The sequence below is a fragment of the Macaca fascicularis genome, chromosome 14 (assembly GCF_037993035.2).
Source record: "Macaca fascicularis isolate 582-1 chromosome 14, T2T-MFA8v1.1".
NCBI classification, from domain to species: Eukaryota; Metazoa; Chordata; class Mammalia; order Primates; family Cercopithecidae; genus Macaca; species Macaca fascicularis.
Window position 1 is genome coordinate 55,095,822 of NC_088388.1, and position 288,358 is coordinate 55,384,179.

General features: G+C 44.2%; 4 protein-coding genes across 88 annotated transcripts; 3 read left to right on the forward strand and 1 right to left on the reverse strand.

The window, feature by feature from the left end:
- The first annotated feature begins 23,636 nt into the window (after nucleotides 1-23,636).
- Nucleotides 23,637-149,392, forward strand: IRAG1 (inositol 1,4,5-triphosphate receptor associated 1). 50 transcript variants are annotated; one of them, XM_065528557.2, is made up of 21 exons: nucleotides 23,637-23,782; nucleotides 65,145-65,302; nucleotides 83,200-83,306; nucleotides 83,871-83,941; nucleotides 86,213-86,386; nucleotides 87,100-87,177; nucleotides 87,900-87,952; nucleotides 88,158-88,205; nucleotides 89,331-89,948; nucleotides 92,034-92,112; nucleotides 106,453-106,576; nucleotides 109,543-109,573; nucleotides 111,757-111,897; nucleotides 119,289-119,420; nucleotides 121,625-121,766; nucleotides 128,475-128,524; nucleotides 129,075-129,182; nucleotides 131,071-131,135; nucleotides 140,459-140,578; nucleotides 141,856-141,990; nucleotides 145,863-149,392. In XM_065528557.2, the coding sequence occupies exons 2-21, from the start codon at nucleotides 65,234-65,236 to the stop codon at nucleotides 146,104-146,106; spliced, it is 2,589 nt and encodes an 862-aa protein (XP_065384629.1). In that variant the 5' UTR covers nucleotides 23,637-23,782; nucleotides 65,145-65,233; the 3' UTR covers nucleotides 146,107-149,392. The 50 variants fall into 50 exon arrangements, with proteins under 50 accessions (XP_065384629.1, XP_073870413.1, XP_073870416.1 ...); XM_074014312.1 differs by having other exon boundaries at nucleotides 88,161-88,205; XM_074014315.1 differs by having other exon boundaries at nucleotides 83,203-83,306; nucleotides 88,161-88,205.
- A 4,125-nt stretch (nucleotides 149,393-153,517) lies between these two features.
- LYVE1 (lymphatic vessel endothelial hyaluronan receptor 1) lies at nucleotides 153,518-169,825 on the forward strand. Of its 2 annotated transcripts, XM_005578624.4 has the most exons (6): nucleotides 153,518-153,735; nucleotides 158,198-158,369; nucleotides 158,493-158,632; nucleotides 166,194-166,496; nucleotides 167,097-167,175; nucleotides 167,701-169,825. In XM_005578624.4, the coding sequence occupies exons 1-6, from the start codon at nucleotides 153,651-153,653 to the stop codon at nucleotides 167,885-167,887; spliced, it is 966 nt and encodes a 321-aa protein (XP_005578681.3). In that variant the 5' UTR covers nucleotides 153,518-153,650; the 3' UTR covers nucleotides 167,888-169,825. The 2 variants fall into 2 exon arrangements, with proteins under 2 accessions (XP_005578681.3, XP_073870442.1); XM_074014341.1 differs by lacking the exons at nucleotides 158,198-158,369; nucleotides 158,493-158,632.
- A 15,840-nt stretch (nucleotides 169,826-185,665) lies between these two features.
- RNF141 (ring finger protein 141) lies at nucleotides 185,666-215,039 on the forward strand. Of its 3 annotated transcripts, XR_012423397.1 has the most exons (7): nucleotides 185,666-185,743; nucleotides 192,809-193,002; nucleotides 196,201-196,309; nucleotides 201,551-201,732; nucleotides 206,991-207,162; nucleotides 207,814-207,921; nucleotides 211,909-215,039. XR_012423397.1 is itself a non-coding variant. In XM_045371479.3 (6 exons), the coding sequence occupies exons 2-6, from the start codon at nucleotides 192,860-192,862 to the stop codon at nucleotides 212,057-212,059; spliced, it is 693 nt and encodes a 230-aa protein (XP_045227414.1). In that variant the 5' UTR covers nucleotides 185,666-186,374; nucleotides 192,809-192,859; the 3' UTR covers nucleotides 212,060-215,039. The 3 variants fall into 3 exon arrangements, 2 of the variants coding, with proteins under 2 accessions (XP_045227414.1, XP_005578682.1); XM_045371479.3 differs by lacking the exon at nucleotides 206,991-207,162 and having other exon boundaries at nucleotides 185,666-186,374; XM_005578625.4 differs by lacking the exon at nucleotides 206,991-207,162.
- A 1,237-nt stretch (nucleotides 215,040-216,276) lies between these two features.
- On the reverse strand, nucleotides 216,277-274,228 carry AMPD3 (adenosine monophosphate deaminase 3). 33 transcript variants are annotated; one of them, XM_065528561.2, is made up of 15 exons: nucleotides 274,017-274,228; nucleotides 263,144-263,369; nucleotides 246,402-246,606; nucleotides 242,943-243,105; nucleotides 240,159-240,378; nucleotides 237,821-237,950; nucleotides 231,687-231,881; nucleotides 230,197-230,328; nucleotides 229,392-229,555; nucleotides 228,184-228,310; nucleotides 224,880-225,043; nucleotides 223,540-223,660; nucleotides 222,185-222,358; nucleotides 220,430-220,540; nucleotides 216,277-219,059 (listed from the first exon to the last, which is right to left on the reverse strand). In XM_065528561.2, exons 1-15 carry the CDS (start codon nucleotides 274,027-274,029, stop codon nucleotides 218,883-218,885), a joined length of 2,322 nt encoding a protein of 773 aa, XP_065384633.1. In that variant the 5' UTR covers nucleotides 274,030-274,228; the 3' UTR covers nucleotides 216,277-218,882. The 33 variants fall into 33 exon arrangements, 31 of the variants coding, with proteins under 31 accessions (XP_065384633.1, XP_005578685.3, XP_005578683.3 ...); XM_005578628.5 differs by lacking the exon at nucleotides 274,017-274,228 and adding an exon at nucleotides 273,790-273,841; XM_005578626.5 differs by lacking the exon at nucleotides 274,017-274,228 and adding an exon at nucleotides 273,197-273,841.
- Nucleotides 274,229-288,358: the final 14,130 nt, after the last annotated feature.

Below are 288,358 nucleotides of genomic sequence, written 5' to 3' on the forward strand. Positions count from 1 at the left end.
GCACTAGCTTCTTCATTGCTGGCTTTGTGGGAATGGCTCTATATTTGTTTAGTATTTCCAGCTACTCCACCTCTCAGGGATACTCCATTCTTCAAATGCTGAACATTGAAATTGGATTTTGTTTTATTTTCTTTTTTCTTTTCCTTTTTTTTTTTTTTTTTGTTCACATTCTCTAGGATTTTTGCACCTCTACTGATGAGCTACAATCCAGAGAGGCTTTGATGAAGCCATTGGCATTCTTTTCAAATGGGGTGACAAACTTGCCCTTGTAACCTAATTGTCAGGCTCCCCTTAGTATTTGAGCTCTGGGAAAGATTGCTCCCAATCCCGAATTCCACAGTCTAGGGAAGTCCAAAGCATTCCCCAAGTCTATTGTGAATTCTCATGGTGCTTCTGCTTCTGGGCTCTTGCAACTGTGTAAGCCATCGCTGATCCAAATACCCCACGTCCCCTGTATGCACAATTCATCCCTTCACTGGGACTACAAGGAATCCACTCACAGGGAGTATTTATGAACTTAGCAGAGGGACAGGGATCAGCTCAGAAACCACAAAGCCTTCTCGTTGGCGTCTCTTTCCCATTACTGTCATGTCTTCCTCCAGAGTGTTGTCTCGCTTCCTCCTTTACAACACAGAGCAGTCCGCCACCTGACACCTCTTTCCCGGCTGACACTCGGATCTTTGAAGCGCCTCTTCCTGCCTAATAGTTCTCAAGGTGCTTTCCTCAACAAAGCCATTTTCTTGCTAGAAAAAATTCTAAAGCGTCACCTCTTACAATAATACAAATTTCTCTCTCTGATTTCACATTTCTCATCCACAGAGTTGGGGGTTTTAAGAAGTTCCCTTTAGCCATTAGGATGTGATTTAACAGGAACCCAATTCAAAGCATCCTAAACGCTAAAGATTATTATTATCTCACAAAATTAGAAGGCCAGAGGCAAGTTGGCTGCAAGCTTCAGGGCCTCAGCTCTATCTCTTTGTTCTGTTCCAGGCTTAGTCTCCGACTGGTAGCGAGATGACTGCTGCAGTTCTAGTCTTTGTAGCAGACTCCACAATGTGCTGGACAAGAAGGAATGGTCTCTTTCCATAGCTCTTCTTTATAGGGAGGAGTCATTTCCCAGAAGCCCCTGAGCAGACACTGCCTTCCCATCTCATTGGCCAGGTTTGGGCATGTTTAAACCCGTGACTGAAACCTGAGTGGGATCTGCGACTGGCTTAAATTAAGCAGGAACCATTTTCTGCGGCTGATAGGGTGTGGAGGGCATGCAGTGAAGCATGAAGCTGTGTGGAGGAGGATGGACACCCCAGCAAAGCTGGGGCACCTCAGCATTCCTGCTATTCTGCCTCCTGGCCCTGCCTGATGGCAGGTTGTCTTCCCCCAATATCACTGTCTGTTCCTATAGCAGCAACCAGAGAGGAAGCTGCCGGACCTGAATGTCTCTGTCTTTATAGGTCTCCTCCCATCTCTGCACCAAGGGCAACCCATCACCTTCCTGGAGTAAATTATTCTTATGATTTGAGGAGTTTGTATTCTTGTCTTTGTTTTTCTATTTACAACATGCTAGCAGCCTTCTGTAAGTAATTGCATGAAATATTTTTTGAGAGAAGTTACAGGCATCTGGGGGATTCCAAAACTTCCATTTCACACAAGCTCATAAGAGTCTGTTTTTTATTTGTATTTGTATTTTTTTATTTTTTTATTTTTATTTTTTGCCTTTCACTAGTTAGGACAGTGGTTCTCAAATTTCCATGGGAATTTCTTAGAAAGCCTGTTAGAAATAACTGTGCCCTCCCCCACTCCCCTTCTGCAATCTGGAGTAGAATCTAGGAATGTATATTTAAAGTATGTATCAGAGGTGACCACATGTTGAGAAACACTATTTTAGGAGAAGTTATGCCGATCTAACCCTGCTTTAATAGATTAACTGAAGAGAGGGGGGCAATTCTAATTTCATATAATTTCATTTTTGTTTATACGAGGGACTTGAGGAATGCAAAAGCAAAGGTAATATGAATTTTAGATCATCAGGACATTTTTTTCCTTTAAGTACATTTACAACTCAGAAAACAAATCTCTCACTAGGCTGTCTTCCTAACTAGACTTTAGAATGTCATTTGTTCGGATGAAGTGGTAATTGCTTGTTTTCCAAATGCCAAGTGTTGGGCTGCTTAAGACCTTGAACAGTCTGGGCCTGGAAAGAAAAGACTCTGGTACTTGGAGTATTTTCAGGGTGTTGAAGTCCCCAAGTTGGTCTTCCCTGAATAGGTTTGCTTCTTTATAAATGGGAACCTCTCCTTGTGAATTAGGTCAAGTTAACATTGGACCGCGAACTGGCTGCAGAGTCTGCTTCTGGGGTTCTGCCCCTCTTGCCCCATTTCCTGGCAGAGTTGGAAGCTCCCAGTGTGGAGGAGGCGGATACAGTAGAGATGCAGTGAGTCAGAAAAGGTGTCCACTCTCAGCAGGTCAGGGAGCAGATGGAATCAAGGACACTCCAGGGTAGCCTTGATCTTTTGAGTTGGAACTGGGCAGCTTTAAGTTTTGACTTTCAGGGTGTGGAGATGGAGAGTGGAGATCCTTTTTCCCTTTGGAGAAGGTTCCCAGCACTGCAGCAGCAGAGGGAGCATCTGAGAAAACAGGCAGAGACATGAAGAAGGACCTGCAAGGGGCCAAGGCCTTTCAGTCCCTGATATCTGGTCCCCCTCTGCCGGAGACCATAAGCAACAGAGTCAATTTTAGAAGTCTCTCCATGGCTGTTACGGGGAGACTGGATTGGACAGGAGCAAGAAACAAGGAGACTAGTTAGGAGGAAGTAGAAAAAAGTATATGCTTATTGAAGGAATGAATTTTGTGCTGTGATATTGAGCTGTGGCTTTGGGTCCCTGCTTTGGGCAAAGGCCACTTGCACCATGTTCCCTAGGGACTGTGGTAGGTCATCAGGCTTCTAAAAGAGTAAAACTCTTCTATTCCTACTCTTCTCCACTGACCCTGTAGATCTCCACTCTTCCCCTTCCTGGGAAGTCCCTGTGGCTGTAGCCCCTGAGATCCCATCCTGTTTTTCTCTGTGCTTTCTGGTGTGTATGGAGCTCAGTCTCAAGCTGGTATTAAGTCTGGTTCTGCTTCGGTGAACCCCACTTTGTTGTCTCTTGTAGTCTGAGCTGTGGCTTGCTTAATAGCAAACACTATTTTTTTTTTCACAGCCTGTTTGGCTCGCACCACATTTTTAGCCCACCAGAATTCCCACCCCTGCCCTCTACATCCACATTTGAAACAAAGGCAGGTAATCTCTGGGCCAAGGGATGACAGCTTACATGCAGAGCGAAGGTGGCTGCCAAAGTCTGTACACCTTTGAGGGGGTTACCCACTCTCCTCAGGCTCTTGCTGCTCTTGGGGAACCCACCACCTAGGTGCTGTGTCCCCAGAGTTCTGCCTTGCAGTTTTCCAATCCCAAGATGCTTAAATATTCAGGAAAAAAACAGGCATTATTCCTATCCGTGAAAGATGAGGGAGGTCTCTAGCACCCCTCAAAGCTAGCTTTTGGGCCAGGCACGGCAGCTCACACCAGCACTTTGGAAGGCCAAGGCAGGAATATCACTTGAGGCCAGGAGTTTGAGACCAGCCTAGGCAATATAGCGAGATCCTATCTCTATTAAAAAAAAAAAAATTTTTTTTTTTTTTAAACTAGCTTTTGGAGAATCTAAGGCAGGCTTAGATGCTTTAAGAAGATATCTTTTTCTTTTAATCTAGAAGAAGGAAGGAAGATCACAAAGGAAGGCTCAGATCCAAAGTGAATTCTTCATCTAGTACATGGTTTATTTTAAATGGGAAAGTTCAAGGTTACAAAAACAAATGATTTGGATGGGGCATTTGTGAATTCTGAAGCATAGATATTTCTTCATGTTTGAAAGTTGCGCTCAGATATTTGTGCAATTTTTGTCATTGTTGAAATAAAAGAGGTAGTGAGGCTGTGGAACATTGCACTTAGAATGATGTAAAAAATAAATAAACAACAGTACAGGCCCCAGGGTCCCAAGGAAGGGAAGGAGAGAAAATGTGGTCCTGCTTGGTCTTACTCTCACATGGTCCCAGAACACCTCAATGAAAAGTCTCTTCCTGACATACCAAACCATGAGCTGGATGGCTTTACTGAATGAATGGAACAAATTGGCCAGGTAAGCTGTTGTCAAGAAGACTGATCTGCAGAAGTGGAATGTTTACTTTTTCTTTGTCGTTAACCACTTGATTTTGTTAAAATCTCTTTTTATGACCTTGGCGTTAGATTGCATTGACTTGATTAGATAGCTTTTGGAAATGTATTTCTTGGGGGAAAGAATTGAATTCAGTGTCAGTAACTGGATTAAAGGAAAGAGATGGGCTTTGGGTGTTCATGCCTAGTCCTACCATATAGCACCTGTGTGATCTTGGATAAGGCATTTCATTTCTTTAAGTTTCATTATCTTAACAGGAAAATGCAGACCAAACTCTTTTTGCGAATATGCTTTGAGAGTAGGTGATGTATATAAATTGCCCTCTATGGTATCTGGTATTATACAAAGTAAGTCTTTGAGACCTGCTTGTTTTCCTTTTCTCCTATCTCCCTCTTTGACTTTTGCATGTGTCCAAGATGTTCATCTTTAGCACTTTGGGAGAGATGTTTTTCGAGGGCATGTCTCAGAAGCTGAAAGACTGGCTGACTGGTTTCCTTCAATGATTATGACTTTCCCACTGGATCTGAAATGTGGCTCTGAAAATCTTTGTGTCCATAGCTGCATGTCAGCATAAACTCTCATACTTAATTTTTGGAATTAAGGTAGAGTGGAAGAGAGTATGAGCTCTGGAGCTAAACTGTCTGTGTTCAAATTCTAACTTTGCCACTTATATGACCTTGGATAAGTCACAACCCTCTAGGCCTCAGTTTCCTCATCTGTAAAATGAAGATAAGAATAGCATTTAACTTACAGAATTAACCTGTGATGAAACAGCTTAATATATATAAATACCCAGAACAGTACCTAGCACTAGAAGTAGCATTTGAATGTTGGCTACAGTGATGATGATGGGATGGTGATGATGATGGTGGTCTCCCCTGTTAGACTATAAACTTGAGGCAAGGAGTATGTCTAATTTGTGCCCCATGTCTAGCACCCAGCACAAGGGCTTAGTCTGTGAAGGAGACCCTCAGAAAATTCTTGTGGGATGAATAAATGCCTACATGAATTAATAAGATGAAAATAATAAGGGATCAATGTGCCAATAAGGCAGATGCATGTGGGTGCTTCAGATGTGTGTATTTTCCTTCTGGGTGAGAGTTCTTCAAATATTCCAGTTTCATTGTGAAATTTTTGGAGGAATTAAACCCAAAGAGCTTAAAAATGTATAAGATTTGCATTCAGATTCCATGGCAGGGACTAAATGCTGAGGGCTGAGCACCTTGGTAGGGCAGGGGCACTCCTGCATAAGGCAGGTCACAGCCTGGGATCAGACAGGGTCAGGTGGGATGGATCCTGGAGAGGTGGTCTTCATGCCATCCACTGAGGACCTGGAGCATCCTGGAGTCATAGGAGTCTGACCTGAGGCTAAGCAGGACCCTGGGAATGCTCTCACCTTCGTGGCTCCTGAAGAAACCAAGATCCCAAAAGCCACGAGCCATGCAGGACCTCAAGAGCTTGTCTGTCAAGTAGAAGGAGAGTGCCATCTGTCACGGTAGGCTGGCTTTGAGAGGGACAATCTTCAGGCCATGTGAGTGGGATAGGGTCTCTGGCATACCCAAGCACGAGAACAGACATAGCATGTCAGATTCTGATGGGGTGGGGCGGGGGGTGGTCATATGATCCTATCCAGATCCAACACTGTTATCATCCTTAGATATGGGTTCAAATCTTGGCTCTCACTATCTATGAGATCTTTGAACCTCAGTTGACTAATTTATAAAATGTGACTCATAATGACACTTAGTAGGTACTCAATAAATTCATTAATTCATTCAGCCAGTCAGCCAAGAAACATTTACTGACTGCTTACTTATGTGCTGTTGTGGGCACCAGGAACACAACAGCTGACAAAACAAAGTTCCTGCTTTCACATTCTTGAGGCAGAATATAGACAACAGACAAATAAGTATATCACATTTTAGATAGCAATAAATGCTGTAAAGGAATGAAAGAGGGGATGGAGTGACAGGGTAGAAAGTGATGCTTTAGATTGGATGGTCATGGAAGGCGACCCTGCATAAGGTGACATTTGAATAGAGACTCAAGAACATGGAGGGAGTGAGCCCAGCAGATAATAACTGGGGAAGAGTCTTCCAGGCAGGGGAACAGTAAGTGCAAAGGTCCCGAGAGTGGAAGATCACTTGGAAGAGCAATGAGGAGTGAGACTGGAGATAAGGTATAGGAAACCAAGATTAGATCATGTAGGGCCTCTTAGGCCATGGAAAAGATGTTGGCTTTTCATACTGAGTGATGTGGGAAGCTATTAGCAGGTTATGAGCAGGGGCCAGGGGTGGTGGCTCACGTCTGTAATCCCAGTTCTTCGGGAGGCCAAGACAGGCAGATCACTTGTGGTCAGGAGTTCGAGACCAGCCTGGCCAACGTGGTGAAAACCCATCTCTACTAAAAAATACAAAATATAGCCAGGTGTGATGGTGGGTGCCTGTAATTCCACTTACTCGGGAGGCTGAGGCAGGAGAATCACTTGAACCCAGGAGGCAGAGGTTGCAGTGAGCTGAGCTTGCACCACTGCACTCCAGCCTGAGTGACAGAATGAGACTTCATCTCAAAAAAAAAAAAAAAAAAAAAAAAAAAAAAAAAAAAGAAGGTTATGAGCAGGGAGTGACATGTTCTAACTCATAAATGAAAAGAATCAGGCCAGGCACGTAATCCCAGCACTTTGTGAAGCTGAGGCGGGAGGAAACACTATCTCTACTAACAATATAAAAATTGGCCTGCCATGGTGGCACATGCCTATAGTCCCAGCTACTTGGGAGGCTGAGGTGGGAGGATCACTTGAGCCCAGGGAGGTTGAGGCTGCAGTGATCATCACCATTGCACTCCAGCCTAGGCAACAGAGTGAGACCCTGTCAATAAATAAATAAATAAATAAATAAATGAATAAATCACTCTGCCTGCTTTGTGGGGGCAGGGGAGCATTTAGGAAGCAATTGTGTTGATTACGTGGCAAGAAATTGTGGTTGCTTACACTAGGGTAATGGCAGTAAAGATGGTAAGAAATGGCCAGATTCTGGATATATTTTGAAGGTAGAGAAAAAGGACTTTTTGATGAGTTCCCTGTGGGGTACGTGGGGAACTGGAGGAAAATCATGAATGACTCATGTTTTGTTCCTGAGCTACTTGAAGGATGGACTTGCCATTGACTGAAATGGAGAAGACTGAGGGAAAAACAAGTATTAGGGGTTGGATACGTGTTAGAAATGTCTATAAGATGCCCCCGAAAAGGTATTGAGTAGGCACCTGGGTGTATGATTTGGAGTTAAGGGAGAAGTCCAAGCTGGACATAAACATTGGAGAGTTTTCGGAATGTAGATGGTATTGAAAATAATGAGCTTGAATAAGATCATCTTGAGAGTGAGGATAGAAAAGAACCTGGGTCTGGGGCCCCAGCCCTGGAGCCATCAAGTGTTGCGCATGAGAGAGATGAGGAACAGATACATCCTTCCTTCCCCCACTCCTCCTCCTCCTTCTTTTTCTTTCTTTAATGCAGTTAGCCTTCACTTGAACAAATCTGCTTACAAAACTTCATTTGGGTTTACTCTTTGAAAGTAATATGTGCACTTTTTAACTTCAAAGACTTTTAAAAAGAAAAAACACCCAACTCTGGGCTGTGGAACAAGGCCTCGTGGTGCAGGCATTGAACCAGGAAGGCCAGTGCATCTGGAGATCAAGTTCCTTTTAGGATTAGTGAAATCGAGCTTTTGTTAGCATTCATCTAATGGTGGAATGTCAACGTGAAAACCTCAGAAATCCTTTTCTGCTCCACATCTCTTTCTTTTTTCCGTTTAACAAAAAAACTATGTGAAGCTAGAAGGGAGAATCTGAGAAAGATTTGACTCTTCCTTAGTGAGATAAACAATCTGTTGTGTCATGGCACCAGCATAAAAATCCTGTGTTTGAAGAAACATAGTGTTTCTCAGGATAGTTTAGGAAAGGGCAAAGTAGGGATAGCTCAACTCCTGTGATAAAGATCTTAGGGTCTCAGAGGACCATAGATTTCCTATGAGCCAAGTAATGACATGGCTGAATCAAGAGCCAACACAATCAAAGAAGTCTAGTGTACTGGTCATAGGAAATCAGAATCCCCTGAATAAAGAGGATGCTGGTTGGATGACACAAGCAGTCCACGACGCTATTCCAGGCATTGCATTATGAGAGGGACTTTGGCAAAGTGTGTGGTGTTCGGTGGAAGAGACCCACATGGGACAGGTTTTAAACAAACAACAGGAGTTTGGCCTCAGCTGGAGCCTTGGACATGCTGTAGTCACCTGTCTTTAGATATTTGCCAGGGAATCAGGGAGATGGGTTCTGTATTACTCCTCAGAGAGAACTAAAGGAGAGAAAGTGACATAGAACTTTTTATGGTTAGAATGGGCTTACACATAAGGTAATGAGCTCTCTCACCCTTTCTCTCAAATGGAGGGTAAGTAATCAATAGTCAGGGATGCTGTAGAGCAAAGACTTTTAGGTGGGGGCCAGTGGATGAGCCTCAGGAAGTCTGTAAATCCCATGAAAGTAAATGCCAAATGGTATAGGCATGTGTGTATTTTTCTGGGGAGAAGATTCATAGCTTCTTATCAGATTCTTAGAGTTATGGAACCCTAAAAATGTTAAGAAGGGCTGCCATAGCAAATACCTATAAGCTGCAAGGTTTGAACCCTGTGGTCTCCTTAGACTAAGTTCAATGGTTTTAACTAGCTTGAATAACCCCCATTCCCTGACTGAGTGGTCCTGTGGAAAGAACATTGACTTTGCAGTTGGACAGATTTCAATTTGAATTCAAGCTCAGCTACCTTCTACTTTTGTGACTCTGGGCAAATTGCTTAATTTCTCTTAACTTCAGTGTCTTCATTTGTAAAATAGGAATAATAAAATCAATCTCACTGGGCCATTAAATCACATAATGCAGGTCACCTGGCACAGTTCTTAGCTCATAGCAGGAGCTTAGTAAATGCGAGGTCCTTTCCTCGCTCCTTTTCTCTGACATATTTTATTGCCTATCCCACCTACAGTCACCCTGTTTATCACATGGTCCCAGCTATGGCTATCTGGTCAGAGAGGGATATCTGCCTTAAAGGTAGCTAGTAATTTTGGAGACTTGGCTTAAACAGACAAACTAGGTCTTTTTTTTTTTTTTTTTTTTTTTTTAAATCTGAAACAGGAGATAGCTGTCAGAGGGTTGGGGCAGGAGAAGGCTAGAGCTGAGAGGCCATGATGGCCCATAGCAAGGTGAGTGTGCAGAAAAAGCAGGAGAAGAGGTAGGAAGAGGAGGAGAAAGAGGAAGAGGAGGAGGAGAAAATAGATTCGCAGAGAGAAGGGGGAGAGAGAGAGAGATATTACATGGCCTGTGAGACCACATGGCTTGTGGGAGACAGGGATGCAGACATTCACACAGAGTGACAGAGTAAGGGCTTCAGTTCCTGACAGCCCTCTGCTCCGTCAAGGTCTGGGTGTACTTAATTACCGGTCCTTGGGTTCTGTGGGGGTTCAGTTATCATTGACACAGGCCCCTTTAACATTTGAGTCAGCCAGAGTTGGTTTCTGTTCTTTGCAACTCAAAGAATCCTGTACTCTCCCCATCCATTCTGCTATTGGGTCCAGCAGAGTCCGCTCACCCAGCTGGCCCAATCTGGAATCCCTTCCTCCTCTCTTGATTTTCCCTATTCAATTCAACACTTAAGGCCCCACCGAAGCTTCTGCCTTTGTTATGAAGCCCTTCCTGACCACTCCAGGAGTCAGAGACCTCTTTTTCCCCAGAGCATCTACAGCTTTTCTAGCATTCCCAGCCCTGCCCCATCTTCGTATGGGCAAGCCAGGTAGAGGTTTCCTTGTGGGCAGAGTCCATACCTCATTTCATCCTTGCCTAGCCTGGCCTGTGCCTGGAACCAAGCAGAGCCCAGCAGGCAAGTAGCCATTGGCTCTATTCACTCAGACCCCAAACTGGCTACACTTGGGCCTCTCCTCTTAGCAAGGATGTGATTTCAATTCCTGTGTTCCCATGGTGTTTCTGGTGTTCTCAAGGCTCCTATCATGTTCGTTTTCTCTTCCCTATTGACTCATTTTCTCCATGCTCAAGTTGCTCAGATCTCCCCTCAAAGACCTAGAACCTATCTCTCCATACCCCGTAATTAGATTTTTTATTCTTCCCAGTTTAATTCAGCCAACATTTTCACTTAACATGTATTAGATGTTAAACTAGGCACGGGGGCTATTGCATCAGGAGGCAGTGTGAGCTGCTGGTTTTGGATGCTGGTTCTAGAATTTGACTAACTGAATTAAAATCTAAGCTTGCATTCTGACAGCTGTAACCTTGGTCAAATTACTTATCATCCCCAACCCTTAGTTTCCTCACCTTTAGAATGGGTTGATGTTCATAACAACAACATGCCTACCTTGTAGGGCTTTAGTGAGGATCGAATGAGATTATCCATAGGAGGGGCTTAGCCCAGCGCCTGGCACATAATAGATAATCTATGCTTTACTGTTGTCATTGCTGTTACTATTATTATTATAAAGATGCATTGCCTGGGTCATTATCTTTGAGGACCTCACAACCAGGTAGAGGAGGCAGAAAAGCCCCAACATTAGGCCACTGACCATTGTCCATGTAAATTAATAATAAAGAAAAAGAAAAAAATGTAAAGTCCCAACATCAGATGATAGGTGTGCAATATTGAGTTTCTCTTTGGTGTGCTCCAGCATTCTCACGGGCTATGAATGGGGTAAAGATAGGCTGAGATACTGATTCCCACCTGTTCTTTGAATGTATTGGTAGGGTGTGGGGCTACCACAATCCCCAACTGACCACCTGCAGCCATGAACAGTCTTGTTCACTCACCCTTGTGAGCAGGTAGACAGCCATGGAAAGCTCTGCTCTAAGGATGTGTGTGAGCACAGGGTACAGGGGAGCTCAGAGGAGAGAACGAACTCATCCACCACACTTCTCCAAAGAGCAGTACTGCCTGCTCTGAAATCCTCACCCAGCTTCCACCTCATTTCGGGACTTCTAGGTCTCCCTAGTATCACAGTCCATCTCACAACCTCCCTCCTTCTTCCCCCATATACGACAGTAATAGTTGCTGAGTGAATGATGAAGTGACCCTCACAGCCTTCACCTCCATGACCTCATGAAACCCACAAGTCTACTGACAAGGCTTTCTAAGATCTGATAGCTTGTTTGCAATCCTCAACTCCTGGGCTCCCTGCAGTACTCTACAGGCCACCTCCTCCTCTTTTCCATGTACTGACAGCAGCTTCCTGTTTCTTGCCAGTTTTTTACTGGCTCCTCATTTTTTGGTCTTTTGTGTTGATTTTCCCCTTTCTCTCTTTCCAAGCCTTTATTATGTTCTCTCTCTCTCTCTCTCTCTCTCTCTGACTTTCTTCTCTTAGCTCTCTTTTCTCTTACATCCACCCTAATCAGTTTACAAAGGCCTGTGACTTAAAGCTCTCCTAGAAATCCATACTTCTGAAATCGATGTCACCAGTCTGCACCTCTCTTAAGCCACAATCCTTGTCACTCTGCATTTCTAACCATTTGCTGGGCCTCTCCATCTGGACCTCCCACCAGCATTTCAAACTGAACTCATGTCATCCTTAACCAATGCACTCCTGCTCATGGCTTCCTCAGGGCATTAACTTCTCTCTACCTGTCCAGACATCAAAACTTTGGAGTCACTCGCTCTGTTCTTCCCATGTCCCACATGCAGTTAGGGCACAAGTTTCTCGAGTCTCTCTCTCATCTGCCCACCTCATCACTGTTGTTCCCACTTCTCTGTGGAGCTTCACATGTTCAACTGTCCAAGTGCCATCTCTACTTGGATGTTTCACAGTCAACCAAACTTAACATGTCCAAAATAATACTCTGTGTCCATTACTCCTATGTCCCCAGCTCGCTCCTCCCAGGCTTTCTCATCTCAAGAAATGATTTTACTTTACATCAGTTGCTCAACTGGTCATCCTGGACAGCCTTTTATCTCCTGAGGGCCACATCTTTATGGGGTATTTCAGGAGGGCCCAGGCTAATGTTCGGCCCATCCACCCCACTGTGGCCATGAATTGTTCAAATATTAAGGTACTTCCCTGCCAGTTGTATATTGCTGCTGCCCTGAGACCTCTCCCTATCACCCCAGTCACTCTGGCTCCTTCCCTAGGATTACCTGGTCCTTGTCATAATTTGGCAACTGAAGGGTTGATGGATGCCTGGGACTTCCGGGGACCTCCAGGACCCAGCTCTAGCAGGACAGTCACTGGTACCCAAACTAAGTGGCCAGTACCCAGGCCATAACAGTTGCCAACTTTCTTGAAGGCAATCCCCAGTGTTACTGATTGGAAACTGACATTTCCAATGTCAGTTGGAAGATGATGAAACTGACATTGGAGAGGTTAATTAATTTTTCCACAGTTCCCTGGAGTCTGTCTGGCTCCAAAGTCCACTTTCTTGCCATGGCATTTTGCAATAATCCCCTGACTTGTCCCCTGCCCTAGACCAATCTTCTCAAAGCCCAGCTCATATCAGACACTTTCTCTGCTCAGAAACTTCCTGGGGCTCCCAGCCCACATAAAAGTAAGTTCGAACACCCAAGCCTGGGGTTTAAGGCTCTTCATTATCTGACCTACTCAGCCAGCCCCAAAACAGAACCCCTACTACTGCATTCCTGAACACTTCGCCATACCTAGGCATGTACTACTTCTTTCCCTAGGAAGAAGACCCTCCCTGACCCAGTCTCCATCCTTTGAAACCTTTACCTATTTGGACTTAATAACTGCCTCAAATGTCAACAAGAAAGCAAATCTTCCCAGTGCTCCACTTCCTCCTCAGAGCTCCTGCAGCACTTGATTCAAGCTCAATGACCCCCAACTACTGCCCACCCATGGTACTGACTTATAGACTATTCTGACTTAAAACTATTCTTCCTTATAGAATAGTTTTACTAACAACACCTCATGTGAGCACACCAACAGAGCTTGCACACCACTTTCACATAGCTTGTATTATGGATGTTCCTGACTTGGTGGAGTCTTATACTATCAGCTCCTGGAGGGCAGGAGCCATATCTTGCCCACCTCGGAGCCTCCCTGCCTAGCAGAGGCCTAGGCACAAGGTCTGTGCATAGTGCACATCTGTGGAGTGAATGGGTAAGTCATGCTCCTGGGGCGGAATGCAGAAAGTAGATGACAATGTTTTCAGTAGCTGTTCCCTCCAGTCAGGGTGCCAAGACCCCTTTGCTCCCCCCTTCTCCCCACCAGCCTACCTCAGGGCCTCCTTCTAATGGAAACAACACCTAGACTCTTATTTTATTTTTAAAATAATTTTTAAATAAAAGCAATACCTCCACATTGCTTTTTAAAATAATCAGAAGAGAAAGCCTTGTAACAAAAACTCCTGGTTTCCTACCCCAAGTTCCGCTGCTAGAAGGAACCCCTTTAACAATGTCTTTTTAAATTCTTTTCCTTTTTTTGAGAGTCTCTCTCTGTTTCCCAGACTGGAGTGCAGTGCTGTTATCTTAACTCACTGCAACCTCTGCCTCCTGGGTTCAAGCAATTCTCCCACTTCAGCCTCCTGAGTAGCTGGGATTGTAGGTGCCTGCCGCCACGCCTGGCTAATTTTTGTGTTTTCAGTAGAGACAGGGTTTTACCATGTTGGCCAGGCTGGTCTCGAACTCCTGGCTTCAAGTATTCCTCCCTCCTTGGCCTTACAAAGTGCTGGGATTACAGGCGTGAGTCACCATGCCCAGCCTAACAGTGTCTTTAGATGGATACTACTGTAATGATGAATAATATAAATAATGTATGAATTATAGACATATCCCAAGAGGACCTCTTTAATTGTCTCTTTGGATGGTTACTGCCATAACTCTAAATTATAAAAGTAATTTATGAGATTTAGACTTTATCCTTTGACTTTATGCCATAATAGACGTTGCAGGAGCTCACTCACACTACTTCGATTTTCATTCCTTTGCAGGTGTCCTGTTCCCCCTCCTCCGACCCCCACCTCATTCCTGGAAGTTTTTGGCTTCTTCTCTATTTCGTTGTTGGTCTAAATTCCACAGTGTTATGTCCAAGTGTACGCCTTTTCTCATTTTTGTGTGCAAGGCACCCTGTGAGTTCTTTCAATCTGTAGACTCATGTCCTTTGAGCCAGAGGAAATTTCTATTATTTCTTTGATAATGTCCTTCCTTCTACTTTATTTGTTTTATTTTTTTTTTCCTGGGATTTCTATTCATTGGGATCCTGTGGTTTGGTTCTCTATGCCTCTTATTTCTTCTCTTTCCTACATGTTTATCTGTCTGTTCTGCTTTATGGAAGTGAAATTCTCCCACCTCACCTTTGGAAATTTAATTTTGGCACTATCTTGATATCCAAGAGTTCTCTTTTGTTCTCATTTTTAAAATTAGATTGCATTTTAAAAAAAATCTTTATGTGGATACTAGTTAGAATTACTTTAACAATTATCTTCTGTTTCCTGGATTGTCTTTGTTTTCTCCATGACCATATTTTTTCTGCTCATTCGTTTCTTCAGTCTAAATTCATTGCAGGCCTACTATGTCCATACACTATTCTAGGTACCAGGAAAAGAGAGATTAACAAAATAGACAAAAACCCTATCCTTATGGAACTCATATCAGGGAGGCTGTGGGAGAGAGAGAAATAAATAAATAAATTAATTAAAATACAAAGTTTGTCAGATGGTAATAGGTGCAGTGAAGTAAAACAGAAAATAAGGATAGGACTGCCTTGGCAAGGGTGGGGCTCCATATCATGAATAGGGTGATCAGACAATGCCTCTTTGGGAATCAATGTTTGAGCAGAGACCAGAAGAAGGTGAGTGTGTGAGCCATGTGGAGACCTAGAGGAAGAGCATTCCAGACAGAGGGAAGAGCAAGTGCAAAGACCCTGAGGCATGACTGTGTTTGGTTTTATGTTTTCCTTTCATGTGGGCTTTCCTTAAATACCTGGTTGTCCTTTGCTGCCCAGGTAAGAGTGAAGCAATAGAGGAGCTGCTAGCTCTGAGTGCACAGGTGGCCTGCTTTGCTGGCTCGCTTTGCTCAAGGGTGGGGATTGTTCCACTTTACTGTAATTCCCTGTTAGGGAGTGGCTTTCCAAAATCACAAATCATGCCAATTTAATCAGAACATTTTTGGGGTGGGGGATAGGACCCAGGCATCGGTAGTTTTATTAATTTATTTATTTATTTATTTATTGAGACAGAGTCTCGTTCTGTCACCCAGGCTGGAGTGCAGTGGCGCAATTTTGGTTCGCTGCAACCACCGCCTCCCACATTCAATCGATTCTCCTGCTTCAGCTCCTGAGTAGCTGGGATTACAGGCTCCCACCACGATGCCTGGCTAATTTTTGTATTTTTAGTAGAAACTGGGTTTCACCATGTTGGCCAGGCTGGTCTTGAACTCCTGAACTCAAATGATTCTCCCGCTTCCCTAAGTACTGAGATTACAGGTGTGAGCTACAGAGCCCAGCTGATCAGTGGTTTAAAAAACTCCCTAGGTGATGCAATGTGCAGCCAACTTTGAGAACTGGTGCATCAGGACAGTGCACAGTACTGGAATCACCTGAAGAACTTTAGCAAATTACCAATGCCTGGGGCCACATCTCCGAAAACAGTTAAAGCAGTGATCCTAACATATAGCCAAGGTTAAGGACCTCTGCTTTAGAGGATGGGGCTGGGCTTTCAGCCCATTCTGTTTTGCCACCCCACCCCCAAATGCTGGACTGCAGAGGGCTTTCTTAACTTAGGGGCAGCAGCAGCTCCCACAGGAGCTGGTCTAATTTATCCCAGGTTATTCAGTTTCCTTAGAAAGAGCCCTCTGTTGCTATTGTTCTTGTTGTTGGGGGTTGTAAAATCAAATATCTCATTGCCAAACTTGCTTTCTGCTTGCAGAGGTAGGGGAGAGGGTGAGAGTAAAGGGGTGACTGATGTGTGTCTCTAGATCTTGTCTATATTGAGATTTGTCTTATAGACTCCAACTCCCTCTTTTTTTGGCCATAATTTCAGACTTACAGAAACATTGCAAGAATAGTACAAATTGCCCAGGGGCAGTGGCTCATGCCTGTAATCCTAGCACTTTGGGAGGTCGAGGTGGGTGGGTTGCCTGAGCTCAGGAGTTCGAGACCAGCCTGGGCAACATGGTGAAACCTCGTCTCTACTAAAATACAAAAAAAATTTAGCTAGGCATGATGGCATATGCCTATAGTCCCAGTTACTCCAGAGGGTGAGGCAGGAGAATTGCTTGAACCTGGGTGGCGGAGGTTGCAGTGAGCCGAGATCACTCCATCCTGGGTGACAGAGTGAGACTCCATCTCAAAAAAGAAAAAGAAAAAAAAAAAGTATAGTACAAACAATTACTGTAGATCCTTCACCCACATTACCCAAATATTTATGTTTTATATATACTTTGTTTTATCCTTCTATCTAGTTAGCCATCTCCTGCCTACCCCCAACCCTGAACTGTCTACAGACCTTTTTCAGAATTTGCCAATTGTCTCAGTGATGTCCTTTAGAGCAAAAGAAAATCCTGGATCATTTGTTGCATTCAATTGTTATGTCTCTTTAGTATCCTTTTTTGTTTTCTTCAAATAACTGCTCTATTTGTGTCTCCTATGATATTGACATTTTTGAAGAGTACAGGCTAGTTTTGTTGGATTTGGATTTGTCCTCACGATTACAGTCAGGTTATGCATCTTTGGCAGGAATATTGTATTAGTCTGTTATAACACTGCTAATAAAGACATACCCGAGACTGGGTAATTTATAAAGGAAAGAGGTCTAATTGACCCACAGTTCCACATGGCTGGAGAGGCCTCACAATCATGGCAGAAGGTGAAGGAAGAGCAAAGAGACGTCTTATGTAGCAGTAGGCAAAGAGAGAACGAGAACCAAGTAAAAGGGGCTTCCCCTTATAAAACCATCACATCTTATCAGACTTATTCACTACCACAAGAACAGTATGGGGGAAAATGCCCCCATGATTCACTTATCTCCCACTGGGTCCCTCCCACAACATGTGTGGAATTATGGGAGCTGCAATTCAAGATGAGATTTGGGTAAGGACATGGCCAAACCATATCATTCTGCCACTGGACCCTCCCAAATCTCATGTCCTCACATTTCAAAACCAATCATACCTTCCCAACAGTCCCCCAAAGTCTTAAGTCATTTCAGCATTAACTCAAAAGTCCACAGTCCAAAGTCTCATCTGAGACAAGGCAAGTCCCTTCCACCTATGAGCCTGTAAAATAAAAAGCAAGTTAGTTACTTCCTAGATACAATGGGGGTACAGGCATTGGATAAATACACCCATTCCAAATGGGAGAAATTGGCCAAAATGAAGGGGCTACATGCCCCATGCAAGTCTGAAATCCAGTGGGGCAGTCAAATCTTACAGCTCCAAAATGGTCTCCTTTGACCCCATGTCTCACATCCAGGTCACACCGATGCAAGAGGTAGATTCCCATGCTCTTGGGCAGCTCCACCCCTGTGGCTTTGCAGGGTACAGCCCTTCTCCTAGTTACTTTCATGGGCTGGTGTTGAGTGTCTGTGGCTTTTCTAGGTGCATGGTGCAAGCTGTCAGTGGATTTACCGTTCTGGAGTCTGAAGGACAGAGGCCCTCTTCTCATAGCTTCACTAGGCAGTGCCCCAGTAGGGATTCTGTGTGGGAGCTTCAGCCCCACATTTCCCTTCTGCACTTCCCTAGCAGAGGTTCTCCCTGAGGGCCCTGCCCCTGCAACAAACTTCTGTAGGCATTTCCATACATTTCCTTTGCCTGAAATCTAGGTAGAGGTTCCCAGACCTCAATTCTTGACTTCTGTGCACCCAAAGGCTCAATACCATGTGGAAGCTGCCAAGGCTTGGGGTGTGCACCCTCTGAAGCCACAACCCAAGCTGTACCTTGGCCCCCTTTTAGCCATGGCTAAAGCAGCTGAGACGCAGGACACCAAGTCCCTAGGCTGTATACAGCAGCAGGGCCCTGGGGCCATGAAACCATTTTTTCCTCCTAGGCCTCTGGACCTGTGATGGGAGGAGCTGCTACAAAGGTCTCTGACATGTCCTAGAGACATCTTCCCCATTGTCTTGGCGATTAATGTTTGGCTCTTGGTTACTTATGCCAATTTCTGCAGCTGGCTTGAATTTCTCCTCAGAAAATGGATTTTTCTTTTCTGTTACATCATCAGGCTGCAAATTTTCTGAACTTTTATGCTCTGTTTCCCTTTTAAAACTGAATGGTTTTTAACAGCACTCAAGTCCCTTCTTGAATGCTTTGCTGCTTAGAAATTTCTTTTGCCAGACACCCTAAATCATCTCCCTAAAGTTCAAAGTTCCACAGATCTCCAGGGCAGGGGCAAAATGCCACTGCTAAAACATAACAAGAATCACCTTTACTCCAGTTCCCAACAAGTTCCTCATCTCCATCTGAGACCACTTTCACCTGGATTTCATTGTCTATGTCATTATCAGCATTTTGGTCAAAGCCATTCAACAAGCCTCTAGGAAGTTCCAAACTTTCCCACATTTTCCTGTCTTCTTCTGACCCCTCCAAACTGTTCCAACTTCTGCCTGTTACCCAGTTCCAAAGTCGCTTCCACATTTTTGGGTATCTTCACAGCAGCACCCCCTCTACTGGTACCCATTTACATTATTAGTCTGTTCTCAGGGTGCTAATAAAGACATACCTGAGGCTGGGTAATTTATAAAGGAAATAAAGAGGTTTAATGGACTCACAGTTCTACATGGCTGGGGAGGCCTCACAATCATGGTGGAAGATGAATGAGAAAAGTCATGTCTTACATGGCAGCAGGCATATACCCATGTACATCTCTATCTATCTATCTATCTATCTATCTATCTATCTATCTATCTATCTGTCTGTCTGTCTGTCTGTCTGTCTGTCTATCTATCTATCTATCTATCTATCTATCTATCTATCTGCCTATCTAGCAATCTAGTTTACTCCAATTCCTATAGTTCTAACACAATACTGCGTAATTTATTCCATTTTCCCTCCTTTTTCATATTTGTAACTCCTTCCTTTGACAGTGAGAAACTTTGCTCTCATTATCCAATATTTACTAATTTGTTCAACCACAGAATACAAAGTAAGTATTTCAGAATTGCTAATACACATGTCTATGAAAAAGAAGTCTATTCAATATTTGTTTATAGTTCTTTTTGACTTTAGCCTGATGGCATCTAGTCCAAATCTACTACAAAAGTTTCTTGAATTAATTCCCTTTCTGCCCCTTCTGCCCATAAACTTTAATTCATCCCCTCTCTGTTTGGCTCCATAACTCATTCCTGTCCTTGTCACCCCTGGTTTTTCAAGTCCAGAACCTCTCAGGGGTCTCAAAGCTGGTGAACTCCCTCTCTAGGTGTCGTCTAGGGCTAGGCCGAAGCTTCCTTCTCCCTGCCTCATTAGGCGCCTCTCTTCCATGCTCTTCCCAGTTTCCATGCGTGCCCTCTCCCTCCATTCTTTTGTAAGAATTTATTCCTTTTTAAGGAGTTCTTTGCTATCATTTTAATGGGATTGTGGGACAGGGAGAGACACCTGTGTCTCTCAAAGTCGTTAGTCTCAAACCTGACACCCAGGAATTCTAAAGTCAGAGAGATCTGGGTTTATGCCCTGCAAGACATCGGCAGGCATCTTGACCGCCCTGCATCTCAGTTTCCCCATCTAGGACATAAGGGTGAGAAGCTCCGCACCACATGGATTTGGTGAGGATGAACTCTACCATATATGTAAGGTGGCTGACAGTGCTGGGCACCATGTTCAGTATATAAAGTGGCTGATGGTGCCGGGCACCATGTTCAGTAAATGATACCTGTCATTGTTGCCTGGATGCAATTCCTGCAGATGTGGTCTCTTATTTGCTCACTCACTCATCCAAGGCTGAGTGCTGAGCATATCACAGAGTTCCTGTCTAAAAGGGGTAGGGAAGTCAAAACACCCAGTGAAGCCAACCAGCAAGCGGTTGCAGAGCTGGCAGCATTCTTGGCAAGAAGCTGTTTTTCCTTGCTTGGCTCCCCTTGGTTCCAGGATGTGCCTTTTGCCCGAGACTCTAAAACTTCTTCCCTGGCCTTGGACTAAATGGCCTGTTGGGAGAGCCTCCCCGAGCTATGTGCCAGTGTGCCTCTGCTGGGCCCCTGCTTTTAGGCGGAGGACACATGACTGTCTCTGATGGGAATGAGTGAGGAGCTGAAGATTTTGGTAGAGCGAGGCCAAATCCCTGTGTGGCTCCAGGAACAAGGATAAATATAGCCAGAGTAATTGCTCATGCTCTTTTAAGGATTAAAAGTCAGCTTTTGGGCAAGCTGTGAAGCTCCATGATAGCAAGGGACACAGTTCCTTTTTTAGAATTGTGGTCAGCACTCCTTCTGCATTGCTGGATCCCAGGCTTCCATGATGCTATTCCCACTGGAGTTAAGGGATCGCCTCTACTAGTCTACCTGACACGAGGGAGGGATGGGTCTGAGGAGTTCCTGCCACATCCCCTTGTCCAACATGATGTCTGGCGCACTAAAGGTGCCCAATAAGTATTTTTAAATGGATGAGTGAGCTGTGAGAAATTTATGCTTTTAAAAATAACCTTTAGGATACGATCTGTAGTCTAGTTAACAGTAGCATCCCAGTGCCAATTTCCTGGCTTTGAAATATACTGTACAACACTGATGTAAGATGTCTCCGTTGGGGAAGCTGGGTAAACGGTATGTAGGACTCTTTGTACTATTTTTGTAACTTCCTGTGTATCTATAATTATTCCAAAGTAAGAAATAAAAAAAATTATAATAACCTTTAGTCAGGATCATGCCAATACCCTTTGACACTTGGGGGAAGCAGTGCTGGAAGATGAAGTGAGTAAATCCCTGTTTATAGCAATGCTTTTATTTTATTATTATTTGTGAATGTAAACACGTTTTCTCATACAATTCAAAACTTTAAATGTATCAATAAGGCGTACCATGGTCAGTCTTTACCCCGGTTACTTAGTTTTACTCCCCATTGGCAACTAATCTAAATGTTATTCATTTCTCGTGCTAATTTTAGAGATGATATGCATACTCACATATGAACTTGTATGTATACATGAACATAAGTGTATATATGTATTTGTGTGTATATATGTACATATTAAAATACATACACACACACTCTTTTTCATTCAAATAGTAGCATTTGATAGACACTGTTATTTTACTTTTTCTACTTAATGTATCTTGGAGTCTTTTCAGGTAAGTACACCAAGAGCTTCCTTGACCTTTGTTGTGGCTGCACTCCATCTTCTTTTATGGCCCCAGTTGCTAGACATTTATGTTGTTTCCAATCCTTTTGCTTTTGTAAATAACGCTGCAATGAATAACCTTGTTCATTTGTCATTTCCCAAGTGTGGGAGTGTGTTTATAGAATAAATTCCTAGAAGTGGAATCGGGTCAAAGGGTATAATCTTGATAGTGCTAAGTTATCCTCTATAGAACTTGTTCCATTTTTACACACTGACCAGTCATGTGTTTTATAAAATGGTATCATTAATGCAATGATTAAAAAGTTATTTGGTGATACCTTTGTGTGGTGAATGCTGTGGGTCTTTACCCAAGAGAAACACAAACCACATAGTGGCTTACATGCAATGTCAGTTGGCTCAGAGATCCCTCAAGGTCATCCATGAACCCTGGGTTCAGAAACCCTGGCTGAAGGGTAGGCAGCATGATAAAGAGGACAGAGCTTTAGGGATAGACCACCTGAATTCACATCTCAGCACTGTCACTTACTTACTGGCTGCGGAACATCAAGCAAGTTGTTTTACTTCTTCCAGCCTCGGTTTCCTTTAAAGGAAAGGCATAGGTACTTGTGAGGATACATAGAGTGCTTTTATGTAAAGCATCTAATCTAATGCTAGGAATATAGTAGGTGCTCAATACAATATATGATTTTGAACTCTCTCTCTCTCACACACACACACATACACACACACACACAGAGCCAGCCCTAGGTTCCATTTCAACTTCTGATTTTGATTGTCCCTGTAGTACCTGCTGCTGGACTCATAAGATCAACCTTTGAAGCAACATTCCCTAAAGTGGGATCCTTGGACCAAGTGCATAAGAATCACCCAAGGGTCTTCACTAAAATGCAGATTTCTGGGTCCATTTCAGATCCATAGAATTAGAATTTCTGAAAGAGGAGCCCAAGGAGCTTCAAAACTGGGGGTTCTAATGCACATTGAAGTTGGAGAAACAGCACTGAAGAGTTTGGTCGGTTCCTTCTATACCATATACTTGCAATTCTAGTAGTTACTGCCATGTGGCTTTGCAGGGGACGGGGGTTGTGTGGGGAGCCTGCACCTCCACGTGGACAGGTGTGGACACTTGAGAGAAAGCTTGGCTACTACCTAAGACAGCCTGCTCTGGTTTCATTTACGAAAAACAATTATTGATGAGGGTAGCAGACTTCATGCGCTACACCCCTGTTAGTGATCTCTCTTACAACAACTACACAGAAAAAACAGGACTTCCTCAGAACCACATGCCTGAGGAAGGGATGGAGGCTCAGTGGGCCAGGCTCAGTGGAGAACGTCTGCCACTGCTGCACCACTGATCTGTGGCCAGGAGCTGAGCATAAGGACTGTGTTTGCCAGGAGGGCTTGAGGCCATAGGAATTGGAGCTCCAATCCCTAGTGCTCTCTACCATGAATACTGAATGTTCTCTAAATGGCTAATGATGGCCAAAACTAGGGTTCCGGGATTTATCAAACAAAAATAGAGGATGACTAGTTAAATTTGAATTTCAGATAAATAACAGTCTTTTAGTACAAGTATGTCCCATGTTTATCTGAAATCCAAATTTAAATGGGTGTCCTGTAATTTATCTAGCAACTTTACCTAGGGTTTCTCTGTGCCGCTCTAACCACAGAAGGGGCTGAAGTCCCCATGTAGCTTGCCGCCAGCTTGGAGTTCCATGACCCTGGTCTTGGGCGGGTCCTATACCCAAGGCAGGTGAAGAGTGTGTATGGACAGGGTGTGGATTTCCTGGGCAGGGGCAGGAAGCTCATTCGTGCTGATCTAGCTCTATGAGATGCTGGCAGTGTGTTAAACACTTGACTAATATCTCATTTAATCCCCTGACTACCCAGTGAGTTAGGCATTATCATTATTATTCCCACTTTAGAGATGAGGAGACTGAGGCTCCACGATGTTAAGACCACAGGCTGTTAAGTGGAGGAGCAGGGTTGACACCCCTGGGGCCTGTGCCAAGTCTGGTAAGTCTGGGAGTAGCTGAATCTCCCAGGCCATTCTCTCTGGCAATCCCAAGAGTTTAACGCAGTGGAAGCAGCCCCTGCCCCCAAATCCCCAGGACAGGAACCATTCCCAGTTTCTTTTGGCGCTGGCCCAGGGTCTTCTCCAGGCTCACATGCTTGCTGGAGGCTCCAGGCGGGTGGCGAGATCTGCAGGGTCCCTTTGTCGCCGTCCAGCCAGGACAGTGTCCAGTGGCATGAGTTGCCATGGGGACTGCCATCTGCTGTGTGGATACCCATCGGAAGGGCCCAGGGTGAGCGACTGCCCCAAAGGCCCAGCCTGCCCTGAACCCTGAGGCCAGCTGGTCGGCTTTCCCTGCCATTATGCCCCGAGCCAGGCCGGAGGGGGCTCCCAGAGGAGCTCTCGGCTCTAAGTCCCAGCCCCTCTCAGAGGAGGCGTGCGGCCGAGGTTCTACAGCCAGAGGCTTCTCGGCTCCGAGCTCCAGAGCCAGATGTAACATTGACCTTAAATGGTAAAAGCTCCCCAGAGTGAAGGGAGGCTGGCCAGAGGAGGAAAGGAGAATAACTCAGTTTTAGGTAAGCCTCCCCTATATCCTAGAATAACCTGCCTCTTCGGCTGGGAAGCAGAGGGAATCTTCTCCTCCTTAAAGGTACAGGGTGCTGGGATGGGGGCGCTAAACTTTAACTTTCCAGGGGAGCTGGCTTTCTTGGGTGGCATTTCAGCTGAGTATCTTTATTGTTGCTGTCTTAAGTTTTAAATCAGAAGTGAATCTTGCCAGTCCTAACTTAACTAGATTGTGCTCCTTTTGCTTGCTGTTGGAAAGTGTGCACAGCTCAGGGTGAAAATGTGGGTCGTGACAGGCGATTGCAACCCGTAGCTTTCCTGTGGGCCCGTTTGTGGCAACAATGGGGTCTTCAGCTTAGGCAAGTCTGCTAGGCAGGGCTTTCTCCCCTCTGTGCTTCCCATGTCTCTCTCTCTCTGTCCCCCTACGCCCCTCTGCCTTGAACCTGGGCAGCATGACCTGTCTAGATCCTTAACCCTGCCCCTATTTCTGTCTCTGCCCTTCCCATCCTATGTTCTGGTCACAGCCCCTGTTTTTATCTCTGTCCCTGTCTCCTCTTTTGTCTCCAGCTTCCCCTGGCCTGTGCAGTTCCCCGCTCCCTAGAGGGGGTGTATGTGCCCGGCTCATGCCTGGCCCTGCTCTCCTCCAGGGCTCCGAGTTGAAGCGATTCCTAGAGTGAGCAGCATTTGGACTGGCTTTTTCCAGAGGAAAAGCCAGTGGAAGCCAGAGGCCAGAGAGAGGCCCAGCTGTCTTGCTCCCTCCTGCCCAGGAAACAGTTGTAAAGGCTATAGAGGCTCTGCAGTTTGAGTAAACAGCAGCCCGGGGTCTGGGACCCCTGGCCAGCGCTCCAGCCTCCCAGAACTCAGCAGCTGTTGTTTCCTAACACTTTTCAGGCTGCTCACCGAGGTGGCGCAGGGAAGTAAAGCTGGTCTGAGCAGGGTCTTTTGCAGGGAAAAGGAGGAAGCTTCCCGGGACTGTGAGGCTGGGGGGTCCAAAGGAGTCAGGACTTGCCAACGATTGTGTTGCCCCCACAGAGGGACAATGACATGCTAGTGAGGCAGGTGGAGTTGCCCATCCCCCTGCACTCCCCTACCCCAACACTTCTATGGGGGAGGGAACTCAGGTTAAGTCACTTGCCTAAGGTCATTCTACCAAGATGGAGTGGTGCTAGGACTCAAACCCAGGTCTGTATGACTCTAACTCCAGTGCCCGTGCCTCTCAACACAGCCGTGAATGCCAGGGTATGATCCTACTTCCAACTGTGTCTTGCAATTTTTGACCTAATGGAGAAAACCATTGTCATTATCATGTTTGTGCCATCAATGATTCCATTGTGTGTGTGTGTGTGTGTGTGTGTGTGTGTGTGTTTGTGCGCGTGCGCGCATGCATGTTTGGTGGGTGGCTGTTTATGTTCACAGCAGATGTACCTATCTTTATGCTTGGAGGTAAGGGAGGCATTCCTGTGTCCTTTATCATCTTGGAAGGATAACCATGTGCTAGCTGCTACGACATGATTGGTTATCCCCATAAATGTGTTTCCGCAAGAAAATAAACACATGGTTCTTACTGTGTATTGAACACTGTTCCCCTTCCCATACAGTAACTCATGACTCCCACAGCTCTACAAAGCAGGAGTCATTCTTTCCACCCTGGTTTTGTAGAGGACACTTTAGCACAGAGAGGCTGCACAGCTGGTGCTCGGCCCCAGGTTGTGGTCTCCGCAGGCTCTTGACCTCCATGGTCAGCTCCCCTCTGCTTGGGACCTCGTGTCAGAGTGCACGGGGGAATCACTGGCCCCCTTGCAACACGGTGCATCTGAGGCTTTCCACAAGGGACTTTGCATGCCCCTCACAGAATGCCATGAGGGGTGTGTCTTTACCTCACTGCTCCAGGTGAGGACACTGGGGCTAGGGGATGTTAAATGACTCGTCCAAGCTCACCCAGCCACCAAGTGACAAAACAGGGAATTTAAATAGTATCTTGGGTAGGGAAGTTACGGCCATGTGAAACTTACTTGAAACTGAATCCCTGGGAGGCTGAGAGGGCTCATGGTTTGGGGATGAGGAGTTCTGTGGGTCTGTGTAAGGAAGCTAGGTTCCTTGCCCGACGGGCTGAACTATACATGATGGGTCCTCAGCTTTCTAAAAAGCCCTGCGTCTCTCCTCTAAGCCTTTTTAACAGAGGTGGGCAGAAGCACCCCACACCTCCTGGAGGAGCAGACTGAGCCCTGCAAGGGCAGAGACCTTATCCTGTTCCTCACCCGCTATGTGTCTAGCACCAAGAATGATGCTGGGAGCACACAAAGTACTCAGGTTCAACCACGTTTCTGTGAACACATGGACACAATGCTCATAAAGTGGGTTCTGGTTATACAGGGCCCCAGGTTGATTTTGTACATGTGCCTGATGATCAGATTCATCTAGTTTGACTTGAGAGAATACAATGTCGGGGCCTGAAGTTACCCACCTCTCTCCCCCTGCCTCCTCTCCTGGGTCACCTCACAGAGCCTGGACTGCCCCTCAGCCACTTTCTCTGGGGCTTATTTTCAGCGGAGGAATTCTGTTTGCTGACTGAGTAGATGCAGAGGCCTGGGTAGATAGGGAGAAGAGAGCTTGGGGCCCCTAGACTCTGGCCCTGCCCCTGCCCCTTGGGGAGCTGAGTCAGAAGAGGGAGATGGAGAGCTGAGTTCTCAGATAGTGATACAAAAGGAAAGAGGGGAGAAAACTGGTATTAACTGAGCTCCTACTTTGTGCCAGGATCTGTGCTAGATCTGTTATTTAATTTAAGCCTCATGTTAGAGATGAGGAGAGAAGCATACAGCCAGTGGGTGGTAGACTCCAGCTCAAGCCACCTTGGTCCGAAGTGGGTACTTCCTGCATTAGATGTCACCTTGCCTCCAGTTAGTAACTTAGGTCCTGGGGCAGTTATTGAGTATCACAGTCCAAATCATGGGAAAATCATGAATAGAGGGAAAGGGGATATCATGTTAGTCCTGTGGACCTTGGAGGCTAGACTCTGAGTTCAGGTGACAGTCCAGGGAAGCCTCATCAATGGGCCTTCAAATTCAGAGTCTTAGCAGAGGCAGCCCATGCCCGTGACCCTGGACAAGCCCTGCCTTCTCTGCAAGGACTTTCTCCAGGGGAGGTGGAAAGCAGAGGACAGTTGTTCAGACAGGAAACTTGTTTTTTTTTTTTGGAGACAGAGTCTCACTCTGTCACCCAGACTGGAGTGCAGTGGTGTAACCACCACCTCCCAGGTTCAATCGATTCTCATTCCTCAGCCTCCCAAGTAGCTGGGATTACAGGGAGTACCACCATGCCTGGCTAATTTTTACATTTTTAGTAAAGTTGGAGTTTTGCCATGTTGCCCAGGCTGGTCTTGAACTCCTGATCTCAAGTGATCAGCCCACCTCAGCCTCCCAAAGTCTGGGATTATAGGCATGAGCCACTGCACCTGGCCAGACTGAAAACTTTTCCTAGCAGGGAACAGATGTAAAAAAAGTCTGCTAAGGCTGGGCTTAATCAGCTCTGGTTACTTTCTTCCTATTACTTTTTTATTTGTAATTTGTAATTTTTATTCAGTTTTTTCTAGTAAAAAAAGTAATGCATGTTCTTTGCCAGACTTTCTTGGAAAATACAGAAATGGATATAAATAAGAAATTCAGAAATAAATATAAAGAAATAAAAAAACCCTCTAGAATCCCATTCCTCAGTGATAAGTATTGTTTATATTATGGTGTGTTTCTTTCTTTACATTTCTCTATATTTTGTAAAACTAGGGTCTTAGTGTATATATTATTTTTTAGTCTGCTTTTTACAACTGAGCATTCTAATATAATCCTTTTTTCCATACCATTGAAGATTCTCCAAAACATGATTTTTCAATGGTTTTATAACATAGAGTCATTTTAGCTGTGCAGCAATTTAATCACCGTTCCTCTTCTTGGCATTTACAAATGTAATTTTTCTTTGGGGACTTTCTCAGTAGCACATGTGATGTGACGGCTTTTCCATAGATTTATAGCATTTGGAGACTCAGCTCTCAGAGGTGGGTTTGTGTGGTGTGGGCTTGCTCTGCAAGATGATTGTATGTGGGATACGGACCCAGCCTTAAACACACAACATCACATTGTAAGAACATTATTCCTTCTTAAGTTCTTTTTATTCCTTTAAATGAAGGAGAGAAAGCCTCTATTTGAGGTAGGGTGACCAACCGTCCAGGGCCACCCAGGAATGAGAGTTGCTGCAGGACCTTCAGTGCTAAAATTGGCACAGGTCCTGGACAAATCCAAAAGGTTGATCACCCTCATTTAAGCCTCATATGCCTTCAACATCTTTCTGTTTGTTTCCTTTCTTGACAAAATGAGAGCAGGCCTTACCTAAGGTTTAATAACTGTTTTCATTTTATTTATTTTTATAACTCTATTTGTGGTAAGTGGTATTGCTTTATCCATTTAAGGTAGGAATATGAAGTTTCCCTTTTAAATAAAAGTAATGACAATGGTAGCTAACACTTGTTGAGTGTGTGCCATGTGCTAGGCACTTTCCTAATGCTTTACCTGCAGTCGCTCATTTAGTCCTCACAGCAACCCTCTGAAGTAGTTACTGTCATTGTCCTCCTTATACAGATCAGGAAACTGGGGCACAGAGAGGGTAAGAAACGTGCCTAACAATACAAAGTTAGTAAATGGCCAAGTGGGGTTTCAGTCTTCATTTTCTGGCCCATTGCTCCTTAAATGAAAGAATATTAAGTAAATAAATGCATAAGTGAAACACAGACATGGCAAAAATTGTGAGCATGGTGTATGAATGAGTCAGGTCATTCCACCACAGCTTGGTGGAAATCGGGTTGTATGAACTGGGTGGAATCCCGGTATTGGTGAGTGCAGGGTGTTGGGGAAGTTGAGTCATCCCAGCAAAACCAACAGGAATTTAGGAACCAATGGGCTCAGTGAGAGAGGCTGGGAGGGATGAGACTATACACTGCACACAGCCTGGCTCTAGGGGTGGGATGTGGTTCCCAGAGTGGCCACCAGGGAAGGGACACAGAGAGGAGTTCTGTGGCTGACAAGCCAATCAAGAGGGTGTTTCCAGAGACCCCAAGGTTGCTGGCTCATCAGAAGGAGAAGAAAGCCTGAAGACGTCCATGACTTTGCTCATACAGGTGTGGTGAAAATAACCCTGGACCCTGAGTCAGGAGGTGGACTCAGTGTTGGCCAGCTCTTCTCTTATTATCAGAGTGGGGAGATGACATCTTGTAATGGAGGCAGCACAGTGTCCCTATGGAAAGTGCGGACCCTGGAGCGACCGTGTGGCTCCGCCACTGACCAGCTGTATCCCTTGAGCTGCACCTAATCTGTTGGAGCCTCAGTTTCCTCTCCTGTAATATGGGTTCAGTATCCCTTATCCAAAATGCTTGGGACCAGAGGTGTTTCAGATTTCACTTTTTTTTTTTTTTTTTGATTTCGGAATATTTGCATCATATTTACCCAGTTCAGCGTCCCAATTCCAAAAATCCAAAATCTGAGATGCTCCAATGAGCATTTCCTTTGAATGTCTCGTCAGTGCCCAGACAGTCTTGGATTTTGGAGCATTTTAGATTTCAGATTTTTCAGGTTTGGGATGCTCGCCCAGTAATGATAGTGTCCATTTTGCAAAGTTAAATCGCTTAGCCCAGTGTCTATTCTTAGCGCTCAGTATACGTTAGCTCTTATTATTTCTAGCCCCTGTTTGTTCCCCTCCAGAGATTCCAGCAAGAAGACTTCTGTACTGGGTTTGAGGCTCTGACCATGCACAATCCTGGGTCCTATTCTCAACTCCAAAAACACCCCAAGTAGAGTGGTGGACTTACTCTCAAGAGGATTGGGCATCTGTATCTGGTGAAGTCTTTAAGGAGGCCCAATAAATAACACCTCCTCCTTCACTGAAGCTCTAAGGCTTGTTGGGAATTCAGAGACTAATATCACCCTTATGACTGATGAAGCTGGTATTGGAGAATGTGGTTTGGATCAACAGGCAAGTAGGTTTTCTAATACTGTATTGAATAGATTTATCCCCCAGCCCTATGGGATGCTCACTGGGGAAAGTAGGGCCCTTTAAATATTAAAGCTTGGAGAAACAGAGCAGAAAGTGTGTCCCCTGAAAGCAGCTAATTCCCTAGAGAAACAGAAGAGGGAGGGCTGAGCTCTTCATGCAGACATTTCTCAGAACTCACCATCAGATAGCCATTCTCCAGGCATGGAAGAGCCTGGCACTGAACTCTGGGGTACCACAGTGAGGGCCTGGCTAAAGCCCACTTGCAAGGCTGGTCTCTCATGGGCACCTGGTGAGACTTGTGCCCTGCCCTAGTGAGAGACAGGCAGGGCCAAGGCTGCAGGAGTTGCCACATGGTCCCATGGGTACCCCCTCTCCTCCCTTTTCCAGTTGATCAATCCTCACCTTTTCTCCAGAGATGCCTGGTGGGGAACTTGTTTAATGCAGAGACCTTCCTTAGACAAGGCAAGCATCTGACTAGAAGTATCTGTGGGGATGAATTTTCCTTTTTTCACAGAAGTTTCATTTAGGCAACTCCAGACAGGGAGCAAGTGATCACTTAACTCCTTTCTTCTGGGTTACTTCTTACAGGTAGATGAGAAAATATATGGGAAAGGAACTACAATTGTTTGAGCAAGTTTGTATGTGCCAGGCACATTTTATACAATATCTCATTAAATCTGTACTTTAGCCATGTGAACAAACTGATTCAAGGAGGATAGTAACTAGTATGAGAAGAATGAGAGTCTAACCAAAACCATCAGACCACCACGCCCCATCTCTTTCCATCTCTCTGTGGCCTATAGGCCCGGCTGCGGGACAGAGTGATAATGCCTGACCCTTCGTTCCTGCCCCTATAAGACCCTGGAGGTCCCAGTGCTGCTGCTCAGAGCTGAGGTCCAGAGCTATTGGGGCAGGACACTGGAGCAGCTTCCCCACTAGGCTTGCTCTTTTTTGCACCTCTCTTGGTTTCTTTCAGTATGTAACGATCTTTATCAGGTCTCCTAATCTTGTTTATGAACAAGTTCCTTCCTCTATTTAGAAGGAAAAATACAAATTTAGAATCATAAGCTTTTTACTGGCAAGAAATGCCATGTCCTACATTGTGTGTCTTGAGTCGCTTTCTATGGCTCACCAAGATTTGTGCCTAAAAGTCTATAAATGTTGCCAAGGTCACCCAGTCTGTTCAAATCCCAGCCCCACAACTTACTGTTTGACTTGGGCAAATGATCTAACCTCTGAGTCCCCTTACCTATGATACGGATTGCTAGATCTAAAGTACTTATACCTGAATAAGTACCCAATAAGTAATTATTATTATGGAGCCCAGATTAATATTGAACACACGGGTCTCCTCTATTTTGGATACCCCCAAATGGTCAGGTTTCCCCAAGGACTCTCTTGTTATATTTTCGACTTGTATGGGTATGGTAGAAAGAATGTTAGAAAGAATGTAATGTCTTCCTGGGCTTCTTACCTAAGACATCTTTCTTGTTTCCCACCTGAGATCTAACTGGTCCCTGATGTAGGTTGCAAGGCAATGATGATAAGGCTAGGTGTCAAGAAAAACCAGGCTAGTTGGATTCTAAGAGGCTTCCCCAAGGAGCATCACCTTGGGGCTGTTCTAGAGTCCTGGACCTATCCCTAAGCCTGGTTAGTGACCTGGAATTGGTTAGTTGATTGCTTATGCAGAGACCAACTCACAATAATCAAACTCACAAGAGACTGAAGTATACAATTTTTTTTTTTTTTTCAAGAGAGGCAGGGTCTCACTCTGACCCCCAGGCTGGAGTGCAGTGGTATAGTCACAGCTGACTTGCAGCCTTGACCTCCCTGGCTCAAGTGATCCTCCCACCTCAGCCTCCAAAGTAGCTAGGACTACAGGCATATACTACCTCACTTGACTTATGTTTTAAACATTTTGTTTTTAGAGACAGGGTCTTGCTATGTTGCCAATGCTGGTCTCAAACTCCTAAAGCACTGAGATTACTAAAGTATGCAATTCTTTTAATTTTTTTTTTTTTTGAGACGGAATCTTGCTGTGCCACTCAGGCTGTAGTACAGTGGTGTGATCTCGGCTCACTGAAACCTCTGCTTCCCAAGTAGCTGGGATTACAAGCGTGTGCCACCACGCCCAGCTAATTTTTTGTATTTTTACTAGAGACAGGGTTTCACCATGTTGGCCAGGCTGGTCTCGAACTCCTAACCTCAAGTAATCCACCTGCCTCAGCCTCCTTTCAAAGTGCTGGGATTACAGATGTGAGCCACTGCACCCAGCCAAGTATACAATGCTGAATGTCTATGTGCCGATATATAATGGGAGAGAAGCCCTTTCCAATGAGGGGAAGGCAGAAAGTTCTGAGGGGTGGGTCACCTAGGCTGTGATGCGGCCTGATAAGCCACCTCTGCCTGCAGCAGAGAGACTTCCCCAGAGCTCAGGAAGGGCCTCTTTCCTCTGGGAAGTGTGGACAAGCCTTTCTCTTTGCTGTAGAAAAATGCTCTATACAATGGTGGTTATTATGTGATATTTACATAGTCTGTTCCAGCACACAAGAAATTGCAGATCCCACCTATATATTGGTTAAAGTTCTTTGATTGCCAGGTCTCAGAAACCTATGTTGGCTCACTTAAGAGAAAGTGGGATTTATTATAAGGTATTTGAGAAAATCAGAGGAAAAGGTAGGTAGACAGCAATGCCTCAGGAAGGCAGGACCCAGGGCAGCTTTCGGGTCCCAGCAGTAGGAACTTGCCAGCCTTTTCTCTACAGGAGTGGTCTTCAGGTATTTTGGATGTTGCATCTTATTAGTTTAGAGAAAATTTTTTTAGCACGCACCTCCAATTTATGTATATTTCTTTATTATAAATCATATTCATGAGCTATTGTACTAATGTTTTACTTTATAAAACATATAAAAATAGAATTTTTTAAAGAATAAGAAAGATAAAATAATATTTTGAAAATCATGCTTTTTTTTTTTAAACAGTGTCAATGACTTTTCTCCTTTCTCTAAATAAGTGTTCTTTAGTCATGACTCTATGTGCTTCTTCAAGGGGAAAGAGAAGAAAATCATGTTACCAGAAGCCAGTGAGCTCAACAGCCAGGGAAGAGGGTCCATCTAGAATGAGCTGTAGCTAAGGAGAGGCACAGTCACTGTCAGAGATGTGGTGCTGGAGCAAGGAAGGAAAGGCCCAGGCCTCTCTCTCCTCCCATCCCCTACTGGTCCATTGGCCAAACTCAGCCAGCAAGCAAAGGAGCCCAGGTTATACATTCCATAGGTGTCATCCTGAAGCACACAGCAGAGAACCAGGGGGCAGAGCAGAGAGAAAGGGAAGGAGGGCAGAGGAAAACCAACTCAGATACCTCATGTGGAAGAGGGACATCCTTACTTCCTGAATTATTATATTAAATTTTCAGTTTCATCCACTAGTTTGTAAAAAAGTTTTTGAGAGTTACTTTTAGCTTTATTGGTAGAAGTATTTTCATTGTACTTTTTTTTTTTTTTTTTTTTGCATAAGCCTTTGAAGCCGCATACCCATTTTATGATAGTAGGTTTGGTTAAAACTAGATAAATATGTTTTATTAACCTACTTACATGGGCACCCACAAACTGTGTCACCCTTCAGGGAAAGCAAATGGATACATGAGGGTGCTACATCAGTTCCGTAACATTGTAGAACTCCCCGTGAGCCCTTATAACAGCTCACAAACTGGACGTAACAGTGGCCTTTCAATACATGAACCAGCACCATTGCCAACCTGTTTATTAAATATTAAGAAGTGTACTTTGTTACTATTTTTAATTAAAAATTGAAGGTTTTTATTTTAAATTTCCTTCCTATATCCCACCAAATCATCCTGCATTCCCTGGATGACATACTCTACTCTGAAGACCACTGCCCAGGCCACAGGCCCAGTTTGACTAGGTTCCAGAAGCTCCTGGTCTCTAGTTCTTGAGAGAAATAATCTGATAAGTCCAGCTTTGATCAGGATCAATCAGTCATGGCCAGGGGACAGGATTGTGGGGTATAAATGTGGTCATGGGGAAGCCATCCGTCATATACAGGGGTTCGTACTAAAGAAGGGAAAATTGCTTAAAGTAAAAGTGTCTTCGAAGAATGTCAACACCTACTTATTTAAAGTTGTCTTTCTGTCCTGCCTTCTAGAGATGTCTGTTAAGCCTCCCAACTCTGCAACCCCATATACAGAGAATTTCTTGGGTTACTTCCATAGGTAACTAATCATGTCCATTGGGTATAGGGTTTTTTTTTTTTTAACCTTGTTAATACATTGGAGGGCAGCCCCATTTCCTTGTGGTTATCTCCATGTATAGCCAACATTCCTAACAGGTCTGGGGTTCACAGACCTTATCAGACTTAGAGGAAGACTATTTCTCAGGCCAGCTGGGCCCAGAAAGGAAAAAAAAAGATATGGTTGGTTATAGACATCAAGGATCTGTTGCATTAGACCTGAAAACATTTGGCAAGTTGTCCCTATATCACGATTCCTATAGTTTATAAAGCACAAAAGTTGCTTAGGCATATGAACAAAGAGAGCCTGACTTTTTAGAGTCCCAGAGGGGAAGATTCCATTTGCTGAATCTCCAGAGACTTGTTTCACATGTCAAGAACAATAATAATGTGCTTATTTCTGTAACACCTGTGATTTATTGAGCACCAGCTAAATACTATGTTAAGTTCTTTACGTACATTATCCCATATTTTTGCAGCATCCTATGATACAGGTTATAATAATAACTCTATGTTACTGATGAGAAAATGGAGGCTTTGTGAGGCTGAGTAGTCCACTCAGGATTACACAGCTAGAAAGTGGCAGAGCCAAGGCCATATTGCCCTTGGTGCAAAGTGCATGCAGCCCATCAACAGATAGAAACTCATATGTGGAGTTTATCAGGCTGGGAGAGAGTAGAGCTGGGACAATAAGATGTCAAAAAGGGTTAGATCGTTATGGGTTTATAGAAAGGTACTAAGGAAAGCTAGCACCATGGCAAGTTTGCAGCAGGCGTTTGGTAGGGACATTAAGTGAATGAACAAATGCGCGCATGAATGAAACCGCTCAGGTTTAAGGGCAGTTAAGGTCTTCCAGCATCCATCCCTGGTGCCACTTCCTAGGCTGAAATGAAGACAGCGTATAAGCAGTGGTCCTGAGTTGTAGACCTGGTTCTGCCTTCAACTCATGTTGTGCTCTTGAGCAAATCAAATCTTCTTTCCAAGTTCTCATTTTCCTCATCTGTGAACCATTCACCCCCGAAGGCCCAGTGATTCACCCCAATAGTTGCTTAATGGAGCCTGTCCCAGAGTAATAATTGTGCTGGGCACTGTCCGTGACAAGCAGGAGGACTGCAGGTGTGTTTGAAGAGTCAACTGTTATTGTTTGCTTTCTACAATCCCATTCAAGTCGTTTGGTGACAGTTAGAACTGGCATCGGGTCCAAAGTTAATGGAAGGTTGTGTTTTTTGTTTTTTTTTAATTTACTGCTAAAGGGAATGTCTATTTATTCTCCTTTTTATTAACAAGGCTCTTGACTCATGCGTTAGATATTTACTGCTCAGATTGGAAACGATGGTCCAGGCAGCCACTAGAACCTGGCCCCTCTCCTCTCACACTGTAGGGCCAGCTTCTCCAAAGTCTCCAGCTCTGGGAGCAGATGACTATGCCCTACAGGAGTAGTGGGTGGTGACAAAAGGACAGGATTTCTGTTCCTTGGAAGGGATGAAACTCATAGGCACCAGAATTTGAGGGGCCTCCAGAAGGCATTGGGCACCCCCTAAGAGCTCCCTAAGTAGATGAGACCTGGTGAACTTGAAAAGACCCAGGAAAATGGATCAAGCAGCTAACTAACATCTGCATAGCACTTTCTCCTCCCACTGGAACTCACTGACCCTCCCTGAGGACCATGAAACCATGCTATCTGTGTAATCTTTCATTGATTATCTGGATTTTACAGTTTTATGCATCATAGGTAACATAACCCCTCTCACTGCCCCCTCCAACCCGCCTGGCCCCAAGGACCTTATTAAGACTTTTGTGAGCCCTATGTCACGAAAGGCATTGTTCTAAGAAGTTTATATTACTTAATTCACACGATTATTATTATCCATGTTTTACAAGTGAGGAAACTGAGGCATAGAGAGCTGAAGCAGCTTGCCCAAGGTCACATGGCAGGGCTGGGATATGAACCCAGGCAGCACAGCTCCAGGGCCAATGGACAAAATTACTGTCCCCTCTCACCTCTGGACACCCTCTAACCTGAGAGGGTTTAGGGCATTTCTGAGTGGCTATTTCTTTCTCCTTCCTTTCTTTTCCTTCCTTTCCTTCCTTTTCTTTCTTCTTTCTTCTCTCTCTCTCTCTCTCTCTTTCTTTCTTTCTCAGTTTCATTCTTGTTGCCTAGGCTGGAGTGCAGCGGTGTAATCTCTGCTCACTGCAACTTCCATCTCCTGGGTTCAACTGATTCTCCTGCTTCAACCTCCTGAGTACCTGGGATTACAGGCATGCGCCACCATGCCTGGCCAATTTTTGTATTTTTAGTAGAGGCAGGATTTCACCATGTTGGCCAGGCCAGTCTCAAACTCCTGACCTCAGGTGATCCGCCTGCCTGGGCCTCCCAAAGTGTTGGGATTACAGGTGTGAGCCAGTGTGCCTGGCCCAGAGTGGAGTTTTAAAGAGGACACTTTGAGATACTCCCTGGAAAAACATTTCGTGGTCAAATAAATTTGGGAAATATATCCTTTCCCACCCCTCTTGGAGATTATACTGCACATTTGCTTCTTAAAGGCTCTGAGATGTCCTGCAAGACAGAAACCTATCTCCTGCTGATATTTCCAAATATAATGAAACACATAACCTTTCTTTTCAGAGCTCCTGACAACGTCGCCCAGAACTGGAGTTGTATAGAACTCTATACAACTTTGGGAAAAGTGGCTAGTGGTACCCCTACTTGGGTGGACACAGGATGGATCACATGGCATCTAGAGAGTTCTCGCTGCTTGCAGAACTGCTAAGAAAGGCTCTCAGTGAGCCAGGTCAGCTCACAAAGCTTCTGCCTGAGAGACAGACAGTGGGCCAGAGTGGGGAAGGCATGGCTCTGAAGGCTTCAATCCCTGTTTGGCCACCCATTAGCTCTGTGACTCTGGAGGTCACAGCATCACATTGAACCTCAGTTTCCTTATCTGCAAAGTAGCATCCACCTCATAGGGCAGTTGGGGGATTGAATGAGTAAATATGCCTAAAGCACTAAGCACCAGATCTGTGGTTGCCAGGGTCTGGGGGGAAGGGGAACAGGGAGTGACTGCTTTATGGGTACAGAGTTTCCATTTGGGATGATGAAAGTGTTCTGGAACTAGATAAGGGAGGTAGGTGCACAACATTGCGAATGTACTTAATGCCACTGAATCGTATGCTTTTAAAAAGCTCTACGCCTCTGATGGATAGAATGTTGTTATTGTTATCGTTGCCTGTTTTTCTTATTTCTACAGTCCCCTGGTCTCATGTAGAACTAGGACACTAAGATTGGAAGCTTCCAAGGAGCAGGATAGACAACTTCACCATGTCAGGCTGAAGGACCTTGTGCCTCTTTTCTACTCCAAAGAGGTCAGGGGATCCCTCGGTCCAAGGATAGTTTCCTCCTGAGAAAGGGAAGGGGATACTCTTGGGTTGACCTTGGGTTGAACAAAAGAACAGGGAGGAAATTTAGAGAGCTGAGGTTGAGCTTGTGGGGCACACTCAGATTTAGACTCATAGCAGCATCAAAAGGGAACATTAACCTGGGATTGCAGAAGGTGACAGAAGACCCAGAAAAGGTAAACATTGGTCTATTTGGTACAGGCAGAATCTGCCCCAGGAAAAAAGCTTCGATTATAAATGAGGTGCCAACTGGTAGAGTGTGTGCAGAGGTCTGTGCCAACATCGACCAGTTGCCTACCAAGAGGGCATTTCTAAACAATGGTGGGTCTGAGAATACATTTCAGAAGGTGGGTATTTTACAAAGACTTTGGGAAAAAAGGCAAACTGAGAGAGGGCTACTGTGGTGGCGTGGAAAGGGCAGTGGGCTGGGGTCAGTCTCAGCTGGGCTCCTAATGGCCGTGTGGCCTTGCCGCATCACTTCATCCTCTGAATCTGTCAGCCTCCGCATCTAAAATACAGACATAATAGTTTCCTTCTTATCGTATTTCTGTGAGGAACAAATTAAATCATATGTCTGAAATGTCTTAGACAAAGGAAAGCTCTAAACAGCAAGAGGTCAGTATTAAAAACTAAGAACATCCTTTAAGGATTGCCATTGGGAGATGACAAGATGAAATCCCTTCCTTCTGAGAAGCTTGGGCTCTCTCAGGGTGAAGGCAGTTAAATAGACCCACTATGTTGGTGAGGCTTGGGGAGAGCAAGGATAAGCAGCTTCCTGGTAAATGTAAAATTTCCATATGACCCAGAAATTCCAGTCCTAGGTATATATGCAAAAGAATTGAAAACAGGTGTTCAAACAAAAGTTGTATAACAATGTAACAGCACTATTCACAATAGCCAAAAGGAGGAAACAACCCAAATGCCTATCACGTGATGAATGAATAAACAAAATCTGGGATGGATGGATAGATAGATAGATAGATAGATAGATAGATAGATAGATAAGATTAAGATAAGATAAGATAGACAGATAGATAAGATAAGATAGACAGATAGATAGATAGATATGATGGAATGTTATTCAGCCATAAAAAGGAATGAAGTATGGATTCATGCTACCATGTGGACAAACCTCAAAAACATCTAAGTGAAAGAAGCTAGACAGAAAAAGTCACATATTGTGTGGTTCCATTCATATAACTATCCAAAACCAGTTAAAGCCACAGAGATAGAAAGCAGATTCGTGGTTGGCAGGACCTGTGGGAAAGGGGGAACAGGAAGTGACTGCTTCCTGGGTACAGAGTTTCCATTTGCGATATTGAAAAAGTTCTAGAACTAGGTAGGGGTGATAGGTGCACAACATTGTGAATGTACTTAATGCCACTGAATTGTACACTTTAAAATGGTTAAAATGATAAATTTTATGTCACACATATTTTATCATAATATTTTTTTTAAAAAAGAAGCTTACTGGTGAAGAGGAAACGTGACCCAAAGTTTAGGCACCCCTCTCCCACAGTATGGTTGAGGGGAGGTGACAGGGTAGTCAGGGTTTGTCAGCTGGAAGCCAAAGTCTTGTGTCAGAAAATTCACGGAGGGTCTAGAGTGAGCAAATCTTGTGCAAGTGTCCCAGGGGATCCTGAAAGGAGTAAGACATGCTCCCTGCTCTCAAAAAAATGTATAAATTACTCTCACATCATAACCACCAAGAGGTACTATAGTATGTACAAGGGAGACATTGATTCAGGAGAAGGAGACATTGACTCAGTCTGGGGCCATCCATGAAGCCTTCTTGGAAGAGAAGGTAGTTGTGGATCTGCCAGGTAGGTAAGAAGGAAGTGAGGAACTTCCTGGGAAAGGGATAGGGTTGGGAGAGTGGAGGGAGCATTTCAGAGTGGGGAAGAGGTTGGCATGAGTGGGGCACAGAGTATGCATGGACCCAGAGGGGAAGGTCATGGGAGAGATGCGCAAAGGGAATTACGGTCAGATGTGGAGCTTTGCAGGTGGATCTGAGGAAGTTGGGACATGATCTCCAGGCAGTGGGGAGTCAAGGCATCTTTTAAACCTGTGTTTGAGAACAGTCAGTGCAGTAAAAGACTGAAGAACGAGAGACTGAGGACGGAGAGATGAGCTGTGGCATTGTCTCTGCAGAGGCCAAGGAGCACCCCCGCCCCAGAGCAATGGCCGTGAGAAGGGTGAACCTCCAAACATATTGAGTTTTGCATTTGCCAGGATTCTGGTTTGCCTGGAGTAGAAACGGATTCAAATTAGATTAGCAAATTAGCAGAATGTTCTGGATCGTATCATTGAGAGTTCTAGGGCAATTTTGGACATGGCTGGGTCCATGGCCTCATTCCCTCTCTCTCTCGGCTCTCCTTGGTATTAGAAGTATTCTTAGGTGACTTCTCCTGCATGGTGGCATTGTGGCACCTGCAGTTCCCAGCCTATCCTTTCAGCAATGCTTGCAGCAAGAACTCCTCCAACAGTTCCAACAGAAGCCACCGAACTGAATGTATTGACCTGGTCTGAGTCATGTGCTCATTCCTCAATTACAACCCAGAGCTGGGAGCATGGGATATTCTGTGGGGCCAGTCCAGTGTTATAGCTCCAATTCCACAGTGGGGTCGACCACCCGCATCCCAAGCACAAGTGTGATGAATATGCTGCTGTTACCAGAAGAAGGGGGACTGGGGGCCACATGGGCAAAAATGCAGCTGTCCCCGCAAAGTACTGACTTTGTGCTGAGTCATTTACACATCTCATGTCATCCTCTCAACCACTCTGAGGTGGAAACTGTTTTCTCCCACTGCATAGGAATAAGCCAAGGTGTAGATTAACTTATCCTCCTTCTCACCCCTCCATCACTTTCTCTGTTCTGCTCTTCTGGAATCTCTTAGGGAGGCAAAGTGAAGCCACTAAGAGGCAGTACGAGCATCACAGCTAAGAACCTGAGAACTAAAGCACATGATCATAAAGATCAAATCACGATTCTCTAGGCAGAGAGATACCCAAAGTGCATTGAAATCAAGAAGCCCATGCAGTGGTTACAGATCCTGGCCATTTAGTTGTTTGGGAGGCCAGCCTCCATGAGGCAGGGGAGAGGCTTGTTCCTTCCTCACTCCTGTCCATAAATAAGGCAGCTGAGAATCATGGTTGATCAGTGTGCAGAAGAATGCAGGGTGTGAATCTCTAGGCATGGGAGTGTAACCTGGGCGAAGGTGGCCATTCCAGAGCATTCATTGCTGACAAACTTAGTAAAGACTGCAGCTTCCCACTCTCAGGAAGGCGCTACATAAGAGGATGAAGGGGCATTTGTCAGTCAGGAAAGAGGGCGAAAAGGGTGTTTCCTGCATAGAGCACAGGATGTGCAAAGGCACTGAGGTAGGCCTAGAGTGACAAGTCTTCATGATGATGAAATTCCCTGAGATTTCAAAATAATTTTATCAGAGAAAGACAAGCCACTGTGGAAATGGCTCCCTGTGGCATCAGCAGCAGACCAGACGCTCAGGGTTCCTCAGGTGACTCTGCTTCCCCAGTCATCATTATTAGGAATTAAGTCCCAACTCAATGATAGAGAGCCACCCAGGCTACTTCTGCAAGGAGCCATTTCTGCCCTTGCAAGTCATTTGCAGTGTTAAAGTTCTTGGACCTGGTAACAACAAGTGGCAGGCATAAATTAGCATTTCCTCTTTGGGAGGCAGAGCACGTGACACAGTAGAGGGGAATCGGGCAGGAGCCAACGGACCCAGGAGAGCTTAACAGTGGCCCAGATCCCACTTGGGGTCTGACAAAGGCACTCTGGGTGAATGGGGACATTTTAGAAATGCTGACATTCCCAGGGGACTGGCCCAGCCCAGGGTGGTAAGCAATTTTAGATGCTCTGGCTACTATTTTTGGAGCCTGAATCACATTAATTCACTGCTGCTCCAAATGGTGCACAGCCAGGGAGGCCTTCAGGGAGCCCAAGGGCTGTTTCCCAGCCCAGTACTGGTGCAGCTTGTCCAGAATCCACAGGGCGGTGCCCACTCCTTTCTGCTCCGGGTCACTCTGCATTTCCTATTCGTGTGGCAGTACACGGTGTCCAAAGCCCCCAACATCTTCTCCAAAGGGAATCCTTCATATGAGGGGATGAACCCTCATCTTAGGATAAGACTTGAGGCTATTTCAGGAATATTGTGCAGCTTGGATTCTTGCTAAATCTGGAGTTAGAAGAAGAGGGACCCGGGCAAGAGATATCCAAAAACGTCCCTGACCTTCCCTCCTCAGAGTAGGCTGAATCTGAGTCAGGCAGGGAACTGACACTGTGCAGGGAGCAGTCACGTTTCTGTGGAGCTTTAATTCCCTTTCATGAGCCTGTCAGCAGCAGAGAAGCCACAAGACAGAGGAAGGGGCAACATGTGATACCTTTATTGGGCCAGGTCGCCAGGTCTGGATGGGATGAAAGGAGCGTGGAACAGAATGTGTTCTGGGAAGTTTCCAGCTGAAAGCCCAGAGGAGCAGTGTGCTTGTCGTAGGCCACATTCCTCTCTGTTTCCAAAGCCAGTCTCTCCCGATGAGAGGGAAAGAGTACTGGGAAGCTCTGGAGTGAGGGATGAGTCCTGTCCTTCAGCCTAATTTTTATAGCAACTTCAGGGTGAGAACTGAAAGGTGTCACCCCCATTCGTGCCCATACTTGTAAAAACCCGTTTATTTGAATGTCTTTGCAGCAGAACTCTAAATGCCTCAGATGAGGAGTGGCTCTCCCTACAAAAATGATTCTACCTTTGGGAATGTTGTGCATGTTGAGTGATGTGGGGTGTGTGTTGCATCTGTGCACTTCTGGAGCATCTTGAACTACTGCATCCCAGCTCTCGCTCTTTGTGCTTGCTTGCAAATTGCCTGCTTACTGCTATGTCTCTTACCTCTGAGCTCAGTGCCCTGGTCTACCTGGTTTACTACTGCACAGAGCTTGGCACTTGGTAGACGCTCTGTAAATATCTGTTAAATGGAAGAACAGATGAGTAATCTGCACATTCATCCCAATGAGTCTGTCTTTCTTTTGGGGTGTAGTCTTGTCTCCATGTTTCTGTCTCTCTGAGCCCGTGTCCCTGCCCCTTCATCTCTATTTCTCTTAATCTTCTTGTTGTTGCCTCCTCCTTCATTTCACCTCACACAAGCCCATCCTAGACACATAATCTATCTCTTTTCCTCAACCTGTTTTCTTACATTATGTACACTCAGCAATTTCAGAGATGGAAGGCACCTTATAAATCACCGAGCTTAATGTCTAATATTTATGTTTGAGGAATCTATGCCCAGAGAGGTCACAAGGCACTAAGGACCAAAGCTAGCTTCCTTCTCTCTTTTTTTTGTTTAATGGAAGTTAGAAAAAAATTTTAAACAGCTTTGTTAAAATATAACCCACATGCCATATGATTCACTTACTTAAAGTGTACAGTTCAATGGATTTTAGTATATTCAGAGAGTTATGCAGCCATCATCTCTGAATTTAGTATATTCAGAGAGTTATGCAGCTATCTAATTCCAGAATATTTTTTATCATCCAAAAAGAAACCCCATACTTATTAACAGTCACGTCTCATTTCCCCATCCTCCCAGCCCTAAGCAACCATTAATTTACTTTCTGTCTCTATAGCTTTCTCTATTATGGGCATTTTATATAAATAAAATAATATGTGTGGCCTTTTGTGACTGGCTTCTTTCACTTACCATAATATTTTCAAGTTCATCCTTTCATTCATTTTAAGTTTCATACTTTAGCATGAAACTTAAAACATATCATTACTTCATTCATTTTCTTTGAGACAGAGTTTCACTCCGTCACCCAGGCTGGAGTGCAAGTGGCATGATCTCAGCTCACTGCAACCTTCGCCTCCTGGGTTAAAGCAATTCTCGTGCCTCAGCCTCCTGAGTAGCTGGAATTACAGGCGCGCAGCACCAAGCCCAGCTAATTTTTGTATTTTTAGTAGAGACGGGGTTTTACCATGTTGGCCAGGCTGATCTCAAACTCCTGACCTCAAGTGATTCGCCCACCTCAGCCTCCTAAGTGCTGGGATTACAAGCATGAGCCACCGAGTCTGGCTCTTCATTCCTTTTTATGACTGAATAGATTCTATTGTAGGAATATACCACATTTTATTCATCCATTAATTACTTTATGGACATTGAGTTTGTTTCCATGTTTTGGCTATTATACATAGTGCTACTATGAACATTGTGTACGTGTTTTTATGTAGATATACATTTTCATTTCTCTTGGGTACATATCTAGGAGAATTGGTAGATCATGCGGTAATCCTATGTTTAACCTTTTGAGGAACTGCTAAGCTATTTTCCAAGGTGGTTACACCATTTTACATTTCTACCAGCAATATATAAGGGTTCTGGTTTCTTCACATCCTAGTCGACACTTGCTGTTACTTGTCTTTTTTATTTTAGCCACCCTAATGGGTGTAAAGTGGTATCTCATTACTGTTTTGATTTGTATTTCCCTGATGGTTGATGATGTGGAACATCTGTTCACGTGCTTATTGGCCATTTGCATATGTTCTTTGGAGATATGTGCATTCAAATACTTTGCCTATTTTTAAATTGTATTACTTATCTTTTTATTATTGTGTAATAAGAGTTCTTTATTCTGGATACCAGTCCTTTATTAGATATGCTATTTGCACATTTTTTTCAATTCTGTGGGTTGTCTTTTTACTTTTTTGATAGCATCACTTTCAATACAGAAGTTTTTTATTGTGATGAAGTCCAATTTATTTACTTTTTCTTTTGTTGCCTGCACTTATGGTGTTGTATCTAAGAAGGCATTGTCTAACCCAAGGACACCAAGATTTACTCACATGCTTTCATCTAAGAATTCTATAGTTATATCTCTCCCAGTTAGATGTTTTGAGTTAATTTTTGTGTATGGTATAGGAAGGGGTTCAACTTTACTCTTTTACATGTGGTTATCCAGTTGTTCCAGAACCATTTGTTGAAAAGACTATTCTTTCTCCATTGAATTGTCTCGGCATCCTTGTTGAAATCAATTAACCATAAATGTAAGGGCTTATTCATGAACTCTCAAGTCTGTTCCATTGATGTGTATGATGTGTATGTCTCTTCTTGTATAGTGTAGAGTATCATACTATATTACAATAGTTTTATAGTAAGTTTTGAAATTGCAATGTGTAGATAATTCAATTTTTTCTTCTTTTTAAAGATTGTTTTGATTATTGTTGGTTCCTTGTGCTTCCATATGAAATTGGAATGAGATGGCATTCCAACAATTTAGGGCTTTAATTTCTTTCAAAAATATTTCATATCTCTGAAAGTAAAAGTTTTGCATTTATTTTGTTAAGTATATTTCTGGTTTTTGTTGTTGTTATTTGTTTGTTGTTGTTGTCGTTGTTGTTGTTTTTAAGACAGAGTCTCACCATGTCACCCAGGCTGGAGTGCAGTGGTGTGATCTTGGCTCACTGAAACCTCCACCTCCTGGGTTCAAGTGATTCTCTTGCCTCAGCCTCCAGAGTAGCTGGGACTACAGGTGTGCGCCATCATTGCCCTGCTAATTTTTGTATTTTTAGTTTAGATGAGGTTTTGCCATGATGGCCAAGCTGGTCTCAAACTCCTGGCCTCAGGTGATCCACTCACCTTGGCCTCCCAAAGTGCTGGTATTACAGGTGTGAGCTACCACACCCGGCCAGCCGTTGGGTGTATTCCTAAGTATTTATGCTTTTGATGCTATTTTGAATGGAATTGCTTTATTAATTTCATTTTTTGATTGGTCATTGCTAGTGTATAGAAATATAATTAATTGTACTATATCAATCATATATCCTGCAGCCTTACTGACCTCATTTATTAGTCCTAATAGTTTTTTAAGTGGATTACTCAGGATTTTGTATATATAAGATCATATCACCTGCAAATAGAGATAATTTTACTTCTTCAAAGGTAGAATTCTTGGGACCTAGTCTAGAGAATTTTTATTTTATTAGAAAGTTTCTGAAAGGAGTTTTGTGGTTGGCCTGGAAAAATACTAAAGCAATTATTCTCCAAAATGTATTGATCGCAACTTCAAAGATTAAGTGTTTGAAACAGACTTGAATTTAAATCTGATATGGCTGAGAGATTCTATCAATAGCTATATTAGTTTGTCAGGGCTACTGTATTAAAATATCACAAGCCAGGTGGCTTCAACAATGGAAATTTATTTTCTAACAGTTCTAGGGAAGTCCCAGGTCAAGGTATCAGCAGGCCTGGTTTCTTCTGTGGCCTCCATCCTTGCTTATAGATGGCCACCTTCTCTCTGTGTCCTCATATGGTCTTTCTTCTGTATAGGCACATCCTTGGTGCCTCTGCATCCCAATTTCCTCTTCTTATAAGGACACCAGTCAGACTGGATTAGAGTCTATTCTAATGACCTCATTTAAACTTAATCCCCTATTTAAAGGCCCAGTCTCCAAATACAGTCACATTATTATGTATTGGGGGTTAGGATTTTGACATAAGAACTAGGAGGAGGATTGGGGGGCACAATTAAGCCCATAACAATAACCTTCTTAGTTTTCCTTTGAGAGATCTGATTTCTGGTTAGTTGCAACTAGTGAAGACAGGATTTGTTAAATAACTCATTCTCCATGACCACCAAATAACAGTGACCTATGGCCAGAATGAGAAAGCACTGCCTATTTCCACTGAGCTAAAGGATCCTTGTGCATGGTTTTGCATGATCCTAGAACTCATTTTAGTTAAGGACTACTCTAAAGCCACGTCAGGGAGGGTGGATGACCAGCCATTAGACTCAGACATGCACATAACACCTAGAATTTTGATTTACACTGCCAGCTTTAAAATACTTCCAGATCCTGTTGTGTGAACACTATGGTGACATAGTTGTATGAGGAGTCCCTCTATGAAGTGAGCTTTATAAAGTTCTAAAATGCAATATCTCGCTTTAATTTTGTTCTCTGTTGGGCTAAGGGTTAGTTTTGGAAGCTCAAGATGTAGCTACTCCTTTCTCTGCAATTCTTGCAATAGCCAAAAACAAGATGCTGCTGATCTCAATTTGTTATGTCAGTAGGAACTGAAAAGCAAGATTCCCATCCCTGTTATCCGGACTGAGCAGTCATCCCACCTCAGCTAGTGGAGCTATCTATCTCCCTCTTTCCTCCGCTCTCTTTTTCAGCATTTATTTTTAACTCGCTTGGCCTCTGAGTGTTTTTATTGCCATCTGGCCACAAGCCCTTTTAGGAAGCAGGCAGTTATAAATCACCTGCTGGGAAATCAATAAAAGTCAGTTCAATCCACAGTTACACCGATTTGCCCCCAGATAACCAGGATCCTGCAGGCTCAGTATTTTATCCCATGGGGGTGTCTGCAAGGAGGGTGAAGGGTAAGCGGGGGAACTACTTTCTGAAAGAGGGGGCGGGTTTTTGCTCCCAAAGGCTCAAGGAAGGGATGGACTTGGGCTCTTATCCATGTGCTTTTCATCTGGCCTTGGGGGAGAGCTGAGTGTTTCCATTTCATCCAGCACAGAGTTTTCCACACCAGGGCATTTTCTTATCTTCTGAAGATCTACTTCAGGGCTAAAGCATCTTCTTTAAGTCTCAAGAAAAGGCAGTAGAAATGAGTCGCTGTATTTGCTGGGGAGGACAGGGAATGTGTTACTGCAGCATGGAAAAGGGAAGACTCTCTATCAAGCTGCATGTTGCCAGGCCACTGTTTTCACTCACCATGAGTTGGTTCATCCCTCTGGCTGGAACTCCAGGGAGTCAAGCCTGAAAGTTGTTATACAGAAGCTGAAAGCTAGGCCCAGAGAGGCGGGTGACTGGCCCAAGGTCACAGAGTAGTTTCATAACCAGCTCACAAAGAAACGGTCTCACTGCTTGGAAATCCTAGTTCTCTTCTCCAAAGGAGCTTTGGTCAGGAAATGCAAATTCATGGGTAGTCAAAACTAAACAACACATAAATCTCCAGAGAAAAAATACCAATCCATTAGGTCATTTATTAAAAATGGGTCCACCAAATTGCCCCCTAAGGACCATGGGGACCATTAGACCATCCATTTGTACACTCTTGGATAATGGGAATATACTAACCTTTGAAAAGCCAATTTCCTAGAAGGAGTTCTTCCTCCCCTCTCTATCAGGAGAAATATTACAGCTGCAAAGCACAGAGTGCTGGGTTTTGGGTGGTGGGAGGCAGTGAGACTGTGGGATCCTGAAGCCAGGAACGAGGCAGGCTCAGAGCCAGGTCTGCTGGCACTTGCACTTACCCCATCTTCCCACCAGGGCTTTCAGGAGATGTGTGTACTTAAACTGGGTTAAAAAATTATTCACTGGCCGGGTGCGGTGGCTCAAGCCTGTAATCCCAGCACTTTGGGAGGCCAAGGCGGGTGGATCACGAGGTCAGGAGATCGAGACTATCCTGGCTAACAAGGTGAAACCCCGTCTCTACTAAAAATACAAAAAACTAGCCGGGCGTGGTGGCGGGCACCTGTAGTCCCAGCTACTTGGGAGGCTGAGGCGGGAGAATGGCGTGAACCCGGGAGGCGGAGCTTGCAGTGAGCCGAGATCACGCCACTGCACTCCAGCCTGGGAGACACAGCAAGACTCCGTCTCAAAAAAAAAAAAAAAAAAAAAATTATTCACTTTAATTTAACATATACCAAGCCCTAATTATGTACCAAATGTTAGAGATACAAAGATAAGAAAGACTTAGTTTTAAAGGACGAATAGGAGTCTGCCATGAAGATCTTTGAGTGTCTCTCAGTCAAATGGAGGAGACCAAACTAAAAACAAATAATTGCAATTATGTTAGAGCAGGGTTGGCTAACTTTTCTGAAAAAAAAAAGCAGCTAGTAAATATTTCGGCTTTGTAGGTCAGACAGTGTCTGCCTCAACTACTCAATTGCCCTCATAGCATGAAAACAGCCATAGACAATATACAAATGAATGGTTGTGGCTGTATTTTGAAAAAATTTTATTTACAAAAACCATTAGTTGGTCAGATTTGGCCCAAAGGCCATAGTTTGTTGAACTCTGTAATAGAGGAATGCCATCATAATATAGGAATAATAATAATAAAAGCTACCATTTTGTTAGTTATTTTGTGCTAGACCCTGTACTAGACACTGTATATCGAATTTACATATATTTACATACTTTTCAAATTTGAATATTTTTCATAATAGTTTGTGAGGACATTGAAATTCAAGAGCCAAAGTCATAGAGCTAGAAAGTGGCAAATAGAAGGTTAAAGTCTATGTTTCCAACTAAACAATTTAAAATGCTAAAAGGAAATAGGGCAGAGGGTTTAATCTGGTGAGGATCATGAGGTGGCTCCTGAAGGGTGAGTAGGGTCTTTCATGGAGACAGATGGGGGGGATGGGCTTCTAGGCAGAGGGAGGGACACTGAGGTTTGATGGCACATGGAATATTCTGGAAACTGAGCATTAGGTGAGGCTGGGGTGCAGGATCCCTTGGTGCTAGTGGCTAGAGAAAAAAACAGAGAGGTTTGGCAGTCTCAGAGCAGAAAGTTTTGCGTGAGTGCCCAGGAACCCACACTTCATCTGTGGACCAGGGTTTCTCCAGCTCTGGTCTTTGGATCAGATTCTCCTTAGGGGCTTTTAGCCATACAGATTTCCGGGCCCTATTCCCAGATATTCTGATTCAGTAGATCTGGGAAGGGCCTAGGAATCTTCGTTTTATCAAGCACCTCAGATGCTTCTAGTAAGCAGCCAGATTTGGGAGTCAGCACACAGAGGGCCACTGAAGTGTTTGACTTGAAGGAGGCCTGCAACCACAGCTATGTTTTAGAATTCCAGCTGTGTGGAAGATGGATTACTTCATAGGAGAACCACCCTCCACCCACCCCAGGAGTTGATTTTCTGGTTATCAGCTTTTCTCATCTGGACATGCAGAATGAACAGGGCTGCAGGATGGCTAGATTTTGATGAGTAGGAAATTGGGAGGTAACTGAGGCAGTAAGAGGATATCAGGAAAGCATTAAGTAGCTGCTCCCTCCCTCCTGTCCTGGGGCCCCTGCCCAACTTGGGCCTTCCAGTGCTGACCTGCAGGCTGAGCAGCAGCTCTGCTGCTGCTCCCAACCAGTCCCAACCACAAAGCCTGCCAGCCATACCCCAGCCAGCATTCCAGCCCAGGGCCCTAGAGGGCCTTTGCTTTTCCCAAACTCTGCCAACCCTAGAGGAAGGGCCTGTGTAGGGGATCCAGAAGATCAGAGGAAAAGAGATGAAAGGCCAAGAGAACAATGTTCCAGGCCTTTGGGGCTTCTAGGATCCAGGGTGACTCCAAATTAGGTGCTTAAAAAAAAAAAAAAAAAAAAAATTCTGTTCTATAAATGTATGTTGTCATATTGAAAGTATCTACATTCCTCTACATTCTATCATAGCATTAATGAAAAAATCATTTTATAACTAGGAAATACCAACTGTGGGCACAGGAAAGAGGGGTGCCTGGGCTGACGTAAGGAGCCTGGGGGCCACCCTGGGAAAATGTTCCCCAAGGTGCAGGAGCTCCACTCAGGCCTTGGTAATGTTGCTAGTGTGATCCAAGAAAACCCTGCCAAAACCCAGTGATTTCCACTGCCTATGCTCCTTGTGGAACCTGGGCCAGGAAGGGGGTCTACTCACCTGCCTGCCCACTCACAGCCCAGAACAGCTCCTGCAAAACTGCTGAGGCATCTCCTGGCAGACCCTGGCCTTAACCTGCCCTCAGATCTCTCTTTACTCAGATTTTTCTAAAAACAAGAAAATGCTTCATAAGAATGACTCAGCTTAACCCCTTGGATAAACTCTGTGCTATTTACCAGTTAAGCAGAGATATTGCACATATAACAAACTGCAGGCTAACAGAGAACATAGGTAAATCTGATTGTTAGGGATGATACCTTCTCCACAATGACAAACTGGTGAAGCCTTAGCCAGAAAAACCTCTTCTGGTCCTATGTCAGCCTTTCATTTTTGGTTGAAGTTGTTGCTGCTGCTGTCGCCTGGCTCTGTATTGGCCTAGAAGACTTCATTATGGTATACTGAGCAGAACCCTAGCCTTGGAGTCAGGCTACCCTGAGCTCAAACCCTGTTTACATTACTTAGTAATTGTGATGTCTGAAACAAATTACTTCACCTTTCTGAGCTTCAATTTTCTCACCTGTAAGATGGGAAAAATTGTACCACACAGAGCTGTTGTAAGGAATGGATAAGATAAAGGATGTAAAGAGTCAGATAGAGCACCTGGTACAATAAATGTCAGTTTCTCTCCTGCTAATGCCTCAGAATCACTCCCAGACCATCCCCACCTCTCCATGGTGGAAAAATGGCTCCCCTGGGGAGAAATTCTCTATGGTTACTTCCAATCTCATATCATTAAGCAGTCACAGTTGCATGTAGGACCTTGAAATACATGTGCCTCCCATCACCAAAGCTTGCTGTTGGGAGAGCCATTCCCAGGCTCTACCCTCCCGGCTTCTACCCACCCCTGCCATTGCATATCACTGTTTGCCAAAGCCTGTTCTCAACTTGGGCTTAAAGACTCAGCTAATGCAGCTGGTTGCATTGATCTGGATAACCAAGGGACATTTACTTTATCATGTAGCTTCTTGTGCACACATCCACCATCCTGCAGTTCAGCTCAGAGTCTACTGGTGACAAAAAGACCCTGGCCAACATCCACAGCTGCTCCCACCCTGCTACTGGCCTCAATGGGCAAGGTGTGAGCTTCCTTCCTGTCCTGTGCATGGGAGTCCCCACCCTAAACTCTGGTGCTGGGATTCCAAGAAGAGGGATGTGAGCCTGTTCACACAGTTAATCATTGTCCAGGTCTTGGGGTCTGCTCTTCTGGGGAGGACTGAGAGTGACAGCCTATCCAACTCTGAGCTGAGGGATAGGCAGGTGGAGTGGTCACCCCCAGGAAGTAATGATGTTTGAAAATCATTTGAAGGTTGAAATTTGACTAAACAAACATATCTTGGTGTGTACCAGTCTATCTTGTAGGCAGGAACATGGAGGTTGGTCAAACCGAGTCCCTCCTCTGGAGCCTTAAGAGTTTAGATGTGTGTATTAGTAGGAAGAAGTAGGGACAGGCATGCTGGAGAGGTGGGAGAAGGTTCTGTGGTTTGGACTGGGGTTTCTGGCCACATGCTGGGCCCATCAATGGTAGCAGGGAATGCAGAAAGAGGAACAGGTTCTAAGGAAAAGGGCATGGTGATATTCTAAGTTACGGAATAACTTAGGGTGAGCTCATCAGCTCTAGATCTGAGTTCCCAGCTTAAATTCTCAGGTAAGCAGCAGAGCAGAGAGGTGAGAGAAGACTTTGGTGCCAAGAAGGACCCCACAGGCAGCATTATAAAGGATAGGCTGTTTGCACCAGTTGGAACTCTTTATTGCAAGTACTAGAAAAGCTCATACAAGCCAACTTAAGAAAAAAGGGGTATTCACTGTTTCTCAAAACAGAAAAGGCTGGGGATATCAGGCATGGCTTGATCAGGACCTGAGAAGAAAGCCTCAGGACCTAGTTTCTTTCTGGTTCTTAGCTGTGCTCTGTCTCACATTGATTTCATCCTTAGACAAGTTCTTCTTCATCATCTTAAGAGGGATTCTGTTTTCACCCTCTGGAACTCAAGGTTGCAGTTAAGGATGGCTTTCCCAGGATGCCCAGTAAAGTCTTCTTGCATGTCATTGGCTCTCATCAGCTCACATGCTCACCCTCCAGCCCATCACTGTGATCAGGGGGATGTGATGGCTGCTTCCAGCCCTGGGATGCCAGGAAGGCCCCTAACTTCCTTCTGTGTGACTGCTTTCAATAGGCAACATGGACTTGAACTCATGGGACAGAAAGCAGGGATCAGGCTGGCAAGTTAGCCCAGCCTTTACTATAGAGATGGAGAGACTGAGGCCTGAATGGTGAAGGAACTCATTCCTACACAGGCAGTTAACACGGCAGTCTGCTCTTCACTACCCAGAAGGCCCTGTCCCTGAACCCCCATTTCAATCCTGTTTTAGCTTTCTGTAGCACGCTTCACACCAGACTCTGCCCAGAAGCCCAGTCCAAGGTTATTGGGCCTATTTCCATGGCTTTGGAGAACTGGGATTCCCAGAGTGGAGATGAACAGGAGGCAGGGACCTGAGCTGGGGTGCTCCATCCCAGCAGGGAAGAACACTCTCTCCTCCTGGTCTTAGATGATCACAGTCACAGCTGCTTCCTATCTACCCCAGGGGATGCCGTGAGAAGGACTTCCAGTTCCTCAGAGAGGGGCTGCGTCTCAGCTGGTGTTGTTCTTGTCGGCCCTGAAGAAGGGCTGGGATCTGGAACGATCAAGAGCCCTGCCATGTCAAAAAATATCTCCTAATACCCTTGTTCTGTCTTTGCTAGGATTAGAGAAGCACAGGAATAAGCTCTCTCTAAGGACGAGCCAAACATCCCATTTTGGGCACAGGAGACCCAGTGTTTAATCCTGACTCTGCCTTCTGACTGTGTGACCTAGAGCGAGTCACTTTGCTTGTCTAAGGCTCTGTTTCCTCATATGTAAAATGGAGATATAATTCCTTTCTCACAGACCTGAGATGGTTCAAGAGCTAGCATATCTACACTGTGCTGGGTGTGTAGTAGGCCATGTGAAAAGTGAGGCTGGATTCCTAGAGTCCTTGCTTTCAAAAGAAGAGATCCACCAGGTATTGAGAACTTTCTCTGTGCCTGTGTTATGTTCCCAGCATAAAAGAAAGTTATCTGCCCTCAGACTTTGCAAATGAGATACAGAAACCACTGCTTGGCAGACTGGGATAGCCACACAGTGCTGTCACAGACCAGAGAGAATATAGCTTCCAGGAGAGGTCTGGGAGGCTCTTCTGGAGGAGGTGGGCTTGGAGGACACACCCCAGAGCCCCAGTGCCCAGCACAGTACCTGATACATAGGAGGCATTCAACAAGCTTTTCTAGAATGGTTGAATGATTTAGGCAGGCACCATGGAGGCCATCTTTTCCTTCTAACTTTCCCAAACCAGTTTCTATGTATATTCCTGTATGTATTCCTACATGTTCCTAATAGACCCTGATGACCTCTTCCTAGAACAAAACTGGGAAGGGAAGGGGAGATGAAGGAGAAGTAGGAGGAACTGAATGAGAGAGCCACACTGGGAACTGGGTGCTAATTTTCTTTTCTTTTTTCACTTATTTATTTACTTATTTGGCTGTGGTGTTGCCAAGGCAAGGAAGTTTTAGTTTTATTTGGAACAAAATTTCTAAAGAATCCAAGGCAATAGGGTGCCGCTTCTGGTTCCTGGTGGTCTAGATGGCCCTTGACAGATCTCTGGGCCTGGACAAAACACCAGCTTGCCTTTATCCATCCTTGCCCCCATCCTAAGAAAAGGGCATCTTCAGGTTCAGAGGCCAGGAGATCCAAGGAAGAGGCCATTGGCTCAGATTCAGCCCACTTGTTGGCTTCTGAAAGAGCCAAGGCCGTCAAGACCTAGTGAGATCCCATCAGGTGGGTGCAATGCCTCCTGCCTTCTCCCTGAAATAAGGTACATTTCCCAGAGGTCTGCTTCATGGGAATGGGCAATCCCAGGTGCTGGATTGCCAGGAACCCTAATACCAGAGTCTGTGCCTTTGCTGGAGCAGGAATCAAGCCATGAGTCCAGGTCTGGGTTTAGAGACAGTGACCACCTTGCAAAGCCTCCTGGCTCTGCTCTGTCAGGAAGGAGATGGTTCCAGAGTACCATGGCAGCAGACACGAGGGTGATGCCTCATTTGAACACACACAACCAGCTGTTTGAGGAAAAGGTTTGGTCAGCATTCCAAGCGAAGCCAGAAAGGCTAGTGGGGCTGCTCTGTGGTCTTCTGTTGGGCTTAGGTTAAAGCTAGAAGAGTCATTGATAAGTTAATCCGAAAACTCACTTTGCAAATTACTCCTAGGTGGTAGGATAGAAGCATGAAGGTGTCAGAGAAGGAGGCCCTGCCCTTTTGTGAGGTTTTAGTTGTTGAATACTATGGGGGAAATTTGCACATCTGTGTGACAAGGAAGACATGAAACCCAGGTACATCATCGAGAGAAAAACTTGGCCATTAACCTGGGGAAGTTCAATGAGAATGAGGGCAGGCAAGGCTACCCACCTGCTTATATAGCAAGCCAGATGATGGCTACGTTTTGTATTTTTAGTAGAGATGGGGTTTCACCGTGTTGGCCAGGCTGGTCTTGAACTCCTGACCTCAAGTGATCCACCCGCCTTGGTCTCCCAAAGTGCTGGGATTACAGGCATGGACAACTGCACCTGGCCTATGTAAAACCTTCTTATCTTCTTTTTAGAAATACAGTGTCATTCATTTATTAATTCAATAAACATTTAGTGAATGGCTACTCTGTGTTTGACACTGTATTGGAGGCAGGTCATAAAAATATGAATATTTATAAGAATATTCATAAAGCTATGAATAAGGCAGAGTTCCTGCTCTTGAGGTGTTCATATTCTAGTTGGGTTGAGTTCTGTGCAAAGTACCCTGGGAGGATAGGGCAGTAGGCTGAATACTACCCCCTCCCCAAGATGTCTGCATCCTAACCCAGGAACCTATGAAGATGTTACCTTAAATGGCAAAAGGGCCTTTGCAGACATGATTGAATTGAGGATACTTAGATGGAGATTACCCTGGATTAACTGAGCGGGTTCAATGTAATCATGAGTTCTTATAAGGAGGCAGGACGGTGAAAGTCAGAGGAGAAGGAAATGTGAAGGGGGAAGCAGAGATCAGAGGGGAGAAAAGATGCCAGCGACTCTGCCGGCTTTGAGGATGGAGAAAAAGGGGTCACCAGCCAAGGAATGTAGGCAGCTTCTAAAGCTGGAAATGGCAGGAAATGGATTCTCCCCTAGAGCCTCCCGAAGAAGCACAGCCCTGCCGATTCTTAGACTTTAGCCTCCTGAGATGGATTTTGAACTTCTGACCTCAAGAATTGTAAGATAATGAAGTTGTGCAGTTTTAAGTCACCAAATGTGTGGAAATTTGGTACAGACACAGTAGGAAACTAACACAGGAAGGGAGTAACTTTTCCTGAGCTGAAGAGGAGGAATGGGTTTAGGAAGGAGGGGATATGTGAAATGGGTCTTGGAGGATAAGTAGGAACCCATAAGGTATAGAAAGAGGACAGAAGGCAGCCCAAGTATAAGGAGGAGGATGTATGCAAAGGATGTAAAAAAAGCAGGGCATGTTTGGAGGTTGGCTTTTGGTCCACTATGGTTGGGGCATAAGGTGTATGAAGGCTGAAAGAGGGGATCAGCCCCGAGAGAGGGGCTAGAAGCTTGACTCAGAACTAGCCCCTATGGTAAAAGGGAATCCTCAAAGAGTTTACGAAGGGGAAGGATGATCCGATTTATGTTTCAAAGAGACTGCTCTGATATCATTATGGAGGGTCATTGGAAGGGACCAGGCCAGAGGTAAGGAGACACATGAGGCTGTTGCAGTGACTCAGGTCACACAGAGCCATGGGCAGGGGTGGCGGGGATGGGAGGAAGGGCATTTCTTAACTAGGATTGACAGGACTCAAAGGCATCTAATTGAATGTGGAAGGTGACAGAAATGAAGGAGTCACGGTGACTTCTGGGTTTGTAGCTTGAGTGCCATTCTCTAGGGCACAAGAGGAGTGGGCTGGGGAGGGAAAGAAACAATGAGCTCTGTCAGGGACATGGTGAGTGTCAGGGATCCATGGTCCACTTGAGAAAAGTTGTCCAAAGACAATTGGCAATGAAATCTCCATAACTATGCTATCTTGGGGTGATATTAAAGTCATCTGTGTTCCTTCTGCACCCTGGTAGGAGCAAGAATCAGGGAGCCTAGGGCTGAGTGGCTCAGTTGTGTGCTGGCAATATTTCACAGCCAGCTGTCTGGGGGAAAAGGCCCTGATATGTATGTAGCATTTGCCGATTTCCATGGTATAGATACTCCCCTATGACCAATGGCAAGCTACTAACTCCACCTCACTGATCATGGAACTGAGAAGAGATGGGCAGTAGCAAATCATTATAGTGTTTCCACCATGCAGAGACAATAGAAATAAATCTTCCTAAGAGCATAGATAATAGTAAACTGTAGTAAAATAATTAAAAAGCAGTTATTTTTAGTATCTCCTTTTTGTTTAATGTAATTTATTTTTTAATAATGTCTGTGTTTAACCGCCAGTTCACAAAATTCTTCAAAATTACATTAGACTCTTATGAGCTAGAACAAGCAGGCTCCTGTGCACCACTAAAGAGATTCCTCCAAAGTACAAGTTAGAAGGTCCCAGAAATCCACCTACTTCTCAGGCTCAGTGACTCTCTAAAGTCACCCATGTGGGGAGGCAGAGCCAAGCCTAGGGCCTAGGAGACAGTTCCTGATCCTCCATGTCTTCCTGGAGACCCCTCGGTGCCCTGCCCTTTATGGGATCTCACAGACCCGGGAATGCCGTGTGGTCCTTGACCCCAGGATGATGACTCATGTCACTCTGGAGTGAGTGACTCAGGGAAGAGGCTGCTGAGCAGTCTGGAACAAACAGAACTGGGCAAGATTTATATCTGCTAGGCACTAAATGGGAGGCTCAGATACTTTGCTGCTATTCTCGGTGCCTTTGAACTGCCTCCGATTGAGCAATTGCACATATTTTGAAGAAGAAAAAAATTTTTCAAGTGGACCTGTTTTTAAAAAAAGAATTCCTGAAGTGAACAAGCCGGAAAGGAAACCTGGGGAGATGTTTGGGCTTATTTCCTGTCATTGGTCTGAGCAGGTACTGGCTCCTTCCCAGGGCACCCCCAGCCAACAAAGCCTATACGAGATCCACAGGAGTGGAGAGCAGGGCTGGAGAATATCAGGCGCTGAGAAGGTTTCCCACAGAGGTGCAAACCCCAGGAGTGCTGGGGTGCATGACTTTGTTTAGGGGACACAGTCATGGGGGAAGTGCCTTCCACTTCCTCATCCTCCCTTTTCTGTTGCCACCGAGGCTTTCTCCCTGCATCTCTACCCTTCACCATTCCTGCTCCCCCACAATTCCCTTCAATCTAGATCCACTTTCAAGAGAGAATCCTGGGGCTTCTACCACACACTGGGGGTGGTCTACCCCCTTTGGTCACTCACTTACCCACTCGTTCAGCACAGCACAAATACCTACGTGGCCAGACACTGTGGCTGACCCTCTTCCAGGAGGGAGTCCACGCTAGGCCTCATGTCTCACCTGTGGAATGAAAACCTCTGTTTTCAGGGAGTCATCATCAGTACAGGGATAGTGGAAAGAACTGTGGCTTTGAAACCAGACCAACCTGGGACTGAGCATAGCACAGACCTGGGGCAACCACAGCACAGACCTGGGACTGGGTACAGCACAGACCTGGGACTGGGTACAGCACAGACATGGGGTAGCCACAGCACAGACCTGGGACTGAGCACAGCACAGACCTGGGGCAACCACAGCACAGACCTGGGACTGAGCACAGCACAGACCTGGGGCAACCACAGCACAGACCTGGGACTGAGCACAGCACAGACCTGGGGCAACCACAGCACAGACCTGGGACTGGGTACAGCACAGACCTGGGGCAACCACAGCACAGACCTGGGACTGGGTACAGCACAGACATGGGGTAACCACAGCACAGACCTGGGACTGAGCACAGCACAGACCTGGGGCAACCACAGCACAGACCTGGGGCAACCACAGCACAGACCTGGGACTGGGTACAGCACAGACATGGGGTAACCACAGCACAGACCTGGGACTGAGCACAGCACAGACCTGGGGCAACCACAGCACAGACCTGGGGCAACCACAGCATAGACCTGGGACTGGGTACAGCACAGACATGGGGTAACCACAGCACAGACCTGGGACTGAGCACAGCACAGACATGGGGCAAGCACAGCACAGACCTGGGACTGACAAGATCATGGACCTGGGACTGAGCACAGCATGGACCTGGGACTGAGCACAGCACAGACCTGGGACTGTCCACAGCAAAGACCAGGACTGAGTCTCTTTTACTTGCAGGAGACAAATCTGGGAGCTCTGAGCCAACTAGGATGAACACCAGAGTTTCTCTGAGCCTGGGCTTGGTTTTGTTGATGCCGTGCTTAGAGAACTCAGTTGCCCTGTTTGGAGAATGGCAAGGGCGCTGAGTGTACTCTATGTGCCAGCAGCTTGCATGTATTTCCTGGTTTAATCCTTACAACAACCCTAAAAGGTAGGTGCTATTACCTCCATTTTCAAATAAGGAAACTGAGGCCAGGGGAGATTTATCCAGCAAGGGAGAGGCAGAGAAAGGATTAGAACGGAATCTGCAAAGCAACAAAGCCCCGTGAGCAGGCCCAGGTTAGGAAGCAGGATGGGGCTTTCCCGAGGCGGACTCCCCCTCCGGCTCACGTGTGGAGGTGCAGAACCCAGTTCTGCAGTTGGTTAGGCCCAGGGGACCCCCAGAGGCACCTCTCAGCACTTTCAGCAGATCTCCTGTGGGGACCATCCTCTCTCCTGCGAGAGTGACCATGAGAGTAAGGACAATGACGAGCCACTGCCGAAGGACACCTGCTTCCACAGCACAGACACAATGGCTTACCCTTTACTATGAGCAAAACCGTCAAAATGAAAAGTCAGAAAGCTGCTGCAAGCAGCCGGGCTCGGGGCGTGGGGGCTCTGGGGCCTCCTCTGACTCTGCCCCTCACCCGTGGGTGTGGCCTTGGTCACATGCCTGCCCCTCTCTGGGCCTCAGTTCCCCATTGGTAAAAATGGGTGCATGGGTAAGACTGGTGGGCTCCCAGTGGCCCCTCCGTCACCCTCTGGATTTGCAGAAGGGCTAAGAGAGCTCCATGTGCAGTCACCCCAAACAATTCCCCCCATCAGTTGTTCATCTAGAGATCGACTCGTGGTATTAATAGCAACCTAATCTCTTTCACATTCTTTGTGCTGCTAAAATGAAAGCAAAAATTCAAAGCTGGAAGAACAAAAAAAACTCCCTTCTGAGAATACTGAGTCACTCCAGAAAGGTCAGTGGAGGCTAGGTTAACCCATTGTTTCCCGAAAAGGCTTCTTGGCTCTTCCCTCAATGCTCAGAGATTCACAGAGAGAATCTGAGAGCCGCTCAGCTTACAGGCCGTGCTCCTGAGATATTGTGGTTTCAGAGAGGAGTTTGGTTTCTTCTAGGCAGGTCACAAGGCTCTGGGAGAGGCATCTTTGGGGCCACGATAAGAGACTGCTGCTGCCTGCCGAGAATAGTGTTGGCCCTGCAAGAAAGGGGAGCATCAGACCCAGATTCAGTGAATTCCCAGCACTGCCATTCATGAGTGATGACATTGGGCAAGTCTCTGGGCCTCTGTTTCCTCATCTATAACATGGGTCTAATTTTAATGTTAATAATAATACTACTTACTCTCCCCATCTCACAGGGTTGCTGAAAGCACTGAAGGAGATAGTCTCTGTAAATTCTGTTCCTGAACCCTGCGTCCTGATGATGGCTCTGTGCTTTCTAGGATACTGTAAGGCCTTTGAAGCCTACAAGGCAGGGTTGACCTCCCCTTCCTCCACCTGCTGCTATCACCTTCCAGAGGACATGCAGGCTCAACTGTAGGCCACTCTTTAGCCCTCATAAGACCCCTGGCCCGACAACCGAAGTGTAGGTCCTGTTTCCTCCCCTCTGCCTCCCACCATCTTTAGCCTCACTGGGAGTACTCACTGTAGCCGTCCCCTGGGAGGCAGGCTTTTCTGCCACACTCAAGCAAAACTCCTGGTGAAGAAGCCAGAGTGGAAGAGAGGAAAGATGACGGGCCTAGGCGTCAGACTAGCCTGGATTATAACCCTTCGCCAGCTACTTACTAGCTGTGTGATCTTGAGCAATTTGTGAAACCTCTTTGAGCCCTAGATCCTTAATATATTAAATGGAAATAATAAAACCTATCTCACGGGGGTTAAAGAAAATAGCACTTGAAATACATCTAGCATAGTGTCTGATGCTCACTAGGCAACTTAGAAATAACTGAAGAATGCAAGCATGAACAAAAGCATATTAGTTTGTTTTCTTTCATGAGCGGGGCAGATAAAATATTTAAATATGGTTTAGGAACTTCTAGCCTCTTCAGTTGCACAAATGATTAGATAGTTATCCCAGCAGAGTCTCTTGGAAAATTTGCACCAGATACAAGGGTAGCTGAACCAGTCAAGTTGTTTCCGTCTCTGCACCTCAGTTTCCAGGCCTGTAAAATGGGCCAGGTTCTACTTAGGCACTAGCTGGGGGCAGAATGAGTAGAGTCATAAGAGCTGATTAGCTCTTGGCACTGGCCCACCTAACCCTTTCTTAACCAGACCGGAGAGGCAGCAAGAAGGGCCCTGAACATGGGTTAAAGAAGGAACAGCTTGGAGACCAAACATTGCTAAATATTTTTTCCTTTTATGGGCTGGTGCTCTAGATCACCACTTCCTGGAGATTATATTCTAAACTTTGCTGTGATGGATGTGAGGTCCGTGTGCCCACAAGCTCCAGCAGAACCCAGATGTCACCCTGGGGGAGGGACTCTGCTTTTACCTTGCTATTTTAAGCAGTGAGTTTATAATAATGGATGGGAGAGACAGCAAACAGGGCAGGAGCAGCGTGGGAATGGCCCTGGCAGGCGGGGCTGCTGGGGCTCCCCCTGAGGAGCCTGGGGTTCCATCTTGTCAAGAGTGGGGCCTCAGCCAGCATCCACTCTACTTTTATGTTGTGGCAGCTGACATCTGACTTAATTCATTTGTTCTATTTTGCTTTCTGTCACAGAGACTGACTTAAGCTCTTTTTGGAAGAGAGGGAGGTGGAGGAAAGAAAGTGGAGGGTTAGAAAATGAGATATGTCTCATGAGACTTCAGACCATAATCCCAGAATCCTGGGATGGAATTGTCAGGTCTTTCAGTTTGCTGTAGCTAAAAAGAGTCCAGGATTTCAGGGACATTCAGAGTTAGAAAAGGCCCCTGAACTGGTTAGGAATCCTGTGACCCTTGTCCCAGCCTTTACCAGAACCCTCCAAGGAATGGGGAGCTCACTACCTTAAAGAACAGCCTGTTTCATCCTCGGGTGGTTCCAACCACTAGAAGGTTGTCCCTTGCCGCCATCTGACCTTTCAGTCATTAGTTATGACATCTATTCTTTGGGGACAGTAGAACCACATGAATGCTTTCCAAACATCTGAGAAGAGATTTTTATTTCTCCCTGCACTTCCTCTTCTCCAGGCTAAAGTTCTCTAGCTCTTTAAACACAAATTTTGTTCTCCTAGCTTCTGCTTCCCGTTTTCAAAACATGTCCCAATTTGTCTAAATCCTTCTTAACAGGCAGAGCACAATATACTTTGTGTAGATTAAGACAAAAGAAAAGTGGAATAGTCACCTCCCATGTTTTAGAAACCATACACCTGTTAAGACAGCCTGGACCTGTACATACATCACACATAACTTAAAAAGGTTTCCTAGGAGATGTAGCCAACTTCCTTTAGTAGAATCAGGGTTTGTAGCTACTCTTTTGCTACCCTCAACCCCTGTTACCAAATACTTTACCCAGCACCACTGATGCCACTGCTGCTGAAATCCAAGTAAAGATGATAGAAATTAATCACAGAGCTTACCTTTGGGTGAACCTGATGCTCAGTTTATTCATATAGTAAGAATTTGGCATGGAAGACATAGACAGCATGACCTGGCCCCATAGTTCTCATTCCCAAGAGCCAGGTGAAGTCTGTCCAGTATGGCTTCTCCCCATCCTGTCTTATCTTCCCCACTAGACACCCAGCTAATCTGCTCCAAGAAATTCCACTCAGCATTTGTGTTCACGGCTCAGCTCAAACGTCATTTCTAATGTGAAATATTTGCTAAAATCAGCTAAAATCATGTCCCACCATCCCAGTTTCCATAGTTAGGCAACCCTTTTCTGGGGTCCTGCAACTTCTCACTTTCAAAATATTTACCCCATTATACTGTTCTCCAGTGTCTCCTACCACTGGACTCTGTTCCTTGAGGGCCAAGATTATCATATTTGTGTCACCAGCCCCTGGCACAGGCCTGGTAGAGTAGATGTAAAGTGTTGGCAGTGAAAGAATGAATGACTCTATGGATGCTCTACTTGAGATTTCTTGAGGTGACCAGTAGGGGTTACCCTAACTGTTCCAGAGCTGAGTGGGCTAACTTGTTCATTGCAGAGAAAGACAGCAGTCAAGATGGTGGTCACCTTGACCAATCCTGGGACTCAAAGTCCCTAGTTCTTTAAACATAAATCAACAATCATTCTTTGCTGAATCTTTTGGGTACCTAGGATGAATCTGACACCTAGCCTATCTCAAGGAGCCCAGTCCAGGAGTCTAGAGGTATGTGTGTTGGCTGGTGGGGAGTGGGGGGGTCTGTCAGAGCTGGGCTGATGGCAGCTCAGGCCTGTTCTGCAGCACTCTGGCTCTAGGGCCTTTCTGAGCCCTTTCTGAAGGACAGGAAGGACACCAAGTATTATGGGAGGTGCAGAGCTTTCTGGCTCTTCCTCCTACAGCCTCCAGCAGTCAGCAGTACCTCCCAGAGGACCTGGAACACAGTTGGTGCTCAGTAAATGACAGTGTCCTTCATCTCCATGCCCACCCACCATGTGTCCCATCAGCCAAAGTTCGCCTGCCTATGTTATCTGCACGGTGGTCTTAATCTACTCTCCAGTGGAGCAGCTCCTTCGGGGAATCTCTAAAAGTTGCAGAACCAGGCCAGTTGTTAGTTCTATAGATCCCTGAAGGTATTGCCCACCCCACTAAGAGAAGAAAAAGGGAGTTTAACAATGGGGAGAGGCCAGGCAGAGCCCTTGGAACTTGGGCCAAACTTCCTGGGCTGCAGACCCCTGTGCAGGTGGCTTCTATGGGAACCTACTCTGAAATGAGTGTGTTTCATCCTTGGAGCATCCTGCTCAGGAGGCATTCTTATCTCTGTTTCAACAAGAAAAGCGGGACTCAGAGATGAAGCCAACTTTCCAAGGTCACATAGACAGTGAGTGGCAGAGTGAGGACTCACACCCAGATATCCGGTTCCAAAGCCTGTGTTCTTTCGACATTGCTATCCTGCCTTTCCCTATGGAAACCTGGCATTGCTAGTCTCCTCTTCTAAGAGGAAGCAGAGGAGCTAGACCCATTGGCTCAGGGTTGTTGGCAGGATCATACTCCTAGGCATCTTGACAGACAAGAAGCATGAAAGAGTAGTGGAGTATGTTTTCAGTTACAAGTAACAAAAACCCAACACAAAGTGATTTCAACACCAAGAGGCTTAATTGTTCGTGTCACTGGCTAGTCCAGAAAGTGTTTGGGCTTCAGGCATACTTTAATCAGGGCTCCAGTTCTGTTTCTCTGCAGGTGCCTTAGCTCTGCCCTCCTCTGTGTGTGTCATTTAGATTCTGTCTCGCTTTCCTCATGGAAGCAAAATGGTGTCCGTAGCACCAGGTCTCATATCTTCACACTCCACCACTCAGAGCAGGAGAAAACATCTGGTCCTAGAACACTACTGGAAGCTCATGGATGTAGGCTGGGTCCATTGTCTGTCCCTGAGCCAGTCACTGTAGGAGGTGGATGAGATTGTGCTGATTGCAGTCCTGATCAGCATTGGGACCCCAGTGGCCCCGGGCTGCTGCACCATGGGGAGGGGATAGCCTGGCTTCTGGGAGTCAATCTAAGGTTGCTGGGGGTGGGCACAGGGCACACGGAATTCACCCTGCCTGAGCCTCCAGGTTTTAGCAGGGCTGGTGTAGGCCCCGTGAGGGCCGAACTCAAATGAGAGAGAGTGTGCTGAGGGTAAGAAGAGCATGAGGGGAGGTGTCAGGGAAGAAGTCAGGAAACAGCACCCCTTACTCCCCATCTACATGGCTGAGGAACACTGTGTGGTATAGCAAAAAGAGCCCCAGCCTCAAAATCAGGAAGATCTGGCTTCAAATTATTGGTTCTCTGTATGATTTGGGGCAAGTAACTTTCACTCTCTGCGGCAGTTCTCTCATCTGTAAAATGGGAATATTAATGCCTACATCAGAGGTCATCTTGAGGATTCAATTAGATCATGGTGATGCTTCTAGGACAGGGCCCGGCACCCAGTAGGTGCTCAGTAAGTGGTAAACAACTGCCAATCTAATCTCAATGGAGTATCTTCCTTTAGCTACAGCTTTGAGGAGTTTGAAGCACTTTTCTCCCTTCTGGGATAGCTGTGTTTACTGTAAAGACCAAATTAGATGCAAAATCTCTAAGGTCACCTCTGACTTTGTAAACAAAGCCAGAGAGCCGGAGGAAATGAAATTCCAAATGCCCTCGCCTAGCCTGGTTTGACCTCCGGTGTTGATGCAAACTCAAGCCGGCTCTCACTGTGGCTTGTGGCTCCGGGAAATGGAACCCAGCTTGGGACAGGGATGGGAACGGATTTGACTTGTCCTTTTGGCGTCTCCCCAGCCTGTGGAGCCCAGGCCTCTTGGAGCATCTTTGGGGCTGACGCAGCGGAGGTTCCGGGCACACGTGGCCACTCCCAGCAGGAGGCTGCCATGCCCCACATTCCCGAGGACGAGGAGCCCCCCGGAGAGCCACAGGCAGCCCAGAGCCCTGCCGGCCAAGTAAGTGCCCCCTCTCTGCCCTCAGCTAGCCTGGCTGGGGGCCAAGCCAAGCACCCTGGGCTGAGGCCACAGCTCTTAGGCTGGCCAGAGGGTTTGCTGACAGCTCATGTAGGTTGCAGTGGGTACCTGGAGAAGGTATGTGGCTTCCATACTGAGGAACCAATTACTCTGAGTTGGTTTGAATTGACCGAGGCCCCAAATATTCTGAGTATAGAACCAACCATCTAGGCTGTGTCTGACTGAGGCCTCAGAAGCCAAACTATAAACCACGCAGGCTCCCTCTGAAACTGGGGAAAGACTTAGATGAGAACCATTAGCACTGAGAACCTCTTATGTCAGGGGAGTGGGCACGAGAAAAGGCCACTTAAAGTGAATCCACTTGAAATGGAGATCAAAATTGTATAGTAAATAGCAAAAAAGGTTTTCAGTGAAATTTTATAATAGAAAGGAAATGATGAAAGCAAGTTAATTTAAAGGGACATTGAGATTTTTATTGTACAAATGAGGCATTCAAAACAAGCTATTTTTAGCTATACAAATTACGAAATATAGGTTATGTACTAATTTTCAGATTGAAGAAAGAATAAAATGTTGATTTTGGTGTGGGTATATTTATTTATTATACCAGCAAAATGATCTGTTCACATAGTAATATCCTCTTCACATTTTACTTTACAGCACCTAATTAAGAGACTCTATCTGTTTAATATAATACTTAAGGGCTTCATCCATTTTCCTAAGGATCTCTTTCAATCCCTCAATATTCAAATTATTCCCTTTTGAAGAACCTATTTGAGCATCATCCTCATTGTATTTTCTTCACTTAATTGATAAGCTCTATCTGATCTCCTTGGTCAAAGACCTTGCATGTGAAATTCTCCATCACTGTTTTCTTTGATTTCATGAACTTTGCAGTTGATTTGCATTGAAATGGTATTATCCTGTTATATCAAACAGTCGTCCAAACTGACTGAGCCAGTGGGATAGACACTTGTTAAGTGAGGGAAGAATCTGTGAGTGGAGCATTATTTTTACAAATGGACAGATTCTTAGTGAATATTTTCATGTTATGATGGCATATATTTTCTGACACATTACGACTCTGGGAACTTAGATAGTAAATACTTAGAAAAGAATGGCCCCTTGTAGCTCCATATCCCAAACTCATGGGATTAAGATGTTGCAGAACTTGGCAGCCTTAGGGGTGAGGGGGTTTTCCTTCCCTTGAATGTCTAAGTGACAGTGGGCCAACCTCCTAGCCCTTCAGCCTCAGGCAGCCCAGCCTAGGGTTTTATCAAGTCCAGGCCCCCATTCTGGGAAATAGTGGGTCCTGCTGCTGGAGGGTGCCAAGTTCCAAAAGCTTAGGGATTAAGGAAAGGAGACAAGACACTCACAACTGCGTTCAAAGGCGACTGCTTCCAGACCCTCAGGCCGTGACTTTCTTGGCCTCTGTCTCCTTAGCATCCCTATTTCCTTACCCTGGACTCCTCTGAAAATGACCATCCCGGGCCCCTTCCACTTCACTAACAATGGTAGTGCCCTTGAATCAGATTCTCAGGCAAAATCTAGCTCCTACATCCTGGGCAACTCCCCCAAACAGCTGCCCCAAGAATAAAAGCATTCCTAAAATATAAGATAATGAAAGACCAGCAAAGATGCACCTCTGCTGTCAGTGAAGACAGGCTTTTATATTGAGTTAAGTTCTTCCTGGTTACAAAGCTTTATAATTAAAAGTTCTTTCAAAGTATATCCTCAGGAAACACAAAACAGACAACATAAACACCTGTCACTTAGACATTCAAGGGAAGGGCATCTCCCCACCCATAAGACTGCCAAGTTCTACAATATCTTGATCCTATGGGTTTGGGATATGGAGATCCAAAGGGCCATTCTTTTTAAAGTGTTTGTTATTTAAGTTCCCAGAGTTGTAATGTGTAAGAAAACAAATGTAATCATAACTTGAGAATATTCACTAAGAATCTACCCATTTGTAAAAATAATGTTCCCTCATGCATTCTTCCCTCATGGGTCCTTCTGCTGGGCCCCAATAACGCAGAAGCTATCAGTACCTGCAAACATTCTGTCTATAGTCTTGATTTCCCATGAGCGCAGAGAGAATCATGGCACTTGAAGGGTCTTCAGAGACCATCCATTATTTAATAAGAGTCTGGTTCTGGCTCAGGGTCACAGGGAGACTGAACTTGTGGGGAACTGGAATTTGGAGCTCCCACTAGCCAATCAGATATCCCCTACTCTCAATTTCGTGGCAGGCAGGCTCATGGAACCCTCCCCGCATTGTGGCAACCTCTAGAAATTCATCGTGCCAACCTAATGGTGCTGTACCTATGAGCATTTTGAAACCATGATGGTTAGGAAGGCCAGGAGGAATTCAGGGGAGCCGGGAGCTGGGAGGCCTAGATCCTATCAGGGAGGACATGTAGCACAGGATTTAAGAATATAAACTGTGCAGTCATACCAAGCTGGGCTTCAATTCCAGCTCCTCTATGTTCTGGTCAAGAGACCTTGTCTTGGCCAAGAAACTTGAGACCAAGTCTGTCAACTTTGCCGTGCTGCTGGTTTCTTGTGTGTTACCCAGTACAAGGGTTAGTTGCTGCCTCCTGGACTCTGCCTGTTCAGCCCAGACCTCAAGTGCCTTCTATAGCCTGAGGGACCATGAAGCTGGGGCAGTTTAGACTCCCCAACCAAAGTCCACATCAAACTCAACTTTCTTTTGCCCTCTTCCCTTACTGCCTTGCCCTGGGCATTTCAAAGCTTTTCAGAAGGCAACCAGGCATGGCGGGTAAAGTGCTTCTCCCACTATTGCACCCACCAGACAACCCACATTGGGTTTCTCAGGTAGTCACGGCCTCGGGAGGGTCAGGCCTCAGGAGCTGGCCTGGAGCCTTCAGGGGGTTGGAACCTGAGTCCCTAGGAGCATCTGAGGCCAGGGAGCCAAGGAAGCGGGGTTGGCCAGGATGACTCGGCTGGAAGTCCCAATCCTGCCCGAATTCCCAGTCTGTGAAGCAGGCAAAGAACAGAGCATCCCTCTAAGTTTACAGCTCCCCGGGGTCCAGCCCTACTTGTGATTCCTCAGGTCCCAGCCCCTATTTCCCATCACTGGCATGAGCACTAGCCGAGGCCTTCTCACATACAAACACAAAATCTGTAGGACTAGATCGTGTTTCTCTTTCTGCACGTACACACACATACACACACACAGACACATGCGCAGATACACATGCATGCACAGACAGACATACCCTTCAGGTCCTTAATCAGAAGCTGCAATCAAATACCACACAAAAAAAGCCCCGCAACAATGTACTCTGCAAGGCTACGTCCTGAGTGGGGTTTTCTGCACTGGCCCTTGAACAGGGAGAGACTCAAAGGGAAGAGTTTGTAGCCAAGGGGTTCTAGCAGGAATAGATGCTGTCAGGACACAAGCGTGGGACCTTAGGGGACCACAGAATGACAGACTGCCAGTGCTAGAAGAATCCCAGGTCCCATCTAAGCTCTGCCTAGGCAGGCAAAGCTCTCTATAATGTGAACCCCACTCAGTCACCCTGGGAATTTTTTGAATACCAGATTCCTCAGCCATCCAAGACCTACTGAATTGGAATCTCTTGAGGTAGGTCTCAGGGATCTGTAGGAATATATCTTTTTATTTTTGAGATGGAGTCTTGCTCTGTCACCCAGGCTGGAGTGCAGTGGTGTGATCTCGGCTCACTGCAACCTCCGTCTCCCAGGTTCAAGTGATTCTCATGCCTCAGCCTTCCGAGTAACCAGGACTACAGGCCTGCACCACTATGCCTGGCTAATTTTTGTATTTTTAGTAGAGATGGGGTTTCACCATGTTGGCCAGGCTGGTCTCGAACTCCTAGCCTAAAGTGATCTGCCCACCTCGGCCTCCCAAAGTGCTGGGATTACAGGCATGTACCACTGGGCCTGGTGTAGGAATCTGTAGGAATATTTCTATAATGAAAAGCTCACCACCTCCCAAGGAAGCCTGTGCACTGGTTGGCCAGCTCTGTCCTGGTCAAGCTGGAATCTGCCTCCCCTAAGACTCTCCCTTGGTTCTGCCCTCCATACAACCTATAGTGGGGTGAAATCCTACAGATGCAGGAAGGCAGTTCTGAGTCTTCCCAGAGTCTCTTTTTCTCTAGTTTCTTCAGTATTTGCTCCCATGACAGTGTTCAGAGCCTTCCTAACCTCCGCTCAGGACACATACCAGCCCACCTCCCCCTCACTGTAGGGTCCCGGACCTGGCCCCAGGCTCCAGATGCAACCTTACCTAGGCCTGGATGATTTCCTGGACTGTGACCAGCAGCCACAGTAGGAAGCTGACTCACCTGGACAGTGCAGCATCTCAGAAGTGCCTTGTAAACCTGAGGGTACAAAGAGGCTCACGTTAACTGAAAGAGCCCAGTTTTCATTGGCTCTCGCTTCCACCTGAACAACTCCCATCCTCTTCCAAAGGGTTTTAGAAGCCCCCAGCGGCAGATCAGTGTGAACTCATAAGCAGACTTCACCTCTTCATATCACCAGTTCCAGCACCCCAGCTACCTACCACCTCCCCCTGCTCCCCTACCTCCATTGCACACAAAGCCACTTAATAATAATAGCTAACCCTGTGCCAGGTACTTGTCTACCGTATTAACTCATTTAACCTATAATTAGCCTTATGGTAGGTATTATCATTCCCATTATATAGCTGAGGAAACTGAGGCACAGAGAAATTAACTACCTTCCTCCAAGGTCACACGGCTCATAAGTGGCAGGCCCAGGATCTGGGCCCGGGCAGCCTGACCCCAGAGCCCATGCTTAGTCCATACTCTGCACTGAGCACTGTTACTGCCCCTGGGTCCTCTGTGAGAGCTCTGGGACCTGGGCCAACAGTACGTTGTCCTGTGTTCCCAAAGCCACTCACCTCAGAGGGGCCAACTTCAGAGCTCGCTGTCAGGGGAATGCCAAAGCACCACCCTTCTGCCTGCCAGCCCTTCGGGAGCACAAGCTCATGGGGCCAGCAACCAAAGCTGCATGTCACATGCCTGTCTATGCCCCTTCCTCATTCTCCTTCAGCCAGGTAATCAAACAGCCCAACTTTAACCTGAGTGGGCTGTCTGATTGCTTGGCTGAAGAATGAGGAAGGGGCATGGACACATTGAGGAAGGGGAAGGGCACGTCGACTCCTAGAAACACAGTCCACCATGCTATTGCCTGGTTTAGGCCACATACATGAGACACTCTGGGTCTCCCCGAGCATCTACGTTGTGTTTCATTCGTTGATGCTCTAGGCAGACATGGATGCTCAGCCCTGTTATGCAGTAGCTGTTGTGACTTAAGGTCACTGCAGCACTCCACTGATGAGTGGCATCCACGCCCCACCCCTCCCCTAACTTTTAAGTAACAAGATGAGGTTAGAGTGTGCGCTGGAGAAGCAGTCCTGTTTGTGTGGCCCTTATAGGAAGGGATCTGCTTGTGGAGCACCTAGAACCTCTGGCCATGGAGCTGCTAGCCTTCCTCCTCTTTTGGCTCAGAAATGGGGACTGACATAAGTGCCACCATAAGAAATCTGGGGTTGGGTAGATAATTGGCTGGCTAGATGATTAAATGATTGCATTAAAGGGCAGAAGACATGGAGGGAGGACTAATGTTAGGAAGGGAGGGAGGAAGGGAGGATAGTAGATATCCTCTCCTTGGAATAAAGTTACTCTCCTTGGAATAAAGCTAACACATATTGTGTGCTTTTCCACACTCCCAAAGCCTGTTGGCATGAGAGTAAAAATAGTGAGCAAGGTTGTAGGAGGCCTTTCCTGGCTTACATCCTCTGTCAGTGGGCTGGGCTCAGAGTCAACCCATCTGTCCTTTTAGAAGAGGAGGATGACCAAGCAGCCGGAAGTTCCAGAAGGTACAGGAAAGGCTCATAGGAATGTGAGGTAGAAGCAGCATGGCAGAGCAGGAAGAACTTAGGCTTCACATCCTTGACTGCTACCTTGGATAAGTGATTCACCTTGCCCCAGTTTCCTTATCTAGAAACTAAGAGTTATAGGAATAGCCACTAACAACAGCTAACCTTTATGGAGAACTCACTATGTGCCAGGCACCATATTAGGCTTGTTTTGTATGTTACATCATCTCACCTAATTCTGACAATACTCCTGGGAATACTATTAGTATTCCCACTAACAGATAAAGAATTTAAACACAGAAGAGTAATATGCAGTAACATAGCTAAGGAAGTGACTGAGGCTAAATTCAAACCCAGTCAGCTTGACTTTAATGATCAGAATAGTATATATAAAGTGATGAGCAAAGTACTTAGCTCACAAGAGGTGCTCAGTCTCTATAGCACAAAATAGTTTGCAAAAAGTTTCCACATGTGTCATTGCAAGTGCAAAACCACTGTGAGGTAGACAGAGCAGAGAGAGTCACCCCCATGAAAGTGTGAATTTAGAGAAGTTAGGTATCTCATCCAGATGAAGGGAAAGAAACTAACACACAGGTTCATAGTGTTTTCTAGGCATTTAACCTTCAGAACACACTCCTACATGGTAGTGATGACTACGTACATTTCACAGATGAGGATACTAAGGCTTGGAAAGGTTAAGCCAGTTGTTGAAAATCACATAATAAGGAAATAGCAAGGACTGATTCTACTGTCTAATGGTTGTAAGCTGAGGAAATGGGCTATAATTAATTGTTTTCTTATTTCTATTCCAAAAATACCCCATTATGTGCAATAGAGCTTGAGCACAGAGGCAAGGGATGACTATTCACTTACACATGGTAGGCACTCAATAAATATGGAATTGAGGAAATGAAGTACATTTACTCAGTCAATGTTTATTGAATTTTGCTCAACAAATGTTTATTGAGCATTAACTAACTAAGGTCCTGCTCTTAGGAAGCTCACTTCCTGGTAGATTTACTACCAAATGCCAGTTCTGTCAGATCCAATTTGCTCTTGTGTTCTCCCACGGCCTTCTCCCATCAGGACCTGGAGAAGCCTTGTTCTGTGCTGTCTATGGGAATATCTCGAGTTTAGCCATATACTTTACTGCTGAAGGCAGATTGCCAACTTCTCTATCCATTTGACTCCTTTTGGCTATTCAAGCCCTGTCCTCACTGGCCAACAGAGAGGTTCTGCCTATACCTCCCTGGAAACTCCTTGGGAACCGTGTGCACTCCCCCACTGGAGAAAAGTTATATGACCCAAAGGACCAATTATCTGTCAGGAATGAGAAGAAGAAGAAACAGACAAAGCATGTAAAACACCTGGAACCTGGTAAGGACTGTGTAGAGTAGGGATCCCCTTGCCCCCCAACTTTCCCAGTGAGAACCCTCATACGGTGCCTCCCATGTGCCAGGCACTGCTCTAGGCACTTTACACATAACAACTCACAACAACTCCAAGACACAGGCATGACTGTTATCCCACTTTATAGATGAGAAAACTGAGGCAGGTAAGGGCACTGTAATCACCAGAAACCAGGCAGTACTTGGATGCTTCCATCGAGGATTCTGAATTCATATTCTGAGTTCATTTCCACTTATCACATCCTGTGCAAGAACAGCCTCAATTAAGGCCTTCAATAAAATAAAATAAATTATCAGTAAAATATTAGTATCTGGTATACAAGATAATGGTAGCAAATACTGGGCACCTGGTACGTGGTCTAATCCCTCCAAGGTAGATATTATTATCTCTATTTTATAAATGAAGAAATGGAGTCTCTGAGAGTTTATGTAATTGTCAAAGATCACCTAGCTGTGCTATGGTCAAATGGAGATTCAAACTCAAGTTTCCTGCTGATGTCATCCTGCCAGGTTGTCCTTCCTTTCCTGGCCCTGGCAAGGACACCAGAGGCCCCAGGCATGGGAAGCAGGTGCTTGATGCCCCATCCTTATGAAAAAGAGCTCAAGAGGACAGTTCCACCAGGCTGGCCTCTAGTGGTTCTGGTCACAGGGTAAGAGCTGTGAGAATTTAGCTGTGGAGGTGCCTAAAACAAGGCAAAAAGTGTTTTAGAAATGTTGATGGTTACGGACAGTCAGAAATGCATATTTACAATTATTTTCCCTTAGTTCCTATTGTAAGCAAATGAAACAGATTGCTGTTGTTTGTTTTTCTGTCTCCCCACATCGGGCTATGTGTGAGCTACTTGGGGGCCACAGACTGTGCCTTTCACATGTGTATCTCCACCCATAAGCATAGGCTCCAGCTTGCGGTGGGAGCTCAGGGAAGGAGGGAGGGAGGAAGGGAGGGATAGGTAGAAAGGTGGATGGATGCTTGATTGTGTTGTGATAGGTTGGGTAGATAATTGGCTGGCTAGATAATTAAATGACTGCGTTAAAAAGCAGAATAAATGGAGGGTGGTGTAGTGTTAGGAAGGGAGGAAGGAAGGGAGGATAGAAGATATGATGGATGAACTATTAGCTGAGTTACTCTCCTTGGAATAAAGCTAACACACATTGTGTTCTTTTCCACACTCCCAGAGTCTGTTGGCATGAGAGTAAAAACAGTGATCAACAAGGCAGTTGTTCTTTATCCCTGACTTCTAGAAATAAATGCACAATGGCAGGAAAGAGGATCCACCAGAGGCAGGGCAGGCCCTTGGTGCAAGGGAGGACACCGTGGAGCCTTCGGGGAGCCAGGGAACTGGCCCTCTGTGCTTGGCAGGGAGGAGTCCCATGTCCAGCAGACCTCAGCAGAGTCACTTCTGCTCTCTCCTGTGCCCCTAGGACTTGCCGCTGGGATAATAATTTTCTTTCAAGTCCCCAGAGATTATTATTATTATTATTATTATTATTTTGAAATGGAGTCTCGCTCTGTCACCCAGGTTGGAGTGCAGTGGTGTGATCTTGGCTCACTGTAAGCTCCACCTCCGGGGTTTACACCATTCTCCCACCTCAGCCTCCCGAGTAGCTGGGAATACAGGTGACCACCACCATGCCCGGCTAATTTTGTTTTTGTATTTTTAGTAGAGACGAAGTTTCACTGTGTTAGCCAGGATGGTCTCGATCTCCTGACCTTGTGATCCACCCACCTTGGCCTCCCAGAGTGCTGGGATTACAGGTGTGAACCACCACGCCCGGCCCAGAGAGTCCTTTTATCCTATTGTAAGAGCACTGGCTGCTTTTGCTGCTGGATCTCCTCTCTACCAAGGCAGTCCCTGTTTGCCCTCCAGGCTATAAGACAGGGATCTGGGGATACAGTCTCACAGTGCCCACTCACCACCAGCACCTTCACTGTCATTATTATTGCTTTCTCTCATTTAATACTTAAAACAAGCCTAGAGAATAGTGATTATTAGCTCTATATAATGTTTTAGACCATGAAAGAGAAGTTTGGTAACTAGTAACTTGCCCAAGGTCACCCAGGTGGGATTCTGGTCTAGGCCTACCGGACTTCTTCACTAGCCCGCGTTGCCTCCCAGCGGGTCCTCCTCTCCTGGGCTATCTGCCAGTGCCCATCTACAGGATCTAAACCCCCAATGCCTGCCTGTGCTGGAGTGGACTGGAGCTGGGGCTGGGGCTATTCCTTACGGTTTCCTAGCCTGAGCCTAGCCGTATGACTCTGGGGAAAGGAAGCTAATATTCCCATCTATGACACTGGCCTATATTTATCCCTGTGCCCAGGCAGTTAGGAAAACTATTGTGCATTCCTGAGAATTTATGAGTGAAATAAACATTGAAATGTTTCTATAAGATTTATTTAAGGAGAACAAAATGTGGCTTGCTGGCTTATTCGAGGGTGAGCTTCTGGGAGATGACCCAGCCCTCAGTGCTTGGCTGATTCCAGGGAAGGGAAATGGACCCCCAGGGAGACTGGGCCCACGGATGAGTGAGAAGGGCAGTGAACCAAGGGCATCCTCTGCCCCTGCTGTCCCTTTCTCCAGCTGTGTGTTCAGCCTCGTGCTGGTTTGAAGGCTTCCTGGAGGAAGAGGTACCCTCTGCGAAGGAGAGTGCAGCTTGGAAGAATAAGAGTGTCAGAGGCCAGCAGGGCACCGGGAACCAGGGGAGGTGAGACCAAAGACTGGGGATGCAGCTGTAAGAGCAGCATGGTGTCATGGGAAGGACACAGCCTGTGTTCAGTCACTTCCACTATTTACAAGTGGCACAGCCCTGGACAAGTCAATTTTTGCATTGATAAAGTGGAGATCAAAATAGAAAAGCAGAAGAGAAAAAAGAAAGATATCAATCTTCTACTCCACGCTCGTGGCCTGCACTTTCATCTTCTCATTTCCTCTTCACAGTTCTATGAGTGCCAGAGGTATTATCACCCCCAATTTGTAGATGGTGTACTGAGGTTTACTCACTGAGTTTCTGGGAGGATTCGGTGAGAACACAAGGAGGGTCTGGGACAGGGCCCACCGTACAGTGGACCTGAGTAACTGCCACTTCCCTCTAGCCACGTTTGTTTCTGTGCTTCCATGTCTGTAACCCAGGAAGGGCATTGATTGGTTTGAGAAGCAGAGGGTGAGAGAGGGAGTGGAGCCAGGTGAAGGTGGCCTTGGAGGTGGGTCCTTCATCACTTGGGCTTATGTGGTCAGAAGCCGCAGGAGAGATGCTGGACCCTCCCAATTTAACTCCAAATGGTTGATGAGACCCAGAACTAAGAGCAACAATCTTCTCCAAACCAAATGCCAAAGTCATTAATTCAATCCCAAAGGGAATAATAAGGGAACATAACATCTAATGCTTAGTGAGCATTTGCTCAGTGCTAGGTGCCCTTCCACAGGCTTGCCATCTAGGGTTACCAGATTTGGCAAATGAAAATATGATTATGTGCTGTACATGGTGGCTCACACCTGCAGTCCCAGCTACTCAGGTGAGAGGATCACCTGAGCCCAGAAATTTGAGACCAGCCTGGGCACGTAGCAAGATTCAGGAGAGAGAGAGAGAGAGAGAGAGAGAGAGAGAGAGAAATAATACAGTTATGTCCATGGAATATTTGAGACACACTTATACTAAAAAGTTATTTGTTGTACATTTGAAATTCAAATATAACAGGGACATCCTGTGCTTTATCCAGAAATCCTATTTCTATATCAACCTGTTTGATTCTTATAACTACCCTGTGAGATAGTTCCATTACAGATTAGGTAACAGAGGCACAGAGAGGCAAGGTAACTTGCCCAAGGTTATACAGCTAAAAAGTATGCCATAAGGTGGTGTGACTTCTGAGCCTGAGGCCCGGAAGCCCCTAAGCCAGTAAGTTGCCTGGCCAGTGATACTTGGTCTCATGGTTCTCCCAAGCTTTCTTGAATGCCTGCCTTGTGCTTGGCAGCTCAGAATGGGAGCAGGGATACGTGTGTGCACTGCGTTAAAATCTGGCAGAATTCACCCCAGAGGGCCCCTAGAATCTTCCCACACACTCTCTCCTGGATTACTGTCTCCCCAGTCCCTGACAGAATGAAAAACAGCCCCCACAAGACCTGAATGTTCCCACAAAAACAGTTTTGCAGAAAAGGAGAAGTCGCCCAGAGCCTGCTCAATGATTCTGTGAGCTGATGAGGGAAATAACACTATGATTTTATGACTTGGGTATTTTGCACACATTAGAAGGCAAGCGTGAAGAGCCTTCCAGGATGTTCCATCAAGGGATTAGAGGATTTCCCCCGATTGCTTTATGCTTCCTGCCTTGTAAGCCACTTAGAATTGTGAGTGTCTGCGGTTACATGCTTGGCACTTGCCACCCATGGCTTCTTTCTGCCTTTTTGTGTGGGCACCTCTGCCCTGGTCCTCCTCCCCAGTGAGGTGCCTACAGTTAGGAGAGCTTTGCTTCAAGTAGCCATTAGCCAGCAAGCAGAGAAAGTTTCTATCGGAAGGCAGCTCACTCCAGTGCCTTGTACCCATTTACCTGGTAGGTATCAACACCAAGGGCACTATTAGTAATAACAGTGGAGGTTACTTCCCCTTCTCTCCCCATTCCATCATGCTAATGAATGAGAAGCATTGTAGAGGCCTGCCCAGTTCACCTTTGTCTCCCCAGACCCTAGCATAGACCCTGGCCACAACAGGCATTCAATGAATGTTTGCTGGATGAATGGACAGAATAAGGTCCAATAATGTGGGAGTGTTCACAGGCTACATGCCTTTCTTGGATGCCAAACAGAATCTGATCACTGCCAGCCCAGTGCCCCTCTCTTCTCCGAGAAGTTCTTTGCTCTGCAAGACTCTTCAGTAAATGTTTGTGAGTCAATCATACGAACAAATGAAGACAATCTGCACAAAAAATAACTAGATGGAGCTGCGGGAGTAAAGGCTGGAGCGGGAGAAATTGAGAGAGAAGGTAGACAGAGGATCTGAGCAGTGAGGCAAGCAGGGGAAGAGTCAGCAGAGAGCGGGGCATGAGAAAAGTGAAGCAAAGAGAAAAAGGCAGAGGAGAGGTGAGGATGGGAGTGAAGATTTGTTCCCCTTCCATGTCGTTTGAAAGGTGAGAGTACAGAAAGAAGTTCCTTCTATGTTGGTTTTGTTTCTGTTGAACAGTTCTGTAAGGCGAGCCTTCTCAGAGACTGGGCCACATGGATCACGGCTTCATTAGGTTTCAGGGCAAATAGTTTAACCACAACCCCCAATCATAGACAGTTAGGAGCATGAGCTTCTCTTTGTCTGCGGGATATTTATGTTTGTCAAATCATCCATCATTCCCGCATTTATATAGTCTCATGTTTTCATGTCTTATATTTTATTGTTGGTTACTTTAAATCGCTTTGAGAAGTAGATAGTGTCAATAAGATTAAAAATAAATAAACAAAAGCCAGGGGTGGTGGCTCACACCTGTAATCCCAGCACTTTAGGAGGCCAAGGTGGGCAGATTACTGTAGGCCAGGAGTTGGAGACCAGCCTGATCCATACGGTGAAACCCCATCTCTACTAAAAATATAAAAATTAGCTGGGCATGGTGGTGCATGCCTATAGTTCCAGCTACTTGGGAGGCTGAGGCATGAGAACTGCTTGACCAGGAGGCAGAGGTTGCAGTGAGCCGAGATCATGCCACTGCACTCCAGCCTGGGAGACAGAGTGAGACTCCATCTCAAAATAAATAAATAAATAAAATAAAATATGTATTTTACTTATTTTGCAGCCTGAATATATGAAACTCTTAGAAATGGATACATACTGTAACTCTCCTAATACCACCACAATTATTTTTTCAGACTACAACATGGAGTTAGCTCACGCTTGGCCCTCCTGCCACTTTAAATAGCTCATCCTCATCAATGCATGCCAGGAGTTTGTAAAGCCCCACCACAAGGGGTGGTGGAAGCCATATGATAGAATGCACGTAAAAATGATATTTTAGCCAAAATGCATTTCTTCTTGTTCATCAGAGGACTCATACAAGAAAGAAATTCTCTAAATATGACAGACATGAAAAAGGCAACTTTCAGAGCTCAAATTTTCACGGTCAGAATAAAATCCAGGGAAAGAAGCCCGTGCATGCTATAAGCACAGTCAGAGTTTCCATTGGCGTTCCCATGGTGATAGGCATGAGGCTGCCCAGATGATGTGGGCGGGAGAGATTTTAAGCACAAACCTCCTGTGCTCTAGAAAACCAGGCCAGGATGAAAACTACATGACACAGGGCAGTAACTCAGATGCCTTTGAGCACAAATCACTGAAGGAAGCCAATTTAGGATAGCTCAAACCGGGTTACTCTGCAGAAATGTGGGCCCAAGATTGTTTGATCTTTCAGTTTAAGGAAAAGCAGGCTATCCAGACCTTTATGTGAATTCTTACAATTATGGAACATTGATAACTAATTAAAAAACTTGTAAACACTGCTAGCAAACAGGCACATGGGTCTCTAATTTGCACCTCTGAGCTCAGAATATGTGTCAGAGGATGCTCATCTCAACTGACATCCAAGAGATCACACCTGCCAGAAACACTGACAAATCCCTGATTCCCAGTAATGCCTTTTGCTAATGCTACTCCTTTTTAATGATGTGAAGAGATTCCTCTGGAAAGACTTCAGCTCTTCCTACTCACCAGAAAACCCACACAGTAGAAAATTCCCTATTCCTTCTTCTTCCCTGGCTCTCCCATTAAGCTTGGCACCTGCCCCTGGCCCTGCCTGCTGCCCCCTCTATCTGGCCACCTGCCATTTGACACGCTGCTTCCCCTTCTTAACCTCCCCAGCCCGTGTGAATACTGTTCCACTGCATGTCCTCAGGACCCCAGATCATTGTTCCACCTCCCTTCTGGTCCCCTGGAAATCCCCAGCTTCTCTGCTGCTTGCTGGCCTCCCACCAAGGGAGCCCACTGGACAAAAGATGGGAAAAACTGGCTCACCTTGAATAGAACCACCGTTAATTTTAATAATGATCATGACTCAAGGGTACTTATAGACCATATGACACTTACCAAAGTGTATACACATTCGTCATTTCTTTTTACTTGCATAATCTTCCTGTGAGACAGAGCAGGCCTTTGGCCATTGTACCCTTATAGGAACGGAGGGATAAAGCCACAGGAGGACAAGCTTGTCACCAGCCCCTCAAGGCATACTATCCAGAGAATGAGTTGTTGCTTTTTAGAAAACTCCCTGGATGTCTCTTCTAGGGGGAGTCCTTGGAGTCCTTGACAGAAGCATGGGTATCTGTCCTCAGAGGGACCGGAGCTCTGGGGTCATGAGGACAGGTCAGCCAGTCTTGGTTTCAGCCACAAGCACCATGCCGACTTCTCGTCACTCCCTCTTGGCCAACTCTAGGTTTCCAAATGGAGAGTGACACAGCTCCAATTTACCAGGGAACTCCTCAGAATTCCTATAGGGGATGATGGATATTCTAATAACTGGGCCTCTTCTGTCATCTCAACCAGTATGAATAGAGGGATGCATGGATGATCTGCTGTCAACATTTCTGTATTTCCCTTTGGGTAGTTAAGCTATTCTCAAGCCTAACCTTCAGGACTTCCCATCTCCAAAACCATAAAGACCAAACTCATTAGAGTAGCTTCAAGGTCCTTCAGAAGCTGGCTCAATCTCTTATTGTAGTTTCACATTTCCCCTAGCCCTGACCTCTCCTATCTCACATGTCATAGTCCATGCACCTGCAACAGCTACACTAACAAATCCCTGATTCCCAGTAATGCCTTTTGCTAATGCTATTCCCTTTGGCCGAATCCTGTCCTCTAACATCTTTGCTGTGCAAGCTCCTATTCATCCTTCAAGACCCAGCTCAAAAGTCCACTCCTCTATAGAGTCCTCTTCAACTCCTCTCACTAAAGAGTTTTCTTTTCCTTCCTCTGAACTTTCACAGAATGTGGTCCATCCCTTGTTACCTTATATTTATTATGAGTTATTTCCTTGTATCCCTTGCTTGACTCCGAGCCCTTGAGGGTCTTCTCTTCATATCTCAAGTTGCTTTTGGCACATGGTGGATAACCATAAAGTGTTTGTTGAATGAAAGAGAAAGAAATCTGAAGTAATATAAACATTTATTTAAAATATTAATCATATGCTAGAAGCCTAGCACATTAAAAATATCAATCATGGCCTGGCATCGTGGCTCACACCTTTAATCCCAGTGCCTTCAGAGGCAGACATGGGAAGATCGCTTGATTCTGGAAGTTCAAGACCAGCCTAGCCAACATGGTAAGACCCTGTCTCTGCAGAAAAAAATTTTAAAGTCAGCCAGGCATGGTGGTGCACACCTGTAGTCCCAGCTACTCAGGAGGCTGAGCCAGGATGATCCCTTGAGCCCAGGAGGCAGAGGCTACAACGAGCTATGATTGTGGCACTGCACTGAAGCCTGGGAACAGAGTGAGAGTCCCTCTCCATACTAAATAAATTAAATAAATAAAAATATCAATCATGCAGTAGGTACCTTATCAATGTTATTTTTAATCTTCACACTAACCTTGTAAGTTAGACTTTATAATCATGGAGCATAGAGAGGTTAAATAACTTGTCCACGACACACAGCTAGTAGTTTAAATTTGAGCCCAGGTTTGTCTGACTCTTCCAATAGGCAATGCTGCTTCCTACTGCTTCTACACAGCCCAAGCTTCCCTTCCGTGTCCCGGGAGATTCTGAGTGCCTCCTTTTCCTTCAGCCACTGTAGCTCCCTGCACTGAAGAGCTCCTGGATAAGAACACAGAGCCCCATGAACATCTCCTCAAGGATCTGGCTCTGAGTTTCCACATAAAAGCATCCTTTCCACAAGAGAAGCAGCATGGTGCTCCCCAGGCTGGACTCTCACCCAGACTTCTCCAGCTCATGTGGCCTTATGCTTGGGGCCAAACAAGGGAAGAGATGAAAAATGAAAATGGGAAAAGCTGGGTTCACTAAAATTGTGGGACTTAAGAAGTCCAGATAGCAGTATGAGACCCATTTCACAACAAGGCATAATGTGAAAAGGAGAGCGGGCCTCCTCCCTACCTTGCAGGGAACCAACACCTGCGCATCGAGGGCTCAAGAACACAGCCTGGCTCTGCCAGAGGCTCCAGCCCATCGGCAGCACCCTCCGCCAGCAGGGCTAGTGGAGGTGAAAACATTTCATGTGCAGGGGCTCTAGAAGGATTTGGCCCCCCAGGGAAAGTGGCAGTAGGGACAGTGGGTACCCACTGCTTTGAAGCTGCAGGAGGCAGCACCAATAGTGGAGGTGGCAGCGACACACTCTGAGGCGCTCGGAGGCAGGTCTTTGGCGGAGGCAGTCGGGTGCTCACAGAGGGAGCAGTGGCAGCACACGCCAGTCAAGGGGGTGGGAAGGAGGAGAAGGAAAATGACAGGCACCCTCTTAAGTTGATGGAGGGACCTAAGAGAGAACTCCAAAAGAGTCTCTTCTAACAAATTACAATTACTGAAATGTCAAAGTTACCCAAAGGTAGGACTGTCATGGAACATCAGGGGTGTGTGGGTGCCACTACGTTTTCTCCAGGCCATCATTCTTCCCCAGCCAGGCTGGCCTCAATCTGAGGACTCTGTATAGTTCTTTTCCTGCATTGCTAGTGAGAACTAACGAGGGATAGCTTGTAGTGTCCCTAATCTTAATGCATGAATAGTGAACTGTGTTAAGCTCAGGTGAGAGCCTGCTGGGGGAATAAAGGAGAAACTGCCTATCTTTTTTGTTTTCTGAGTAAACCAAATAACCTGTATGTGTGCACTATTCACAATAGACAAGGTATGGAAACAATCTAAATGTCTGTCAATGGATGAATTAAAAAATGTGAAAAATATATACACAATAGAATATTGTATCTGTATACACACACATATACACACACAAGGATATTATTCAGCTTTTAAAAAAGAAGGAAATCCCACCATTTGCAACCATGTGGGTGAACCTGCAGGACATTATGCTAAGTGAAATAAGCCAGGCACAGCAAGACAATATTGCATGATCTCACTTATATGTAGAATCTAAAAAGGTCAAACTTGCAGAAACAGAGAGTAGAATGGTGGTTGCCAGTGACTGGGGGTGGGAGAAATGGGGAGATGTTGGTCAAAGGATTCAACTTAATATTTCAGTTATGAGATGAATATGTTCTGGGGATCTAATGTACAGCATAATGTATTGTGTACTTGGAATTTGCTAAGTATTGTCCACTATACAAAAAGGTAACTATGTGAGTTGGTGGATATATTAGTTAGCCTGACCGTGGTAATCATTTCACATCAAAACATCACACTGTATGCCTGGAATATATGACATTGTATAAAAACATTGTATCGAGGTAATGAAAACATCACATCGTATGTCTTGAATATATACAATTTTTATTTGTCAACTATACCTCAATAAGGCTGGGGGAATAAAGAGTAAACTGCATTTGTCCCCTAATCAAGATGGCTCTGATCATCATGATGTGAGAATAAATGCTCCGGCTCCTGCCCCTGGAAGCTCCCACCAGCCCAAGCCTAACTCTGTGTTTTTGTTCTAAACCAGCAGGGTCCTCCTACTACAGGGATATCTTACAGTCCACCCCCCACGATTGTCCTGACTGGGGATGCCACTTCACCAGAAGGAGAAACTGACAAAAACCTGGCCAACAGGTACAGGTGCCTGATCCTTGCATTGTGACGAACAATATGTCCTAGAACATGAGGATCTGACAGCTATATTTTTAAATAAATCTTTTCTTTTTTCTTGTATCATTTTATTGACTAAACTATAATCAAGCAGTTTTTCAAAATACGAGAGAGAAATTGGAATTTTTCCATTTCTTGGCCTCCCATGGAAAGGGCTAGTCTTTAAGAAAAGCATAAATCACCGCAGGGGAGTTCGAGGTCAGGAGTTCGAGACCAACCTGGCTGACATGGTGAAACCCCATCTCTACTAAAAATACAAAAATTAGCTGGGTGTGGTGGTGCATGCCTGTAGTCTCAGATACTCAGGAGGCTGAGGCAGGAGAATCACTTGAACCTGGAAGGCAGAGGCTGCAGTGAGCCGAGATCACGCCACTGCACTCCAGCCTGGGCGACAGAGTAAAATTTAGTCTCAAAAAAAAAAAAAAAAAAAAAGAAAAAAGAAAGAAAGAAATAATATACAGGCATCTTTTCACCTATTTTCAAGTCGTGGATTGATTTTCTGAACAAGATGACTGTTCTGTCTTTCAGAGTTCACAGTCCCCACAAGAGGCCTTCTCACAGACACTTGAAGGTGTCCACTGCCTCCCTGACATCTGTGGGTAAGGACCAGGGCAATCTAAGTCATGTTTGAGTAGAAAGACTGAGGTCTGGCAGCATGGCTGGGCTTGACCCCTTACTCTCTCCTTCTCTTCAAGGTGGTCCCTCCCTATATGCCCAACAAGACAGGGTAGATCAGCCCATCTGGGTCTAGGAGAAACATATTTAATTCAGTTTTCGTTGCTCAAAAGACAAGACCAGGGCACGAAGAGGAAGATGCAGAAGTCAAAGAAAGAAAGAAAGAACAGCTGAGTGAAGCTTGTTTCTGAGGTTTAGGGGGCAGAGTCCTCCAGCCTCTGCTAGAGAGGCCCACATCCAGGTTGGAGTGGGTGCCTGAGTGTAAGGCTGGCTACCCTGGTCATCTGCTCATCCCCAGATGGTGGCTCACGATCTGCCCTGGGCTGTTGGAACATAGATATCATACAGAGTTGGTCACTGCCTTAATGCTGCTCATAGACTATGAAGAGACTGAGAAATGAGCAGATAATTGGGACCCTGTATGATAAGGGACTGCACAGAAGAGCTAGGCCAGCCAAGGCAAGAAGGGGACCAAGCAAGTCTCTCTGGGGAGAGGAAGTTTTAGGAAGGTATTCCAGAGGAGGAATACCTTGAGTTGTGCCTTAGAGAGCTGGACAGATAGGTGAGGGAGGAAGGGCATGCCAGGGGGAATATGAAACACACTGAAAGAGCAGGAACCTCCATGGAGCATGTTGCTGGCAACTGAAACTCTGCCATGTGTACCAATTGGGACTTTTTCAAATGATAGAAACCCAACTCAAACTACCTCACACCAAAAAAAAATTTACAAAAGCCAGCACTTGTGATTTCAGGTAGTGCTAGATCCAGGTGCTCAAAGTGGATTATTAGCAATTGTCCTATTCCATCTCTTGAACCTTTTTTCTTGTGTGTTAGCTTTCTTCTTGGCAGACTCTTCAACACATGGTAGCCAACAGCTACCAGCAACTGCAAGCTCACGCCCCATCAGTGGAGAGTTCCTCTTCCCCATATACTCCACACCAGGATTGCCTCTCAATGGCTTCACATGGCCGTCCCTGAGCCAATCTCTGTGGCCAAGAGGATTGGGTTCATTGATTGGCCAAGACTGGTCCACATTCCCACTCTTGGCACAGGGGAGGGGGGTTAGCTAATGGGGAATCAGAGGGGTTTTTACCAAGTGAAAACCAAGGAGCTGCTGCCCAAAGAAGAATAGAACCTGATGGAGGCGAAATGGGAGCTGTTCACTCCAGCAGGGCTGAAGTGGAGGGACTCGGGAGTATGTGGGGCCAGCAAGATCGGCTGAGATCAGTTTGGGGTTTGGATGCCACACTGAGGAGCATGAGAAATCCCCATGAGATGAGGTAGAGAATGGCTTGGCCAGATATGGCTCTGATAGCCACTCTGATAGGCAGTGGGGGACAGGACGGAGGGGCTTGCCTGAGGGCAGGGACCTCTTAGGTGGCAGACATAGTTGTCCAGGTAAGAGCTAATGAGTGCTAGCGAGGCTGAGGCAGGAGAATCACTTGAACCCAGGAGGTGGAGGTTGCAGTGAGCCGAGATTGTGCCACTGCACTCCAGCCTGGGCCGCAGAGTGAGACTCTGTCTCAAAAAAAAAAAAAAAAAAAAAAAAAAAGCTAATGAGCAAGAATGGAGATGAGGAACAGGCTCCAGAGATGTTTATAGGTAAATGCAGGGAGGACTTGATCAACTGATTGGATGTTGGGAGGGAGAAGTGGGGAATGACTCCCGTGATCCTGAGCAGCCAAGTGAGAGGTGGTACCATTCACCCACCTCATCCAGAGGGGCAGTTTTGGAGAAAAACGGGCGTGAACAATGTGAGTGGAGGGAAGGTGGTCACGGGGTTGTGGCCGTGGCCGATGATCTTTGGTCTCCCTCTTTTATTCACAAACCTTAAGCGCATTAGCTTGTGAAAGAAACAGACCGGAAACAGGAATGCACTGGGGGTGCAGATGGCGCCAGAGGTAGGGCTCCTGGGTGACCTTCCCTTCCCAACAGAGTTTAGGAAAATTCTGTGAACCTGAGATGGCTCCAGGACCATTTGTGATGGAGGACCACAGGCCATAAGCCAGAGGCACCGGGCCTAGAGAGGAAGCCAGTGTCTGTCCCTATGTGACTCTCTTGATGGCACTGGGCTGAGGTTTGGCTGTCTGGTCAGCTGTGGGCAGAGTCCCTGGGATGAGGCATGGTGTGGCAATGGCCTCAGCCTGGGGCCATGGATGCAGCGGCTCTCACCCCAGCTCACCCTCCTTCTGCAGATCCCACGGGGCACATCATTGACCTGGTGAACGACCAGCTGCCAGATATCAGCATCTCAGAGGAGGACAAGAAGAAAAACCTGGCGCTGCTGGAAGAAGCCAAGTTAGTGAGTGAGCGATTCCTGACCCGCCGTGGGAGGAAGTCCAGGAGCAGCCCCGGAGACTCCCCATCAGGTAGGATGGGCTGGGATGTACAGGTGGCTACCCTGAGCCCCTCTAGGGTGGGGAGAGAAGGGCCTGGCACCAGCTGCAGGGGGCACCTCACCTCTGAGGAGGTTGCCTTGGACTCGCCTGCTCCTCTCAGGAGAGGTAGGGATTCTGTCCTGGGCTCCCTTCCCCTGATCTCTAACTGTGGGTGCTGGGAAGGATCCTAGGCCCTCTGGGGAAGGGGAGATGGTCTACGGGGAATTTCCGGGTTGGAGGGAACGTTTTCCTGGGCCCAGAAATCCTCCTGCTTCCCCTATGCTAGACTCACTTTTCTTCCTGAGCAAAAAGTTGGGCAAGTGTGTAAGTGTACTTAGGAGGACAAGGGGAGCTTTTGAAGTCAGGGCTACCCTGGGAAGTCTAGAAGGAGCAGCCCCTGGAGCTGTACCTGACAACCAACGCCAGGCCTCAGTTTCTGGACAGTGCCTTGAGGTCAGGCCAGACAGGCTGAGGAGTGTGACTCTATCCTCGAACCCCCAAATGGCCTGAAGACACCCCTCTTGGGCAGCAGCAGGGAGGGGTTGGGCTGTAACAGGAGCATCATATGGCAGTCCAGCATCAGCCCCTGAGCCCAGCAAGGCAGACCCAGTTCCCAGGGCCTGGGAAAACCTAAAAGGATGTCTTTGCCAGGTTGAAGTCCTAAACCTTTACGAATGCCAGCCAATTTGTGTCTGTCTTCACAGCTGTTTCCCCAAACCTCAGCCCCAGTGCTTCTCCTACATCCTCTCGAAGCAACTCGCTTACAGTCCCCACCCCGCCAGGTGAGGCCCAGCTGCCCGGGGACTTCCCGCCCTGCCTCTCGCTCTGGGTGGCAACTCAGCCTGGACTGATCAGCATGCCTGCCAGCCTGCAGACTTCTCCTTCAAGAACTCTGTTTGGCCCCTTCACACCCACAGCAAGACCCCTCTCCAGGGGCCATTTGCTGGGCCACCCAGAGGAGGCAGATAGACTTTCTGTTAGTGTCTTGGCCTTGTGTTGGGAGGCAGATGTACCCCAGGGTCAGGAAGGCTGGGTGGGAAAGGGGACTAGGACAGCCTCTCTTGCTTAGGGAGGCTCAGAGAAGCCCCCAAGAGCTTATACAGAAAGGCCTCTTTGGGGTCTGACTTCTTCCCTTTCATTAGGCTGTGCCCAGAACTACACCCTCCAGCCAACAAGGAAAGAGGGAGGGTGCCAGGAAGGGCAGCTGGCCCTCATCAGTACAGCGGGGCACGCTCAGGTTGGGGCCAGGCAGGCTGGGCCCAAATCTCAGTGCTGACATTTCCTGGCCATGAGACTTTGATTTCTCTGTGCCTCAGTTTCCTTCTGTGGTCTCTGAACATTCGGTGAGGGCCCACCTGAGAACCTGGCACATGGGAAGTAGTCAGCAAATCTTCCAGGCCTGAGACTGTGAAGGGAGGATAGTCTGGGGAGGGAGATGTGGCTGAAAGCACGGCTGAGGGCCTGGGCTGCTGGGGCTCACTCACTAGTGTCTGGACCCTTCCAGGTTTGGATGTGTGCAGTGGTCCGCCATCCCCTCTGCCTGGAGCGCCACCACAGGTGACAGGACCCACCCCTCCCCGCTGCTGGGCTGTTTCTATGCCAATGGGTCTCTCCCCTTACTCCGAATACCAGGAGCCCCTTCGTGACCCACTGGAGATGAGGGTGCTGGGTGGAGGGCATGCTAGGGGGCCTCCTTGGGGATATTTCAAGAGGAAACATGGTCTCTTCCCATTCCTGACTGACTCGTGTTCACCTTCTCCAGCAGAAGGGGGATGAGGCCGACATCTCTTCACCTCACCCTGGCGAGCCTGTGAGTTTGAGCTTTGCTCCCTTTGGATGTTTTGAGTGTGGGAGGCACAGTCTCCTAGAAGGCTAGGCTGGCCCCTGGGCAGCCTTCAAGTGTGTGTGCATGCACACGTATGAGTGGAGGGTCAGGGCCAGGAAAACAGCAGATTCCCCTGCCCTATAGTGACTAGAAGTCTAAGGTGGAGGGGTGGGGAGGCAGGATTCAGGGGGATGAACTCCGTGGAGGCAATACTCACAGCGCTGACCCCTAGTCAGGCTGCTGGTTGGAGACAAGGGGGACCTCCAGGCCAGGTGAGACTGGCTCCTGTCAGCTCCAGTGGAAAGGGCAGGAAAGCGCCAGCCCCTGCCTGGGATTCTGTCTGAGGAAGCCGGGAAAACCTCATGTTTGTTGATGAGCAACAGAAGCACCCCACCCTGCTCACAACGAGGGGCTCACATGCTCAGTGTTGCAAGCACGGCAGTAGAATTTAGTGTCACCTGGAACTGGGTCGGGGATACAGTCCTCTGGAAGAGTCTCAGCACACTTGAGGCAGCCACACAGACCTCCAGACCCACGTGCTGCTCACAGCCCAGGTTTCCCTTGGGGAATGAACAAAGTAAACTAACACTGCAGAATCTTAGAGCTTCTGAGCAGGAAGACATCACCTTTGCAAGAATCGCCCCATCCAATGATCCTTAACCTCTTTGGATCATGGAACTCTGAGAAATTGTTGAAAGCTGTGGATGCTCTTCCTGGAAAAACGCCCCTCCACACACAGACATACACATACGTCATTTCAGAGGGTTCACCAACCTGGGTCCCTAAGAGTTAAGGGCCTTGCTAAGCAGCACCAAGGCTAGATCTGGGGCAACTGAGTTAGGGCCAAAGCTGCTTTCTATTCAAGTTTCCTCAGCTCCTATCCCTTGGGAAATTCTTGGCTGGTTTTGAATTGCAGGTTCCATTTTCCTGTTTTACAAACCTCAGGCAGAAGCCCTCTCCTCCCACATCATCCACTCATACCCCATACACACTTATACAAATGGGCCCCTTGGCAAGGTGTGTGGGGGCAGAGACTCCACAGCAGAAGTGGCCCCACCTGTTTCCCCTCAACCTGCCCCCAGGGTTCCAGCTCTACCTTGTCTTTTTCAGAATGTCCCCAAAGGGCTAGCTGACAGGAAGCAGAATGACCAGAGGAAAGTGTCTCAGGGCAGGCTGGCTCCTCGTCCTCCTCCAGTTGAGAAGTCCAAAGAGATTGCAATAGAACAAAAGGAAAACTTTGATCCCCTCCAGTACCGGGAGACCACACCCAAAGGCCTAGCTCCTGTCACAAACAGCAGTGGGAAAATGGCCCTGAACAGCCCTCAGTCTGGCCCCGTGGAGAGCGAGCTGGGGAAGCAGCTCTTGAAAACGGCCTGGGAGGGCAGCCCTCTGCCGAGAAGTCCAACCCAGGATGCGGGAGGAGTGGCTCCCCCAGCCCCCCAGGGGAGAAGCCCAGCTGGAGAGCCGATGGGGCCCAAGGCTGGCTCCAAAGCTGAGCTTCCACCCACTGTGTCCCGCCCCCCCCTGCTGCGAGGGCTCTCCTGGGACAGTGGACCTGAAGAACCTGGCCCCCGGCTGCAGAAAGTGCTTGCCAAGCTGCCACTGGCAGAGGAAGAAAAACGTTTTGCAGGCAAAGCCGGTGGCAAGCTGGCCAAGGCCCCTGGACTCAAAGACTTTCAGATACAAGTGCAGCCCGTGCGGATGCAGAAACTGACCAAGCTCCGAGAGGTGGGTTCCTGGGGGCCAGTTGGGCAGAATGTGTACTCCAGGTACCCCCTGGGCTGAAGACCTTAGGGCTGAACAAAGTAAACTTAGGGCCCCTGGCCAGGGCAGCTCTGGCCTGGACTTGGGCCTTGTGGAGGCGTAAATTTTGCCACTCTGAGAAGTCAGGCCTATTTATGTGGCATCTCTTTCCTAAACACCCGTTTTAGGTGCTTTTTATGTCAGTTACCAGGCAGAGCTCAGTCTAGAATCTAGGGGAAGGCAGACGTGTGGAGGGACATGTGGGCCCCTCAGTCCTGGGCTGCTTTCCTCCTCCAACTGGAGTGCAGTGGCTCATAAACAGGAATCCCCTGATGGAATGCCCAGTCATGCCTAGGATTAGCTAACAAGGGTGAAATAGTGATTTCCTTTGCGATGGCCCCAAGCCTTCCTTCCTGATGCCTGTTAACAAAGGCTTTAAGTCCATCTGCAAGTGTGACGGCTGCTCCGCCCATGGTGAGTTTCTTCCAGTGCCCATGGTGTCCCCCCCAGCTTCTGCTGGCCATCAAACCAGGCACAGCGGTCTCGCACGGGGCTGCCGCCCTACGCAGGGTGTGGCGGGGCATCCAGAGATAGAGACCAGATAACAGGACAAAGCAATCCTGACCAGTCCTGTCTCCTCCAGAAGGCCCACTTGGAATACAAACCAAGGCACCTGGATTCCACAGAGTGGGGCCCAGCACCCCCAGAGCGGGAGGTTCCTCCTGGCTCCTCTACAGAGGGGAATGTAGGGCAAGGAAGAAAAGAATGTGCCCGATAACACTCAAGCACAAGTGAGGGGATTTCTGTGCTGGCACAGACACATTCCAATGCTGGCCACTATCCTATTCAGAAACCTTCATGATACTCTGAACTGAAGGCTCAGGGGAGCTGGGGTGTGGCTGCTGATGTTAACATTTTACACACAAAACTCTACCTAGTCAGAAAGACCCAACTAACTAGTGGATCGAACAGCACAGGGCCCAGAGGGGTTGCCAAGGTCCCAGATCTCTAGCGGAAGTTGGAGCCAAGGGGCTGACAGCCAGGGATTTGCCTTCATGGGCCTCTGGTCATCAGAGCCTCCTCACTCCCTACACTCCTGTAGGTTTTGCTCACCCAGTGAAGTTACAGGGAACCTGGAGGCCCCATGTCACTAACCACTACCCTGGCACCTGAGCGCCCAGCCCCTACCCGACTCCAGAGTGCTGAAGCTGATGGGCTGTGGGCCTCTGACTTGCTAAGCAAATGGGTAAAGGGTCTTTGACCATGACTTCCACTTGGATCACGAGCACCCTCTGCTGGCCCCTTCCTTTCCTCCTTTCTCGGGGCACAAACCATTCCCAAGTGCCCTCTGCCACACAGCAGACTGAAGATCCATAAGTCACAGGGGCAAGGAGCTCTGCCAGGTGCCTTCACTCAGGGCCTTGGTCTGGTGCTCATTGGCTTAGAGCAGGTGTGAGCCCACTTGGGCCGCACACCTGTGGTCAGCATCCCATCTCTCCCTGGGCTCTGCCAGCTGAGGCCCCAAGCCAGCAATTCTCAGGCCTCACTTTTCTGGAGAGTTTAAAAACTCAAGAGGTTCCATAAAAGGCCATTTAGGACCCGAGTGTGTGGGCTAATTGCAGCTCCTGGAAGTGAGCAGTCAGGAAGATCCAGCCAGCCATGAGAGCACCAAAGCTGTTTCCAGGAGCAGCGCCATACACACCCAGGGGACCCTCCTGTCCCAGAGCCCTTAGTTCTGCCCCTGTATGTCCTTTACAAACCTCAGCCACAGTGAGGCCAAGCAGTTCATTTACCCTGAAGCCAACAGACTTGTTTAAAAAGACCATGCCAAGGGTAGTCCCTCACCTGTGGAATGTGGTGCCGACAGTAGTGTTTCAGGCACCTTCACGGACTGGGAGAGGAACTGTTTCCTGGTGCTTCTCAGGCCTCACCATGGCCATACCTGCCCACCCACCTCTCAGGCTGCCCCGCTTTCCCACCTCAGATAGTGGTTACAGAACCATAGACAGAGCCAAGAGAACAACCCAGCCCAGTGTCATCATCTGAAATGTTGTCTCTTTTACCACAAAGGAGCACATCCTGATGAGAAATCAGAACTTAGTGGGGCTCAAGCTTCCGGACCTTAGTGAAGCGACTGAGCAGGAAAAAGGTAGGTGGGATTGGGGCAGATACTGTCTCAGCGAGTGCTGATTTATCTGTGCCAGATCAAGGAAAGTGAATGTGTAAACACAAGACTTCCTGTGTCTTCCTCAGGAAACATTTGCAGGTGAATGAATGAATCCGATTGTGTCTTCTGCCCCCTCAGCACCTCCAAACCTGCCTCCTTCCAGCCAGCCCCTAGGCCTTGCTGCCAGCCATCCCTGAGCCCTGCTGGCATCTAGTGGGCCTGGAAGGGTGCCTCAGGCCTGAACTTTTGACACTTCCTGTTCCTCGTACACCCAAGAAGCTGCCCAAATTGAAGAGTTCCTCTTTTCGACGCATCACGACCATCTCTTGCTTTCTAATCTGCTGTCACCACAAAGTCCATATCCCAGCCCTGCCCCGCTGGGTAGCTGCAGGCGCCTTCCTCCGAGCCTCCGGTTCCCCACCCACCTCCTGCCAGAACCATCTTCTGAAAATGAGGCTTCAGTCCCCACCCTGCCTCCCTGTCTGCACTCACGTTGCCGATGTTCTCAGTAGGGTTCTGATCCCTCTAGATCTGGCTGGGCAGGTCCAGCCCTGTTCCCAGTGCCCCCAGCACCCTTCCTCGGCCCCGTTCTCCAGCATGAGTATGTCGAGCCCCACTGCGAGTTGGAACTGTAAGCCCCGCTATCACTCAGCCATGTGACCCGGGCAAGCTATTCAGCCTCCCTGGGCCTGATCCCCGCTGCATGTAAAACCGGGCTAAGAACAGTACTTGCCTTCTTAGGTGATTATGGAGATTAAAGCAGCTAATATCTGTAAAGTACCTAAAACAGTACCTGGTATATGACAGGTGTTATCTAGGTGTCAGCTATTATCATCCCTAGAGAAGAAGTCCCCAAGGGCAGGAGTGTGTGTGTGTCCACTGCTTACAACAATCCCTGGCACTACTAGGGCCTGCATAGGTATTTGTTGAATGAACTAATGAAATTGTATGAGATGTGGCAGGGGCCTAGGTGAGCCTGTAATCCCAGCACTTTGGGAGGCAGGTGGCTTGCTTGAGCTGAGGACTTTGAGACCAGCCTGGGCAGCATGATGAAACCCCATCTCTACAAAAAATACAAAAATTGCCCAGGCATGGTGATGCACACCTGTAGTCCCAGCTGCCCGGGAGGCTGAGGTGGGAGGATTGCTTGAGCCTGGGAGGTCAAGGCTGCAGTGAACTGTGATCGTGCCACTGTACTCCAGGATTTCACTCTGGTGTACAGAGTGAGACCCTGTCTCAAAATAAAAATTTTTAAAAAGATGTGACAGCAGCGTTGAGATAGGTATGTGAAAATAATCTGTAATTGTAACCATAGTGCCGTGAGGTGGACAAAGAGGCATGGGCAAGTGGAGAGGAATGAGTGTTTCCAACAGGCGAGACTCCTGGCTCTTCCCTCTTCCCAGGGCCTCTTCTCTGTGGCCACTCACCCTCTTGCCTCTGTGCCTCTGTCCCCGCGGCATCTCCCTCTTGCTGGGCTGTTCCCTTCCTCTCTGAATCTATGATACCTATTCCTTAAAGCAGTGGGTTAGTCCCACCAGCTCTGCAATCTTCCTCCTTTCTTGACTTTCTTTTGTATTTTACTCTATATACTATTCCCTTTTTCAGAGGGGGTGGGGGACTATTTTTTATTGTAAATATATATAACTTTCAACTTGCCATTTTAGCCATTTTTAAGTATACAGTTCAGTGGCAGTAAGTACATTCATATTATGCAACCATCACCACTATCCATTTCTAGAACTTTTTCATCATCGCAAACTGAAGCACCACACTCATTAAAGCAATAACTCCTTATTCCCTCCCTCCCCAGCCGCTGGTGATCACCTTCTACTTTCTGTCTCTATGTATTTGACTGTTCTAGATCCCTCCTAGAAATGGAATCATACAGTATCTGTCCTTTTGTGTCGAGCTCATTTCACTTAGTAAAACACCTTCAAGTTTCATCCATGTCACTTACTCCTTTAAATTCAATCTTAATTAATAAATTTCCCATGGCATTTTCCACAGTATAAACCATTTTCACCTCTGATTTTATGTAATCTTCCCAGTTAGCTAAGAGGAGCAGGGATTCTTGCTCTTATAGTTGAGGAAACTGAGGCCCAAGGATCTCCTGACTCCAAATCTCATGGTTTGGCCATCTCATGAACAGTTTTACAACTTTTTTTTAGCTGTACAACATTTCAGACAAGCTGATTTGTAGGAGACCAGTGTGTTGGGGAGACACAAGTGGGGCTGCTCTAGTTGAAGGGGATAGAAGGGCTTGGATCCTGCATCTTCTGAGACTGTGGGCCCAAGGTACCTCCAGGGACCCAGGCTTCACAGAGCACCATTTGAAATTCCTTGCCCCGCTTCAAGCTGCTGGGAGCCAGTCTCAGCATAAGAGCCCTCTGTTTATGGATGCTTGTGTGAATGTGTCCAGGATGTCACTAACAATGGTGGAAGCCCCTAGTCTGAACAATAGTAACTTACACCTACCTATTTATTCAGCTTTAGTAAGAAGGTTCCCAGAAGTAAAATTTCAAATGGTATTTTTCCTCGAGGGCTAAATGTTTTAAATAAATTAACCATCTTTAGAGGGATCTTTTGAAAATGCAGTATATACTTCTCTACTTATAATTTTAAATTTACTAAAGCATATTTAAAACACTGGAAAAAAAACCTTAACTTTAAAATTTCACCCACAACCCCATAAATTCTGAAAAACAATTTTTTTCCTTTGCAATATTTGCCTGTATTTATAATGTTTTCAGTTGATTCGATGAATAGATACGGCTTCTTTTTCTTATTATTTTATACTGAGTAACTTCTCCTCAGTTATGATTTAATGGGTGCATAATTCCTTTTGTATTAACATATCTGTTGTTCTTTGAACTAGGATTAACAACACTAGTATAAACAATTATGGACTGTTAGCTGTTTTTCTTTCTTCCTTTAAATTATTCCCTTGAGATAAATGTTCAGACTTGAGAATCACAAAGTTAAAGAATAGAAACATTTGCATTTCCCAAATTACTTGCAATGAATAATGCTACTGACAAAGACTGAATGGACATCTTTCTCTTACGCGTTACCCGCACTGGTGTTTGCTTCTGCTCCTTGTTATTCAGAATATATTAAGAATAATCAGTAATTATCATTGTTATAACTTTATTATTATTAGTGTGAAGTTTCATTATTATTTCAATTAATTTGCTAGGAAGCTCAAACTTAAAATGTTAAAATAGTCATTTTATTTTCTTTTTGGGTGAATTAACTTCTCACTTCTTTGCCCGTGTATCCATTTGGGTCTGGGGTTTTTCATTGATTTGTTTGTTTTTTGTTGGTAATATATGTAAACTTGATATATTATAGATAATAGTCCTTAATTGGCTTTATCTCTTTTTGGGGTCTGTATTTTAATATATTTTCAGTCTTTTTTTTTTTTTTTTTTTTTTGCTTTTTAGTAAGTTTTGTGTTTTTTTAGAGGAATTTTAAGGAGTTTATATAATCATGTTTGCCTATCTTTCCCTTTGAGAAGTCTTCTATTATTTGAATCATTATAAAAATACTACTTCTCCCCAGTTGTAATAATAGATCTATTTTTTACTAGTTTATATTTATTTTGCTAATACCTCTGAAACTTATTTTAATATATATGTATTTTAAGATTTAAGGTCTTTTTACCTCAATAATATTTTAATAGTGTTTATAGTTCTCTTGTGGCTTAGTCATATGTTACATTCTTTTTCATATATACACCAAAAACTAGTTCTGGGCTCCTGATTCTGTTTTATTGGGATCAATACCACCCCATTTTAATTACTGCTGCCTTATATTTTAGTGTGCAATGGGGTTAGTTTTTCCTCATTGCTCTTCTTTTTCAGAATATTCATTGATATTCTAGATACAGCGATTCAGTGCAAAATAATAGAGCAATTGGACTACAAGTCAGGAGATTTGAGCTCATGTCCCAGTCCAGACACCAATTAACAGAGTCCTTAAATGTGTTCCTCCACCTCTGTGGGCCTCCATTCCCATTTGAAATGTACACTATTTTGTATAACATTCTAATTGTGTTTGCTGTAAACCTACACATTGAATTCAGAAGAACTGTCTAAGTTTTGTTTGCTTTACAGTTTATAGACCTTTAAAGTACTTTGCAGACATTTAGTTCTCATTCAGGCACATGGTTTGTTCCTCTACTAATTTACATATTTCCTTCTTTCTCCTCTATTGTATACATCTTCCATCTCTCTTACTGGGGCACATTCTATGTAGCTTTTTGCTTAAGACTCTTTTCGTATTAGATTTTCTAGCTAATAATTTGTGGCATAGGTGAATAGTGCTTGGTGTCATACATGTTTCTTGCATAAAAAATATTGTTACCAAATGGTAGAGTGATTACTATAGTGATTAATCAGTATGATTATTATTACTAGAGTGATTACTACATGCCAGATACTGTGCTAAGTGCCTTCTGATACCAAATGCTCACAACAATCTTGGGAGGTGACCTTATTTCACTCATTTTACAAATAAGGAAATCGAGGTTTGGGGAAGTTAAGGTCACGTGGTTATTAATTGCTAAAGCCAGAACTGGCACCCAGATGTGTCTAACTTAAAAGACTCTTGACCACTTTGCAGAACACCTTTCTTTTTCAAATTCACAATCAAACCATCTGTTATTTTTATTTTATCCAATTCGCCATTTGTCTTAGTTGTGTGCTTGTGTGTGTGTGTGTGTGTGTGTGTGTGTATTTCTCAGTGTGTATCTGTATATGTTTTACTACTTTGGCAATATTCCCTAATTCAATAATGGTGATAAGGAGAACATGTGCCTTGATTTTTTTTTTTTTTTGAAACAGAGTCTCGTTCTGTCACCCAGGCTGGAGTGCAATGGCATGATCTCAGCTCACTGCAAGCTCTGCCTCCCGGGTTCACGCCATTCTCCTGCCTCAGCCTCCCGAGTAGCTGGGACTACAGGTGCCCACCACCATGCCCAGCTAATTTTTTGTATTTTTAGTAGAGACAGGGTTTCGCCATGTTAGCCAGGATGGTCTCGATTTCCTGACCTCGTGATCCACCTGCCTCGGCCTCCCAAAGTGCTGGGATGACAGGTGTGAGCCACCACGGCCAGCCTTGTTTCTGTTTTTAACTGAGTTGTTTTTTATATTTTTCTGTCAAGCATCATGTTGTATCTTGTTACTAAATAGAGGCACAATTTCAATTTTTATTTTATAGTTATAAACTAAAGTATATGATAGGTAATATAAAATACTAAAATACAGAATTTAAACTTTTTATTTCTTTAAGAAAATATTTTTCAAGTTTCAAGATATATGTTGAATTTTGTTAAATGTGCTATGGATATCTACTGAAAAATCATGTATTATATTTAATAAATATTTCCCATATATGAAAATGATTTTCCATAGAAATAAACCCTTGTGGTGTGACAGTGAAACTCATTTGATCATAGTTTATTTCTTTTATATGTACTACCAAATTCTATACATGAGTATTTCTTTTAAAGTACTCTGCAACTTTCCTGCATTAGTTAAGATAACATCTAAGTTGCTAGAACATAGAGGCCCAAATACAATAATGTATAGGAGAGAGAAGATTGTTTCACTCTCAAGAAATAACTCCAAGGTGAACTGATCAGGTTAGCAGCAGGCAGTGCTCCATATGATCATCTGGGGACCCTCACTCCTTCCCTGTTGTCATTTTGCCATGCCCTGAGGTGTCAGACTTGATACAAGGTCAAAGCTGGATTATGGACAAATCTGGCTTCTCATGTGAGGGAAGGGGAGAGAATGGAAGTCCAAGCTTCCTTTCTTAGCACAGGAGTTGCACATACCCCTTCAGCTCCCACTGCGTGGGTGATAAGATGGTCACGTGTCCATACCTAGCAGCAAGGGAAGCTGGGGAATGTGACTGCTGGTGGGACAGCTGGCCCTATGCCCAAATTAAACTCCATTCGCATGGAAGGCAGACAAGACATGTTGGGGGATGACTAGGTGCTTCTGTCGCATTGTCGTTTCTACTGAACAACATACTGTAGACAGTTTCTCATTTAAAGCATATGGAACTTTAAACATTTTTAACTGTTTTATTGTATTATGTAAGAAACACTGTATTATTTGACCTATCTCATTAATATTTATGTTGTTTCCACTTTTTTCTCTATTAAAAACAATGTTATAATGAATACACTCTTACATAGATCTTTATAGAGATCTGTTTTTTCCATGGGCTACTATTCTAGAATTGCAATTGATTTATTAAAAGTATTTACTTTTAAATATATATGTGCATACTGCCAGATTAACTTACAAAAAATGCACCAATTTAGACATCTACTACCTACAGCAAAACTTTATTATCCAATATTAATAGGGCATAAGATGGATCTTAGAAGTAAAATTATCAGTCAAATGAATTTGATTCCTATAAGCACCAAATTTTAAAACTAAAATTAACCATGGTCAGTGTCCAACAACATATACTCCCTCTCATTTTCTGTCAGTTCTAGGGTCTGGATGCTTAAGAGCTCAAACTGCGTCACTTACCAGCTGCAAGGCCTTGGTCAAAGTTCTAATTCTCTCCATGCTTCAGTTTGTTCATCTTTAAAAGGAGGTTAATAATAGTACCTACTTTACTAAGCTGCTGTAATGTTTGCATGTGATACTGGTCTTTATTCCAGCAGGAACCTGGCATACATTTTCATTTCTGTCATTTAGGTTGCAGAACTCTATCTTGCCAGCCAAATGGATATTTTCGTACACTGTGCTCCACAGTGCTAGAGATGTGGTGGGCAACCCTCTGTGTTTAATGAATACTTGCAGACTTGTGACTTTCTTTTCTCATATTCTGAAAGCCCCATCAAAGAGCCCCATCCCCTCCCATACCCAGGATAAAAGGCTTTGGGAGCATTTTATGAGAGCTGGCTCAGATTATGTTTATAGGCTCTAAATACAACCCTGCATATGAACTCGTGGGGAAAACTCCAGTCTCTTATGATGGTTGTTGGCTGTTCCTTTGAGAAATGGGAAAAGATAATTATCAGAACATTCTGGAGTCTGAAGAATTTTGGCTCTGCTTCAGTTTGTGAGGACTGGGAGGCTCATTTCTGTGCGGCATCTAGTCTTTCCAACAACACAATCAGTTCCCTTCTCAGAAACTCTATTGTATGCTGTTTTGATCTTTGATCATTTGCAGGTTATTTCAAGCCAAAGATGTGAGACTGACACTGGGCCAGTTCTTAGGTTGTGTGCTGGGGATGCATTAAGTGGAAAGGGTTCAGGCCCTATCATCAGGGAGAAGGCCTTGTCCCAGCTACCATTATCAGTCCCCTTGGCTATCGCAACAGCCTGCAACCTGATTCCTCTCCCTGCATTCCCAACCCCCAACCCAGCTCACACCATGGCCAACATAGCAGCTGCAGGGATCTCTAAAAGGCAAATCTGTTTCAGCATCTTCAGAGGCTTCATTCTGCTCTTAGGAAGAGCACTTGAATCCTCAGTAGAACCTGCAAGTTCCTGGGTGGTTAACCCCACCCACTTCCCCAGAATATTCTAGGGCCACACTCTCTCACTCACAATATTTTGGCCTGCCTTCAGCAGCTCATTCTTTCCTCTTCTTAGGCATGGCACATGCTGTCTTCGGCGTGGAATGTTCTTCCTCTCTCCCTCTTTGCCTAATGAACTCCCACTCAATCTTTAGATATCTGCTCACGTCACTTTTCTTGGGAAGGGTTTGCTGGTACCTTCAGATCCCTTCTCTTTTGTAAAATCTCTCAGTGTGAAATTGTTTGGATGTTTCTCTGATTAATCTCTGTCCCTCTGGACAATGAGCTCCAGAGGATGTGGCATGTCAGTTTTGCTTAGCATTGTATCCTTGGCTCCCAGCTCATTGTCAGGGACATAGTAAACACTCAATAAACATTAAATAAATGTGTGAACAAATGAGCTCACCTTCACTGTCTAGGAGAGGAAACGTAAGGATAGAAAAAGTCACTACGATAAATTATGATAAAACTTTAACAGGCCGTAAAGTACCTAGGAACAAAGAGGAAGAAGCAGCTAGCTCAGTGGGGTTGAGTCAGGGAAGGCTTTCAGGAGGAGCCACCTTGATCTGGGGAAGAGAAAGTCATCCCAAGCAGGGCAACAGCAGAAGCAAAAGCATGTAGGCATCTTTTAGTGCTTGGCATACTTCAGGAACAGAAGGAATGTCATGTGAACTAAGTGTGAGCTACATGTCCCAGAGAGATGGGCAACACGGTGGGAACAGTGGGCTGGGACCAGGGTAAGTGGAGGCTTTGAAGGCCAATTAATGTGTTTGAATTTCATTTAGGACACTTTGGAAAGTCAGAGAAGCCTGCAGGTAAGGAAACATCAGGATCAAATCTATATTTTAGAATAATTCTTCTGGACAGATTGTGAGAGCTGGCCTGAAACAGGAGAGGCTAGAGACAGGGAGACACCAGGTAAAAGGATAGGGAAGTAGCCTGGTGAGAGGTAATGAGGTGGTAGTGAATGTGGACATGACAGTTTGACAGCTATTGGAGATCAGCTTGTCAGGACTTGACGAGGAGATGGAGCTGAGAGGCAGACCAGGAATACCACCAGGTACCTGTCTGTATGGCTGTGAGGGTGATGAATTGTGAGGCAGGAGGAGGAGTCTGCTTGAGAAGGAAGACAGTGAATTTGAGTTTGGACATGTCAAATGCCCATGGAAAACAACTTGAATGCAACAGACAAACGTGGTTTTGCATTCTGGCTCTACAGCGATGAGCTGGACCCTAGAAAATCACTTTAACTTAGCTGAGCTTCAGTTTCTCCAGAAGATGCCTTTCATAATACATTCTTTGTACTTTTAGAAACCAATTTCTCTTCTTTGGAGGAAGCAATTACCAAAATTCAGCAAGTCCTACAGTTTCACTTCACTTCAAGTTCAATTAAATTCTAATACTTCTAATTTCAAGAAAGTATATCTAGTAGAATCTCCCTCTTTTTCCCTTGCTACTTCTGTATTTGTGGATAAGGACGTGTTTAAGCTATTTTTTATTTGCAGGACTATTGTAAGAAGTAACAAAGTGTATCTACTGCATAGTTGATGTTCAGTAAATGGTGGCTCTTGAAATGATTTTTTATTCTCCTTATCCAGGTGGCAATATCTAGGAGGTAGTTGGCTATCTGGACCTGGATTTTGAGGGACATGTAGGCTGAGGCAGAGAAGTACATTGAATGGACAGTCCTTCCAAAACCCCCAGTCTAGACTGAGAGCCTCAGGTCTCGGGCAGGAAAGAGGCCTCCCTGAGAAGAAAGAGGTAAAGAAAGTTTATCCCCAACTAGCAGCTTTGACTTTTAGGAACCATCCTGGGACTCAGAGCATCTTTAACCAGAGCCCCAAAAGCAATTTTTGCAAGTTGCTGACATGGTCAGAAACAAATATTTTCATTGGAATGAGATAGTACTGGGAGATATATTTGAAAATAATTGTATTACTTTTGTTGAAAGTGGCTTATCTTCATATCTAAAAATTCAACCAATAGTGAAAAATACAAGGAAGAAAGTAAAAATAGCTTACACTAAACACCTCCTCCCCCACAAATACAGAAGGAAGAAGGGAAAAAGAGGGAGATTATACTACATATACTTTTTTGAAATTAAAAGTATTAGAATTTAATTGAATTTGAAGTGGAACTATAAGACTTGCTGAATTTTGATAATTGCTTCCTCCAAAGAAGAGAAATTGGTTTCTAAAAGTACAAAAAATGTATTATAAAATGCATAAAGGGTTTGGAGTTACTGAGGTAGTGTTTTTGTACTATATGTTTTAAATTTGATCTAAACTTTGGACCTGGCATTTGTTTTAATCAGGTATGGTATGACATAGAGACCTGCAAATGATTCTCATGAAGGAATGTACTTACAGATGCCTAATAGCAGGACATGTGGCACATCACACAAAGCCCCTTAGGGAAGGACCAGGGTGGGTCAGAAGGTAGAAGTGGTGAGGGGAATGATGGCCCCAAGCCTTTACTGGGGTTTTCTTGGGAAGGAAAGGTAGAGGCAGGGTAGGTACCCTGAGTATGTTTAGAGTTGGCTAGTGTGAATAATTTTGGCAGATTCTAGGCCCCCAGTTGTCAGGTACTGGCCCTGGGGTGATTTAGGGGGAGTACTGGCTTGGTGTGTGAAAATTTGATAAAGGCGATGTTTGCAGGTATGGGTTCTGTATTGGTTGGTTTGTATTTCAAAGACGCACTTGAAGGAGAGTTGTTTCCTAACTCTAAGAATCAGCTAGCCTTGAGAGGGGCTGTCTCTCCAGGATTAAGTCATCAAGTGACAGAACATCAAGAATACAGAAGATAAGAATATTTAGTCACTACAGTGGTAGCTACTGACTTCCTGCAGGAAAAGATGAGAATGGCCGAATATCTTCCCACCTTCACGTTTCTTCCTACCTTTCCATTTCTACCTCTACACATCTTGAATTCTTCTTTGTACATCGTCAAGGTTATAACATTTACATTCCATATTCAGTAATTATGGTTTCCACAGTTATTTAGCCTTAGACTTAAATGTAAAAGGATCTCACGTTCACCACTGGTCCTTTTACCATGGTTCATATTTCCCAAATTTATTCAGATTTATGTCTTGTTTAGCTGGATTTTGTTTTCCAACAATTTTCCAGAAAGAGTTCAGAGGTGCTATGTTCCCTGAGTTCTATCACATTTGAAAATTTTGTCTTAATTATTGAAGGACATCTTGCATGGTTATAAAATTCTTGGGCGACTGTTTTCCTTGGAACTGTGTAGATGTTGCTCCACTGTATTCAAAGTTATGGAGAAGGCTGGGACCAGCTGATTTCTAGCACCTCTTAATCTTCACTTTCCCTTGTAGATGTCTGCCTTTTTTTTTTGTATGAAGCATTTGAATATATTTTTCAACATGATGTGGTCTGTCAACCCGAAGCGTTCAACTTTCCCCTCAAGTGAGGAAAATTTTTCTTCTGTTATATCTTTGAATATGTCATTTGTTCCATTTGTTTTGTTCACTACTTTGGAGACGACATAACACATAGATTGATCATCAGTGTCTCAACTCCAGGTCCATTATTTTATCTCTATATACTTCAATCTTTCTTTCCTTCTTTGCATTCCTTATGGTCACCCAATCTCTACCACCCTCCTGTAATTCCATTTGAAGCTATATCTGCTTTATTCCTTCATTTTTCCAATAAATTGGTTGGTTGTATATTTCCCAATTTCTTGATTAGTCCTTTTATTTTGGTCTTCAATTTGATTCCTTAAATAGCCATCATCTTCCATCTTTGCATGATCTTCTCATCCCAACTCTAATTTCTTAATTTTTTTTCAAGTTCTTATTTTTTCTAGAGTCAAAGTATTTATGGTATATATTTTGCACAGAAGTGTACTTTTGCATTTTTTGATGTGTTTCTTGCAACTATGTTTCCATCCTGACATCTGTCTCCTTCAAGTTTCCCTTTTCCTTCCTTTCTACCATCCTTCCTCTTTTGTCTGTAGTATTTTTGTATAGTTGCCATGCCATCTGTTTTCGTTTTCTTTCTTTCTGATTTGTACATTTCTACCTTGATTCCTTTTCCCTAGATATATTGTATTGTAAGTTAATTTTTGTTGACTCCTTCCCACCTTAGCTGAGATCTCTTTGCCTTCCCTTTAGTGCTTTAGTTGAGGATTGTATATTTTGTGTTTGTTTTGTTACTGCTTGGGTGGTGGAGAAAAGGGGAAGTTAAGATAGAGCTGTTTGTAGAATTGGTTTCTGCTCTTTTTCCATAACTCTCTTCATAGTCCAAAACATGAGTTTGTTATACCAAATTGGGGGCACATCTTATTCCTTTGGAGGTTGGTTAGTAGTGGGTTTCAGATTGTTTCACCAATTTGGGTTGGAATTGTAGAGACAGGCTGTCCGTGGGTTTATTTTCCAGATTTGACCCAATGCTTCCCAACAGCCTCTCACTCCTCTGCCAGGAAAGGAAGGGAAAAAAAAGACAATTCCAAGGAGTTTAGCCACTGGTTTTCAGGAGTTGGGGGAGAACATGGTATTTGGGGCTTTCCATGTGTCTCCTGCCATTCACTCCTTCAGAGGGGCATGTTTTATTTACTTTATCTTTAGTCTTCCTTCCTTATAAATCCCTTCATATCATTCAAGATAATCCACTCTGTGCAATCATTCTGACTTTCCTCTCTTCTTCTCATCAGTAAGAAAAGCAAAATGGCAGGCAGCCCAGGCGGTTTTTTTCTCTCTTTGAAATGCTGGCAAGATGGAATGGCGAACCTTCTATTCTAGGGAAACTTTCTGAATCTCCTCTGACAACTGCCTACTTGCCCCCTCCATCCCTTTCCCTCTCTATTCTGTGGTGTTGCACTCTTTGTAAGAATTTTTTCTCTCCCATCTTCCTTTCAATACTGTTTCTTTGGAGAAGAAGAAAGGGCTATCATGGGTGGAAGCCCTACATTTATTCCTAGTCATGTTTATTCTTTCTGTAGTCAATGTTTTTAAAGACTATTGCCTTTTCTTGTATCTTAGAGTTTCTGGTATATTTTTTCTTTGTTCTGAAGTGTTTTGTTGTTAATTTGGTTGAATTCAAGAGAAAGGAGGTTGGTTCCTGGAACCCACCAATTCTGGCATTACTCTTCAGGCACCATTTTGGGAAACTTTTCTAGGCAAAAACCCTGGTATGGATTTCACTTGATTATTAGACCTCACATGTTTCAATCATCCTATAGATATCTCAGGAGTTTGCTGCTCAGTTGACTCTCTTTTGAGTGTGATAGGGATACAAACATAAAGGTAGAATGATGCCAGGGGTGCCACAAGGTTTACCACAGAAACCTTGTCAGAGAGCTATAAATGCCAGGACAGAACCACAGAGGTAACAGGTAGCTAAGACAACTTCTAGTTCAATCTTATATCCAAAGAAGAGTTGCTAACTGACCCATCTCTGACAGATGATCCTTCAACTCACTTGGATACCTTGAGTACCAAGGAATCCATGCCTACCATTCTCTTATTGGCAAGTTCAAAGTATTTAAATATATTTTACCTTGAGCCAAACTAGATATCCTCTTGTTTCTTCATGGTCTCCCTTGGTGAGACTTCTTTCTATTCACATGATTCCCAATCTTAACTCTTTAGGTGGCTACAACTATGCCTATAGTCCTGGTCTCTAGCCTAGCCTAGGATCCTGGAAAATGACTGAGCAGATTGGAAACATACTAGGTTAAAATCCATGAGAAAGAGTAAAACATGGATAAATATGAAGTTCTGCATGCAAATGGAAAGTAACCATTGTACAGGATGAGGATGCCTGATTTGGGTCAACTAAAGAGGTTGAGAGTTTTGCTTAATGCTAAGTATACTGTAAGCCTGTAGTCAGGCATACAAAATCGGTGCTGCATGGATAACAAACATCAATGCCAGGGACATTTACCAAAGTCCTCCTGTGCTAAGAGCTTGTTAGAGAACATCTGGGCCTCTGGAACAGCAACAAATCAGAATGTGTGCAGGAATGGGATGGTGTCTAGAGACCATGGGCCACAGTGGACCACAGTGAGCTGTTGGAAAAATGGAGTCTGGAGAAGAGAAGCTTTAGAGAGGCACAGGAGCTATTTTCAAACAGAGAAAGATTTATGGAAAAGAGAATACTTGGTTTGTTCATTCTGTCTTCAAAGCACAGACCCAAGATAGTTTTAGAAGGTTAAAAAACAAAAAGCTGTTCATTGTCTCTGTTGACTAGGAGGCACTTATGTTTCTGAGATCTGTAAAAGATCTAGCAACCTTAGGTTTACTCTGGAAAATCTCTTATCTATGGGGAATGGAATCAGATGCTAATTTCTAAGTAGTATACAGAATATAGAACAATTTAATTTATCTGAGGAGGAATAATTGCACAACAGGTCTCCTGAGAAGCCTGCCAAGGAGTAGGTTTTTTCCCCAAACATTATAGCCAAAGAGCCAACCAGCTTCCAATTGCCAGCTTAATACTGTGGGAAGCAAAGGGAAGAACATAACATTTGAAGCAGGTAGACCTTGAAGTCTGGCCATGCCATTTGCTAGTTCTGTAATCTTGAGCAAGTGACTTAACCTTCCTGAGCCTTGGCTTTTCCACATGTAAAATGGGATGACTAAATTCTAGCTTATTGTGAGGATAATGTAAGATAACAAATAAAAAACCCATAACATAGAACTGGATACTTATAAATGTTAAAGCTCTTCCTTGCCCGCTGAAGCTAACTGCCAACACTACTACTGTGATTTCAAAGAGACATTTCATAAGTAAGCACTTTTTTTTCAGGGCTTTCTTCTGAACTCTCCCCAGCTATTGAGGAAGAAGAGTCAAAGAGTGGCCTAGATGTCATGCCTAATATTTCTGATGTGCTGCTGCGCAAACTGCGGGTCCACAAGAGTCTCCCTGGAAGGTAAAATCAGGATGTGGGTTACAGAAGACCCTGTACGGAGTGGCCCCTGTGTTGGATTCTAGGTGGGACACAGAGGAACACCAGTATTAATTCTTGAGCCCAGAAGGGCCAAAGTCCAATTGTCTAGATAGGGATAATGCATTCAAAACAAAAAGAATAATGAAAGGCCAGGCTGGGTGTTTTCAACTCAAAGACCAGGTGGGGTTCTTAGGTGGGCACAGCTCATGAAGGCATGAAGGTCACCAGAAGCTCATGGCAGCAGAGAATGGACTTTGAGCCAGGAGACATGGGTTTCAATCCCAGCTACACCATTTACCCATGACTAGCTAAGTTTTCAAAGCTTTTTTGTAGAGATAGGGTCTTGCTATGTTGCCCAAGATAATCTCAAACTCTTGGCCTCAAGTGATCCTTCTACCTCAGCCTCCCAAAGTACAAATAACATTTAAGTAACCAAATGAATGATTTGAAAAAGTAAAGTTGGTAGAAAGACCATGAAATAGGGCACATCTAGAGAATAGCATGGGAGTGGGACATTGGGTAGGAGGTCAAGGAAGGCCTCTGTGATAAAGTAATAATTTGAGATGTGCAAATGACAAATGACAAAAAGAAGCCACTCATGCAAGGGTTTTGGTAACATTTACAGAGGAAAAAATCATAATTTTAACAAATGGTGCTGGGACAACTGGATAGCCACATACAAAAGAGTGAAGTTGGACCCCTACCTCACACAAAACACACCAATTAACTCATAATGGATCATAGACCTAAATGTCAGAGAGAACACTATAAGACTCTTCAAAGAAAAAATGTAAGTCTTCATGTCTTTGGGTTTTTTAGATACGGCACCAAAAACACAAGAGACAAGATTTTAAAAATAAATAGTACTTCCTCAAAATAAAAACTTCTGTGCTGCAAACAGTGTCAAGAAAGTGAAAGGCAACCCACAGAATGAAATATTTGCAAATCACTTATCAGAAAAGGAACTTGTTTCTAGAGCATATAAAGAAGTCTTACAACTCAATAAAAAGATAAATAACCAATTTTTCAAAATGGGGAAAGGATTTAAATAGACATTTCTTCAGAGAAGATATACAAATGGTCACATAAAAAGATGCTCTGTCCTTTTAGAGGCTCACAGTTCTGCCCCCGGGTACCTATGCTCATTTATGAGGCACAGTTATCTGTATCAGACACCAGACATGCCATGTAGCTTCTCTGCCTAAATCATACTTCTCTGAGTCCTCAGAGCTTCCTCCCGACCCCCACTTTTTTTTTAAGGTGGGTATATTCTATCTGGCTGTGGTGGCTCACACACCTGTAATCCCAGCACTTTGTAGGCTCGAGGCAAGAGGATCACTTGAGGCCAAGAGTTTAAGACCAGCCTGGACAACAGAGTGAAATTCTGTTTCTACAGAAATAAAAAATAAAAGAAAAAATTAGCCAGGTGCAGTGGCATGCACCCATAGTCCCAGCTACTCTGGTGGCTGAGACAGGAGGATTGCTTGAACCCAGGAGTTCAAGGCTGCAGTAAGCCACCTCTGCAGTGATCCTGCCACTGCACTCCAGCCTGGGCAGCAGAGCAAGACCCTGTCCCCAAAAATAAATAAATAAAATAAAAATAAGGTGGGTGTCTTCTATAGCAAAAAAGCAGAATGTTAGTCATTGAAATAGAAAAATGTTTGGTTTATAATTTACGATAATACGTACATTTCACATAATATCCCAACAAACCCAGGAGTCAGAAACAAACCTGGCAAGTTTTGCCAAATCATTTAAATCACATGTGTATGCTGTAGATGACAGTTAAGGCAAGGGTCTGATGGGTGTGACAAGAACTGTAAGCATCAAACATCCCTGCAGCTGTTTGTCCCATGTTCTGGACTCTGCTGACTTCATGGCCATGGGGTCTTGTCACCTCATCCTGACAGGAAGGCACTCATATTATTCCCTAGGGGTGAGAACCAGCCCCTTGCAGAGATGGCTGACCCTTACCTTTGCTCTTGGGGTCCCTTCACACCCGTTCAAGAGAGGAAGCTGTGTTTCCTGAGAAGCTTATCAATGGCATGCTCTGTTGCCAAGTCCTGTGATGCTGGTAGGACCCCTCCCAAGCCTCCCCGCCCCAGCACAGGAAAGGGCCTGTGTATTATTTACATTGTCTGGGCTTCAGATGGGACCAGCTTTAGTTACCAGCAAGAGCAGCAGCAGCAGCAACACCGAGTGGACGTGCACATACAGGGACTGCCTATGGCTGGAGAGCCCTGGCTGTGGGAATGGCACAGAGGAGGAGCTGCTCAAAAGGACACCTCTGTGTCGGCTGGGGCTTTCTTGCCACTCTGTGATTCTAGCCATCAGAAGTTCTTGCTGTGGAGAAGAACCCTGGTCACTCTCTCCTACCATTTATTCTCTGGCCTGAATGCACCTTTGTCATGGCCCTCAGACAGAGGAGGGTGAGGCTTTGCAGACCTGGGTGGATATCCCCAGAACAACTACAATGGCAACTTAGATGTGTGTGAGTTATCAAGTCCTTATCACAGGCATTTTCTTATTTCTCACAGCAAGGCTGTGAGTTCATAGTTAACATGAACAGGTCACATTTTCTGAGAGCCCACTGAGTGTGGATGCCATATATTTATGCATACAAACACATATACATATATACATGAGTACGTATAGTGCTTATAGCACCTCTGTAAGGTAGGTGATATGATTCCCATTTTGCAGATGAGCAAGCCCGGGCTTAGAGAGATTAAATAACTTGTCCAAAGTCACAGAGATAGTTGTGGTGCTGTAAGAGTCAGTATCTCACAGGTGACAGAGCACAGGCAAGGGGACATTGCATCTTTTCCTTCACACCAACACAGCTTACTCCACCCCGGGAAACACATGGTCTGCTGGTCATTCAGAGTCACCTTTGGGTCTATTGACTAGGTTGCATAAAGTTCAACTGTGTGTTTTCTTTTTCACAGTGCCCCTCCACTCACTGAAAAGGAAGTTGAGGTAAGTGGCTCAAGTGTGTTATGAAATTTAGTGCCTGTGCTTGACTGGGCTTATTTAAAACATTTCTTCCTCCAGACTCTAGCCCTGACATTTTTAGACAAAAATGAGAAAGAGTGACTGTGGGATAATATGAACATTCATGACCAGCCCTCTTGAACCATGAGATCCCCATTCCCACATCCGTTCATGGAAGATTTTGACAAATTTGGGCAGAGGGGAGAAGGTAGCTGGAAATTTTACATTTCTGTAAGGATCGTTTATATTCTTTAAATGTGCGACTTAGATACACAAAACCAGCTGGGAGCCTGCAGAATTGTTTCAAATTTATTTCAAAATTACTGAACAATGATCAGATTTCAAGTTCTAAGCTTTGGTTTAGTGGGAAAGGGGGCTGGCCACCTCAGGGTTTCAGCTACAAGAATGCCAGCTCAGCGGAGCCAGGAAGCTGTGCTGTCAGCAATCCGGCCTTCCCTGATTCCTCACTGGGGCCTCCTTGTCCCAGCAGGGTTGTGAGAGAGCTGAGGGGAATCTGCATTTCATTCTGTGGTGGACAAAGAGAACTTATCAGAGGTGAGACAGTGAGAACCGCTGATGTGGACCAGATGAGCAGAGGAAGACAGACAGTATGAAGTATCTACCGCAGATAGTATCAATAACTTGCACATAGGCATTGCACTTGCGGTCTATAACACACTCATAGCCATCCTTTCAGCTGATCCTCCCATCAGCTCTGAAAAGAAGCAAGAATCAGCACAAAAGAGGAAATTGAGTGAGTAAATAACCGCACCAAGTTTCTAGATACTGTAGTTGGCAAAACCAAGACCTGGATCCGAGTGTTCTCACTGAATTCAGAACTTGTCTTGTCACACTGCTGTTAAGGGGTAATCAAAGTATAGAAAATTAAGCATTGAGCATTATTCATAGACTTGGCCAAGTCAGGATAAGGCGGAAAATTTCCATCACTGGGCTATGAGTTCAAAGCCCACCCCCTGACATTTGTGAAGATGGGCCACGGGCGGTTTGTTTAATGTCCAAATGCTGACCGCAGATGTATATGGACGCAGCTTTCAGCACGGTGGAAATAAAACAGGCTTCAAATCAGACAGTCAGAGGTGAAATCCTGGCTCCATTACTCCCTGTGTCACCTTGAACAAGTTAATGATGTTTCTGGTCTTGGTCTCTTTACCCATGAACAGGTATAACAGTTCCCACCCCAGAGGGTTATTGTGAGATCACATGAATTTGTAGAGTGAATAGCAGTGCTGGCATATAGTAGATGCTCAACAAGGAGTAGTTTTCAATATTGCCATAAACATCATCATTGGGTCAATTCTGTGCCTTCAGTTCTGTATCTGGAGATGATTGCCTTCCATGGGCCATGTTACATGAACTTCACAAGCCCCTGTGGTTACTGACTCCGCAGGGTATAAATCTGCTACCACTCAGGGCAGATGATGGCTAAAAAATTGAAGACCATTGCTTCCTTCCTGAGTGACGTCCATCTGTCTATTTCTTCTCCCTAGTAGTTTCCTACTATTCCAGGAATTCCATGTATAACCAATACTACCTTTTCAAAGTCTGTTCATGCAGCCTGCAATTTTGGCATGAAATATTTATTTATTCCAGAAAGCTTAACCTAACAGAATCATACCTGGCCTTATTTAATATCCTGGCAGCTACTTAAAGCTCCTATCGATATACAATTTGGAATACTCGGGCTAGATGCTGGTTGAAGTTTGCTTTAAGTCACCAATGCTTAAATCTCACACGGAGTTTCTTTCAACACAGTATTTTCATGCAAAATCTCCAAAACCCCCCATGCAATAAATCCCAGCATAAATCCAAATGCTTACACAATTAGCTGTGTTGGCCTGAGTTTATCTAAATCCAGATACAGGATGTTATTTTCTTAAAATTCAGGGAAAAGTGAAGTGTTATTCTCTTATTTTTTGGTAGAATACATTTGGCCCTCTAATTCTGGGAAGGGCCTAGCATGGGCCTTGGGTTACTGCTTTACCATCTTTTTTGTGGTTTCCTGTGAAGCGAGCATTTCACTTGCACATGGCTGCTTTGGCAGCTGGTTCCGGGACTGCCGCAAAATGCTCGTACAAGGAACACACCTGTAGCCTTGTCCTCTGCAATAACTCCTCCTAGCACCTCTCTCACACTCTTGTTCCCAACAGAACGTGTTTGTACAACTGTCCTTGGCCTTTAGAAATGACAGCTACACTCTGGAATCTAGAATTCACCAGGCTGAAAGGGAACGCAACCTGACAGAGGAGAACACTGAGAAGGAACTGGAAAACTTCAAAGCTTCCATTACGGTAATTGTGGAGCCTGATGTGAGGAATACTTGGAGCAGGAACTGTCTCCAAGGGCCATACAGGGTGTCATCCTTCTCTCAGGTACCAAGTAGAGTCTCCTGAAGTGAAAAATTGAGCCAAGACTCTGACAGAGTGTTCCTCAGAGAGCTGGGGGGAACTGAGGCAGAGATCCCAAAGGCCTGGTTCCCCCAGGGCTGTGGGCAAGTCCTCCGAACCCTTGGGAGCTTCTCAGAAGGGGGCAGGGTGGCCTGGGTATGACTCCTCCTTTCAGACCAGCCAGGGATAGTGTGTTCACATCGAGCTTCTCCAAGCACCAGAAGAAACTGTGGCCCAGGCCTGGCAGAGGCCACTTCTCTCAGCCTGGATGGGGCCCAGAGCTGGTTTCATGAGAGCTTAGTCTAGGCTTGGTGTGTGTCTTAGTGAGTTTGAGTTGCTGTAACAAAGGGCCATGGACTGGGTGGCTTAAATGGCAAACCTTTATTTCTCATAGTTCTGGAGGCTGGAAGTCCAAGATCAGGGCACCAGCACGGTCGGGTTCTGGTGAGGGCCCTCTCTGGCTTGCAGACTACCACCTTTCCATTATATCCTACGTGGTGGAAAGAGAACAGAACTCTCTGGGGTCCCTTTTATAAGAGCACTAATTACATTCACGGGGGCTCCACCCTCCTCACCTAATCACCTCGCCCAGGCCCCACTTCCCTATCACATTGAGGAGTTAGGATATGTCCCCCCAAAAGTCAGCAGATGATTTTGTGGGGGGCACATTTAGCCCAGTGGTCCCCAACCCCTGGGCTGGGCCGCAAACCAGTACCGAACCATAGCCTGTTAAGAACCAGGCTGCGGAAGATGGCCGAATAGGAGCAGCTCCAGTCTCCAACTCCCAGCGCGAGCGACACAGAAGACCGGTGATTTCTGCATTTTCAACTGAGGTACTGGGTTCATCTCACTGGGGAGTGCCGGACGATCGGTGCTGGTCAGCTGCTGCAGCCTGACCAGCGAGAGCTGAAGCAGGGCAAGGCATTGCCTCACCTGGGAAGCGCAAGGGGGAAGGGAATCCCTTTTCCTAGCCAGGGGAACTGAGACACACAACACCTGGAAAATCGGGTAACTCCCACCCCAATACTGCGCTCTAAGCAAACAGGCACACCAGGAGATCATATCCCACACCTGGCCAGGAGGGTCCCACACCCACGGAGCCTCCCTCATTGCTAGCACAGCAGTCTGTGATCTACCAGCAAGGCAGCAGCAAGGCTGGGGGAGGGGCGCCCGCCATTGCTGAGGCTTAAGTAGGTGAACAAAGCCGCTGGGAAGCTCGAACTGGGTGGAGCTCACAGCAGCTCAAGGAAACCTGCCTGTCTCTGTAGACTCCACCTCTGAGGACAGGGCACAGTAAACAATAACAAACACAGCCGAAACCTCAGCAGACGCAAACGACTCTGTCTGACAGCTTTGAAGAGAGCAGTGGATCTCCCAACACAGAGGTTGAGATCTGCGAAGGGACAGACTCCCTGCTCAAGTGGGTCCCTGACCCCTGAGTAGCCTAACTGGGAGACATCCCCCACTAGGGGCAGTCTGACACCCCACACCTCACAGGGTGGAGTACACCCCTGAGAGGAAGTTTCCAAAGCAAGAATCAGACAGGTACACTTGCTGTTCAGAAATATTCTATCTTCTGCAGCCTCTGCTGCTGATACCCAGGCAAACAGGGTCTGGAGTGGACCTCAAGCAATCTCCAACAGACCTACAGCTGAGGGTCCTGACTGTTAGAAGGAAAACTATCAAACAGGAAGGACACCTACACCAAAACCCCATCAGTACATCACCATCATCAAAGACCAGAGGCAGATAAAACCACAAAGATGGGGAAAAAGCAGGGCAGAAAAGCTGGAAATTCAAAAAATAAGAGCGCATCTCCCCCGGCAAAGGAGCGAAGCTCATCGCCAGCAACGGATCAAAGCTGGACGGAGAATGACTTTGATGAGATGAGAGAAGAAGGCTTCAGTCCATCAAACTTCTCAGAGCTAAAGGAGGAATTACGTACCCAGCGCAAAGAAACTAAAAATCTTGAAAAAAAAGTGGAAGAATTGATGGCTAGAGTAATTAATGCAGAGAAGGTCATACACGAAATGAAAGAGATGAAAACCATGACACGAGAAATACGTGACAAATGCACAAGCTTCAGTAACCGACTCGATCAACTGGAAGAAAGAGTATCAGCGATTGAGGATCAAATGAATGAAATGAAGCGAGAAGAGAAACCAAAAGAAAAAAGAAGAAAAAGAAATGAACAAAGCCTGCAAGAAGTATGGGATTATGTAAAAAGACCAAATCTACGTCTGATTGGGGTGCCTGAAAGTGAGGGGGAAAATGGAACCAAGTTGGAAAACACTCTTCAGGATATCATCCAGGAGAACTTCCCCAACCTAGTAGGGCAGGCCAACATTCAAATCCAGGAAATACAGAGAACGCCACAAAGATACTCCTCGAGAAGAGCAACTCCAAGACACATAATTGCCAGATTCACCAAAGTTGAAATGAAGGAAAAAATCTTAAGGGCAGCCAGAGAGAAAGGTTGGGTTACCCACAAAGGGAAGCCCATCAGACTAACAGCAGATCTCTCAGCAGAAATTCTCCAAGCCAGAAGAGAGTGGGGGCCAATATTCAACATTCTTAAAGAAAAGAATTTTCAACCCAGAATTTCATATCCAGCCAAACTAAGTTTCATAAGTGAAGGAGAAATAAAATCCTTTACAGATAAGCAAATGCTTACAGATTTTGTCACCACTAGGCCTGCCTTACAAGAGACCCTGAAGGAAGCACTAAACATGGAAAGGAACAACCGGTACCAGCCATTGCAAAAACATGCCAAAATGTAAAGACCATCGAGGCTAGGAAGAAACTGCATCAACTAACAAGCAAAATAACCAGTTAATATCATAATGGCAGGATCAAGTTCACAGATAACAATCTTAACCTTAAATGTAAATGGACTAAATGCTCCAATTAAAAGACACAGACTGGCAAACTGGATAAAGAGTCAAGACCCATCAGTCTGCTGTATTCAGGAGACCCATCTCACACGCAGAGACATACATAGGCTCAAAATAAAGGGATGGAGGAAGATTTACCAAGCAAATGGAGAACAAAAAAAAGCGGGGGTTGCAATCCTAGTCTCTGATAAAACAGACTTTAAACCATCAAAGATCAAAAGAGACAAAGAAGGCCATTACATAATGGTAAAGGGATCAATTCAACAGGAAGAGCTAACTATCCTAAATATATATGCACCCAATACAGGAGCACCCAGATTCATAAAGCAAGTCCTTAGAGACTTACAAAGAGACTCCAATACAATAATAATGGGAGACTTCAACACTCCACTGTCAACATTAGACAGATCAACGAGACAGTTAACAAGGATATCCAGGAATTGAACTCATCTCTGCAGCAAGCAGACCTAATAGACATCTATAGAACTCTCCACCCCAAATCAACAGAATATACATTCTTCTCAGCACCACATCGTACTTAATCCAAAATCGACCACGTAATTGGAAGTAAAGCACTCCTCAGCAAATGTACAAGAACAGAAATTATAACAAACTGTCTCTCAGACCACAGTGCAATCAAACTAGAACTCAGGACTAAGAAACTCAATCAAAACCGCTCAACTACATGGAAACTGAACAACCTGCTCCTGAATGACTACTGGGTACATAACGAAATGAAGGCAGAAATAAAGATGTTCTTTGAAACCAATGAGAACAAAGATACAACATACCAGAATCTCTGGGACACATTTAAAGCAGTGTGTAGAGGGAAATTTATAGCACTAAATGCCCACAAGAGAAAGCAGGAAAGATCTAAAATTGACACTCTAACATCGCAATTAAAAGAACTAGAGAAGCAAGAGCAAACACATTCGAAAGCTAGCAGAAGGCAAGAAATAACTAAGATCAGAGCAGAACTGAAGGAGATAGAGACACAAAAAACTCTCCAAAAAATCAATGAATCCAGGAGTTGGTTTTTTGAAAAGATCAACAAAATTGACAGACCACTAGCAAGACTAATAAAGAAGAAAAGAGAGAAGAATCAAATCGACGCAATTAAAAATGATAAAGGGGATATCACCACCGACCCCACAGAAATACAAACTACCATCAGAGAATACTATAAACACCTCTACGCAAATAAACTGGAAAATCTAGAAGAAATGGATAATTTCCTGGACACTTACACTCTTCCAAGACTAAACCAGGAAGAAGTTGAATCCCTGAATAGACCAATAGCAGGCTCTGAAATTGAGGCAATAATTAATAGCCTACCAACCAAAAAAAGTCCAGGACCAGATGGATTCACAGCTGAATTCTACCAGAGGTACAAGGAGGAGTTGGTACCATTCCTTCTGAAACTATTCCAATCAATAGAAAAAGAGGGAATCCTCCCTAACTCATTTTATGAGGCCAACATCATCCTGATACCAAAGCCTGGCAGAGACACAACAAAAAAAGAGAATTTCAGACCAATATCCCTGATGAACATCGATGCAAAAATCCTCAATAAAATACTGGCAAACCGGATTCAGCAACACATCAAAAAGCTTATCCACCATGATCAAGTGGGCTTCATCCCTGGGATGCAAGGCTGGTTCAACATTCGCAAATCAATAAACATAATCCAGCATATAAACAGAACCAAAGACAAGAACCACATGATTATCTCAATAGATGCAGAAAAGGCTTTTGACAAAATTCAACAGCCCTTCATGCTAAAAACGCTCAATAAATTCGGTAGTGATGGAACGTACCTCAAAATAATAAGAGCTATTTATGACAAACCCACAGCCAATATCATACTGAATGGGCAAAAACTGGAAAAATTCCCTTTGAAAACTGGCACAAGACAGGGATGCCCTCTCTCACCACTCCTATTCAACATAGTGTTGGAAGTTCTGGCTAGGGCAATTAGGCAAGAGAAAGAAATCAAGGGTATTCAGTTAGGAAAAGAAGAAGTCAAATTGTCCCTGTTTGCAGATGACATGATTGTATATTTAGAAAACCCCATTGTCTCAGCCCAAAATCTCCTTAAGCTGATAAGCAACTTCAGCAAAGTCTCAGGATACAAAATTAATGTGCAAAAATCACAAGCATTCTTATACACCAGTAACAGACAAACAGAGAGCCAAATCAGGAATGAACTTCCATTCACAATTGCTTCAAAGAGAACAAAATACCTAGGAATCCAACTTACAAGGGATGTAAAGGACCTCTTCAAGGAGAACTACAAACCACTGCTCAGTGAAATCAAAGAGGACACAAACAAATGGAAGAACATACCATGCTCATAGATAGGAATAATCAATATCGTGAAAATGGCCATACTGCCCAAGATAATTTATAGATTCAATGCCATCCCCATCAAGCTACCAATGAGTTTCTTCACAGAATTGGAAAAAACTGCTTTAAAGTTCATATGGAACCAAAAAAGAGCCCGCATCTCCAAGACAATCCTAAGTCAAAAGAACAAAGCTGGAGGCATCACGCTACCTGACTTCAAACTATACTACAAGGCTACAGTAACCAAAACAGCATGGTACTGGTACCAAAACAGAGATATAGACCAATGGAACAGAACAGAGTCCTCAGAAATAATACCACACATCTACAGCCATCTGATCTTTGACAAACCTGAGAGAAACAAGAAATGGGGAAAGGATTCCCTATTTAATAAATGGTGCTGGGAAAATTGGCTAGCCATAAGTAGAAAGCTGAAACTGGATCCTTTCCTTACTCCTTATACGAAAATTAATTCAAGATGGATTAGAGACTTAAATGTTAGACCTAATACCATAAAAATCCTAGAGGAAAACCTAGGTAGTACCATTCAGGACATAGGCATGGGCAAAGACTTCATGTCTAAAACACCAAAAGCAACGGCAGCAAAAGCCAAAATTGACAAATGGGATCTAATTAAACTAAAGAGCTTCTGCACAGCAAAAGAAACTACCATCAGAGTGAACAGGCAACCTACAGAATGGGAGAAAATTTTTGCAATCTACTCATCTGACAAAGGGCTAATATCCAGAACCTACAAAGAACTCAAACAAATTTACAAGAAAAAAACAAACAACCCCATCAAAAATTGGGCAAAAGATATGAACAGACATTTCTCAAAAGAAGACATTCATACAGCCAACAGACACATGAAAAAATGCTCATCATCACTGGCCATCAGAGAAATGCAAATCAAAACCACAATGAGATACCATCTCACACCAGTTAGAATGGCGATCATTAAAAAGTCAGGAAACAACAGATGCTGGAGAGGATGTGGAGAAATAGGAACACTTTTACACTGTTGGTGGGATTGTAAACTAGTTCAACCATTATGGAAAACAGTATGGCGATTCCTCAAGGATCTAGAACTAGATGTACCATATGACCCAGCCATCCCATTACTGGGTATATACCCAAAGGATTATAAATTATGCTGCTATAAAGACACATGCACACGTATGTTTATTGCAGCACTATTCACAATAGCAAAGACTTGGAATCAACCCAAATGTCCATCAGTGACAGATTGGATTAAGAAAATGTGGCACATATACACCATGGAATACTATGCAGCCATCAAAAAGGATGAGTTTGTGTCCTTTGTAGGGACATGGATGCAGCTGGAAACCATCATTCTTAGCAAACTATCACAAGAACAGAAAACCAAACACCGCATGTTCTCACTCATAGGTGGGAACTGAACAATGAGATCACTTGGACTCAGGAGGGGGAACATCACACACCGGGGCCTATCATGGGGAGGTGGGAGGGGAGAGGGGGGAGGGATTGCATTGGGAGTTATACCTGATGTAAATGACGAGTTGATGGGTGCAGCACACCAACATGGCACAAGTATACATATGTAACAAACCTGCACGTTATGCACATGTACCCTACAACTTAAAGTATAATAATAACCAGCCTGGGCGACAGAGCGAGACTCCGTCTCGAAAAAAAAAAATAATAATAAAATAAATAAATAAATTAATTAAAAAAAAAAAAAAAAAGAACCAGGCTGCGTAGTAGGAGGTGAGCTGCCTGAGAGCATGACCTCCTGAGCTCCACCTCCTGTCAGATCAGCAGCAGCATTCCATTCCCACAGGGTCACGACCCCTGTTGTGAACCCAGCATGCGAAGGATCTAGGTTGTACCCTCCTCATAAGAATCTAATGATCTGAGGTGGAACAGTTTCATCCCCAAACCATCGCCCCCACCAGGTTTGTGGAAAAATTGTCTTCCATGAAACCGGTCCCTGAGGCCGAAAAGGTTGGGGACTGCTGATTTACTCCATAACATTATTTGAGGACCCCAGTTGATGCTCCTACTCCTCTTCAGTCCTCAGCTTCACTCTGGCACCACTGTGAGCACCGGGAGACCTACCAGAAGTTGCTGGAGGACATCGCTGTCCTGCACCGCCTGGCTGCCCGCCTCTCCAGTAGAGCTGAGGTGGTGGGTGCCGTCCGCCAGGTGAGCCTCTCCAGCCCCCAGTCTTGCCGACTCTGCTCCACTTACATAAAGTAGAGCAATCACCCAAGCAGCGGCAACTACAGATACCACTTAGAGGTGGCTGCCTCTGGGCCAAGCATCCTATGTATACCATTGCAGTATTATTCAGAGTATTTTTGGCAGATCACTGAACCCTCAAGGGGCTTTGTGGAAAAAGGTTTCTGTGGACGCACAAGTTTGGGGACTACTGCATACTATCTTTCTTTCTTGGAAATTTCTAACACATTGGCCTAATCAAGGCTTTGATTGGAGGATAGTGGTGTCTAACACATTGGCCTAATCAAGGCTTTGATTGGAGGATAGTGGTGTCTAACACATTGGCCTAATCAAGGCTTTGATTGGAGGATAGTGGTGTCTAACACATTGGCCTAATCAAGGCTTTGATTGGAGGATAGTGGTGTCTAACACATTGGCCTAATCAAGGCTTTGATTGGAGAAGGCTGGTTCACTTTACCTACGTAGTTCCCAAACATATTGAACTGAAGAATTCCCCCCACAGCCCTCCATTTTATTTTTCTCAAAAAATACCTATTCAACTCCCATCAAGCTAGTATTTGGCAAAACATGCTTTAGGAAAACCTGCTTTGTCTCATTAAATCCACCCAGCAACCCTATAAATATCCTGTTTCCCAGATGAAGATGCAGAGTCTCAGAAAGTAAAAGCACTAGTGAGTGGCAGAGCGGGACACAGGCCCAGGTCTGTCTCTCTCTTGGCCACTTTGAAGTCCTGAACCACAGAGAGCCCCGCCCTGGCCCCGCATGTTTTAGCAGGAGCACACTGCCTGAGTTCCAATCCGGGCTCCACCCTTCATTCGCTGTGTGACCTTGGGCCGCTTACCGAGGTCTCTCTGCTTCAGTCTTTTCAAGTATAAAATGAGGATGGTCACAGTATTTCCCATAGCGGGTTGCTGCCGTACTTGTAAAGCGTTTAGATGTTGTTATTATGTTGCTATGACATGAATCTATGTCCTGCTGCTCTGGTTACAAGAGAGGAGGTTCCTGGGATGGTGCAGCCCTGAGCAGTTCCTGTTAAAGGACTTGCCGCTGGGCCATCCCACCCTGTGTCCTTCAGGACAAGGACACCTGACTCAGCAGTGGTGCGCAGGAAGTCACTCCAGCTGGGAGCAGCAACACAGGAGGACTCTAGGGAAGTGGCTGGTCTCAGCCATGCATGGCTGTGGGACCTGTTCCTGCAAAGCCACTGGGTGTGTCCCTCTGTGGCCAGGCAGGGCCTGAGCTAGATCCTCTGAGGGATCTAACCAGGGTATGAGCAGAGAGAAATTGTTCTCATTGTGTGCAGGCTTCCCAAACGTGTGCCTAAGCCCAACTGCCACTCACGCCATCTGCTCCCTTCTCCAAATGGCTCCCTCGCCTTGGCTTCTATGCCTCAGTCTTTGCCTTCCTCTCTGGCTCCACTGGGCCAGGTCAGGCTTCATTCGGTCTTTCCGTGCTGCTCTCACTGACACCAGTCTCACTCCCTTGAGTCCCATCTCTATCTGTGACCTGATTATGTTACTCTCTTACTTTAAGGGAGATATTCAATGGCTTCCCTTTTCCTTCAGAGTAAGTTCAAGTTCCTTTGTCTAGCATTCGAGGTCCTTCACAACCCAGACTTACAAATAGACCCAACTGCTTGCTGATTCCTACAGAGGCAGGAGACCTGTAGTGTCTGGGCTTTCTGGGCAGCCCTGGTTTATGTCGATTGTCCCAGCACAATTTGTCATAGTGCCTTTCTTCACTCTCCAGAGGACTCCTATCCAGAGGATAAAACCTCATCTACATATAAGCCCTGTGCTTCCCTGCCTCTAGAATCCTCTTAGAGTTCCCTGGCCTGAATGCTCTGTCCCTCCTGCCCTTGTCTATGTGCCCAGATGCTGTTCACATCCTATATCCACTTCATTCCATCTCCATGAAGCCTCCCCGACCTGTTCTCTGCAAGCAGAAACAACTCTCCTCTGCCTGTCACCTCCTGCAGTGTGGTGGCTGTGTTTTTCCCATTCTCCCTGAGTGCAGGTGCTGAGTCCACCTCTCAGCTCAGGCACAGTCTCGTCCCTGTATCCTTTTGATTCTCCTAGCCCAGACCCTTGGGCTTGATCAGAGCAAATAAGTGCCAATGGAGCCTTTCCTCCAGTGGCCTCATGTACTCACACCCTCCATCCCTGCAGGAAAAGCGCATGTCGAAAGCAACAGAAGTGATGATGCAGTATGTGGAGAATCTAAAGAGGACGTATGAGAAAGACCATGCGGAGCTCATGGAGTTTAAAAAGCTTGCAAATCAGAATTCAAGCCGCAGCTGTGGCCCCTCTGGTAAGGACCTAGGCTCCTGCCCCATCTTGGCCCTACAAGGTAGACTTCCAAGAGCTCTTGGCTAGGATTGGAGCTGTCAGAGCAGCCCCATGACTTATTTCCAGTTGAGCAGCACCCCTGTCCAGTACTGTCCACAGGGGCCTCCCAGCAGCTGCTTCAGTGGGCCTGGCAGGGCAGTCTGGAAGCAGGAAACATGAGCATTCCCAAAGTGACTTCCTAACTCCCAAAGCAATAAATCACAGTGGCTGACCATGGAGACAAAGCCCACAGGCTACTAGAACTCTTGGACTTATAGGGTCTGAGAGTGACCCTAGACCCTGTAAGTCTGTGTGCTTTGGGACCCCCTTTTAGGCAGCACATGCTAAGGAAGTTGGGCTTTATTCTGGAAAGCATTAGGGATCCAGCCAATGATTTTAATCAAGAAAATGACTTGATCATATATGTAGCTTAAGAAGATTCCCTTGAACTATGGTGTGGCAATTACATTACTGGGACAAACCAGGGACAGAAAACTCCATGAAGATGTTCTTGCAACAGTCCAGGTGAGGGGTGAAACCTGGGCAGCTAGGGTGGAGTGCGAGTCTGGCTGAAGATGTTACAGAGAAAAACAGTAGACTCATGGATAAGACAAATGTTTCAAAGAAATATTCTTGTTTAGAAGTTCTATATGAATTGCCATAGGAGCACAGAGGAGGGCCCACCTGATTCTGCTTGAAGGGAGACAAGGAAGGTTTCAAAGAGGGATGGTATCTTGGTGTTTTAAAGTAAAAATAGGAGTTCTCCAGTCAATAGAGGAAGATACATCCCAGGTGGAGAAACCAGCATGGACAAAGATGCGGAGATTGGGGGTGAAAAGAAGATGAAACAAACAGTTTTCCATAGTGGCAGTGTCGGGGTGTGGTAGTGACAGGTTGAAAGTGAGACTTGGTAGACCAGGGCCACATGCCAGGCCATGCTAGCAATTTAAACCTCTAGGCAATGGGGAGTTAATGGTAAGTTTATACCTCATGATGTAATCAGGCTTTATTTTTAGATTATTCTGACTTCAGTGGACAATATATTGGAGGTGTGCAAAAGCTGAGGTAAAGAGAGACACATTCGGAGACTCTTTCTCAGTCCAGCAGGAAGAGGTTGGTGCCTTGGACCAGATCTCTCTGTGGGCACTGTCAGGGTTTGGACTCTGGCTGATGAGGGTGGCCAGCAGGAGAAAACAGACCTTTTAGCAACAGGAATCCCTGTGGAATGCAAACATCCGTGTTACCAAGAGCTGCAGAAGGGAAAGTACAGAAAGTATAACAGATGGAGAAACCTTTATAAACAGGAGGTTTCACAAGTTTCCTGGAGAATATCAGTGACACGTCCCAGAGTCCAAAGGCAGCATGCACACATGCTCCAGACTGTCTGCTTTGGATCTGTCAGCAAGGCTCCTGACCCATATGCACCTGGGCTTCTAACAAACCATTTTCCGTCCATGTTGCAAGCTGGGGAAGCTGCCGCCAAAGGAATCCTAATGCCATGGGCTCCTACATTTATTGCTGCACAAGGCCTCCTGCAAACTACCTTATCTAAGATTTATAGGATGAGCAGTTACCCATGAGTCTCATTCATTCATTCTACAGACATTTACTGAGTACCTTTGGCTTGCCCCATATAATACTGGAATATAGAGGTAAAGGGCACACAGTCACAGACCCAAAGGAGCTCCCAACCTTTGGGAAGTCAAGGCAGTGTAGCCAGTGCTATGACAGAAGAAAGCAGACTTCCAAGGAGAACACACGACAGAGTCCCATATTCAGTCTAGGAGGATGATAAAACGCTTACCATAGCAAAGGTCAACGATAGCTGTACATGTTTTTCCAATATTTGTTTCCACTCCAGTTGTTCTTCCAAGCTATACCTCAGCTTGGGCTAGGCAGAGGGGCCGTAACCACTCAGCAGGTGTTTCCATAAGACACTCTATGACTGTTCCCTAATAGTGTTTGTGTCTTAAGCCTTTTATACAACCTCTGCAATCTTTGTCTATGCCTGGGGTTTTGAAGACTACAGTAAATAAAATATCCCTGATTTCAAGGAAGGTGATATACATTTTTAAAAAATAATATGTTTCTTTCTGAATATGAAATTTACCAATTGTCTGCATTTTGGATTATTTCCTTAATGTAGATTTCTAGAAGTATAAATACTAGCTCAGGGGAAATAAATTTTTTAAGGCTCTTAAAGCAAATTATTTTCAAATAACCCATTTATGTTTTCACTGAATGGGTTACAATACTCAATTCACTGTGCCATTGACACCATTCTTGTTCTTTCTTTTGGTAAGTATCCATGACTTCAATAGACCAAGATTGTGTCTTATCTTACTGGTTTAATTGTATTTCTCGGCCTTTCCAAATGTTTATGGAACATTTGTATTTCTACTTTTAAAAATTCTGTATTTATGATCTTTGTCCACTTGTAAGCTTGGTAGTTTACTAATGTATATGAACTCTTCACATGTAAAGAATATTTTCTGGTTCTGCTGTTTTGGCTGACTGGAAAACTTGAGAATCTTTTGACCACAAGCACTTAGAAATTTCTGCTGGACAAAATAAAGCAAACCTATGTCTAAATAGCTGAATCCACAAGAAAAGAAATTGAAATATCCAGATACGAGAAAAGAAAAGAGAACTGAAACCAAGCTGACCCTGCAGCTTCCTTGGGGACAAGTGGCAACCTCAGTTATCTGGGAGCTGAGCTTTTACACTTGCCTGTGATCTGAGACAAGACCTGGAACACCTATGGTAGAGAGTTGACACAGATTCCCACAGAAAGTTAAGGCTGTCCAAGGACTAGATCCTCAGATGGAATTTGGATAAGGAAAAATAATAATCACCAACCAGCAGAGAAACAAGGAAATTTGTTTCACCCTGGGCTCTAGTAGGAAAAAACACTTTCTCCTTCCTCATAGGAAAAGTACATACTCACAAAGTGACAGCAGTGATGATGCAATATGCAGAGGATTTGAAAAGAACAGCAAGATGGTGCCACTAAGACATATTAGAAATAAGTAGAAAAGCACTCTGGAGAGACAGACGCTGCACCCAGACACACAGGATTCCTCTAATAAAGCCTCACTGAAGATGACTTCACAACCGAAAATTATAAAATACGCAAGAAAACAATTCATCATGAACAAAAATCATCAGGTACCCCAAAGAATAGGATCATATCCTAAGAACCTCAGAAAATAAAATGATCTGATAATTTTTTAAAAGATAAGCTTAAAATTATTAGGGGTAGCTGGGTACAGTGGCTTACGTCTATAATCCCAACACTTTGGGAGACCAAGGTGAAAGGATTGCTTGAGGCCAGGAGGTTGAGACCAGCCTGGGCAACAAAGTGAGACCCTGTCTCTCCAAAAAATAAAAATAAAAAACAATTAGTTGGATGTGGTGGTGGGCACCTATAGTTCTAGCTTCTCAGGAGGCTAAGGTGGGAGGATCGCTTGAGCCCAGGAAGTCAAGGCTGCAGTAAGCTGTGATCCTGCCATTGCACTTCATCCTGGATGACAGAGTGAGACCCTGTCTCTAACTTAAAAATCATTGGAGACATAAAAGAATGGATCAAAAACAGAGTAAAAGAAAACAGTTATCAAAGAAGAATAAAATAGAACTTCTCAAAGTGAGGAATAAAGTCACGGAAATTAAAAACTCAAGAGTTTAGGTGTGTTAGTTACTATATTTGAGGCTATTCTTCGTTATTCCAGATCTCCTTCTGGGCACATTTTCCCATCCCCTTAAAGTCACAAGGCAAGGCCATGGGACTTGCTTTGGTGAATGAAATGTGAGTAGAAGGACGTGTCACATCTGAACCTAGGCCTTCAAGAACTAGTATGCAATCTGCCATGTTTCTTCCTCCTAACGTGATAACCATCATTGCTCCAGAATACTGGAAGGCCAATATTAGGCTGAGTCCAGAATGAGGAAACACTGAACCAAGCCTGCTACAGACTCAGAAGTAAATGGGCGTGTAGCATAATCAAATCACATCTTCCTTGTTATCAGCCACTAATACTTTGGAGTTGCTTATTATTACTATGCTGTTAAACTAGTATAACCTAGCTTAGCCTGATTGATTATAACATTTAAATCAAATTGGGCACAGCTGAAGAAAAATTAGTTAACTTGAAGATAGGTTTGAGGAAGTTACCCAATGTACAGTTCAGAGAAATAAATTGATTAAAATTATGAAAGAAGCATTGAGATATGGGATATAGAATGTAGAATGAGAAAGTCCCAAATACATTTATTGGTCCATCCTTAAAGGGGAAAGACAACGAGAGAAAATATTCCAAGAAAGAATGGCTGAGGATTTTCCAGAACTAAGGAAAGTCATCAATCATTGGATTCAGAAAATACAGTGAATTCCAAGCAGGAAAAATAAAAACACACCAAAGAGAAACTATAGAACAGTAAAGACAAAGGGAAGATCTTAAAAGTCATCAAAGAGAGAAGATTATTTACAAAGGAATGACAATTCTCAATGGCAATAGTAGAAGAAGGCAATGGAATAATCTCTTAAAAGAACTACGAGAAAATAACGGTCAACCTAGAGATAACACAAATGGCTAAGATACCATGCAGGATTGAGGGCTTGGTAAAGACCATTTGGAGACAATTGAGGAAGTTTACCTCTCACAGACCCCCGCTGAAACAACAACTAGAGGATGTACCTAAGGAAGATTGAAATTGAACTCAAACACATGCTCACAAATGTTCATTGCAGCACTTTTCACAATAGAAAAGACATGGAATCAACCTAAATGCCCATCAATGACAGACTGGATAAAGAAAATATGGTACATATACACCATGGAATACTATGCAGCCATAAAAAAGAATGAGATCACCTCTTTTGCAGGAACATGGGTGGAGCTGGAGGCCCTTATCTTTTGCAAACTAACGCAGGAACAGAAAACCAAATACTACATGTTCTCACTAAGAAGTGGGAGCTAAACATTGAGTCCATATGGCCACAAACAGGGGAACAACAGGTACCAGGGCCTACTTGAGGGTAGAAAGTAGGAGAAGGGAGAGGAATGGAAAAAATAAATACTGTCTACTAGGCTTAGTACCTGGGTTATGAAATAATCTGTATAACAAATCCTCATGACAAGTTTATGTAATGCACCTGCACATGTACCCTGAACCTAAAATAAAAGTTAAAAAAAAAAATTGAGCTCAAAAGAAACAAGTAGGATACAAGAAGGAATAGTCAACAAAGACATTTGTAAACATGTAGGTAAATCTAAATAAGCACTTTCTGTAGAAACCAACAAACATAATGAATAATTTAGGAATACAAAAGCAAGGTGAAATAAAAATACTGGAAAGCAATATAATTAAGAGGGAGGGTTATTATTTTAAGATTTATTCAAGAAAAGAATAGAGATCTTGTTTAATTTTAAATTTAAAGTCAATATGTTCAAAAGTTAAGAGGACATGCTGAAGGTTAAAAATAGAATGTATAAGTTCCAAACAAATGTGTAGGGTGGAAGGAGGGGTGGAAAAAGTCAATGAATAAAACAAATAGAAAATATAAAATTACGTGGTAGAAATAAATACAAATATATTAATCACAAGAACTATAACTAGTATAAATCTATTGGTTAATAGAGAATCTTAGATTAGATTATGAAAAAAACAGGCCAGGCGCGGTGGCTCATGCCTGTAATTCCAGCACTTTGGGCAGCCAAGGCAGACAGATACTTTAAGCTCAGGAGTTGGAGACCAGCCTGGCCAACATGGTGAAATGCTGTTTCTACTAAAAATACAAAAATTAGCCAGACATAGTGGCACACATCTGTAATCCCAGCTACTCGGGAGGCTGAGGCATAAGAATCATATGAACCCAGGAGCCAAAGGTTGAGTGAGCCAAGATCGTGCCACTGCACTCTAGCCTTCGTGACAGAGTGAGACAGTCTCAAAAAAAAATTTTTTTTGAAAAAAAAAAACCCCAGCTATGTGCTTTTCAAGAGACACACCAAAAATGCATGGATATGAAAGAGAGAGAGATGCAGGCTAAATAATATTGGTCAAACTGAATCAAATTGAATTGAGCTAGCAAATACCTTTCTCTGAAAGTACTCAGGTGTTTCCTGGTGGTAGTATTATCCAGGTGGGAAGTTTAAACATATTACATGAGTTATATCACTTAATGTATGCAGGAAGGAGAAGAAAATCCTGGGGTGGTAGCTTCCTTTGTTCTGAGTCATTTGGTAGGTAACATATTGAAACTACTTTTGTCAGCAAGTTTTCATTATTTACTGGCACCACACCTTCCTTGCTCATAGTTTCTGTGACTGTACATCCTTGAACGAGCATGAAATAACCCAATAAGTCTTGGTATTGCTGAGTAGTTGTCATACACTATCTAGGGTGTTATGCAGAGTGTGTTTAGTGGGGTCAGATAAAGATCAGAGGTCCAAGACTGGGGCTTCCTATAGTGAGAAGCGGAGTTAGGATAAAGGTTTTGTCCAAAAAAACCCCCACTCTGCAGCCCCATCTCAAAGGATGAAGTGCCAAACTCAGCGTCCCCAACACCCAGATCCTTGGGCTATCCCTTGAGGGCCAGTTCTGGCTCATGGATACCATAGCCTAGTTTCTGTTTCCTGCTGGTGCCTAGTCTGAAACTTACTTGTGTTCTCTTCTCTGCTCCCTCCTGCTGCAGAAGATGGGGTCCCTCGCACGGCACGGTCCATGTCCCTCACGCTGGGAAAGGTATGCATGTTCAAGGAATACCAGGGCTCCTGGAAAGAGTATGACAGAAGTTTCCATGGTCACCCAAACAATCATTCATTCTGGGATCCATGGATGCCAGAGAATCTCTGAACAGAGTTTCTATTCGGCTTCCCACGGTCTCAAGTTTAGCCTCTGACATCTTACCTTTCTTGCTCGTGGTTTCCTTAACTATGTATACATCCCTTGAATCAACATGAAATGATCATAAGCCTTCATATTGCTACAGGCAGCTTTAATACAGTCTCCAGGGTGTTACCCAGAGACTGTGGGGTCATTTCCATTCTGTATCTCCAAGATCTCATAAGCTAAAATAGAACAGATTGAGCGTTCACTCACCACCAATTTGGGAAATTTGGGTCAACTTTGGCCACTCTCTCCGCACCAATTCCATCATTGCTACTGCAAAACCAAAATATCCAGTGAATGCCATTTCAGCATTAGAAATGAGTAGGTTTTTTTCCCAAGCCCTTCTGAATTATGGCTATTGCTACCTCCAAGACAATGAGCCTGGTCACTTCTCTCCCCACAGAATATGCCTCGCCGGAGGGTCAGCGTTGCCGTTGTTCCCAAGTTTAATGCCCTGAATCTGCCTGGCCAAACTCCCAGTTCATCACCCATCCCCTCCTTACCAGCCTTGGTAAGTATGATGATGCCTGCCTCCCAGCACGGAATAGTAAAATAACCTTTCCTTCATACTCAGTCCTAGGGGGGTGACCAAATGGGGGCAGGGTCAACAAGGAGAGGAAATTTCCAGAATAGAATCTGAGTGATAGGCGCAAAAACCCAATACAGATCAGGCTGCATGTATTCTACTACTCTGGGAAGTCCTACTGCCCTTGAGCATGGTGTTGGCAGCTCAGCATTCTTTGCAAACGAAAACTCTTTTTGTGCTTACACCACAATCCACCAAGGTGGTTATAATTTTTTTCTACTCTGCAGTGGGCTTAAGTAGCTGAAGTTTGTAATGTGTGATAGGTGGTAGAACAGCTTTGAACCCTAGGTTCTCTGTTTCAGGAGCTTGAGTTCTTCAACCAACCCATTGTTCTCCTGCCTCAGTTCATTGCAGCATTGTTCATAACAATGAAAAGCGGGAAACAACTCCGTGTTCACTAATAAAAGACTGGTTAAGCAAATGGATATCCCTATAAGGGGTTTCTGTAGAATGGTCCATAATTTATTATGAATCAAAAGCAAGTAAAATAGGATATACAAAACCTAGTGTATAAACAGTATAATTCTGTTTTGTACTATTTAAAAGAGTGTGTTTCTGTGCGTAGACAGAAATTTCTGGTAGAAGATACGTGAAACAGCTAACAATGGTTATCTCTTGGCAATGGTAAAATAGTTCATTTCTATTTTCTTCCTGATGCCTTTTTATATTTCTATAATACGAATGTATTAGTAATAATCAGGAAAAATACATTTCCATTTCTTTTAGGCAAAGACAGTTTGGATATAACAAAATATTTTCTGTATCCCAGGCCTTTGTGCATCTGGTTAATTCTCTCTAATTCTTTCTTCAGTGGTTTCTCTATCCCCTGCCTATGACTAGCACTACCGTATAAGGAAACAATCTGATTGTGTAAGCAATTGGAAATTCAAGCCCTATGTAATACCAATGGGTGGTACTCACTGTTTCCTGCCTCAAGCATTTCAATCATGTATGAAATCAACCTAAACTCCCAAATTACCCATTAAAATAGAACAACCTGAAAAAAATGTTTAAGGATATTGGAGAGGACTGGTTAGTGTGTTTTAACAGTTCTATTTCCCATGCTTTGCCTAAAAGCATAAATTTATTTTCCAAATATATGTTCCTTTAGACTAGGAGCTGGCAATCAGGGCCATAGATTAAAAACCACACAGGGTACTTTTAAAACATTCTTCCCCCAGGCCCCACACCAAGATTCTGGAGTGGATCAATACTTTTTTAAAACTTCCCCCAGGTGATTCTAATGTGCAGCCAACATTGAGAACCATTACTTAAACCAAATCCATTGCAACAACACAACGTGGAAATCCTGGGGAACATATTGTAATGAAATTTCTGATTGTTTGAGCTTTCAATAGTACTGGCATCTCTTGAGAATTGTACCTGGAGCTGTGTCTCTCGGGACAGTGATGGGCTTGTGTGAATCTATCACAGGGAGCCTGGGACCTGCACTTGTAGGAGGCCCACTGGTGTTCAGTCACAGTCAGTAAACAGGACAGAGAAAAACTGATGGCTTCTCTCCAGAATGGAGCCTCAAGATGTAAACTCTCCTCTTTGCTTAAGGAAACTTAGCAGAGGCGAAGGAAAAGGAGCAAGCTGCATGTGCCCTAGAGGAAAGGAATGCTGAGGAAAGGAGGACAGGGAAGGCCCGAGGGAAAGGGCCAAGGTCTGGGCTCAGATGAAGATTGGAAAGTGGGGGCATGGAGGAAAGAGGAGAAGCAGCAGCCCCCCTCCCATCATCAGAAACCCAGCAGCTCTGGCTTCTTCCTTGCATAGCACATCCTCAGTTCTCTGTCTTCTGTTTTTCATTCAGTCGGAATCACCCAATGGGAAAGGCAGCCTACCTGTCACTTCAGCACTGCCTGCACTTTTGGAAAAGTAAGTTTGTTGATTTTCCTCTTTGCTTCAGGGATCTCTCAGGAAAATTTCCCCATTTTACTTTCCTTCCTCCCATTTTCATCCCCAAAATGCAGGGGAAAGCAAATTAAGTTTTAAGGGAAATGAATGAGAGTCTGAGACCCACAAAGATTTCAGAATCCGCTTGCAAGATTCTTGAACCGGGAAGATGCCCTGACTGAGGCCAAGTGTACCCAATCTGAGAGAGCCCAGAGAAGACTGGAGCCTTCTCTGCCAGTTGGGATTCTTTGGGCTACAGACAAAAGAAAGCCCCAACTCAATGGGACTTAGTAAGTCCAGAGGTAGAGCTGCTTCTGGTACGGCACAGCAGGGCTCTAGCTCAGCATGCCTACAACTTCCTTGCCTCTGGCCACGCTGTATGTTAACTTCATCATCAGGACTGTGGCAAACGGCTGGTAGTTCCTGGCATCCCCTCCAGACAAGACAATACCTAGAGGAAGAAAGGGCCTGTTTCTTGCCGCGTTCCTTTCTTAGGAATAAACCCAGAAACCTTTCACCAGTCTTCCCTATTATCTCATTGACAAATCTGGAAGGAGGTCCCTTTCTAAAAGAATCACTTTGGGAATGGGATTGTCATCATGGGATTTACACTATTCCCTGGGGTTGGTGAGAGGGTCAGCTTCCCAAAAAGCAAAATGACTCCATGAAGAAGAGTAAATTCCTGAACAGAATCATGTTGCTGTTGGGAACGAGGAAGGAAAATGCATATTGGATTGGCAGCCAGCAGTGTCTGTGATTTTCTAGGCATCTGTGCAATGTGCAGATCTTTTCATCCTCAGCCAGAGGAAGGGAGGCTGTTTCTATGCACTCAGAGGACTTCATAGCTTACTTTTCAAATTCTTTCATTTGCTTGCTGAAAAACATCTGGATCACACCTGCTGCCTCTCGGAATTTTCCCCTTGTGTCTTTTCTCACTTGGTAGAACATATACCTTATTCTTCCTTCTTTCTTGCCTCAAGACAGCTTTAGTCCTTCGTTTTTCTTTGCTGTCAGAAAAGTTTTGCTATCTGGCAGGAAAAGTGTATGTTGGGACCCTTTTCAATACAGACAGGCTCCCACCTCCAGACCCAGCCTGTTTCCTACATCTCTCATTATGTGCAGCCACCAGCTTATCACCCAGAGATTTGTCCCCTGTTAGTCTTGAAGTTTGCCCAGCATTTCTTCTCTTTACCACCTCACCCCCATAAGCTCACAGGTCCTTCGTGTTATAGAGGGTCTCTTGGGGTCTCTCTCTCTGCCTTTTCTTGATCACTACAGGGAAATTGTCAAGAGGTGACACAACCACCACCATGTGGACCACGTGGAAGTGACCGAGTTTACAGAAACTTACCAAGTCCCTAGAGTCATAGGGCCTCATCCTCACCCTAGAGTCATAGAATCTCTCCAGAAATGGTCACCTGATGCTCTGACTGAGAAACCCACTAAAATTCTCCTTGCCAACCTTCCCTTTGGGTGCATGAATCCCTACTTCAGAGAACCCTCAACTCTAGCCCCATTCCCAGCTCTAGGCCTGCAGAGCCACTCAAGGCAGAAGATCTCTTCAACAGACTCTAATCATGACAGAGCAGGGCCTGAACTCTGTAGAACTTATGCCAATCCATTTGAGCACTTCTGTCCAAGGCAGTGGGGATCATGAAAACATGAATTATCCTTGGTAAGGGAAACTGAGATACAAAATTGGAGACAATAAGCAGCAGCCCCAAATTAGGAGCGTCAATGGGTAATGGTCAATAGTGCCATCACCTTTCCAGGGGTTTATAGAACCTGAAGAGATAGGGACAGAGTGGGGATTAAGGCAAGTCAAGCACACTGGGGTTGACTCTCCAGTTGGGAATATACCCATGTAAGAATGGTTGCAAAGAGGGGAGGGCATCTTCAGATTAAGAGGGGTTCAGGATGAACAACAGCTTCCCCTTCTGGATTTCTCAAAGATGTTAAGTGATCTCCATTTAAAACTGGAAACATGGCCAGGCATGGTGGCTCACACCTGTAATCCCAGCAATTTGAGAGGCCAAGGCAGGTGGATCACAAGGTCAGGAGTTCAAGACCAGCCTGGCCAAGATGGTGAAACCCTGTCTCTACTAAAAATACAAATAAATAAATACATAAATAAATAAAAACTGGAAACATTTACTTGATTCCCAATGCACTAACAATCAGACAATATATGAGTAAAAGTGAATTCTTATCTTCTGTCCTATACACAAATACTTAGTCAATTCTAGCTGCCCTAGCCATATTGCGAAAGAGAAATAATGTGTTATAGTTTAATATACATTGCTTCAGAGATTGTTGTATTCAGCTTTGTATTAAAATGATTTCACCTTTCCTAAGCATACAGTGACGAAGCAGGAAGGGTGCTGGCTAAGCAAAGGATAAGAAGGTCAAATACCCTGTGGCTAGTTGACAGGAAAATACTTGAGAGCTGATTACACTGCTCCGTGAGATTTCAGAGAATGCTGAGCCTTGTTCTTGGAGGTCATTTAGTAATGAACTGCTCTTCACTCAACAAGGGCCTAGAAATCTGTAGACTTAAACATATGGGTGGAGAGTGATATTTAAAATTAGTCTTGAAGAGAAAACAAAGCCCAAGAGCAGTTCTGCAAGTAGAAATAGCTATGTAATTGTAGTCTTTTGTTCTTTCATTCCTTTAACAATTAATCACCAAGGGCCAGGCACATAGTATGTACTCAGGGAGCTCACAGTCTAGCGGGAAAGACAGATGGGAAGCAGCCTATTCTAATACAACACGATGGGTGGGATCGTAAGGAAGTGTAGGTTGCTAAGGGAATGACGCAGCAGAAAATGAGCACCTAACCCGATTTTGGTGTAAGGTTGGGGGAAGTGGGGAAGTAGGGGGAAGAGGGAGTTTAAGAAATGATTCCCCTTGGCTGGGCAGTGGCTCACGCCTGTAATCCCAGCACTTTGGGAGGCCAAGGCAAGTGAATCACTTGAGCTCAAGAGTTTGAGACTAGCCTGGGCAATATAATGAAACCCCATCTCTACAAAAAATATAGAAATTAGCCAGGCATGGTGGCATGCACCTGTAGTCCCAGCTACTCAGGAGGCTGATGTGGGAGGATGGCTTGACCCCAGGAGGCAGAAGTTTCAGCGAACTGAGATTGCACCACTGCACTGCAGCCTGGAGCCTGAGTGACAGAACAAGACCCTGTCTCAAAAAAAAAGAAAAAAAAAAAAAAAAAAAAAAAAAAAAACCCCACAAAGTTTTCCTCTAGGAACTTACTTTTAAAGTAAAATCTAAAGGGTACATAATTAACTAGGTGACCAGGAGGTTAGCAACATTCCAGGCTTTGTCCATGTGACAAAGTATGGAGTATTCAAGGAATGATGATAATGATAAGGATGACAATGATAACCGATGACAATGGTAATTACTGCTGACTGTTTACTGCACTGTTGACAATGGCAATTACTGCTAACTATTTACTGCACCTCGTTTTATGCCAAGTGCTTTACTAATTGCTTTGTATTAAGAATCTCAGTTAATCCTCACAGTAATCCCATGAGGTAGGTATACTATTACTATCTTTGTTTTATAGATGAGGAAACTGAAGCTCAGAGAAATCGTCACTTGCCTGAGGTTACAAAGCTGGTAGATAGCAGAGCACATGCCCTTACCCTTTTAATAGACGGCCCAACTGGAAGGATAAAACAAAGTTCAGTGTGACCATAGAGAAGAGGATGAATCTAAGAGCTATTTTTGAAAGAGCCTGGTGACCAACTGGGCATGGAATGGAGAGTAGAGTTGGGTGAGAGACAGGGTATGCATGGAACCGTTCACAGAGGGATCAGCAAAACCAGGATGTAGATGATGCACAGCGTTAGTGTCAGAAAGGGGTTATTATGTTAATGTATCACAGAGCAATTTTAACTGTCTAAAACTAGCCATGTTTCTATACTCTTGAAGCACCCAGGGTAAATTCCTGAAAGATTTCGTAGGACGCTAAATGTGTACAGTCAGCAACTCCCCTTTGCTGGTAGTGTTTTGGAGTGAATTCCGCCCCCCTCCCCACCACCCCAATAAACTTGTGGAGGACCCCAGGTATCTAGGACTGAGTAACGGGGAGTAAGGAAGCTTGGGTTCCCTGGGCTGGGCTTGTCAGAGGGAACCATGTCAGTGGGGGTGACTTGGAAACATTGCTGAGCCCAAGAAGATATGCCCATCACAAAGGATAGTAGTCACTTTCAAATATTGTTTTCCACATGGGAAAAGTTGAATCTAATATACCTGCCTGCCCAAAAACATATTTTGACTAAATAGTTCTTCACATTACTGAGAGCTGAGCACAATGACAAACATTTTTGACCTGGTGCATGTGTGAGAACAATGAGCCTCATTTCCATGAATCATCTCAGAAAGAAAGCACATAGGATTTCAGGCAGGGAACAGATGCCAAGATCCATGAGCCTTTGGGCCAGAAATCCCTAGGGTAGGCACAGGCTGTGCTCAGCTCCAGTTTACAGCCATGATTACAGATTTCTTTAGCCCAACCCAAACACTGGGTTCTCAGGAAATAACCATTTACAGAGAGGACTTGTGCCTTTTACAACATTCCTAGGTGGGGACTGGATAAGTCATAGTAAAACCGATGCAACTTGACAGGCACTTAAAGGTATCCACTGTGTGCCAGGCACTATTTTGACCTAAACACCGTCCTCCTTCCTATGATTACAGTCATATGCAGGTATCTGAAACATCAATGCCCTCCCTGTGAGTCACGCTGTCATAGAGGTGTGGTTGCAGAATAAAGGGAGAGAGAGGGCCAGGTGCGGTGGCTCACACTTGTAACCCCAGCACTTTGGGAGGCCAAGGCAGGTGGATCACTTGAGGCCAGGAGTTTGAGACCAGCCTGGCCAACATGGTGAAACCCCATTTCTACTAAAAATACAAATATTAGCCAGGCGTGATGGTGCACTCCTGTAATCTCAGCCACTTGGGAGGCTGAGGCAGGAGAATCACTTGAACCTGTGAGATGGAGGTTGCAGTAAGCCAAGATCATGCCACTGTACTCCAGCCTGAGTGACAGAGCGAGACCCTGTCTCAAGAAAAAAAAAAAAAAAAAAGGAGAGATCAACTTTAACCAGAGGGTGTGAGGGAGGGGAGAACACCCGCAAAGGTTTCACAGAGGAGAAGACATTTGAGCTTAGTCTTAAAGATGCTTAGGGAGAAACTTCCAGATAGTTAGATAAGATATTTAAAAAACTACAAGCTCAGTTCAGAGGTCAGGAGAGGACAGCAAACATTTTACATATTGTGTTTTCCCCACTTCCCACCCTACCCACAACCCCTCCATTCCCCCCTAACCCCCACACACACATTAAACAAAGGCCCTCCCAACCACTTACACTCTAGACAAGCAGCCTTGAAAAGAGGGACACCATAGAAGCCACAGTCCAGTCTGAGGGCAGGAAGGGCTTCACTCACCAGAGTGAAAGGAAGAGACTTCTATTGAAAGAAAGGCAGGGGTTCATGGGGGCTGGAAAGTCCATCTTGACACAAACGTAGACGACCAAGATGAGAGTCCCAGCACCAATAACGTGAATTTAGGCAAGTCACTTAGTCAACCTGAACTCGGGTTTCTTATCTGTGAAATGGGATAATACCCCACCTAGGTGACAAATAGTGTAGTCAGAAGAATGGGTGCATATCAGACTGCACAGGGTAAAATTTGAGTTCTACCACACACTGGTTGTATGATCTTGGGCTGGTCCCAAGATCATATGACAGATATGAAATCACTTGAAATGCGATCTTCATGCCTCAGCCTAATTTTTCTGAGCCTTGGTTTCCTCATCTGTCAAACAGAGAACAGTAAAACCTTCTTGGGTCATTTGTGAGCCGTAAGTGAGATGTTAGGCCACAGTCTGATACATATAAGTTAATTTTTAGCTCTTCTCATCATTGGAAAGATCAAGTGAGAGGATGTATATGAGAGCCCTATAGGGGAGCTGAAATGGACAGAAGATCTGCATGTAAAAGGGTCAAGGAAATGGGCTTCCTGGCCCTGGTAAGGAAAAGTTTTCTTCTCTAGAGATCAATGACCCAAGGACAATGAGAGCTTTGTTTACGGTCACTCTTCTGCAAAATTCTAAGGTGCATAGTGTGTGATGACATGCAATACATGTGCACCTGAGAAATTTCCTAAAGCCATTTTATGAAAATGTAATTTTAATTTTACCATACCTTAAATTGGTTCACATTTAGGGTTCCTCTGACTCTGACGTGTCTCAGTAATATATAACAAATTCTTCCTTGATGATATAAATAATTGCCTGGATTTTTTATGAGTCATATTTGGAGGTAGCTCAGATTGCTCCCAAAATGAACCAATACATTTCCTATATAACAATAATAATAGCAGATATAATAATTTGTTGAGTATGTAAATAAACATATTCCAGAAAGTTTATTTACAATTCTTCATTAATTCTTACACCCCCACCATCAGGTATGTATTACTATCCCCATTTTACAGTTGAGGAATCTGAAGTTCAGGAAGATTAAATAATTTACATGTCTTGGAGCTGGGATTTGAATCCAAGTTTGCCTCAGGCAAATTTTTTTCCTCTATACTACACTGTCCTCCTTCATGCATGCTTAACCTTAAGGAACCTCTAAGGCTGACAGCTGTGTATAAATCAAAAGTCTAATACCAGTATCTCATTTCATATATATATATATATATATTTCATGAAAGAATTACTTTCCCTGCCCTTGGCTGTAGCTGTGTTTTTCTCCTCTCGCTCTAGTGATTTGGATAAATAGGAAACTGCACATTAGGCCAAGGTCACATGGAAGGGAGTGGATAATGTAATTTGCAAAAGGAGAAATGTTATGAATAGCTGGTATTTTTAGAGCGTTATCTTTCTTGTTCACAATGGGTTGTGGTTTCCAGCCTGACTAAATGTAAATTTTAAAAGGTCTGAGGAAAACTAAGAGATGGGAAACTGATGCCAAGAATGAGGAGAAGATACAAGGCTCACTCATAAACCCTGTCTAAGAGGTCAGGGAGGGTGGCAGCTGTGATCTTTCAGAGTCCTGGCTAGAAAGCTCTGCTCACAGTGTTGCCTTGTTGGAGGACTCCTCCATGACGACGTTGCTCCCATTGGGAATCAGGACACGAAGGTGGGCTGCAGGATTTCTAGGGAAAGCATAGCCATCTGGATACTTCCTTTAAACTTGTGATCTCATACCCGCAATGATCTCCCAGCACCACCCAGACATCCTACCATGATGTTCTAGCATGTCTGTTTTTCTTCTTTCTCATATAACTCTTTTATACCTCTCCTCTCTCCACAGACCTTCCTAGACCCCTCTACCTCTCACTCTCAGCAGATGACCTTGCTGTCTACTTTATAGAGAATACCTAAGCTACACTCCCATAGGAGCCCTCTCACTTTCCTTCACCAGATCTCCAGCCCAACAACTTCATCATCATCTTCCCTTTGTTACAAACAAGGAGAGATTCTCTACTTTTCCAAAGTCTGTCCCTGTTTCATTTTGCAAAGACTGAGTTCCTTTGGGCATCCCTTTCTCTCATCCTCTCTACTAGATCATTTCTACCTACCTTCAAATGTGCATCCTCCCTTGACCTACTTCAGCTGCACACTCCCTCCAACACACACTTCTACACTCCTCCCTACTCGAATTGCTGTGTCTGTAACTTCCCCTTTCCCACCTCCCCTTCTTTACTTTACATTCCAACCTGTGCTTGGCTCCCACCATTACACAGAGGCTCCTCTTGACCTCTGTATTATCAAATCTAATAGTCACCTTGTCTGTGTGCTTCAAACTCAGAAGTGTGTGGCACTGTTAACTCTTCCCGCCTTGATGTGCTCTTACCTCCTGGCTCCCAAGACTCCACCCGCTCCTGGGTTTCCTCCTACCTCTCAGGCTGCTAGTGCTCAGCCTCCTCTGAAGATGCCTTCTTTTCCACCTGAGCCAAGTGTGGCAAAGCCTCATGGCTTGGTCCTGGCTCCTCTTCTTGTCTTTCCTCATATTATCTCCCTAAGCAATCTTGTCCATCCCCATGGCTTTAAGTAACATTTATGTTCTGATGACATCAAATGAATATCTCCAGCCTAAAATTCTTCCCTGACTCACTTTGATGAATTCAACTGTATACTTGACATCTCCCTTTGGATACCTCACAGGCATTGCAAATATCTCTTGTCCAAAAGTTAACTCCTGCCACTCTGCCTCTTTTTAAGTTCTCAAACAACTCAGCACCTTTTGTGTCTCAGAGTCTTTAAATAACCTGCATTATCTTCCTGGAATGATCTCTCCTCTGCTTTTTCACTGAGTTTTACTTTGTCATCCAGGCTGGAGTGCAGTGGTGCGATCTCAGCTCACTGCAGCCTCTGCCTCCTAAGTTCAAGTGATTCTCCTGCCTCAGCCTCCCGAGTAGCTGGAATTAAAGGCATGTGCCGCCACACCTGGCTAATTTTTGAATTTTTTGTGGAGTAGGGGTTTCACCACGTTGGCCAGGCTGGTCTCAAACTCCTGACCTCAGGTGATCCACCTGCCTCGGCCTCCCAAAGTGCTGGGATTACAAGCATGAGCCATCGCTCCCAGCCCTCTTGTCTGCTATTAATACATCTGACTTCTCATGCTTCAGGCCTGTACTTCAACTTCAGCACCTCAGAGAGGCCTTTTCTAACTATTCACTCTAAACACATTCTCTCCTTGTTATTTTCTGTCATTGTACAGTATTTCTTTCATAAAAGTTATAATTTGTAATTAATCACATATTTTTTCTTTCCTTTTTTGGGGTTTTTCCTTCTGCTAAGTTCCATGTTGGTAAAAACCATTTCTTTATTTTCTAATGTGCCCCCAGCACATTACAATGTGCCTGTGGCTTATTTGAGAAAATAAGTGGATATTTGAAAAAATGAGTGAGGGTCTTCTGGTGAAAGACAACAGGAATGGAATGACCTTAAACATGCTGGTCTGCCCCCATTTTCCTCATCTCAGTGCTGTAGAGCACCCATTACAGCACCTCCTGGAATAAGAATAAATGCCAGTTTGGGAGCATGAGGAGAAGGAGAGCTGGTGAGGTATTTAATGGGCTGGGGACTATTCATGGACTAGGACCTTTATAAAATCTTGTCTCAGGGTAGAAGGATTGAGAAAAAATCTGAGAGCTACTGAAAAAGCCTGAGTTTCCTCACTCCTCATCAGGAATCGGGCCAAAAACATGGTTTTGTTTTTAGGCCTCCACCTTTTTCTGAAATGATGCCCTGTACTTCTCTCTTCTCACTAGTGGAAAGACAAATGGGGACCCAGATTGTGAAGCCTGTGCTCCTGCGCTGGCCCTGAGCTGCCTGGAGGAGCTTAGTCAGGAGACCAAGGCCAGGATGCAGGAAGAAGCCTACAGCAAGGGGTGAGTCAGACCTCAGCCACCCGGAGGGCACCTGGCAGGTCTCAGAAGATGCCTTCCCACAGGTCCTTCCCGTTTCTTAGAGGCTTTAGGGAAGTAACCAGTGGCCACAGGACCTCCTTGCCACGGGAAGGAACTACATTGGAAATAGCAAGACTGTTCCACAGGAAGGACAGGAGGAAGCAGGGTCAGAGGGTGTGGTTAGACAATAACGAGACTGCCCTCTTTTTAGGCAGGGAGCCACCAGAATGCCACCGCTAAGAATAGTCTGGAAATCAGGGGCCCTGGGTGGGTTCCTCTTGGTGGTGCCTGAGGCTTCCTGACACGTGCTCAGAGCAGTCATGTTGCAGCCAGCAGTGTCCAGGAGCAGCTGCAGCTCTGCTTCCTAGAACTGCTTTGGTTACTCCTTCCTCCTATAAATGGAGTCTCTTCAACTTCCAACTGCCTCCTCCTCCATTTGAGCTTCAATAGCACCCATGGCCAATTGTCAGCACTGGAGAGACCAAGTCCTGAGCAGGGCCCAAGCCTCAAGGTAGAGAATGACCTCCAACCATGTATGGTGCCCTAAGCGTCTCCTGTCTCCATAGCTCATGAGAAAGACGTAGCTTCCCACTGACACAGAACCCATGGACTTCAGTGGTAGGTTTGCCCAGCCAAACTGCTAGTGTTAGACACTCAGCGTAGGACAAGTGAACAGAGTATGTTTGGGGTAATATTGATCCTGGGGGAGAAAAACCACAAAGGTTTCTCTTGGAAAGTCTGCCTTTTTCACCCACCACTGTCCTCTATCCTTGGAATGCATAGGCATGAACTCCTTCATTGGTTTTGTAAACATTTACTGAGTACCTCTCTAGGTTAAGCCATGCACCTGGCACTTCCAAAAAACATTCCAACACCCTGCGAAATGAGTGTCACCCTTCCTCTTTTACAGATGAGAGGCTGAAGCTCCATGGTCACGTGGAGAACAAATACAATCTCAGCCCTACAGAATGTTTTGTGGGTTAAGAACCCAGTCAGGAGACCCTGTGCCACATTTTTTCCCTGTCAGTTTTATCACACTTTCACGTAAACAGGAAGGATGACTGAGGAGTGAGGGGAAATGGTACTGGCACGAGCTGCCTTGGGATTCAGTGGAGCTTCCCAGCTTTTTCCTGTTTTGTGGAACCACAGGAAGCGCATAATTATTGGAGGTGCTGCTCAAGTCCCCTCCCCTAGGAACTCAGGAGAGGATGCATTGCACCTGGCCTTTCCAGACTCAACTGTTCCTTTTTGCCCCCCAGATTCCAAGAAGGTCTAAAGAAGACCAAAGAACTTCAAGACCTGAAGGAGGAGGAGGAAGAACAGAAGAGTGAGAGTCCTGAGGAACCTGAAGAGGTAGAAGAAACTGAGGAAGAGGAAAAGGGCCCAAGAAGCAGGTAGGAAGCCTGTGTTTGGAGTCCTTGCCATTGCTGAAATGGGTTACAATTCGTCTAATTTGGAATTGCCAGTCCAGGGCAGCAGTGAATCTCGGGCCCCAGTGTGTAGCCAAAGAAACCAAGAGGGCACGCATGTTGGGAAGGAAGTAGAGGAAATCCCAAAGAGCCAAGATAGCTAGCAATGAGAAGTTTGCAAGAGCTTGAGAGGTCAGGGGCAGTCATGGGAAGGGAGAAGGGCCCTAAGTGGAGTCCCTCCCAGCCCAGCCATGGTTAGCTCATTTCCCAGACGAAATTATGGGTAGCCATCTGCATGAAAAGGCCCAAGACCAAGAGAGTTGACTTGAAGGCCTGGAGTGTGTTTCTTACAAGAACAGGGACAGGGAGGACACATGGAATAGAGGGCAAACTCAGCTCAGTGGCAAAGGTGAGTCTCCAGCAGGTGCCTACCATGCTGACCAATCAAGCTTGGTCACCCAGACAGTGTTTTCACTTTAGTTTGGAAATACTTGGGGTTTTCTTTTAAAATACTTTCTATTTCAAAGGTACGTTCCCCTAAGTTGGGGGAGGAGAATATAACATGTAGATAAAGAGAATATAGACCTGTATCTTGTCCCACTTGTGGTTCCTGCCTGGCCTTTAGGATGCAGAATCATAGAAATGACCTCATTTAGTTCCAGGGCACTCCATGCAATAAAGTATTATGGGAATGAGGTCTCGCGCCACCTGGCCTGAATTATCCCGCAGAAGTACATGCTTAGGGATAGGATAAACTAGCACCCATAGAAGAGGTACACTCTACCCCATAGATATAATAACCATGCCAACATTCTGGATTTTCAGGACAGCCCAATTTCATTTATTCAGCTGTGTTGTCTCTATTAGTGTATTTAAACCACAAGTCTTGAATCTTGATTTTTTAAAATGTAGTAATAGCCACCTTGGAAAAACTTTACCAAAATCTTTGCTTTTAGACCCCTGGGCTATCTTGGGGTCCAGGGCAGCTCCAGACAAAATATCTAACCAGCTGCTGAAATATTATCTAATCCGGGTATGTATCTGTGCCTCATTGCTGGAAAACTCTGGAAACCACATGCATGCAACAAATAGGTAATGAAGTGAAGATTAGAAGCAAAATGGATAGGCACACAGGAGCTACCAACAGAGCCCAGTTGGTGGAGGATTCAACTAAAGTGAGAGGTCTCCACCCATGCTAGTCAACCCCATTGTTCAAGGGAAGAGCCACTAGGAGAACTGGAGAAACGCTTCTCCACTGAAAACAAATCACACACTGCCTTCCCAGTGAAAGAACCTCCAGGTTTAACAATTAAAGTGCAATCCCTACTCCAAGCAACCAGATCCTGTTCTCCTTAGGCCTCACCTCCCTCCTGAGGGTTCTCTGCTCGTATTTCTCAGGCCACCACATTGCCCTCCTCCCCTTTAATGCGGTCAACCAAAGCCCTGGACAAAAAGCCCTTCCTCTGGCACCCGTGAATACAGCAGAAACCAACTGGAACCTCTAACACTTCCAAACACTGAGAAAGAACAAAAGAGAAATAAACAGAGAGAGAGAGAGAGAGAGAGAGTACGTGGAATATAAACAGTCTGGTTTGCAAAGCAAGGGGATCAATGTCTTATCTAGCTAGTTCAATCTCAGGCAATTGTTGGCTCCCTCCCATTTCATGAAACCCCCGGGGAAGTAAGGCTTAGGTTGGTTCCTTTCTGTCCAGCTCCTGGTCATCAGTGCGTGGCAATGGTGCCTGTAACATTTATCATGCACCTGCTCTCAAACATGATTTCTCCCCTGAAATGTTGGTACCTCACTCACAAGCAAGGTTTGAGGTTATTAAAAGTTCCATGTCCTACTTAGTGCATTTTTAAAACACTGGGTTCAGCCCAGCTGCTGATCACTTAAGAGATTCAACATCACACATTAAAGTCTTTTTGTCTGAGTCACATATCTGTTATATATAACAATTTATATTACAAATATTGCTCTCCTGAGGATCAGTTTAAATAAACTTTGGGTGAACCCCAATATCTTAACCATATTAAAAGAGAGAGCACAGCCTTCTGACATTGAACAAGTGAGACTCATAAGGGGACAAAATAAAACTTTTGTCTTTTCTCCCAACAGCTGTTCAAACCAGCTCTGTGGGGTTAATAGGACATTCTGGTTCCTTTACTTTTCCAATAACTCTCAAGAAACAGAAGTTTACTTATAACAGCCAAAAATTGACTTCTAAAGAAATTCTATTTCTAATCTATTTCTAACCTCTCTTATAGGCCAGGCATGGGGTGACCAGCTAAGGTCACACAGCCAGATCTTGGTCTCTTCCTTTGGAGCCACAATTAAGAGTGGGATTAGAGTAGGGAGAGGCCACTCCGGCAGCTTGTTTTGGAGGATAGAAATACAGCCCCAAAGTCTCCATTTTAGCATCCAACTCTGTCTAAATAGAATCTAGAGAATCTACAAAGGGCTGAGAGAAAAAAAGCTTCCACTTCTAAACCCTCCCTTCCCAACAGTTGTGAAAATAGTTAATGATTTTCAAATCAGCAAATGTGCTCACTTTCGTGCTTCCCTTAATTGTGACTGAAATGATCTGATGGGGTTCCCACATGGAAGAGAAACCTGTCAATGTTCCCTGTGGCCTTAGCATCCCAGGCAGGCACTCTGAGCATCTGGTCCCTTTCTAAGGATGGCATTTATTGGGTCTTTCAATCCATTGCAAGTCATGCATTTTCTGCTAGCTCTGAATTTGAGCTCTCTGCTTCTCAGCCAATGGCTTGATCATTGCAGTGTGTGTGTGAGCCTCAGGATCTTCAGAAAGCACTTTCGTCACTTTCCCCACCTCCTTGGTTTAGGAATCCTCAGTATTCTCATTCTTCATATTATTTTTTTAAATTGAATTAGAGGTTAAAAACAGCAGGAAATCCTAGCTTAATGAAGGGGCTCAGGGCTTCTTCAGAGAGCTCTAGAATGGACTTGTCAAAGCAGGCCATCTGCCTGTTGTCTTTTTACCACACTACAGAGAGAGAGAGAGAGAGAGAGAGAGAGAGAGAGGACAAAATGAAAGATAGTTGGGAAGGAATCAAGAGGGGAAAGGGGCAAAAATGTAGAGGAAGAGACACATGAAAGGGAAGGAGAAAGAAGTGTGGAGAGAGTGAAGAAAGAAAAGGAGGAAGAGGGAGAAATTAGAGAATAAATATTAATGAGGTCGAGATAACATCATGAACAAACCACCCAGACATTGCAAGAGGCTTCTAATCTTCTGCCTGCTCTTGAATGTTTTGAAGGGAACTCTTGAGGTTGATCTAGTCCCTTGTCATTTATCACTAGATATCAAGCTTCTTAGAGTTTAGCACAGTCCTTCCACTCTGGACAGTTAGATGTGGAACTGAGAACAATGAATTATGCATCTGAGGCAAGGGACAGGTTAGAGCTTGGAACTGACCATTAATGCAGCTAGGTGCTAAAAAGATACATGGCCAGCCAAACCTGTACTCCCAGACTTGGGAGAGTGCAGATATCAGGAATCGCCCCATGAATAGATGAGGGCATGTATGGATGGATGATCAAACAAGTAGGTAGAATGATCTAGACAAGTAGCTCTCAACATCAAGGCTGTGGACTGGTGGAATCAAAATCACCTGGGAAAATGTAGCCAATGATTCCTAGACCATAACTTTGGATATCCTCGTTCAGTATGCTTGGAGTATTTTGAACAATTACTGCCAACCTAATCTAGGCACAGCTGAGTTTGAGAACTATTGCTCAAGACAGCATAGAAGCTATCTGCAGAGAGAACTATGGGTCTGCGTATCATATGTGTGCCCCGTATACTAAAGCCTCTGCCTGTTTTTTTCATTGACAGCAAATTTGAAGAATTGGTCCATTTCTTACAAGTCATGTATCCCAAACTGTGTCAGCACTGGCAAGTGATCTGGATGATGGCTGCAGTGATGCTGGTCTTGACTGTTGTGCTGGGGCTCTACAATTCCTATAACTCTTGTGCAGAGCAGGCTGATGGGCCCCTTGGAAGATCCACTTGCTCTGCAGCCCAGAGGGACTCCTGGTGGAGCTCAGGACTCCAGCATGAGCAGCCTACAGAGCAGTAGGAAACCTCACACCTAGCCAGTGCCCTGCTGTGAGACACTCAGACTACCACCCTTTCCCTAAGTATAACGTCAGGCCCAGGTGTGGACGCACTGCCGCCTATCCCATCCCATCCCATCCCATCCCATCCCATCCCATCCCATCCCATCCCATCCCATCCCATCCCATCCCATCAGGTCATGAGGAAGGTTTCTTTTAACATTTGGCACTTCTGTGGGAGCTATTCATACACAGTGACTTGATATTCTTTGAGGATCAACAAAACTGCCCTGGGAAAGCATCCAGTGGATAAAGAAGTCACCTTCACCAAGGAGCTCTATTGGAAGGGAAGGTCTCCTGCCCCTAGCTCAGGTGGCTGGGGAGAACTAAAACACCTTCACTGGTGGTTGGGGGTAGGTAGCGGGGCATAGGGGAGGAGGAGGTAGCAGGCAGTAAAAAACTTACTCTCTTTTTTCCTCTCTGTAATCAGTTATCAGGAAGAATTTGCTTAATGATTAATACCCTAAGGATCAGACCTGGAATTTGGAGTTGCAAAGTGACTGTCTTCCCATTTCCCATCTCATTTTCAATAACTTCAGCCTCCCATTCTCTCCTTTGGAATGAGAGTTTCTTTTTACAGAAGTAGGAAAGGCTCTCAGAAAAAAAAGTACAGGCTGAATTTAGCTCAGTGCTTGAAATGGGAAGATATGAATTATTATATATATGCATCTGTCCACACACACTGTTGTGTACACACATACAACATGCATGTGCACAGAGCCAAAAACCCTTCAAAAGTGTGCTCTGGGTGTGTACCTCTGGATAAATAAGATGCATGCCAAGCCAACCCACAGATTTTCACTAGTGTGGGGCAGTTACCAGGCACCTGTTCAATGAGCTGTCCACATGGATTGCAGATGTTTTAGAAACACTGAAAACTCATGGCTTCAATGGCAGACTCACTAGTCTCCATTTCAAACGCTGACTCTGAGCTGCTGTACAGCACAATCTATTCCCTATTCTCTCTTTGAAAACAGTTAACCCACCTCACAGGTGAATGAGGAGAGAAGATGTGCTTTCTTCTTCAGTCTCTTACTCTGTGTGTGACTACATGCAAGGGTAAACTTGCACCTCAGTGCTTCAGTTCAAATAGGATTTCCAACCCAAGTATAATTGGGGATGTTTCAGAGCATCCCCAGTTGTTTAGCACAGAATGGAAAGAGCACATCCCCTCTTCAACTTCTCTCCCCACTTTTACAGCCACTGCCTTCATCAGTTTTGTAGGGGTGTTGATTTCCATGTGGGTTTTATTGTCATTGTTTTGCGGTTTTGTTTTGTTATTGATATTGTTTGCTTTCATTGCTAAAACTCATATATGACTTACTATGAACCAAGCACTGTTCTTAGTATTATATAGGCATGAATTCATTTAAGTCCTAAAGAAAAAGAAAAAAAATATGAAGTGGATACTACCCTTCCCATTTTCAAATAAGGAAACTGAAGCACAAAAAGAACAAGTAACTTGACAAGGACACTCAACTAGTAAATCATGGGGCTGGAGCTCAACCCCAGGGTAGGCTGGCTCCAGAGCTGTGCTCTCCTTGACTCTTCTGATAGTCTCCTAGCTGGAAGCCTCACATTCCAGTCTTACTCCCCAAAGTGGCCCATCAGCTACTCCATCTCTGGCTCCCAAACTAAACAGTTTCTCTCATAGCACTGGACCTCCACTCACTAGTTTTTCTCCAGCTGTTCTTCTCTTTTCTTCAGGTTACTCTTCTCGAGCAAGTGCAAAAATTATCCCCTCCATACCAACTTTGATGACCTTCCTTCCATACTCCTTACCAGACACAATGTAATAGGTCACACTCTCCTCTGTGTTTTCTGGCACTTTTTAAACATTATTATTATTGACCTTTACCTATAGTATATCACAGCCTATTTATTTATGTTTCCCCTAGCATTTTTCCTCAAAGACAAGAACCATGTCTTACCCATCTCTCGGGTGAGTGCCTAGCATGGTGGCTGATGCTTGGGAGCGTTGTTCGAATGTTGGTCGGTAAATATTGTTCAAAAGAACAAACAAACATTCAAGGTGGTGGAGAGCAGCCTGGGGACAGCTGACATGCTGCATGCTTCCCAGTACCACCACCATCACCACCATCACAATGCAAAAAGCAACATCTCTCTTAACTTCAGCTTATTCTGTTTCTCAGTCTACTCTGTGAGAGAGCAGGAATGAGACCAGACTAGCAACATCGTTTCCAAGCTCAAGGACTGGGCTCAATGCAGTCACTCCTTCAGAGAGACCCCCATCCCAAGGATGCCCCACTTTAAAACAGGATGTTTACTGAAGGGGGCATCCTTTACAGTAGCTAGAAAATGACTGAGGCCCAAGCCAGGGTTGATCAAGGATGTGCCATTAAGGTAAAGAGCTACAGAGCAGGGCAGAGGGACTTTGGAGGCACAAGTGGATGATTTTCCTGGCCTCTTCCAGGGGGTCTGGATACAACTGAAGGAGCTTTAGCTACATGAGGCCCTCAGAGCCAAAGACAGGATGCAAATGGAGTTCCAGAGAGTGGCCATGGAAGCAGGACTCCGGGTGGGGAATGTTCAATCTCTGCCTCTCTTATTGTTCACTTGGTCACAATTTTCCCACCTTTGTTTCTGGATGAGTAACGGCCAGGAAGGCAGATGTGGAAGCTCCTGCACCTCCAGCTGCCCCACAGAAAGGCCTGCAAGAGTACTTCCAGGCACAGGCCCTCTCCCACCCTATTCCATTTGTAAGAAGGGAGGTCAAGGAAAAGGACATCTCCAAAAGGGAGCATAAGAGTAGCCATATGTGCAAGGGCACAACTGAAAAAGTGCTCATGGGTCTATCTTTTCTGGAAAGCAAAGACCAGCCTGAAGCAGTGGGAGCTGCTGCCCAAGCAGTAGTGAACTGGAGAGAAACAGGCCCTGGATTTTCAATGAGGATGTGGATCTGAAAGAAGAGTCGCCCCAAATGGCTCTGAAGTCTGACATCTCTGCTTAGCCCTAGGAGTCTGGTTCCCTGCCTTCAGTTGCAGAGTAATGTGTTTGTGTCATTGTTGATGTCACCTCCTAAAAAGACCTTCACTTTCTGGCTGCCACAAAGCCATATGTGTTGCTCCCCATATACAGCCTGACAGAGTAAATGGAGAGGGAGTGCTGGATTCGTGTATCACTGGCTGTCAGTTCCTCATGTTGTTAAGCCTCACACAGGTGTGCTAGCATTGAACTGTAGAGTGTCACATACCTGAGTTTGAAAATAAAAGCACATTTCCAAACCTCTGGCAGCAGCCAAATGCCTCCTCATTTTATGGAGCTGAGTTACAGTCTTACCCCAACCAAGAATTAGATGCCTTTGGATATATTAGTGCATCCCAGAACCAAGTCAGAGGTCCCCAACCCTTGGTCGTTGTACTATGGGCTACCTCACAGGGGCTGAATCAGTTCCTACTCCTCTTCCCTTCCCCATTCCTGATCCCAGTTTCCTGTATCTTCCTGGTCTATGATTTTTTTAATTAACACATTTTGCTGTGATTGAGTTTGCTGAGTTTTTAACCAACCTGATTTCCACAGCTGAACTGTTTTTTGGTCTTTCTTACAGTTAGCTGCAGGGGAATGTGGACTTTCCAAATCTAGTTCCCTAAAAATAAACTCTCCCGCCCAATACTTCACACCTTTTTTTACTCCCTTCTTTGCCTACCAAAGCCAGAGGATTCAGATGAGAACACTGAGACCCAAGAACATGGCAGAACCACTAGATGGAAGCTGGATCTTTGAAAGAGCACTCCCAATTTTGAACTGTGACATGAATAAGAGATAAGATTTTTATGTATTAAGCCACAGAGATTCCAGAATGTTTATAATAGTTAGCCTACCCTACTAATGCATACATTTGAACCAGAAATTGGGTACTTTAATAGCAAAATTCCAAAATATGAGGTTCTAGCTTACCAGCTATGTGGCGAGAAACAAGAAAACTGCTAGAAAGATGGTAAGATGGTAAAGTCTTACCTGTGATTACTTGGAAAGCATCTCATGGTTAGCCTATTGCTTTATAAGTGGTGGAAAGGATCAGTGTTGGAGTATGGAAACTCGGCTGCCTTTAGCAAGGTATTATAGGAGAAATAATTGGCTATGTGGGAGCAGAAATGAAAAAGAATATAGAGTATTCAGAAATGTGAAAGATTGAAGGGTGAGAAAATCTGACAACTTCTAAATCCCAGACAGACTAAAAAGAGCTTGGAGTGGGAGCCAATAAAATGTCTCAGTCGAACAGATCAACTCAGCCTTACGGCAAAGGCTAGATTAAGGATGTGGCCCTTTGTGAGTTCAAATGAACTTAGTGTATTCACCACTAAACTTGAGGGGTATGGTGCTGAGAAACAAGAAATACTTCTGGGAATTATGACTGGGAAAGGATTTGGGGTATGATTATTGGCACATGGAAGCAGAAATCTAACTTTATGAGGAAATTTACAAAGAAACACAAGTCAGGACTAAAATCCTCTTTGATCGCTCAAGTGAGGAAACAGCTTTTGGGAGGAAAGAAAATATACCAAAGAGATACCTGCACCCTTATGTTTATTGCAGCACTATTCACAATCGCCAAGATGTGGTATTAACATGTGTCCAGTAACAGATGAGTAGATAAAGAAAACATGGTGTACATACACGACGGAATAGTATTCAGCCGTAAAAAATAAAATCCTGACATTCACAGCAACAGAGATGGAAATGGAGGCCATTATGTGAAGTAAAATAAGCCATGAACAGAAAGTTAACACCACATGTTCTAATTCATGGAAGCTAAAAAAGCTAAAAAAAAAAAGACCTCATGGAAGTAAAAAACAGAATGGAGGATACTAGTGGCTGGAAAGGGAAGAGAAAAGGAAAAGACAGATTTGCTAAAGGACGTAAAATTAGGAGGAACAAGTTGTAGTGTTTTATGACACTATAGGGTGACTGTAGATAATGATAACATTTTCAAATAGCTGGAAGAGAAGATATTGCACACCCCGAACACAAAGGATAAATGTTTGAGATGATGAATATGCTAATTAGCCTAATCTGATCACTACATCTTGTTTGTATGGAAACATCAAAATGTACATGTGTATAATTATGTATTGATTAAAAATAAAATTTTAACAAAAATTAAGAAGACTTTTGGGATCTTAGCTTATGCCAGCAGGAAGCAGACTGCAAAGGCTGTGCTATTCCCAAGGAGGGCATACTCCCTAATATCCACTTCAAATGTGGACAAGGAAGATTATATACAAATTAATCTCCCAGAGGGATGCAAAGGGCTGAGGAAAACAGTGGATGTGGGAGTTTCTCTCAGAAAGCAGATCAGAATCAAATCAAGGTTAAGTGACTGTGGAAGGCGGAATTTCTAGAATAGCCCTCCAAAAATGTCCCACCCCAATCCCTGGAGCCTTTGAATAGGAGCTGTCACTCTTGTTGTGTTACATTAGATGGTACAGTTGACCTTCAGATAGGGAGGTTATCCAGGTGGGCCGATGAGTCCTTAAAAGCAGAGAGCTCTGCTTGAGCCCAGGAGGTAGATGCTGCAGTGAGCCACGATGGCGCCACTGCACTCCAGCCAACAGAGCAAGACCCTGTCTCTTAAAAGAGCAGAGAGCTTTCTCTGGCTAACTGTAGAAGTGAAAGAGAGACTAGAAGTATGAGAAGGACTCAGTGCGTCATTGGTGCTTTGAAAATAGAAGGGCTGTGGGAGAAGAGAATGGTCCCCGGCTGACACCCTGCAAGGAAAGAGGGACCTCATTCCCACAACCTCAAAGAAATGAATTCTGCCAACAACCTGAATGCGCTTGGAGGTGGATTCTTCCCCAGAGCCTCTGAGTAAGAGCCCAGCCCAGCCAGCGCCTTAATGTCAGTTTCTTGAGACCCAAAGCAGAGGACCCAATTGAACCCACTCAGACCTCTGATATATAGAAGCTGTGAAATGATAAATGAGTACTGTTTAAGCCACTAAGTCTATCGTAATTTGTTGGACAGCAATAGAAAGCTGGCACAGCGGCCTTTCTCAGGCCTCTTCGTTGGTATTCCAGAAATTCTATGGCTGGTGATCGCTGTGGCTCTCATTCTCCTCCTTGACACAAAGCCTTGCCTTCCATGATTCATTCTTCCCCTTCCTGTCTTCCTTCGTTCTTATTGTAATAAGTGAACAAATGCTAGAAAGCTAGCTCTCTTTCGGGCATGGTGTTAGGTTTTAAGAATAATCACGAAGAGGCCAGGACTCTGACTGTCTGCCTCCCTGGTACTGTGATGATAGACTCATGCATGTCTCTGGGAAACTGGAGCTTGTGCTCACCCAGGTCATGAGGTCTGTATTGGAGATGTGTAAGGGCTGTTTCCCTGGTCTCTTAGAAGTTCCCTGCATTTGTTTAGAGCAGATTCTTTTTTTTTTTGATTGATATTTTTCACAAAAATATCTAACTTTATGACCAGTACCACTTATATAAAAAAGAATTCATTATCCATATACTTTTCCTATAAAAAACATTCATTTTGGAAAAATCTCATAAACCTTTGCCCAAGACATTGCTTACAAGCCGGAACTCCATAATTACCATGAAGCACAAACCACTGAAAATCCAGCTAGAAAAACATAGAGTACACTCTGCTAGTACACAGCACAGATAAACCTCGTGTTCATCGAACAAGAAAGGTGGAGTCTCACTTGAATTCTGGCCTACCAGAATATTAAAGGAGTTATTAAGAGAAAGTTATTTTATAAAGCACCCCTGCGGTGATTACTATTGTAAAGTTAAAAATCCTTGGGGAAAGTGTAAAACGTTTAATTTTGTAAATTGCCCTCCTGGTTGTGTTATGTAAATGTGAATGTTTATATGTGCCTGGTTTCTTTGAAAAAGGAATCACCTGTAGTGGTGTAGAGATTTCAAATGTGTAAAAGGAGACTCAAAGGAAGGCAGAAGGTTCTAGACTCAGTATTTCAATGGACATTTACTTTCATGAGCTTCAGCATCATACCCTGCAGATCACAAGGCTGAACAGCTGGGTGGAAAAATCACTAATTGTGGGAGGAAAAGAGGCACGACCTATGCTCAGTCTCCTTTAGGGACAGAGATGTTTCTAGGAGTACATAAATGATGGACTCCACAGGCAGTAACAGTGAATGGTGTGAGAACTGAGCTGCTGGGGGAGGAGGAACGGCAGGGAATATGGGAATTGGGAGAACCTTTAGCAGTTCACACTGTGCTATCTGCCTTCCTCATTTGTGTGTTTTCTGAGTCAGCATTAGCTAAATTTTCCAGAAGACCATCCACAAAGTACAGCCTGGGCGTTCAAGGGACGTCACTCATTTCCCCCAGTGACCTTGACAAGTCAGAAGCTTGAAAGCAGGGAAATCCGGATGTCTCGGTTATGAAGTGAAGCAGTGAGTGTGAGCCTCAGCATAGTTCCCGAACTCTCCATCCAGACTAGTGATTGAGCATCTGCCTCTCATACCACCAGTGGCCATCTGAGGTGTTTCCCTGGCTCTGAAGGGGTAGGCACGATGGCCAGGTGCTTCCGCCTGGTGTTGCTTCTCGCTTCCATCTGGACCACGAGGCTCCTGGTCCAAGGCTCTTTGCATGCAGAAGGTAGGTTTCTTACCAGATTTCCAAACTGAAGCAAGGCAAGATCTTGCAAACTGTCCTAAGCCTCCTAAGCTGTTGACTATGGATTTCTGGGAATGAGGGTGACCCTCAATGTCAACAGCAGGTCTAATTGGTGGTATTGCTCTGGCAAAAATATTTTACCATATTGTCAGCTTCACCAAAATGATTGACATTTACCTTTGTATCATCTAGACTTTTACTTTTGGTTATGGAATATTTTTAATGAGGACATTTTGAAATAAAACATTGAAGAGAAACCATTTGATTTTTACTCTTTTTTGTATGGGTGGTGTTTAAATTTTTTGTAGCAATGGGATCTCGCTTTGTTGCCCAGGCTGGTCTTGAACTCCTGACTTCAAGTGATCTTCCCGCCTCAGCCTACCAAAGTACTAGGATTACAGGCATAAGCCACTGCATCCAGAAGTAATAATTTTTTTAAGATTATTTATAAAAATTAAAAGTAATAATTTTTATTAAGATTTCATTGAAGAAGCAAACCATGATTGTAAAAAATGTAAAGCAATCACTAAGCTTGGGAATAATGGGTAACTTTCACTAAAATTGGCCTATTTGTATGTTTTTGGGAGTGTTAGCATAATTATTTTAATTTTAATTTTATCATACAATGAATGAAGTGCAATGTTTTCAAAAAAATATTCAGTAAATAGCAAGTTAACAGGAAAAAAATCTGTAAAAATATAAGTTTGAAAATTAAGACATCGGCTGTCTACTAAAGGAATGACTTAAAGTGATTGCTGGGCTTTTGAGATGCCTAAATGGAAACCTCATTTTGCACTGTAGGCAAAAAATTGTAACCACAAATCACTCATTGCAGCTCTGGGCAAATGAAAATCTGAGCACTTTAATAGGAAAATGTGTGTTCGTATGCTGGAAGATGACCTGAGATATAAAATATGCTAGAAACAGACATCCGGAGTTGATTTATGTATTGTTGCATTACATTTTATAAGGGAGGTCAGAGTTATATGATTAGTTTTTTTTAAATACTGTTACTTTCAGCCGGGCGCGGTGGCTCAAGCCTGTAATCCCAGCACTTTGGGAGGCTGAGACGGGCGGATCACAAGGTCAGGAGATCGAGACTATCCTGGCTAACACGGTGAAACCCCATCTCTACTAAAAAATACAAAAAACTAGCCGGGCGAAGTGGCGGGCGCCTGTGGTCCCAGCTACTCGGGAGGCTGAGGCAGGAGAATGGCGTGAACCCGGGAGGCGGAGCTTGCAGTGAGCTGATATCCGGCCACTGCACTCCAGCCTGGGCGACAGAGCCAGGCTCAGTCTCAAAAAAAAAAATAAATAAATAAATAAATACTGTTACTTTCAAATAAGTTTGGTCTTCTTTTAAATCCTCTGGGGAGACTATTTTTCCCCACAAAGCTGCCATTATTGAAACTATTGGACACTGTTTTTTTGAAAATGACTCCATCACACTCTGGACTACGCTCAGCAAGGGAAAAAACATTCTTAAGGAAATTACATTTTTGGCAACAACCAAAAGTCATCATAACCATATCAGAATAAAGTAGCTGATGAAGGTAAGTGAATGGGGGTGGGAACTATTTTTGAGGGCCAATTATATAGCGATCCAGAGCTAGGTATGTATATACGATTTCATTTAATCCTCTCAAGAAGACAGTTTATAGGTGAAGTGACTTGCCCAATGTCATGCAGGCAGTACATAATAAATAATGGGTTTGAATTCAGCCCTATCTGATTCCTAAGCATATACTATTATCTGATTCCACATCCTTATATCTAACTCCTAAGCATACACTATTTCTACTATGTTTGCTGTTTCCTGAGAAATCTTAAGGGAGGAGTTACTAGAGTCCCCCTTAGATTCCAACTGCCTCTTTTGATCCCTAAATGAAATAGGAAAGCATAAAATGACTAATGTTGTTGACTTCCTACCGGGCCCCGCCTCTGCTAGGTACAAGTTATCTAATTTAATTCTGATAAAAATCATGTGAAGAAGATATATCCATCCCCATTTCAGATGAGAATGCTGACTTGCTTGATGTCCCAACAGCCAGTTAACAACAGAAAAAAATATTCAAAGCTAAGTCTATTCACCTAGAATAAGTCTATCACTGCTCTAAATAATAGTATTTAGAGTACAAATGACATATGATGAGAGGGTAGTAAGACCACCTGATAATGTGACAAATAAACCTCTGCGATCCATTCCCAAAGAAGTAGCTATATAAGAGACCTGAGCAATAGCAAGCTCATGAGCTAAAAGAGCCAAATTTCAGAGTAAATGGTGTGTTCAGGGAGTTCAACCTAGGTGTGTGTGTGTGTGTGTGTGTGTGTGTGTGTGTGTGTTCATTTCCTTATAGCACGGTGAAAGGTAAAACAGTGTCATTGTTAAGAACTGGGGGCTGGGTTGGGCACAGTGGCTCATGCCTATAATCTGAGCACTTTGGGAGGCCGAGGTGGGTGGATCACCTGAGGTCAGGAGTTTGAGACCAGCCTGGCCAACGTGGTGAAACCCCATCTCTACTAAAAATACAAAAATTAGCTGGGCGTGGTGTCTCGCATCTGTAGTCCCAGCTACTCAGGAGGCTGAGGCACAAGAGTTGCTTGGACCCAGGGGGCAGAGGTTGCAGTGAGCCAAGATCATGCCACTGCACTCCAGCCTGGGTGACAGGATGAGACTCTGTCTCAAAACAAAAAAAAAAAGGGTCAGGCACAGAGGCTCACGCCTGTAATCCCAGCACTTTGGGAGGCCGAGGCGGGCGGATCACCTGAGGTCGGGAGTTCAAGACCAGCCTGACCAACAGGGAGAAACCCTGTCTCTACTAAAAATACAAAATTAGCTGGGTGTGGTGTTGCATGCCTGTAATCCCAGCTACTCGGGAGGCTGAGGCAGGAGAATCGCTTGAACCCAGGAGGTGGAGGTTACGGTGAGCCAAGGTCATGCCATTGTACTCTAGCCTGGACAACAAGAGTAACACTCTGTCTCAAAAAAAAAAAAAAAAAAAAAAGAACTGGGGTTCTTGCTTGGCCGTACTGGTGCACACTGTAGTTCCAGCTAGTCAGGGAGGCTGAGGCGGGAGGATCGCTTGAGCCCAGAAATTTATGACCAGCCTGGGTAACACAGCAAGATCCATCCTTGGGAAAGAAGAAGGAAAAAAAAGGAACTGGGGTTTTAGAATCAGGCATAATTGAGTGTGTGCTCCTAATCTGCCACCACAGCAAGGTTCACATGGAGGACTTAGAAATGCTCCTTTCATGTTTTCAAAAAAAAACTTCCATTAGATATCAACCTAGAAAGTGGTCAAAGCATTTGACTGAGCATCCAATACGCAGAGCTGTGTACAAGCAATTATTTGAGAGATTTAAATGCCCTTTTATGAATGTTCATGGATGAAGCCCAGTAGGAATAATGTACTTGAATACAATACAGCTTGGCAATTTCATACAGGTCTGTACATCCCAGAACCCAGAGAAAAGGGTTCAAAAGAATTTCCAAATCCATTAGATTTTGAGTAGAAATATTATTCACATCTTACCTATTCAACAGCCTCAGCTTCTGCGGGGTAATCAATCATTAGCAGACCAAAACGAAAATGCTTTAAAGACAATGATAATGTTATGTGTGATTTATTAAGCACCTACCATGTGGCAGGCACTATGCTAAACATTTGTTTAGAACAAATGTAACTTTCACTACCCTGTTCAGTAGACACTGTGACTCTCTTGATTTATAAATAAGGAGGCTCAAAGAGCTGAAGATTAAAGAGATGAAGTATCTGGGCTAAGGTCACAGAGCTAGCAAGTGACATATGCTAGATCTAAGCCCAAATCTGACTCTAAAATTCTGCTTTCTTTATTTAGTTTTTCTGCCATGCAAGGTTTACTGTCAGCTCCTCCAGGAACTTCTGAGTAAGCCTGCCCCCCAATGGCCAAAAGACCTGGAACTGAGAGCACTCACATTCTTTTATAACAAGTGTGACATGTTCAGCCCATCTCACAAATAGTAGTGTCCCCAAACCACATTGGTTTGGAGTATTGCTAACTATGCTATCAACTAGAGCCCTGAATTCTATCTTTCTCAAAGTCTTGGATGCTTCATTTTATAGACTCCAGAAAGGTTTGCAGTAACTTCATCCCTTAGACTGCACCCCAACAACTGGTAGCCAAAGCCCCCATGTGGTGAGCAAGGCAAGGCATCTTAATGCAGTGGGATGGGATAGACTTTGATCGGGTGACATTTACAGCTTGGACAAGAACAAGCATCCATCTAGCCCAGCAGATTGTCCTTGTGGAAAATGCCTGGTCTATGTCCTGTTATTCTAAACCCCAGTCCCAGCCAGATAGACCTCCCTGCTGCATCAAGACAATATGCTCTGCTAGGAAGGAGAGCCTAAGGGCTGGAAACAAGGACAGCAGCAAACTGAGGACTTATGTGATTCCTTTGCAGAGCTTTCCATCCAGGTGTCATGCAGAATTATGGGGATCACCCTTGTGAGCAAAAAAGCAAACCCGCAGCTGAATTTCACAGAAGCTAAGGAGGCCTGTAGGCTGCTGGGACTAACTTTGGCCAGCAAAGATCAAGTTGAAACAGCCTGGAAGGCTAGCTTTGAGACTTGCAGGTGAGAAACAGCTGGTTTCACTGTCGCTGCTGGAGTTCTTTTTTAGCTCTGTGTTCTTGTTCAGCAATAGAGATGATGCCTTCTAATCATTTTTCTGTTCAACTAGTGTGTATTCTTTTACAGCTATGGCTGGATTGGAGATGGATTCGTGGTCATCTCTAGGATTAGCCCAAACCCCAAGTGTGGGAAAAATGGGGTGGGTGTCCTGATTTGGAAAGTTGCAGTGAACCGACAGTTCGCAGCCTATTGTTACAACTCTTCTGGTGAGTCTGATCTGCAGCCTTTCCATGTGGCATTCTCTGGGTATCTCTCAATCTGAGACCTGTCTGGAAAGAGTAACCCTGAGCAGTAGCAGAAGCAATCACAGCCACGGTCATCTGATTCTCCCAAAACTGTCTCTCTGGCCAGGCTAGGGGTGGCAATATGCCCCTCAGAGGAAAAAGTTAGGAGAAATGTGACCGAATAGCAACACAGGAGAAGACATTCAGGAGGCTCAATTACCACTGCCGCCATCCCTGCATCCTATAAGATAAGCAGGCAGAAGGGAAGGAAACAAAGGTACAGATGTTATATAATGCATCCATTATGGACAAAGCAATGCACGGTCGTCCCTCAGTGTCAGTGGGGGATTGGTTCCGGCACCCCATCATATACAAAAATCCACAGATGCCCAAGTCCCTGATATAAAGTGGGGTTATATTTGCATATAACCTACACATATCCTCCTGTACACTTTAAATCATCTCTAAGCTACTTACAATACCTAATACAATGTAGATGCTATACAGTCACTGTACTGTATTATTTGCTTTTTTATCGTTGTATTGTTATTTTTTTTTCCCCAAATATTTTCAATCCAAGGTTGGTTGATTCCGCCTACATGGAACCTACAGATCCATAGGGCTTACTGTACTAGGATATCTCACTGAACCTTGACAACTTCCCTGTGAGGTATGCTTTATCACCCCCATTTTGCAGATAAAGAAACCGAGTTCAGGCCGGGCACGGTGGCTCACGCCTGTAATCCCAGCACTTTGGGAGGCCGAGGCAGGCGGATCACGAGGTCAGGAGATTGAGACCATCCTGGTTAACACAGTGAAACCCCGTCTCTACTAAAAATACAAAAAATTAGCCGGGCATGGTGGCGGGCGCCTGTAGTCCCAGCTACTCGGGAGACTGAGGCAGGAGAATGGCGTGAACCCGGGAGGCAGAGCTTGCAGTGAGCTGGGATCAAGCCACTGCACTCCAGCCTGGGTGACAGAGTGAGACTCTGTCTCAAAGAAAAAAAAAAAAAGAAAGAAAAAAGAAAGAAAGAAAAAAAAACCGAGTTCAAAGGATTTAAGTGCATTTGTCTAAGGTCTCATTACTGTAAAGGTTCAGACTCAGGTCTAACTCAAACCACGTTCTTTCTACTGTTCAACATTCCTTTATAATTTTAAGAACCAGACCCAGTCTCCATTTTATGAAGGAAGAAATTGACACCTAGAGGGTAGCACTGATTTGTTCATGGTCGTGAAATCACCCACTAAATTTGCTTGAAGACCTTGGCTGCCTTAGCCCAAGTGCTTCACCTAAGCACTTCTCAGAAAGTTTTTCTTTTAATAAATACTCACTTGTTCTCAGTTTGTCATAAGGACCCCTGTCTGATTATTACTCTTCACACATACTCATCTATCTGACCTTGTGAAGGTTAGGTGGCTGAGAGGTCATACGCAGGATAGATTTCAAAATCATTCTCTAAGATCCCAGAGATAAATGTGCACCAGCCAATATTAGCAAAAGCTGTCCCAGAAAGGCAATATAGGATCCAAGTAGTTCCCTGATCCGGAGGGCTTTGGCACAGAAAAGGCCCATGGAGAAACTTTGACCAGTTCCCTCACTTCATAGATGAAACAACTACAATTCAGAACAGGGATTTAGCTTGTTCAAGGTCCTACAGTCAGTAAGTGGCAGAATCAAGACTGGAACATAGGGCTTTTCCTAACATTGTATTTGCCATCCTCCTTCCCTTCTCTGCCTCTTTGGTCTCTCATCACTGGCTGGGGAATTGGTAAGCTACATGCCTGCATACCTCATACCAGCCCATGCCTGTCAAATGACTTTGCTTTTTAACTGCCTTCCTGCCAGCCCGCAATGTGATGATACCCAGCCCTCTGACTAAACAGAGAAGAGCCAGAGAAAGAGGACTTAGATTTGTCTATTTCCTCATGGTTTCATTTAACTTGTACTCCTATCCCATGTATTTCTTTTTTTCTTCCAGAGATTATTTTATTTTATTATTTTATTTTTATTATACTTTAAGTTCTGGGATACATGTGCAGAACGTGCAGGTTTGTTACATGGGTATACATGCGCCATGGTGATTTGCCGCACCTATCAACCCACCACCTACATTAGGTATTTCTTCTAATGCTATCCCTCCGCTAGCCCCCCAACCCCCCAACAGGCCCCAGTGTCTGATGTTCCCCTTCCTGTGCCCATATGTTCTCATTGTTCAACTCCCACTTATGAGTGAAAATATGTGATGTTTGGTTTTCTGTTCCTGTGTTAGTTTGCTGAGAATGATGGTTTCCAGCTTCATCCATGTCCCTGCAAAGGACATGAACTCATTCTTTTTTATGGCTGCATAGTATTCCATGGTGTATATGTGCCACATTTTCTGTGTACTTCTTATGCTGAAAGTGAAGTCTAGAGGCTTGATTAGGCTCATATTCAATATTTTTGGCAAAAGTACTTCATAGATGATATTATGTATTTTGGATCACATCACAACAAAAGACACTTAATGTCAGTATTTCCCACTACTAATTATGCTAACTTTGATGACTTGATTAAAGTGGCAACTGCCCTATCTCGCTTATGAAACTGTAACACTGTATCTTTCCCTTTGCAATTAGTGGGTGATCTACAATGTGATATTTTGACACCATGCAAATATCTTGATCTTCAACTACTTTTTACCTAGACATTTAAGCAGTCATTGATGATCCTTCTTGGAATCAGTTATTATATGGGGGACTGAAAATGGCGATTTTTCTAAATCTATCCTTCCTTTTACATTTATTAGTTGGCATCTTTGATGAAAAATCTTTCTCTGTCTCTCTCTCTCAAACACACACACACCTACACAGATGCACACACACCCTTTTTTCCTCCCTCTTACACTATCATGGGCACATGCATTTTACTTATTCAATATGTTCAACGTCTTATAATCCATTTTACAATTATTATTCTTTTGTTTGTTTGGATGCTCAAATTGTCCTGAATCTGGCAAGTGGGAGCCCCTTCTAGTTGATTTGTGTGTCCTTTATCCCATTTGCTTTTAGGTAATTCCTGATTTCCCTACACAATACCATGTCCCAGGCTCACTTCGTACTTTCTGTATCTCGGGCATGGAATCAGCTACTTATTTCTCCAAGGAGCCTTAGTTCCTTTTAAAGGGAAATGTTAATTAGAAACCAAGATTTGGATACAAGTTGTTCTCATTCCTCCTGGAGTTTTCATTGCTTTTCAGTCCTATCAGTGGACAGATAGACAATTTTATGTACATAAGTTTATATTGATAGTTCCAACTCAAATTTAACAATTCGAGTTCCTTGTTAGTCTACTTTGTTTTATGTTTGTATCTCTTATAATGAAAATATTAATTCACAATAAATAATATTAATATATTTTCTTATCCTACAAGTTTCAAACTTACAAAACCAGCATTAGGAATAATAACCTACTAAGTAAAATTAAGACTTCTTTGCCTATCTTTTAGTCCTTAGAAGATATTTCTCTAAGGATGTACAGTCAGTGAATTGTGTATACGAGTGACTTTAAAAATTTGCTACTCTGTGTAGTTATATTATCATTTTGAAATAACTGAGGTTCATTCACTTCTCTTTGTAATCAATTTTAGGGTTTGACTTTTGTCCTATTTTTATTTTTTTAATAACTAAAATATTTACATGGTTCAATGATCCAAAATGCACTTTTTAAAAACTGTATTCAAAGAAGTCTTATTCTCATGCCTTCCACAGCTTCCACCTACCACTTTCATTCATTTCTGGTTTATTCCTCTGTGTTGCTTTGTGTATAAAGGAGTGTGTTTGTATGTGGTCTTGTTGCCCTTTCTTACAAAAGCTAGCATACTATATACACCACTTTGCACCTAACTGTTTCCACTCAAGTCTTAGAAATTACTCCATGTTGGTTCATACAGACTTGTCTCTTTTATTAATGGCTGCATAGTACTCCATTGGGTGGCTGTATCATAGTTTATTCAACCAGTCCTCTATTAATGAACTTTTGAGCTATTTCCAATCTTTTTCTATTCAAAGTAATTCAAAGGTATGTAACCTTGAAAATATGTTGTTTCACATCTATGGAGATATATCATCAGGATAGAAACCTAGATGTTCAAAATGTGTGTGTGTGTGCACTCGTGTGTGTGCATGTGTGTGTGTGTCCATTGACATCTTGGTGAAAATTAGAGTTCCCTAACCCTGATCCTAATGCTAATCCTGACCTTACCTTAATTTTCTTTGTTTTTGTAATTTCCTTTTTATTGCTATCTTGTGAGATTTGAGGATCGGAGTAACCCTAACCCTCCATATAAACCTTATCCTAATTGTCTTTCTTGTTGCTATCCTTGTGAGAATAGGGGATCAAACCCCACTCCTAGTCCTAACTTTATTTTTTTATTGCTGTTACTGTGAGGTCTGGGGATCAAAGCGCTGTTAATGCTCTGCACACACCACTTGTGTAGTGCTGTTCCTGCTGCCACAATGCCCATCCTCTTCATCACCTGGCCAGCTCCTACTCTTCATTCACATATCAAGTGCCATCTTCTCCAGATGCATTTTCCATAACCCTCTCTCTCCCCTTGGGCTCCCACTTCACCCTGTGTTTAATATCTATCAGAGCACTCAGCACATTCTAGAGAAATATTTGTAGTTTGGAGGGGAAGGAGAGCATCTCACTTCCAGGTGAGATACACTGTACTCTTAATCAGTTAGGGACCACCAATTGCTTTTACTCCTTCATACTGTGTCCTTCTCAGGCACATGTATGAACAGAGAGGTCAAGGAAACAAATTCTTGCAGATCTTACCATTACACCCAGACATTATACTAGGCCCTAGACATTTACTATCTCATTGATCCTCAGTAAAATGAAACCTGTGAATCATTTCTACTTTCAGGAGCAGCAGTTGATGCTTAGAGTGTACCTTTCTTGTGGTCATGGTCAATAAGGGGCAGAGCCAGGATTTAAATCTTGAGCTAAACTGTATTGAGTCATGCTATTTCAGTGTAGCACCTTCCAGGATGATGACCACACATCAGTAATATACAAGGCCTGGGGTGAGTCCTGGACATCAGTAGTTTTTAGAAGCTTCTCAGGTGATTCTAACCTGCAGCCAAGGGTGGGAATCACCTCTCCGTAGAAGATCTCTAGGTTTTAGGAGTCCAGAAACTTCTGATTCTCCTATTTCGGTGGAATTGCAATAACCGCCTTCTTTGCTCCTGGACTATACCCTCTCTGCTCTGCCTCTCATCCTCCACACACTTCCATTGATAATTATTTTACCGCTCTGCTCCATAGCCTCAGATAACCTCCTATTTGAGAATATGATGTAAATTGTGAAGCCTTTTGTACATGAAAGTGAATATATATGAGGACTTTTGTATATAATTTGGAAGATTTGTGAAACTCAGTTGAAAATTCCCTCTTCTACAAAATAAATTCCAAATTCTTTAACATAGCAATTATAAATCTTGATAGTCTGACTCCAATCTATCTTCCCAGTCTCATCTCTTGCTTGCAGTCTTTCATACCTCCATTTACACACACACACCCCCTACATTCCAGTCACACTGTGCTCATTGTCATTTTTCTAACATAACTACACATTAAAACTTCTGGATTCTCAGATTATGCTATTCCTATTGACTGGGATATCCTATTCCCTCTTCTATACTAGATGTGCTGCTTCTCTGTTTCAGTCATCCTGGCCTTCTTATTCATCAAATGGGCTCTTAAACTTTCTGTTCTCTTTCCTTTGAATGTTTCTGCCCCAGATCTTCAATGACTGACTACTTCTCATCATTCAGGACTCAGTGTAAATATTGCCTCCCCAAGAGACCTTCTCTTATCACCCTCTGTCCTCCATTATCCACCTCATCAGTCTAATTCATCTCCTGCTTAATTTTCCTTTCAACATTTATTATCCTCTGAAATTTCTGGCTTATTTATTACTATTTTTTATTATCTCTATCCTTCCAATAGCATGAATGACCCTTTGTCTTGTTTGCTCCATGTCCCTAGCACCTAGAACCATGCCTGGCACAGAGTAAGTGCTCCATAAGCATTTGTTGAATGAACACATTAATCCTCCATACTCTGCCCAAATGCCATGTCCTCTGACTCCCTAGTGATCTCCCCCTATCCTTATCAAAATGCATCCTCTGTTCTTCTGGAGGTGGGAGCGATGTCTTACATTTCTCTGTATTTTCAGTTATATTGAGCTCAGTATGTTTTTTGCCCCTGACACTCAAAAATGTTCATTTTCTGAAGGAAGGGCTTAGCATGTGCTAAAAATGAGAAATGTAGTTAACAGTTCCGGGAAGATAAGGCCAAGGATTATATGTATTTGAATGGAGGTCTTTTCAAAGTAAAATGAATAGTGTAAAAACAGTACACATGTGGTCAAAATGTTTTATCAATAGTATCATTATTTTGATTGGTATTTATTTTAATTTTCAAAAATGAATCACTTAATAGAATAATGATTTATTCATAGCAAACATTTCAGCTGATGCTACCCACTGCCATAAATAATTAGGGACTTAAAATAGATGCAAATTTATATTATAATATATTGTATGGCTCTGCCATTTGCTAGCCATGTGACTTTGGGTGAGTTATTCAATTTCTCGAAACTTCAGTTCCCTCCTGTGTAAACAAAGGTTTGATAATATTGTTCAATGAGGTACCTGTTTAAACACTTACTGCCATGATCAACTCAGATTAAGATGCTTTAACAAGTGTTTCCTCTCTAGCATATTCAACAGATTGGAAAGCAAACCCTTATCCCTCTCCTGGCCCCTTTTTGTTCACTTTTTTTTAAATGAGCCCAAAAATAATAAGTCTTAGCATATCTTTGTCCTGAAGTGACACCACATGTGTATATTTGGTCTTCCAATCTATACTTTCCTTCTTTTCCCTTTTCCTTCCTTCCCTATTCATCAAATAGTTATTGAGCCCGTTCTGTGTACCACACACAGTGCTCATACCATGATGACCGAGACAGATGGGGTTTCTGCTTCCAGCCCGCTTGCAGTCCAGTGGGGAACAGTGTAATGAGAACTGTGACAAGGAGGTACAAGAACATATGCCTAGGGACCCAATCAAGTCAACAAGTCTGCCTGAGAAAAATAGAGGGTCAATCTGAGACCTGAGGGATGAGTCAGAGTAAGCTAAATAAAGAGAGGCAAAGAGTCATAAAGGTGAATAAAGCATCGTGGTGCAAGGCTTGGATGTAAGATAAAGCGTATCAAGGAATTTCAAGTAATTTCAGTATGGCAGGGGCAATGAGAGAAAAAGAGCAGATGAGGCTGGCATGTCAGCAGAGGCCAAATCACAGAAGGCCTTGTAGGCCATATAACAGAGATAGCCACTAAAGCTTCTAAGGATGGAAGTGATATGATTAGATGTGCTTTTTAAAGACCATTCCAGCTGCAGTATAAGGGATTTGGAGGTAGTAAGACTAGAGGCAGGAAGAACAGTTAGGAGGCTGTTGCAATACTTTTATTTCATGTTTCTCTCTCCCGACAGATACTTGGACTAACTCGTGCATTCCAGAAATTATCACCACCAAAGATCCCATATTCAACACTCAAACTGCAACACACACAACAGAATTTATTGTCAGTGACAGTACCTACTCGGTGGCGTCCCCTTACTCTACGGCACCTGCCCCTACTACTACTCCTGCTCCAGCTTCCACTTCTATTCCACGGAGAAAAAAATTGATTTGCATTACAGAAGTTTTTATGGAAACTAGCACCATGTCTACAGAAACTGAACCATTTGTTGAAAATAAAGCAGCATTCAAGAATGAAGCTGCTGGGTTTGGAGGTAAATGGTTTCTGTGTCTACGTTACATATATATGTATGTTCATGTATAACAGACAATTCGTAGAATCCTGCCTGTCTCTAGATGAGGCACTCAGGACCTGTCAAATACTAACAAAAGCTTAACACAAACTCAACTTTCATAGTCATAGAATCTGAGAGCTGTAAAGAACCTTAGTGATTAAGCTAAAAAGTATAAGTATAAAAGAATTTCACTGTTGAAAACTCAAGACTTTTAAAAATAAATCACTATCTGTTCCTATGTAGAAGTTCTTTTTAAAATATATACCCTAAAGGCCTATGACTTTATTCCAGTCATCGCTTTCTCAGGCAGGCTTGTTGACTAGAGTAGGTCTCAAGGCCATGGTGGAGAAATGAACTCTGTCATATTGCAACTGATAGAATTGACAGAGTATGAGAGGCAAGGCCAATGATTCTACAAGCATGAAGCAAAGAAGCTGGTGTGGGCCCAACATCGTAAAGGGCTACAGAGAAGGTTTTTCTCCTGCACTATCTACTGTCTCAATCACCTGGATCATTCAATGAGCATTACACACAATGTTTAAGTGAAGGACCAACAGGCCATGTCTCTGTTCCTTGCAGGTGTCCCCACGGCTCTGCTAGTGCTTGCTCTCCTCTTTTTTGGTGCTGCAGCTGGTCTTGGATTTTGCTATGTCAAAAGGTAGGGTTGCTGGTGCACTGCTAGTCTTGTAATCTTTGTCAAGTTTCTATCCTGTGCTTTTTCAAGGTCGCTATTGGCATTTTGCTGATCAAAATGGAGATAGCAGTCCTCTTATACTGTAAATTTCTCTCTCATCTCATCTCTCTCCCTTCCGCCCAGTCTTTTCTATTTCAGCACATGCATGTCATCTAGCCATCAGTCAATGACTGTCCTTTGAAAATCAAGAAATAAAAAAAATTGACATCTGGGGAAAATGTATATGCTCTATTTGATTTTTGGTTCTTTGTTTTTATGGGAAGAATTATGTGGTCAACCTAAAGTCTGGCCTGCAAACATATTTTCCCACTTAAATGAATCCATTAAGGTGGTGATGTGTTAATGTATTCGAGCATGCATGTGCTAGCATCACCCTGAAATAAAGGTATCCAGTGTACTGTGCCAATATGTACCATGACCAAAAAAGTGTTATCTATTATTATGTGTGTTACACAGTCTCTCACCTTTATTTCATGTTTATGCCTAAAGGTATGTGAAGGCCTTCCCTTTTACAAACAAGAATCAGCAGAAGGAAATGATTGAAACCAAAGTAGTAAAGGAGGAGAAGGCCGATGATATCAACCCTAATGAAGAATCAAAGAAAACGGATAACAACCCAGAAGAGCCCAAGAGTCCAAGCAAAACTACCGTGCGATGCCTGGAAGCTGAAGTTTAGATGAGACAGAAATGAGGAGACACACCTGAGGCTGGTTTCTTTCACCATCCTCACCCTGCCCCAGCTGAGGAAATCAAACGGGCCAAAGAACCAAAGAAGAAAGTCCACCCTTAGTTCCTTACTGGAATCAGCTCAGGACTGCCGCTGGACTATGGAGTGCACCAAAGAGAATGCCCTACTTCTTATTGCAACCCTGTCTGGATCCTATCCTCCTACCTCCAAAGCTTCCCACGGTCTTTCTAGCCTGGCTATGTCCTAATAATATCCCACTGGGAGAAAGGAGTTTTGCAAAGTGCAAGGACCTAAAACATCTCATCAGTATCCAGCGGTAAAAGGGCCTCCGGGCTGCCTGAGGCTAGGTGGGTTGAAAACCAAGGAGTCACCGAGACGAAGGCTTTCTCTACTGATTCCACAGCTCAGACCTTTTCTTCACCTCTGAAGAGAAACACGTCTCCCACCTGGCATGTCCTTCTGAGCCTGGTAAAAGCAAAAGAATGACAGAAAAAAGTTTAGGTCCTGAAGGCCAGGGAGATTCTCATAACTTGAGACCTAATGTCTGTAAAGCCAAAATAAAGAAAGAAATACAACAAGGCTGAGGAAACTGACAGAACACTGTCATCAGGGACTGTAAACACAGACAGGGTCAAAGTGTTCTTCTCTGAACACACGGAGTTGGAATCACTGTTTAGAACACACACACTTACTTTTTCTGGTCTCTACCACTGCTGATACTTTCTCTAGGAAATATACTTTTATAAGTAACAAAAATAAAAACATAAATTTCTATTTTTATCTGAGTTACAGAAATGATTACTGAGGGAAATTACTCAGTAATTTGTTTAAAACGTAATAGAATTCAACAAACGTTTGCTGAATAGCTACTATATGTCAAGCGCTGTGCAAGGTATTACACTCTGTAATTGAATATTATTCATCAAAAAATTGCATATAGTAGAATGCTATCTGGGAAGCTATTTTTTTTTTCAGTTTTGATATCCCTAGCTTAATACTTCCAAACTAATTTTTACTTTTGCTGAGGCTAATCTTACTCATTTTCTGTAATATGGCAACCATTATAACCTTAATTTATTATTAACATATCCAAGAGGTACATTTTTACCTCTATATACCAAAGCACATTTTTAAAGTGCCATTAACAAATGTGTCACTAGCCCTCCTTTTTCCAGCAAGGAGGGCCTGAGAGAAGCAGAAATATTTGTGACAAAAAATTAAAGCATTTAGAAAACTTCTTTGCTCTCTTATTTACATAGATGCATTATACCTTTCATGTAAAATTAAAGTGAGGACCAGATCATACCATATTGTTTGCAAAAATAAAAGGGACAACGTTGGTTGTTAAAATACAAGCATATGTCAACCAAACAGCATATATCATATGGGGCTATTCATGCTCCAAACATTTTATTTTGAGTTGGCCAAGTACATACACATTAAGCAGTCCTTTACTCAAGATGCTGGCCCTACATTTCCATCCATTTCAGAATTCACCAGGGAGCTAGAGATTCAGGATGGCCTTTTGACAGCCCTGCTTTTCTAGTTTTCTCTTTCCCTCTCCCTTAGACTGCTAATTATCTTCTTCCCCTCACCAGTGACTCCCACAGCTCCGTGGTTCCTTTAGCCCAGATGCCACAACCTACTGGCATAATCTTTTTCAGTTGGCCCACGGAGTATAATCTTAAAATTTGGTTTCATTGCCAGGCACTAAAAATCAAGAGATTTCACATGTTTGCATTTCTAGGTTTCCTCTAAAAATGGAAGGATCTGGAAGTAAAGAACCCATGTTCCCTCATAGCAATCATTATCTGATACTGAGTAGTGGCTGTCCCCTTTCAATGGGGTCTGCTTTCTGTTTCACCACAGTCCTCATGACTCTCTATTGCACACTCATGCCAAAGTAAAGGTGTCCTTTCCTATGAACTTTCTAATGCTGTTGCCTTTTTTCCCACACCCAGCCCATGTCCCTCATATATATCACCTGCCTGGCCCTGTAGGTCTATGAGTTTGAAACTGGTTTGTCAATCCTTAAGCTTTATCAGCTTCATCCAGTTCTCAGGGAGTGAAGAAAAGAGGGAAAGCGCCTAAGTAGTGGTCTTCTCTCTGTGTGTTAGCTGAAAAAACCAGATCTCCCACACCACATCTCCCATCTTGTGGGCATCTACTACAGATTAGAATGCTACCATCTTCTCCTGTTAAACGGGTTTGTGCCCTATCCAGGAGGAGGAAGGGGGGAGGAGAAAAACCCCACCCAGCCACATAGAATCCCTCAATAGTCCAAATATGTGCAAACATACTGATAAAAATGTAACTTCCATCATTATGGAAGGAAGGAAGGAAGGAAGGAAGGAAGGAAGGAAGGAAGGAAGGAAGGAAGGACAGAAAGAAAGGAAAGGAAGGAAGGAAGGAAGGAAGGAAGGAAGGAAGGAAGGAAGGAAGGAAGGAAGGGAGGGCTGGCTGATTTATGGAGCATCTACTGATAGTCATTTTACATGTTGCCCCATTTAATCTCTACACTTTCCCTGAGAGGTGAGGATAATTACTGCCATTTTTATTAATTAGAAAACTGGATGTTTAGATAAGTTAAATTACTTTCTGAGGTCACAGGTCTAGTTAAATGGTAAAGGTCAGAGTGACTGCAAAGCCCATGCTCCTTTCCCTACACTACAGTGCTTCTCTTGCAAATGACAATATAGAAATGTAAACTATTCCAATACGCAAGCTTGAAATTGGACACTTACCAAAAACAACAGGGGTGAAGTAAGGAAAACAATTTAGGACTCCTGTGTCAACTTCACAGAATCTATCTTAAAACCGTTGGCAATGACAAGAAGAAAAAGAGAACCACTAAAGAACTTTGAGAACTGCCTCCTCATTGTAGACACCAACCTCAACAAAGACCTACCTGAGCCAGCTCATAGGGTCAGAAAATGTAAGACTTAGAAGGATCCAGAATAATTTCCTCTAAACCCTTCATTCACAGAGTAAATAAAATGAAGCCCAATGTCACAGATAACTAAAGTTAGCACTTGGTCTAGAAATCTTCTCTTTATTTAAATTTTCTTTATTCTCCACTGAACAAGGAGAAATTGGAAGAATACAAGGTATCTCCCCACTTCAGACCTACAGTCCACCTCTCCACAGTCAATCTTCAAAAGAGGCAGGTGGAGAGCCATGTGATGGCATTTTCAACTGTTGCAAAAGATCTTCCCTGCCCTTTCAGAATGCCCCTTCTTCATGCCTGCCTCCCTGGCTCACACAGAATAAATCCACTCCTTCGAGCAAAGATACTCTATCCTGAGAAGGAGTCGTCTGTAAAATTGCATGCATTTATAAAGGCCAGGCCACTATCAAACATTAACTTGCCGATATAGGTCCAATCAAGCAAAGCCGATTTCCAATAATAGGAAGCTGGACTAACGCAGATGACTTGAGGCTCCACACAAGGCTTGCATGCACACAATTAGAGTCTACGGATATCGTTTGGCTTGAACAGAATTGAATCATACTGATTTCTAGACAAGAATCCTAAATTGTATTGCCTCTAGACCTTCAGCTAGTACCTAAAGCAAAATCAATTGCTCTAGGGAAAAACAAGTTTGTAAGGACAATAATAACATGCAAGTAAATACATTTTTACTAAAGAATGGGAGGGTCTCTCACACCAAAAAGAAAATGTTTTACTATTGTGAATAGTGCCGCAATAAACATACATGTGCATGTGTCTTTATAGCATCATGATGTATAATCATTTGGGTATATACCCAGTCATGGGATGGCTGGGTCAAATGGTATTTCTAGTTCTAGATATTAAAGACTTGGAAACAACCCAAATGTCCATCAATGGTAGACTGGATTAAGAAAATGTGGCACACATACACCATGGAATACTATGCAGCCATAGAAAAGGATGAGTTCATGTCCTTTGTAGGGACATGGATGAAGCTGGAAACCATCATTCTGAGCAAACTATCACAAGGACAGAAAACCAAACACTACATGTTCTCACTCATAGGTGGGAATTGAACACTGAGAACACTTGAACACAGGGTAGGGAACATCACACACTAGGGCCTGTCATGGAGTGGGGGAGAGGGGAAGGATAGCATTAGGATATATACCTAATGTAAATGACGAGTTAAGTGGGTGCAGCACATCAACATGACACATGTATATATGTGAAACAAACCTGCACCTTGTGCACATGTACCCTAGAACTTAAAGTATAATAATAAAAAAGACAAAATAAATAAATAAATATCATGCTTATACAAAAAAAAAAAAAAGAAAAGAAAAAAGAAAATGTTTTAAGCCTCTGTTTCAGAAAACCTCCTGAGCCTTGGTTTTCCTCTGCTCTCACACCACCAAAACAGTCATCAACAAAGAACTCAATGATCAAAGGTAAGGGGGTTTTTCCCCACACACCAAGCAGCAGACACCAGCTGCGTATCCTCTAATTAAATTCTGACACTATCTACCTGGAGATAGCGTCAGATCCCACAGGGTGAAGGCTCGGCCCCCAAAATTGCCCCCCACCCCACAGACACCAGTCGCAAGTCTGGGCCTCCAGAACTCCCAATGACCTGCTTTAAGTAGGGATTCTCATGACCCCCTCTTTGGGTTCAATTAATTTGCTGGAGCTGCTCACAGAACTCAGATAAACACATTTACAGATTGGTTATAAAGGTTGTTACAAAGGATGACCTTGAAGAGATGCGTAGGGCCAGGCAGGGAGGAAGGGGCACAGAGATTCTATGCCCTTGTCATCCTCCAGTAATCTCCATGTGTTCAGCCATCCAGAAGCTCTCCAAACCCTGTCCTTTTTGTTTTTCTCATAGGCATGATTGACAACTGAATAGAAATGTGATTGGACAAAAAGGGTATGACCTCATACGAATAGACTGAGTTGGGAAGCCCAGCAAGGCATACCTTTTGAAGCTGGAAACCATCATTCTGAGCAAACTATCACAAGGACAGAAAACCAAACACCGCATGTTCTGCCTGGGGTTCCCCTTGGCCTCTCTGTGCAGCTTTTCTTCCTCCAGAGTGTGGGTCCGGACTCTGTCTGGAATGATGGTCTTTTGATCCACAATCAGATTAGAGGCCTGCCTTGAAGCAGGTAAAAGGGGGACAGGAGAAGGTCAGAGAGATTCTGTTGGCTGGGCGCAGTGGCTCACGCCTATAATCCTAGCACTTTGGGAGGCTGAGGCGAGCAGATTGCCTGAGCCCAGGAGTTCGAGATGAGCCTGGGCAACACAGTGAAACCCTATCTACAAAAATACAAAAAAATTAGCCAGGCATGGCAGTGTGCACCCGTAGTCCCAACTCCTCGGGAGGTTGAGGCAGGAGAATTGCTTGAACCCAGGAGGCAGAGGTTGCAGTGAGCCAAGATTGCGCCACTGCACTCCAGCCTAGGTGACAGAGTGAGACTCCATCTCCAAAAAAAAAAAAAAAGAGAGAGATTCTGTTTCCTGAGACCTGCTCCTGAGCCCTAAAGCACCTCAACATTGTAACAAAAGACTGTAACAAGGACTCTGGGAGCTATGAGCCAGGAACTGTGGATGAAAACCAATATATTAATATTTATATAATCGTAATATCATAGCCTCCAAACACGAGGAAAAGCAATTATTTGTTAGTTGGATTTTCTAGTTAAAGTAAATAAAATTTAGTGGGTTACTCCTGTAATAGTCTATATATAAGGTCAAGTTTGATCTAAGAGCATTTTTCGTAATACTAAAATCAAATAGGAATTCTCTCCTGTCTCTACGTTCCTCAGGAAATGCCCAAATTTCCAAACAGTGCTGATGTGATTTAAGATCTCCTCCGTTAGCATCTAGAAGACTATTTACTTTTTTAAAAATAAACTTATTTCAGAATAAATTTACCAAAAAAATGTGAAAATAGTGCAAGAGTTCCCATACACCCACACCAGTTTCCCCGTTATCATTATCTGATGGTGCACTTGTAACAACTAATGAAACAATGCTGATATGCTATTATTAACTGAAGTCCATACTTTATTTCGATTTCCTTAGTTTTTACCTAATGTCCTTTTACTGTTCCAATATCCCACCCAGCACACCACGTTACATTTAGTCATCATGTGTCCTCTTGGCTGTGACAACTTCTCTGACTTTTCTTGTTCTTGATAATTTTGTCAGTTCTGAGGAGTACTATTTGGGTATTATATAGGATATCTCTCAGCTGGGATTTCTCTGATGTTTTCTTATGACTACACTGGGGCTATATGTTTTGGGAAGGAAGACCACAGAAATACAGTGCCATTTTCATCGTGTTATATCAAGGGTACATAATATAAACATGATCTATCACTGCTGATGTTCACCTTACGCACCTCGCTGAGGTAGTGTTTGTCAGGTTTCTCCGCTGTAAAGTTACTCTTCTCTATACCATATTCTTTGGAAAGACATCACTATGCACAACCCACACCTAATTAGACAGGAGTTATGCTCTGCTTCCTCAAAACTGGAATATCTACATAAATTATTTGGGCTTTTCCTGCACAGGAGATTCATCTATTCCCCCTCATTAATTTATTCTTTAAATAATTTATTCATATCACTATGGACTCAAGAATATTTTCTACTTTAGGTAATAATACAATACTATTTTATTTATGCTGTTGCTCAATGTTTTCCAAGACTGACTATTGGGAGCTCTTTCCATTTGCTCCTGTATCCCTTTGACATACTCCCTTCTTTGTGTTTTTATTGGGCACTTCCCTACTTTCTGGCACTATAAGATGCTCCAGTGTCCTCTTATTTTGTATCTTTTTTTTGTATCTTATTTTGCCCTGATTCTAGAATCAACCATTTCTTCAAGGAATTCTTGCTCCCTCCTTTTCTTTAGAGAGAGAGAATATCATTTCTTTACCTCCCTGTCACATGACTTCCCCACACTCCTTGACCAGTCAGTGATCTCCATACTCTGGCCCATTCCAAAACCCTTAAAAACCCTAGCCTCAAATTCCCTGAGGAGACAGATTTGAAGTTTCCTTCTGTCTCCTCATTCAGCAGCCCTGTCTATGATTAAACCTCTTTCTCTGCTGCAACCCCCGTGTCTTGGCATATTGACTTCCCATACACATTGAGCAACAGACCTATTACAGTTGCATCTCCTGCTTCCCTACTTTTCTTATTATGGAGGAGATGGAAACTTCCCTAGTAGACCCATTCAGAGATAATTGTTCTGGGAGGCATTCCTGGGGCTGAGACTAGAATTACTCCAGCCTTTCCAATGATTTTATAAGTACCTAATTTCCTGTCTTAAACTTTTTTTTGTTGTTTAAAATAGTTGGCGAGGTTTCTGTAAGAGAACACTAAAATAAATGACGCTGAGTGCATTTTACAATTTGACCTTGAATCCTCTTTTCAAACCTTATTCATTCCTGCAAGGATACTTCATGCTATGGCTACACAAATTCATTTACCATTCTAGAATTTAATTTCTACGATGCCCTCTCATTTTGCAACTGCCATTCCTTCTATTTTAATCACCTTCCTTTTCTTCCTAATTGTATGAGTTATCAATTGTTGCAAAACAAATTATCTGAAAACTTCATGACTTTTACAGCATTTATTATCTAACATTGTTGTGGGTTAGGAAACCAGGCATGGGTACCTGGGTCCCCTGCTTCAGGGTCTCTCACAAAGCTGCAATTCAAGTGTCTGCCAGGGCTTAGTCATCTCAGGACTTGACTGGAATAGAATTAACTTCCAAGTTCACTCGCGTGGTTGTTGACAGGATTTAGTTCCCTGTTTGCAGTTGGCCAAAGGCCTCCCTCAGTTCTTTCCTAGCAGACCTCTCCTTTGACACAGATCACAAAATAGCTGTTTGCTTCATCAGCGCAACAAGCAAGAAGAGCCAGAGAGGAAGCATGCGCAAGCAAGATGAAAGTCATCATCTTTTAGATCTAATCTTCGAAGTGACATCCAATTATTTTTGCCATATTTTATTCATTGGAAGCAAGTCACTATGTCCAGCCCATGCTTAAGGGGAAGGGATTATAGAAGGGCATGAATACCAAGATGTGGAGATCATTGGGAGCCATTTTAGAAAGCTGCCTCCTACCACATTAATGAATTTTTCTCATTCCTTCTTTTTAAAATTTGTTTATATATCTGTGTTATATGCCACATTCTATTATGTTAATTGTGTACATATTTTATTTTTCCTTGCATTCTTAGCACTTGGGTAGTATATGTAAATCTAGCACATTTACTGAGTAGGCTGTGAGTAAATGTTGTTGAATGAATACATGTATATACATTCATCATGTATACATTCATTCATTAAGATTTCATGAGCTGCAAGTTATACCTTTATCCAGTTATCTGCATTAAGTGCTAAGATCACTCAGTACAGGGCTGTTTCCGTCCACTTAAATTTTGTTCTTCTTGAAGACTTTATTTTGGTGTAGAATGCAACTGCGAACAAGCCAGAAGAATGCATAAAGGCTACTATACTTGAACTTTAGTCTCTGAGTTGGCCATTGACTCACCTCTGTGAATCAAACTGATATTTATCTTAATAGAGACACTAAACTGCAATTAAGTAATTCTTAATTACTTAATGTGAGTAATTAAGAACAAATTGAGTTCCCTCAGTAACAACAAAGCTAGTAAGTATTGGCAAAAATTTGATTCCTTGGTCTCCATAGTTCTATTTTAGTGTTTGAAGCCTAGGATGCTTTCTTGGCAATCTGAAATTCTGCACTACATGCTATCATTTTCTGAAAATTAGAATCCTTTCTGATAACTTCCAGACTCATTTTACAACTCCACCGTTATTTCGTTTGAATTTTGCCTTCAGTGAAGTTGAAAATATTTTTGTGATAGAAAAAAGACAAAACCAATTAAGAATACCAAAAGACCAGCCGAGCGTGGTGGCTCACGCCTGTAATCCCAGCGCTTTGGGAGGCCAAGGCAGGGGGATCACGAGGTCAGGAGATGGAGACCATCCTGGCTAACATGGTGAAACTCCGTCTCTACTAAAAATACAAAAAACTTGCCAAACGTGGTGGCGGGCGCCTGTAGTCCCAGCTACTCAGGAGGCTGAGGCAGGAGAATGGCCTGAACCTGGGAGGCGGAGCTTGCAGTGAGCAGAGATCGCGCCACTGCACTCCAGCCTGGGCGACAGAACAAGACTCCGTCTCGGAAAAAAAAAAAAATACCAAAAGACCTAATTCAGTACTCCACTCTGCATATTTTTAACCTATGAAGATCATCACCACTTAAGCAAAGTCAACATCATAAATGATAACAGTAATAATAAAGACTTCAATGTTGTAAAACATTGATGTTATACAACATCGATATGATGTTATAGTATAACCAAATATCTTAAAATCATGTTACATTTTCTCCATTAGTAAATATTAGTAAAAGAATGTATCAAAGATATACTAGCAAGTTAAAGAACATAATAGAAATTTCTATGTAGTAAAAATATTGGGAAAGAATATTTAAATCTGAAGATCCAGCATGGAAAATATGTCTGGGTGGTCAATCTGGAAAGGAGGGTGGGATGAGGCATACACCATTAGTAGGCATCAGAGATGATGTCAACTCACACTTGGTATTGACTGGCATCTGGGCAGAGGCAAGAGGCAAACTTGATCCTGATTTGGACAGAAACAAGACTTTGCCTGCAAGAGATCTCGCCCCAAGCCTGAAACCCCAAGGCAGGTAGATCAAAGCACCAATATACTCAATCAAAACGATATAATATTCATTCAGTAGTCAGTGGGAAAGCTGAGGAGTCTGCATCTGCTTGAAGGAAAAAACTCATGTGGTGGCAATCGGAGCTGGGGAACACTTCAGACTGTAACATAAGCAGTAGAATATTCCCATCCTTGCTCCCACTTCTTCATGTCCACTTTCCAACTCCCCCCTTATAGGAAGAGGAGTTACTAAGCCTACTGATAAAGACCAAGACTTTTACTGGTAAGCACACACATTTTACTGATGCGTGAGGTTATCCTTAAACTTCTAGGTGGCTGAGCTACCTTAAAGCTCAGCATCCATTCATGGTACTCATTTGTCTGCTTCCTGTCTCCGCCTCTGGCAGGACTTGAGCCCTAGAGGCAGGTTAGCCACTTTCTACCATTACTTCTATTCTACATATGGAGTTAGATAGCTAGACTCATAGCCCCTGTTGCATCTTTCTCTTTGTGGATCCTACTTAGGCCTCCAGGCCTAAGCCATATGCTTAAAAGAGTTTTCTCAGAGAACTCTGTACTGAGGGTTATTAGTTGATATTAATGAAGTATGGATTGGGGCAAAGATAATTATTTTTGTTGTAATATCCAAACTTCTTTTATTCTCCTTTCCCAGAATGATGGCTTGGGATGTGCCAATGTAATCTTTTCTCTGAATCGATTAAAGCAGAATCCTGCTCCCTACAAAACAACAAACTTCTAAAATATCTGGAAGCAGGTGACTCAAATATGCTCACGAACAAGTGTGATCAGCTTCCATATGGCATTGTGTTTTCCCACTGCTCTTGATCTAATTCTACTCCAATGAGTACTATCATATCTCCCACTAGGCATACTGACCACTTCCACTTGTTTTGTCCATTTTCCTCCATAACTATTTCCTCTAGGTATCACCACATCTAGCTGCTTCTATATCTTCTGGGCACTGCCACACCCACAAGGCACTGCTGACTCTCCCAGACTCTACTGCTGATTCCCTGGTAATATCCTAGGTGGCATCTACCAAGTAACAGTGCTACTTCTCTACATGATGTCTTGTCCACTGGAGACTGCTGCCTTTTCCTACAGCAACCACAAAATTCTCCAGGCTCTGCCATCTCTGCCAAGTACTATTGTGGTTGCTATTGACTGAAACCAGCATGGATATGCTGGAATTCTGAAGCCACTTTAGTATGGAAATCAAGGCACCCTTGCTGTGGTACATTCATTCCTATGGGAGGTATTATGTGTAAACATGGAAATACAGGATTAGAACACGAATGAAAGATAATAATTGGCAATGTAGATTTGGAAACCATCTGAATTCTGGTGAAAATTAAAGCTGTGAGTGCATGAGCCCTGCCCCACCCCCCACAAACATTTAAAAAATTAGAGCAGAGGGCTGAGAACAAAGTTTGAGTAGAAGCAGCCAGAAAGAAGAAATTAATGAGATAGAAAAGCTTCAAAGTCCTAGAAAATGATGAAGCTTTCATCTTAATTGTAGGTGACTAGGTGTTCCTCTTATTCTACACTGATAGAATTAAAAGTAGTAATGAATTGTTAGGAAAAGCACTAGACTAGTGGCCAAGAAATCTGGATTCTAGCCCAGTTTAATTAACTTGCTCTGTAGTCCTTAGATGAATCACTTTCCATCTTTGGGTCTCAGCTGCCTCACCTCTAAAAGAAGAATATTGGACCAGGTGATTGTTAGGCAGTTTTTTTCAACTTTATGATTTTATGAATTACATACAGAAAGTCAAAAATGTTTATAATCCATAGCAACTCAGGGTCTTCCTCATATATTCCCACAGTCCTAACACAGATGCTTAGTAACCTTACAAAAAAGCATGAGACACTGGACGTACTTTCCTAGAAAAAAATATACCAGGCTGGGCTCGGTGACTCACACCTGTAATCCCAGCACTTTGGGAGGCCGAGGCAGTCAGATTATGAGGTCAGGAGATTGAGACCATCCTGGCCAACATAGTGAAACCTCATCTCTACTAAAAATACAAAAATTAGCTAGGCATGGTGGCACGCACCTGTAGTCCCGGATACTCAGGAGGCTGAGGCACGAGAATCACTTGAACCTGGGAGGCAGAAGTTGCAGTGAGCCGAGATTGCGGCACTGCACTCTAGCCTGGCAATAGAGCAAGACTCCACCTCAAAAATAAATAAATAAATAAATGAAAAAATATGCCCTTCCAAAAGTCGCCAATTTTCCTGATCTTCACTACAGGACCATGTTTATTAGAATTTATCAAAGCCTCTGTGTTTTCTTTAACTGAAAAATACTTATTTAAAAAACTATGAAAATCTGAACATACAAATTACAAGACTCATGGCAAAATGATCCTTCTTCTTATAAAAAACTTATAAAACTTATAAAAAACTTAATGGCTTCTTCTTCCATAACTCTTACTATTTATACATGTGGTTTCCTAGAAATAGTTTTCTCATACTTTTTTATATGTAAGAAAAATAAAGGTTTCCTTATTCTGCTGCAAAGTAGCTTCAAAATTCCTATTCCACAGAGGATTTCTAATATCTTCTATTTTGGTTTTAAGATAATCTTTATTACTGTCTTTATTACTGCAGAGCACTTTTCATGACTGTTTAGGCCACAATACAAAGCCCTTTAAAATTCAACTAGCTATGTCTTTTTTTTTAACAAGTTTATTGAAGTATAATTGTCATACAATAAACTGTGCATGATTAAAGTGTATGAGTTGACAAGTTTCAACATATGCATCTGTGAAACCATCATTTATAATCAAGAAGATGAACATATCCATCACCCCAAAAAGTTTCCTTTCACCCCTTTGTGGTACTACTGCTCCACCCATCTCCACAACACCGCCCCCGCATTCCCAGGCAACCACTGATCTGCATTTTGTCACTACAGATTAGTTTGGATTGTCTAGAATTGTATATGAATGGCATCACACCACAGGTACTCTTTTATTGCAGGGGAGGATCTGGCTTCTTTCACTCAAAATAGTTATTTTGAGACTCATCCACGTTGTTGAGGTACACTAACCATTCCTTCTTATTGCTTAGTGATATTCCATTTTGTGGATATACCACAATTTATTTTCCATTCACCTATTGATGGACATTTGGGTTGTTTCCAGTTTGGGCCTATTACAATTAATGCTATGTATATTCATGTATAAGCCTCTGTGTAGACATACACTTTCATTTCTCTTGGGTAAATACCTAGGAGTAGAATGGTTAGATCATGTGGTAGGTGTATATTTAGCTTTTAAGAAATAGCCAAACTCTTTGCCAAAATTGTTGTATTATTTTATATTTCCAACATGTAGTATACAAGAATGTCAGTTGTTCCATATGCTTGTCAACATGCGATATGATCTGTCTTTCAAATTTTAGCCATTCTAGTAGCTACAGTGCACAGCGAAATCTTATTTTTCTAATTTGCATTTCCCTAATGATTAATGGTATTAATTCATGTGCTTATTTTGTCATCTATAAATCTTTGGTGAAATGTCTGTTTAAATATTTTGCCCATTTAAAAAAGTTGGGTTGTCTTCTTATTGGGTTGTAAGAGATATTTATGTATCCTAGTTAGAAGTCCTTTGCCAAATATATGTTTTGCAAATACTTTCTCCAAGTCTGTGGCTTACCTTTTCATTTTCTTAACAGACTTTTAAAAAGCAGAAGCGTTTAATTTTGATGAAGTACAATTTATCCTTTTTTTTCATTTACAGTTTGTGCTTTTTGTGCCATATTTAAGAAGTCTTTGAGAAATCCAAGGTCACTAAGATATCTTCTAGAAGTTTTGTGATTTTAGCTTTTACATTTAGATGTATGATCCATTTTTAGTTAAATTTTATATATAGTATTGATGGCAGTGGTAGCCCCTCTGAAGCAGCTGCTGCAAAGATGCAAGCTGCAGTGAGGGAGGCCTGGCCAGGGCTGCACACTCCATAGAACCACGAAAACAGGAACAGGCAGGAGCCCCACCCACTTCCGAGTTGGTGGGGTGGGAGCCCTGCCCTCCTGGCACAGCTGCAGCTGCCCAACCACAGCTGTGGACCTGGGCGTCCTTGTGCTCTCAGGGGCCCAGGAAGCCCCTTGCCCCCACAGGCTTGAAAGTGCCTGCTCCTGCTGTCTGGCCGCTCCCTGCTTCTGGGGCAGAGCAAAATTGTGGCCAAGCTCAGATGCTGTTACAATCTGGCAGGTGCATGCATGCTTGGGGCAACATTGACATGCTAGCCCCCTGCCACTTCAGCCCCCTCTGGACTTTGGATGCTGATGAGCATGGGAGGGGAAACTGTGGGGGTACTGAGGGCAGCTCAGTGTGGCCTGCAGGCTCCCCTTGGCCCAAACAGCCTGGGTGCCATGGACAGTGACATGAGGTAGACAGACTCCTGGGCAAAAAGGGGTGGGTCCTCAGTGAAACCCTACCTTTACGTAACTGACAGTCTGAAGCCTGGGGACTGGGCTGCCAGGTCCTCGGACTGGAGTGAGAACTTATGGTGCTTTTTCTGCTGCCCATGGACCAATCAGCATGCACTTCCTCCCTTTTGAGCCCATAAATACCCTAGGCTCAGCCAGCCAGACTCAAGAAACATGGGGACAATCTGCCTGCATGTAGGAGCTGCCCACTCCAGGTCTCCTCTCCGCTGAGGGCTGAGCAGACATCCTGACCACCTGCCTGCAGAAAGCAGCCACCCACTGTGGGTCTCCTCTCAGCTGAGAGCTGGTCAGACATCCGGACAACCTGCCTGCAGAAAGGAGCTACCCACTTAGAGTTTCCTGAGAGCTGCACTGTCACTCAATAAAGCACCTCTTCACCCCTACTCACCCTTCAGTTGTCTGCATACCTCATTATTCCTGGATGTGGGACAAGAACTCGGGACCTGCCAAATGGCAGGACCGAAAGAGCAGTAACACAAACAGGGCTGAAATACCCCCTCACTCCCCGTGTTGCAAGCGATGAGAAAAGAGAGAAGGACAGAAGAGCTGTGACACTTCCGGGAGCCCAGACCTAAGAGCTCCCTGAGCCAGGACTGTAATACCCTCTTTGGAGCTCTGCATTTCCTGGCATCTCAAAGCATCCAGGTGCCACCACATTCCCTGGTACCAGCAGTGGAAGTCACTTGTGGTACTCCGGGTACAGCCACAGCTTTGCAGGAGCCGGTACCCATGCTGGCACCTGTAGCCGCCCACCCCACCACAGCTGGTGTGCCTGGCTGTGCACAGCGGCCAGACCTCATGCTCACTTGGCTCACACACCCCTCACCACTCTGCCTGGCTCGTCCTTGGCAGGCATGGGATCTGGGCCAGTAGCGTGAGCCGAGTGCAGCCTGCAAGGCCAAATGGGCAGAACAAACCCAGTGGGCCTGAGCAAAACTCAGGCAAAGGAGCCGCTGGCCACAGAGGTTTCTGGCTGGAAAAGCAACACTCCAAGGATATAGGGAACTATATGTGACTATATGAGGAAAGGAGCAAGAGATTAAGAGTTTTTTGGCATATGCTGTTCAATTTTTTCAGGTTTATTTGTTGAAAAGATTATCTTTTCCCCCATTGAATTGCCTCAGCGTATTTGTCGAAAATCAACTGACAACATGTATATAGATACATCTCTGGGTTCTCTATACTGTTCCATTACTCTATCTATTTTCATACCTATACTATACTGTGTTGATTAGCTCTTATTATAATGTCTTGAGATCAGGTAGTGTAAGTTCCAAAACTTTGTTTTTCTTGATGAGATGAAAGTCTTGACTATCCTAGGTCCTTTGCATTTCCACAAAAATTTTAGAATTAGTTTGGTCATTTCCATCAAAAAGAAATCTGCTAGAATTTTTATTGAAATTTCATTAAATCTGTAGATCAATTTAGGCAGAAATGATATCTTAGAAATTCTCAGTCTTCTGATTCATTAACATAATGTATCTCTATTTAGGTCTTCTTTAATTTCTTTTAACAATGTTTTTTATTTTATTTTATTTTAGATTCAGGGGGTACATGTGTAGGTTTGTCACTTGGGTATATTGAATGATGCTGCGGTTTAGGCTTCTAATGATACAGGTCACCCAAGTGGTGAACGTAGTACCCAATAGTAGTTTTTTCAACCATTTTGGAATCCCCAGTGTTTATTGTTCCCATATTTGTGTCTGTGTATCAATGTTTTGCTCCTACTTATAAGTGAGAACATACGGTATTTGGTTTCCCGTTTCTGCATTATTTTGCTTAGGACAATGGCCTCCAGCTGTATTCATGTTGCTGCAAAAGATATGACCTAGTCCTTTTTGTGGTTGTATAGTATTCCATGGTGTATATGTACCACATTTTCTTTATCCAATCCACTATTGATAAGCACCTGGGTTGATTCCATTTCTGTGCTATTCTATAATATTTTATAGTTTTCAGTATATATGTCTTTCACATCTTTGGTCAAATTTGTCCCTAAATTTGCTACTTTTTTTTTTTTGCTGATGAGATATTTTAAAATTTTCCATTTCTAGTTGTTCATGGCCAGTATATAGAAATACAACTGATTTTTGTGTATTTGATTTTGTATCTTACAACTTTTGTAAACTCACTTTTTAGTTCTAATAGCTTTTTTTGTAGTATTCCACAATTTTCCTATGCAATTAAATGCAGTGCTACAACTTCCTTTCCAGCTTGGATGCCTTTTATGTATATGTCTTGTTTTATTTCATTGACCAGAACCTCCAATACAATGTTTAATTGAAGGCAATTTTTATAGAGTGATATTTCTAACTCCCAGGCCCGGATTAGGCTGCACTATGGAATCTTGTTGTATTTGATATCTTTTGGAATTTAGTAAATCATTATTTATACTTCATTTTTAAGCTTTTCCCTTTTCCACTGTTCAAATATTCATCATGTGTTGAAATATTGAACCACCACTATGCTGGCTGTCAGGGAAATAATGGTGCACAAACAGGCATGAACCTAGCCCTAACGAAGTCTTACCATACTATGGAGGCAGTTTGAAAGAGGAATTAAAAACACAGGTTCAGGGTTCTGTCTGCTTGGGTTTGAATCTGGCTCTGCTCCTTAATGGTTGTTTGACCTTGGAAAAGTTAATCGACTTTTCTAAGCCTGTGTCTTAGTGAAGGTATTAATAACACCTACTCACAGGATTGCTGTGAGGATTAAACGAATTAACACCTTTAAAGTCCTTAAAATAGAGTTTGACATATAGTAAATGGTCAACGAATATTATTATTAGAGGGAAGAATTAGCTCTTCACAGGGTAAATCTACAAGTGACTGGTGAAGGAGGGGTGTCCAAATATTAAGAAGCATAAGAAGCCATTTAACTACTAAGCATAGAGGCAGCAGTGTCAGCTGTACCTGGATTAAAATCCTTGCTCTGCTGTTTATTGTCTAGGCAACTTTGAGCAAACGACTTAAACCAGAGCAATGTCTGTAAAGTGCCTAGTGCAGTATTTGGCACACAACAGATGCTTAACAGACAGCAATTATTGATTCAGACGTCCCGAAGAGCAGCAATATCACTAATATGTGTTCATCATCATATCTATCATTTATCAAAGCTCAGGATTTTGAACTTTGTAATTACTTTTCATACATTCTCTTATGCTTAACAACTCGGCTAGGTGAACACAATCCATTTCCTGATAAAGAAACAAGATGATCTTTGTGTATCTATGATCAGTGGAGAGGCTGGAGGTCTGGGAAGTGGTATCTTGGAGCCCAAACCAGGGCTCCCAGTGCGGCCTTGGTCGCCAGTGGGGCGCTCGACTTTCCGCCCCGGAGATGGCACCAGGAGAGATGGGAGCCGGCCAGGCCGTTTCCAAGGCCACCTCGTGAAGCCCCTGCTCCAGGAGCCTGACAGGCGAGACTCTCTTTCGCCGCCCCTTCTCCTCTCAGATGGCCATCTGGGCTCGGAAGCCCTCAGGAGCTGCAGAGCGCGGGTCGCTAAGGGCGCTGGAGAGGAAGGTTGGGCGCCGTCTCCAGGCAACGCCCTGGGGGCGGGGCTTTGCGTCACAGAGGTGCGACCGAGTCCCGGGCTGAGTCGCCGCCACCGGCAGGTCTGAGCTGCGGGCCGAGGCGGCGCCGCCGCTGCCGCAGGGTGCGCGATGCCTTGAACCTGGGGTGAGCTCCGCGGCGCTGTCCTTTCGTGTTTCCCTTGCTAGCTGCTCCAGGACCCTGGGGCTGGGAAGAGAAACTCCAGCTGGCCCTCCGCTGCCGAACCAGACTTCCCCGGGGAGATAGGCCCGGCCCCGCCGCCCTCCCCGGGCCTCGGATTGGGGCGTGGGGCAGGCTGGGGAGGCCCTTCTGTGGCGCCCGTCTTCTGCCCGGCGGGTTCCGGTTGCCCGGGGTGGCGGTGGTTGTCCCGCTGCGGGTGGTTCTGAGGGACCCGAAGAGAGTTTTTTCTCCTCTATCCCAGAAAGGTTGTTTGAATATTGCCGCCGGCTCAGTCATTCGGCCACCGGACTTAGCTGTTGGTTAAATGTCCAGGTGCGCTTGAGGAGGGGCTGAGGCGGCGTAGCAAGAGCCAGCGCTAGGGTGGCCCGCAGGCTCGGTCCCCGCCGAGCTGGATACTCCAAATAAGAAACCTTTTGCCTGGGACGATAGCTCAGAAATAGCCACGTCGATCTACTTAGCCAGCCCCACACTTCTGAACTGACTTAGGCTGCTACCCCTCCCAGAGATCTTTCCTCGTCAAACTTGCTGCTACCTTGAGACCCGGCTAAGAAAAGAACGTTTTCTTGCTAATAATAAGGTAGTGATTACACAGCAGGACCATAAGGCTTCTATGTTCGCTTTTGAAATTATTCCTTCAGTTATTTGTCTCGGGTTACAAAATGTGGATTTACGATTGTTATTGAAATCGTTCCCTATGCCCCTTATTAAAGGTAGTGTACCCTTCTGTATTCTGACACTGCTCAATTTAGCGGTGCCAGATAATTCAGTTCTTGCCTCTGGCATATATGTAAAGCTGCTGGAACACTTCCAGTTGTTTATAATTCTTACATCTTCAGCACGAATTTATTCGTTTTCACTCCCTTCCACCCCGTTCTTCTTGATATAAAATAACCTCTATCCATCCAGAATTTTGTCTGGAGACATGAGCTGCCACCGGCCGACGATCCTAAATTAGTCACCTCTATGTCGAAGTCACCCATCTGAGAAGTGATGCTTTCTGAATTCAGAGCTCAAAAGTAGTATGGATTTTTCTCCTTTTCTTTCACATTGCCTGACTTCAGTTTCTAAAACTTTTTCTCAAGAATACGACTGTATGTTTCAAAAATTAATATTTGTCATTTGGTGTAAATGAACTTCATATTTGATGTGTGTAGCCTGATCCTTCTTGGTTCCCGTCTAAATACAAACACACTTTCCTTCCCCTTCCCTTCCCAAACTGGCAAGGAAGGTCCAGAGAGAATTCTTACAACTCTAGCGTGCTTTTTCCAATATGAAATGCATTTAGTAAACACACTGGTACTGTTAGAAATCCATATTCTTAATCTCCTAGTACAGCACTCTATCCTTTTGTAGTTTCTCCCTCTCTCTCTAATATATATATATATATATCTTTTTCTGATCAAGATCTTTGATCCTGGAACAGGCATACCAGACTCTATAGTGACTCTGGTCTAATTATTTCGTTATGTATCTATGTTAACTTGTCTTGAAAAAAAAGTTGATACCTGTTTACAGATCTGCAGTTCGAGTAAACAATGAGTAATAAAGTAAATAGTATCCTTAGGGACCCAGTACTTGGTATTTATTACTGATGTTAAAGTTGACTTGACAATGAAAATCATTGATGTTTATTTCAATTAAATCTTTTTAAATGAGGTTGATACAAAATTTGATGGAGAACTGGTTTCAGAGAGGTTTTTAAAATACTACAGTACAGTACTTGTCATTTAGTCATTTTGGTGCATTTTCAGCCTTTTCCATTTTGCTTTAATTTATGAATGAATTATGGTTTAAATTTTTAGGAGTTTTTGAGCAGTTTTTTCGTTTTTGCTTGGCCAATTACCCATGATGTAATTTTTATATTTTTATAAAGAATATTTGAACTACCACAATTCATTTGTTAGAAAAATAAGTGATTCTGTGTATGTACCACCCACGAGAGAATGTGGCATTTTTGGAATCCTTGATCTTGTGCATTTCAAAATAACAGTTCTTTATTTAGAAAATCCTTCAAATGCTTTTTGAAAGCATGTTTTTATCTTGCAAAAAATGACTGTGTTATAGGTGGCACAATAATATGAGAGCTGCTAGTTCTTTGAGAAACCTTAACCAGAAATTTGTCTTTTGTCGAATTCTATGCCAGTGGTCTGCAAATTATGTTCCGATGTAATACCACTGTTGCATGATCTAGGGGGAGGTATTTTGTTAATATCAAATAGTGAATGTTTCTCAGTTTACATAAGCATTAATTTAATGATAAATTTTCACAGTTTTACATTTTCTTTCATATGTATTTTTAACTTCCGCTTCTGCCAACCTAGTACTAATAGATGGCTGACCAAATTAACAAAAGTCAAAAGAATGCTAAGTGTATAATAAAAAAACAAAAACTGCCAATGGTATTTACTGCATTTATTCAGTAAACATCTATTGAGTGCTTGTGTATCTGCCAGAAGAGAGACCATGGCTGCTCTCCTCAAGAAGCTCACTAGAGGGAAATGGCCAAGTGACTTAATGAATGTCGTAGTATGATAGAAATATGTGCAGTCACCAAAGAGGGACAGTGAAAAGCTGTGGTGGGTGACTGACTAGAGGATGGCTTCAACAGATTGTCTTTGTGAACATGCACTCTGTGTTGTGGTTTTATATTGTATGTAGATCACAGAGTCATATCTTATTTTCACACCCATATAGTGATAGATGTTAATATTTATCAATATTTTATGGTTTTCAAAATAAACTAAATTTCAGGCCCTCTTTCTTGAACCAGGTTGAGAACCACTTTTGCAGGCTCTCTCAGTCTCTAGATAGTGTTGCATTTTAATCCAAGGAGTTAGTGATGAAGTTTCCCAGATACCAAGTACGGTGACAAGATAACAAGTTAATATGCTGCCTCAAATTATAAACCTTACTCAGAGTTAGGGCAGCAGATGAAAACAATGCTGAAACAAAGAGGATCATTTTCTATTAATAACTCAATACATAAGCAACTAACTCTTCTTTTCAAATATGGTTTTGGTGGGTAATGTAGGGTAGCAAAATACGCCACTTTGGCATAAGGATTATTTTGAGCTAAAGGCACATTGAAAAGCAACAGATGTAAGAAGGGCCCTCTGACCCTGCTTATTCTTCTGGAAGGCTGGAGATAAAACAGCCATGTGAAAGATATCCTCCCTATGCCAGGAGGAAGACATTATCATTACTAGAGGTGGGCAATCAAAGCTGAGAGAAATCTGTTCAAACAAGCCTTCTTAAAGTAACCCTTATCTTCCTAGTCACTTTTCTACGATTAACTGCCCCAACCCAAACCCTTATGTCTTGTCATGTTTTCATAGTTTACTTCTCCTTCGTCCAATCTACTATGTAAGCTTTTGGCCTTAATTCGTTTTTTTAGTCCTTATTTTTCTTGAGGGCTCCTATGTATGTATAAAAATTACTAAATAAAATTTGTATGTTTTTCTCCTGCTAATCTATCTTAGGTTAGTTTAATTCTTGGGCCCAGCTGAGACCTTAAGAGAGCAGAGGGAGAGAAATTCTATCTCCCCTATACCACGTTGGTTAAATTATCATAGGTATTTATATTAAATATTGAGACTATATATTTCAAAAGTTCAGTTTTTTCTTTGTTAAGTAATGTAGATATTATTTAATGTTTCAACCTGGTTGATTAGAATCTTTTTTTTTGTGAGATGGAGTCTTGCTCTGTTGCCCAGGCTGGAGTGCAGTGGAGCAATGTCGGATCACTGCAAGCTCCTCCTCCCGGGTTCACGCCATTCTCCTGCCTCAGCCTCCTAAGTAGCTGGGACTACAGGCACCCGCCACCACGCCCGGCTAATTTTTTGATTAGAATCTTGATTACATTTTCATTGAATTGGTACAGGAATGTTAGAGGAAGGTTGTTTCATTTTGGGAATAAAATGTTAGGTTAGAGGTCACCTACTCCACTTCCCACCCAGGTAAAAATCCCTATAACACTTATTAGATGTACTTCTAATCTTTACCTAAACACTTCCATACTTCCCATGAGAGGGGCTCACATGTAGCAGCCATTTCCACTTCTGGATGCTGGGACATGCTTATAAACTGAAATCTGCCTTTCTAATTTATACTTACTAATTTATACTTATTGGCCATCCTGTTCTCTGTAAATGAATCTTGTTTTTCCACATGACAGCTCCTCAAATATTTAAACAAACTTATGTTGCTTCATTGTTACCAAACTATGACTGTCTAGAATAAACCTCTTTTTTTTTTCTAGGCCCATGAATATGTTCTAATTTATTAGTATCCTTTAAAGCCAACTGTTTAGAGCTGAATACAGACTTTTCAGTGTGGCCTGACCATTGCAGAGCATAATGGACTAGTAGGCTGCTTGCTCAACACATCTATTTCTAGCAAGAGTTTAGGATTATTTTAGCATACTTGTTGCCCCTGTTATACTGTTGACTTATTTTGATTAAAAACCCCAGACTTGGCCAGGTGCGGCAGCTCATGCCTGTAATCCCAGTGCTCTGGGAGGCCAAGGCGGGAGGATTGCTTGAGCCCAGGAGTTTGTTACCAGACTGGGCAACATAGAGAGACTCCATTTCTTTAAAAAAAACAAAAACCCAGACCTTTTATATTTTAACTGTTTTTGAGCACATCTTACATACATGTTTTTGTGCAGTTGACTCTTCAGGATTTAACTTTTAGTCATATTAAATATAATTCATTTAAGCATGTAAGTATCTGTTTTAGTCTTGATCCTATTATTCACTGGATATTATTCATTTATTCCAGTTTTCGTCATCTGCAGATTGGGCAGGCATACAGTCTTCAACAAAAATGTTAAACAGCCCAACTCTTGGTGCCAGTTTCCCTCTCCCTTTGCCTCTCTGCTTTAGTCATTGTGGCCTTTTTAAAAATTACCTCAAAGTCACCATGCTGCTTCCTATCTCAGGCACTTTTCATAACCTCTGCCTGGAGTGTCCTCCTTTTGCCATGTCCTTTGCCATGTCCCTAACCTCTTTTTTAATCCCTGACTGACCGTTCTGACCTCAAGTAAAATGTTGTTCGCCCAGGCACTTCTTCCCTGATACAAAACTAGGTCAAGTCCCTCTTTTATGGGCTTTCATAGCACCTGTACTTGTTCACCTAGCACTTCTCATTTTGTAATTACACATTTATTTGTATGGTTACTGTCTCTTCTCTACTGTATTGGATGCTCCAAAGTGTTTCTTTTGTTCACTGTTGTAGCTCCAGAACATAAGCATTAGGCATGTGCTACTTGTTGAGTTTAATTTTTAAAAAGTCCTGTAGCACAGTGGCTCCCTAATACCCGTCTGCAACCCTTGACTCCTGATGATTTTTCACAAGCTTGGATTCAGTCAAGAAAAATAAGGACAATGTATAGTATACCTGGTAAATACATGGTATACCTCATTGTGAAGTTACTGCCCTTCTTGGGAAAGATTTTTTTTCTAATATTATATCCTACTTTTCAGGTTATAAGTTCTTTTTAAGATTTTGTTAAGTTTCGGGGAATTTTTGTTTATTTTTGGAAACTGTGCTTACTTAGAATTAAAAGAAGTATCCAACACCATGGTGCTTTGAGATTTTACTAGTCTTTGAAATTCAGCAATCACTGATGTTGAGTGCCCTAGAGACCTCTTCTAAGCTAAGATATTTAATTGTTTCTTCTTGGATACAGTTGCTGTAAATCCACTTGGCAATATTTACATATAATTTGACTTCGGGGATTTTTTTTGGGTTTTTTTTTGGCCTGGATCTTCCTCAACAGCTTCCTTTCATTCATCTCTATAATGTGATATTTACTATTACCAGGTAGGCTCAGATTCAAAATTGTAATTGTTGTTTTTTTTTTTTTAATTACAATTGTCCTTTTCCTATTTTAGGTAACTAAAGGAATAAACTTCAAATATAGTACATTAAATTTTAATACCTAAAGAAAATTTTACATATTTTTGGGTTAATAACTTCATAAAGTTATATATTTTATATTTTACATTTATAACTATTTTTTGATTAATGATAAAGCAATCTTCCTACAAAAACTTTTTCCGTAAGAGTATTACTGTTTCACCTGCTTTATGTGATGTGAGTATTAATTTGGATGAAATAAAATGATAGTCTTTGATGGATAAATAAAATAGAATTTCTTGGGGGGGCATCTGATTTTGGGGGCATTTAAAAAATTGATAATTAGATATATATTTTGGGGGTACCTAAAAGACTTAATGAACAAAAGAGCTATCTTTTTCCAAGCAGAAAATGTGAGGTGGTTAAAATATCTAACATTTTAATTTTCTTAGGTTTTTCAAGCCACAAGTCTGTTTATATATTTTTAAAAATTAAAACTAAGGTACATGTCTATAAATAAAGTAATTCAACAGCAGAATTATTTAGCTGATGTAAGTATATTGTAAGTCAGTATGTCATAGTGGATAAGAATGTAAGTACTAGAATCTGAAAACCAAATTCAAAGTTCACTTTCACCACTTACAACTGTGTAACTTTAGATAGTCACCTAGCTCAGTTTCCCTGTCTATGGGAAATAGGTAGGGGTATAATATTGTCTGTTTCTTAGGATTGTCGTAAGAAGTAATTGACACAATATATGGAAAACAGTTTGGAGCCTGACATGTGATAAGCAGTCAGGAAATGTTCTTAGGAAAATTATAGAAGATAGACAAACTTCCTCTTAAATACAATTACTTGAATATGTGTGTGGTGTGTGTGTGCACGTGCACACGTGCTTTAGTGGTTTTTGACGTGATAAAATTATAAGAATTAGAGGTTCATCACCCTCCCAATAATATATAAGTGAATCCTGTTTTCTCATTTGGCTATGTGAATCTGAAAACAGAGTCATTTAAATTCTACCTTAGACTCATGTAGGTCTACTCAACTCTCACTTAAAGGTATTTCTAGTTTTTCTTTATTTTTTTGAAAAATGAGTATGTTGCCATTTTTGTATTATATGTAAAAGTAACTTTTCTGTATATTTGACAGAAACTATGTGAAGCAACACTCTTTCTGGATTTTGAAAGACATCATTTCATCATGGGACAGCAAATTTCGGATCAGACACAGTTGGTTATTAACAAGTTACCAGAAAAAGTAGCAAAACATGTTACATTGGTTCGAGAAAGTGGCTCCTTAACTTATGAAGAATTTCTTGGGAGAGTAGCTGAGCTTAATGATGTGTAAGGCTTGCTCTTTTTGTTTTTCCCTTTGTTGTATGTATGCCCCATATGTCATGGCTGTGTAAGATATAACCAGAGGTATTGATTGGTAAGACTTAATGTTTTCAGTTAGCATTAACAAATATTATTGAGTATTTATTATAAGTTGACTTTCTATGTAGCTTTTTAAAAGTATATAATGGGGACAGAAGAGTTGGAAAGAACTTAAAATGGAACCTGGAACACAGCACAGGCATATTGAAGCAATTCTAGGATACAGTAGTACAACCCAGCATCTCAATTTTATACCAATAGACACTTGTTTGAAAGCACTAAAGGGGTGCATAACAATGGAATATGAGAATTAGCCACTTGGGAGAAAGACTCCTAGGATAGTCAAAGGTAACACAGAAGGTTTCTGTACATGAAGCAATTCATTCGTGTGTGTGTGTGTATGTACACACATACATACATATATACTGTTTTTTTAATGAGTCATTATTTTGTCAGAGGAATACATATGTAGTAATAGCTTATTTTCATCACTGAGAAATAATATATTTCATTTATTAATATTTTCTAATTAGCTAACATCTTTAAATTTCTACTTAACACTGACTAAATTTCTAAAATGAAATATAAAATTCTCTGCCTTCTTAAAGAGCACACCTAATACAACTTAGTCTTTTACTTGTTAATTTATTTATCAATTTTGGTATTGATCTATGTAGGAGCTATAAAAATATATAGGGCTCTTTGTCTCTGAATGCCCCCAGACCACTGTGCTTTTAAAATATGACTTTTTTGCTGTTTGTTTTCTCCCTTGGTGACAATTGGTCAGATGTCATGTCTTTCTTTTAAATCTGCCTCTGGCAACATCCACATCTACCTTTATTTATATATCTCTTCTAACCCCTGGGAGTATAATTAGAACCTATGGAGTCACCTCTTAAATGAGATCTTAAAGGTTCTCTGTTTAGTCTCTTCAACTTAGCTAACATTCACTGAGCACATAGTATATGCAGGCACTCTACTAAGGATTGGACCTTTGAGGGCTAAGTCGATTACCCAGGTATTAATGGCATGTCCACCTCTCTGAATCTCAGTTTTCCTGTTATCCCACATTACCTCTTCTTAAACTCTAAAAAGGCTGAATGAAATTGACTAGCAGTTCAGGACCCCTTAATATATAAACTTACAATACTGTAGTCACTAATAATAGTTTAAGGTAAGATATATGAACCCACTCCCTAGGCATTATAACCATGGTGTTAGGTGATAAGAGACATACCTGGCAATCTGGAACACATTAGATAAGCTTGATATACTGCCTTTATGTGAAGACCTACTGTCTTTATTGGGAAGAATAAAGACTGTCTTAAAAGTTATCTTAGAAGATGGTTTCTTTTAAGAAGACTGGATTTCATTCATTAAAACAAAACTAAACAAAACAAAAACCTGTATATAGATGTAGGGGGTGTGTGTGTGTGTGTGTGTGTGGAAAACGAACTAAACTATTCCCAGTGCTTGTCTCTTGGTTGGGAGATGGTGGGAAAAGAGGGCAGAGAGGGAGATTTTACATTTTACTGTGTGTATTTATGTATTATTTTTTATGATAAAAATATAGTTGGTCTTAAAAACTCTAGCATTTTACTTATTTTTTAAAATTATCCAAAGGGTAGTGTGCGAAGCATTACTTCTGGGACCATATTCTTAAAGAATTTTAAAAATAGGATTCTGAATTTAGTAATATAAGAGTGGAATGCTTTTTTATGTTTATGTTTTCAACTCTTATGAGCAGTAATCAATGACATTTACCATTCCTTTAGAGTCTTGAAATTTATATTCATAAACCCAGTCTATTATATAAAATTTTGCCCTTTTGCCTAAAGATACAGGTATTAGATAAAATGTACCCTATAAAACCATCCACAAACTAAGCTTACCGTGTGATACAGATGTCTTCCTTTTAATTATTTAGCACAGGACATTTCTGACTGGATTTGATTCTTAAAACCAATTCCCATGAGTCAGAGTTGGCATTTCAGACATGCAATGATCTCCGAGAACTGTAGAATTAAACCTATACAGGACGAAGCTTGGCAGATAGAAAACAGAGCTGGAAACTGGCACAGCTGAATTATTTTCACCGAAGACTTTGTTTCCTAAGCCTAGTTGCTTAACTTTCAGTGGCCTCATTTTATTTAGCTGTTAGTTGAGTGTGATATCCCCAGTGGTGCTCAGAGAGAGTTGTTAGTAATGATAAAAGGAAACTGCAATACTTAAGCATGTCTTTGAACTAATTTAAATTAATGTTGATAGCATGATATTGAATTATCTTCTCAAAGTGATATATTTTTATGTTAAAATCCTGTAGCTCTCTAAATTAGGGGAGGATGGTAGAGCTACATAAAAAGTGTCTCAAGTCATTTGTTTTACTTGATCCAGCCCCAAATTATCTGAACAAAAATTTTCAAGAGGTTTGTTAATATCATTGCTTAAACAAGGACTGATCCAAGAGCAAGATATTTTTCATGCTTTATATACATCCAAGGCAACAGTCAAAAAATTTTGATAAATGACACTAGCTAACCTTTTTTTTTCTTTTGAGACGGAGTCTCTGTCACCTAGGCTGGAGTGCAATGGCGTGTTCTTGGCTCACTACAACCTCCACCTCCTGGGTTCAAGCAATTCTCCTGCCTCACCCTCCTGAGTAGCTGGGGTTACAGGTGTGCACCAAGCTACTTTTTGTATTTTTAGTAGAGATGGGGTTTCACCGTGTTGGTCAGGCTGGACTCGAACTCCTGACCTCGTGATCCGTCTGCCTTGGCCTCCCAAAGTGCTGGGATTATAGACTTGAGCCACTGCCCTCGCCAACTTTTTATTTAATTCCCTGATTTCTCAGACTTGTTTTTCCTAAATGTCTTTGTTAGAAATTTAAAGACCATTGAGATATAGATGTGACAAAGAGAGATTTATAAATATCATCTCACCAATCTGTTGACTTTAAAAACCTTAGAAATTAAGTTGCATGTTTATATTCAAAATATTCTCTATCCCTGTTTTAAGAATCCAGTTATTATAATTATTATTATTTGTCTTTTTGTGTTTCTTTGTATTTCCTTCTCTGAAAGTGTTTCTTGAATCTAGTTTCATGGCTGTATTATTTTATTAATATATGATTTTTCATAAAATTAACATGTTCTTGTGTCTTTTCAGAACTGCTAAAGTGGCTTCTGGCCAGGAAAAACATCTTCTCTTTGAGGTACAACCTGGGTCTGATTCCTCTGCTTTTTGGAAAGTGGTTGTACGGGTGGTCTGTACCAAGGTGAGACTGATGGAGACTTCTGCCTCTGAGCTTAAGCTATTTTGGTGGCTAGAACCATATTTAATAGTGTAAGATAATATAATGCATATAAATTTTAATAACTCGGTGGTTTTGTAAAACATAGTTTTGATACTGTTATTGCCTTCTAGCTAGCTGTTTGAATCTTAGAGTTGTCTAATTGCTATACAGCAGGGGTTTTTATAATCAAATTCTTTTTTGCCTCAATATCTGTAACCATTACATCATACTAATCTATTTCTGTTTTTGGATTTTTAGCTGGCTGTGGAGTGCTAAGGTGACATCCTATTTAGCTCTAGGATGATACCTTAAAAATCAATGTTATCTCAAGATCTTTTCTTTTGAGAATACATTCATTCATTAAAAAGAAAAAAGATAAAGGGCTTTTTTGTTTTTTAGTAATTTTTAATTATGGGATAGATTTTTTGCCAACTGTCATTGAGTATTAGAAAGCCTCAACCACCACTGAGTGGATTCAGATAGAAAGTTCTTAACCTTTTTGGGGCCACAAACTTTTGATTAAATGAAGGCATGAATTTTATTAGGCCACCTCCTGTCCCCATCCTGGCTCTAAAACAAAGAACAAAATCATCCATATGCATATAAACCATAAATTGGGCATTCATGAGTGCTCTGAAGTTCATTCCTGACCAACCCATAAAGACTCCTTGGGTTAGGAGATTTTTCCTTTGAGTCACGGACCCTGGAGGTTACCCAAATAATATGCGTTATTTCCTCAGTAGATTGTCAGTTTTACCCATACTATGTTTCGCTTCCAGTTTATTCAAATAAACATTTGAGCAGGTGTGAGAGGCACTAGGAATATATGATAAATAAGACAGATTTCATGCTCTCAAGCAGACTGATCTCTCTCTTCTGATCAAGATTACCACAGATTTTGTATGAATCTCTATACTTCCAGACTCTTCTCCAAATTCTGATTTATGCTCCTGTGAGATTAACCTTTCTAAAGCACAACTTTCACCGGATTTCACCTTGCTTAAAATTCCTCAGTAATTCCTTCTTGCCCACCAAATAGTCCCAACTCCTACGATATGACTCTAAACTATCTTTTCTGCATTAGTCACAATTACCTTCTTTTGCTCTGCATTCTTATCAGGCTTAACTAACTTAAGACTGGATCATTGTTACTTTTCTTTTCCAGTTCATTGCTTCTGCTTATTGTGTTTTCTCAACTAGGATGTCCATTCCTTCCATTAGGAAGTCACGGAAAATTCCTGTTAAACCAGTTTAAACAAAAACAATACTTATTTTCTCACTTATCGAGAAATCCTAGCTCCATAGACTAACTGCAGGATTGGTTAAATTAAAGACCCAGCAGATGTTGCTTCTGAACTCACTGGTCAGTATTGGGTCATATCCCTTTCATACACCTACACTGACAGAGGGAATATAATTAGCCTGATTGGTTTAGATTAGACTAACCAGGATTGACTCCTGAGTCATTTCAGGGAATGGTGGACACGAAAACAAAATCAGGTTCTGCTGGCAAGGAAAAGAAGGAACAGTATTTGGATAATCAGCCAACAGTTTCTGCCACACCTTTTATTTCTGCATATCTAAACCTGATGTCTCTTTAAAGGCCCACCTCAAATACCGTCTTATCCATTGTCTTCCTGAATAGGAGTTCTCTTGTCTCTTCCAGATTCCAACAGCACATTATTTATACTTTATAATTCTACAATACGAAAAAAGTTTTTTAGGTTCTTAGCTCCCCTTTAGAGAGTAAGCTCCTGAGGGCAGGAACTATGTCTAGATTCATTATTGTATCTCTTATATCTGTAATGCAGTGCTTTGCACATAGTAGGAACTCAGTATATATTAAGTGAACAAAATCTGTTGAAATAATACTCTCTTTTTAAATGACTGGGATAGGTTGAAGCTTGTTTATTGATGCAGTATATTATCTAAATTACACTTACTGTGTGTTTGTATTTCATAAAGTACTCAGCTCACATTGAAGAGGCCAATATAAATTGTAGAAAGCTAAGGGAATACGAATATGTCAAGCTTTTCATCCCTTAGTTTTTTGTTGCTCTTCTTTGACAAACACAGACTTAAGGTTTAATTTTATTAGTAGTCAAATTCCTTTTCACCTCAATATCTTTAACATCTGTATGTGATTAGTTTAAACATCTTCCTTAAAATAAGATTCTAAGTAGAGAAACAAAAGTACTAAAGGCAGAGGCAATTAGATAATTTTTTTGTGTGATTTTTCTTGATTTTAGAGCTACTCTAAAGAAATTTTTTTATTTGCATTCCTTAGGTTCTTTCTGAAAGAATCTGAGAGGTCAGTGTTTATATTAGAAAGAGGTCAAGTCTACCATGAAAAACTGATAGGAGACTGAGAGTTTCACATTTCTTAATGTTAAACAACTTTAAAAAAAATTGTACTTTAACCCTGTGTATTTACATTCAGTCTTTATCTTGACTCTCTGCCATCTGCTATGATGATCCTTAAATAATATTTAATCCACTATAAAAAATGATCTAATATGTTTAAGTGGAATATTTTATGGAAATAATATTAGAAAAATAAGAGATTAATTAAAAATTAGGTACTAAGGTGACTGTTAAGAACTGCATGAATTATATTATTTCATCCTTCTTTTTTCTTAGACCAACTTCTTAGAGTCATTCTGGGCTTTTCTTTGTCTCTCATACCTCACAATCAATCCGTAAGTGAATCCTGTCACATCAAAATGTATTCAGAATCTGGCTAGTTCTCACCATCTATGCTACTACCACCCTATTCCTAGTGACCATCCTCTCTCATCAGGATTATTCCAGTAGCCTCCTAACTGATCTCCCTGCTTCTGTCTGTTCTCAGCACAACAAGCGGTCTATTCCAAGCACAACAACCAGCCTATTCCACATCACAATTTGAAATGTAAATTAGATCATATTACTCCTTGGCTCAAAACCCCCTAGTGACTTCTCATGCACTTAGAATCAAAGCTACAGTTATTACTGAGATCAGCAGAGTCCTATATATTCTGCTCCCACCTCACCCTCTATCTACCACTCCTTCCTCTGTCCCTCTGTCACTCTGTTCCAAACATTCTGGGCTTCTTGTGAGACTCTTTGTGCTCCTTGCCAGGTACACGTCTATTAAACAGCCTTTGCATTTCCTGTTGTCTCAGCCTGGAATGATCTTCCCCCTAGACATCTATATGACTCATTTCTGCACCTTTCAGTTTTTAAATGTCAGCTTCTCTGTAAGGCCTTCCCTATAACCCCTCAGCATTCCTTCTCCCCTGTTTCGTCTTCTCCATTACACTTATTTTCATCTAACCTAATCTGTATCTGTATTTTATTTGCCTGTCTCTCCTACCTATCATGTAATTTGCTTGAGGGCAGGGATTTTGTTTTATACACACTGTGGCTAGTGCCTAGAGTAGTGCACATAATACCAATAACATCCACATAATGGTACTCAATAAATACTTGTTTCAGGAATCCTATGATGAGAATAGTTACAGTGTGATACACTTTGCTATTTCTGTATTAACCTTATATGGATTATTCCATAATTTCTTCTGTACTCTGCAGTTCCAAAGGACTACCCCAATTTCCTCAGCTCTGAAGATCTATTTTGTAAGCCTCTTAAATTCCTGTTACTTTTTAATTCTGTTTTTTCTGTAACTCATGTACAGTCTCGTATTTCAAAGAACCGTTTATATTTGCATCTCCAGATAGATTTTACCTTCCCAAAATTTAATCAACTTTCTGATTATTAAAGATGGTTCTAAAATTTCTTAATATGGTATATGATGACTCATTCTTTTTTTTTTTGAGACCCAGTCTTGCTCTGTCACCCAGGCTGTAGTGCAGTGGCGCAATCTCGACTCACTGCAACCTCCACCTCCTGGTTCAAGTGATTCTCCTGCCTCAGCCTCCCAAGTAGCTGGGACTGCAGGCATGTGCCATCATGCCCAGCTAATTTTTTGTACTTTTAGTAGAGATGGGGTTTCACCGTGTTAGCCAGGATGGTCTCGATCACCTGACCCCGTGATCTGCCCACCTTGGCCTCCCAAAGTGCTGGGATTACAAGCGTGAGCCACCACACCCAGCCCCATGACTCATTCTTGTGTCTCAGTATTTTTTTCACTGCCTTTTCAAATAGTAAGCAATTAATAAATGTGTTACAACTATTATTTTCATTCAAAATATTCATATGTATAATAATATTTTTCAATATGTAATATACCTCACTTTCTGATATCCCTAGTTCCATCAATGCATTCCAGAATCTAACTTAAGTCACAATTTTATGGCCCTGTATCTTTGTCTGTCTCCTATATTCTTCATTTCTTTCTAAATATTTTCTGATTTTGCTTGTTCCACTTACTCTTATATGCACTTAATAGATTTCATGGCTTACTTCTTCTTCCCCAGTCTTCCATCCTATGTCTTGTGCTGAAAGGAAGTCTTTCACATCTCTAGTCTTTCTCTGATTACAAGTTCTTCATCCAAGAACATTATACCTTCACCTTACTGGCCTCGGTCATTTCATTATGCCTCACTCCATGGCTCCCCAAAGCTTATGAAAGCAGTCCCCTCTACTTGCCTCAAATATCTTCTACATTCGATTGTAAACTGGATGGGGGAGAGGTGCAACCTGTAAAGGTACAACCTTTGGGCCACTGGTTTCACTTCATATTAAATGAGTTTTTTGATAAAGCTCAAAATGGCCTGGGAAAAGTCCAACCACCTTTTGTTAGGATTTATTTTAAAGTAATTTTCTTGCTTTAGTTTAGAAGTTTTGCTACAAAATAGAACTTAAAGATATTTAAGAAAGTACTTGTTTGAGTTGTAGAATCTCATGCGGTTGTTGGATTCAAATGAATCCTTTGGTTAAGAAATTCTTTAAGAAATTAAAGTGAAAGAATTGTTAATACTGATCTCTACAATTTATTTCTTAACTCTGAGAAAGTCACTTTACCCATCAATAGGATAATGCCTAATTAATCTTAAAGGGTTATTTTGAGTATTAGATAAATTTGTATAAGAACTTTGAACCCCACAAATGTAGGGGACATGGTATTATTTATTCAGACTCTTGCTTTCTTATGTAATTTGCAAATCCTGAAAACTCCTATTTCCTAGGATGTTTGACTAAATATTTGTTCCTGCTTTTTGGGAAAAATTGGTCAGAGAAATTATCAACTTTTCTTTTTTTCATGTGCTTTGTATTTTTAGATTAACAAAAGCAGTGGCATTGTGGAGGCATCACGGATCATGAATTTATACCAGTTTATTCAACTTTATAAAGATATCACAAGTCAAGCAGCAGGAGTGTTGGCACAGAGCTCCACTTCTGAAGAACCCGATGAAAACTCATCCTCTGTAACATCTTGTCAGGCTAGTCTTTGGATGGGAAGGTATATAATGCATAAGTACTGTATTTCACCTATTTTCTAATATGAAAACAACTAAAATCTTATTAATATTTTTGCTGGTGTTCATTGTAGCATCTTAAATCTTTTTTTTTTCTCAGTTGGTATTGTATCTGAGATCAGTTTTGGGGTTATTTTGTGCTTCGGATGTTGTTACAGTGCTAAATTAAAGTGGCTGGGTGGGGCCACTTTAATGTTACTGTTTCTGTCACACTGGTCTCTAGGAATCCACTCTATATGCATGCATTTGTTGACAAAGGAGATAGTTAACACCTTCCTTATAATAGGTATTTAGGTTCTTAAACAGTCAAAGCTTTTTAGGGAATTAGGTCCAAGAATTTGGCAAAATTATCCAAGTTTTTCTTAAAAATATCTAATTGAAGCATTAAAATTTTAAATATTGGCTTCAGGACTTGGCAGTCCATTCAGGAACGAACTGAATGCATATACTGAGTTACCAGAAGGAAATGAAGTCAGCCAGAGTTTTCTCTGATGATGCTTGTTTACCCAGGCCTAATACATTATTGTTCTATCTAAACTTTCTTTTCCTTCTCTGTTATGCTTTTGGCACATGAAAGCTCCTACCTCTTGACATTTGACAATCATGATCATAATTTAAATTTGTAAATGTCTCATTGGAAAAAGATTTACGTGGGTCCAAACATGTTGACCTCCTGTCTTACTGTCATACTGGGTAGATAGCAGAAATCTATGTTCACCGTGTCCTTTACCTTAAAGTTAAGAATGTATGTAACAGTGATTTCTTTTCTTTTTTTTTTTTTCTTTTTTTTTTTTTGGTTGAGACAGAGTCTTGCTCTGTCACCCAGGCTGGAGTAGTGCAGTGGTGCGATCTTGGCTCACTGCCAACTCCACCTCCCGGGTTCACGCCATTCTCCTGCCTCAGCCTCCCCAGTAGCTGGGACTACAGGCGCCTGCCACCATGCCCAGCTGATTTTTTGTATTTTTAGTAGAGACGGGGTTTCACCGTGTTAACCAGGATGATTTCAGTCTCCCAACCTCATGATCCTGCCCTCCTGGGCCTCCCAAAGTGCTGAGATTACAGGCATGAGCCACCACGCCCAGCCAGTGATTTCTTTTTTTTTTTTACTGCTCTATTTACAGTTGCAATTTCTGGTTCATTCTTAACCAACTGGGTTTCAAGTACTATGTTACAGTTAAACTGTATTTTCCATTTTTTATTTCCTGATTAATAGAATTACTTGGTTTTCTAGGTTTGGTCTATACAAGTGTTACTGATACGCCAAGTGACTTTTAGAACATGGTAGGCAGTGTTTAGGCTTGTCTTTCCTGTATTCTGTAATCTTTCAAAGATGGATCTGATTTTTCTGCTTTTCCTCTCCCTCTTCAGAATGGTGGTGGTGGTTTTAATTGTTTTAAAAGCTGAGGATGGTGTTTGCCAGTGTATTCAAGCTATATGGTAGCACATGAAAAGGAAGTATTGTTTTTTCTTGTTGCAATCTTCTTAATGAAGAAGGTAAAGGTGTTATCCATTTTCATGTGCCCTCAAAACTGGAAGTTCAGTTCCTGGTTAGTTTGTTAGGAGTGCTTCTTGTTTTTGTGTATTTTTCAGTTTATAATAATACCCTTATACACTAGTTCATAGAAGGAGACTTTCTAAATTGAAGGAGGTCTTAAGGGATATTTATGTAGTTGAACTTTACATCTGATGCATAATTCCATTGATGGTTTTCATTTATTGATTACTTACAGGGTGTAGAATTGTGATGAGTGTTGTACAAGTATAAACTCATTAAATTCTCACAACCCCATATGGGAGTACAATTATCAGCCCATTTCAGCCGAAGAATTTGAGATTTAGCTAAGTAAGTGTCATGATTAGAAATTGTCCTAGCCAAGACTCACATTCAGACCTGTCTGGCAATACAGCTGTGCTAACCTCTGCATTATTATTACTTTATGGTGCATAAAGATCTTGCTCACAGAGCTTCTCAAACTTTAATACTCAGTGGTTTTGAGGAGGAGCCTGAGAGTCTGTTAAGCTCCCAGGTGGGGCCAATGCTGCTGATCCTCAGATAACACTTTGAATAGCAAGACTCTGCTTACCCACATTTTGCCAAGTCCGACTTGCAAGTACAAGTAACACTTGCAGTTATGTGAGACTCACTGCCTCAAAAAACCAAGCCTTTTCATACTCAGATGGCTGTAATCACTATGAAGTTTTTCCTATTCATTTTCCTCAGAGTATCCAAAATCTTTCTTAAGGCAGCACAGCACAGACTCTCGCAGCAAATTGCCTGTGTTTAAATCCTGGCTCTACTGTGTGATTATTTTGACAAATCAAACTGTGTCTTCAGTTTCCTCATCTTCTAACAGAGGTTGATAACTATAGTGTATGCTTTATAGGATTTCTGAGAGAATTAAAAGACATGAGATGCTTAGAACAGTGCTTGGCACATAATAATTTGTCTATAAGAGTTAACTGTCATTATTATTGTTACTATATTATATTTATTGTTTTCAATGGCTGTGCCCTCTGGAATTCTTCCAAACAAATCTGTTCTCTCTTCCAGCCTTTCAAATATTTGAAAACAGTCATCAGATTCTCACTGAGCCTTCTGTTCTCAAGGATAAACACCCCCAGTTCCTTTGGCCTTTGTTTATGTGGGTCTCGTCTACATACTGGAGACTTTCCCAGATGATCTTTTCTCTGTCAGTATGTGTGCCTTTCAGAGTATGAGGCATAGAACCAAATACTCCAATCTACAAGTGATCTAACAGGAACAAACAGCACAAGACTGTCCTTCCTTCTGGTCACTGTGCTGCTAAGAAGGTAGCAAAAAATTAAGAGAACTTTGTACTGGTTCCACTGGCTATTTCTGTGTCTCCCATTCTTTTATCTCTCTTCACAATGCTCTTCTTGGTAGTCTGCTGCTTCTCACTTTTAAACTCCAGCCTTCAGAATATTCTGTCACTCTGTATGGATTCAGTTATATCTCTGCTACTGAGAAACTCAGGTACATTAGACCCATATCCATCTAGGTTTCTATTCAGTTTTCCCATTCCAATTCAGTGGCTTCCCTCTTTTCCCTGTTACTAAAGCATAACACTTAATCTATTACCACATAAAAGATTTGTCTTTTATAATGCTTCTTAGACGTAATTATCTCTCAGATGAATTACTGAAATAAGGTCCTAACCAGTTTTCCTCTCTCTAGACTGTCCCTCATACTGCACTCCCAATTAATCTTCCTAAAGTACTATATCAGTGGGAGTTCACTTCCCCTTGATTATACCTGATTGTAGGTTGCTTGTCAGAACACATTCAAACTTAATATTTTGACATTTAAGCATGAGATTATCTCCACTTTCATCAATTTTTTCCCTCAGTTTTCCATACCGAAGCATCATGCCAGCTTCCTGGTTGCATATACACAGACATAAACACACATGATTTTGCTTTTTACCTCTACAACTTTGTTTATGCATCTAGAATGTCCTCTATTAAAATCCTATTATTTTTCTTTCTAATCTTTTCAACAAGTTTGAGATATATTCATCTCTTCCTTCTTTACTTAGCACTTACTATATTAAATATACATTTGACATTTTTTTTATGTTCAAATCAAAATTTTAAGTACTATCTCAGTATCTTATATACAGTGCTAAAAACACAGCAGGGAATGGAAAACATAGTAGTGATAGCTCCTATCCTTAAGAAGTTTATAGTCTAGTGGCTGTACTTTGGAACATTCTGTTTTTATATGATTACAAAAGTAATACATGTCTGATGAAGAAAACCTTAAAAATTACAAAAAAGCACAAAGGTTAAAAGAAATTAAAATCACTTCAAGAAGTATTTATTGAGAATCTAAGACAAACATCCTGTATTCAAAGAGTTTACAGTTTATGGAAAGGCCAGCCAATCGATATGCAGTATTTAAATCCTTTCATTGAGGCAAATGTTGATTTTGAGAGATGATGATGTTTTGAGCTGAGTTACCAAGGTTGGAGCTTACTAAACTCACAAGGGCAGTTTCAGGAAAGGAAAATACCATATGCAAAGGCATATGGCTCATTCAGGGGCTCTCTGAATTGTGACCGGGGCAAAAGGTTTGAAATCTTTTTTCTTCCCAAGAAGATAAAAGAGCTCCTGGAGGACAGAAACTGCTTTTTATGCCCTTTATGTCTCTCATAGCACCTGATACTTAAGACCAAACTATTCTTTCACTTATATGCACATTATCAGTGTCAGCATTGTAAGGCCCTGATGGCAGGATCTGTATGTTAGGGAGATTTGTGTTACACATAGTGAATAAATTATATAGTCATGCATCACCTAACAATGTTTTGGTTAATGACAGACTGCATATGTGATGGTGGTCCCATAAGATTATAATGGAGCTAAAAAAATTCCTGTTGCCTACGGACGTCATAGCCATCCTAATGTTGTAATGCAATGCATTACTCAAATGTTCGTGGTGATGCTGGTGTAAACAAACCTACTGTGCTGCTCATAGTATAAAAGTATAGCACTTACAATTATGTACAGTAATATTCGATAATTATGTTACTGGTTTATGCATTTATTATACTATACTTTTAAATCATTATTTGAGAGTATACTCCTTCTACTTATTAAAAAAAAGGTAGCTGTAAAACAGCCTCAGGCAGGCCCTTCAGCAGGTATTCCAGAAGAAGGCATTGTTATCAAAAGAGATGACAGCTCCGTGCATGTTACTGCCCTGAAGACCTTCCAGTGGGACAAGAGGTAGAGGTGGAAGACAGTGATGGTGATGATCCTGACCCTGTTTAGGCCTAGGCTAATGTGTGTGTTTATGTTTTAGTTTTTAAGAAAAAAGTTTAGAAAGTAAAAAAGTAAATAAAACTTAAAAATAGAAAAAAGCTTATAAAATATTTCAATACAACTGTACAATGTGTGTTTTAAGGTAAGTGTTATTACAAAAAGAGTCAAAAGTTAAAAAAGTAAAAAGTTTGTAAAGTTAAAAAATCTATAGTAAGTTAAGATTAATTTATCATTGAAGAAAGAAATATATTTTTATAAATTTAGTGTAGCCTAAATGTACAGTGTTCATAAACTCTGTACACTACTGTGCAAGTGCTATATAGTAATGTCCTAGGCCAAGCTTGTTCAACTCACGGCCCACGGGCTGCATGCAGTCCAGGATTGCTTTAATGTGGCCCAACACAAAATCATAAACCTTCTTAAAACATGAGATTTTTTTTTTGCATTTTTTTTTTAGCTCATCAGATATTGTTAGTGTTAGTGTATGTTATATGTGGCCCAAGAAAGACAATTCTTCCAATGTGGCCCAGGGAAGCCAAAAGATTGGACACTCCTGTCCTAGGCCTTCACATCCACTACTCACTCACTGACTCACCTAGAGCAACTTCCAGGCCTGCATGCTCCATTTGGTAAGAGCCCTATACAGGTGTACCATTTTTAATCTTGTATACCATATTTACACAGTACCTTCTCTGTGTTCAGATATATTTAGACACACAGGTACCTACCATTGTGTTACAGTTGCCTACAGTGTTCCATACAGTAACATGCTGTATGTTACTGTAGCCTAGGAGCAACAGGCTATGCCATATAGCCTAGGTATGTAGTAGGCTAAAGCATCTAGGTTTGTATAAGTACACTGTGATATTTACACAGCAGTGAAATCACGTAACAATGAGTTTCTCAGACCGTATCCCTGTCTTTCAGTAATGCAATAACTATATCGGTTAAATTTGTTTATATAAGTCCAATATGATTAAAATGGGCTAAGTTATTTCCAGAAAGATTTGACTATTTACACTTTTGCCTGTTTTATCACAAAATGTATCTTTTATCTAGTCTTTCTTTATGAAATGTACCCCTCTTAATACTTTTTCCCTAATATTTTTGCTATCCCTAAAAGATAATGTTAACTTTAGTCTGATTTTGCACATGAGTCATACTGTGCTTTATACTGTGGGCATATAGATGTTTAATAATGCTTTTTAAAGCAACAAAAACAAAGTATAGAGCATAATGACAGAGAATATAATTGTTTCAGCTCAGTTTTCACATTGCAGGGTGAAGCAGCTGACCGATGAGGAGGAGTGTTGTATCTGCATGGACGGGCGGGCTGACCTCATCCTGCCTTGTGCTCACAGCTTTTGTCAGAAGTGTATTGATAAATGGTAAGTTACCTACTGCATTCATGGGCTAGGCCAAGGTCAGTGGGATAGTGTACACGAATAAACTTTGAAAAGTGCAAAAATACTGTGGTTAAGTATGAGAGAGATTTTATTCTTTAGTACTTTGAATTTTATGGCATGTCTTCTGCTGGTTAAAACTATTTTTATTTTTACACCTAACATTTATTAAATGTGGGGGTGTACCTTAGTTTTGACACTTTTCTTTTGCTGTATGAAAATTTGTGCCTGACTTAAGTCTAAAACATTTCCCTTTTTCCTCCTTTTTTCTCCTCATTTCTACTTTTATTCTGTATATGTGTTTAGAAGGAATAAATTCTTGAATACTGGACCTGAGGGAACTTTAGAGATCAACTAGTCAAGTTCATTATTTTACAAAATAAGACTTGAGCGTTTAGGAGAATTTATAAAATACATGCAATAAACTACCTGTGTTTAATATACAATTTAATATGTTTCAACATATATACACACCCATAAAAATTATGAATTTTTATAAATGGAATCATATGTGCTTTTTTGTCTGGCTTCTTTCATTCAGTCTAATTGTCTTGGTATTTATCCATGTTGTAGCATGTATCAATAGTTCATGCCTTTTTATTGCTGAGTAATGTCTGTTATGTGGATACCATAGCTTGTTTATCCATTCACCTATTGAGGGAAATTAGATTGTTTTCCATTTTTAGCTATTACAAAATCAAGGTACTAGATACATTCATGGACAAGTCATTTTATGGATGTATTTTGGTTTTTATCTTGGGTGAATACCTAGATGTGGAATGGCTAGATCATATGGTAGGTGTGTGTTTAACTTTTTAAAAAGCTGCGAGCTATTTTCCCAAGCAGTCTTGTGCCATTTTACACCCTCACTAGCAGCATATGAGATTACATTGAATAAATATATCAATTTAGGGAGAGTGAATTTCTTACTAATAGTCTTCCCATCCACATACACCGTATATTTCTCCATTTATTTAGGCCTTAATTTCTCTCACCAATTTCTGTAGTTTTCAATGTTGCATATCTTTGACATCTATCCCCAAATATTTCATATTTTTATGCTATTTTAAACGGTATTTAAAATTTCAATTTATGATTGATACTAGTGTATGGAAATACAATAGATGTTTGTATATCAACCTTGTATCCTGCACCTTTATTAAAATCATGTATCAGTTCTGGTAGTATTTTTGTAGATTCCATAGGCTCTTCTTGAATGTCTGAATATCATTTTTCAAAGACTTTTTTTCTGATTCAGAATTCTAGACTTGAGAGTATTTTTTCTTTCAGTATGTTAATAATGTTGCTTCACACTCATCTTGCTTGCATTGTTTTTAATGAGAACTCTGTCATCCTTTTTTCCTCTGTAGGTAATGTGCCATTTTTTCCCTCTGTTTTTAAGGTTATTTTCTTCTCGTTGGTTTTGAGCACTTTGATTATGATGTGCCTTAGAGTAGTTTTTTCATGTTTCTTGTGCTTGGGGTTTATTGAGCTTCTTGGATTTGTAGATTTATAGTGTCATCAAATTTGGAAATTTTTCAGCCATTTTTTTTCAGATATTTTTCTATCTTCTCTCCCATCTCCTGTGATTCCAATTACCATATATTAGCCCACTTGAAGTAGTCCCACAGCTCACTGATGCTACTTTTTTTCTTTCTTTTTTGAGTCTTTCTCTGGGTTTCATCTTGGATAGTTACTATTGCTATCTCTTTTCATATTCACCAGTCTTTTTTTTCTTTAGTGTCTAACTTGCCATTAATTCTATCCAGTGTATTTTTTTAACCTCAGATAATTTTCATTTCTAGAAGTTTGATTTGAGTTTTTATTATCTTTCATGTCTCTTCTTAGTATCTTTGAGTTTCCTCTAGTTTTTTAACTATATAGAATATAGCTATAATCACTTTCCATTTTGCCTGCTAATTCTAGTATCTGTGTTAGTTCTGGGTGGTTGTGATTGATTTTTCTCTTTATTAAAGGTTATATTTTTCTGCTGCTTTTTTGTGTGTCTGGTAATTCTCAACTGGATGCCAGACTTTGTGAATTTTACCTTTTCGGGTATTGGATATTTTTGTATTCCTATGAATATTCTTGAGCTTATTTCTGGAATATAGTTAAGTGACTTGGAAACAAGTCACTTAACTTTTGATTCTTTTGGATCTTGCTTTTGTGATTTGTTAGGCAGGACCAGAGCAGTATTTAGTTTAGAACTAATTATGTCCCACTAATAGCAAGACCCTTTAGAGAACTGTACTAATGCCCCAAGAGTTATGAGGCTTTCCAATCTGGCTGGTGAAACAGGCAGTTTCCCAGGCCCGGTGAGCTTTAAGGGACTATCCCCTCAAAGCCCTTTGATTGATTGTTTAGCCTCAGGTAGTGTCCTCACATGCACACACTGCTCAGTACTCTGCTGAGTATTCAGCACTCTGCTGAGTATTCTGGCGGGGACACTTGCGTGGACCTCTGGAATTTTCCCTCTGTGCAGCTTTCCATTACCCTGCCCTGTAAACCCTAGCTGTTTGGCCCCCCAAGATTCTCAGCTCTGTGTGTTCAGCTCAGGAAGTTTGTCATGTTCCATCAAGGTTCCCCCTTCTTGATCAGGGGCTAGAAACTCTCGAGGCTGTAAGCTGGGGCAAGTATAGGTCTCACCTTCTTTGACCCCCATGTCCCAGGGATCACTGTCCTTTGTTGTCTGATGGCCAGTGCTTTATTTGAAAGATTATATGAAACCATTGTTTTAGTAATTTTAGGTGGGAAGATAAATCTAGCCTCTGTTGGTTGGAAGCAGAAGTTGACTATTTTTAAATTGTGATGTTTTGTGCACAGAAGAGCACACATATAATTATCTTGTAAAATATCTCTGAGGAACCAGAAATCAACCTAAATAATATATGCCAGCTCTAGCTTTCACATTTAGTTTTTGGAACAGAGTTCGAAATTTTTGTGTAAAAGCCAAAGAGCAGTTGATATAAATAATTACTTTGGTCCCAGATTTCACTGAGAAATGAATAGAAAAACGTTTTTTCCTGCATGATATGTGTCTGGCTCAAATATGGTATTTTTTAAATTACCAAAATAATGTTTGACAAGAAAAAAATCCTTTTTGAAAACATAATCTTAAAGTGATCATATATGAGTTCTTTCCCTGTCAGAAAAATTATTGTGCATGTAAAGTTTGTCTTTTATTTTAACTTTGTATGCTCCATTTTTATATAAGTCTTCCTGTTGCTTATGAGCCATAGGAATTTTTTCAGACCTTTAAGCAAGCAACAGGTACATATAGTGTTGAAAGTCATGTAGATGTTATTTAGAAAAATAATTAATAATATTCTTTCCTCTTGTCATATTCCCCTGCCACTGCCAAGAAGTTATTCCTAGAGTAATGGCTTCCATTTAAATAATCACAAATAAACATTTATACTTCACACTTTGACCAACTCTTCCATTGGTAGGAGGGAATTTCCTCTTAGGACTCAGAAGGAATTTTTATTATAAAGGAAAACTTTACCTGTTTAGGTATGGGAATGTGAATTGCTGCATTGTTGGTAGCAACAAAAGACGGAAAAAAAAAAACCTAAATGTCCTTCTGTGAGAGACTAGTTAAACAAATTATGGCATAGCGATACAGTGTATGTTAAAAAGAATAAACAGCTCTAACAGGTGCTGATACATAATAGTCTATAAGATATATTGACAAGTGGAGCAGTGATGTCTGTGTACGTGCATGCTTGTGTGTACACATAAAGCTTAATCAAGCTTAGTCTATCTCTAGAGGAATATATAAGAAACTGGTAACTGTGGTTGCCCCTGGGAAAGAGAATTGAAGATTGAGATAGGAGGGAGAGATTTATTTTTCACTGTATACTTCTATGCTATTTCCTTTTTTAAAGCCACGTGCATGTATTAGTTTAAATAAAATCCTGTTTTTAAAAAAGAAGAAAAAGCAAACTGTTCTTGTTTTGACTTCTCTAATAGGAGTGATCGACACAGGAATTGCCCTATTTGTCGCCTACAGATGACTGGAGCAAATGAATCTTGGGTGGTATCAGATGCACCTACTGAAGATGATATGGCTAACTATATTCTTAACATGGCTGATGAGGCAGGCCAGCCCCACAGGCCATGACCTTGGAGTGAAAGTCTTCTGTTGCTATTGTGCGCTACAAATATTTGGTCATGGGGGAAGAATGCAGGGTTATGGCACAGACACAGAAAAAATCCATTTTGCCCACTCTTTTATTTTTGCTATTCTGATCATTTGTGCCCCTTTTAAAAATAAACTTCCCATGTCTTCCATTTGTGGTACTAAAATTTGCTACTGTTTTAGACCATATTTTCCTGTTATTCATCTGTTCAAATTTGTATTATTACAACTAATAGCTCTTGAATTCTTTGCTAAAGGTAACAGCAGCACTTCCAGAGGCTTCTGAAACACTACTGTTTTGCAGGGCAGGAGTATTCTGGAATCTTTTTACTTAGATATAAAATAAACCTCAAACATTAAAAAGTTGTAGCCATCGGAGAGAGGAAATTTTAAGTGACTGAAAATGTAGAATACTTCAAAGTGCATGTTACTACTTAAAACTAGTCTTTCTGCTGGAATCTAAGGAGTATATATGCCCCCTTGTGGTTAATTATTGCTCCTTTAATAATTTTTACTTGAAATGATCCACAATTATTTCATAACTTTAACAGCGTGTTTTGGAACTACTGTGCTTAAAGATTTGTTTGTTTGTTTTTGCCATACTGTATAATTTGAGTGAGGTCTACAAAGTTGGGTGTGACTTTCCTTTGCAAATGGATTTCTCCTGGGAAATTTTCTTGGCTGTTCTGGAAGTGCTTTCCCACAGCTGGGTAACTGTTCTAAATGGCTTTGATAATGCTCACACATCTTGGAGTTTCAAAAGGAAATTCTTCTGCATCACAAATACTAAATTTTATATTTCTAAATTATTATAAGTCATTTAATATTGGTTTATGGTGCTTTTATTTCCTTAACTTGAAAACATCTTTCTGAGATTTCAGAGTCCTCAAATTTCTTAGATTAAGAGACAAGAGGCCAGTGCAGTGGTTCACACCTGTAATCCCAGCACTTTGGGAGGCCAAGGTGGGCGGATCATTTGAGGTTAGGAGTTTGAGACCAACCTGGCCAACATGGCGAAACCCTGTCTCTACTAAAATAACAAAAATTTAGCTCTACTAAAATACAAAAATCGTGGTGGCAGGCGCCTGTAATCTCAGCTACTCGGGACGCTGAGGCAGGAGAATCACTTGAACCCAGGAGGTGGAGGTTGCAGTGAGCTGAGGTCACACCACTGTACTCCAGCCTGGGAGACAGAACAAGACTCCGTCTCAAAAAAAAAAAGACATGAAAATAGAGTGAGGCTTTTTTGCCATATATACATAAAATACTTATGAAAATTAGAAGATAATTTGGCATTCTTACTGTTTCACAGTACTTCCATTGAAATACTCTTTCCATTAAAATATTCTGATAGAATATAGTAATAATGGAATTGTGATCTTCAGTCGCACCTCAACCATTTTTTTTGCTTATGAACTAAAATTTCTAAAATTAACATTTCAGCATGTAATAAAGCAAGGGCCTGTCTCCTTTAAAATTTAACATTCCATATATTTTTTGACTTATTCATAAGTTGCAAATATTACTATTTTCCTAAACCAGGGTACACAATTTAAGTTGCCACTTATTGATGACAGAATTTCTGGATAATAGGATTTTAATAGGCAAGCAAATAAAATTAATTTCAAGGAAAAACATCTGGCCAGAGGTAGCTTGATTTTGCCCCCCAAAATACTGAAGACTAATCCATTGACATTCATAATGGGACAGCTAAATACCAAATAGCTAACTACTCCCCGTGGAGGTTTATGCAAGCGGAGTACCAGGGGCTCCATCATATCAACCTGGCAATGCACTTGGTGGTTGTGCGACCTTGAGAAAGTCTCTTACTCTTGTTTGTAGGTTCCTACTTTAGAAACTGAGACTTTATTTGTGGTTTTCACACTATTTCAGCAGCAAAAACTTTTTCAAGGAAAATCTTACAGAACCCTTAAACACACGTGCATACACACATACCCTGCACCCCACTATATAAAAGTCAAATTAATATAAATGTCCTTATTTATTGTATAAACTTTATATACTATAAATGTGATTAAGTCAATGAATAAAAACATATTAATGCATTGGTGATATCCAGCATGTTTGAATTTGGTGAGTAACACATATAGTGGGAGTTGTTTTTTTAAAAAAAAATTTAATTAAATTCAAGTCAAATGTGCAGAATCCTGTATCTCCTCCATAGATTCTTAGTATTCCATGGAACGTATTTTGAAAACCTTGGGATAGATGATCCACTGAAACCTTTTCCAGCTCTAAGATTTTAAATTGTCCTTTTAGATTAGACTTGCTGAGTTTAATTCAGTTTGCATAATTTTAAAATGTTTCTGGAAAGTGAACAAAGTTACCTTACAGAGTTTTGGATCTTTCCAAGGATAGCCAATGATTTTATCCCCCAGAATCCTTCACCTTTCAAGGAATTATTTAACATTGAGCCCAGTGACTCAATAGGGCCCAAACCTTTTTATTTTACAATGTGAGCTCCAAGACACTTACTGATCTACTGTGAATATAAAATGTTATTATAGCCTTAGCAAATAAATGAGCACAGCTCTTTGTTCGCTCTATTAAACTGGGTGATAATTATTTAGATGTGAATGTTAGGTCAGTTCTACTGTAATAACTAATCGTAGAAGTTGTAAATTTGTTTAATGGATGAAATGTACACTTTTTGTATTCTGTACAGCTTTGTCTTTTTTAAATATGAAGTACTTAAATGTACTTACCATGATAGGAAATATAATGTGTGCCTTCTAGGATTTGTGAAGTGGTTTCATGAACTCAAGGAATTTGTTTTCCCTATCCTAACTCAATAACAGGGTTTACTCTGATTATGTATAGAACCTTAGTTTGAGAAAATGAATTTTACTATGTACTGAATTTAGAGGTTGAGAATAATAGTATCTGTGTTATTCTTAGTACCCACTGATAAATTGTGCAATAAATAATCTTTCGCAAGTAATTTTAGCTAATTGAAGAGATTCTTTTCTTACGTAATTTCACATTCTAATATACTAAATGTTTATATTCCGTAGAGAACTATTTTATATTGTGTGCTGGGGGCTTGTAATGTTTGTGTGCTGTTTTAAAATTCATTTCAAAATGGACTTGATTTCCTTATATCTAATATATATCTGGGAGAAAAGGCTGCTTGAAAATATCTTTTGATTTGGTGATTTTTAACATTGGGAAGTTGAGTTTATTAAAAGATAGTCTAAAGAATTTCCATTTTAACTTTTATTGTCTGAAGTCAAGTCCAGGAATAAGAAAACTACTTGGAGATTAGGGAAGTCAACAGGTCACTCACATTTATGCTGGGCCACGCAATGACAATATAATATAAACATAAGCAGCTGACAACAGACTCAATCTTATGTCTTTTCACCTCCCATAGTGGTCCTCAACCTTTTTGGCCCCAGGGACTGCATTCATGGAAGACCATTTTTCCACAGACCAGGGGTGGGGTGGGAATAGTTTCGGGATGAAACTGTTCCACCTCAGATCATCAGGCATTAGAGTCTCATAAGGTGCATGCAACCTAGATCCCTTGTATGTGCAGTTCACAACAGAGTTCACGCTCCTTGAGAATCTGATAGCGCTGCTGATCTGGCAGCAGGTGGAGCTCAGGCGGTAATGCTCACTCGCCTGCCGCTCAACTCCTGCTGTGCAGCCTGGTTCCTAACAGGCAGCAGACCAGTACTGTCCACAGCCTAGGGGTTGTGGACCCCTACCCCAACAGACAGTAAAAATAAAATGCTCAACCCTATTGTAGTTTGTTTACCATGTAAAATTGTTTACAAAATATAAGAATGTAATTAGAGAAACATCGTAGAATCTCAGTGCTGAAAAGTGCAAAGACATAAGAATGAGTGGCAGTTGGTAGTTAAATTGACTGTATCATCATACTGTGGAGAAATGCACTTTTTACTGTCAAAAGACATAAAAGCCTTTGCAGAGATAGGTTTTGACACTCTTGCAGCTCTGTCATCTTCTACCTTACTAATTGCAAAAATTTCCAAGGAACTATGTTTATCTGGTTAGTATTCCTTTTACTGGAATTAGTTACACTTGTTCTTTATAACGGTCATAGTTTAGGCAGAGAGTATTTGGGTATATCACCTTCAGTCATGTCTCAAACCCAGGAAATGAAGAATATTGTTTCACCAACACTCAGAAGTAAAGAGAAAGCAGGAGAAATGTGCTTTCAGCTCTTTTTTAATCCAAGAGGCCATGAGAAATATCAACCCAGGAACTGTGATTTGTTTCCATGAGGCAAAGAGCAATGATGGCGATCGTTTCAACGGTACAATTTGAAGTAACACATAAAGGGAACTTGAGCCCTTAAGGATAAGGAAGGGAAAACTGCCTCAAAAACTGTTCCTCTCGAAACCTGAGCCAGTATGCTATTAATTACCTTTTATTCCAATTGCAAACACAAAGGAAAGTAGGGATTTGTCCCCCAAAAGGCCAATTAAGTATAACAATGTAATAAAAGCACAAAGTGCTATAGAAAAGATGTCGGAAAAGCTTGCAGGACAGGTAAAATCCAACATGGTGTTAGCTGGACAGACTAAAATAATATCCCGGGAAATGGAAATGAACGTGTGTAGTTTGCTCATGAACTATAACAGGGTAGAAGTTAGAGAAGATAATAAAAGATTTATCTTCCAGGTCTAGTGAGCTTCAGTTTGAAAATTTTGAGTTTTCCTAGTGAATGTCATTCATGTCTGAGTCTTAGTAAAAGATAAATTAGCTATTATTATTGATAGCTTTTCATGGTGCCCAATCTTAAGAGTAAAAAAACTTTAACATATGCTTTAAATATGATTATCTTTAGTTTTAAATTATTAAGCCACAGTCCTATTAGACTTTAACAATTAAAAGATACTTGATACAGATAAAATGACAATGAGAAACTACACAATACTTCCTATGTTAGGGCAAATGTATATAAATAGGGGCTTTTCACAACTAATCCCTAAGATAACAATGGATTTTCACTCAATTTCATAATTAGCTGCAAGATAGCATATATATCTGCCAAATAAAAAGACTGCATTTGTAGTTCCATATGCTGAATTGACCAGGCATTGTAAAGTCACAAGATGAGACAGTCTAAAGTCAGATAAGTTCACAGGCAGAAATCGGGTTCTTCTAAATATAATGATTCAAAAAGACCTCCTGTAGTCTGAATTTGACCACAGAAATACATAGGAAGGTCCTTGAGCAGCCTCTTGGGTACTAAGAGCACATGTCCTTAAAAGGTTGCCAAAAGAAATTCACTTAGTCATTCAAGATGCATTTATTGAGCACCTACTACATACCAGGCACTAGTAACACAGATGAAGAGCACATTGATAAAGCTTAATTCAGATTGGTCTTTAAAATGCTTTCTACCTGGCCCCTGGGACCATTGTATCTTCTGAAGTCATCATAGTAGGTAAGGGAGAAATTTTGCCTTAAAAAAATGTACCCGGTTACAGTGATTTAAAAAAAACACACGCACACACACACAACTAACATTTGTGGGGTCTAATGCAATAGTGGGGAAAAGACAGGATTTGGAGTAAGAAAATCCAGTTGTAGGCCTATTACTTAATAGCTGTGTGACCTTCAGTTAAATTTCACTTGTCTGGCCTAACTCTTAACTGGTAAAGTGATAATTGGCCTACAGTTGTAGCATATTAGAGCCGAAAGGAACAGAGGTCATCCAGTCCTGTGCTTTTTGAAGTTCTTCATTCAGACAAAAGTATTATGTAGCAGTCCCAGTGTGAAACTGATGAACCAGAGTCAGTTTGACAGCCCCTGAGCATCACTTACTCCCTTCCGTCCCCCACCCTAAAGTATTCATGAGGGGATTCACAGAACACCCTGAAAGCCACTTGTCTAGTCCAAACCCTCACTTTCTAGGTGAAGAAACCAAGACTCAGAATAGGAGTGGCTGCTTTGGGAGGCCAAGGTGGGCAGATCATGAGGTCAGGAGATCGAGACCATCTTGGCTAACACGGTGAAACCCCATCTCTACTAAAAATACAAAAAATTAGCCAGGCGTGGTGGCGGGCGCCTGTAGTCCCAGCTACTCGGGAGGCTGAGGCAGGAGAATGGCGTGAACCCAGGAGGCGGAGCTTGCAGTGAGCCAAGACCACGCCACTGCACTCCAGCCTGGGCAACAGAGCGAGACTTCAACTCAAAAAAAAAAAAGAATAGGAGTGGCTGTTTTCATGAGTACATTTGGCTTCCAACTAGAAATGGGGGAAGAGGGCTAAATAAAACGGTTTAAGAAATTCACTAAAAACAGAAATTATCAAGAAGGAAGTCTTCCATCTTAACTCCCTCAAAGTAGCCCTTTTATGAAATGGAGCTTTGAAACTGATTGTGTTTAAGGCAGCCAGCCATCCAGAGGCTGAAATGAACAACTACCAATAAGCCTACTTGGGCCAATGGAGAAAAGTATGGCAGAAAACCTCACAGACCTCATGTTACTTGGCATCTGACCATGGAAAATCCTGGCCCCAACAGTTCAGGCACTGGCAGTTTCAAGAGAAATAATTGGAAAATTGGGAACAAGTATAGACAAGTGCTCAGCTCCCAGATCCCCAAGGAGAAGTCACCATCTTGTTACTCAGAAATACAAGTGAGCATGTTAAATCTTAAAGTGAGCAGTGCCACCAAAATCACCAGTTTAAAATTTCTTCAGAGGCATCCTCTTAACAGAGGAAAGTCCTAGTTTAGAATCTTGACCACTATTAGCCACAGCAGACTTGAAATTGAACCAAAAAGTTAAAATGCATGTCAAATGCTGGACCTATTTGGTCAAGGCAGTGATCTCTTCCGATTTCATAGCATCAGACAGGAAGCTGAGCTCATTGCATAAGGTCTCATATCGGAATGCCATCCGGATCTGAGCCACATTTGTCTTTCGAATATCATTTCCTTCAGGTCCTTCTTTATAATAATTTTGTCCCAGAAACTTTTGCTTTTCCTGTGTAACAAGAGAAATACAAATGAAACGATGTACTTTTGATTCACTTTCTATAGCCATGTAGGCAGCTTTGACATCAGTCACAGCAAATCAGACTAGTCCCCCTGAAGCAGATCTTTAGTCAGGACATCTTATCCCCACAGAACTCATAAAATTCCTTCTGGCCTCTGTGTCCTCAAGGATGTCACCCTGACAACCTCAGTCATCCTCAGACAACCCTTCATTCCTGGCTGTGCTTTCCTTGATCAGAGAGGAAAGATAAGGTCTGCAGCAGCTGCTGGGGATGGGAAAGGCAAGGGGAAGGAGGTAAGACTAATTAAGAAGTCCCTCCTGGCTGGACGTGGTGGCTCACACCTGTAATCCCAACACTTTGGGAGGCTGAGGCAGGCAGATCACGAGGTCGGGAGATTAAGACCATCCTGGCTAACATGGTGAAACCCCATCTCTACAAAAAATACAAAAAATCAGCTGAGCATGGTAGCAGGTGCCTGTAGTCCCAGCTACTCGGGAGGCTGAGGCAGGAGAATGGCGTGAACCCGGGAGGCGGAGCTTGCAGTGAGCCGAGATCGCACCACTGCACTCCAGCCTGGGTGACAGAGTGAGACTCCGTCTCAAAAAAAAAAAAAGAAGTCCCTCCTGAGAGCTGACAAGGACAGACAATGTTTCTGGGGAGGGCCAATCCAAGGCACCACACTGCACATGAAAAGAATCTTAAGCCTTTAACTCTGCTGCATCATCATCTGACAAGCACAGGCCCTAATGCAACCTCTCCCTAACCAGTGACATCACCCAGGGAGGTGTCGGGGGACCTAAGATACATCAGAACATGGGTCTCAGTGCTAGCTCCACATCAGAATTACTTACGGGGCTTTTTTAAAAATGACGATGTCTAGGTCCCATAGTCTAGATTTTTATTCAGTCTAGATACTGTTCATCTATTCAAGAAATATTGAATGCCTGCTATGTGCCAGGGACTATCTAGGGCTCAGGGATATAATTCTGAACAAGCTTCTGCTCTCACAGAGCTTACATTCTAGAGGGAAAGACAGAAAAACACATAACTAAATATCTGCAGGAATAAATGGTATGGAGAAAAACAGATTAAGGGGATAGAGAATAATAGCAAGTGTGTGACTACTTTAGAACGGGCAATCAGGGAAGGCCTCTCCAAGGAGGCGTAGAGGTCTGAGAAGGGTGAGGAAGCAACTATGAAAACGCAGGAGGCTGCCACGTTTTCTCTCCCTGTGCCTGAGTGTCTCAGAGGCCCTGCCTGCTGTGTTCATCACAGATCCCCAGTGCCTGGAAGGCTCCTGGCACACAGCAGGCAGCCTTCCCAGGAGGGACACAGGCAGCACCGTCACACTCCATACCTGATGCGAGAGGCCGCTCTGCAGCACGCTGTTCCTGGCAATCTCACACAGGTCGCAGGTGCTCAGCTTCCACACTTGAGCTGCAATGGCATATTCTTCCATAAGTGCTTCCTAGACCCCCCAACAAAGCATGTGGATTAGACAGGAGGATTTCCATGTCAATCGTTCACACATGTCCGAAGCTAACAACATCAGACACTGCAGGTTTAACTTTTCCTCACCGAATGACACCTGGATCATCAAACATCACACCTTCAACACCTAAGATCTTTTCTTCTGTGAAATCATGGGTTGTCAAAGAGAAATCTGAACTCACGCCTCCACATTTGTTCATTGACCAGCACTGAGAGCTCATGTTGAAGCCCTGTGCCAGTCATCAGGGATGGCAGTCTCTGCTGTCCTGTGACAAGCCTCTAGTCATACCACTTTTAGCACTTGCCCTCTAGCTTTTCTTTCTAACACACTATTTTCTCAAGTTCGCCATAGATAGATAGATAGATAGATAGATAGATAGATAGATAGATAGATAGATAGAGTACTAAAAGCAGAGATAGAACATCAAAAAAAAAAAAAGAGAGAGAAGTGATCATAGGATAAGCGGTAAAATGGTGTAATCCCAGAAGGATCTGGGTTTGAGCTGTGGTTTTGCTTCCCTTCTGGGATGTGAAGTGTCTATTCATCACAAACCCTCTGTGACCCCTTCCCCGCCCCACTGCCGCTGTAGCCTACAGCAATGGTTCTCGAAGTACAGGTCAAGGATCCCTGAGGGTCCTAAGACTTTTTGAAAGGTCTTCTCTTTTCCAATTATGTATTTTCATGAGGCAAGATTTCTATTTTTACATATTTTGATTAAAAACAAATTGAATGCAAAAGTGGCTAGGAGAGTCCTGCTGACTTCCATTAAGACATTAAAGAGGCTTAAAAATGCAACACAAAGGCAGGGGAAACTTACTTTTCAGGAAAAAAAAATTGTTATTATGTAACATTTCATTGGTTTATTGATGTGGTTTTTAAATGAGATAATAAATATTTTTAAATTTCTTATTCATTTCTAACATGGTAAATATCAGTAGATATAACCCACATAAACAACAGGTATTTGAAAGCTTCAATTCTTAAGAGTATAAAGGGGTCTAGAGACCAAGAGGTTGGAGAACCTCTGTCCTGAAAGACTCTGGTGCTTCTGTTTTTGTTAAGCAATGGCTGGTCTTGTCAACACTATCAAAACATGCTGGGTGCACTTGCGGCTGGTACCTATGCATGACACCACTTTTACCTTCCTCTTTTCTTTTCCCAGAGACCCAAAGTGTAGAAATTATAATAGCATTGACTTAAAAGGTAGCAACTATTTTGAATATATGCAAACACTATATTAAATCCTTTGATTCATTATCTTCATGAATCCTCACAGGGTAGGGATAGAGACAATTTTATCTCCATTTTACAGATGAAGAGAAACTTGATCCAGAGGTCTAATAACTTTACCAAGGTCACAGAGCTCACAAATGTCAAAGAAAGGAAAAATAGAGGAAGGCAAAGATACTAAATTGTGCCTTTGAGGGTTCAAGAACCCCAAAGAAAGGGCTCCTGGAAGGCAAAATTTTCCCCCAACAGTGGCTTCCTTTTTGCCTTCACTGGGCCACCAGCCCCACCCCAAAAGCAGAACTGAGCCAAGGGCTCGGGTCCCTAAAATGGGAAGACAGGCTAGGACTGGTGCCTACTGAGGCACTACTGTCCTCACCCCAAAGTCCTCACCTTTGTGTAGTGGAACTGCATAGGGTCATCGGTGGAAAGAGAAACGTGCAGTCCCTTGTGCAGGAATTCCCTCAGAGGGTTCTTGGAATATTCGAGGAACAAACTGTTATTGCTAAGAGGAGACATAGCAATGGGGATCTGAGCAAGGTAGTAGAGATACTGCAATACCGGACTCTGCAAAAGAACCACCAAACTCATGTGACAAGTGCCAGAGAGGGGAGAAGGGAAAAGGGAAGGGAGAAAGGGAGGGAAGAAGCATTCACCAGTGGAAACCAGGGGTCTGAACAGTGTCTGCCCAAGTCCTCAACCCGAGTTCCTGGAAGCAAGGACACTCAGACCCACTCTCCCTCTTCCCCACTGTTCATCTCGTTCCTGCATTGCATGCCAGCCCTCCCTGGTGCCTCTACCTATTTTTGGAAGCGCTCACTCTTGCTCTAAACTGGAGGCAAGGCTCAGGGCAGGAAGGGCAGCCCACTCCAGCCTATACCTTCAGCTCCTTGCCTCTAGGCATGGACCTAGTCTAGAAGATGCCCCACTTTAGTTGTTTTGTTGCTTTGACTGCAAACAGCCAGGCTGAGACTATAAACACTCCAGCTCCCGGGAGATGATCCCTGGAGGGATGGGAAGGGCGGACCTGCCCAGGACAGAGTGGTGTTCTACCGTAGCACCCACCCTACCCAAACACGTGACCCATGGTTACACCTCACCGGCATCAGGGAAAGGGAGCATTTTGATCAAACATCGTGCCAGTGGAAGGTGATCCAAAATATGGAGAAGACTGCATGCACAGAGCTCAAGGGTACACCAGTGAAAAGGTGGATGGACTCTGTGTCCAACTAGTGTGGACTGGTTGAGTCAATTACAGATAAAGTGGCAGACCCTTCATCCTACAACAGCCTTTGGAAGGAAAAGCATAGGGCTTAGCGAAAGGCTTCTTGAGGGGAAAGCTGTAACTCTGTGAGATAGACATTATGTTGCAGCGTCAAAAAATGCTTGTCGTACAACAATAAGGGACAAGGCAGGAACTAAATTCTGTGTTCATTATGATAATAAACACATTAAAAATATGCTGTGGATAAAAGATGGAAATTAGATATACTAAAAAGCTAATAATGGCTATTTCTATTAAAGTAATAGCAACGAGGGCTGGCTTTTTTTCATTTCTCCAGTTTCTGGAAAATCGAAATTGCAATGAGTTTGATTACATTACTCTCATAATTAAAAATAAAACCAAGATAAGGACAGACATCCCAGCCCAGAAGAGGGCCCAGCCTTCTGGCCTCACTGGCCGAGCCTCCCAGAAGCCCAAGGCAGGGCAGTCACTCAGGGCAGACTCCCGGGAGTGGCCTGTTTACCTTCTTAAGGAGCAGCCCATGGGAAATGTTGTCAGCAGTGAGGAAGGCAGACACCAGGTGGGTGATGGAGCCGGCCTCCCCACAGTGCGGCCGGAACAGGAACGTGCTCAGGCCGCGCTCCCTGTAAGAGAAGGGGCCCCGAATCAGGAAGGCCCCCCCAGTTGGCTCTGCCTGGGGCCTGCAGCCTCAGCTCAGGGTCAGCTCCAGGGGGAATGACCACCTACGGTCAGCTGTGCTGACCCAGTGCACCCTGGAAACTACCTCTCCTAAAATGCAGAGGCCCAGGCCCCAGGACCCCTTAGAAGCAAGAAGCATCACCTCTACCGGCAGAGAGTGGGCCTCGCGGTAGAAAGGGACCCTGCTGTGCCCTCCAGCCACTCTCCTGTCTTCCTCTCCTGGCCTTGTGTCCCGCATTCGCAGAACTCCAGGGCAGGGAAGGCCATGAGAAACCATGGAGTCTGACCTCTGTGTTATGGAAATGAGCAAACCAAGGCCCGGAGAGTGAAGTCTATGCTCCATGCCACTGAACAGGTCAGTGGCAAAGCCAGAACCAGAGCCCCAATCTCCAAAAGCTCAGCCCAGGACTGCCTCCACCCTGCCAGGCCATTTCTTTCAGTCAGGACCCCATTCAAAACCTCCACACCCAGCAACTAGCACCAGTTTAGGCTGAGCTAGAGAGGCCCCAGGGCCCAGCAGGGGAAAGTGGAATGCAAGACTTGTAGGGAAGGGAATGGCTTGGTGTCCTGCTGCCCTGGGTAGCTAACTCCTGGCCAAATGTGCCTCGTCTGTGTGCATATTGGTGGGAGCCTCTGCCTGTAAGACCTCTGCCTGTAAGGGCGTGCATGGATTTAGTCTGTTTTTTTCCCTGTTATTTGTCCAGTGCCCAGGGTAGTGCCTATCGCATGCCAGTGATTTGCTGAACGAAAATATGCACATGTGGATATTGTTGGTGTGGCAGTAAGTGAACACGCATGTGTGTGATAGCATGTCCTATGCTTCTGTTATCTCAGGGATGTACAGGTACACACGGAGTGTGCACTGGTGTGTGTACATATAAACGTGTAGACACGTGTGGACTGTGGCTGCATTGCATACTGTACATGACATATGTCTGTACTGGTATGTGTGTTATGGTGGGCATGTTTGCATGTGTGTGATCATGTGGAGACACGCCTCATATAGCAGGCTGGAAAGTGCTGTGTGTTTTGAGGTATGTGGGCACATGGACACGCGTGTTGGTTCAGGTGCACATGGACACAAGGATCACATGCATGAGTGTGTGCATGTGTGCACATGCTAACACATGAACCCAAGCGTGTGCGAGGGCAGGCCTCACGCACCTGCGGAGGTTGTTGAGCACCATGATGTTGGCATACATGTAGTACAGGTAGTAGCTGTAGGGTGGGTTCTGCTCGCTGGTCCAGACATCCGGGCTCGGGCTCTTGTCAGAAAACATGTGGTCGCTGTGCTTGGACTCATCATCCACGCTGTCGAACCCCGTCACCTGGGCAGGAGGAGAGGTCCTGAGCACCAAGGACTCAGTCTCGGCTCAGCCTCCCGGGGCTCATAACTGCCAGAGGCCTGGGGGTCTGGGCCCCTCAGGTTCACACCTCAGCTGGGGACCCCTTAGCCTAGCTGAGGCCACATTCCTCCCAGGGATGAAAAGTGAATACAACACCAAGTTCTGCCCCTTCGGAGCATCCATAGGTACTCTGGAGGTGAGACAGGAGAGTGCCAAGCCCCTGTGTGGTGATGGTTGACAGTGGGGGAAACTGCCAAGCCAGGTAAAGGGTGAGCCAGCCATGCCCACCACCTGCCCCTCTGCTGTGCCGAGGTCAGCCTGCAGGGAGCAGCAGTCACTGCCATCAGCAGCAGCGACAAGCTGTGAGGGGGAAGGGTCCTAGTACACATCACGCATCAGGCCCTGCTCGAAGCACTTCACTCACATCAGTTAATTCATACTCAGAGCAACCGGGGAGGGAGGGCTTGGCTGCCAGCCCCATTTTACAGTTGAGCAAACCAGGGCCAAGGCAACTAAGAAAGTCGCTCAAGAAACCAGGTTCGGCCAGGCACAGTGACTCACACCTGTAATCCCAGCACTTTGGGAGGCTGAGGCAGGCAGATCACGAGGTCAGGAGTTCAAGGCCAGCCCGCCCAACATGGTGAAACCCAGTCTCTACTAAAAAAAAACACAAAAATTAGCCAGGCATGGTGGCACACATCTGTAATCCCAGCTACTAGGAGGCTGAGGCAGAAGAATTGCTTGAACCCAGGAGGTGGAGGTTGCAGTGAGCTGAGATTGCACCACTGCATTCCAGACTGGGTGACAGAGCAAGACTCCGTCTGAAAAAAAAAAATTGGTTCTGGTCTCTGGGTCTGCACTCCTTGGGGCTGTAGTTGGAGGATACGCTAGCGCATGTCCAGGTGAACCCAGGAGAAACCACCCAGCTGCCTCACAGACAGACAAGAGGGTCCTTGCTGGGCTAAGCCGTGGCTCCTGGGAGGCAGCTCTGCTCTCCGATCCCCACTGGGAGCTGCCCTCTGAGATGGGTCTGAGTAGCCTCAGGAAACCCCCACCCTTCCACTGCAGTTCTACCTTAGCTGAGACCCCTGGGGGCCCCTCCCGAGTCACTGGAGCCTTCTGGCTGATCCCAGAGGTCATCCCCAACCAAGACCACATTCATGGAGCGTGCGGGCTGTCAGCGCAGAGGGGAGGCTTGCTACCAGGCCACGGCAGTGCTTTGCAAAGGGGCCTCTGAATAGCAGAAGGGAGAAAGAGACTGTCCCTCTTAATCCACAACTGGCCCAAACTGGGGGGCTCCCAGCCCAGGCCCCAGGCCCCAGCCAGGTCTGCCGGCTTCTCCTGTTCCTGCTGGGGGCAGCAAGGGCCCAGAGGAGCAAGGCAGCATGAGGGTCTTGGCCAGAATCTTCCGTGTCACAGAGCCCTGTGTGTCAAAGGAAATGACAGGGTCCCTGCTATGACCCTAAGCACGCCCTAGACGGGTTTGGGGGGCCAGGGAGGACCGTGAACTCTGCTCTATGCTTACTAGCCCCATACTTCACCCAAACTTTCTGGGGCCTGACATGGGGATAACTTTAGCCTCTTTTCTGAGCTCTATCCAGCTGAAGCAGGGCCTCACCACTGCATCTCCCACAGCCTTGGGCGCAAAATACGTTGTCTCCTCCTCCTGCTCCTCCTCCTCCCCACACCTGCTCTTCTTCCACTGCTGGCAGCAACCTTCGAACAGTGCGTCATCCATGCTCCTGCAAAGCCAGGCACCTGGGAGGCATCCTAGACTCCCCCCAATGCCTCCTTCAGTCTCTGTCCAGGTCCTGCCAGGTCTACACCCACCCCTTCTCACCAAACCCCACACTCTGTGCAGAGTCCCTGCACTGCCACACCTCAGAGACACAAACTGGTAGCTGCTGTGCACCTCACTGTTCTCACTTGGGAGGCAACATAGAATAGGGGTTCGGGGCACATCGCTGGAGTCAGCCTGCCTGGACACGCATTCCAGCTCTGCCACTTTTAGCTTTATGATCTGTTTTAATTTCCTTGTGTGTCAATTGGAGCTAGCAGCTTCACAGGGCTTTGGCGAGGATTAAATGAGATAATCCAGGGAGAGCACTTAACACCATGTCCAACACACACCAAGCACATAATAATTCTTCTTATTGTTAACAACAAAATGGTGATAGTAATGGGGTAATTGTGAGGCTTAGGTGAGATCACATCGTGGCGTCTGACCAGGCCAGGCAGCACACACGAGTGTGAGCTGTTTCCACTGGGTCAAGCTCCCCTCCTGTCCCCAGGCAGGCCCCTGACTCTCACCCTTGCCCCCACCTCCAGCTACCTTCTCTTCTGGGCCATCTCCACACAACAGCCAGAATATGTTTGTCTAAAACATAAATTCGATGATGTCCCTCAGCTTGTCCAATCACTTTCTGGGCACACAGACTCAATCCTTCCCCCTGTGCCCCAGCCCTCGGGCTCCCCCCTGCACCTCTCCCTGTAGAAAGTCATCCATCACCGGGCACTGGCCTGTATCACCATCTGATACCCCCTGGATGCCAGGCATCAGAGGGAGGGACTGGCTCCCTCCCCCTCTCCCTCCCTCCCTGGTTAAGTCTCTCCCAGACTGCTCCTCTCCTTCTCCTACAACTAACTGAATCTGGAAAGGAAATACGTTTTGGGGGTTTGTACTTAATCACACATGGTGTGAGGACCTTTGTTGCTGGTAAAGCAGGTGAATTAAAGTGTTTGCATTTCTAAAAAAAAAAAAAAAAAAAAAAAAAAAAAAAAAACCTGAGGCTGCTGCTTGGTGCTGTCGGGGGCTAGATCCAGCCTTTCCAGCCCCACCTGGCAGGAACCAAGTTCCCAGTCTTTGTCCACTGTTGCCTTCCTCTCTGGAAAGGCCTGCCCCAAGACCCCCCCCACCCCGCCACCCACGACTCCCAGAGCTGCCCCTGAGGGGAAAGGGACTTTTTAGAAATCCAGCTTCTTGGGGCTGGTGACCCCATGCCTGGATCACAGGTGGCAGGACCTGAGATACCTCGGTGAAGGGCGGGAGCAAACCTGACCCAGCTCACAGTGAATCCATTCCTGCCACTATGAGCCCTGCCTGGGGCACCACCCACACTTACATATTTAAGGAAGAGGTGAAGCTCTCGATGATCTTGGGGGTTGATCGTAGCCTCGAAAAGGGGCAGGAAGATGTTCTCCAGCATCTTCCCAAAGTTTGGCAGCAGCTTCTTCGACCTAAATATGTCGCTGGGGGACAGCAAAGACTCGCTTATCAGGTGGATCCAACAGCCCGCTGCCCTGTCAGAGAGCAGCCCCAGTCACTTCCTCAGGCACCCTGTGTCCCCATCAAACACCCAGAGTCAAGTCAGATGTGGCCTGAACACAGATCCCTCCTCTCTCCTCCTCTCCCAGCAATGTCTGCAATACTCTGCCTTGGTTTGCAAGCTCCACACTTACCCACGCCCATCAGAGCACTTTCTCAAGCCGGAGGCCACTGGGAGTGGGATGTTGGCATTCTGGCTGACCAATAGGCTGAGATATGAGTCCTCAAACTCCCAGTGACCCAAACATTCTGTTACTCAGCTCTGTTTCCCTAAACCACATACCCCAGTCCATCCTGGAGCCATGGGCTCCACCCTGGCCAGCCACCTGGAGAGGACAGCAGTCATCTGAGTGACATCCAGGGAGAGGGCCAGCAATGTAGACCACTACCAGCTCTCCCCATACTCTGGGTCTCACCAAAAGGACAATCCATCCTCAACCCACAATGAGAAGAAGGTGAGGATGGTTGTTTCCCCAAGGCTTTTGCACTGCTATATTTTTCAAAGATCAAGAGTTCTAGTGTCGGCCGGACGCGGTGGCTCACACCTGTAATCCCAGCATTTTGGGAAGCTGAAGCAGGTGGATCACGAGATCAGGAGTTCAAGACCAGCCTGGCCAAGATGGTGAAACCCCATCTCTACTAAAAATACAAAAATTAGCCAGACGCGGTGGCGGGTGTCTGTAATCCCTGCTACTCGGGAGGCTGAGGCAAAGAATTGCTTGAACCAGGGAGGTGGAGGTTGCAGTGAGCCAAGATCACACCACTACACTCAGAGCCTGGGTGACAGAGTGAGACTCTGTTTCAAAAAAAAAAAAAAAAAGAGTTCTAGTATCATGCAGACATCTTTGCTTATCACTCCTTCCATGGAAAAATCCCTGGAAAGGACAAGCCTAAGCTGGCACCAGAACAGGCCCTACCTCTCAGGAGTGCAGATTCAGCAGCCCACGAGGGACAGACTGTCACCTCCGTAGGGCACAGGGCAGACAGCGGGGCCACCTGACTTACTAGATCCGGGGCACCTGGATGATCCAGCGCATGTTGGGAGAGTAGACCTTGTGCTGGATGAACCAGCGGGCCAGGTTGGGCCACTCCTCAGGACTGCGGCCGTAGATGGAGAGCCGTGGCTCTGAGTACTGGTACTTGCTCTCCTCCAGCTCCCGGGCAACCTCCTGGCATAAGAAGAGCTTGGGTCAGCCCCAGTGCATCCCAGCTACATAGGAGACCCTCACTCTCCATCACCAGCAGGGTCCTGTGGCTCCCCCAGCCACCTTGTTCCCACTCTGGAAGCACTGATCTAAATCCCCAGGGCTGCCTGCTCCTGTAAGCTCTTGTTCCACTTTAGCAGAAGCTCCCTCTGGGGAGGAAGGCCTTGGGTCTGCAGAACCAGGCCACAGCAGAAGCGTCTCCACACGGAGCTCATCTGCTCCCAGCTGGGTTCATGCTGCAGAGACAGGAAAGCCAGGCCAGGTGCTGTGAGCTCGTCCAAGGTGGATACCCTTCCCTCCTCTTCCCTGCAGTTGGCACATGCAGCACTGCCTGGAGCAGGCAGCCAGGCCACAGCACTGGGCACCTGGGCACCTCACCCTTGCCTGAGTTGATGGTGGACAGAGGGAGGGGAAGGGGCCAGGGGCACACAGGGCCCCCACCCTCTGAAGGCCACAGCACTGGGCACCTGGGCACCTCACCCTTCCCTGAGCTGATGGTGAACAAAGGGAGGGAAAGGAGCCAGGGGCACACAGGGCCCCCACTCTCTGAAGGCAGATGTTGGCAGGCACCTGAGAGGCCTTAGAGAGACTGAGGGTTCACTCACCTTGACCATCCGAGCAAAGTACTCTCCTCCCAGATAGTTTTCAGTTTTCAAATACAGGTCACGCAGCTCACTGGCCCCCACAGGGTTGTATTTGGAGTTGAACTTGTCGAAGCGGTGGAATGTCTGCCGGCCCTGCGGGAGGAGACCACACCAATCGGCGCATCATTCTGCAGCCACCACGCACATTCCCCTCTCTAGACCTTTACGAGACGGCCTTCTGTATGGCCACACCGAAAGACATCTTCTATGTCAATTCTTGCATGAAACCTTAGAAACTCCTGGGAACCAGGACCATGGATCCTTACTCGGTCAGCCTGGGATCCTTTGGCAAGGCCCCCTGTGAAGGAACAGCAGGGGCCCCATCTGCAAGTCACCACAGCTCAGCTTGGGACACGGCTGGCTTAGTGAGCAGAGAGGCTGGACCACTGAATAATAGAGCATTCCCTATCACTGCTCACATTTTGTAAAGCACTTTCTCCATATCATATCATTCAATGTTCTGTTTAACAAAGGTTTTTTTTGTTCTAATAAAGCATGCACAACACAACACTTACCATTTCAACCATTTTTAACTGTACAGTTCCAGTGGCTTTAAGTACATTGACACTGGTGTGCAACCATCACCACTAACCATTTCCAGAACTTTTTTATCATCCCAAAGTCTATACCCACTAAACTAACTCCCCATGCCTTCCTCTCGCCTGCCCCTGGTAACTTCTATTCTCCTTTCTATTTCTATGAATTTGCCTATTCTAGGTACCTTATATCAGTGGAATCACATGATATTTGTCCTTTTGAGTCTGGCTTCGATTTAGTGTAATCTTTTGAAAAGTCCATTGATGGTTGTTGCATGTATCAGTACTTTACTCCTTCTTATGGCTGAACGATATTCCATGGTATGGATATACCACATTTTGTTTACCCATTCATCTGTTGATGAACACGGGCTGTTTCTATCTGTTGGCTGCTATGAATAATACTGCTATGAATATTGGTATGTGAGTATCTGTTCTTCAAGTTCCTGCTTTCAGTTCTTTTGGGTATATACCTAGAAGTGAATTGCTGAGGCATAGGTAATTCTATACATAACTTTCTTAGGAACTACCATACTGTTTTCCATAGCAGTTACACTATCATTTAGTGTTTCAATATTTTTTTTTTAAGTGAATAAGGCACATGGCTGTCACCATTTTATAGGCAAGGAAATAAAAGCTTCTGTGAGTTGCCTAAGGGCACAAAACTCCTAAGTGGCAGGAGTGGGATTAGTGCTTAGACCTGTCGGGCCCCAAGCCACACACTCTCTTTCCCTGTCCTATGGCTGCCCCAGACCTGTTATTCTCTGAGGCCACATGATCTCTTAGTCAGATAGAAGAGAAAGAGTTGCTTCCATAGCGCCTCCCCGCAAGCACAATCACGGTGGCTTTCCAGGGGGCTGAGTCCCCAGCCAGGGCTGCTGTCTGCTGGGGGCACTGGAGCGGAAGCTCACTCACCGCGTGGACATCCAGCGAGTCCACAGTGAGGTCGTAGGGGTCCATGTGCAGGCTGTCAAACACCTGCCGCAGGGTGATCTTCTGGCCCCGCTTCTCCGCCACAGTCCTGTCAGGCTCCGTCTGGTACGTGTGCTTGATGAAGCGCAGCAGATGTTTTTGGTTCATGCAGGCAGCCGCATGGATGTGCGTGTCCACCTGGAACACAGCACCCACCAGGCCCTGAGTCAGGCCACCTCCCCCAGCAACAAGAGTTAAGACATCCAACCCTTAATGTGCACAGAACCCCAGCACCTCATGGGCCATCGGGGCGGCCCCACCAATGCCTGGATCCCACTCCGCATCTCTCCTCAGACTTCGAAAACGGCATCCCTCCCTTTCAGCCTTGCTGCCCATTCCACCTCCTTACAGCACCAGGAAATCTTTTTAAAATGCAGATTGGATCAGGCCATTCCCCAGTCAACAAACGACCAGTGGGCCCATCAGCCTCACAATACAGTCCAAGTGCCTTGGCCTGGGATTCAAGGCTTATTTCAAGCCTTAACTCTCGCCTTGCCACTGCCCCATTCTGTGCTACAGCCGTGACAAACCACTTATGGGCACACAAGACACCGAGGTACAGCACACTGTGTCACTTTGCCCATGTGTTTCTTCAGTCTGGAATGCCCTACTTTCTCTCCACCATCTCATCCACCTAGAAATTTCCCACAACCTCCTCCATTTGGGAGCCAACCTTGTTCCTCCAAACACAACTGAATGTTCTTTCGCTCGCCCAACCTCAAAACCTGGCACAGGCATCCCATTGCTGTGCAGACCCTCCTGATCACTCTCATGTCTGGGTGTCTACTCTTTCACTAGACTGGGAGCTCCTCAAGGACAAAGGCCATGTTTGATGCCTCTAAGTCTTCAGACCTACCCGAGAGTACAAAGTTGAACCAATGGATGAATGAATGAACAAATTAAGAGGTGTGACAGGTTCTCATGGTTTCAGTGATAACTCTGAGGGCCCATCAAATCCCACTCTTCCCATTGATCCCTCTCAGAACCCTCAGAGCATTCCCAAAGCAAACCTCCAAGTGGGAATGAATGAGAACAGACACTAGAGGCCAACCCCCGAAACATACCCTTCCTTGACTAGTCACACCTCACCCAAACTCCAGGGCATCCAAGTTCCAAGAAGAAGCCACTCTACTGGAAGCCGCTCTAGTGACCCTAAGCCAACATATGGACTCAAGCCATGGGGCCCAAGGCCAAAGATCTTAGAGCAAATCCTAAAAAGCAGAAATGAACAGTCAGCTTAGACTTCTCCCCACATTGCAGGAAAAGGCAGTTTTTTGCAGAAGGCACCTTTGCAGAAGGAGCCCAGCAAGATCTCGAAATATGTCCTCTATATCGTGCTAAGTCCTGTGATACCAGACTGACCCCTTGCATCTCTGTCCTCTCCTTTTCAGCCTCCTTAGCCAGCTCATCCTCACTACCAGACCTCTTAATAATGGAATTTCTTGATGCCTGGTCCTGGGCTCTCTTGTCCTCTCACTATAAACTCTCTCCAAAGGTGATCTGTTCCATTTCTGTGTATTTAATTATTTTACTTATACCAATTCCCAAATTTATGTCACCAGCCAAAAGCTCCAGAACTGTACATACTACTGCCTACTTGACACCTCTATCTGGATAACCCAAAGGCAGTTCAAACTTAATATATCCAAAAGCGGACTCTTCATCTCTGACCCCAGCCCAAGCCTGATGATTATCTCCCAGATTCTGGAATCCTAGGAAATGGAGTGTCCTGAATCCAGTTGGTCACGCTGAAAAACTGGGAGTCATCCTTGGCTTTCCTACTACTCCCTTCCCTCAGTGAGTCTCATCAATTCTGCCTTCCAAATGGATGTCAAATCCATACAATATTCTCCAACCCCACTGCCACCACAGGAGTTCAAGCCTGCATGTTCTCAGGCCTGAATTCACAGTGACCTCCTAACTGGTCTTGTTCCTTTTTCTTGTGCTCTGGTTCAATTCATTCTCCATACACAGAAGCTAGAAGGGATTTTTTAAATGTAATTTGTTTGTTACTGAACCCTCTTCATTAATCTTAGGATGAGGGCTCTGCTAATATTACCTGGATCCTACCCATCTCCCCATCCCTCATCCCCACTTGCCCTTTTCACTGTGCTTCACTCACAGGACAGCCATAAGCCCTGAGAAATGAAGCCCCAGCTAAGCTGAGGGATGGCCTGAAGTCACTGTGGGCAAACTGGCTCCCCCTCCCTGAGCCCAAGGGACCTACGGGAGCTCCCGGGGAGGATGACAGCAGCCTCACAGGCCAGGCTGCTGACAGCCATTAGACCACACTCTGGAGCTACTGTTGCGGCCGACTGGGCGCTCAGCCTGGGCTGGGGTGAGGAGGCGGCTGACCTCAGGGCAGGGAATGCTGTCCATGGCTGGCTGAGCATCTCCAAGTCATGCCAAACCAGATATTTGATCCACTGGACCTCTGTGAGCATTATGCCAGCCAGCCCATGTCATTAGCCACAGCCCTCACTCATCAGGGTCCTTCCTGCCATTAATCTTGCCATTCTTACCAGAAAGACAGACCACTGGACATTGGGGAAACAAAACAAAGCAGAAAACTAAAACATCCCCAAAATCCAGGCTCCTCAGAGATGAGGCTGGGCTCACGTGGGATGCACAAGAGAAGGTCAGCCTGGCTCAGCTCAGCTGGACACAGCTTGGTGCAACGAACTCAGCATGACTCAGCGGATTCTGGGCTTTCTGATCCTGTTCTCTAGCTTACCAATGACACACCACAGGGGGGTCAGCCTATCCTTACCCCCGTGAGTCACAAGATAAATGAGGAAAACAACTGGACAATCCAGGAAGCACCCCATCCAAACTTCAGAATCTCAAGGGTGATTATTTTAGGAACAAAATAATTGAAGGTCATTGGAGGTCAGTGTTTTCAATTCACCAGAGGATCTAAGTGCATTCCCCATGTTCACCTAAGATTCAGATGTAAACAAAAAGCAGAGTTTCCAAACCTGTGACCTAAGCCAACACTGACCATTTCCATACCCATGGCAGGCATTGATAATCGAGGACAGCACTCTTTTCACTAAGCTTTAGGAGTGGCCTCTGGTAACTACCCCTAATTGGTCAGGTTTAGTACAGAAGATAAAACCTATTTGCTATTCTTAATATGACACTTAAACCACAGTAGACCTCACCTATTTCTACCCAATTCCCAAGCAGCAAACACACTCAGCCCTTCTATCTTGCTTCTGCATAGAAAACAAGTGTCTCGGTCACACAGTCCTGCTGGCTGGGCTTCGGGGTATCTCAGCCCTTCACCTGCTGCAATGTGACGGGTCCCTCCACAGACACCACCCACACAGATCCATGGCCACGTCACAGCTCCTGCCTCAGACCACAGCCCTGTTCTGCCCCCGGGACACCAACAGCACTTTAGACAGATGGAGGCCACCATCCAGCCCATTCTGGATTTTAGAAAGCAGCTCTCCTCCCCATAGTAGAGGCTATGAGAGTGCTATCAAGGCCAAGTGTGGTGGCTCATGCCTGTAATCTCAGCACTTTGGGAGGCCAAGGCAGGCAGATCACCTGAGGCTAGGAGTTCGGGACCAGCCTGGGCAATATGGCAAAACCCCATTTCTACTAAAAATACAAAAATTAGCCAGGCGTGGTGCCAGGCACCTATAATCCCAGCTACTTGGGAGGCTGAGGCAGGAGAATCGCTTGAACCCAGGAGGCGGAGGTTGCAGTGAGCCGAGATTGCACCACTGCACTCCAGCGACAAGAGCAAAACTTCATCTCAAAAAAACCAAAAAAAGAGAGTGCTATCCAGTAGGCAGCACCCAGGGGCGGGCACAGGCCTGGCTCATAGCAGCCCTGCACCCATGTTTATGGACTGACAATGTGCCTAAGAACAGGCCACTGTGTCATAGGTATCAAGGTCATCTCTGTCCAGAGAAAACATTAACCCCAAGACTGCAGGAGAACCCTGGGGATAGGCTCTGATTTGTTACCCTAGCCCCACGCCAGGACTCGTTCTCATGTTGGGACCAGAGAGCAGTTGGTAGACCCAGGAACACCCACGGGGGCCCCACCTTAGAAGCAAACAGTGTCAGTGCCAGCACAGTCAGTAAGGACACTTTGGCCCCAGGCAGCAGGAAGCAGGTAAGCCCAGGGCATTCACGTATGCGCGGGACAGGACTGCAACGGGCTGGGAGAGGCGTTTCTTTGGACATGGGCCTGGGCATGTGCTAGGCATGTGAAGTTCTTTGGGCAGGGCTGAGAGGCATTCACATAGTGATAGAGACATCCACCTGTCTGAACACCTAAGGCTCACAGAGAAGGAACAAATGGTGCTTGAAGGTAAAAATGCCAGGGTGCCCACGTAAGTGGTGTCTAAAACACCTTTCACTTCTGCCTGGAAATCGCCAAGACACTTCCGCAAGCCTCTCAGGGCACATGAGCTAAAGCCAAACACTTCTTAAAGCTCTTGATCCCATCCAAGTGGGAGTCTGTGTTGGATCCCCTGACGTGTAACAGAAGTGGGCTTAGGGCCTCCAGATATGGTCTTCCATCTGCATTGCTGAGTGCTCCCAGTCAGGAGGTCAGGGAGCCTAGAGCTGGGCTTTCCCAGAGGAGCCACATCCTCCCCTGGCCTACCTTCCCTTATCAAAGCTGACCCCAAAAAGAGGAAGTCCCCAGGAGGTCCCAGCTGGGACAGAGCTCCTGTGGAGATGACAACCCCACTGTGACTCCATTCAGCTTTGGCCATCCCTCCTCCAAGCAAAGCCTGATGCCCGCTCTTCCCCAAGGAGCTTCTCTCCCAGCTCACCACACACCCCAGCCCACCTCCCTGCCTTCTGTGGGAAACCCATAGCCCCCGCATGATCCAGGACCTCCCCACATATCTGCAGCCTTACTCTCCCCACAACCCACTGCTCCCTGCTCCTGATGACTGCGCTCCAGCCACACTGCACTGCTTGCAGTTACGTCAACGCACTGTTTTGACTCTCTCATATCATCCCTCCCTCCTGACATTTGCACATCACGTGCCTCTACCTGGAATGCCACCACTTCCATTCCCCTACCACACCCTCTGCCTGGCAAGCTCCTACTCACTCTAAGCCAGCTTAGTTCTGGCCTCTCCCTCAAACCACCTGGTTGACAGGAAGTGACTCTTGCTCACCATCAAACGCCCCTTGCCTAGCACTGACCCTGTGCCTCACTGCACAGCGCTTCAGCAGAAGAGAATAGAAAGGCTGGAGCCACGATCATTTAACCTTCACTCCTACCACAGCTGCAGCCCCTGCAGGCGAAGACTGCCAGGAGCCCCAGGCAAGGCTGCCATCCCCTCGGTGGGAGAAGAGAGGCAGAGATCTGAGCATATCGGAGACTTTTCTTTAAATCCACATGATCCTGAAGGATGCAAAACCACAAACTTCCAACTCCAGAGAGATTTTTTTTCAGGGAATTTAAATTTTATTTTATTAACTTATTTATTTTACTTTAAGTTCCAGGATACATGTGCAGAACGTGCCAGTTTGTTACATAGGTAAATGTGTGCCATGGTAGTTTGTTGCACCTATCAACCCATCACCTAGGTATTAAGCCCAGCTGGAAGCCATCATCCTCAGCAAACTAACACAGGAACAGAGAAACCAAACACCGCATGTTCTCACTCATAAGGGAGCTGAACAATGAGAACACATGGACACAAGGAGGGGACCAAAGAGATCTTTACAGCTGTGTCTTTCCTTGATGACTCTCATACATCCCCTACCTTAAAAGTAGGCTGTGCTCAACTTTTATGACCAATTAATAGGCTGTGCCCTATTTTCCAAGGAAGAGGGCACATCCCAACAGATATACAATGAGGACAAAGGTTTCCACCTAGAGTGATTCAAGTGCTGTCTGAGACCCAGCCTGACACAAACATAGCTCACCCATCTTCCTTCTGCATGTATGCTTCATACCCCTCTGGCCACAAAGGCGGCCCTTAGCCAGGAGCCCTGACATTCTCACAGGGGACAAACCTCAGACTGGCTCAGGGCATCCCATGGGCTGGGAGGGGGACCGGGAGGGGCAGCTGTGAACACTGGCCCCTAACGCACCTTTCTCACGTTATAGAAGTCCCGGTGGGGGTTACTCTTCAACTCTTTGAACTCAGACATTTCGTTTAACATCTCATGAAGGCTGAACTTGGATTCCAGAAAGTTCAGTCGTCGGTGACAATAGGTTTTCCTGCAAGTTGGAGATGGGGAGAGACCATAGTTGAGCAGAAGTCACATCGAGCTCTCCAGTTTGGAGGCCCCCAGCATCTGCAGGGGCCAACCCTGGCTGGAAGGGTCAGGATGGAGCAGGGTAGAATGAGGAGGTTCCGGCTTTCTGCAGACCCTGCTGAACTGTTGAGTCACACCACAGACTCTGTAAAGTCAGTGGAGAGTCAGGAGATGGGGCAATAGCAGGCCAGCTCTGGGACCTCATACAGGTGTTTTGACTTCTAGTTTACGTGTTTAGGGAATTAACCGCAAGCCTCCATTTCCCATAAGTAAATATCAGGTGGTAACACCCAAGGCTGAAGTAAGGGTTAAACTGGTTTACGCCTGGGAAAGGGCCTGGCTCCAAGCACAGTGGACACTCAGTGGAGGTCTCCCTCCTTCATCCCCTCCTTTCCTTCCTCTTTTCTATCCTCAGCCACTTGTCATTCCTTGAAGAAGGAATTTGTTGCCCGGAGGACTGATAACACAGTCAAACTCCAAGGCATGACCTGCCCACCTTGGGTTGCAGAGGAACCAGCCCCCCGACCTAATGGCCATGGCCCAAGGACCTCTCAACTCTGAGGCTTCACGACAAGAGGAGGATGTTTTGCATCATGGGCAGGTTGGGACTGTAGGGATATTTGTTACCAAGACAGAAATCTCTGTAAGGACTGATGCCCCCAGATTCCCACCAACTCAGAGAAGGGGTTTTTATGATTTATCAGCCAGTAAAGGCCACTGGGGATGGGGATGCTCACTGCTGTGGCCAACCACCAGCCCACACCCAGCCCAGGTGCCTAGCCACACACCTGCATCCACAGCGACACAGAACCTTTGACCACAATTCATGCTACCCTGCTTCCTTGTGCCACCAGAACAAACAGCAGCTTCCTTGGCATCTAATCACCTAGACTTCCATAAGAGCATCTGTCAGTGCTGCAACAGCACAGTCATCCATCTGCCCAGACAAGCCCCAGAGTGGACAGAGCACAGGACAGCCTCAGAGTCGGAAGGGAGTTTAAACGCCGCCTCACTCAGTCTCTCTCCCCAGGCAGGATCCTCACAACCTCCCAGATGGGACAGCCACTGCCTGCACACCTGGCTGAGGACAGCCTCTGAGGAACCGCCCCTGCCCTTCCCATGCCTGAGTTCTGCCCTCAGATCAGGGAGGACTAAGAGTCATGCTGCCCATCAACCTTGGGCTCACTATGCCACTTTGGAGACTGGCATCACAGGATTCCCAGAAAACCAGAGAGAAGGTCCTCAGGAGTGACCAGCACCTCCCCTCACCCAGACTCCCACTCCCAGCACAGCCACTCTGAGGCTCACAGGGTCCGGGCATTACTGATCAGCCTAAGTGCCCACCAAGAAGTGAGGGGGCCAAATTCAGAAAGATGGCTGCCCACCAGGTTAGCTGGAGCCAAGCCCACAAGCATCATGGGGCATCATGCCCGTGAGCAAAGTTCCCCAGGCTCGCTGCATGCTCCTCTCCAGAAACCCAGAAAATCCAAGGCCTGAAGCAATGTTTTCATCACTCCTCACCAAATACAGTTATGCTCTGGGCTGGTAACTCTCTACAAGGCTGCTGTCCTGCCTGGGGAGAGGAATGACAGCCATTCAGAGGCGCCCGGGTGGCCACCAGCAAGCAGAGGCTCCACATTATGCATGCAGAAGGGACAAGGAGGCCGGGCATGGTGGCTTACACCCGTAATCCCAGCACTTTGGGAGGCTGAGTTGGGTATATTACCTGAGCTCTGGAGTTTGAGACCAGCCTAGGCAACATGGCGAAACTCCTGTCTCTACTAAAAATATAAAAATTAGCCATGGTGGCACATGCCTGTAGTCCCAGCTACTCGGGAGGCTGAGGCAAGAGAATCACTTCAACCCGGGAGGCAGAGGCTGCAGTGAGCCAAGATCATACCACTGCACCCCAGCCTGGGCAACAGAGCAAGACGCTGTCTCAAAAAGAAAAGGAGGCGGGGACAGGGAGTACCAAGTCTAAGGCTATGCCAGCCTGTGAAGGAAAACTGTTGCAGAAACCCACAAAGCACTGAGGAAAGGAGAAACCGCACTCTTTCTGGGATGCTTTAAGTACAGAGGACCCCAGGGCAGAGGGGTAAGGCCTTTCTTATCTCCTTCCTACAGAACAGCACCTGTGCAAAGAAAGGCAGCTGCAGAGAAGCTGGCTTACGTGGGGCCATCGGTGATGAGAGCCAGGACGTGGCTCATGTCCACTGTGTACGTCTCCAGGTCGGGGTAGGGCAGGCTGTGCGGCTCCTGGCGCTCCAGCATCTTCTTGTTATCATACACGAAGAGAATGCCCCCCTGCATGTGGACCAAGTAATCCAGGTTGGGGGGTGCATCATCCAGGCAGTAGGGGTCTTCCTGGGGCAGTGGAGGAGGGTGGAAGTCTGCAAAACAGGATTGAGGGATGGCAAAGTGCCCCCCATGGGCTCAAAAGACACGGAGGCCTGCCTTGGTCTTCCCGCCCAAAATCCAACCCCACATCGGCCCCGCATCTGATGTGCTCTTCCCTGCTTCCTTCCCAGCACTTACCACCATGTCAAACCATGTCACTTCTTTATCTCAGATGTGACATCTTCTCCACTCCAATAGAAACTCCATGCAGGCAGAGACTGATTTGTGCTGTTTACTGCTACGTGTCTAGAACAGTCCCTGGCACATGGCTAGCACTTCAACAATTTTTTAAAATTTAACTGAAATGGGCTTCATTTTCCTCAGCACTTCAGAGATCCCAGGAATATTAAGAAGGGCAGCAGTGTCTTCTCCCAGGAAGAGAACAGATTGCACCTGGACTGCCCAGTGGAAATAATTGTCCTGGGCCCAGGCCAGCTGAGGGGCTAACGAAGCTACTCCCTCCCCAAAGGAGCAAAGGATAGGGAACTTGTCTCCCTCAGAGCGGGGAATGCCAATGATAAAGCCATCTGCTCCCCACCACTATACGTTAAGGTTAGAATTAGCCAACAGGAGGCAGAAAACTCCTCTATGCAATTTCCCTGCTGTGAGACTTTCAGCAAACTCCTTTACCTCTCTGAGCCTATCTCCTCATCTGAAGATAACACCCCTTGCCTTAACAGGCTGCTGTGAGGGTTGCAATAGTATGTATAGAAAATTCTTCATAAAGAGTAATGTACTACGAATAATGAATTATAGGATATTATTCTTATTATTCTCATAATTAGTTTTCCTGACTCTTGATAAACTCTGTCCCTAAGGAATGTATTGATGCTAACTATCAGTAGAGCTGGAGGCTTCAACTCCACGCAGCTCAGTCGGCACCATCCAGGATCAGCTGCTCAGCTGCCGGCATAGACAGGAGCAAACCTCAAGATCTGCATCAAAGGAAGTTGCCAAGGCAGAGTGACCTGCCTGGGCCTCCTCCATCCATGCTTGGAAGGAACAGGCCATCCCTAGAGCACATGTAAGGAGCCACAAAGGGGCTGATGCAGGCAGAGGTGGAGAGGGACGTGCCCCATCAGCTATGGTCACAGGCCAGCTCAGGAGGCCCTAATGCGTGTAGCGGTCTGCGAGATGCAGGCAGTTCAAGCTCCAGGGAAAGCTACAGCCTGCACACTCGGAAGTTGCTCCTCTTCCCCATACTCATGCCCGGAACACGGGGGTCCTCTGTCCACGTAAAGTACACATTTGACGGTTATTTCTGTCTTTGCCAAAACCGAGATGGTAGGATCCACTTCCCTCAGATAGGGAAATGGACCCAAAGGGCTGAAATTTACCTCAGGCCCCAGATGCTCAAAATACAGGACTTGAAATTCAAGGAAGCCAGAGACTGGGGCAACTTGGCACCACCAGCTACCCCCAGAGGCAGCCAGGGTCCCAGGCACTGATGGAGACCACCAGGGCCCTTATGTGTCCCCCCACCACCAACTTTCAGGAGTGGGGTTTCCTATTGTCCTCATTACCGCCCCTGCTGCTGTTAGGTCCTTCACGGCAAGGCTTCATGAGGAAACCACCCAGCCCTCTCCGATCTCCCCTTCCCTGAACTCGGCAGCATAAATGCAGCTACCACTTACTGAACACTCACTAGATGCCAGAACTGAACTAAGTACTTGACATGCATTCTCTTGTTTAATCCTCACGACAGCTCTTGGAGACAGATATTATTTGCATTTCCATTTTATAGATTACATTTTACAAAGTGAGGCTTGGAGAAATATCTTTCCCCAAATCCCAAGAAATTGATGGAGGCCAGATACAAATGCAGCTGTGTTTGACACCAGAGCCTACATCATCTTCCCAGGGAACATGCCCTCTGTTCCTACTCCCTCCCCAATCCACCCTACCACCAATTTGGCATTTACTGTGTGATTGTGTTCTTTTAAATATGCCACATGAGGCCGGGCACAGTGGCTCACATCTATAATCCCAGCACTTTGGGAGGCCAGGGCAGGAGGATCACTTGAGTCCAGGAGTTTGAGACCAGCCTGGGCAACATGGTAAGACCCCCATCTCTACAAAACATAATAATATTTTTTTTAATTAGGTGGGTGTGGTAGTGTGTGCCTTTGGATACCAGCTACTCGAGAGGCTGAGGTGGTAGGATTGCTTGATCCCAGGAGATTAAGGCTGCAGTGAACAGTGATTGTACCACTGCATGCCAGCCTGAGCAACAGAGCAAGACCCTATCTCAAAAAAAAAAAAAAAAAAAAAAATCCCACATGAGACTGCCTGTCTCCCTGATGGACTCCCAAGAACAAGGACTGTCTTTTACTTCTCTCTCTTAACTTCAACAGTTCAGCTCTGCACAGGTGAGGCATACAGTACACATACAATCAATCCTTGGGGGAACCATCAAACATCAGTGTGGGAGAAGTCAATGCAAGAACACTGTCCTCTTAAAATACCATCAGGGGAAATAGATCAAGCCAGCAAAAAGCCCTGAGTAGCTCTCGGTCCACCCACACTTGGGACCCAACCTCCAGCCAGAGCTCTGTACCTGGAAGGCCCTCTTCCGGAGGTGCAGTATCTGCCCGCGGATGACCCAGGTACTGGGATGTGATCCGCGGGAAGCGGTGGTAGGCGAGCCTTGCATACTTCTCCCGGATCATTAGGGCCTTGGCCAGGCTCTTGGCTGCCTGCTCGTAGTCCTCCAAAGTGATCTGCAGAAGGGAGGCAGGCAGGAAAGGGTTCACGCAGCAGGCCTGAGACTGCCATCCTTGGAAAGACGTGCTTGTAAGACTGGCCCTTGCCTGGTATCTGGGAACCTGGATTTCAGGAGGGTTCTCACCACTCCCTGACCAGTAAGAGTGGTTCACTGCACCTAAACTGTTTGTGCAAACAATATGGTTCACGTTGGACACCTGCCTTCCTTCTGGGAGCCTGGAACTTGAGATCTGCTATGCAGATGTGTGACCAGCCTCAGTGAAAACCCTGGGCACGGAATCTCTAATGAGCTTCCCTGGTAAACAACACTTCCCACATGTGCTGTCACAATGTGATGCTGAAGGTATCCGGTATGTTCTGATGACTCCGCTGGGAGAGGACCTTGGAAGCTTGCACCTCGTATCTTCCAAGTATCTCTCCCTTTGCTGATTTGCTCTGTATCCTTTACTGTAATAAATGAAAGCTGTAAGTACAGCTATATGCACAGTCCTGTGAGTCCTCCTGGTGAATCATCCAACCTGGGAATGGTCTTGGAGACCCCCAACACAGGAGACACAGGAGGAGTGAGGGTCGTTGGAAGAGAGACAAGTGCTCCAGCCTGCACACCCAGAAGCTGGCTTCACATTCAGCTAATTAAGCCAAAAGTCTGTTTTTGCACCAGGCCCATGAAGGGACAAAGCCTGAGTCCTACCCCTGAAGGCGATGAGCGCCATCATTTTCAGTTGATAAAATTCATGTGTCCTTCATATGTCGAAACAAAACAAAAAGCAAAAGCAAATTCTGCATGCTCAGCCTGCTTCTTTGCCAACCCCACACTTCTGATTAAATCTGTTAATCACCCAACTCATCCAGGCCACAAGACCCATTGTCATGTGTTATGTGCCAGACCTTTCCATAGATTTCATTTTGCTCCTTACTGCAACCCATTTTGCAAATGGGAAAACTAAGGCCCAGGGAGGATAAATCACTTGTGAAGCTACAAAGTCAAATTTCAGACTCTAACCTGATTGAGTCCCAAAGTCTAAGGATGTTCTGCTTTACCAGAGCAGCCTCATATTCAAAGATGAATGAGATAAATTCCCACCTTCCAATGGGCTCATTAATCTTAATCTGTTTGGGAAGGATGAGAATCACAGAAAAATGCTTGGGGAGACAAGTGGCCATACAGACATAATGCGGGGTAAGGGGTGCAGCAGAGGGAAGCACCACATGCTGGCATAGCCCAGAGTGGGGAGGGCTGGGGCCTGAAAGTGTTCCCCTCTGCTTTAATAAAATCATCATTTTCAATTTTGCAATATTTTAAACATACACACAGGCACCAAAGATAATATAATCTACCTTCTAGAGCTGACAATATTAATATTTAGCATAATTCTTTCAAATTTCTCACAAGTTTAAAGAAATAAATCATCACAGATACAGCTAAAACTCTATCCTCCTCCCTACCCCATCCTCAGAGGGAAGAAGTCTGAATATATTTTTCCTATGCATGTTTTTATACTTTTACTAAATACTACTTCTTGCTTTTTGTTACGGTGGTAGATTCTCCTTTCCTGCCTCTAAATGTCCCCATAGGGTATGTTAATTCCTTTTATACCTCCCAGTGGATGGCTTCTGAGAGCAGCAGGAATAGGTGAGCAGACACAGACATCTTAGACAAAATTACGTCCCAGCCAACAACAAAGCCAAACACTTTCTCTGGGCAACCAATGGACTCAGCATGACAGGGGCTCAGGCCATGGCTAAGGACATCAGAGAGGATGCTCAGGACCCCTGTGGACTAGTGGCCACCCGCCAAACTTACAGGCATCACAGGACCCATGGCTGGCAGCAGACCTACTGCTGCCAGGAGATCTGCAAGATCAGCCTGCCTCTCATGGACACTTAGCTTTCTGAGGACCAATTGCCCAGTTCAGGTGCTCCATGTACTACTCTGTGCCAGCCAGGAGACTAGGAGAAAGAAGCTAGTACATGTTAGTACATGGTACGGGCTGATGTCCTCCCGTTCAGCTGGTGGTCGGCCCACCTCGACTCTTGCTTTCCAATGCTCTGCCCACCTGCCTGAGGCTGGGTGAACACCAAAGACTCATGGTCAAGACACTAATCTCCAGACAAGGCCTGCATTTTTCTCAATCCAATCTAAACTCCCAACCATGGGAACTTAATTAAAATAAACTATGATACATCCTCACAAAGGAATACTATGTACATATTTTTTAAAAGGACAAAGAAGTTATGTACATATTGATATGGCATTATCTTTAAGATGTATTGTTAAGTGGAAAATGCAAGATGCAGTATAATGTATATTGTAAACTACGATTTTTATAAAAATAAGTAAATAAACTATGTATGCATAAATAATTGTAGGTACATAAACCATATATGTGAGAATACATAAAAAACCAAAACTAATGGTTGCCTCTGAGGAGGAGAATGGGTGAATTGATACCATTTTTGTATCTTTTAAATTTTGTACCATATGCAAGTGTTCTCCATTACATATAACCAAAAAACTTTTGAAAGCTAGGGGAAATTTTATAGGAAGAGCAATAAGCTGCATTGCTGTCTCAGATTCACCATATTTTCTCAGCTACTGTTAAAAAGAGAGACTAATGAAGCCAACTGAGGCGTAAGTAGTGAGCTGGGGCCAGGGCACTGGAGCCAAACTTAACCCTGGCACTAACTCAGTGATATTTCTCTCCAAGAAGTAGGCATGCATAAAAAATGCATCATCCAATCCGGTGAAATTAGCACATTTTCAGTGACTGCATTAACTCACTTAGTGTAAACCAATTTGCTCAATTTCTAAACAAGATTCTCTCTTCCCAGCTGAGGGGATCTAGCCTATATTTAAGGGTACTGAACCTACATGTAAGAAGAGATGATTTAGCAACAACTAATTTCACACAAACCATTCAGTACCATGACTTTGAATCTACTAAACATTTGGCAACACTGAAAGGCCCAAGCTGGCACCTTTCTCATCGGGCTACAGGGACCAATTCCAGCTTTCTAGACTTAGAGAACATGTGGAAGTTACAAGCCACAGACACAGTGTGCCAGCCTGCACCCCGGGGCCCTCCTCACAGGGAACAGGCAGCCACTGAGACACCACACCCACACCCCACAACCTCTGCTAGGACCCTCCTTGCCTCCTGTGCCTCCTCTTTACCTTCTCCCAGACACCCACGGACAGGACCAGGCTCCAGAGGTGGGCACGACCCTGTGGCCCATGGGGCCCCTGGCCTCTGCACGCAAGGCACATTCAACACTCCCACCGACGCCTTACCCCGGCACAGTAATCTCCGCTGATGGTGACCCGCTGGAACTCAGGCATGGCATAGGGTGCTGGCGTGGGCTGGGAAGTGGCTCCAGTGACCACAGGGGTTGTGGGAGACATGACCGGACTGGCTGCCGGGGGGCCCTTCCAATCTTGCTGTGTCGGCATTTGCAGAGACAGGGACTGGGACCGAATCATCTTGAAACTTTTCTTTCTAAGAGCCAAGGACAAGGAAAAGTGGGAGACATCAGCAGCTAATTGGGGCGAGTGATAAAGACTCTTTGCTATGTGTATGGCAGGAGAATTTTGCTATGATTAATCACTGGTGCTGGCCCTACCATTAAGAAGTTTCTAATTATTCATGCCTTCCTCTTACACATGTCTGCATGAGATAGAACACAGCCCTCCAGACACCCCTACCTGTGGTCACCATGCACCACTCAGGGCTGTTTGCACAGCCCACAGAAGATTAAAGCAGGCAAATGCCTCAGGAGACAGACAGACAAATGGCAGACCACACTGCATGGGCTCTAAAACCACAGGGCACTAGAGGGGAGGACAATAGCAAATCATGTGGGCTTTCCCCACAGTGTGGACAGCATGCTAGCTTCAGATAACACAAACTCTCAGTCCCAACATATGAACAGTCTCAGAAAGGACCAGGAATAGGGTCACAGAGAGACAAGCACACTGCATTTCACACAGTTAGACATTTGGGGCACTGGAGCCAGAAGAGACAGGGATGGTCAATGAGTCCGATCTCCTTGTTTTACGAAGAAGGAGTAGAGAGAGTGCTCAGGACCCCCGTGGACTAGCGACCGCCATCCAAGCTTACAGGCATCATAGGCCCCATGGCGGGCAGCAGACCTACTGGGTGCCAAGGAGATCTACAAGATCAGCCTGCTTCTCACAGACACTTTCCCAGAGATAGGAAAGGGCTGGCACAAAGTCACACGGCACAGTGGCTGCTCCATCCAGCCTCCACCCCTGCTGCTCCCTCCTCTAGCCTGCCATGTGCCATCCTGGCTGCCGCTGCTGGAGCAAGCACAGATATGTACCTCTGTTTGGGGAGAGGGATTGATCAGCACCAAATGCAGGTCCCTCTGGACCTGTTGCCTTGGCACCAAAAGATGAGTACACTGGCTCTTGGGCCCAAGGTTGGTTTAAAATGCCACAAGCCCATGCTTATTTGCAAGGCTGATTTGTGATGACTCCACCTTCCTCATTCATGAAATAGACATCACATGATGTCACCGCAAGTCTCTTCTGCAGGAAGAGAATTACCCAGCATTAAGATGAGGCCATCAGTACTCTTCTCCCACCTCGTGTTTCTTTCTGCTTCCAGTGGAACCCGGCCTCCCCACGGTGTCAGCGCACAGTGCCCAATGCCAGAAACCAGTTAACTACCTGCCCTACCTTGTGCCATGGGCCCAGTAGCTTCCTAAGTGCTTATTCTACCACAACCACAGCCACTAGCAAGGACTCAGTAACAACTGTGACCCACCAGAGCCCTTCTCCTCCCCAGGTACTAGTGTGATACCCACAGGCCTGGAGAAATCGGTTGATCCCCAAATAGGTTTCAGGGCTCACCTGGAAGCAGCTCTCCTCCTCTTGGCCTGTGGCCAGGTCTCCTCACTGACGAGTTTTCAAGAACCACAGTTTTCCTCCTGTGTTTACACACCCAGTGCTTGCCATGGTCCTCTGGTTCCCACCTGCCTACACCGTGTTATCACATCTTTGGGACAAGGCTATTTTAACCTGAAAGACAGAGGTGGCTCCTTTTCAGGAATTTACCTTCCCCTTGCCTCTGGTCTTGCTAAGAGACGCACTGGGCTGCTTCGGGAAACTCAACCTGAGCCCTGGGATCCCCCAGCCTCAGCTTTCGCTGGTCTGTCCTCCATCAAATGGAGCTCAGTCAAGCATCCTGCCCCAGGGATGCCACCTTGTCAGTCACTCCTCACAGGCGGATTCACCTTGAGGATGAGGTTCTCCCTTTGGCATCTTTTGGATGTTCACACCCAGAGAAAGAGCCATTACTTCGGGCTCCCCAAAACATTCTGACCTCAGCTGAGACGCATGAGATTCTGGTTTCTGTGTCACTCAAATGCCTGCCAGATCACTGTTTTTATTTCCATGCAACCTCACCCCCAAATGCCTTAGCCAAGGCTGCCTGAGGTCTGGCCCTACCAACAAGAAGCAACAGGTGACATCTAAGGTGAGCAACAGCTAAGAAAGGTTAAAACACACACACACACAAACACTACAACCCAAATGCTGGGAGGCTGCCTAAGCCAACGGCCTGCCAGGCTTATCCTGGGAATGTTCTTCTGCCACAGTGAGGAAGTTAGGCCCCACAAACTGGTGCCCAAAGAATTCTCCTTCCTGGGGATATCCATTATGGCGACAACCTTGGTCTTCAGATGAGCTCCAGATTGTCACGTATGAGCATCTGCAGGCCGGGAGCTCAGACTTTGCAGGCACGAGGGATAGGTTTAGCCACAGATGGGCTAACTCCTCAGGGCTCACTCCCCTTGGGCTTGGAAGAACTGGAAGTTAACCACAGCTTGTATCTCAGAAAATTGGAAAAGCTGTGTGGAGCCCAAGGATGACCCTGGATTTGTTTTCTATTGCTGCAGAACAAATTGCCACAAACTTGATGGCTTAAAACAACAGCCATTTATTAGCTCACAGTTCTATAGGTGAGAAGTCTGGGTGGGCTTGGCTGGGCTCTATGCTCAGGGTATCAAAAGGCCAAAATCAAGATGTTAGCCACACTGTGCTCTTGTCTGGAGGTTCTGGGAAAGAATTCACTTCCAAGTTCATTCCAGTTGTTGGCAGAAGTCAGGTCTAGTGGCCATAAGGCTGAAGTCCCAGGCTGCTTGCTGGCTTTGACCAGGGGTCACTCTCAACTCCTACTGACCTCATGCCAATCCCTGCACATAGCCCCCTTCATCTCCAAAGCCAAGAGTGGTCATTGTGCTGTTGCTTTGACTCTCTCTGCCCTCCCCTCCTACTCTCAGAAAGCTCTCTATCTTTAAGGGCTTATGGGATTAAATCAGGCCTACCAATAAACCCCCATCTTAAGGTCAGTTGTGCCATGTTCCATAACATCATCACAGGAGTGATGATATTCACTCATCTTATTCACCGCATCTGGAGTTTAAGGAGGGACATCTGTGTGGGCCATTTTAGAAATTCTACCTCCCCTAGGCCCAAATCTAGCATCCATTCTATACAACCAAGGCCCAGCCAGTAAAGGCAGAGGGTTGGAGCTGAGTGACTGGGTGTGTGGGTGTAAGTGTCAGAGGGTGTGTGCGTGACATGGTTTGCATCCATGTCTCTGCCCAAATCTCATGTGCAATTGTAATCCCCAGTGTTGGAGGTGGGGCCTGGTGGGAGGTGATTGGATCATGGGGGTGGATCCTTCATGAATGGTTTAGCACCATCTCCTTGGTGCTGTTCTAGTGATAGAGTTTTCATGAGATCTGGGCATTTAAAAGTGTGCAGCACCTTCCCCTACCCACCCTCGCTGCCTCTTCCTCCTGCTCCCACCATGTAAGACAGCTGCTTCTAGTTTGCCTTCACCATGAGTCAAAGTTCCCCGAGGCTTTCTCAGAAGCAGATGCTGCCATGCTTCCTGTACGGCCTGCAGAACTATGAGCCAATTATACCTCATTTCTTTATAAATTACCAGTCTCAGGTATTTGTATAGAAGTGCAAACTAATACAGTGAGTGAGTGTGTCTATGAGTGTGTGTGTGAACAAAACTGATCTGGTGCCCCTGTTAGAAAGTACTTCCTTCTGATGGGCCAAGGTCTGTCTGTCCACTGTCTCACCTGCTGCACCTTGCACTAGCCCCTGGGGCACCAGCATTTGCTGGGCCACAGCTGGCACACCCCCTCCTGCCCCCACCCACACTTGCACCTGGCAGAAGCACACTCCTGCCAAGGAGCCGGCAGAGTGTGGGGCTGTGAGGACACCAGCTCCAGGCCAAGCCTGAGGGCTCAAAGGGCCAGAAGCAGTTTTGTCATCCCTGAAATAGATGATCCTCCTGACGCACAAGCACATTCTTGCTAACCAGGTCCACAAGACAAAGAGTTGATCAGGTCACCTGGGCTGTTGTTACAGCATCTCGCCTCCCAGCACCTGTCTGGTGCTCCACCTGCTCTATGGCCCTTGGTTGCCCCTGACAGTCACTAAGTCCCCTCCCTTACTCTGCTCCACTCCCCAGCCGTCCTCCACTCTGGGTAATCAGGCTCCCAGGGTCTTCCCTATATAGCACTCATATGCTAAAGTGAGGAGCCTTTCTGGCCCTCCTTGCTCTCCTAGAGAATATCCAGCATCTTCCCAGGGGCCATCTGAAGCCCACTGCCCTGTGTGGTCTGTCCAGATGACCAACAGGCAGGGAGGGGCACTGAAGCCAACCTTTCACCAGGCTCTCATATGTGCACTATGAGCCGGGGGCCACACCTGGACCCCACTTCATTCAATAAACTACTGTGTGCCAGGCCCTGGGGGTAGAGGAGTAGATAAAATATAACTCCTGCCTCCAGGGGCTGACTGATGGCCGAGATGAACCCAGACCCTTCCACAGATTATCATACAATGTGGTTGGGGTAATGAGATGGCCTGGATATTTTGGGACCCCAGAGGAGGCACTTAATCCAGACTGGGGTGGGAGCAGTGGAGCAACGGGGTCAGAGGGGGGACATTTCAGAACATGGAGGCTGGTTTGAACTCCTCCCCCACGCACACTCAGCCCATTCTGGCAGCCCCTCCACATGAGAATTGTTACGCTAAAGGTTGGAATCAGGAGTCACAAACCAGCACAGGGTTTTGCGAATACTGGGAATCTGAATGCCATTAGGTGGGACAGGCATCCTCCACTTCCACAGGCTCACACTGCTACTGCTGTCCCTGCATGGGCTCACTTGGAATTGGGACCCCCATCTAAGGAGGGAACTAAGAGGAGGTGGCACCACCTCTGTACTTGAGACCAGAGGTCCCAGCCTATCTGGAGAATATGCTGCACGATGGGTACTATAAGAGGGGTCCCTACAGAGAGAGCAGGGGCCCACAGAGACCCCTCACTCTGCATGTGCAGCCAGATGACCAGCATCCTGGCCAGGTGGGTGTAACTTTGATTTTCACACTTTGCAGCCAGTCAGGTGTGGACACCCACAGCCCCACCCTGTCTCTCTCCCTGAGCTCCGCTCTGGAAACCTACCCTGTCCTTCTCCATCCTCCCTTCCCCCCAACCCCTCCTGGCCCACTGTAATCTCCACTCATCTTCTGCCACTCACCTTTGCTTCTCCCTTCCTCAATCCTTCCCAGCTGCCCTTCCTCCCTAAAGACACGGAGATCAAAATGAAGTATAATCTGTACTATCTGTTAACTTAAGTGTTACAATCTCTCTCCCCAACTTTACTTTTATTTTTGCTTTTTTTTTGACACAGGCTCTGGCTCTGTCACCCAAGCTGGAATGGAGTGGTATGATCTCAGCTCACTGCAACCTCCACCTCCTGGGTTCAAGCAATTCTCGTGCCTCAGCCTACCAAAAAGCTGGACCATAGGCGCACATCACCACGCCCAGCTAATTTTTGTATTTTTTGTACAGACGGGGTTTTGCCATGTTGGCCAGGCTGGTCTCAAACTCCTGGCCTCAAGTGATCCACCCACCTTGGCTTCCCAATCTCCCTGTTTTTTTTTGTTGTTGTTTTTGTTTTGTTTGTTTCTTTTGTTTTTTTTTTTTTTGTTTTTTGAGACCGAGTCTCCCTCCCTCAGCCAGGCTGGAGTGCAGTGGGGTGATCCTGGCTCACAGAAACCTTTGCCTCTCAGGTTCAAGCGATTCTCCTGCCTCAACCTCCCGAGTTACTGGAATTACAGACGTGTGCCACCACACCCAGCTAACTTTTATATTTTTAGTAGAGACAGGGTTTCTCCATGTTGGCCAGGCTGGTCTCCAACTCCTGACCTCAGGTGATCCACCTGCCTCGGCCTCCCAAGGTGCTGGGATTACAGGCGTGAGCCACTGTGCCCAGCCCAATCTCTCCCTAACTTTAAAAGGGGATAAACTGACTATTTCAAATGAAGCTCCTTTGTCAATGACCCTGAATTTTTAAAAAGTTCCCCATTCTTATTTTCACAAGTGTCATAAAATGAAGTGACTTAGCAACGCTTTAGCTGTGCTATGCTCAGTTCATAATGCACATATGTTTCTCAATTTCACTCAAAACATTCTAGGGAAGTGGCTGTCCTAGATAGCCAAATTTTTCAATGATGTTTGTTCCCTCTATATCCTAATTTTTTTTCTTTTTTTTTTAATTATACTTTAAGTTCTGGGGTACATGTAAAGAACGTGCAGGTTTGTTACACATGCCATGGTGGTTTGCTGCCTCCCATCAACCCATCACCTACATAGGTATTTTTCCTAATGCTATTCCTCCCCTAGCCCTCCACTCCCAAACAGGCCCCAGTGTGTGATGTTCCCCTCCCTGGGTATATGTGTTCTCATTGTTCAACTCCCACTTATGAGTGAGAACATGCAGTGTTTGGTTTTCTCTTCTTGTGTTAGTTTGCTGAGAATGATGGTTTCCAGCGTAATCCATGTCCCTATAAAGGACATGAACCCATCCTTTTTTATGGCTGCATAGTATTCCATGGTGTGTATGTGCCATATTTTCTTTATCCAGTCTATCATTGATGGACATTTGGGTGGGTTCCAAGTCTTTGCTATTGTGGATAGTGCCGCAATAAACACACATGTGCATGTGTCTTTATAGAATGATTTATAATCCTTTGGGTATATACCCAGTAATGGGATTGCTGGGTCAAATGGCATTTCTAGTTCTAGATCCTTGAGGAATCGCCACACTGCCTTCCACAATGGTTGAACTAATTTACACTCCCACCAACAGTGTAAAAGTGTTCCTATTTCTCCACATCCTCTCCAGCATCTGTTGTTTCCTGTCTTTTTAATAATTGCCAATCTAACCGGCATGAGATGGTATCTCATTGTGGTTTTGATTTGCATTTATCTAATGACCAGTGATGATGAGCCTTTTTTCATATGTTTGTTGGCTGCATAAATGTTTTCTTTCAAGAAGTGTCTGTTCATATCCTTTGCCCACTTTTTGATGGGGTTGTTTTTTTCTTGTAAATTTGTTTAAGTTCTTTGTAGATTCTGGACATTAGCCCTTTGTCAGATGGATAGATTGCAAAAATTTTCTCCCATTCTGTAGGTTGCCTATTCACTCTGATGATAATTTATTTTGCTGTGCAGAAGCTTTTTAGTTTAATTAGATCCCATTTCTCAATTTTGGCTTTTGTTGCCATGGCTTTTGATGTTTTATACATGAAGTTCTTTGCCCATGCCTATGTCCTGAATGTCTTAGGTTTTCTTCTAGGGTTTTTATGGTTTTAGGTCTTATGTTTAAGTCTTTAATCCATCTTGAGTTAATTTTTGTATAAGGTGTAAGGAAGGAGTCCAGTTTCAGTTTTTTGCATATGGCTAGCCAGTTTTCCCAACACCATTTATTAAATAGGGAATCCTTTCCCCATTGCTTGTTTGTGCCAGGTTTGTCAAAGATCAGATGATTGTAGACGTGTGGTGTTATTTCTGAGGCCTCTGTTCTGTTCCATTGGTCTATATATCTGTTTTGATACCAGTACCATGCTTTTTTGGTTACTGTAGCCTTGTAGTATAGTTTGAAGTCAGGTAGCGTGATGCCTCCAGCATTGTTCTTTTTGCTTAGAATTGTCTTGGCTATACAGGCTCTTTTTTGGTTCCATATGAAATTTAAAGTAGTTTTTTTTTCGAATTCTGTGAGGAAAGTTAATGGTAGCTTGATGGGGATAGCATTGAACCTATAAATTACTTTGGGCTGTATAGCCATTTTCATGATATTGATTCTTACTATCCATGAGCATGGAATGTTTTTCCATTTGCTTTTGTCCTCTCTTATTTCCTTGAGCAGTGGTTTGTAGTTCTCCTTGAAAAGGTCCTTCACATCCCTTGTAAGTTGGATTCCTAGCTATTTTACTCTCTTAGTAGCAGTTGTGCATGGGAGTTCACTCATGATTTGGTTCTCTGTTTGTCCGTTATTGGTATACAGGAATGCTTGTGATTTTTGCACATCGATTTTGTCTCCTGAGACTTTGCTGAAGTTGCTTATTAGCATAAGGAAATTTGGGGCTGAGATGGTGGGGTTTTCTAAATATACAATCATGTCATCTGCAGAGACAATTTGCTTTCCTCTTTTCCTGTTTGAATATACTTTATTTCTTTCTCTTGCCTGATTGCCCTAGCCTGAACTTCCAATACTACGTTGAATAGGAGTGGTGAGAGAGGGCATCTTTGTCTTGTGCTGGTTTTCAAGGGGAATGCTTCCAGTTTTTGCCCATTCAGTATGATATTACCTGTGGGTTTGTCATAAATAGCTCTTTTTATTTTGAGATATTTCCATCAATACCTAGTTTATTAAGAGTTTTTAACATGAAGGGGTGTTGAATTTTATCGAAGGCCTTCTCTGCATCTATTGAGATAATCGTGTGGTTTTTGTCATTGGTTCTATTTATGTGATGGATCACGTTGATTTATTTGCGTATGTTGAACCAGCCTTGCATCTCAGATATGAAGCTGACTTGATCATGGTGGATAAGCTTTTTGATGTGCTGCTGGATTTGGTTTGCCAGTATTTTACTGAGGATTTTTACATCAATGTTCATCAGGGATATTGGCCCGAAATTTTCTTTTTCTGTTATGTCTCTGCCATGTTTTGGTATCAGGATGATGCTGGCCTCATAAAATGAGTTAGGGAGGAGTCCCTCTTCTTCTATTGTTTGGAATAATTTTAGAAGGAATGGTAGCAGCTCTTCTTTGTACCTCTGGTAGAATTCGGCTGTGAATCCTTCTGGTCCTGGACTCTTTTTGGTTGGTAGGCTATTCGTTACTTCCTCAATTTCAGAACTTGTTATTGGTCTATTCGGGGATTCAACTTCTTCCTGGTTTAGACTTGGGAGAGTGCATGTGTCCAGGAATTTATACATTTCTTCTAGATTGTCTAGTGTATTTGCATAGAGGTGTTTATAGTATTCTCTGATGGTAGTCTGTATTTCTGTGGGATCAGCGGTGATACCCCGTTTATTATTTTTGATTGTGTCTATTTCATTCTCCTCTCTTTGTCTCTCTTTATTAGTCTTGCTAGCAGTCTATTTATTTTGTTGATCTTTTCAAAAAAAAAACCCAGCTCCTGGATTCATTGATTTTTTGAAAAGTTTTTCGTGTCTCTATCTCCTTCAGTTCTGCTCTGATCTTAGTTATTCTGCTTGTCTTGTCTTCTGCTAGCTTTTGAATTTGTTTGATCCTGCTTCTCTAGCTCTTTTAATTGTGATGTTAGGGTGTCAATTTTAGATCTTTCCTGCTTTCTCTTGTGGGCATTTAGTGCTATAAATTTCCCTCTACACACTGCTTTAAATGTGTCCCAGAGATTCTGGTATGTTGTGTCTTTGTTCTCACTGGTTTCAAAGAACATCTTTATTTCTGCCTTCATTTCATTATTTACCCAGTAGTCATTCAGGAGCAGAGTGTTCAGTTTCCACGTAGATGTGTGGTTTTGAGGGAGTTTCTTAATCCTGAGTTCTAATTTGATTGCACTGTGGTCTGAGAGACTGTTTATTATGATTTCCATTCTTTTGCGTTTGCTGAGGAGTGTTTTACTTCCAATTATGTGGTTAATTTTAGAGTAAGGGCAATGAGGTGCTGAGAAGAATGTATATTCTGTTGATTTGGGTTGGAGCTTGGTCCAGAGCTGAGTTCAAGTCCTGAATATCCTTGTTAATTTTCTGTCTCGTTGATCTGTCTAATATTGACAATGGGGTGTTAAAGTCTCCCACTATTGTTGTGTGTGAGCCTAAGTCTCTTTGTAGGTCTCTAAGACTTGCTTTATGAATCTGGGTGCTCCTGTATTGGGTGCATATGTATATTTAGGACAGTTAGCTCTTATTGTTGCATTGATCCCTTTACCATTATGTAATGCCCTTCCTGGTCTCTTTTGATCTTCGTTGGTTTAAAGTCTGTTTTATCAGAGGTTAAAATTGTAACTTCTGCCTTTTTTTTCTTTCCATTTGCTTGGTGGATTTTCCTCCATCCCTTGATTTTGAGCCTATGTGTGTCTTTGCACGTGAGATGAGTCTCCTGAATATAGCACACTGATGGGTCTTGACTCTTCATCAAATTTGCCAGTCTGTGTGCTTTAATTGGGGCATTTAGCCCATTTACATTTAAGGCTAATATGGTTATGTGTGAATTTGATCCTGTCATTATGATGCTAGCTGGTTATTTTGCCCATTATGCAAAATGCAGTTTCCTACTTATTGATGCAGTTTCTCATAGTGTTGATAGTCTTTACAATTTGGTATGTTTTTGCAGTGGCTGGTACCAGCTGTTCCTTTCCATGTTTAGGGCTTCCTTCAGGAGCTCTTGTAAGGCAGGCCTGGTGGTGACAAAATCTCTCAGCATTTGCTTGTCTGTAAAGAATTTTATTTCTCCTTCACTTATGAATTTTAGTTTGGCTGGATATGAAATTCTGGGTTGAAAATTCTTTTAAGAACGCTGAATATTGCCCCCCACTCTCTTCTGGCTTGTAGGGTTTCTGCAGAGAGATCCACTGTTAGTCCGATGGGCTTCTCTTTGAGGGTAACCTGACCTTTCTCTGTGGCTGCCCTTAACATTTTTTCCATCATTTCAACCTTGGTGAATCTGATGATTATGTGTCTTGGGGTTGCTCTTCTCGAGGAATATCTTTGTGGTGTTCTCTGTATCTCCTGAATTCGAATGTTGGCTTGTCTTGCTAGGTTGGAGAAGTTTTCCTGGATAATATCCTGAAGAGTGTTTTCCAGCTTGGTTCCATTCTCCCCATCACTTTCAGGTACACCAATCAAACGTAGGTTTGGTCTTTGCACATAGCCCCATATTTCTTGGAGGCTTTGTTCATTCCTTTTCATTCTTTTTCCTCTAATCTTGTCTTCTCATTTTACTTCATTAAGTTGATCTTCAATCTCTGATATCCTTTCTTCCATTTGATCGATTCAGCTATTCATACTTGTGTATGCTTCATGAAGTTCTCATGCTGTGTTTTTCAGCTCCATCAAGTCATTTATGTTCTTCTCTAAACTGGTTTTTCTAGTTAGCAATTCATCTATCCTTTTTTCAAGGTTCTTATCTTCCTTGCATTGGGCTAGAACATGTTTCTTTAGCTCAGAGGAGTTTGTTATTATCCACCTTCTGAAGCCTGCTTCTGTCAATTGGTCAAACTCATTCTCTGTCCAGTTTTGTTCCCTTGCTTGCAAGGAGTTATATCATTTGGAAGAGAAGAGGCATTCTGGTTTTTGGAATTTTCAGCCTTTTTGCACTCGTTTACCTCCCCATCTTCGTGGATTTATCTATCTTTGGTCTCTGATGCTGGTGACCTTCAGATGTGGTCTCTGATTGGACTGCTATTCCTTTCTGTTTGTTAGATTTCCTTTTAACAGTCAGGCCCCTATGCTAGAGTTTGCTGGAGGTCCACTCCAGACCCTGTTTGGCTGGGTATCACTAGCAGAGGCTGCAGAACAGCAAAGACTGCCGCCTGTTCTTTCCTCTGGAAGCTTCATCCCAGAGGAGCACTTGCCTGATGACAGCCAGAGCTCTCCTGTATGAGGTGCCTGTCAGCCCCTACTGGGAGGTGTCTCTCAGTCAGGAATACACGGGGGTTAGGGACTCACTTGAGGAGGCAGTCTGACACTTAGCAGAGCTTGAACGCTGTGCTGGGAGGACTGCTGGTCTCTTCAGAGCTGTCAGGCAGGAACGTTTAAGTCTGCTGAAGCTGTGCCCACAGCTGCTCTTTCCCCTGGGTGCTCTGTCCCAGGGAGATGGGGGTTTTATCTATAAGTCCCTGATTGGGGCTGCTGCCTTTTTTTCAGAGATGCCCTGCCCAGAGAGAAGAAATCTAGAGAGGCAGTCTGGCCACAGCGGCCTTGCTGAGCTGCTGTGAGCTCCACCCGGTTTGAACTTCCTGGTGGCTTTGTTTACACTGTGAAGGTAAAACCTCCTACTCAAGCCTCAGCAATGGCTGACGCCCCTCCCCACACCAAGCTCGAGTGTCCCAGGTTGATCTCAGACTGCTGCTGTGCTGGCAGTGAGAATTTCAAGCCAGTGGATCTTTTTTTTTGAGACTTGTTTTGCTCTTGTTACCCAGGCTCAGTGCAATGGTGCAATCTCAGCTCACTGCAACCTCCTTCTCCTGGGTTCAAGCGATTCTCCTGCCTCAGCCTCCTGAGTAACTGGGATTACAGGAACCTGTCACCACACCCAGCTAATTTTTGTATTTTTAGTAGAGACAGGGTTTCACCATGTTGGCCAGGCTGATCTCAAACTCTTGACATCAGGTGATCCACTCGCCTCGGCCTCCCTAAGTGCTGAGATTACAGGCATGAGCCACCACATCTGGCCACCAGTGGATCTTAGTTTGCTGGGCTCCATGGGGGTGGGACCTGCTGAGCCAGACCACTTGGCTCCCTGGCTTCAGCCCCCTTTCCAGGGGAGTGAATGATTCTATCTCACTCATGTTCCAGGCACCACTGGAGTACAGGAAAAAAAAAAAAACACACACACACACACACAACTCCTGCAGCTAGTTCGGTGTTTGCCCAAACAGCTGCCCTGTTTTGTGCTTGAAACCCAGGGCCCTGGTGGTGTAGGCACCAGAGGGAATCTCCTGGTCTGCAGGTTGCAAGGACCGTGGGAAAAGCACAGTATCTGGGCCAGAGTGCACAGTTCCTCAGGCTCAGTCCCTCATGACTTCCCTCGGGTAAGGAAGAAAATTCCTCCATCCCTTGTGCTTCCCGGGTGAGGCAATGCCTCACCTTGCTTTGACTCACCCTCCATGGGCTGCACCCACTGTCCAACTAGTCCCAGTGAGATGAACCTGTACCTCAGTTGGAAATGCAGAAATCATCCAGCTTCTGCATTGATATCGCTGGGAGCTGCAGACCACAGCTGTTCCTATCTGGCCATCTTGCCAGCCTTAACTATATCCTAATTTTTTTTAAATCAATTTTGGTCTGGCTTCTTCAAAAAATACGTAATTCCTGCATTCTTCCTCAAAGCATGCTGAACATAATTTAAAGTTTTCTCAATGACTCAGGATTATCACTGTATTATCCAGTTATGATCTCATAGGTGTGTTATCCCTAAACTACTGTGCTTCAAATTCTTGTGTCTGCTTTTTGTAATTGTTTCCTCTCTCACTGTTGACTGTCAAATAACAACAATAACAAAACAGGAACATTAATGGTGCTCCAAGCACTGTGCTAAGGATTTTTTGTGTATTAGCTCATTTAATTCTCACAAGGTACGTCCTTTTATTATTCCAATTTTGCAGTTTAGGAAACCAGCTCAGGCAATCAAGAGCTTTGACCAAGGCCATTCGTAGTAAGTGACAGGGCTGCCACTTGAACCCAATAAGTCTGACCCCAAAGCCCAGGCTTATAATCACCACACATCATCTCTGTGACCCTGCCTATAGGCGTCTCTCTCTCTACTTCTAATTTGCTTCTTTAAATCTGTCACAGGATAAGAAACAAGATAGCCAGATTATAGAACTCTGTGTAAAGTAAGAATAAATAGGAGATGGGATGGGAGGTGCCACGAACAGAGAGGGAGCTGGGGAGAGGGTGTCCTCCATGAAAATGTTAACTTTTGAACATTTACATATAAAGGCACCTCTAGTGAGAAGAGAAACTAAAAGACAAAATTGGGTGTGCATGGACCCCAGAAGAGGATGCTGGGGCGTCTGACAGTCCAGGCACCAGGCTTTCTTTCAGGAAAGAAGCTAATGGACAGAGCAGGAGCTTTGGCCAGTTTCCCTCCATTTCATTTAGAAGCAACAACTACTTTCTAGGGAGCAGCACCTAGTGTCATTCCAGGGTCTACAGACCAGGGAACCGAAGACTCCACCCCTGCCTGAAGAGGGGATAGCCTTGTGGTTGAAGTGTGGGGTCTAGATTCAAAAGATGTGGGCTGTAGTTCTTGCTCTGTCATTTACTCACTATGTGTCTTTGTGAAAGTAAATTCAACTTCTCTGAGCCTTCATTTCCTAATCTGCAAAATCAGAATACTAAGAATATCCACTTGATAAGCTTGATATGAGAATTAAGGAATGAATCCAACCTACACAGGCCAGTACTTAGTCCACAGTAAGTATTCAATGGCAGGAGTTGCTATTGCTCCCTGTCTCAGCAGCAGGAACTCAGAGAAATCGCTTACATTTACTCGGGATCGACTGTAACCAGACACCGTCCTAAGCCTTTTACCTGTGGATTCCCTCATTCCTCACAACACCCCATAAAGTGGACAGCTGTTAGCATCTCCACTTTATAGATGAAGACGGGGCCGAGGCCCAGAGAGGTTTCCTAATTTGCCCAAGATCACAGGGCATGCCAGTGAGTGGCAGAACACAGAGGTCCAAGAAATTGCAGCCACTCTGATGTAGTGTCTGTGGTGGCAATGAGGAGGCAGGATGTCTTCCTCTGCCGGATATCCACTGCCCACCAACAACTAAGTTTCACGCTGGATCTAGTCCTCAAGAAGCTTCTAGTCAAATGGGGCAGACAGATACAAACTAAGACAGCATAGCCTAGGCAAGGACAGAACAAAGTTTTTGGAGAGAAGTTTGCAGGGGAATTTCTGGAAACCACAGAGCACCATTCGGACTTAGAGTAAGAAAGCTTTCATTTCGCCCTGAGTCTGGGCATTGAAAAGAACATGGTCTCTTCAGCAGATGTCAGGCCCAGTGTCACTCTGTAGTGGAAACTGGTCCTAGAAACTTACTGTTCCTGGAAATAAAAAATGCCAGGATTCCTTTTCCTCTCATTGTTAAGGGTCTGAAATGCTCAATTCGTAACACACAGAAGGCCCTGCAGACCATTCAGCTGATGAAGTCAGCCCTTCTGTTCCACCCATGGAGTGTGACTGAGAGTCTCTACAGTCATACTCTTCTTGACCCTCCAGGGATGAGCACACTGCTGGGGCCGGGGCCACCCCACCCTCTCCAACACAAGGCTGGCACTCAGAGGTTGACCAATGGCACCAATGACTCCTGCCTTTATGGGCTCACCGTCCTTCCAAGGAAGGAAAGCACTGGTCTTATGAGTGGTGAAGCTCTGTTCTTGCCTTTACACCAGTAGTCAGCTTTTTACTTCTTTCCAAACGAGTTAAGGAAATGCTCAGCTTCTGCTTCTACATAACCAAGACAGGAAAAGACTTGCCTTTAAAACTGAGGCAGTATCTACTGTGATCACGGACTAGGTCCGAGAGGGTTCAAAGGTCTACCATGTCAACTATTGATGTTTGCAGGGTGGAAGACCAGGCGGAAACTTAGATAGAGCCCGGGGTGAGATAAACTGTGAAAGGATGAGGGCTTCTCATTACACTTAGACTCCAATCCAAACTTCTTATCAGGGAGCACAAGGCCAGTCTGATCTGGGCCCCACAAGTCCTCCAACCCTGGCCGCAGCACTTCTTCCTTTAACAGACGTCTAACCACATGAGCCTCCTCGAAGAAACTGGGAGGCCTTTGCCCTAGCTGACTCTTCTACCTGGAAGCCCAGATAGCTAGCTCCTTTATACCCTGAAGCATCCACTAAGATGTCACCTCCTTGGAGAGACCTTCCCTGACTTTCCAGTCTAAAAAAGGATTTTCTCTCTCTCTTTCCCCACCTCTCTCTCCCCCAACCCCTTTTCCTCCTTATTCATCCCTTTCATAGCACTTGCACTGCTCCTGGGCCTGTATGCCCTCAGATCCATTCCTTATCCTCTCCTGTGTTTCCCAAGGGTGCCAGCAGGATTCTGGCTAGGTTTGGCCCATGGCAGCCACTGGGAGAACCTCGAACGTGCAGGAAGGGTCAGGCTAGGTATTGCCTGCCTCCATCTCTGCCTTGAGAGGCATCTCTGCAGCTGCCACCTCTTCCCCTTGGCTCCAGTTTCCACTGGAAAGGCCACCACAGTTCTACCTTCTCCAGTGCGATCCCACCTTGCCACCAGCAACACTACTGCTTTCCTTGTCACTCCGGTCCGGGGTAGTAGCTGCTCCTTACTGTGTCTAATCTCTGAGCTGCCTCTCTCTCCCCTGTTTGGTTTCTCAGCTCTTTATCACCTGTGTAACCAATTCCCTGCATTAAAATTCTAATACTTCATTGGTTTCTGATCTTCTGATTGGACCCTGACTGATACAGCACTTATCATAACTTGTAATTTTTAAGTTAATTTGTCCAGTTACTTAATTATTGTCTAGACCCAGGGACTTTATCTATCTTGTTCATTATAACATATCCAGTCCCAGCAGAGCACCCGGCAAATAGTAAGCTGCGTTCATTAGTAATGCAAAATGCTTGTCAAGTGATGAGAAGAAGTACAATTGCTGTCTCCTAAGAAATCCTCACATTTCCAAAAAGGAAAGAGAAATGCCATTTGGAAATGGTGTGTATTTTTACACATCAGCAGCAAAGTGGGTTTTGATCTTTTCAGTGTAACAGAGGCACCGAGACATCCCTCAACAAATAAGAGGTGAGTTAAGTGGTCTTGGTTAAGAAACCAACACAGCTCCAGGGACATACCAGTCTCCATGAGGTGCCTCATATCAGGACACACACCCACAGCCTGCCTGTGGTCTGCATGACTCTGTGTACATGAAAACCAAGCCTTGGGAACAAACCTTTTTGCGGTCTCCACAGACTTCTGCTCCGCCAGCTCCTTCTGCAGCTCCCTCTCCTTGGCTTCCTTTTGCCCGATGGGGCAGTCCTCTGGGACAGTGAACAGGGACAGTGCATCTTTGCTGTCCTCTTCTCGGAGCACTTTAGCAAACACCTTCTCCGCCAGGAGCCGGACTTGCTCATCCACTTCAGAGATGTTCAACTTGGGAAACTGCCGCGGCATCTCGGCTAGCAAAGAAAGAACAAGCATTAACTTAATGAATAGCGGGATGCCCTGAGTCAACAGCACCGGGGAGGAGAAGGCACTGAAGTTAGGGCCAGGCCTACCTGGTACTTGGGGTCAACTGTCTACTTAGGAATTGCCCAGACCAAACCCAGCATGCCAGTTTCAAAATTAGCTCAGTAAGTAACTGGATGTGAAGCATGTAGGGCCACTTACGCGTCAGGAGACAGCAAGTGTTCAAAATTCAAAGAATGAACTGTTCAACTAGGTGGGCTTCCATTTTCCCAAACTCAGGGAACCTGCAGCACCTGGCAGCCCTGCCCTCTGACTTTGTTCCCATGTTTGAGAAGGGACAAGAGAGCGTTCAGCTCTCCCTCCTCCAGACTATGAGGATACTGTTATAGCTGCAACAATAATCAAACCTCACTCCCCAACTTCACAGAGGGGAAGTCCAAAGGCTTTAATAGCTAAGGTCCCACAAGATTACAGCAGAGCCCTGGGAAATCCAAAGCTGCATTCTTCATTACATAAAACAAGGCCTTTTGCTGAAGAGAAAGAATCTGCTGTTGCAGTTTCAAACCCTCTGGAACCCCCTAACGAGACACAGCAAATAAAGGTTTTAGGACAGGAACACTCTTTAACCAGCTGAAAACTCACTCTCTCAAAAGAGCTTTCTCTATCTACCTCCTCGCATACTGATTCCTTACTAACAGTCACTGGCCTTAATCACCTGCTTGGTTGGTTGGGTTTCATTCTTGCTTGCTTGCTTTCTTCATTTCCTTATTTCTTTTCTTTTTTGCAATTACTTATATAGCAGTTAATATGTACGCTCTGGCCAGGCACAGTGGCTCACGCCTGTAATCCCAGCATTTTGGGAGACCGAGGCGGGCAGATCACCTGAGGTCAGGAGTTTGAGACCATCCTGGCCAACATGGTGAAACCCTGTCTGTACTAAAAATACAAAAAAAAATTAGCTGGGCGTGGTGGTGGGCACCTGTAATACCAGCTGTTTGGGAGGTTGAGGCAAGAGAATCGCTTGAACCCGGGAGGTGGTGGTTGCAATGAGCCAAGATTGAGCCACTTCACTCCAGCCTGGGTAACAGAGTGGGACTCTGTCTCAAAAAGAAAAAAAAAAAAAGTACACTCTGGGGCCAGGTGTGGTGGCTCACGCCTGTAATCCCAGCACTTTGGGAGGTCAAGGCGAGAGGACTTCTTGAGCCTAGAAGTTTGAGACCAGCCTGGAAAACATGACAAAACCTCATCTCTAAAAAAAATTTTAAAAATTAGCCAAGTATGGTGATGCATGCCTGTAATCCCAGCTGCTAGGGAGGCTGAGGCAGGAGGATCTCTTGAGCCAGGGAGGTTGAGGCTGCAGTGAGTTATGATCGTACTACTGTACTCCAGCCTGGGAGACAGGGTGAGACTTCATCTCAATTTTAAAAATAATATATATATATGTGTGTATACTCTGCAAAGAACTTCATACTTAATAACTCAGTTAATCTTATTATTCCCACTTGACAGATGAGAAAATGAAGGCATAGAGAGCTAACACACCCAGGGTCACACTTTTAATAAGTTAGCAGAGGTTTGTGCTGTTCTCAGCCTTTCTTCCTCATCCCTTTCCTCTCCGATCCTCAGCTCAGGGATCTGAACCCAGGCACCTGGTTCCCACCTCTGTGCCCTCACCCCCCATGCTGTGCTGCTTCTCTTTGTCCATGTACATGTCCAGGCAGGGGCTCCTCACAGTCCCTAGCATAACACTCGTGGAATGGATTAATACGGCACACTTTTCGACAAGCCACCCTCGCTGGAAGCAGCTCTGGAAGAGGAGTTTCCCATCTACCTATGACCACAGTTTCTTTAAGGTTGATTTAAAGAGAGAAGTGGTTTTGTGGACCAAACAGACAAGGATGAAGGTGAGACAGATCTCCGCTGCCGTCTGGCAGGGAGAAGTGCAACTACAGGGGAGAGGAACATACTAGGCCATCTTGGGGCATTCTCCGGCCTCACAATGTTCTCATCTGTGAGATAAAGGGATTGAGCTAAGTGGTCTCTAAGGCCCTCTCAGCTCTAAGTGGCATAATTCTAGGTACCAGAGAGATTTCCGGTGCCTGAGGAGGGCTTGCTGCTCTGAGTCTGAGTGGCTTGTGGGACTAAGTCATGACACAGACAGGAAGGAGGAAAGCAGGCTAGTAACAGGCAATCAGAGCGAGGTCTGTGGCTCCCTTAACTCTGACACCCAAGGACCTGCCACTCCCTGATGAGGGGAGTGGGAGGGAGCTGGTGGGGAAGAACCTCTCAGCACACAACTGTCTGGGGAGCAGACACCAAGACAGTGAGGCCTGGCCTCTGCAAAGAGGAAGAGGAACAGAGCTGACTGTGGAGATTTTCATGTCTTGATAGCAGAGAGTGGGGAAGCTGGAGGCCATCAAAGGAGGTGACAGGGGAGAGAAAGTCTGTAACAGCACAAAGAACCAGACCCAGGAGGCTCCATCAGGCTGAAATGAAGATGGATCCTCACCTCTCCCTCTTATGCCAAGGCCACAAGTCAAGAGCATTGTCCCAAAACCTCACATTGCATCTCAGAAGACGACATCCAACAGGCCCAGGCAAAAGGCCGCAAATGCCATAAAGCACCACACGATTTGACTAAGCAACTCCACTTCTAGAAATTTCTTTTAAAAAAAGAATCCTAGGAATGAAAAGCACAAGGATATTTACCTGCATTCTTTACATAAATAGCTTTAAAATGCCCAAATTAGAGCATACTCACTTGAAAAAGATGTTAAGTAATGAGAATTATAATTATGAGGATGGTGCAATCACATTAAAAAACATAAAAATACAGTAAATGAAAAAATTAATACATAGAACTGTACCCATACTTTATTTATAGTGATAGGAAAATGCATCCCTTTATGGGCAAGACCTGCAAGAGATTCACGCACTCAAAATGACCAGGTGGCAGGGCTGCCTGTGTGCGAGAGGATATTTTATTTTCATGATGAGTGCTATTATAATGCCATTTTTAACAAACACAAAGAGAATAGAAAGAAAATGAGTAGACTTAAGACTCTATGAAATGAGAGAAAAATAGGAAAGCAAATCAAACTTCTTTTTCTGGCAGGTTTTGGCAATTAGGGCTCCCTTCTTAATTGCCAAAGGGAGGGAGGGAGCATCACCATACCTGGCTAATTTTTTTTTTTTTTTTTTTTAGAGATGAGGTTTTGCCACGTTGTCCAGGCAATTTGGGAGGCCAAGGAGGAAGGATCACCTGAGGCCAGGAGTTTGAGATCAGCCTAACCCACACTATTGAGAGACCAGGCCAAAGAGAGTTTAACCATTGAGACCTATCTCTGCGTTAGCTCCTACCCTGGACAGAAGCCGTCCACCACCACCAGCACCTTCCTACCTCCTCCATGACCTCAGACACACACAGGCCTGACTCAGACACCCCCAATCAGGTTCCCTTGGCAATGGGTATTTGGAGGGGGAAGCAAGTCCTTGATGTCTGAGGGCTCTTACGCCAGATCTTGCCATGTTTGTTCACGACGCATTTATCTATTATTTATTTATTTAGAGACAGGGTCTCTGTTGCCCAGGCTGGAGTGCAGTGGCATAATCCCAGCTTACTGCAGCCTGGACCTCATGGGCTCAGGTGATTCTCCCGCCTCAGCCTCCTGAGTAGCTGGGACCACAGGCACACACCACCCCGCCCGGCTAATTTTTGTATTTTTAGTAGAGATGGGGTTTTACCATGTTGGCCAGACTGGTCTTGAACTTCTGGTCTCAAGTGATCTGCCCGCCTTGGCCTCCCAAAGGTCTAGGATTATAGGTGGGAGCCATCACATCGGCGCACAAAGCATTTCTAGCTTGCTCCAATCAACTAAATATACTTTTCAGGACACAGCTTTCTATAAAAGATCTTCCTTTCTCTTTAGCTTAAATCAACCTTTCCCGAACTGGATGCCATAAGAAATTGATACCTGTTGCTAGTAAAACAGGTCCTGTAGTCAGTTATTGGGAGATGCTGCATTCCACAGCCCCTCAACTCACATTCACAAGGCTCATTAAAAATCAAGGATCAGAGAATAGTATTACCATACAGAACGCTTTTTGTTTTACAGAACCCTTTTTGTTTTACAGAACCCGTAAAAGTCTTCTGCAGAACTACGACCAGTGTCTTAAATAGTTGGTAGATAATTCATTCCAAGGCCGGGCACAGTGGCTCATGCCTATAATCCAAGCAATTTGGGAGGCCGAAGAGGATCGCTTGAGGCCAGGAGTTCGAGATCAGCCTGGGCAACATGTTGGAACCTCGTCTCTACAAAAAGTAGAAAAGAAAAAAATAGCCAGGTGTGGTGGTACGCACCTGTAGTCTCAGCTATTTGGAAGGCTGAGTTGGGAGGACTGCTCGAGCCCTGGAGGTGGAGGCTGCAGTGAACCATGATGGCACCGCTGTACTCCAGCCTGGGTGACAGAGCAAGACCTTTTCTCAAAAAAGCAAAACAAAGCAAAAAACAACGGCAACAACAACAGAAGAATTAATTCCATATCTTAGCATGGACCAAGTAATCCCCTTGGGGTGCTGCAGGCCTTAGCAGCTGCCCACATATCTGCTGCCTTCTGGATGTCCTTGGCAGACAGGTACCACCTGCCAACCTGTCCCCCCAGAGTATCTCTCCTCTCAGACCCTCCAGACACCTGCCAGGCCAGGCATGACAAGGAAAGCCCACTCTGCAGATGCCAAGCAGAGCTTCAGCTCCAGCTGCCTGTTCGCGCCTGGCTTCCAACCATTTGTCAGCTAAAGCCAGCAGGCTTGGGAGGCTCAGCTGTGAATTTACCAGCATCAGTCAGCCAGTGATACAGCTTATCTCACTGTTACATGAAACACATTCTGATGAACTTGAAGAAGAGTCCCAAAGTTAGAAAGTTCTAAAACACTGCCAGTTTCAACAAACAGTAACTTTTCATGGTGCCACACTCCCTCCAGAAAGGAAACCCAGTGCCACTGAAATTCCCTCCTTATACAAAGGAAGCTGGTTGCTACTCTTGCCAGACTCCCCTCGCAGAAGCCCCGACACAGACCTGAGCCTGGCTCCATGACTGGTCCTGAAGATGCCACTCAAGCGATGCACCCGGGCCAGGTGCTGCCTGCCGCCCAGGAGGCTCAGCTGAGTCAGTGCGTGCGTGCGTGCAGCTGGCTAGGTCCTGTCTGCCGGCTGGAGTGGGAGGTCTCTGTTTTGCATATCTGTGAGCAGCAGTGAGCCAGAGCAGGAAAAGCCTGGGCTGGAAATTCTTTCGTGAAAATGGAATATGAGTGGAAAATTTCCAAGACTCCTGAAGTCCCCAGGTAATGCCAGTTATCTAAGGCAAAATGGCTGTGGTATCCCAAATGTAGTGTTCTGGCCCTCTTCACAGCCCTCATAAGAAGAAACTAAAGTGGCGGCTTCCTCATTACAACAGTAAACTCAGCCGTCCTGCCCAGCTGCAGGAGATAAGCCACAGCCTCCCTCTAACGCCCGGCCTCCTCCTGAAAGCTGAGTAGCAACGAGCGATATAATCACCTTTGCTGCTTCCGTTCTGAATGTGCTTCAGGCCTTGCCAGACAACTGGGTCCATTTTATCAAGGGGATTTGTCTCAGGTACAGCCCGCCTTGCCTCTTCTCAGAAAGCCCCCCCAAAAGCAACCCTCCCGAGGGCACCCCAGAACTGGCAGGGGGAGCTTCATTCCCAGGTGCTAATACAATTTTCTCCATCCCCTCCTCCTCTGGAAGGGAAACACCATGAACTGCTTCCACCTTTCCCAGGAAAGCACTGCAGGGAGACTCAGGGAGCGGGAACTGCCTCAGCAGAGAGGCAGACAGCAGACAGGGGCAGGCTAGGATGAAAAGCTGACAGCCCCATCCCACTCCTTCCTTTCTTCCCAGAAAGAAGCCCACATCACAGGTGACTGCGAAGCCCGACAAGCTTTACCAGAACCCCCACCCCCATCCACACACACAGAAAAGGAGTACACCCCAACTGACCCACCGGAACCCACCCCAAACCCTCCCCTGCTTACAGCTGCTCACGGCTCCCACATGGGCCTCCAGCTCGGAGTGCTGGCTGGACTCTGCCACTCCTCCTAGAGAAGGTGGAGCCTGCCTCAAGTGACCCACAGGAGTAGTCCTCTAAAACCAAGCAGGGTTCATTAAAATGGCATCACAGGGTGCAAAGCTCTGATCTTCATCTGCCCTTTAGAAGAGTGAGAAGGCTCAGAACAGACACACAGCCTCCCAGTGACTTAGGCAAATCGCGTGGGTCTGGGAAATAACCATGAGCAAAATGGCTATTTCTGTGGTGCTGTTGAAATCCTGGGGAGAAGAGCCCAGGAAGGATGGGTCAGTTGTTTACCAGGAGGCTAGCTGTAACCCTGACTTAGGCCTGAGTCACCTCTGCATGTCCAATCGTGAGGCTGTGTCTTACTGAGCTCACATCATAATTCCTTGGTGCACAGAGCAGTATTACAGGGTTGACACATGATCCTCGGGCTGCTGCTGGGCTTTAGCTACCCAGAGATTATGACCCACCTGTCCTCACAGCTGTTTCATAAACAGTGCAATCAGCAGGCTACAAGCAACCTAGAGGGAAGGTAATGTTTATTCATTAAACAATTAAATGAACTTACAGTATGAGAAAAAAATTCAAGCCCTTAGTACTATTCTGCCAGAAGGAGGAGGGGCAGATGATTTTTTTCTGCTCGTGTTTTGGGGAAGGGGGAGGTAGAGTGGGGACTGCAATGGAAGGATTCCAGCCCAAGGATTTAAGTCCAACACGTTCAGGGAATTTTATTCTGCACCTTTAACCAGATCCCAACTAGCCTTAGTCTAAACAAGCATTTTTCAAAGTGCAGTCTGCAGAACATGAAAGGTCAGAAGACTTCGAAAATACTGCATCCCGTAGTCCCTTATGGGTATTCATGCACAATTTCTACTAGCAGATTCAACACCTGAGAATTTCTGCAGTAAAGAAAGCTGCTTAACGTTGTTTAACCCGGCCCACTTATTTGACCATCCTAGAACTGCTATCATAGGAAAGAAACACCTATTAATATCTTGTGGCATGGGCTTTGGGAAACACCCTCCACCTTGAGTCTTCATTTTCCAACTTAGAGAAAGCTGCCTTCCTGGAGCCCAGTTTACAGGTATGAGACCCATTGCATCAGGTTCAGACAGAAACCAGCAGCAGCTCCACTAAGATGACACAGGTTGTAACAATGGCCAAGGGTCCTGCTGAAGCCAAAAGGAGGGAAGACTCTCCAGAACATGAGCAGTTTAGAAGAAAAATACAGTTCTGTCCCAGAAGAGCAAGCTCTTCTCAGGACCTCGCAATTCCACCTTGAGCGTAACTTGTTGCTGCTCCTTGCAGCCACGATGTCTCCGTGGACTGAAGACCACTGATCCCAAGCTAAAGCCTTATTTCCATTTCGAACAAACATCAAGACAATTTATGATAACCAGACACAGGGCCTGCTTCTCCTGCCCAAGAGACTAGATTGCATCCCCTTTTATCACTTAAGCACCCCTTACAAACTCTAAAAGACAGAAGAGGATGGAATCAAATCGTGTCTCATCAAGAAAGATAATGGCCGGGCATGGTGGCTCATGCATGTAATCCCAGCACTTTGGGAGGCCGAGGCAAGAGGATCACGAGGTCAGGAGATTGAGACCATCCTGGCCAACATGGGGAAACCCCATCTCTACTAAAAACACAAAAATTAGCCCGGTGTGGCAGTGGGTGCCTATAATCCCAGCTACTTGGGAAGCTGAGGCAGGAGAATCGCTTGAACCCAGGCGGTGGAGGTTGCAGTGAGCTGAGATTGTGCCACTGCACTCCAGCCTGGGTGACAGAGTGAGATGCCATCTCAAACAAATAAACTCCAGCTAGACTCCCTGCATTTGAATCCTGTTCCACCACTTAGTTGCATGACCTTGGGCAAGTTAAATAACTTTTCTGTGGCTCAGTTTTATTCCCTATAAAGTGGGGATAATAAAAAGCCAATCTCATAGGTTACCATGACAACAAGCATACGTAAAGTGTTTAGACTGGTACCTGGCATAGAGTATGTGTTTTATAAGCATTATCTGCCAGCATCATTGTCATTATCATTATATCAGATACGAGAGAGTATAACTAGGAAAATGAACATGAAGTTTTATCTAGACACTGAATCCTTTTATTCAACCTTATTTATTGAGCACCACCATGTGCCTGGCACTCTCCATTTCTATTACCTGGGTGCAGGAAGAAAGAAAACATATTTAAATGTGAAGCCAGATCAGCAGAAGGAACATCCTTCTCCCCTATGAATGGTACTTCTCAGTGACTATACACAGCCAGGACTCCAGCATGAGCTCATCTTCCCATGCCCCAGTCAGTTCCTTACAAATCAAAAGCCCAAAGCAATTGTCTGTTGTCCTAGATATGCAACCAGCATACAGAAGAACTAAGAGATTATTATATCTGGTGGAAGAATCATGGAGGCCAATGGGCAGCTTTAGGGGAGAAAGGGTATCTCCCTGTTAACCTGAAGGCTACATATTATCTGCCCATGACATTTTCAACACCTGAGGCAGATTTTGAGGTCATTTGAAGAGTGATCCAGTCAGTGTAGAGGCAAAAAACTAAAAACTAAAAAATAAAAAAAAAGCCTTATCTCTCAAAGAGCTTCTCGACCTAGCTGAGAGCTAGGAGAACCTTAGAAGACTGAGGCTGAGCTAAGGATGGGGCTGAGAGGTGAAAGAGTCTCCCAGCCACCACCTATGCAAGAGTCATCATTCCTAGAGAGGGCAGTCCCATACCATCATCTTCAGAGCAAGCCAGGCCCCATGGAGCTGCAGCCAGGCCAGGTCAACTACCCCCAGACCTGCTGTCAACAGTCCCAGAGGTGTGAAGTGACAGAGGCTCTGTCTGCCTGGCTCAACGGCTCCACTAACACTCGGCCTTAATGCTGCACAGCCAAGGAAAGAATTTCTCTTCTGCAGGTTCCAGCTGCAGGCAGCTTTTCCATGACGATGGCCAAATGTTGGTCACCACATCCAGAGGAAAGCCAGCAAGGGCTCAAGACCATGCTAAAATCCTTCCTTGTTCTGCCTGCTTTGGCCCCGCTCCTTTTTTGATGTGTCAACATCAAGCTTTCAGCCACATACAGTTTGAGGAAATGATACTCTAGTTAGCAAGCCTCTCCTATTCCAAGGCCTCTCAAAACTCTCCCCAACGACCTCTGCCAGCCTAGACCAGCCATTAGCAGCTCTGCTGGCAAAGCAGCTACCAGAAGATCAAGGGCAGAAAGCAGACTGCCAGAGCCCAAGGCTGTACACCTCCCTTGCCAGGAGACAGCCAAAGAGGTAAGGATGAAGGCCTCAAATGACCTCATCACCCTATCATCCAGTCTATCCTCCGCCTCCAGGTAGAAGTCCACCTCAGCTGTCCACATCCAGCCAGCCCTCAAGCACCTAGAAACTTGTCCAGGCGCTTAAGGGGCGGCAAGTCCCAGGTCCCTTTATTTCTCTAAACCTTGCGATTCCATTCTAGGCCGCCAGGGAATCGGGATGCTGCCGGCTCACCTGAGGCTGCTGGGGCTCGGGCCACCGCAGAGGCAGGGGCAGGGACAGGGACAGGAATAGGGGACAGGGCAAAGGATGAGACCGGGGTCGGCGCCACCGCCTCTGCGAGCAGGGAAGGCGGAAGCCGCGGTTCAGACCCCAGGGTGCTGCCGATTCCCGCCTGGGCCGCAGGGTCCGCGGGGCTGGCCCAAGGTCAGCCGCGCAGCCGCGCGCGCACTCACCCGGTTCTGAAGACAGGGCCATGCCGCGGGCCGAAGGGGACGGCCGCAGGGCTGGAGCAAAGGGGATGCGCTGGGCACGACGGAGCGGGGCTGCTGGGCACTGACGCCAGCTAGGGCCGGGGCCGGACCAGGCCGCGCCCCGCAGCAGGCGCGGGGGCCGGGCGTTCAGAGGGTGCAGCGCTGCGGATCGCCGGCCGGGCGGGCCCCGCGGGAGCCGGGAGGGCCGCCTCCGCAGGGAGGAAGCCGGCCGGCCGCGTGCAGCCCCCGTCGGTGCCCTACCTGGGCGCGGAGCAGAGCAGAGAGAGCCGAGGGGGTACCTGAAGCGCCCGGGCCGCGCGGCCAACGGGAAACTTGAGAGCAGCAGGGGCGCGGCGGCCGCCAGGGCCCTTGGCCGGAAGCACCCGCCGTCTCCTGGGCTCCGCCGGGCCGCGCCGCAGCCCGGGGCAGATGCCAGCCGGGCTCCCAGACCTCAACTGCGCTGGGCTCCCACACAGCTCCCCGTGCCGCCCGGGCTTACCCGACGTCCTCCCCTCCCCACACAACTTTTCCCGGGGCGAGACTCTGGGGGTCTCGGCCCCCCACAGGTGACTTACTCCCTGTAGCTGCAGCAACCCGCAAGCATCGGTTTCTTCCAGGCGTTCTTCTGGTCACTTAGACACACACACACACACACACACACACACACACACACACACACACACACGCACACGCACACGCTCCCTCTCCAACCCTCCGCGCTCTGCCTTCACCCGCCCCTCAAAGTCTGAATGACCTCCTAGTTGCCAAAGCCACTGGGTGCCGTGCAGCCTCCCTCGCTCACCTCTTCCTGGCATCTGAGCCTGCTGACCACGTTTTCCTTCCTGAAACTCTTGGAGTGCAGTTTCCAGAGTTGGCACCCGCGGCCCCCACCTCCGAATTTTTCACATACCTGGGTACCTACAGCTTCTCCGCCTCCGCGGTCTGGCTTTTCTTTGTGGTCCCACCCCAGGGTCCCACTGTGCCAGCCCCCTCTCCCACTCCGAGGCCCACTCTGGGCATCTCAGCCACTCCCATGGTTTTAACAACCTCCTGCCTGATGATGACTCTTGAACTTCATCTCCAGTCCAGAATGCCCCCGAGCTGCTGAAGATGGTGAATTTAACTGTCTAGGGAACATCTCTAGCGCTTCCTAGCCTCGAGGAAGCTGTCCAGACCCAAACTCCTAATTGCTTCCCAGGAAAACGCCAGAGCCTGCTTCTGTGTTTCCAATCTTAGTCCAATCGGCTTCTGTGTTTCCAGTCGGCACCACCGCGGGGCCACAGTTGGGAGCCATTCTTGACTCGGTCTCCCTTTCCTCTCTCACCAAGTAAGTCACCAAGCTCGGAGAGGAAACTTCATTAGTGAGCCCCCATATATATATATATATATCACAAAGATTAAATAAGATTAAATAGGCCTGAATGGAGAACTGTATCTTTGCACTTATTAAATCAAAATTCTTACTGTTTAAATTTGATCTATCAATTTTGCAAATGTGAAAACTCTTCTTTGTCCATGAAAACAACATTCTCAATGTGTTTTCCTCAGCTGTTATTGCAAATCGTTTTAACAAATGGGACTTTTAAAACACTTGAAATTCTGCATTTGGAATATTGTAAAATGGATTTAGAAGTATGCTTCTACATTTTGCAGATTGTGACTGTGAGAGTATAGGTGACACTGGGGCATGCTTCATTTTGGCATTAAAATCACATGATAACAGAAACAGTTCCAAATGTCAATTTTCAAAGTGCCTTCCCTGTAACACAATTCTTCTAAAGCACATTTGTTATGTCAGTTCATTGCTGAAATATCACGTTTACCCAAAAGGGCACTGTGTGTATGTGTGTGTATATATGTGTGTGTGTGTGTTTCTTTCTGCTATGTATCACACTTGTGACAATCGCAGGCCAGCACATCGGAGGTCAGCAAATTTGGAGCACTTGTTCTTTGTTAAAGAAACTCATCTTTAAATTCACAACGTTCAAGTTGTTTGCCTTTAGATAATCAGTAAACCTTTGAATCGTAAGAAAGATTTTTAGTCTCATTCCACGTCTCAATACAAGGTGCTATAAAGATTCTGCTATATTTTAATTTTTAATTAACCATATTATTGACATCCTATAGTATTTTGTGCTCTTCTTGCTTCAACTTCTTGTTGTACTTTGTAAATGAATAATGTAATTGCTGAATTTCACATGTAGTCCCCATGGACCAGAACACGAACCACCCCCCAGTTTTGGAGGAGAGATTGGTGGTGCTGCTACTGCTTGGAGTTGGATGAGGGTGACAGCGGCAGTGAGAGATGGAGGGGGTGAGGGATAGAGGAGGTGGTTGTACTGGCAGAAGACTAGTTAGGTGGTATTCATGTTGAACTGAGGCAATGGAAGGGTTACATTAAATCAATAGTCTTCAAAGTAGAATGTGTAGAATGATCCACTGAAATGTAAAAGAAAAATTTAGCCGGGCGCGGTGGCTCAAGCCTGTAATCCCAGCACTTTGGGAGGCCGAGGCGGGTGGATCACGAGGTCAGGAGATCGAGACCATACTGGCTAACACAGTGAAACCCCGTCTCTACTAAAAATACAAAACATTAGCCGGGCGAGGTGGCGGCGCCTGTAGTCCCAGCTACTTGGGAGGCTGAGGCAGGAGAATGGCGGGAACCCGGGAGGCGGAGCTTGCAGTGAGCCGAGATCGCGCCACTGCACTCCAGCCTGGGTGACAGAGCAACACTCCGTCTCAAAAAAAAAAAAAAAGAAAAATTTAAACTTTTATTTCTACTTATTTTTTAGTCTAAAAATAGAAAAAAACAATTAACATTCACCAATGTTAACTACATGGAACTCTTATTCAACTCATGCGTCAGGTGACCATGCCATGTGTCATATCAGAGGCATAGTCAGGGACGAGAGGAGGTTGTGCAACATGGGGGACAGAGAATGGTACCATGACACCCTTGCCTTCAAAGTCTATTACTAGGCCTTATGAACTATTTGTATCCTGGACAGTAGATAGACAGATTATGTTATCTGGTTTTCACTAAACTCTTCTCACAAAAGAGACAAGTGGTAGAACAAAACATTTACATGTCTTGCTGAGTTTATAGCATTTACATGTCTTGCTGGTCATACAAAACATGAACCACCCCTCACTTTGTATTCCAGAGAGGGCAGCCACTCCCTCAGTGGTTTACTTTTACCCATAAAACCACAGCATGTTTTACTAAGTTGTTCGCTGTTGTGAACATATCTATCTTTCCTTTAGTAGGTCACAAAAATATTTCTTTATGCATGTCATTATCAAAAAGCATAGCAAAGACTCAAGATGAAACATGTTAGCAACTTGCATCCAACCATATAGCTAACCTCCACAACACACCATGTGTTCTAAAACCTATTCTTCAAACTTAAAGTCTGTGTGTCTTCCAACAGAATACATTTTTATGTATTGCCATCTTCTCTCTGTATTAACTCAGTCACTTTAACCACAGCAAATGCCACAGCTGTTTTTTCCAGTGATATTGACTGATATTTTGTCTTTTACTGTTAAGTAAGAAGCCTCAAAAGAGATTTCTGAGCATTTTTATGCACTCAGTAATAGTTCACAAAAGCACGCAACTAAGTATTCAGGCGCAGTGAAGTGTGACTACACTCCCAGCTATTTGGGAGGCTGAGGCAGAACCTAGGAGTTCAAGTCCAGCCTGGGCAAATGACATATTTAAAATAATTTTTTTTGAGACAGAATCTCGCTCTGTCACCCAGGCTGGAGTGCAGTGGCGTGATCTCAGCTCACTGCAATCTCCGCTTCCTGGGTTCAAGTGAGTCTCCTGCCTCAGCCTCCCAAGTAGCTGAGATTACAGGCATGTGCCACTATGCCCGGCTAATTTTTTTTGTATTTTTAGGAGGGACAGAGTTTCACCATGTTGGCCAGGCTGGTCTCCAACTCCTGACCTCACGTGATCTGCCCACCTCCGCCTCCCAAAGTGCTGGGATTATAGGCATAAGCCACCACGCCTGGCCAAAAAATAATTTTTTAAAAGTACACAACTAAGTATTGCATGACTTGGAATATCCCTGAAAAAAAAAATTGTAGAGGTTTGTCTTCTTGCCCTGAGTTTAGAGCATTTACATGTCTTGCTGATCATGATGTCATATTTATATTATTATTAGCTAATACCTCAAGGGCCAATATATGGTGGTGTAAATCCATATTTCAAGTAGTCTTTTTTATAAAGGTGAACTTCTTAATTGTCAGAGCTGACTACTACTGAGCTGACTAATCACAATGGATATCATATTAGTAGTACGAAATTGTCAGCTTTGCCATTTTCTGAGTTTGCTTTTGCTTGCATTATTCATATTATTTTCAGTCTATGGGTTCCTTTGAGGAACGTCTTCAAACCACTTGTCTCTTTTGTGAGAAGAGTTTAGTGAAAACCAGATAATATGTCTATCCACTGCCCAGGACGCAAATAGTTCTTAAGAACTAGCAATACATTTTGAAGGCAGCTGGGCTGGGGAGGGTGCCATGGTCCCCTTCTCCATCCCCCATGTTGTAGAACTTCCTCTCTTCCCTGACTTGCCTCTGATATGATGCATGACATGGACACCCGATGCATGAGTTGAGTGAGGGTAAAATGTATAGTAGTAAACATTGGTGAAGGTTAATTTTTTATTTTTAGACTAAAAAATAAGTAAAAATAAAAGTTTTAGTTTTTCTTTTACATTTTAATGCATCATTTTACACCTCCTGTGAAGACCACTGATTTACTGTAACCCTTCCATTGCCTCAGTTCAACATGAATACCACCTAACTAGTCTGCCAATACGACCACCTCCCCGACCCCTCACCCCCTCCAGCTCTCACTCCCACTGTCACCCTCACCTCACCCCAAGGAGTACCACCAGTCTCTCCTCCAGCTTCACACCAGGGACAGACATTCTGTGCCATCGGCTCCTCTCCTCCAATCGGCTTGATGCTCCACTCATTCAGACCTTTGAACACCTAGGAAAGCACTTGGACCAGAGCTTCAGGTTACCTCCAACAATACTCTGACTTCTAATGTACTGGGGGATGCATTTTTGGAAGCCAATATCCGTTTGGGGTCTCTGTTCGCATGCCCTGACTTATGCTCCCTTCTGAATAATGGTTGCACAATGCACACATATATACAAGATGGGCATGGCAGCCTCCGAAAACCCAGTTTCTCTATCACCTTTACAGTGTTCTCTGCTACAGAGGTCCAAATCTCCCCCCAGGAGGCAACAAGAGAAGGACTCTGCTTCTGAGAGTGCTTAGCAAAGCCTCATCAGATATAGCCAGTTTTCAAACCAAAGTGCCCTGGGGCCTTCTGCTAATTGAGTGGACAGAAATCATGGCATATGGCCTGACCCTAGGATAGAAATAGGTCACCACTATCTTGTTTCCATGTTTGTGTATCTTTCATAGTCTCCAAAATGCCACCAGCAGCCTCAACATTACATTATTCTGGTGAGACTCTGCAGCTGAACATCCATAGGTGAGAGTCACAGCTTCAAACAGAATTTCCCAAGCTCGCTGCCCTCAATCTGCTTCAACTCTTTTGCCTTATCATCTGAAATTCAGACTTCAAATTCTAGCCTGACCATAGCTCTCTAAAATTTTTGGAAGCAGGGAGAGGGAGGTGAGTAGAGTGGAACTCAGGTGAGGCTATGACCTCTGTCTCCCAGAGATGCAGTCTTCCCCATTGCCGCCCACCTGCCCACCACACACACTTTCCCCTTAGGCCATACTCTTTCCCAAGAGTGCTCCCTGACTGTAGTTTCCAGTTTTCCTAGTCTCAGGCTACCTTCCTCCCGGTGCCTTGTTCAGAACTGCTCACCCAACCATTCAATGGGCAATAGGGTCAAAAGCTGAATCTGAAGTGAGGGTCTGTAGACTTCCTGTCCCATGGTGTTTTCTTCCCAGTTGAATGTCAGACTCCAGGGGCTGGCCACCATCAGCCTTCCACAGTACCATCAACACTCAATACATCCACAACTCTGTGCATTCTACCACGGACATCTGGAGGAAGGGGTGGCTTAAATTATACCAGAGAAAAGCATGGGGATTTTTCAAGTTCCTGAATTCCTGTTATTTAAAAAGGAGCCTAACTATGACCTCACTGGGGCTACTACATCTCTGGGTCAGGAAAGAGGACTCTACTTAAGAATTTAATTTGGTAGAAGCCTAAACCTCAGCATTACACAATGTGCCGATGTAACACACCTGCACATGTACCCCCTGAATCTAAAATAAACGAAAATAACACAAATTTTTTTAAATGTTTAAACATTTTTTAAAGAATTTAAGAAATCAAAAAATTGTGATGATTATATGACATTGTGAATGCAATTAATGCTGCTGAATTGAAAATGGTTAAAATGGTAACTTTTATATTTATATATATTTTGACTACAGTAAAAAATTATCAAAAGAACAACAAAAATTAAAACTTGAATTTTTTTTAGAAACTGTTATTTCAGAACTCTACTATTTCTTTGGAACATTAAGTATGAACAGGGCAGGGCATGTGGGTCTCTATCCACCATCCAGTATTCCCAAGCCTTCAGGCAAAGTGGTTTAGCTGTGTTCTAGGGGAACACAGAAGAAAGAGTCATGTTCCACACTCGCAAGGCTCAGAAGAGGAAAGGAGGGCAGCAGCCAGAGAAAGAATATAAACACCAAACAAGGACTGAGGCTCCATAGTCAGAATGAGGACTCCGACACAGAAGCTCCAGCCAGGTCCTCAGAACTCTTGAGAAGAACACAAGCCCCAAACAGCTCAGGGTGAGCAATCGCTTCCATAGCTCACAATTCATTCAAAGGATGAATCTTTAAGAAACAGGAATAAATCAGCTAGAAATCATCGGTATCTATCACCTGTCAACTGCTCCCAAAAGGTAAGCCCCCGTCACTGGCCCATCTGCACATTTCATGTCTCGATCACATTCCAGACAATCCCCACTGAAGCCAGATCACTACCAGTCACCTATGGCAAAGTTCAGATCCCTATCTAAATGAACATGGTGAAAGCTTATGATGCACCAGTAATTTAGTATTCACAAATATATTCACAGGAATTAAGTTCAGCTGATAGTCACAGAGACCCACAATAAACAAGAGAAAAGTTTCTTTCTCATCTCCTTTCCCTAAATAATGCAGAGTTGGACATTACAGGCTGTTCCACAAAATCCCCACACTTCTTCCAGCCATCACTCTACCATCCCTCGAGTGTGGCCCTCATGCTTTGTGGTGGGGGGGTGGGGAATTAGCTCTTCCTTTGTTATGAAGAGGCGGAGGCTAGAGCTTCAGCCGTTACACCCATGTTTCATGGAGCAGAAAGGAGGAAGTGATGAAGAGTAACAGGCAGAGGGCACAGGCCAGAGGCCTTTTAATTAAGCCACCATATCACACCTCCCACTGGCCTTACTAAGCTGCTCTCTAACATCACTGACCAGTGACATCAGTATTTTTTGTGTCTCACATATAATTTCACCAGGGCATAGTCTTCCTTTCCAAATATAACCGCCATTGGTTTTTGTGGTTAACTTGAGTATACCAGGCCTAGAAGCTTGCATCAAAGAGAGCAGATAAAAATATCAACACAGCACAGTTTAGATATCCTCATAACCTCAGAATCTCCAGCTTGGTCTTGGTGCACCACGATATTTGCATAGTTGTAGCAGCCACTGAAAGGTCCAAAGACCTATGAGTTCAGCAAGCACCTTTTGGCAGTTTCAGGGAGATCAAAGAGAAGTATGCCTCTCCTGCTGTAAAGGTAAGATTTTATCTGATTAAAATTTTCACCCCTCTTCCTCATGAATTCCTGACATCAGCAGGACTCCCTCCTGGTAACGTGTCAGAAAAAGGTCTTTACCCAGAGTAATGGAGGCAACATAGGCCTGAGGTTACCAGGATTATATTAATATAGTATGTGTCACCTTCTCTAATTTGGGAAGCTAGTCTCAACTTGACATGCTTTAAAAGTCCTTCATGCAGTCATCCATGAAATATCTATTGGGCATCTAGGTGTCAGCCACTGGGTCCTAGAGCAAGAATGGTGAGCAGAGCACCATTCTTGTCTTCATGGAGGTCATCAGCTAATGGGTCACATGGGACATTAATCAAATGACTTCCAACTATGATAGAACTGTGAAGAAAAAATACAAGAACCATACCAGAGCATAACAAGAAAACTCAAACTTCTTCAGGATATCAGGAAGGAGACATTGGGAATGGCATGTGCAAAGGCCCTGGGAGAATTGAGGGGAATAATACCTGAGTCATTTCTTCCCCTACTTTACTTCTATCACATACTTGTGATTGGACATTCTGTTAAGTTTACACATTAAAGTTTGGTTTTCAATGTGTATAAATTCCTTACTTTACCAAAGGGAAATACCAGATGGCCTGGGTAAATAAAACCAGATTCAGTGCTCCAGGGTGGTGCTGTTTTTCTGTTAACTTTTCCAAATCCTGTCACTTTTCCAGCATTTATTAAATATATAACAAACCTATTTTAAGATTCCTCAGGCCAAAGCCCTTGTGTTTGCTCAACATTTCCAGCTGTGTGTCTCATGCATTCCTTCCACATGAGTATGTTCTGAACGTCAGAGGGGAAGAAAGTCCATCTCCCCACAGCTACTCTGTAAGCACCTTGCTTGCTTCCATCAAAGTTGCAGAGGTGCCCACTCATGCCACTCCCTGTGCAGACACTCTAGTGCCAGGTCCCACTCATTCCACCCTACCCCTTCTTCAGGGAACACTTCAACTTTAATGCCTCTCTTCCAGGGTCTGGCCTTCTGTTCAGCTCCTCTCCATAGAGCAAGAGTGATGATCATGGCCCTGGGCTGAGGTCTGACTGTAGCTTTCCTGTCCCCTAATGCCACCACCCCATTCCTGCCTCAAATCAGATCTCTTTAATCTCTACTCATCCTGATGAGTTAGGCTGCCATGTATTACCGAATTTCTACCAGGGATCTCTGAATTATGTCAGTGAAGTCACAATCTGTATCCTTAGTTTTATGTGATATAAGGGGTCCACCATTTCAACTCCAGTCCCTGTCTTTTATCTCCAGAGCTGGTTACTGAGGGTCTCTCTGGAGCCATCAACAGAATGGCTTCTGCATCAGTAGAGTCCCAGCAGCAGGCAGATGGTGCATTCATATTAGGCTAATTGATTTAACAGGTCATTTAATAGAAGGACTATTTTCAAAGGTGTGGCAAGTGTGTAGGGAAACAATGAGAGTCTGTGCAAGATTCAAGAGCTAATATCAGGGCTGTTACTTTCTGGGCCTAAAGGGCCAAGGTGAGAGAGCAGCTACAGTGATTATGCAGCAAGCTTCCAATGAAGCCAGATTCCAAGTTATTTATTTGTATCGTGTTCCCTGGCTAACTCCTGTGGTCCTGATAGGCCTTTTTAATCACTACCCTATCCTGTATCTTCAGATCCCTTGCAAGATCTCACAAGGCCCCTCTCCAAGTTTTACTCTTCAGCACAGGATCTTCCTGCCTCAGACCTGACCTCAAGGCCTCCTGTGAACCTGATGGCTACAAGTACCTGGCCAAGCCCACCTGTCCCTCTAGCTTTTCTTTCCTCCTCAGTGAGGATCTGTAAACAGTGCTAAGGGTCACAACCTTTGCCCCCTGACCTTCCTTGCCTTTTTTGTAACTGGTGACTTGCACTCAGTCAGGCCGTATGGCTTATGGCCTTAAGGCTCAGCAGTTGTGTCCCAGGGTTTTCACCATGAAGGGGAGAGATCCCTCCCACTATCACCTCCCTGTCCCCTGTGAATCACTATTACTGAGAACACAAAACACGGTGACCCTGTGCTCTCACAGCAATTTCAGTGAACTGCCCTGTTTTTATTCACTTTCTACTACGGCCCCTCCCTCTGAGGCTGGGCCAGAGTGAACAACATTCGCAGGCTAGACTCTTTCCCAAGAGGTTTCCAGATCCTTCTGCAAATAGACTTCTGCCACCACAATTGCTCTGGACCATCCAAATGCACGTGAATCCGACAGCCCTGGTGCTCAGAACACTAGGCTGTCCCACTAAGACCATGCCTCTGGCATAGTCTTGCAAGGGACAGCTCTGTCCAAGCAGTCTCTCCACAGACACATTTAGAAATATTCTTTCTGTCTAGCTGTCAGCAGCTGAAATCATGCAGCCCAATTTGTTAAATGTTTTCTGCCCAGGGGGTAGGATTTTGGAGAGTTGCATGTTCTTCTCATATCCTTTAGGACTGAAAATTATATTTTTAAATAGGAAAAAATGTGAATATAAAACAGATGTTTCCCAATATTAGTCAGTAATATGGTAAATGCTTATGATAGAACATTAAGTTAGAAAAGCAGGCCACAAGAACATGATTTCAACTATGTAAAAAATAAAGCAAATGAAATAAAATCAATAAAAACCTGAGCATAGAAGTAAGTAAGTAGCAGTACAATAAAGAAAAATACCACTCTAGATTCTGGGGGAAAACCCTCTCAGCTCAGGAGGGCCTGCCCTGTTTTTCCAACAGTCTTCCCACTGCTCCACTGTTGCCTCACAGACATCTGAGTATGCATTGGTCAGCAGAAAAGAGACCCTGAGTAAGAATCTGATTTGATCCAAGGTAAAGAAAAGCCATAACAGCAAAGCTGGAGAGCTTCGGGTTGCTTTGGAATAGGACAGATGGGAAGAAGCGAGAATATGGAATGTGAGGAAAGAATTTAAATAGAGAAGGAGATCTTAAAACTTGACAATAGGTCAGGGCCAAACCTGAAAGACAGGTAATGAAAAATTCCCTGGGAGAAAGAGGGGAATGTATATTAAGTTAAAATTGTTTTGTCTCGTATGCAATGCTGTAATACCCCTCTGTTAACTCCACATCTTCAGGAAAAACACTTACAACAACAATCTCCTAATATTGATGTTTGGGGAATCAATGGGCAGTCTTGGCAAACTGCAATATGGACAGATAAAAGAGCTGATGTAAAACAAGCCCTCTTGGCCTATCCTATCCTAGCAAGCCTCTTAAGAAAGAAACAAAGCAGTTCAACACATCAAAGTTATGTTTCTTGCACATATTACAAGCCAGTGCATGTGAGGTAACTCTCCTGCACAGCTGTCCTCCAGAGAGTGACTCAGAGATTCATGCAGATTCATTCTGCATTTCCATCATATCCAGAAGTCTTTCACTACTGGATATGAGTGGAAAAGAGAAGTAATGTGGTCAGTAACACTACTAAAGCAGTGTCTAGAAGGAAATATATATCACTAAGTCCATATATTAAAAAATAAGAAAGGTTAAAAACCAATGATCAGGCCGGACGTGGTGGCTCATGCCTGTAATCCCAGCACTTTGGGAGGCTGAGGCCGGCAGATCATCTGCAGTAGGGAGTCTGAGACCAGCCTGGCCAAAATGTTGAAACCCCATCTCTACCAAAACTACAAAAATTAGCCGGGCATGGTAGTGGGTGCCTGTAATCACAGGTACTCGGGAGGCTAAGGCAGGAGAACTGCTTGAACCCAGGAAGTGGAGGTTGCAGTGAGCCGAGATCGTGCCACTGCACTCCAGCCTGGGCAACAGAGCAAAACTCTATCTCAAAACAAACAAACAAGCAAACAAACAAAAAACAACCAATCATCTAAGTTCTCAACTCAAAAAGCGAGAAAAGTTGCCAGGCATGGTGGTTCACACTTGCAATCCCAGCACTTTGGGAAGCCAAAGCTGGAGGATTGCTTAAGCCCAGGAGTTTGAGACAAGTCTGGGCAACACAGTGAGACCCTGTCTCTATGTAAGAAAAATCTTTCTTAAAAATATATTTTAAAATAATAGGAAAAGTGCTAAAAAAAAAAAAAAAAAAAAAAAAAACAGAAAATTAACCCCCTCAAAAAGTAGAAGAGAGGAATACAGAGCAGGATCAATGAAATAGAAAACAGACATTTAATAGAGAAAATCAACAAAGTCAAAAGTTTATTCTTTGAATAGATTAGTACACTTAATAAACTCCTAGCAAGACCATTCAAGAAAAGAGAGAGCAAGAGAAAGAAAAAAACATAAATACAAAAACCAGACTTGAAAAAGAGAGTATCACTACCAGCCTTACAGACATTAAAAAGATAATGAGAGGATGTTAGAAAACACTTTATGCCAATAGATCTAGGCATTCTATACACCAATATTTATGCCAGTAAATTAGAAAATCTAAGTGAAACATATATTTCTTAAAATACAATTTGCCAAAATTGCCACAAGAAGAAATTTTAAAATACCAATAGCCCTATATCTACCAAAGAAATCAAATCTGAAATTAACACTGTTTCCAAAAAAAAACTATATGCCCAGATGGCTTCACAAAAATTTAGGGGATAATTAATACTGGCATGCAGAGGTGTGTCCAGAAAATAGAAGAAGGGAAACATTCAAACTCATTTTATAAGGCCCACAAAACACTGATACCAAAAGCTCAGAAAGATACTACAAGAAAGGAAAGTTACTGGACAACATCTTATGCTGGGAAATTTAGAGAAGCACATGGTGAGTCAACTTGGTGAGCAACAACAGTCTCCACTGCGGTTCACTCTTCTGGCCATGAAATATCCCTTTGTTCCCTTCTTCCCGAAGGTAGAGCATCTTCCACCACCCCTCACGGAAGACAATCCAAGGTCCAATCTATTATAGCATTGCATTTCTTAGTCCTCTCTATCAGGAAAAGACATGGCTTCTCGGCCGGGCGCGGTGGCTCAAGCCTGTAATCCCAGCACTTTGGGAGGCCGAGACGGGCGGATCACGAGGTCGGGAGATCGAGACCATCCTGGCTAACACGGTGAAACCCCGTCTCTACTAAAAAAATACAAAAAATTAGCCGGGTGAGGTGGCTGGCGCCTGTAGTCCCAGCTACTCAGGAGGCTGAGGCAGGAGAATGGCGGGAACCCGGGAGGCGGAGCTTGCAGTGAGCTGAGATCCGGCCACTGCACTCCAGCCTGGGAGACAGAGCGAGACTCCGTCTCAAAAAAAAAAAAAAAAAAAAAAAAAGACATGGCTTCTCTTACATCTGTGAACTGAAAAGGCAAGATGTCTGCCTCATATCCATGTGATATGGTTTGGCTGTGTTCCCACCCAAATCTCATCTTGAATTATAGCTCCCGTAATTCCCACGTGTCATGGGAGGGGCTTGGTGAGAGCTAATTGAATCATGGGGTTGGGTCTTTTCTCAGGCTGTTCTCATAATAGTGAATAAGTCTCACAAGATCTGATGGTTTTATAAAGAGGAATTCCCCTGCACAAGCTCTCTTGCCTGCTGACATGTAAGATGTCAGTTTGCTCTTCCTCTGTCTTCCACCATGATTGTAAGGCCTCCCCAGCCATGTGGAACTGTGAGTCCATTAAGCCTCTTTTCTTGTAAATTACCCAGTCTCTGGTATGTCTTTATTAGCAGCATGAGAACAGACTAACACACCATGCCAGCATACAAATATACTATAATAGAACAAGAATAGGATAACAGTAACAGGAACAGGATAACTCCCATTCAGAAAGGGGAAGACTGTGAGACCCACAGTAGTCACTGCCTGTGACAGTGCTGAAATACCAATGGGCAGATGTTATAAAGACTACCTACCCTAGAGCAGGAACTCCCTCCTCCACTATTGTTTGTGATCCTTGGCACCACACTCTAAGGGGCTTCCTCCTGGACCCTGATTCTGCTTGACCACATGTAAAGAGGGAGTTAGGGAGAATACTCCCTTTAGGGGATGTGCAACTTCCTACCAGAGGTTGCTTTAAGGCTTAGCTAACGGACTGGTGCTTTTTATACAGCCTTGTGGTTTCTTTAACAATACTGTTTCCTCAAAAATTTGGTAAGTATCTGATCTATTTGCCAATATCCACATTCAAGGTTGCTTTTGTAAGATACAGTTTTTTGTAAGATACAGTTTTTTGGTAAGTATCTGATCTATTTGCCAATATCCACATTCAAGATTGCTTTTTGTAAGATACAGTTGCTTTATCTTTCACCTTCTTGTCTCCCTGCTCACTCTCTCTTTCAATGTGATAGAGTCTAGAAGCTAGCTAGAACAAAGGAATGCACCTTTAATCAGATATTTTCTTTTTTCTTTTTCTTTTTTTTTCTGAGACAGGATCTCGCTCTGTCGTCCAGGGTGGAGTGCAGTGGCACGATCATGGCTCACTGCAATTTCAACTTCCCGGGCTCAAACAATCCTCCCACCTACACCTCCCAAGTAGCTGAGACTACAGGTGTGCACCACCTTGCCCAGCTAGTTTTTTAATTTTTTTTGTAGAGACGGGGTTTCACTATATTGCCCAGGCTGGTCTTGAACTCCTGGACTCAAACAATCCTCCCATTTCAGCCTCCCAAAGTTCTGGGATTATAGGCATGAGCTGGGATTTTAATCAACTGAGGCATTTTCTTGGGCCTTATTATGCAAAGCCTTTTAAATTTCCATCTCTTACTCTCCGGACACTAGAAACAGTCAACTTTTTCAATTCTACAGGTCTCAATATTCTGGATTTTCTCTATTTTAGTTAATTTCTACTGGCAAAACAGGCAACTCTTTTTTAATTTTTAAAAATTTACACATAATTCACATACCATGATATTCACTGTTTTTGAAGTGTACAACTCAGTGGTATTTACTATATTCACAAAGTTGTGCAACCATCACCACTATCTAATTTCAGAATATTATCACCAGCCCCAAAAGAAACCTTAGAACCATTAACAGTCACTCTCTATTTACCACTTCTCCTGTCTCCTAGAAACCATTAATCTACTATCTATAGATCTGGATATGGATTTGCACATCCTAGACATTTCGGATAAATGAGATAATATAATACACAGCCTTTTGTGTCCAATTTCTTTCAGTTAATGTTTTCAAGGTTCAGCCATGTTGTAACGAGGATTAGTACTTTGTTTCTTTATATGAATGAATCATATTCCATTGTATAGATATACTATTTTTTAATCTGTTCATCTGTGGATGGACATGTAGATTGTTTCCACTTTTGAGCTATTATAAATAATTGTGCCATGAAAAATTATATACAGATTTTTATGGGGATGTGTTGTTTTATTGCTCTTAGATACCTAAGAGTGGAATTGATGGGTCAT

Excerpts from the sequence above, each read along its gene's own strand:
- RNF141 (XM_045371479.3), top strand. The coding sequence starts at position 192,860 with ATGGGACAGCAAATTTCGGATCAGACACAGTTGGTTATTAACAAGTTA. Across the intron at positions 201,733-207,813 it reads GCTAGTCTTTGGATGGGAAG|GGTGAAGCAGCTGACCGATG; the intron begins GTATATAATGCA and ends TTCACATTGCAG. Across the intron at positions 207,922-211,908 it reads CAGAAGTGTATTGATAAATG|GAGTGATCGACACAGGAATT; the intron begins GTAAGTTACCTA and ends CTTCTCTAATAG.
- LYVE1 (XM_005578624.4), top strand. The coding sequence starts at position 153,651 with ATGGCCAGGTGCTTCCGCCTGGTGTTGCTTCTCGCTTCCATCTGGACC. Across the intron at positions 158,370-158,492 it reads GCTAGCTTTGAGACTTGCAG|CTATGGCTGGATTGGAGATG; the intron begins GTGAGAAACAGC and ends ATTCTTTTACAG. Across the intron at positions 167,176-167,700 it reads GGATTTTGCTATGTCAAAAG|GTATGTGAAGGCCTTCCCTT; the intron begins GTAGGGTTGCTG and ends TTATGCCTAAAG.
- IRAG1 (XM_015435120.4), top strand. The coding sequence starts at position 23,999 with ATGGTAAAAGCTCCCCAGAGTGAAGGGAGGCTGGCCAGAGGAGGAAAG. Across the intron at positions 24,066-65,144 it reads GGAGAATAACTCAGTTTTAG|CCTGTGGAGCCCAGGCCTCT; the intron begins GTAAGCCTCCCC and ends GCGTCTCCCCAG. Across the intron at positions 111,898-119,288 it reads ACTTCAAAGCTTCCATTACG|TCCTCAGCTTCACTCTGGCA; the intron begins GTAATTGTGGAG and ends ACTCCTCTTCAG.
- AMPD3 (XM_005578626.5), bottom strand. The coding sequence starts at position 273,218 with ATGGCCCTGTCTTCAGAACCGG. Across the intron at positions 228,311-229,391 it reads ATCCAGGTGCCCCGGATCTA|CGACATATTTAGGTCGAAGA; the intron begins GTAAGTCAGGTG and ends GCTGTCCCCCAG. Across the intron at positions 222,359-223,539 it reads ATGGGCTGCTCCTTAAGAAG|AGTCCGGTATTGCAGTATCT; the intron begins GTAAACAGGCCA and ends GTTCTTTTGCAG.